At 50.6% G+C, this 286,376-nt stretch overlaps 2 protein-coding genes, 1 long non-coding RNA gene and 1 other non-coding gene across 5 annotated transcripts; 3 read left to right on the top strand and 1 right to left on the bottom strand.

Annotated features, from left to right (window-relative positions):
* Window positions 1–94,301: 94,301 nt before the first annotated feature.
* On the bottom strand, window positions 94,302–104,030 carry GLRX5 (glutaredoxin 5). Its single transcript, XM_072762242.1, has 2 exons — window positions 103,712–104,030; window positions 94,302–94,950 (listed from the first exon to the last, which is right to left on the bottom strand). Exons 1-2 carry the CDS (start codon window positions 104,004–104,006, stop codon window positions 94,772–94,774), a joined length of 474 nt encoding a protein of 157 aa, XP_072618343.1. The 5' UTR covers window positions 104,007–104,030; the 3' UTR covers window positions 94,302–94,771.
* Window positions 104,031–104,168: 138 nt separating this feature from the next.
* On the top strand, window positions 104,169–109,249 carry LOC112907344 (uncharacterized). Its single transcript, XR_003232756.2, has 4 exons — window positions 104,169–104,476; window positions 105,687–105,844; window positions 105,964–108,215; window positions 108,777–109,249. It is a non-coding gene; the product is annotated as an uncharacterized lncRNA (long non-coding RNA).
* Window positions 104,634–104,911, top strand: LOC112907375 (small Cajal body-specific RNA 13). The gene has a single exon (XR_003232762.1).
* Window positions 109,250–121,200: 11,951 nt separating the features above from the next.
* On the top strand, window positions 121,201–215,388 carry SYNE3 (spectrin repeat containing nuclear envelope family member 3). 2 transcript variants are annotated; one of them, XM_072762240.1, is made up of 18 exons: window positions 121,201–121,286; window positions 155,532–155,689; window positions 165,087–165,259; window positions 166,194–166,503; window positions 174,645–174,806; window positions 176,889–177,236; window positions 180,868–181,004; window positions 182,140–182,314; window positions 191,185–191,367; window positions 192,544–192,687; window positions 193,541–193,675; window positions 197,202–197,363; window positions 197,517–197,689; window positions 198,107–198,236; window positions 199,795–199,953; window positions 203,815–203,964; window positions 205,008–205,046; window positions 213,854–215,388. In XM_072762240.1, the coding sequence occupies exons 2-18, from the start codon at window positions 155,546–155,548 to the stop codon at window positions 214,070–214,072; spliced, it is 2,943 nt and encodes a 980-aa protein (XP_072618341.1). In that variant the 5' UTR covers window positions 121,201–121,286; window positions 155,532–155,545; the 3' UTR covers window positions 214,073–215,388. The 2 variants fall into 2 exon arrangements, with proteins under 2 accessions (XP_072618341.1, XP_072618342.1); XM_072762241.1 differs by lacking the exon at window positions 121,201–121,286 and adding an exon at window positions 132,949–133,243.
* Window positions 215,389–286,376: the final 70,988 nt, after the last annotated feature.

Below are 286,376 nucleotides of genomic sequence, written 5' to 3'. Positions count from 1 at the left end.
TGATGACTTAACGTTTGTGAGCCTCCTGCTCCTCACCTGTAATGTATAGGTGGTAACTACTTTATTCGGTTGTTGTGGGGGAGAATAATAACAATCTTTTTTAAAAAGATTTTATTTATTTATTCGAGAGAGAATCAGAGCATGAGTATGAACATGAGCTTGAGCAGAGGGAGAGGGAGAAGCAGGCTCCCAGCTGAGCAGGAATCCTGATATAGGCCTCAATCTCAGGACCCTGGGATCATGACCTGAGCCAAAGGCAGATACTTAATCCACTGAGCCACCCAGGCACCCCAAATAATATTCTTAAAACCTCTGGCACCTGATATGACTTCGGTCAATGATAATTTACTGACCGAGGGTAAGATACCATTTCTTATTCATCTCTGTGTTGTAGCGTGGAAGCTGGTGCCTGAAACACCGGAAAGCCATCACAAGCATTTGTTGGACTGAGAAGTCCTTTGGTCAGATTGTTACCTGGTTAAAAACAGCCCCAGCCACGTCCAACAGGAACCCAGGGGTGTGCTGGAAATAAAACTCAGAGACTCTCCCTGCAAATGCCTCGTCTGTCACAAGTGCACTCAGAAATAAAAAGGATTCTAAGCACAGCAGAAGCCCTGGGTATTGCAAGCCTGCAGTGAAATGGGAAAGGTTGGAGAGGTCAGGGTAGATGAGCAGCATGTGGCACACATAGCCCCCAGGTCCCTGTAATTCCTACGTCTTACGGAGGTCTCACTTTGTGATTGGCCTAGTTAGGTGAGCACAACTACAAGGTAGGTCGGGCCATCTGATTGGTGGTGGGGCCACCTTGGTGCACCCGGAGCTCTTCCTGACTATGGTGCAGGGCTGCCTCACGCGAGCGTGGCACTCCATCTGCATCGCCCCTCTGCAGCCTCTCCCTCTGGCTCTTTGGCCTGTGCTTTTAAATGGTTCTTCATTTAATCCATCAGAACAACCCAGAAGGAAGCAATTGGCTGTAAGTGGGTCATCCCCTGAAGCCTGGTGGCAGCATTCTAATGGTGAAGAAATTGGGTCTTTGCAAAGAGCAAGCATCTCACCAAAGGCTGGGATGGGGGGAGGGAGCTCCCCATGGGAACTGGGTTGTGTGGGCTCTTCTCATCTTGGAGATGAGGACCTGAGGCTGGGAAAGCGACCATCACTTGGCCAAGATCACAGAGCTGGTTAGTGGAAGAAATGGAGTCTGAACCCCAGTGTGCCCAGTTCAGATATCCAAAGGACATGGTGGACACTCTGCAAACTTGATTCATCAGCTGATGGAAACCAAGCTGCTACTGACAAGCTGGGCACCCGCACCCCAAGAACTCAGCCAACCTCTCTGATGACATTGCCAAATGCTAATCGCTCCTATAATCCTTCAGGGCACCTGGGGCCCAGCAACAAGTTATCGCATCATAACGAAGGGCGTCATCTTGGGCCAGATAGTCTCCAACTTGCCTAGGAGATGTTCTGGGAATGAAGTGGAAAGCACATCACCTGAATGTAATGGATAGAACACCTGATATGCAAGGTTGTGGCCATGGTTATGGTTGCTTGGAGATTTCAGGGCCTGGGGGTGCTGGCCAAGACGTGGCTTTCAGGATGGGAGAGGGATTAATCTGTCTCTCCCTCCTGATGGTTCATATAAATATCGTTGAGGACCCTCCTACCTTCTAAAATGAGCTTCCCCACCATGTTTCTGTGTTGGAAAAGAACAGAGTAGGTGGTTTATAAACACTCTCTGGAGCCAGGTTATCTGGGTTCAAATCCCAGCCCTGCTATTTACTAGCTATGGGACATTCAGCAAATACTCTGACCAATAGGAGTAATGAGAATACTACCTACTTCCTACAGTTGTGGATTAAATGAGTTCACGTATGTGGAGTACTCAGGACTCAGTGCCTGGCACACTGTAAGTGCTTGAGGGATTGATAACTATCTCTGGGTGCTGTCGTTGCTCTCCAGCTTCTCCTGTGCAGTCAGACTTCTCAGAAAATCCTGGGGGTACCGTACCTCAAGCTTAACACCTCATACAGAGCACTTGATCATCTTGTTGCTGCCAACCCCCTCACCTGCAATCCCCACTTCCCATCCTCTACGGAAAATGCTCTCTTGAGGGTTCCCAGGGCCCATGCTCGTAATGGTCAGGGCTGATGGCTTCTTTCGGCAGACACCATCCTGTGTCTCTGCCCCATGTCACACCGCCACCCCTCTTGCCTTGTAACACTCTTTGGTTTTCCCATGTTGACACTGGTGATTCTCACCTTTTGACCTATGGAGGTTTAAAGTGTTGGTTGGAAATGTGACCTGCCATCATTCAGCTCCTAGAAGGTTCCTCCTAAACCTCTAACAACAGCCTGTATTTTCCCTTACTGTTCACCTTTCTCATCGAAGAAATCTGAGTGTATTGATCGATGATAGGGGATCTGGCTAATGGAGGCTTTACTGAACACAGAACAACAACAACAACAAAAATGTCATCACTCAATAGCTGCTCACTTTTTCGCCCAAACTCGGTTCCTGGAAGACCAGAAAAAGGTGATTGCCATAGGGTTCCCATCATTACCCCATGACAGGGTGACCCCTCCAGGAGATGAGCACAGGACCAAAGCAGAAGCAAGGAGCAACCCCTAAATGTTCACAGATGTGCAGTGTACATCCAATCCCACTGTGCCATGACTCACTGAGTCCAGATCCGTCCTCACTCTTCCTTTCTCAGTATTGAGAGCCATTCATCCTCTGCAAGCTCAGTCCAAGTTTGGAACAACTCTGAGCCCAGTTGTACCCTGATATAGAGAAGGGAGTGTATGAAGGAGGCCCAGCCCAGAACCTTCAAGAATTCAGCGTTTCCAGACTGTCTGCTGGCCACACTGGGTCAGAAACAAGGGTCTGAACCCCTGCCTCATACCTAATCCCTGGAGATCTGCCTTAATATTGATAGTGCAGGGAGCACCTTCCAACCTCGATCCTAACCCCCAAAATGCATGCACGCACATGTGCATGCACTCACACACATGCTCATCCTTTGCAGAAACTGGAGGTCTTCCTCTGATCCAGGCCTTTGCCTGGAGCCCCACTTCCTGACAACAATCTTCCTGATGCTGAATGGATAACACGGACTATGGGCTACATCTGTCTGGTATTTGCAGCAGGCCTGGCACATATCAGGTGCCTGATAAACATCAGAACTACACTCTTGCTGCTGACGGCCTCCTGCCTGCTGTAAGAGAAGTCATAGACACGACTGTAGGACTAAGACACCAGGCTTGAGTTTGCATTCTGAAACTTTAGAGCTTTGGGATGGTGAACACGCCGCTCAACCTCTTTCCTCCAGTTTGTCAGGACTAGAGATGACATATGGAAATGTGAGAGGTAACAATGCCTGGCCAGGGTCGTTCTAAATGGATGGTGCTACGAAGACATAATATTGTAACCTCCCCCAACCCACAAGTGCTTCAAGAAGGGAAATAAGTCAGAAATAGAAATTTTCCTTAGGAGAAGAAGTGGCTGCAGTTAAGAAAAAACAGGAAGCAATCTCTTAGACCTCTGTCCAGTGCAAAAGGGTTGTCTCTTCTCTGAAACATTTGTGGGACCTTTTGGGTTACAAAGCTTGCCAGCTGGACTACATGACACTAAAATCAAAGGTCTCCATTCAGACCCTCACTACATTCGGATATTTCTTCTGGATGTTTCCACTCCCTAAACTTCCTGACACTACTAGGTCCAGGAATGCAAGGGATTTCTTGGCTGCAAATACGTTTGTCTTGATCTCTTTTTAAAATAGCAATTGGTACCCTGTGTTCTGTGTGGACTTCAAGCTTCATGAAACACACTTTACATTATGGTACCTGGCCCCGTAAGCACGGCAAGCCTATGAGAGGACCGAGAGTCTGTACATTAAATTAAGATGTGAGCCTTCAGGATTTTTGTTTTATATTGTTTTTAATCCCTTTCCTCTTGAACCCCGTGCTCTGGGTCCAGTGTTCTCTGGCAGCAGGAGTAACTAACTCCCTCTGCCTTCAGGTGTTGGAGGGGGGAGCATCCTCTGCTGACTCTGCCTGTCATGCTGAGGGACCCCAGCCTCTGTGGATAATTTCAGAACCTAAAACACCCAACACACAATAGAAGCTGTTGCAATTATTGCTATTACATCCCCATGTATACATGCACCTGCTTAGGTGCCAAATTTACCTCTTCGCCGGCTCTCCCTCCCTTGGCCTTCCGTCGCCTGGCTTTCATGAATTCCTTCAATCAAGATTTGTTTTCAAAGATTTTATTTATTTATTTATTTATTTATTTATTTATGAGAGAAAGAGATAGAGAGAGCACGAGTGGGGGAGGGGCAGAGAGAGGGTGAAGCAGACTCAGCTGAGCAGGGAACCTGAGGCGAGACTCGATCCAGGACCCTGAGATCATGACCTGAGCTGAAGGTAGATGCTTAACAGGCTGAGCCACCCAGCTGCCCTCCTTCGAGTAAGATTTATCCAGCTCCTGCTTTGTGCTGGGCATGTTCCTGGGTACTGCAGGTCTAGTAGCAAATGAGATGCTGCTCTTACGAGCGGCCATTCTAGTGAAAAACAACTGATGTATTTCTGGGCAATGGGGACATAAAGCATGGTAATGGGCTAGAGAGGTACTATGTCAGACCACATGGTCAAGGCAAACCTGGGGAGAGGGGTGGGTGGCCCATGTGGAGGAGCAATCAGCTGCATGATCTGGGGAAAGCACGCTCCCAGGAGATAGACAAGAGGCATGAAGGTACCAGGAGCAGGACTAGCTGGGGCTGTTTAAGGACCAGCAGGGCAGGTATGAAGAGCAGAGAGTGAGCTCAGCTGAGATCAGGAGGTCGGTGGGCACCAGGTGTGTAGGGCCCCGGAGGCTAGGGTTCATTCCAGGCCACAAGAGATAGGAGAGCCGGCTCTGTCCACCTGCCACATGGAGAAGGAGCTGTAAGCCAAAGAGCCCCGAGAGACAGTGTGGGGGCTGTTGAAGAAGCCCCAGTGAGGGACACATTGGCCTGGATGGGAAGGGATGAGGGGCTGGCCTGGGGATGTATTCTGGAGGTCAAGGTCGGAGGACCAGCTGGCGGACTGAGGTGGGGTGTGAGCGGAAGGGGGAGGCACAGCTGCCCAAACATCCCGCTCTGCCAGCCTTGCTGGCCTCCTCCCAAGCCTTGGGGCCTGCCTGCCTCCCTGCTCCAGTCCCTTCCTGGCTCCACTCTTCCAAGCCCAGACAGTCCGGACAGTCTGGAGCCCCTACCCCTCGGCCCCCCACCCTCACCGCCACACCCTGTCTTCGGACCCTCCCCAAGAAGGATGGAGGGAGTTGCTGTTGGCCCAGCACCAATGTGCTGGGGTGTAAATCCCTTGTCCCTGTGGATAACACAGGAAACAATTACTCATGCAGATGAAAACCTTTCATTCCTCTCCTTGACAGCTAACAGCTCAAGGAGCCTTTACTATGTCAGTCCACAGCTGAGATAGAAGCTAATATTTTCTATCTGTAGTCTCTGGAATAATATAAGGCAGCGCCTGGTTTCATAATGAGCTCCAGTTTTTGGCAGGGCCCTGGAGTTCCAATCAGGGAGGAGCGGGGAGGCTAAGGACAGCCAGAGAGTTTCCAGGAAAGAGCACCTGAGCACAGCTGGGGAAGAGTCATTTCAAAGTCGAGGGAGTCAGACACGGCACCGGCCTAGTTACTGAGATGGTGAGCGGGGGCTCCAGGGAGGGGACGGGGCCCAGGGCTGGGAGCCAGGGTCCGGGGTTCCAAGGAAGGGCCTTCTTACTCCATCTAGTCATTGGCTCATTCAGCGAGCATCCATTGCACATGCACAGTTTGCCAGTCCTGTGCAGAGTCTAGTTAGGTGTGGGCAGGAGTGGCCGAAGGGGGTGGGACTGTAAGTAAACAGAAAATGGACAACACAAGGTGAGCAGTGGTACAATGGAAGAAGCCCACCCCGATGTGGGTAATGCCTCAAGAGCCCAGCGGAAATGACACCTAAGCCGAGGCTTCAGGACAAAGTGGAGAAAGGTAGAGGCTGGAATTCCAGGTAGAGGGAACAGCATATGCAAAGGCAGACAGCAGGGGTCAGGGAGCCTCTCGGAGCACAGGGTAGCCAAAATAGGGATTGTAAAGTGTGGTAGGAGGCTTCTAAAACGATGATCTGTTCCCCAACACTCACACCCTTGCCGAGTCCCCTCCCCTTAGGTGTGGGAGTGGGATTCAGCATTCACTCTGCAAACTCTGCAAAGTGCCAGGCTCTTGACTTTCTGCACCTCTGCCTTCCTCTCTGTAAGACTGAGAACAGATACCTTTCTTATTCAACATTCAACTGAGCATCGGTTACAAGCCGGGGGCCTTCCTGTTGCAGGATCCCAAATGATGTGCTGAGTGTGGCTGATAATCCTACCAACACTATACACACGTTACTACAGGTTATGTAGTCGTGCTCCGGTGTGTAATAATATAATAGAGCTTCCGCTTACCAGGTGCGTCCTCTGTACCAGGTCTAGGACTTAATGTTGTATATCCAGTACCTCATCATGTCTCCTCAGCCCAAATGGAGGTACTAATTGCCCCACCTAGCACTTGAGGAGGGGGAGTCTCAGGAGGGGAAGCACCTGCCCAAGTAGATTCAGCCTCACACAGCAAAGCGGGGCCTCCCAGCACCTCTCAGGGTCTCTGTACCCAGAAGGTTCTGGGCAGCAAATGCTCGGGTTTGCCTTGGTTGCTGCTCCCTTTGCACATGGGGCAGGGCACCCTGTGGGTGCCTACAGCTGGTCAGGGATAACTGATGGAGGGTGGACAGCCCGACAGGGCATTACAGAGCAAATCAGAAGGCCTGCGCCCTAACTTGCGACGGGACCTCAGCCAAGTCAGTCCCTGTCAGGGCGTGGGCATTAGACAGAGAACAGATAATAAAAACCTTTGGCAAATTAGATAATAAAAACCTTTGGCAAATTCTGAGTGCTGCTCAAATTTAAGGAGTGGGTATTTGAGGGAGAGGCAGAGTTGGCACTAGTGCAAGGCAGATTTGGAACTCAGAGCCCAGTCCTGCCATGCTCTAGCTGTGTGACCTTGGGTGAGTCACTGAGCCTCTCTGAACCTCAGTCGGACTCAGTTTTCTGGTCCGCACAACAGGGATAGTAGTCGTGCCTCCCTCGCAGGGTTGCCCTGAGGGCAAAGGAGACGGTGCCATAGCACGGTGCCAGGCACCTGCTGGGGTGTGATGAATTGTGCTGTGATGGAGAGTAGGCCGGTGCTGGCTCTGTTCCCCTGCTTCTGCTGGCCCCAGGCTCGGGAAGCAATGGTCCCTGAAGAACCCGTAGAACTGAATGAAGCCTACCAGCCCCGGATGACAGCCCATGGGCGGCAGGGACATGAACCCCCTTGCAGTTAGGGCAAAACCTGAAGGGAAAAGAGTGTGCTTTGCTCACACAAAGACAGGAGGCCCGGTAGTGAGCAGGGTGTGCTTTGGGCAGTATCTGTTCTCTTTCCCTCCAAATTAGAGCCAAGCCACGTGGAGGGAGCTCCGAATTTGGGGAGGTCTCGGACTGTGCCCACAGGGGAGTGGTCGCAGTGGGGCAGAGGGCCTCCAGGGGTCAGAAGACCCTGGTGACCTCTGGTACTTCACCTGTCCAGACCTCACCCTCCCCTTGCATCCATCCAGGACCCTGTGGCCCCAGCCTCCTCCTGCGTGTCACTCTGAGTCCCATCCTCTCAGTGGCTCTGAAGTCAGATGGGACCTGACTTCAAATCCTGGCTCTGTCACTTAGAAGCCACATGAACTGGGGTGAAGTCCTTGATTTCTGTAGGCCTCAGTCTCTTCTTCTGTGCAATGGGGTGATACTGCTTCGCTGGCATCGTTTTTGGAAGGACAGAGCTGGACACTGTCGCCTTAGTAGGCAAACATGCCACGTACACCTTAGGTATCGTTTTTTACCTTTTATATTTTCAATCTAGAACTAACTTTAATAGGTCACATCAGTGGGAGGAGTTCTCCCCTGAGTCCACTCTAAAGTGTGGGTTAATTAGCATAGAAGGCTGAATAATGGCTCCCAAGATGCCCGTACCCTAATCCCTGGGACCCCCTAAATGCATTATTTCATGTGTTAAAAGAAGACTCTGCAGGTGTAATTAAGTGAAGGATCTTGAGAAGAGAGATTATCCTGGATTATGTGGATGGGGCCAGTGTAACCACAAGGAACTTTCTAGAAGGAAGCCGGAGGGTCAGAGTCAGAGAAGATGTGGCAGGAGATGTAAGAGTTTGGAGTGAAGTGAGGAAGGAGCCACGAGCCAAGGAATGTGGGTGCCTCAGGAATCTGGAGAAGGCAAGCAAAAATATTCTCATCTGAAGCCTCCAGAAGGAACCAGCCCTGCCAACACCCTGGAAGACTCATTTCAGACTTCTGACTTCCAGAACCATAAGAGAATACATTTGTTGTTTTAAACCAGTAAGTCTGTGGTAGTTTATAATATCAGTGACTGGAAACTGATGCAAACAGTATTAAACCAGGGGTGAGAGGTGCCGCCGGCTAAGATGTGGCCCAGGGAGCTGCATGGAGTCCAGCACAAGGTCTGATGAGTGCCCGCTGCCCCTCTGCTCATGGCTCACGTTGGTGTTAGATGGGCATTTGGGAGCCCTAACTAACAATCGACTGTACAGGGATGATCAAAAATGAGGTGAAGAGACAGGAGCAATTCTGTTTGACAGATTAGGAACCAAAGAGCTCCAGTGTTGAGTGGGATGGAGAGTTAATGGCAGGATGCGTCCATAGCCAGGGTTCTGCACTGCTAGTCCAATGACTGTCTCCATCACTCTCCATCCTCCATCAATCAACCCAACACCTGAGACCTGAGGGACGAGGCAGTGCTGGCCTAGAGAGAAGAGAAGAAAGAGAGGCAGACACCATAGTCTAAGGACCCACTGATGCTCCCAATCCTGGGAGGCAGGTGCTGTCATTACTCCTATGTGACAAATGAGGGAACGGAAGCACAGAGAGGCTAAGTTAACCTGTCCAGAGTCACTCAGCCAATATGGGTAGACTGCACAGACCTCAATTAATGACTGCTCTGCACCCACTATCTTTCTCTAACTCTGTAGACCCCGTCCAATCCCATTCAGGGCTTTAGCCAAAGTGATGTGATGTAAGCAGAGGCTTGAAAGCAAGTACATGGCTCCATTGGCCCTCTTCCTTGACTAGGCTTGCTCCCTCTTGGATTCCTGCCGTCACCATGGAGATGCTCCGGCTAACCCATTAGAGGTGTGTGGGAGGCATTTGAAAGGAGAACCAAATCAGCAAATCACCACCCAGCCTGCTCTAGACTAGCTGGCCCCCAGGTGACCAACCAGCTGATCCTGGACACACGAGCAAAACCCAGCCAACATCAGCCAAGCCTGGCCCAGGTTGGCAGAACCACACAACTGACCTGAAGACTTGCAACCACCAATACGTGGTTGTTATTTTAGGCCACTGCATTTTGAAGTGGCTTGTTACACGGCAATAGCTAACTGAGACAACCAATCAGGAGCGGAGTGGTGTATTTGGGAAACAGAGTAGGCCCACTTGGGAGGGACTTTTGGTGCATATTGAAAAGAAGTATCAGCAGAACCAACAGCTTAGGAGCTGTTGGGTGGGTGTGAGGCCTGGTGCTGTAGGGGTCATTTTGTTACCACGAGCAAAGCCAGCCTGAGGACATGGCAGATGCTGGAAGGAGGAGCAACCAGAGGATTGGTGGAGACCTCATTTTCCCATTTGCCCCCCTTCTGTGCTTGCCCATGGCACAGATATTTGTCACCCAGAGCTGGGACAGCCATCTTACAGAAACAGGGAAAGGAAAAATGGACCATAGAACATCAGCTCGGTGCCCTGATTCAACACACCCACGCCAGAGGCTTCCATGTGTTATTTCAGAAACATCAGCCAGGTTTTCCCTTACCTGCAGCTGGAAGTGCTCCTGGCTGATGCATTGTGGCCGTGTGGTCCCCGCAACAGGCCAGAGACAGCGAGGCTCACATTCCGTCTCCATGCCAGAGGTCTGTGCCCACTTGGTGCACTCTGAATTTGCTAAAATGCTTATTTGTGCTCAGCTCAGATGTGGGACAGACATGCTCATTTTATTTTTTCTCAACTGGTTTTTTTGTAAAAATTTCTTGGCCTGGGCTGTGTCTTTTAAACTACCCTGTGCCGGGGATCCATGGGTGGCTCAGCAGTTTGGCGCCTGCCTTCAGCCCAGGGCGTGATCCTGGAGTCCCGGATCTAGTCCCACATCGGGCTCCCTGCGTGAAGCCTGCTTGTGTCTCTGCCTCTTTCTCTCTCTGTGTCTCTCATGAGTAAATAAATAAAATCTTTAAAAAAAAAATAAACTACCCTGTGTCACCTCCCCAGAATAGCACAACCTAATAAGGACAGGCATAGCTCCAAATCACTCTCCACTGAAGACTCATAAAAAGTCCAAAAAGAATGTGGGGCGGGGGGATAAGCCACAAGACCCAAAAGCTGCTGCCACTCCCCACCATCCTCAGCTCCACATACGCACTCAGAACTTCCCATTTCCGATTTCAGATGTGCAGCCAGAAAGTGAACAGATGTAGAGTATGAAGATGGGCAGCTCGGGGTGCAGAAGGAACATGGAAGCAAGAGCCAGGGCTGCTTGACGTCAGGTGGCCACATGCCCTTGCACAAGGCAGTCCTCCCCCTGGGCCTCAGTTTTGTCCTCTGTGCAGGGCCTTCTCACTGAGCCCCTCCCCACTCTGCTCTCCTGAGTCCACTGAGGGTCTTTCTCAAGTTCAACCTCCATCTGCAGCTACAGATGTGTCAGGGGAGTGCGGTGGGACGAAGGATGCTCAAGAGACAAGCAGGCAGACCTGAGTTTTAATCCCAACTCGCGTGCCTAAGTGCTAAGTTAATTTTGAACAAATCCTTAATCAACCTGATCTTCGTTGTGCCATTTGTAAAAGGGGAATAATGAAACTACTTTAATCATTAGAGATCCTGCACAGGAGGTAGATGCCCATAGCAGATGCTCCACGGATGGCAAACGTTCCTCTGTATTATTAGTGTTATTGGTGCAATCTCTCGTTATATGGCTATAATGGAAGGCAGATGGGCATTTGCCTGGAGGATGGGCAAGTGGAGCCCACAAGCTCGTGAGAGTAAAGCGACTAGAATGGAAACAGGAAATTAGGTGCCCCATATGCTGTAACTCGCTCTTGGCTGGAAGTTGCACAGACCCCGGTTGGGAGCATTATTAAAAACTTGGAAAGGACCAGGGATGAGGGTGCAGGTGTCCAGGCTGACCTCCGTGCACTGGTCCTTATGTGTCCTGTCACATAGCAAGGAGAGCCGGGGCACTGGGAACCTAAGATGTGAGTTATATGGACTTACTCTGTGCGTTGTCATCATAGAGTGAGTCTCCCAGGCTACTTGCCAAGAGGGGCAAAGACTCTCCAGCTGCAGGGTCTGTTGCAATAGCCCCAAGGACTATGGACTTAAACCTGAGGTCCGAGTGTTTGTTGTAGAAATCGCATTTGTCAGAAAGCTTGTGGTAGGAAACCATATTTGTTCACTTTTGGTGGAAAACCACCTTTGTCATAGGTGGCTGTTCCCACTCAACATTCTTAGTGATGATTAACTCACCCCGACCTCCCACCCCCGGCTCTCATCAACATACCCCATAAAAAGGGAGCCTATTGATATCTGTAAAATTAGGAACATAGCTAAAGGCAATTTTCTCCAGTTAGGTACTCATTCTACAAATAAGAATAAAGGGACTTTCAACAAATGTAGGATAGTGATTTGTTTCAACCACACTAAAGCCCCAGAGGAGCAGCAAACAGATAGCTTTCAAGTTCAGGTGCAATGGCCACTGGGGCTTTTCATTTCTGAGCCATGAAGCTGCTCTGTCCCCAGCCTGAAACCAGGGACCACGGTCTTTGTGTGGGTTTGTGTCGTGTCAACCTAGCCAAGCTGGAAACACCCTCCAGAAGCTCCTTTCCTGCAGCGTCCCGGGTCAGCATGGTCCCAAGAGCAAGGGGGCATGAGATTTGCAAGCAGGAGCAGCAGCCCTACTCTCAGACATCACAGTGTCTACTTACGAGGAGCGAGCCCTGGCCAGGGACTGGAGGTGAAGGAAGACTAGTTTACAGGCCTCATCCCCAAGCAGCCTGCAGTCTGGGGGACGTTCCAGTATGGGCACAGCTGCTCCCACAATCAAACACAGCAGACAGAGTGGAGAGGGGCCAAGAGCCTCAGGGGTCATGCTCACTAACAGCTGGACAGCCCAGCTGTGCCCCCCAAATCCCCAGGATCTAGTCCCTCAGACCTTATGGGGCAGAATGGAGCTTGCAGGTGTGATGAAGTTGGGGATCCTGCATTGGGGACACAATCCTGGATTATCAGAGTGGGGGAGGGGGGGCACGTGCCATGCAGGTGTCCTGCCATATGACATGGAAGCAGGGAGAGATGCTCCTCTTGACGATGGAGAAGGGGCATGGGCTGCAGCCACAGCTCTAGAATCTGGAAAAGGCAGGCCTGTGCATCTAACCCTAGATGCGCCTTGGTGTAGGCCTGCTGAAACCCATTTCACACTTCTGACCTCAGACCGGTAAGAAAATGAACAAGGGAAAGGAGGGGAACTGAGTGGGGAAAATGAGAGAGGGAGACAAACCAGGAGAGACTCCTATCTCTGGGAAACAAATGAGGAGTAGTGGAAGGGGAGATGGGTGGGGGGATGGGGTGACTGGGTGACTGAGGAGGGCACTTGATGGGATGAGCACTGGGTGCTATACTATATGTTGGCAAATAGAACTTCAATAAAAACAAATGTAAAAAAATTCTTAAAAATAAATTAAAAATAAAAAATTAATAAAAGAAAACAAACAAAAAACCCGAAAATGAACAAGGGTTGTTTGCACACACCAGTCCGTCAGCAACTGAAGGAAACTAGCACGGCCGGTCGGGGTTCCAGCTCCTCCCCAGTGGTGGGGAGCACACCCCATCTAGGAGCTGCCTTAATCCTTAATCCCCGTACATTTGTTTTCAGGAAATTCAAGGGAAGCATTTGGCAGAAGGTGAGCTTTTAGACGTGGAACAATGAAGTGACTCGTCATAGGCCAGAGCAGAGGATTCTAATGTGTGCATTAAACAGGGTGTCACAAAGCATTTTAAAGATGCAGGGGGAGGTCCAGGATGTGACATCAAATCAATAGAATAAAGAATTTTCCAAAATATGTAGAACAGGAGCTCTATCACGTTTTTAAAAAAAAAAAACAAAAAACTGGAGAAGTGGAGCCTGAAAGGAAGAAAAGAGAGCACTGCAGGTGTAAATGATAGCTGTCTCTAGGTGTGCCCCCCCCCAACTGTTGTTTTCCTTAATGCTTTCTGGGGTCTCCCTAGGGAAAATTCAGAGCCTCGTAACAGTGGCTGCCAAACGAGCAAGACTGTGGGAGCATTTTGAAAGGTCAGCAGGTAAGAAGCTCCCGAGTCAATCCAAAGCCCCCAGTGCACAGGGGGCCTTCGGGTCCCCCCAGGGGACAGGGGAGGGAGGCAGATTGCAGACAGCGACCCACCAGGCAGCTTTCAAGCCTGCTAGACTGCACCTGCCATGACGGCCTCCTTTTGCAGAGGGAAGGACAAAACACAAGGCTCCCTTCCCACCCCCCCGGGTCTCTGAGTTACTTGAAGACACACACATAGGCAAGTAGCAGGCTTGTGTGAGCAAGGATTTTTTTTCTTGTTCCTTATGCTTCTCTCTAATACCACGCTGCTTCCTGGGGCCTCCTGGGATGTGGCCAACCTTCCTCCCTGTCTCCATATCTTAGCTGGGACCCTTCATGCCAGGGCCCCCGTGACACTTCCCTCCAAAAGGACCACTCCTTTTCCATGTAGTCTCGGTGTGAAGCAGCCCGGGACCCGAGGAAGGTAGGGCAGTGTCTGGGGAGACTGGGTACTGCTGTGTCTACCCTGTCCCACCTCATGGGCTGACCAGCTGACATCGGTGCCAGGACAGTTGGACCAGAGGCATGGGCCCCGTCTGATGGGTGAGGGGTGGATATACCACCTGCGGCAGGCTCAGGGTGGTGGAGAAAGGCCTTCCAATCTAGCAGAGCTGCGGCTGGAGGCCTGGAGCGGGGGAACTGTCTTTGGCACTAAAAATTAATAACACGGAAAGCTGAGAAAGAATGAGTCTGCGAGCCTGCCCACCAGGTGCCGGGGCAGCAGTAGATCTGTTCTATTTTTATCTAGAAATGCCACGTTCTATTACGCTACTCCAAGGGAGATGCTCGTTTTAATGTGGCAAGGAGGTCTCTGTCGGGGGCGGCTCTGAAGGAAAGCCCAAGCTGCAGGATGCGTGTGGTGTGTGTGTGTGTGTGTGTGCGCATGCACACATGCATGCAGCTATGTGTGAATACTTGTGTGGGCACATGCATGCGTGTACACGTGCACACGTGTGAGCACCCACGGGGCCTATTCAGAGAAGCCAGGAAATGCTACTGCGGTCATTTCTAGCACCTGCTGCCAGCCAGGATGGGAGGCCCTGCCCTGCCGGTGGAGTCTCCCGGGCTGGATAAATAACCCAGCACCCCTCCCAGAGGTGCCTGCCTGCATGTTTGTTCCAAATTCCCAAGGAACCCAGCTGAGCACCTCTCATCCCGGCCCAGCTTGCCAGTCCTACGCTGTGCCTGCTTGGCCCTGCACCCTGCCAGGGCATGTCCTAGACTCAGGCTTCCTTCTGCTCTGTACCCATGCCTGGTCCAGACCCTCCCAACCCAGCCCTGGGCTCCCTCTTTCCACTCACCATCAGAGTAAATACAATGCACTCCCTCTCTCACCAGCTGCACACATGAGCACCCTCTTCCCTCCTACTCCCCTCACATCCCCATGTCTCAACAGCCAGCACGGCCTTTCAGCTCTGCCCCTGATGCCCCACAACTGGGGCAGACTCTGGCCAGATACAGTAGGGTGACAGCCATATCCATCTCCTCTCTGCTCCCCAGGCCCCACGAAAATGACAGTATGCGGAAAAGTAAAAGCTGCCAAACCACAGGGAGCAGGAGATGGGTGCTCAGGCCAACTCAGATGAGGTCCAAGACATGGGGGAACAGCCTTAGAAGAGAGGAGGGCAGTGTGTGGTAAGGTAGGGGCAGTGGGAGGGGGCACCAGGAACAGAAGGAAGGAAGGGGAGATGGAGGAAGGGAGGGAGAGAGGAAAAATTAAGGAGAAAGGAGAAGATTAAAATAAGAAAAATCAACTTTCAATACTTAGAATAAGTATCTCCAGAATGACAAGAAAATGGGGACCCCCCACACACAGCAAGAACCAGGAGGCTGCCAATCCAGAGACAAGGATGACTCTCAGATCAAAGAAAAAAAATAGGACAAACAGAATGAAAACTTCCTCAACTGGCAGATGAGGAAAACAGAATGGAAGTCAAAAAGATAGAAAATCAGAGGAAAGAGGTAATGAGAGGATCCAGCCAGTCCAACTTCTGACTTGACCACGCTCCAGAGAGAGGGGAAGACAGACGCGAACACTTGTCTGACCGAGTGGTCTGGGCACCGTGTGGTAGGCTGACACAGAAGAGGAACCATCCCAGGGGTGGGGAGAGGAGCCCAGCAGCTGCCGTTGCCCTGAGAGCTTTTCTGAACCTGAAACTCAGAAGGGGTGAGAGCCCGGGAAGGGGAGGGTGAGGAGGGAGACCCAGCCAGGCCCTGCCCGACTCACTGGGGGAAGGATGATGGAACTACAAATTGCTTTTTTAAAAACCCCTAACAAAGCAGTTTTCACTCTTCTATTTTCTCTGCTGCTCAGCAGTACAGCCCTTCACTGGCTTTCATCTGGACTGTCTCAAGAGCTTCCAGAATCTTCTCCCACACGTGTGTCCATGCTCTGGTCCATTTTAAACAAGGCTGCTGCCCAAATGGCTTCTAGAGTCTAGGACAGGTCGGGGATGCCTGGGTGGCTCAGTGGGTTGAGTGTCCAACTCTTGATTTCAGCTCAGGTCATGATCTCAGGGTCGTGGGACTGAGCCCCATGTCAGGCTCCGTGCTCAGAACCAAGCCTGCTTGTCCCTCTCCCATCTCCCTCCACCCCTCTTCTCTGCTTGTGTTCTCGCTCGCTCTCTCTCAAATAAATAAATAAAATCTAAAATAAAAAAAAAAAGTCTCAGACAGGTCACTTGAATTCTTTGCTGAGACCTGCATCTTGAATGAAGTGCAGGTTCCCGATCCCAGGGCCCCTTCTCCTGGTTCTGGGCTTTTCTCTTGGGCCTTTTAAGAAACTGAGCCCCATGCCCTGGGGCAAGAGGAGGTGGGAAAAATCCATTCCTCAACCGTTTTTGCAGTTTGGCTGCTGTGTCTGTGGCACTCCCCACATCACCGCTCTATACAGACTCAACAAAAACAACAAGCCTTGAGTTAGGGAAGCCTAACTATCGGGACAGGATGCTCAACACGGTCATGGAGGAGGTGACCATGAAGCTGGTAAGAATCAGCGGGGAAAAGCCAGTGGTTAAGACAGAGGTTGATGGGTGAAGGCAGGTCTCGTAGGCCGAGAGCACACCCACTGCCGCTTGTATTACTACACCTAATGGGAAGGATCTTCGGTCTCTCTTCCTCAGTGGCCTGGGGACAGAGACAATGCCTTTCATGTAGGCACCCCCAGAAACCAGCCCAGAGTGAGACATCTGGCAGCTGGGGAATATCTACCAAATGAATGAATGAAATGATTGAATGATGTCTCCAGGCATCATCTGCGGCGCACCTGCTCGAATAGTACCTATTTAATCCTTCTCTTTTGATGTCCAACTCGGGGCCCCCAGTGGGAATGCCCGTTAGCATCGTCTCTTTCACCTACCTGAGCTTTCAGCTCTTGAGCCCCTTGTGGGCTGATCTGCCATCACCGAGGACCTGTGGTTCGGAAGAGTTGCCCATAGCTGGGTCCCCACGGCATCGATGCCACAGGCCACCGCTTGGTATTGCTGTACAACTTTGTAGAACCAAGTACTCCAGGAGGACTCAGCCCTGGATGGTAGGTTGCATAGACCCAAATGAAATAGATTTTTCTGTTCGCTGCAGTTGAGAATTTCCTTACTGTGGCTCCTCCAAAAAGGTCAGTGTGATGCTTTTCACCAGGCTTGACTGCCATGGACATGCTACATGTCGGAAGTTCCCTCCTGCACTTGCCTAGGCCAGCCTAAGGCCAAGGAGACCGCTAACCTACGGCAGCACGAAGGCCAGTCTTACCATCCTCGTCTCCATCTGGATTGTTTCTAGATGTTGGCAGAAATCTCTGGGTCTCCTTTGGTCTGTTATGAGGCTGTCATATTCAGAACAGTGTCCCAGACAGACATTTAAAAAGCAGCTGTGCTTCTGCTGGCGAAGTGGGGGTGAACACCAGGATACATCCTTTGGAAAGCAACTTGCGCTCTACATTACGAGTCTTAAAATGTTTATATTTTTTTATCCTATAATTCTGCTTCTGGGAATCCATCCTAGGGAAATGACCTAAGTACTGAGATTTATGTAAAAAGATGTTGTAACAACATTATTTATAATCGTGAAAAATTAGAAAAGGCCTAAATAAATAAAAAAAAAAACTTTATGGGATGCTTAAGGAAATTATGGTAAGGCCACTCCATGAAATATTATGCTCCCTTTACAGAAAGGTTTTTAGTAATATGCAAAAAAGCAGATGATATATTAGGCTTAAAAACAGAATTTAAAGCCATGTGATTGTAACTACATATAAACATGAATAAGAAAAATCCAATGAAAGAAATACGGCAAAAGTCAACAGGGATTTTCACTGGGTAGTAGAACTACTAATTTTTCTTCTTTATAATTTTTAAGTTTCTCATTTTTATTTAACGACATTTAATATTGAAAATTATTTTTTTAAAGAACTAGAATGGGGCAGCCCGGGTGGCTCAGCGGTTTAGCGCTGCCTTTGGCCCAGGGCCTGATCCTGGAGACCTGGGATGGAGTCCCATGTCAGGTTCACTGCATGGAGCCTGCTTCTGCCTGTGTCTGTCTGTCTGTCTCTCTCTCTGTCTCTCGTGAATAAATGAATAAAATATTTTAAAAAATAAAAATAAATAAAATAAAATAAAGAGCTAGAATGTCCAGATTTGAAATGGCAAAAGGTGGACAGCCCCAGTGCATTCTTTACCAGCTTCCTCCTACGATACCTTTGGAGACACAGCAAACACTGGAAACTCAAAATACCTTCCATCCCAAACTGAAGCTGACAGATGATCTAATGCCAGAAGCTGGATATCTCCAGGAATTTGGAGACATCTAGGGCTGAGTCCAGAATGCTCTGACCAGGCTTTGCTTTGTGACCCAGAAACAGAAAATGGCATTGCCCCCACCTCAGAGTCGTCCCCAGCCAGATAAACTGCCAACTCATTTCTCTCCTGCCTGAGCACTGACTTCCCAGGAGATCAGAAATGTTCTCCACCCTCACCTCCACTCCCCAATACGAATGATTCTACAACCGTTCCGACTCAGCAACTCCGGAAGACAGCTGGGAGGAAGGGGCAGGATGTGGTGGGCACGGTGGTCCGCATCCCCGATGGGTCATCCCTAGGCAAAGTCCTGACGCAGGCCGGAAACACAAGCAGTGCTGGTGGACACGTGCTCCCTCTGCACGGAGCACCAAAGAGACAGGGGCCAGGGGAGGGAGGGAGATGTCCCTGGTCATCCGAGGCGTAGGCCAGAATCACTCAGGGCAAAGGCTTCTAAACATGGGCTGACGCCCATCCAGACCATTCCAGGGAAATCCACCAGTGGTCTGGACAGAACGTGCCCCACCTGAGAAGGAATACAGAGAGAATGTGTTCATTTTCATCGCAATGGTCCTAATGGAAGTGCTGCAGGGAAGGTGGAGGGGAACCATCACCCAGAAAGCTCAGAGGAGGAAGGACCTCTAATCCTCCTCTGAAGGAGCCAGGAGGGAACCTCACAAAATTGGCATTCGGGATGAAATAGCAGGCTGAGAACCAACTGAGCTAAGAAGAAAAATGACAACGTTAGAGACACATGCAGGGAAGTTACAGCTGTGGGAACAGAAGGAACGCCGACCCTGAAGGCAGTGAAGATTGGAGCTCACGTAGGAGAGACTGTGTCCCGGACATGCTGTCGTTGGTGCCTTAGAGCTGTCGTCATTTTCAGGGCCACGTGGGCTGAGAAGCCACACCACCTCCCTGACACTACATGAGGAATTATTGGAGGGCTTGCTCCGGCCGACCCAGAGAAGAATCACACCTGAGAATTCAAGAAAGAATAGCAAGGTTTATGGTTTTTCTTCACTCAACATGGACCCCCGTTGTGGACTCCAGTTAGATCAGGCGTTACCAGGTGGATCCTGAAGTTCAGGAATCGAGCTTAGATTCCTTGAGAAGTGTCATTCATTCATTTGGGTTTTTTTTTTTCATTTATTCATTTATAAGTCCAGGGACTCTTTGCTGAGTGCTTCTCTGTGCAGATGGTACTGGAGGAACATTAAATAGTTGGGGGAGTGACATGATCTTGTTTATGATCCAGGAAGATGCCTTTGTTATTAACCCTCCACTCCCGCAAAAGAGGAAAGGAACCAAATTGTCTTAGTCAACTCTTCCGAGTAGGTGACATCCTTATTATCCTCATTGCACAGAAGAGAAACCAAGATGCAGGGAGACTGAGTTAGAACCCAAAGTTTCCCAGTGTGAAGAAGCTGAAGCAAAGACCCAAGCCCAGCAGGTGGGATTCTATCATCTTCACGTTGCAACTACGGAGCAGCCAACTTGTCAACCCCTTCTCCCGGAGAATTCTCAGGGCTCTCCACAGTCTCCTGGTGTCTCGGGTTTCTGACTTTGCGCTCACAGAACATGTCTCAGAGATCTATTTCAGTCGTTTGGAATTGGGTCCTCGGAGTGACAGCACTAAATATGGCTCTGCCGGCCTGGCAAGTGACTGCAGCCTCCTCGAGGCAGCCCTGTGGGAGGAATCGCCAGGGAGGGTGGCTCCTGTGCCGGCATTTCAGCACTGCACGGTGTGACATCAGCCCAGGGCAGAGGAAGGGGCTGTGCTGTATGTTTCCTGCCTCCTTCTACATTCACGGATCAAGAAGAGGATCCTTCCATTGGAGAAAGGGAGAAAGAGGTGAAGAGAAGGCAGGAGGGTCCTACCAGGAGAACGAAGAGGTGCCCCCACTAACACCCTCTACCTCTATGTTCTCTGAACATATCGGTCCCCTTTGTGAAGTCTGAGGATTGCGAGGTGTGATCAGCCCTCAAAGGTGGAAAGCAGCATTTTATTCAAGAGGCCACTCCCCCAAAACCAACCATCCATCTCTTACGGGTCTTCCTTGAACCAGGTCTGCCAGCCTGGGTTTTCCTCAAAATGTTCCCAAATGGGTCAAAATACCACATTATTTATACCAACTCCCAGGCTAAAATTCCACCCCTATTTTTTTTTAACTTTTTATTTTGAAACTTTTGTAGATGGGCGTGCAGTTGGAAAACATAATATGAGAGATCTCATATACCTTCCGCTCAGCTTCCCCCAGGGGTCACATCTTAAGGAACACGAGTGTAATATCACAGCTAGGAAAGGCTACCGTGCAATCCATCACTCGTACACAATTCATCTGTTTGTACGTTCGTTTTATTCTACACACATTTGCACGTGTGTACCTTGGTGTGACCACCACAAAGAAGGTACAGAACAGCTCGTCTGTGGGATCCCCTGTACTACCTGTTCAGAGCCAGAGCCACCTCCCCACCCCCCAGCCCCAACAAGCACTGTTTAGTTTCCATTCTATAGTGTTATTTCAGGAAGGCTATAAAAATAGAATCATAGAGTGTGTAATCTTCTGAGATTGGCTTTTTTCACTCAGCATAATTCTCTGGAGAGTCCTCCAAGTTGTGCATATTAATAATTCATTTTTTTATTGATAAATTGTATTCTGTGCCACAGATGCTCTAGTCTGTTTGAGCATCACCTGGTGAAGGCACTTCAATTGCTTCCGGTTTCTGACTGGTGTGAATCAAGCTGCTATGAACACTTATGTACAGGTTTTGTGTGAACATAAGTTTTCACTTCTGGGTTGTACAGTGATTGCATGTTTTATTTTTTAAAAAAATGGTCAAGCCGTTTTCCATAGAGGCTATATCATTTCACATCTCCTCCCCCAATGTCGGAGTGATCAGTGTCTCCATATTCTCACCAGATTTTGGTGGTGTCGTTATTTTTTTTATCATAGCCATTCTGATGGGTGTTAGTGTGCATTTCTTTCAAGACTAATGGTGTTGAACATCTCATGTGCTTATTCTCCATCCCTATGTCTCCTTGATGAAATGTCTATTCAGGCCTCTTGCCTGTTTTCTAACTGCATTGTTTGAGTTTTGAGCAGTCTTTGTGTATTCCAGATACTAGTCCCTTCTTGGACAGTGGCGTGTAATAGCTTCTCCCTGCATTAATCTGCCTTTCCATCCTCTTCATGGGATCTTTCATGGAAAAGAAACTTTCAGTTTTAAGGAGGTCTGACTTTTTCTTAATTTTTCTCCTTAGTGATCATGTCTTTGGTGTCAAGTCTAGGAAATTTTTACCTACCTGTAGGTTCTATATATTTTTTCCTGTTTTCTCTCCTCTATTTTCCTTACTGCTCTTTTTCTCTTGCCAATTCTCTGCCACATGTCTCCTGCAAATTATATCCAGCTCCTTTTTTTTTTAGTATAGCCCATCAGAAATTCTGAAAAGAGATAAATGGCAACCTAAGGTGCCCTAAATTTCAGTGACTGATCATTAAGGTGATCACTGTCCCTTATTCATCGTTAAAGCAATGTGAATGAGGGAAGCTCAAACTCCCAACTTTTGTCCCAATGTCAGGAGCATTAAGAGCCAGCACAAGGCTCTGGTCATCTCCCTCCATTGGAATAAGGGATCAAGTTTGCCTCCCGCACTGAGCTGGGCTCATCAAAACAAAGACCGACCTGTGCAGTTAGCCATGAATATTTCCATTTCTTAGGATGGAAAACCCAAGACTGTGAGGGCAATATATAAGCCTCTGTAGCAATTTGCTCAGTGGCGTTCTCTACAGATTTGAATGACTGGTCAGTGTGTGGGAGAAATCCTCAGGTTTAAACCCAAGCTTTTGGGTGACTTTGAAGACCTTACTCAATCAACCCTCTGATATGGTTCCTCCTCACTTAAAAAATGAAGTCGTAAAAGGGAAAAATAAAATAAGATGAAATCAGAGAAGGAGACAAACCATAAGAGACTCTTAATTCTAGGAAACAAACTGAGGGTTGCTGGAGGGGTGGGGGGTGGGAGGATGAGGTAACTGGGTTTTGGGCATTAAGGAGGGCACATGATGTGATGAGCCCTGGGTATTATATGCAGTGGATGAATAAGTGAACTCTACCTCTGAAACTATGTGGCCTTTTATGTCTACTTGCTTCACAGAGCGTAACCGCACAGCTCATCCATAACACGGTTAGCACTTCATTCCCTTCGACGGCCGAATGATCTTCCTTGTATGGAGGTACCACCCCGTGTCTCTCCATTCATCGGATGATGTCCATGAATGCCAGGGGAGTGATGTTCTTACTGGGGAGCAGGGGCTGTGCCTGAGACGGACCTATGCAGGCTTCTGGAGGGACTAGGGTGGTTATAAAGGGATTCATCTTAAAATAATTCACTAAGCAGTACTTTTATTTTATGCAGTTTCTCTAAGTTACATTTTTATACTGATACAGAGTTTTCAATCTCTTGGCCCATCTACTGAGCCCAGCCATTCCAGGAAGCAGACAGGAGCCTGCTTCTCATCCATCAGGTGCCAACAGCCTCTATGATGCAAGGTGGACCCTGACCCACTGACCATCGGCTCATTACCAGCCCCAGTGCCATCCCCTACTGCCTTCCTTCTTGCACAGGTAACCCTGGCAGGAGGCGCCACCTCAGCCCAAGCCCAGAACAATTTATGAGCCATAGTCCCAGGGCTCGGTTTTGCCAGTGGAATCAGAAATCTGGCTGCTGCCGTATTTCATCGCCCCACTTCTCTTTGAATACATTTCAGGGCTGTTAATCTTAAAAGTAAATGACGGACCATTTCCAGGTTTAGGGCACTGGGCCACAGAAGAAAGCCATTCTGGGCAGTTCAGACAGCCAGCGCCCCATATTTCCACATACCTGTACTGCAACACATGTCACCTGCACGGTGGGGCTGGCGTCCCACCTGGGAACCCCCCCAACAGTGCACACAGGACAACTAAAAGAGGCTGAGCATGGACAATACCATGGCTCAGGTGTCTGAGCCAGCCCCGGCTGCTAGCACAGAACGCTGTAGACTGGGGCGCTTACAAACAACAGGATGTTATTTGTCACAGCTCTGGAGGCTGGAAGTCCGAGCTCAGAGCACCTGCACAGTTGGGTTGTGGTGAGGGCCCTCTTCGGGGGTGCAGATGGTCATTTTCTGACTGTGACCTCACATGGTACGAAGAGAGAGAAAAGGCAAGCTCCTGTGTCTTTCTCTAAGGGCTCTAATGCCATCATGAGGCTCCACCCTGGTGCCCTCATCACCTCCCAGAGCCCTCCCCCTGCCCCCGCCATATCATCACTTAGGGGTTTAGGATTTCAACATGTGAATTTTGAGGGGACACAAACATGCTTCCCAGTGCCCATCCGGCTCCTACATTTCAAACACCACATTGCGGTGTTGAATCCAAACACTGCCTTAGAATAGTTGTGTCAGCCTCTTTGACATTTTGTGCCAGTTTGGCCTCCATGAATTTAAAGGAAAGTCTTGCTGGAGAATAGAAGATCCTTGGGGGACCAGGGCCCCAGAATGGAGCTCTGCCAGGGCATGTGGTCTGAGCCTGAGTCAGGCTTAACCAAGAGCCTGAGAGCGTGGTGCTAACCTGGCAAACTCCCCACACTCTCAGAGTGGAGCTCGAAAGGGGTGCATGTCCCAGGCATGGAGGGCTAGAGGGAGGCCTTTGGGGGGCGTTGGGGGCACACCCAGAGAGAGGGCTCTGCGCATTGTTCTGTGAGTTGTGGGGTCCATTCGCCAGCTAATTAGTGCCAGGAATCTCAGCTGCCCAGAGTGGCGCCTCTTACACTCACAAAAAGAATTCAGTTTTTCATAAATAATATTTCTTTTAAATCAGCATTTTCTTTTCTTCTCTAAGAAGCCTCCCAACTGCACCAAAAAAAAAATGAAAGGTTTTCCCAGAGATTGTGGTTTCTGAAAGCACTACAAAATCCCAAGGAATGGATAAAGCTACAGAGCAAGGTCTCAAAACCGTGACCACCATAGCCTCCCGGGTGGGTTGAGGTTGCTGCTGGCCACCTCGGCTGTCAGACGGGGATACTGAGTCCCACGCAGCGTGGCCACTTCAGGGAGTCCCCATAACCACGTGCAGTGATCAGCAGCCCCTCGCCAGCTTCCGCCCTCCCAGTGAACCTCTCACCCACAGGGAGGAGAGTCCAACTGTGTGACCTTGGGCCAGTCATGTACCCTGTTGTGACCTTGCGTGCCATGCCAGGGTGCTGGGAAAATAGGGAGCCATGGAAAGATTTTAAGCAGGAAGGGGACAATCGGGTCTGCGCTCTTTAGTTTCCTCTGGGGGCTTTTTGGGGAGCAAAACCCTGTAAATGGAAAGAACTCTTGTTTGGGAATCAGAGAGACCTTGGGTTCTCGTGATACTGTCCCCCCCTCCAAGGTCAGCTCGGTGACCTTGGGCCAGTCCTTCAAACGGGGGATCTTAACATGCAGAGCTGATTCAGCCGGTCTGGCCCAGGCTGAGATTTCGCATTTCGCACAAATTTTCCATGTCCTCCCCCATGATCCTTCTGCAACAAGACCCACGTCCCTGGGTATCCGCAGGCCTCCAATGAATGACGCCCACCCTTCCTTCTGGGCCACGGACCACACTTGGGAGTAGTGAGGCTCTGATGTCTGCGAGCCTCAGTGTCCCCACCTGTACAATGGTGTCGATCAAGCTCCACTCTCGGGCGGGGGATGCTGTGTGGGGCAGAGCTGAGGCCCCACGGCCGCTGCAGCAGGATCTGCGCCCCGTTCTCCTCACCCCCTCCTCTCGCATTACCACCCTGTCTCAGGATGATTCAGGTCTATTCTAGGCTCAGCACCACCAACCGCTCCATTTGCGCTCCTCCCTCTTTTGTAATTGGCGTGCTCTGGAAGCTTGCTTGGCACCGGACTCACCTTTCAAATGCCCTAGAATCCTTCTTTTGGCTCCTCTCTCTTTTCTATTTAAATTCCAAACTCAACAATGCTCGCCCCAGGCTCCTACCATCCTGGTGCCATTAGGAGATTAAAATTTTGCAGCACCTGCCTCTGCGGCTCCCAGGGTCCCACTTTTCATATCAAGCGAAGCACAGGCCACGCCACCTGCCACACGTTGGCCACATCCTCCTTCCAAGCAAGGGAGCCACCCGCGGGGATGGGCTTTCTTATAAGGTTTTATGTCTACAGTGCACCTGGGTCACCTCCCAGGCCCTGTAGGGGGGGCCTCACAGAACCCCAGCAGGATGGAGAGGGTGGAAGGTGCCGTGCGAGGTCCACTGGCTTGAGAGCTGGGGGCCTGAGAAGTAGTACTGGCTCTGCCTCTCAGTGATCCTGGGCACGTCGGGACTGGCTTGGGACTCAGTTTCCCCTTCTCTAAGAGAGACGTGTGACCAAACCACCCCGTATCCTCTGTGGTTCCTGTTTATTTTTTTTTTAATTTTTATTTATTTATGATAGTCACAGAGAGATAGAGAGAGAGGCAGAGACACAGGCAGAGGGAGAAGCAGGCTCCATGCACCGGGAGCCCGACATGGGATTCAATCCCGGGTCTCCAGGATCGCGCCCTGGGCCAAAGGCAGGTGCCAAACCGCTGCGCCACCCAGGGATCCCTGTGGTTCCTGTTTATAAGTGAGGAACTCAGGGTTCCTGGCAATCAATCAGCCAGGGCTCCCTCCATCTGTGACATATAAGGTATCACACACCCATGACAAATAACACATGTCTGTGATCAACAGAGTGACCGTCTCCGCCTTGAAAAAGAACAGACTCTTTCAACCCAACTCCTCTGTCCAGTGGTGGCACCATTTTCTGGTGTCCTTTTATTGCAAAACTAGAGCGGCTTTTAAATATATCTGTTGGGGCGCCTGGGTGGCACAGTCGGTTGAGCGTCCTACTCTTGGTTTTGGCTCGGGTCATGAACTCAGGATAATGAAATCGAGCCCTCCATGGGGATCCACAGGCAGAGCAGAGTCTGCTGGGGTTCAGAGCCACTCCCAACAGGAAGGACGGAAGGAGACCCGGGGTCAGACCCCAGCTGTCCCAGTCGCAGCCGCCGGGGTACTTGCCGTCAGGACCATAGAATAATCTGCCTCCTGAGAACAGAACTATTTCAAGGCCCAGCCCTTTACTGGAATTTCACGTTGATTCCACAAGATAGGAATATAACCCCCATGTTGCAGAGGTGGAAACGGGGGATCGCGGGGTAGTGGACATCTCCTGGAGTCACACGGAGTCAGGATCTAAACAGTTCCAAACCTCCTTACCTGCTGTCCAAATCGACAAGTCCACAAGTTTCTGAAAAGAAGCACAAAGAGGGAAGAGATAACACCCTCTGCACACACACACACACACACAGGTGTGTGCAAGCATGCACTGGCGTGTACAACCAGGAACCTAGTTTGCTAAGCCGAGATGTTGGGAGACATCCCTCCCTCTGGGCCACCCCCTGCCAGGCCTTCTGCAGCTGACACGCAGCACGGCCGGCTCCTGTCCCCTGCTTAGCACGGCTGCCACTGCACCCGCTCCCCACACGGTTCCCAGGCCTGGCCTTTCCGGTGCTGGAGGGGTTGCAGGACACCCCAGTGCCTCCCCGCTGAACACCAGCGGCCACTGGTCAAAGCAGCTGGAAGTCAGAGCTTCCCCCGGCCCCGGATGGGAGCAGACGGGGAATACACAACCCTGGGACTCAGGCAGGAGCCTCGGCAGACGGCAGAGCGGCCGACACCTGGAGAGAACAAGGTCCCCAGGGACGGTGAGAAGGGACATCCCTGTGCTCAGAGTGACTCTCTCCCCTTGGCAGCTGAGCATGGCCTGTTTCAGAGCAACTTGGGTGCCCACTGGTCAGCACTATGACAGGAACAGGCTCTTAACGAGGACCCTCCTTCAATACCTTTCCTTTGAAATGTCAACATTCATTCATTCAACACCTTTTTATTTTTTTATTTTTTTTCCTAAGCACTTATTATGAATTAAGCTCTGTTCCAGGTGCTGGAGATACAAGAGTGGACAAAGCAGGGACTTCTAGGGGACTCAGCGGTTGAGCATCTGCCTTTGGCTCAGGACAGGGCTCCAGTCTGGGGATCGGAAGCAGGGAGCCTGCTTCTCCCTCTGCCTATGTCTCTGCCTCTCTCTCTGTGTGTCTCTCATGAATAAATAAAGAAATAAAATCTTAAAAAAAAAAAAAAACAAAGCACAAGAGTGAACAGAATAGACAAAGGCCTGGCCTCATCCATGAGGCTAATGTTCCTGTAGGGTAGACAGACAGACAAGCCACACACACAGATAAAGTACCTTGTGTGTGCCCAGAAGTGACAGACATTGTGGATTCAAGGGAGGGACAGGAAGGGAGTGGTTGCAATTCTACATCAGTGGCCAGGGTGTGGAGGCCTCATCTGGAAGGTTTTGTTGGAGCAAAGACCTAAAGGAGCAGAAGGAGATGGCCAGGCAGGTATCGGAGTGGAAAGCATCCCGAGCAGAGAACCTGACATGCAAAGGCCCTGAGGCAAGTACCGCTTGGCTTGTTCAAGGAACAGCAGGAGGACAGCATGCGCATGAGGAAGGAGAGGAGAGGATGCGGGGTGGGAATGGGGTCAGGCCTTGCCGGCCACAGGGCACTCTGGCTGTCTTCTGACCTTCATAGGAAGTGACTGGAAGGTTTAGAGCAAAGCAGGGATGCGGCCTGACTTGAATCGTGGAAGATCATTGGCTGCTGTCGGAACAGACGGCAAGGGCAAGATGCATGCAGAGCATCCCCAGGGCCGTTTGCAGTACCCCAGCCGAGGGGAGGGTGGAGTGGCTCGAGGTAGGAGCCGTGGCAGGAGTGACATGGGGTCAGATTCTCACACTGGTGCGTTGATAGCATATTCGTGTCGTCTCCCACAACCACGGCCCAGTGAGTGGCCAAGCGGGGCCTCTGGCATCCAGCAGGCCTGAGTGTGAGTCCTGCTCTTCCTTTTTAACTGCTTCTCTCTGGAGAAATCGACTGAATCCCACAAAGCTCCCTCGTTTCCTCATTGGAGAAACAAGGTGTTGTGAACCCCTGGGCACAGCTTCGGGTATGCAGTAAGTGCCCACTAATGACTAGACCTATGGATGCTCTTCCTTTTTATCGTGGTGCAACCAAGATTTGTGGGGTTGGACGCCACGACAGTTGTTTCCAATAGTGTGCCCCGAAATGCCCCCCTCGTTACGTTGCCCACTCCGAATGAAACCCCAGCTTCTGTTTTGAAGCTCGGGGTACTCCGACCCTGTGGCCACGCCAGCCTCCCAGTTGTGACCTCGGGGGCAGCAAGGCTCATGTTTAGACTTGCAAACTTTGAAATAAAAATTATAGGGAGAAAGACCTTTGGGATCAAGAACTATCTTTGGCATAAACTCCACTGAGCTAATTTAAGTCCTTAACCAATTTTGCACGTAGTAGGAACTATGTTCGGTTTTTCCTATTCCCATCAGTAGTTTTCCAGAATAATTTCACAGGACTTTGTGTATGGAGCTGTCACACGGCACAGCCACAGAGCCCAGCAGGGCTCAGTCATGCAACAAAGCTTGGACTCCTTGCTCACCGGGGTCACCCTCTCGTGGCTTCTGCGGGGCGGGTTTTCTTCGGCAGCCACTATTTCTTTCTTTCTTTTTTATTTATTTATTTATTTTTATTTTTTTATACATGTATTTTTTTATAATAAATTTATTTTTTATTGGTGTTCAAACTATTTCTTTCAAATTCAGTGGAAATCTTGCCACACGATGAGGTCAAAGCAGCAGGATCATAACATAACATCAAAAAAAAGGGTCGAAATAGCAGGGATTTCGAAGTCGAGCCCTTGACCCTGGGTCTGTTCCCAGCACTTCAAACTCCCCAGAGCTGTGGGACTCCAAGATCTTTCCTGTGACCGTGGCCTTGTGGGGTGCATTTAGCGCCCATCCCGGCCCTCTGCCCACCTTCTCCTGGTTCCCATCCTGAGCACCCGGGGAACCATCACCAATGTCACAGTGAGTTCCTCATCTTTGCCATCCCCCAGGATGGGGGAGAGCTTGTCCCAGCAATGGCCCACCCTGTCCTGGCCTTCCCTTCTCTCTCCCCACCTCCGCTCAAGGGCAAGGGGCTCCACCTAACACACACAATGCAGATGCCCAGGTCCCTGCCCTCCAATCCCCCTACTAACTGCGAGGGGATTTCTGAGGACAAGATTTGCCCCAGGGGGACTCCACCAACACCCCCAGCTCCAGGCGGCAGCGGTGAGTCACGCACAGAGGCCCACCACCCTCACCCAGACTTTACAGCAGACCCTCAGCATCCTCCCTCCTCCTCACCCCAGTGTGGGCACCAAGAGGCTGCTGGGGGGCATCTTTAGGAACCTAAGTCCTATTCTACTGCTGTGCCCACCCAGGGGCTGAAGGCCACCCCCTTGCTCATCTGGGGCTCTTTGAGGCTCTACACCTGACACAGCTCCTCGCCTAGGACTCCCTTCTCCCCTTTGCTCTTCCAAAGTTGGCGCACATGCTCTTCTGCTATCCGCGAGGTCGTCCCGGGCTCTTCCCGCCCTCACTCCCTGTGGCGGGTGCTGGGGGGCCTCCCAGATCCTCCTCCAGACCCTCAAACTCCAGCTGCCCCAGTGATGGATGCCGATGGCTCATGGCTGAGTCCCTCCCCAGGAGCCACCACAGGGACGTGACTTCCACGAAGTCATGCCCTCTGCCTGCTGGCAGCCTGACCACGTGGGCAGTGGGGTCGAGGGCAGAGTCGGGGAGCAGGGGCAAAGGCCCCGTCTCTTGCCTTGATTCGAGAGGATTCTGAGGAACATTCGGGATCTCCCTCTGTTGCAGCAGCATCACAGGGCAGCTCCTCCCTCCGCCGTCCTGCTTCCCTCCCTCCCCCGACACACCTCCTGCACACAACCTCCCCTTCAGAGCCTGCTTATGGGGAACAGACCTGCAGCACCCTTTACCCAAAGCAGCACCCCTTGCCCCAGCACCCATCACGCCCCACCAGGACTCTCCAGGGGCCTGGTCTCTCCCGCAGACCCCCGTCTCCTTGGAGTATTTACTCATTCATTGCACAATGCTTACTAAGGAACCCTGACCTGCTGTCTGCCTCTCTCATTCATTCATTCATTCATTCATTCCACAAATCTTCAAAGAGCCCGCAACTGTGTGATAAGTGTTAGGAATGAACCAACCGGCATGGCACCTAGAATGCACCTCCCCTCTGTGTCCTTCTCTTGGGGTTACTGTGACAATGACCACAAACTCAGAGGCTTGGAAGCACACGACTCTTGGCTGGAAGTCCTGCGAGGGTCTCCTGGGGCTAACATCAGGGTATTGGCGGCTGCGTTCCTCCTGGAGGCTCTCAGAGGGAGGCCCCTCCTTGCCCTGCCAGCTTGGGGGTCTGCCCACCTGCTGCATCCCTCCCGTGCCGCCTCTGTCCCCACATCTCTCCCACTGACTAGCTCTGCCTCCCTCTTCCCTAAGGACCTTTTCAATGACATTGGGCACCTAGACAATCCGGGACATGCTCCCTACTCAAAGGTAAACTGATTGACGAATTTAGCTCCCCTTTGCCACTAACCTAAAACATTCACAGTCTGGGGATTAGACCGTGGGCAGCTCTGGGGAGGCGCCGACCCCCCCCCCTTACGGGGCCTGGTGCCGGGGATCTCGGGACAGCACTTGCTCTGTAAATGCCACAGTGAAGGGTGGATGCACAACCCCAAGCTGTCCGTCCCAAGAACTGCTGCCCTTCTTCCCTCCCATCCTCTGTCCTGGGCCAGGCTGTTCCGGCTCTAGGCTGTGGTCGGCCTCTCACCTTGGCCTTTCTCCTGGGTCCTACCTGCATCACTGTCTTCCTGGCAGGGAATCCAGGAGGGCTGCCCGGTCCCCTGTGCTTCCTCCCTGCTGGCTGCCCTTCCGGCACTTCCCCCAGGATGTGGAGTGCGCCATCCTGGGTCCTGCGGCCACCTTCTACCGCCCCCAGTCCTCAGCTGTCCACTCCGATCACAGTCCAGCATCCTGAGTCTGTCCTCAAGGGCCCCCCCCTTGGTGGCCCCGATGTCTGGCTGCACGGTGTGCTGCAACCTCACCGAGCAAACCCCTCCCATCGGCTGTGCTACGTGGTGAAGAAGGATCGAAGACGACGCATTTGCTTTGGCATTTGGACAAATCCCCACCCACGCCCTAACGCCCCTTCCGCCTCGGCTCTGCAAAATTTACAATCACCTCTTTTAGGAAGAAGGACCCATTTTTTCCGTAATGACATTCAATACCCTAAACGTTTTCACTCCTGCTAATGTAATGGTTTCTTACGTTGTCAAGCCTCAAAGGAAAACGAGAAATCATTGTAATCCCCTGGAGTCCTGTGTCTGGTGAGTTATTGATGAGAACTCCTCCGGGACAAAGTTCCAGAGCAGACGTCGTCTCTTCTTCACCTGTGAACACACCCTCCGTCCCCACCACTCCCCTGAGAGTGCTACACACCCAAGTTGTGTGCCCGACACACCTGCCTCGTTGTCTGGAAGGCAAATCTTCCACGTAGAGTCTATCCTTGGGTTTGGATCTCCTTGCCTTGGAACTCACTAGATTCCCAGATGCACCTCAAGGGTGATGCTGACCAGAATTTCCAGGCATTTGTCAGGACATTGAATTTGCAAGACAAACTCGCTGTTGGGGATCGTGGGTGGCACGTAACACCACTGCTTAGTCCCCCCCCCTCTGGGGGGACTGCCTTATGGAAAGGAAGCGAGAAACTAGGAAAAGAAGAGCCTGATATTTTTTTAAGAGCATCTGCTAGATGCCAGATATTTTCCAAATGTTAACTTGGTCGATCATGGCAAGTCGTGTGGGGCCAAAGCTCTCCCCAGTTTAGAAATGAGAGCTGTGGGAGCTCCCTATGGCTGCAGAGCAAATTATTCCAACACCTCAGGACTGAAACAACAAACATGTGTCCTCTCTCCGTTTCTGTGCCCCAGGGGTTAGGGAGCCACTTAGCTGGATGGTTCTGGCTCAGAGTCCTCACCAGTTGGCAGTCAGGGTGTTGGCAGGAGCTTCAGGCATCTGAAGGTTTGACCGAGACCAGAGGATCCACTTCCGAGGGAGGCAGAACAATGGCCCCACAGCAATGTCTCCATCCCAAGCCCTGCACTTTGTGACCTTGCTGGGTTACACCGCAGAGGGTAACTAAGGTCGCTGACCAACCTCTGGGGATTGTCCTGGATTATCCAGGTGGGCCAGTGTCATCCCAAGAAGAAGGAGAGAGGAGGGGAAGTTCAGAGCAAGAGAGGTGACAACAGAAGCAGCATCGAAAGGATGTAACATTGTTGGTTTTGGAGGCAGAGGAGAAGAGGCCACAAGCCAAGGAACATGGGCCGTTCTAGACCCTGGAAAAGGCAAGGAGATAGATTCTCCCCTAGGGACCCTGGAAAGGCACACAGCCCTGCTGACACTTTGATTTTAGCCCAAGGGGATCCCTGTTGGACTTCAAACCTACAGAAATGTAAGATAAATTTGAGGTGTTTGAGGCTGCTGGGTTTGTGGTCACTTGTTACAGTGGCCGCAGACAATGAATACAGCTCCTGAGGTGGTCCACTCACCTGGTTGTGGGCAGGAGACCGCAGTTCTCCACCAGGCGGCTTCCTGTCTAGGCTGCTTGAGTGGTCTTCCCACAGGTCAGCTGTCTTCCTCTAGAGCAAGGGACCCAAGAAAGAGATCCAGGAGCAGGCCTCGATGCCTGTTGGGATCTGGTGTCACAGGCCAAACGCCAGCATTCCCACCACATCTGGCTCTACCCCTAAATCCAGCTCACACCTAAGGGGCGGGACGAGGGCTCTACCTTTGCAAGGGTGGAGCGTCCAGGCATCCGTGGACTTTATCACACTGTCCAAGACCACCCTCGACTGAGCAGTAGGCTTGACATTTTAAAACACAAACACAACCAGATACAACCCCCAAAACCCTCAGGTCTCTGACTCCACCACGTCCGTAGTCTCTCCCTTTCACCGAATTGCAGAGTTGGCTCTGAGAGGCAGACACCCTGTCCTCGCCTCATGAAGAGGGGGACCGAACCTGTGTCCCCAGGTGCAGAAACGGACCGAACGCTTTTCAATACTTTTAAATTCCCAAGTGAACATTGCACTCCCAGCCAAGATGAGGCCTCACCGGTATTTGCATGAAATGACACCAATTCAATTTGCTGATACTGTGACCGGAAGCTCTGGTTGGAAGTTATGGAGCTCTTTAATAATAAATGCAAGAACTAACGTTATTAAAGAAGCTCTGTCTGACAGACAACATCTTTCAAAAATGTGGCCTCTCTGGGCAGCAAACAAAGAGCATCTTGGTGGGGGTGAGGTGGGGAGTCAGCGATCTATAGCAGCCTTCTCATTTTACTAATGGGGAAACTGAGGCCCAGAGTGGGGAAGGCCACCCCCAGGCCACCATGAGAATTAGATAAAGCCAGGACTGGACCAGGACATCTTCATTCTCAAGTCAGTGCTCGCAGCCTTTCAAGGAAAAGTTTTTCCTTAAAGAGAGAAGGACAAGCAGGGACATTAATGAAGAATTTCTAACTGTTCCTCAGGGGCAGGCTTTGGCAGTTTTTAAGCCAGAATGCTGATGAGGAGAGGGCATTAATGCGTTTCCATGGGAACTGACTGGAGGAAAGTGATGCTTACTCCTGGAAGTAGGGGTTGGGGAAGGAAGAAGGTGGGGTCTCCTGACTGAACAACTAGGTGGCTCCTGGAAGAGTAGTCCAATGGGCAAGACCAGACTGTGGGCTGTGAGTTTCCTCTCCACCCTGGCCAGCCCCTGAAAGAGGGGGATTCAGATGAAAGGATGCTTTGGATTTCTAGAATAATTCCCAGCACCTACCCTGGCACCTGCCTCCAGCCAGGCTCAGAGCTGTGTAGAAATTCAAGAAGAGGGATCCCTGGGTGGCGCAGTGGTTTAGCGCCTGCCTTTGGCCCTGGGCGCGATCCTGGAGACCCAGGATCGAATCCCACGTTGGGCTCCCAGTGCATGAAGCCTGCTTCTCCCTCTGCCTGTGTCTCTGCCTCTCTCTCTCTCTCTCTCTCTCTGTGTGTGACTATCATAGATAAAATAAAAAATAAAATAAAAAAAGAAATTCAAGAAGAATCATATCCCTTTAGAAATACTTGTGACCTTCTATCCGTGTCCCCCGCTCAAACCATGTCCTCCTGCCTTCCTCCCCCTCTCCACCTGACACCTCCCACATCCACCCAGCTGCCCAGGCCCGAAGCCCGGGAATCACCTTCCCAAACCATCCAGCCAACTGGACACTGAGAGACATCTCCATCAGGAAGGTCATTTTGCTGCAAGCAACAGAAACCTGGCCTGTCTTATTAAAAGGACATTGAGCTAAATGCAGGATGGGATCTTGGAACTGATCCTAGAGCACAATTAGGACATTGGTATATAAACTGGCGAAATCCAAATGAAGTCTAGCTACAGTTTGGTTAATGGTAACGGACCAGTCTTGGTTCTTTGTTTGATCAATGTACCATATGGATGTAAGAGGCCTGCAGCAGGGGAGCCTGGGTGAGGGGTATGTGTAGGGACTTGGACTCTCTTTGCAACTTTCCTAGAAATCTAAACTTATTCCAAAAGAAATCGTTTATTTAAAAGTTTTAAGACTAGAGGCACCTGGGTGGCTCAATCAGTTAAGGTCTGCCCTTGGCTCAGGTCATGATCCCAGGGTCCTGGGATGGAGCCCTGCATTGGGCTCCCTGCTCAGCGGGGAGTCTGCTTCTCCCTCTCCCTCTGGCTCTACCCCTGCCCTCTCACTTACACTCTCTCTCATTCTGCTCTCTCTCTCTCTCAAATAAATAAAATCTTTAAATAAAATTTTAAAAATAAGTTAAAATTTTCAGAATGAATGAATGGATAAACAAAATGTGATGTATACATACAATGAAATATTACTCAGCCTCTAAAAAACAGGAAATTCCGACACCTGCCACAACGTGGGTGAACATAGAAGAATATGACGCTCAATGAAATAAACCAGTCACAGAAGACAGAGGTAGGATGATGATTGCTGGGGCTGGGCGGAGCATGGGGAGTGGGGAGTTAGTGTTCAGCGGGTTCGGTTTCAGTTGGGGAAGATAAAGAAATTCTGCAGTCGGATGGTGGTGTTGGTTGAAAAACAACGTGCGTGGACCTAAGACCACTGAACTGTATCTTTAAAGATGGTTTAAATGGTGAATCTTGTTATTTGTGGTTTACTATGATTTTTTTTAATTAAGAAAGACCCTGTGGAGATCACATTCTTGGGGAGGGCTTGGAGGCGACACAGCCAGCACTGAACCCCAAACTACCCCTGCAGACCTGGTTGGGTGCAGACTCCCGGCCAACATGGCCTGGCACAGACACCCCCAGTCCTGGCCCGTGGCCCCGGACACAGCTGATCTGGAGATCCAGAGGGGTCGCCGTTGCCACCGGCCCCCTCACCAGCGTGTCCCTGCTTCTTCATAAACTTCTGATTCAAAGGGCAGAAGCTCCATCTTGTGTCCATGGGCTGGATGCAAAGGGCTCTGGGAAAAGAAGGATGTGTGATTTGCATCCCTTTCTATTGTGCAAGGCAGTTTCTAGCTCACAGGGCAAGAGATTCTCCCAAATAGTTTGGAAATACAGCCTTTCCTTCCATCCACACACTTCCAGTTCAGACCAGTTCAGACCAGCAGGATGTCTTAGCCCAACAGTCCTTTTTTTTTTTTTTTTTAAGATTTTATTTATTTGAGAGAGAGAGAAAGAAATCATGGGGGGAGGGGCAGAGAGAGAGGAAGAAACAGACTCCCCACTGAGCAATGAGCCTGATGGGGGGCTGGATCCCAGGACCCTGGGATCATGACCTGAGCCAAAGGCAGATGCCTAACCAACCGAGCCATCCAGAGTCCCCATTGGGCCAGCATCCTAACGTGCTCCTGGCTGTCTCTGTCTCCAGAGGTACCCCCTTCTCATCTGAACTCCCCTGTAGCCTCTGTGTCCCCCCTAAGTCCCTCTCTCTTCCTTGCACACATCCACTGTGTCACCAAGGATAGCAAGTTCAGCACCCCCATACCTCTTCTCCATGACCTCCTTTCCACTTCTACTCTAGAACCTTCCGACAGGCTCTCATTATTTCCTCACTGGTCCCCAGGACCAGGAGTGGTCTTGACCACAGTCAGCTTCCCACCATGATGCTTTTAGAATATAAACTAGACCAAGGCGCTTCCCTGGTCAAGGCCCACCTACCACTGGCCCCTCCATGCCTTCAGGCTAGAACACCAAGGCCTTAGCCTGGCATCCATGAACCTTCCCCCACAGCTTCCTCTCCTGTCCTAACAAGAGCACATCCAGCTGCTGGCCCCGTGTCCTCTCTCATGCCCCCAGAGCAATTAGGCTGCATATTCTAAATGGAACACTCTGCCATCATTGTTGGCCAAGTAAAAGACACCACTCCAATGTGACCTCATCATTGAAGATTTCCTCACAACTCAGGGCCAGGGTGGGACCCTTTGCATCCCCCTTAGCTCCAGCATGGCACCCATCCCTGGACTGGAGCATGCTACTCACTTCGTGCTACCCATGACCCTCACTGACTTGGGAGAGCCTTTATGTCTGGGACAATATGTCTTATTCACCATGACATCCTCAGTATCTAGCACAGAAAACAATAGGCACTCAATAAATGCTCCATGAATGAATGAGGCAAGTGAACTTTTGTTGTTGTTGTTGTTTTTTTTTTTTTTTGCAAGTGAACTTTTGGACCTTAAAAAGCCTCAATATCTGGGGGACCAGTCCTGGTGGAACAGACCTGGCCTTTTAAAACTGAGGGATTTTGCTCTCCTCCCGCTGGCACCTCCTGACCACAAGAGCTCTCCCCTCAAAGCTACCAGGAGGCCAGCCTTTGGCTTCTCTCTGGAACTTCCTGTCTGAGCTCAGCCCAGGACAGCTCAGAACCAGCTTTCTGCTTCCTAAGCAACAGCCCTACTCTGCCCAGGCCAGCACTGGCTCCACCCCAGATCCAGGCCCAGACTTCCATGATCAACCCCAAAACCTGCCTGGGTATCCAAGCCCCACTTGCTACCCTCTCTTCCTCACCACCCTGCACCCTTCCTTCCTGCTCCTCTGCCTTCTTTCTCTCCTTTCCTCCCTCTTGTCTGTCCACAGATGTTTCTGGGAGTGCCTTCAGCCTGTCGGGCAGGAGGAAAATGAACGAATCAATATGTCTTGGTGTAGCTACTCTGCCCCTGTGCCAGACACCTAGTACAGAGTACCTCCTGCCTCCTGCCCCCTGCCCACAAGCTCAGATGTCGGGATTCTGGTGCTCAGCTTACAAGGGAGGAGCATCCACTTCAACAGGTGCAACCATTCGTCCAACCCTACTTATAAGTCGCCTGGCCAGAGTTCAAACCCTGATTCCAAAGGACACCCTCTTTTCCTTGCAGCATCTGCTTCTACTTTGCCATCCAGGTCCTTCTGCAAGAGGAGGACGGCCTGAGCCTTCTGACCTTGAAGATCTTTCAGCACCACAGCTGGCGGAGAGCTCCCCACCCTCCAAGATTTAGACAAAACACAGCGGAAGCCCAGCAGAGGGGACCATTCGCTTGGGTGGGGGTGGCAGGGATGGTGGGATTGCGACTTCAAAAACAGATTGGGCTTGGGCTTCAGGGAAGAAAGTTCAAGGGTAGAACAGGCAAGAAGGATGGGGTGAGCTGTGCAAACATGCTGACTCCCCAGAACACAGTGAGGCCTGTGCGTCACTGGGAAGTGATGCCCTTCTCCGCAGACCACAGAGGAAACGGAAATAGCAGGCCATGATAAAAATAGCACCAGGAATGACGTTGACTTTCTGGGAACCACGTGGAAAGTGGGATATGGCTGGAACTCCACTGGTGAAGTCATTCGGATTGATCTGCCCTCTTGCAGGGGGAAGGTGGGGAGGTTTCGCTTCAGATGGACGGGGGTAAAGGTCTCCTTTGATACCAAGATAATTTTCCAAGTCGCAGAGCCTGGCCATGCCTAAACCACTTTTCAGTCTTTAAATACGGGGGCTTTGCAGCCTAGGGCAGTGAAAGTCCCTCCCATACCCTCCGCAGGGAGGGTCAGTGAAGGAAACCCACAGTCATTATTCACGCTGTAATGACAGTTAAAAAGATAACGCAAACCAAGCAGGAGGGCCCTCTCCAGGAAGCCTCTGACAGATGATGAAGTGCAGGAGGGAGGGCCAGGGTCAGATCAGCAGCACAGGAGCCCACCCCCCTGCAGAGGCTGGGGGAGAGGGGCTGGCCTTCTCCAGCTCCAGCTCACTGGAGATTTTGTGTTGTTCCCAAGTCTTTCTTACCAGAGTTCACCCTTTGTAGAGAATCTCAAAATAATAGATTCTCAAAATAAGAGAGAGAGTGAAACGTAGATTAACATGCTAATCAAGCCCTGGGTAATTAAATTTACTTTAACTGATTCTATAGGCTTTCACTTGTCAGAAAACAGAAGTAATCTCCCCTGAATGCCTTTTTTTGTTTCTTTGGCTGCCGGCAGGAAAAATCAAGTTGGTGTCTCCTCAAAGGGCATATATCTGAGGGGCCTGGTGAAAGCTACGGGATCCTCTTCCTTTATGAAAATAACCGTAATCACACACACAAATACTGTTACTACTAAGAATTTTACTCTGCATCCAGCCGACCCCAAGCCCGGTTCTTATATGCAGTACTTCCTATTTAATCCTTGAACTATTCGATGAGTAGATACTTTGTGTTATCCCCATTTTATGGATAAGGAAGAAGGGGCATGGAGAAGGTAAGGAACATACCCGAGGCACACAGGCCATTTGTGGCTGAGCGAGGACCCAGAATCGGATGGTCAGCACCCAGTTCTTAGACATCATAGCATATGCAATTTGGGAAGATCTCTGCTTTTATTCCTAATGTCTTATTTTGTAAGTGCCTTAGACTAGGAGTCAGTAAACAACATGTGTGAGCCAAATCCAGCCCTTGGGCTTTTTTTTTTTAAGTAAATAAAGCTTTATTTAGCCATGCTCATTCATTAACATCTTGTCTGTGGCTGCAGCCGCAGAGTTGAGTGTTTTTGACCAAGACTGGCTGGCTTGCAGAGCCTGAAGTATTTATTATCTGGCCCCTTTTAGAGCCTCCCCTCAAAAAACACCTGTCAATCCCTGCCTTAGATCCTTGGTCTTCACCCTGCAGGGGAGGGAGAGTGGGTTCAGAAACTACCCATATCTGAGCCCCACCCCCAGAGATCCTGATTGAACTTGTATGAGGTACAGCCTGGGCATCCAAATTCTGGAAATCGCCCCCACAACGGGGGCCCAAGTAATTTCAACTACAGCAACATTCGAGAAGCATTGCCTTAAACTGGAAGGGACTTACCTCTTGGAAGTAATTGCAAAAGTTCAGTTTGCACATAAGGAACACTTTACGGAGCACTGATGGATAACCCTGTCTTTCCTGGATAATGAATAGCAGCCTAGAGGGTACCATGCTTGCAAGGAGAGTATAAGCCTACACCAGCGGGCCAGGGAAGACCAAGTGGCAACGTGTATCACTGGCACATGTAGACACCAGGAGGAAACCTTCCTTCTGCTCTCAGTGTTTCCATTTTAAGGGACAGCAATTAGGGTACCATTCTTGGTTTCTGCTCATCCTTCGGTCACTCTGAATTCTGATCGGAGGAAGGGGAGGTGGGCATGCCCCCCTGATCCCCTCCTTCATTTCTCCCTCCCCTCCAGAACCAAGGTTCCCACAGGAAGTGTGTATTTGGGACTGCCTTTCCCTGGGTGTCAGGTTTATAGGGACAAGTGCCTGCAAACAGTGGTCTACTCGTGCCCGTGGGCAGTGGGTTTGACTTTCTGATAAAGGGTTAGATGTCTCCTTTGTTTCCAAGCACTAAAGCCATGTCTCCACGTAAAGCATGTGATTTCCTTCCTTTTCCTCCTTCCTCATCCGTCCTCAGAGTGGTTCACTGAGCTGCCGACCTTGGCCATGTGATTTGCTTTGGCCAATGGAACATGTAGGAAAGTGCCAGTTTCAGGCTGAGACTTTAAGAGGCATTGCAAGTGACCCTTACCCTGGGTGCACGTCTGCTGCCTGCCAGGAGTAAGCATGCCAGCATCTCCTTGCATCCCAGAATCCGAGGCACACAGAGCAGAGATGAACCCTATCTGCAGCTTGAAGCAGGGCTGCCTTAGGGGACCCAGACCCATCAGTAGGAACATTAGGGGCTTTTGGGGTCATAAGTGACTGAGATTGAGGGTTGCTTGATATGCGGCAAAAAAAAAACCTAATATATCCTCCAACCTAATGTTTAGAGGAGATATTTTGTTCTCCATCTGCTGAACTCATGCTAGGAAAGAGGTATTCTTTAACGACCCCTGGAACCAGAACAAGAAGCAACATTGTGTGGAACGGGGCTGTGCTTAGGAGCTACTTAGGATTTAGATCAACCCCAAACCATTTGCACACAGGCTATAAGGTTTGAGATGGAGAGCCCCCCACCCCCCACCCTGGGGTGGACAGAAATAAACCGATTTGGGAACATTAAGCTGCTCTCAAAATGATAGTTTGGGAAGAATTCAAACCATCTTGCTACCTTGTTGGGCCATTTGGAGTAGGGTCAGCATCAGAACCAGGTCACTGGACGGCATTTTCAAAGCTTCCAGTTTTCTCAAATGTTTACCCCTCCCCTTGGAGTATCTTCCAACGCTGCCTCCCTGCCTGGGCAGAGCTGTACCACGATGACCTTTTTATCTGTCTGTTTTCCCTTCTATTCTGGAAGCCACTTGAGGGTACTGTACAGATTGGTGTCCTACTCCCTGTCATATTCCTAGAACCTAGCTCACTGCCTGGCTCTGAGTTGGATGAATGAGTAACAGAGAGGCCCTCTGACGTTGGCAGGGCAAGCCGAGTGCACGCTGCCTGTCTTATAAGTGATGCTTCCCTCGGTGTTAGCTTTCCCAGGCTGTCACAGTCAAAGGAGAAGGCTGACAGAAGCACAGATTCCCAGCTCCCCTCATCTGCTCAACTCTGCAGGAGGTTCCCAGCTAAATGGATGAAGTTGAGCTCCTGGGGACCATTTCCACTATTCCCTAAAAGGATGAGGCACAGCGATCTAAAATGAATTATTCTTCACAGGAGACACCCTGTTGGCAGCCACTAAAGCAGTGTTTCCAAGGATATGGCATGCGTGCTTTCAGGGGCAGAAGTGGGCATAGACGTGGGAACTTTACCTCTGTCCTCTCTAGCCCTGTGGCTTTGGGAAGGGAACCGAATCTCTTACAACCTCTTTAAAATGACCATCATGCTGCCTGCCTCAGAGTACTTAAACCATATATAGTAGATGCAAAATGTCTTGCTTGTAGTAGACACTCATTAGAACTGAGGGTCTTTTAGGGGTTTTTTTTTTCTTAATGTTTTGGTAACAGCTGGACTTTTAGCTGAATGGGCTTTTTATAACCTGTTCGGCCCATAAGACTCAAAAGGTAATTCTATTGTGTTTTGGTACATCTTGGATCTGCCTCGTTTGAGGGGATGTGAAGCAGAGAAATGCTGGTTTCTATTCTAAGGACTTTCGAGAGCATGACACCTCTTTCAATAGCGAATATGAAAGCTTTGCAAATGAGAAACTAAAGGAGTAGCTTTGAACCTGCGTGTCAACTGGTAGCCTGACCTCACTCTGCCTTTCCAACCTTCTTGACCACTACTGTCCTCATGGAGCTTGGTGGCTGGTGGCCCGCTCCTTCCCTGAACCCGTTCTTTGGGCTGGCAGGCCCTTTCCTCCAGCACAAATAACAGTTCCTATACATCATCCCTGCCATGTCCATACCAAGTCCTGTTTTCAAGGTGGTCTGGATGCCACCTCCTCCAGGAAGTCTCCCCTGAAGCCCAGTGCACTTACTGTTTCTTCGTGCGTGCTGTGGAGCTTTAGAGGAAGACAACCCAGATTCACATCTCTTGAGCTACATGACCTGAGAGTAAATAGCTTAACCTTTCTAGCCAGCCACTTTCTTGGGCAAAAAACAGAACGATGACTTAAATTTGTAGTGTGGTTGTAAAGATTAAATGACAAAGAGCTTTTATATAAAAGTCTCTGTTCGAGAAAAAAAAAGTCTCAGTTCATGGAGAGCACTCAATAAGCATTATTTCTTTCCTTCTTCCTTCCACTGGCCTGTATCACTGTCTTCTCCGTTCTCAGATGGAATGCTAGGTTCTTCTACAAGTCCACAGCTTGTCATTCATCCACTAAAAAGGCCTTACTGATCATCTATTAGTTGCCAGGCCAGCATGTGGGTATATGCATGAAAAAAGTGTTTAAATATCCCTGCCAAAAAAAAAAAAAAAAATTCCCTGCCATCTTGGGGCTTAACTCCTGGTCTGGGAGACAGAAAGTAAACAAGAGATGTAATAAATCAGTACATTGTCTTCTATGTTTGAAGGTCATAGGGTCTGTTGTGGGGTGGGGGCAGGGAAAGGGGTAATCACAAGGGCTGGGGGGGGGGCGGGGAGTGCAGGTTGCAGGCTTGAACAGGTGGCTGGGAAAGCCTCCGGAAAAGGTGAAATTGGAGCATAGCCTCCAAAGAGAGTAGATTTTTTTTTCCTTAATAATAAATTTATTTTTTATTGGTGTTCAATTTGCCAACATACAGAATAACACCCAGTGCTCATCCCGTCAAGTGCCCCCCTCAGTGCAGATTGTATCCATTTGTTGAATGAGTCAATCCATAGAAACCCACATTTCGTTTATTTCTAAGGGAAAATGACTCATCGGCAAGAGCTTGAAATGTTTAAAGATTTCTACCAGACCCAGATCGTATCTAATTAATAGAGGGAAGGAGACGTCTCAGAGTATTAGCCCTAAAAGGCACGCCCCGCTTATGAAGAAGGGCCTCTTGCCGGGGGCGGGAGGGTGGGGACGGGGACCTGAGTCAGCAGGGAGACATTTAATTGACTTCCCTTTTGTAAATGATATTTACAAATTGCCTCTGACAAGAGGAGTCTGTTTGTATAGTGAGTAATTCCTCCAGCTAATTCTAAAATGAGTTTGAGGCCTCTGGGCTGAGCTGTGCGAGCTGCATTCCAGAAGACTCCAGAGCTAGAGGACCATCTGCGGACCCGGCCGGAATTTTAAAGATTCTCTTGGTTCGGTTGGCTGCGGAGGGCCGGTAGGGGGGCTTTGAGCCTGGGGCGGCTGCGACCCCATCATCTGCGGGACATTGCAGAGAGAGCTTGCAGGCTGGTCTTCAGGGGGTCCTGGGGCCAGCCCAGCAGGTGGCAGCCGGGGCTCAGAGAGGGCAAGGGATTCCCCAAAGTCACGCGGCCACCGCCCACAGGTCTTGTGATGCCCACTCCAGTAATCTGCTCGGTCCTATCCACCTTGGGCCCGGAGACCCCAGTGCCGGGAGCGGGTGAGATAAGAGGAGGACCCCCCCCAGCTTATTCTGCCCCCCTGCTGGAGGGGTGCTCACAGCGTCACAGACCACGACCGCCTAGTTCAGCTCCAGGGGGCCCGTGGGAAGCGTGTCCACCTCTGTCCGCATGGGAACCAGCCTGTCTCAGGAGCCAAGTGCCCCATATGTGAGACTCTTAAGGCGGGGCGGGGGGGGGCAGGTGGAGCCTCAAGCTGTCGACCTCACTGCATAAAATTTTCCAGCAGCAGAAAGAACGGCTTCTTCACCGGTTCAGCTCACAAATCCGCAGGGGCCAGACATCCATGCAGATGGAACTGCAGTATCCCTTCTTTCCCCAGGTCCAACCTCACCAGGAAAGTGAAGGACACTGCTAAAGCAGTTTTAGGACCTGAAAAGATCTCACTCTTTTCTTTTTTTCTTATAAATTTATTTTTTATTGGTGTTCAATTTGCCAACATATAGAATAACACCCAGTGCTCATCCTGTCAAGTGCCCCCCTCAGTGCCCGTCACCCAGTCACCCCCATCCCCGCCCACCTCCCCTTCCACCACCCCTAGTTCGTTTCCCAGAGTTAGGAGTCTTTCATGTTCTTTCACTCTTTTCTTGATGGGACTTGAGGCTCATTCGTTCATTGCAAGCATTTGCTGAGTACCTGCTGTGTACCGGGACCTCCCATAGGCATTGGGAACCCAAAGATAGCAAGACCCTGGTCCTGCCCTTACCCATGGTACCCATGGCCTTGTCTGAGATACTAGGAGCAGAATAAATACAGAGAATTAAAGGAATCAGAAGAGGTATACCTAGCTGTGTCCGGAGTGGAACTGGGTGGTCATGGAAGGAAGGCTTCCTGGAGGAAGCGGAGCAAGCCTGAGTGGAGCCTACGGACAGGAGCAGTTATTAGGGTGAAAGAAGTGGAAGGGAGGGGGTGAGTGGGAGAGCATGCCATCAGAGGATGAGAGCAAAGGCCAGAAGGAAGGCCGTGAGTGGCAAGCGCATATTCAGATTATTAGAACATGAGTTTCGGAGTCCTCTCAGGCTGATGGAGCCAAGCAGTGAAGACCAAAAGAGAAAGGGGGAGAGAGAGAGAGCCTTGGGAACCAGACTGAAGGAGCTTGGACTTATCTCCAGTGGAGCAGAGAGAGATCCAATGAAGGGGGTCAAGCAGGAAGGGGCAGATTTGTGTATTAGGAAGAGCAGGCTGGCACCCACGGAGAAGACAGAGGACGCAGCAGGGAGACCAGGAGAGCAGCCTCCCACACGTTCTCATGGTTTCCACCAAGCCCTCCCAGCCCACGAGCCCTGGTGCTGATGCTGAGCGGCGCTTGCACTCTGGGCAGCAGGACCCGCCTGGCTCCTGCACACCAGCTCTCTGCTGCCTCCCACTGTCTCTAAGGGGCAAACACGCCCTCCCTTCCGTCCTCAAAAGGCTTCCTCTTAACCCCTTACATCCTGGCACAAGAGTAGCAAACATCTTCCGTAAAAGATGGCATAGTAAAATATTTAGGATTTGCAGCACATACGATCTCTGTTGCAAATACCTCGCGATGGCAACCACAGAATGTAAACAGGTGAGCGCGGCTGTGTTCCAATGAAATTTTTATTTCTGGACATAAAAATCTGAATTGCACATAGTTCCCACAAATCTCAAAATATTCTCTTGTTTTCTGTAGCTATTTAAAGATATAAAATTCTCAACGGCAAAAAATCCAATTTAAAGATGGGCGAAGGGCCTAAGATATTTTTTTTCAGAGATGACGTGCCAATGGCCAATGCGTACACGGATCGATGCTCAACACCTCTAACCATCGGGGAAATGCAAATCAAAACCACAGTGAGACGTCACGGAACATGCATTAGAATAGCTACTCTCCAAGGAAAAAAGGCAGAGAAGAACGCGTGTTGATGGGGATGTGCAGAAATTTGGACCCCACGTGCATTGTTGGTGGGAATGCAAATCGGTGCGGCCACTCTGGGAAACAGTATAGAGGTGCCTCAAAAAATTAAAACTAGAATGTTGATAGGATCCAGCAATCCCGTTTCTGGGTATATACCCCAAAGATTTGAAAGCAGGATCTCAAAGGGGTATCTTCATACTCCTACTTCACAGCGGCACTTTTTACAATAGCCAAGAAGTGGAAGCAGCTCCAGTGTCCATCAGTAGAATGAATAGATAAGAAAATGTGGTCCACTCTGGAAAACTGTGTGGAGGTTCCTCAAAGAGTTAAAAATAGATCTGCCCTACGACCCAGCAATTGCACTGTTGGGGATTTACCCCAAAGATTCAGATGCAATGAAACGTCGGGACACCTGCACCCCGATGTTTCTATCAGCAATGGCCACAATAGCCAAACTGTGGAAGGAGCCTCGGTGTCCATCGAAAGATGAATGGATAAAGAAGATGTGGTTTATGTATACAATGGAATATTACTCAGCAATTAGAAACGACAAATACCCACCATTTGCTTCAACGTGGATGGAACTGGAGGGTATTATGCTGAGTGAAATAAGTCAGTCGGAGAAGGACAAACAGTTTATGTTCTCATTCATTTGGGGAATATAAATAATAGTGAAAGGGAATATAAAGGAAGGGAGAAGAAATGTTGGGAAATATCAGGAAGGGAGACAGAACATAAAGACTCCTAATTCAGGGAAACGAACTAGGGGTGGTGGAAGGGGAGGAGGGCGGGTGTTGGAGGGGAATGGGTGATGGGCACTGATGGGGGCACTTGACGGGATGAGCACTGGGTGTTTTTCTGTATGTTGGTAAATTGAACACCAATAAAAATTAATTTAAAAAAAAAAAAGAAAGAAAGAAAATGTGGTCCATCCGGACAATGGAACAATATTTCAGCCTTTAAAAGAAAGGAAATTCTTTTTTAAAAAAAGATTGTGGGGCACCTGGGTGGCTCTGTGGTTGAGCATCGGCCTTCGGCTCAGGGCGTGATCCTGGGGTCCTGGGATCAAGTCCCACATTGGGATCCCCATGGGGAGCCTGGTTCTCCCTCTGCCTGTGTCTCTGCCTCTCTCTGTGTGTCTCTCATAAATAAATACAATCTTTTTTAAAATAATTAAAATTTTAAGGGATCCCTGGGTGGCGCAGCGGTTTGGCGCCTGCCTTTGACCCAGGGCGCGATCCTGGAGACCCGGGATCGAATCCTACGTCGGGCTCCCCGTGCATGGAGCCTGTTTCTCCCTCTGCCTGTGTCTCTGCCTCTCTCTCTCTCTGTGACTAACATAAATAAATAAAAATTTTTTTAAAATGTTGTTAAAAAAATAAATAAAAATAAAATAATTAAAATTTAAAAAAGATTGTATTTTAGAGAAAAGGAGACTGTATGTGAGTGGGGGGTGGGGCAGACGAAGAGAACCTCAAGCAGACTCCCCAGTGAGCCTGGAAGCCCCATGTGGGGCTTGACACTGATCTCATTGATCTCACTGGCTCAGGACATGATTTCACGACCCTGAGATCATGACCTGAGCCAAAACCAGGAGTCAGACACTCAACCAGCTGAGCCACCCGGGAGCCCCAAGAAAGAAATTCCGACACGCACTACAACATGGGGACAGACCTCGAGAACATTATGCTAAGTGAAATAAACTAGTCACAGGAAGACAAATACTGTATGATTCCATTTATATATAAAGTATCTAGAGTAGGGACGCCTGTGTGGCTCAGCAGTTAAAGTGTCTGCCTTCGGCTAGGGGTGTGATCCTGGAGTCCTGGGATCAAGTCCCATATAGGGCTCCCTGCATGGAGCCTGCTTCTCCCTCTGCTTGTGTCTCTGCCTCTCTCTCTCTGCATCTCTCATGAATAAATGGATAAAATCTTTAAAAAAAAAAGTATCTAGAGTAATGGAACTCATAGCAACAGACAGTAGAATTGGGGTTGCCAGAGGTTGAGGGGAGGGGGGATGCAGAGTTGTTTAAGAGGTATAGAGTTTTAATGTTGCAAGATACAAAAAGTCTGGAGATGGGCTGCACAACCATGTGCATATGCTTACCACTAGTGAACTACACCCTTAAAAATGGTTAAGATGATACATTTTATCCCATGTGTATTTTACCACAATTTTTTTAAAAAATTGAATAAACCATCTGAGCTTGGAGGGCTGTATCAAAATGGGCAGCAGGTTGGACTTGGTGTTCGGGCCATAGTCTGCTGACTCCTGTTCTAGCAGAAGAGAATCCATGGAACTCTTGACACTTTCCCCAAGACTGTACAACACCCACCTGAGGTTCTCGGGATGAACAGCAGTTCCCAACTTCCTACAGGGCGTAGGGAGAAAGCCTTCTCTGGCTCTTAATCAGACATGGCTTGTGAACTCTGAATTCGGATCAAGTGTGCAGGAGCAGGTCCAGGTATGGGCCAGGGAGAGCCCTCAGGTGGAGTCACCAAGGACTGGAGTAGAACATTGACGTTGTACAGGTGACGGGGTAACAGGCAGGGCTTCCGCAACACCCCGCAAGGATTAAATAAACTAGTGGGCACGGCGCTCAGAACACTCACTGGGTACCCCGCACAGAGTAAGCACTCAATTCACATTAGCTGCTATGATTATCAGGCTTGTGGCTTTAAATCCAAAATTCCACTGAATCTATTGATTGTTTCTTTTTAAGATTTTTTTTATTGATTTGAAAGAGAGATAGCACGAGCAGGGGGAGGGGAGGAGAAAGAGGGAGAAGCAGACTCCCCGCTGAGCAGGGAGCCCAATGAGGGACTCAATCCCAGGACCCTGAGACCATGAGCTGACAGAGGCAGGTGCTTCACCGACAGAGCCACCCAGGCGCCCCGAATCTATTGATTCTATTGATTTACTGAATCAGTTGTAAGACACGCCATTGTCTTATGTACCATTTATTTATTTATTTTTTAAGATTTTATTTATTTATTCATGAGAGAGAGAGAGAGAGAGAGAGAGAGAAGCAGAGACACAGGCAGAGGGAGAAGCAGGCTCCACGCAGGGAGCCTGATGTGGGACTCGATCCCGGGACTCCAGGATCACGCCCTGGGCCAAAGGCAGGCGCCGAACCGCTGAGCCACCCAGGGATCCCCTTATGTACCATTTAGAAGGAAAACATTTTAGGCTGCTGCTAATTAAACTATGTTGTAATGATTTAAAAATCATTGTATGATTTTTATGCACGAGAGAGCTCCTTGGACATATTTTGGCATTGATGTTTATCACATATCATTCTTGTGCACACATTTCATGAATATATAAATGAAATCAACTGGGGGAGATGCTCCCAAAATCTTTTCGTATTATCCAAAGCCCAACTTTGGGGAAAAACTTTTTGTGTGCGTGTATTTTTTATTGGAGTTCGATTTGCCAACATACAGTATAACACCCAGTGCCCATCCCGTCAAGCGCCCCCCTTAGTGCCCATCACCCAGTCACCCCATCTCCCCCACCTCCCCTTCCACAACCCCTTGTTCGTTTCCCAGAGTTAGGAGTCTCTCATGTCCAACTCCGAATAGTCTGTGTCTATTTTCTCTGCATAGAGTCATCTTCCAGTGCTCCATGAGCATCGGAGAGGTAGGATTTGTTAAGTGTCCCCTGAGGTCACTGGGGCTTCCTGTCTAGCCCCTGACATCCATGCCTAGGCAATGGCAGCTGTGTCCCTAAATGCCACCTGGCTCAAAGTGGTTGTGGACAGCGTGGTGACAAAATATGAAAATAGATGCATTTTAGAGTAGGCGAAATGTGAGACCATCATACACCAATGACTCCAAATGTGCGCCTCCAGCCCTGATGCCCCCACGGAGCCCCCAAAGCACTTGCCCGCCTCAGGGTCTCCACCGGGATGCCTACCAGGGTTCTCAGGCTGAGAATTCACTTCTTCACACCCGGGCACACACACACACACACACACACACACACACACACACACACGCTTCTCCTCCACATTACCAAATGGCACCACCAGCTACCGACTTGGGAGCTAAAATCCCAAAGATTTAGGGCCTATCTTTAATTGTTTTCTTCTCTCCAGGCACCCGCAAGGTTGAATCCTTAGCAACGTTGTGGATTTCACTTCTAGAACATATTCCTAAACTCTCTTGTCTTCCACTTCCACGGCCTCTGCTCCTGCCTGAGTCACCAGGCCCAGAGTAGTCTGGTTAACACATAAGTCAATTCACACAACCGCCTGTTGTTTATCCTCCTCCCGTCACACTTGAAAGGGAAGCCAAGCCTCCTTATCTGACCCGGGGCGGCAATGTGAGCTGCTCTCACCTTTCTGACTTCATCTCCCCAACTCACCTGTTTTCCTGTTTTCCTTATTCTGTTCCAGGTGCGCTGCTCTTTCTTTCCGCTCCCTAGAAACGCCAAAGTCATTTCTGCCTCAGTGCCTTTGCACCGACTGTTTCCCTGCCCAGAATTCTCTGCCTCTCACTCTGCCCTTGACTGGCTCCTTCTCTCCCTTCCATCCTTAGTTTAAATGCCTTTCCTTCTGAGATCCTTTCTTGACCACAACCCTGTCAAAGTTTTCCTTTCCACAAACACACATACATGCACACATGTGTCTCTCTTCATCACATTACCCTGTTCTTTCATTTTCAAGGTGCCGCTTCATTAATATGTTAATTCCATGGAATGGGGAGCCCATCTCAGCCCCTGGCACACAGGAAGTGCTCAAAACAATTTACTAAACAGATGAATGTTCACTAAGTTTCTATGGATGAAGACACCGAATATACAATAGGCTATTTCTAAGTTACAAAGACAGTGGAGTGGTGGTTTTAAAATACGTGCTTAAATTTTTTGGTACTCTTCCCCTCTTCAAAAGGTATAAACTATTGGCCTCCTCTTGAAATGAGGACTGGTTATTGACTCACCTCTACTGAACAGAACGTGGCAGAGTGCCATTTTGTGACCTCTTTCTTTTTTGTTCTTACTACTTTTTTTATGAATTTATTTTTTATTGGTGTTCAATTTATGACCTCGAAATCTAGGTAATAAACAGGATGGTTTATGCCAGTTTCCCTCTCCTTTCTCTTTCTCTCTCTCTCTCTTCACTTCTTCTGGGAAAAGGCAGCCACCACGTTGTCAAGACACTCAAGCAGCCTGAGGCCCGTGTAGAGAGAAACTGAGGTTTTCCACTAATATTCAGGATCTGTCCACCTGCCGCATGAACGAGCCCCTCGGAAGTGGATCCTCCAGCCACAGTCAAGCCCTCGGATAACACAGCCCCTGTTCTAGTCTTGGCTCCAGCCTCGTGGGAAATTGCCAGCTAAGCCACTTCCAGAGTTCTGACCCACAGACACTGTGAGTAGTAATAAATGTTTACTGAAGTTTTAAGTCACCGAACTTGGGGATAATCTATTATGCAGCAATAGCTGACGAGTACAGTAGGTTTCCAGAGGAGCTTGGGACATGATTCCTGTATTGAAAGCCATTGAGGAAGAGAGTGGTTTGTCCAACTTGGATTTTCATTCTTGATCAACACATTTTGAGTCTTGATTTCACCACACCTTCTTTGTAGTGTTTTGTGATATAGTTTAGAACTATCCTGGGATCAAAATCAACCTGATAGGTCTATAATTGGAAAAATGTCATTGTTTTCTTTTTCTTTTCCTTTTTTTTTTTTTTTTTTTGTGAAGTGGCACCCACCCCCATCTTCACAGACTCCTCTTTTATGAACCACATTTCAGCAAAGGCAGCATTGTCTGTACTTTCCTGCAGGTCCCAGGAGAATGTTCATTTAGGACAAGAAACTCATATTCTTGAAAATCTGCCATGTGCTCTTTTATAATCTCCATCCCCAGATTTTTTCTAGATGATGCCCAAGGTCCTTTGTTAGTTTCTTTGTAGAGTTCTACTGGCTCTGATCCAAGTTGCTTAGAGTATAAGGCAGAAGAATTTAGGACATGCTGGGCTTCAGTCTGGTTACTTCCCGGGACCAGGTGCAAATCAGTCTCTCAGCCCCCCACGCACATGAGCTTGCACACACACATTCTAGGTTATTGTAAAGTCAAAAGAGATAACACAGATAAAGAGTTTTATGCAAGACCAGTAAAAAGTAGATGCTGTAGATAAATTATTATTCTAAGAGACCGCATTTGCTTGCTTGTCACATATCTAGGCTTGTCTAGGAAATCATCTATTATTAAATCCGAGCAGTTAGAAAATGTAAACAGAGACTGCTAAAGAGGAAGGGAACAGGAAGTGACACATACTAAGCATCTATTCTGTGCCCAGCATTTTACAAGCATTGCTTCTCTTACTCCTAACACAAGCAGACTTCACCACACATATGGGGAAACTGAGGCACGGGTCATGCTGCTGCTCAGAGGCACACCCAGCATCTGAGCACAGGTCTGCATCCTATGCCTGTGGATTTTTCTTTATCTTACAAGTTGAAATCCTGCAGTTTCCATGATCTTTAAAAACTTGAGCCAAGTGTGGAGTATGGCCACGGAAGAGATGAGATGGTAAGGACAGACACGGGTGGGTGGCGGCTGATGGGGCACAGGCCCTCTGCCAAGGTGCACTGGCCCTCTGCCAAGGAGTGAATTTCCCAGCCCCTCCCTCACTCTGTGCCAATCTCTATGTGAGCTGATTCTGCAGGGAAGAGAAGAGGGGCGTGGAGCTTCACCACTTCCCATCCCACTCCTGTCACTTCCTAGCATGTGACTTGACCAGTTACTTAGCCCTCTGACCCTGTGTGGGGCAGGATGGCACTTCCCAGATCCCTGTGTTTCCTGCAGATGTAATGGGATTGTGTACATGGGGTGCTCGACATGTAGTGGGTGCCAGAGCATAAGGTGGTGAGATTACAGCATCCTGGGCTTTGATCTGGGTCACAGGCTGTGAGTGCACAGTCAGCCCTCCCACCCCACCCCGACATCCCCTCATATATGCACACATTCACACACGTGCACATGCATGGACATTCATACACATACACACACGCACTCACACATACAGACACATGCCCACATATATACACACCCTCACATGCATGCACATGCACACACATACAGGCATGCTCACACATATACACACTCAAGCATTCATACACATGCGCATGCACTTGCACCCATACTCTCACACACTCACGTAAATTCACACACATGCGCACTCTAACATACACACACTCACACCCACATACACACACACTCTCACCCCACTGCCACTTATTCCTTGTGAGATCTTAGAACAGCACCCACCAATTGAAACATAACACAGGCCACACATGTAGCTTAAATTTTTCTAGCACTCACATTACGAAAAGGAACCAGAAACAAGTGACATTAATCTTGCTAATATGTTTTATTCAACCCAAAACATTTAAAATATCATTTCAACAGGTGATCGATAATTTAATCACAGTTTACCTCAATCTGGACTCACCAGCCAAGGGGGGCGGCCCTGGCTACCCTCCACCACGCATGTCACATGCCGGGGGGACCCTCATGCCCTCCTCCTGACCCGACCAGCTGACCTCCAGCCACAGCCACCTCGCCACACTGCCCACTCCTGACTGATTAGCAGGGAGTCCCCGCTGTGGCCGTTGCTGGGACTTAATGAAGCAGAGCACACCAGGCTATAAAAATGTCGTTAGGCAGCCCTCCAACCACGGGGTTAACCATGGAAGCACTGAGAGAGCACATTAGGGAGATAATCAGCTGATAATTGCCAGAGAAATGAGGGGACTGCCTTGGAAGCAGACAAAAGCACAGGGCAGTCACTCTGGGTTGCTACCCCGAAGAGGGGGACACACGACACAGGAATTAGACCTGTAACTTTGATTTTTTTAAGATTTTATTTATTTATTCATGAGACACACACAGAGGCAGAGACAGAGGCAGAGGGAGAAGCAGGCTCCCTAACTTTGATTTTTAAAAGCATAAGAAGAGATACCTCACCAAAGGCCAATAAATATGGAAAAGGGGTCAATCTCTGGAGCAGTTAAAGAAATGCATATTGAACTACACACGTGTCCCTTTTCCCAAATCAAGTTTACAAACGCCTTTTAGAATAATACCCAGTGTTGGGGAAGATGTAGTGGAGTGAGCGGTCTCACATACTGCCAGGAGATGCAGCCATTCTGAAAAGTGCTTTGGCAGCTTGTGTCAAGTGCTTTCAAGCTTGGGGCGCCTGGTGGCTCAGTGGTTGAGCACTGCCTTTGGCTCAGGCCATGATCCCAGAGTCCTGGGATCGAGTCCTACATTGGGCTTTTCGTAGGGAGCCTGCTTCTCCCTCTACCTCTGTCTCTGCCTCTCTCTCTGTGACTCTCACGAATAAATAAATAAAATCTTTATTTAAAAAAAAAGTGCTTTCAAGCTTCCCAGGGATCAACCTTTAGGGAATCATCAGAGAGATGTTATCAGTTATCTTGTGTTATGAAAGACACCATCCCAAAACTTGACGGCTTAAGAATTCTTTTTAGCCCATGAGTCTGAGCTGGGTAGGTAGGTCTTCTGATCTTGGTGGCTTAGTTGATCTTTCTCATATATCTGTGGTCAGCTGGAGGGTCGGCGGATAATGGATGGCACAGGAGAAAGTACCTCACGGATCTCCCAGTACAGGAAGCTTAGCTCACCCCAGGCCCGGCAGCTGTGCCCTGACATCCATCACCACAACTGCCCTGAGGCCACCCAGGCTGTGTGCTACATTCTTCAGTGAGTCCCCACAAGCACAAACACAAAGGCAGGCCACCAGCCCCTGGGAACCACGGGGCTGCTCTGACAGCCAGCTCTGGCTCGGCGCGTTCTCATAGTGGTCTCCGAGATCCCCGTGGCTAAAACTTTATACGTCACATTTTCCAGCATCTCATCAACCACATCCAGAATCGGTGTGGCAGGAACGTATTTCAGGGCCTGGAGACGGGCGGGAGATCGATTGTAACCAGGTTTGCAGACTGTCTACCACAGAGGCTCTTAGAGGTGCATTTGCAAGGGCACTCATTATGCTATTCATTTACTCATTCCATATATATCTACTAAATATCCACTATAGGCCAGGCAAGGTGCAAGGTGCTGAGAATTTAGTGGTACCCAATCTGGGTACCAAGCTCTGTGTTTTCACAAAAAAAAAAAAAAAATTGTAATCTAGTGGAGAAAGGCAAATATACAAATAAACAAGCAAAAGAAAGGATCAGAGTAATAATCATCATACAGAGGACTCAGAGAATCCAAATGTGGTCACGTAGTAGTGAACAGAAGGGAAGAAGCAGGCCTCCCGAGCATTCCAGGCAAAAGGAAGAGATGAGGCAAAGGCCCAGAGGTGGGAAAGAGCGCCACGGGACAGAGGCAGGGGAAGGAAAGCAAAGCAGGGCTCTCCGGGGGAGTGTGCATGTGACCAGGGCACAGAGGTAAGCCAGTCTTGGACCCCGAAGGGTTTCCTATACGGGGGACTCAGGGCTGCAATGTGTTCTACATGTGGTTGGAAATTACTAGAAGGATTTAAGTGGGGGCGGGGGGGAGACGGCGTTGTGACATGGTCTAATTTCCTTTTTGGGGAAGCCTCTCTGGCTGCTGGAAATGAGCTTATACTGGGGCCAAGGATGGAAATAGAACAGGTGGCAGGCTGTGCTGGTAAATGCAGCAGGAGATCCTATTGGCTCAGAGTGGGCAGCCAGTGGGGGGAATGGAAAGAAATTGGTTGGAGAGGGATACATTTCAAGGTAGAGTCTCTAGGACTTGCTCAGGCTTGGGCGTGAGGGGTGGAGGAGGGAAAAGAGGAGTCGAGAGTAACTCCCAGCGTTGCCTTCAGCCCCTGGGTGGTTGACGGCAGTTGCCTGGGATGGAGGGCGAGCTGGTCTAGCAATGGGAACCCAAAGTTCTGTTTGGGGCTTGTGGGATTTGAGATGTCTTTGGATTTCCATGCATAGTTGCTGTGTGCACCATAAGGGGCGCGTGGACAATGAGAGATCAGGGCAGGAGGCAGAGACTGGGGACTGTCAGCCTACCGAGGGGACGGCACACCATGGGCTGGCCAGGGAGAGAGCAGAGGAGAGAAGGGACCCAGGACTGAGTCGCCGGGACTCCCCACAGGAAGCCAAGCAGGGGCCACTGAAGGAGCCCACAGTGAGGATGGGAATCCGGGAAAGCATAGAAGCCAGGAGAAGGAAGACATTCAAGGAGGGAGAGGGGACGCTTCGCTGTGTCAAATGCTGCTGAGACATGGAAAATTATAAGGACAGAAATTATTATTAGATTTGGCAACACAGGAGTCCTTGCTGTCCTCGTCAGGAGCAGGTTCAGGGACTGCTGGTGATTGGAGACACGTGGATGTCAGCTGACGGGGTGGAAAGGGCAGGGGGACGCAGCAACCTCAGGCCACTGGTTCAAGAAGCTCTAGGGCGAGCAGGGGCAGGGAAGGGAGAGAGTCGCCGATGGATGGACGTTGTGTCAGGGGAGGGTTTCTTTGGTTATTTTTTATGACGTCAGAGCAGGTTTCTAACCTCATGGGACCGATCGGTTGAGATGGTGAAGTTAAATATTCGGGGAGATATAAGATACGTACAAGACGGAGGTCCCCAAAAAGGCCAGAGGGGCAGGATCCAGAGCCTGAGCTGAGGCTTTGGTCTCAGATGGGGCAGGGAAGCGCCATCCACAGGAGGGGGGGGACGGCCAGGCCCCCTGCACGGATGCTGCGGCCTCTATGAGCGCAGCTGACCATCCTGTCTCATGTGTCCCTCCTCCTAGCTGTGGGCTTACAACACGGTGGGCTGTTTCCTTGCACACCCAGCGGCTAGCCCAGGGGGGGGCACGTGGAAACGGTCCAAAGGGTGTTTGAGGAGTGAAGGATTCTCACATCAGGTTCCCAAGCGGATGTTAAAAGGCAGGGGAGCTCTGCAGAACCCTAAAACCAATAGCACTGGATGCGCAGCCCATTCTATTTCCTGCAGGGCCTCCTTCACCCCCGTCTCTGCCTTCAAAGTCCTTCCATGCCACGGCCAATGTCACCTCCTCCAGGAGGCCCTCGGCTTCCTCCAGCTTCCGGAGCCGACTCCCTTCCTCCCACCCGCACCAGCCTGTGCTCCTTTGTCTCCTCTGGGAACTCCCCCCTCTGACCTGGAATTACGTCTACCACACTTTTCTCTTGACTGTGTCCTCACCTAATGTTTGGGAATGAAGGGGCGGTGGGGTCCCCGGGGATGGAGCCGTGGCCTGGTGCTTAGCGGGCCTCCGCACGTATTCACCCAATCGAGCCCATGTCTCAGGTTCAGCACAGAGTCTTCCTCCTTCCTCTTTCCTCCTTCCACAGAGCTTGACATTCCACACTTGCTCGGCAGACGGGGAAGGCGACTGAACTATCAGCTCCGGGCCAACAGCAGGGGGACGGCCTCCCCGGTTAGAGTGCAGAGTGCGTGTCTAATGGGGCCGTGAGGCTACCCTGGGCCCTGCTCTAAACCCAGCCAGCAGAGGCGGCTGTTCTTTCTCGGTCAGGCCAGCCTCAAGGTGCTTGGAGACAGGGTCAACCCTGAAGCCTGACGTTCTTGCCTCCTCGGCACCTGGCACAGGGCCCAGCCCCAGGTGGGTCCTCCATGGGCTGCAGAGGAGTTGAGTTTCAGAACCTGGAAGGCCCCTTGTCATTCTACCACTGGATTCCTGGGACTTTAAGTGACTGGTAAGTAGTTTATGAAAGATACACGTTAAAAGGCTGTTTTAGGGGCACCTGGGTGACTCAGAAGTTGAGCATCTGCCTTTGGCTTGGGGCGTGATCCCAGGGTCCTGGGATCGAGTCCCACATCGGGCTCCCCGCAGGGAGCCTGCTTCTCCCTCTGCCTGTGTCTCTGCCTCTGTGTGTGTCTCTTATGAATAAATTTTTAAAAACTCAAATACAGGGCAGCCCGGGTGGCTCAGCGGTTTAGCACCACCTTCGGCCCAGGGTGTGATCCTGGGGACCCGGGATCAAGACCCACGTCGGGCTCCCTGCATGGAGCCTGCTTCTCCCTCTGCCTGTGTCTCTGAATCTGTGTGTGTGTGTGTCATGAATAAATAAATAAAAATTTTTTTTATTTCAAATAAATAAATAAATAAATAAATAAATAAATAAATAAATAGCAGGCCACTTTAATGGTCTGACATGAACTCAGTTCTGCCCTGAAGTGCAGGACAGGAAACAGCTTGGTTAGGATGCACCTGCTGATGCGGCTGATTTGAGGGACACTCATGGGGACACAGCTTAGATCTGTTCCGTGTGCTTCCAGAAGGCAGAGTCAAGACCAAAGGGCAGAGAGAACCTACTGCAAGGCAGATGTTGGCTCTGACCTGGGATGAACTGTAACGATCGAAACTGCTCACCACGGGAGCCGGCTGGCTCACGGCGTAGCATCCTCCCTCCCCTCCAGCAGAGCCAGCAAGCAGCGGCTCCATGAACCCTTTCACTTTGGAAGAGAAAAAGTGGGCACCTGTCATGTCAGCAGGTGTTCTGGGGAGTCCAGCAGTCCTCCTGCTGAGGGGACCTGAGGCCTCTCACACCCCCCGGGGATCCTCATCAGTACTCTAGTACCCTAGGGGAGCACGTTCAGGGCTGCTTCTGAGCCTCTGTGATATCTTCACACTTCCAGGAACTCCGATAGCCTCAAAGTTGAAATCCCAGGCCAGGGGGTCATGATGGTGGGAAGGCAGAGAAAAATAAGCAGTGCCCCTCGCCTTCGGGGAGCTTGCTGTCTAGTTCGGGTGCAGATGTGTGTGGCTGCGTAGGCCCACGACAGAGATCCAAGGGGGGGTCAGCTGCTCTACTGGCGGGGGCGGGGGGCTGAACACACTCTGTCCTCTCCTAAGTCACCCACCCAGGAGCCTCCTTTCCCCTCCTCCAGGAGCCACCGAGAAGCAGGAGAGGCTGGTGGTGTGCCCCCACGCCCGCCTCTACTGGGAGTGGGGTCCACCCTCCCTCCCCTCGTGGAAGCATGAGGAGTGAGGGATTAAGGCTCTTGCAACAAATATGAGCATCAAGCCGGGTAGAGTGTGCCCTGCATGGGATCACTTAGGGCTCAGGTGCTCAGGAAGGAGGAGACCTTGGGCCGTGCCCACCCAGGAGGACTGTGGGGAAGGTGGGTCACCCTGGGATCTTGGCTGCAGTGGGCGAACCTGACACCTCAGCAGCTCACCTCACAAAGGTACCGCCTCTTGTGCTCCCTTGGATCACCGCCTGCATGGACTCCACTCCAGCTGGTCATTCGGATTCCCAGCTCGAGGGAGGCACCACCTTCTCATGAAGCATCTTTCTTTTCTTCTTTCTTTCTTTCTTTCTTTCTTTCTTTCTTTCTTTCTTTCTTTCTTTCTAGTTTAAATTCAATTTGCCAATATATAGTATAACACCCAGTGCTCATCCCATCAGGTGCCTTCCTCAGTGCCCGTCACCCAGTCACCCCATCCCCCTGCCCACTTCCCTTCTGCAACCCTCGGTTCATTTCCCAGAGTTAGGAGTCTCTTGTGGTTTGTCTCCCTCTCTGATTTTCCCCACTCAGTTCCCCTCCTTTCCCTTATAATCCCTTTCACTATTTCTTATATTTCCCATATGAGTGAAACCATATAATGTTTGTCCTTCTCCGATGGACTTACTTCACTCAGCGTAATACCCTCCAGTTCCATCCACGTCGAAGCCAATGGTGGGTGCTCGTCATTTCTAATGGCTGAGGAATATCCCATTGTATACAGAGACCACAGCTTCTTTATCCATTCCTCTGTCGATGGACACCGAGGCTCCTTCCGCAGTTGGGCTGTTGTGGACATTGCTGCATGAAGCATCTTTCAACCATGTCATCATCCCAGGGTTACTGGGGCCCAGGAAGTGAGAGCAGGTGCCGCCAGGGGCTTCCCACCGCACATTCTGGAATCGGCATGTGTCCTGTCAATCACACCCCATTGGCCAGAGTGGGTTCCAGGCCACCTAACGGCCAGCGGGCAGGACCTTGCAAGAGCCACCAGACAGGGCCACTCAGTCCGGGCCAGAGACAACTGTGCTTGCCTTACAGAGACAGACCACTCTGTGGCTCCACAGCAATCGTGAGAGCTTGTTGGCTGGGAGCAAGGCTTTTCGAAACCAACCTGGTTGATGCTTCTGTCTATCAAAGGAAACCAGTACAAGCTACCGCTGGGAAAACATCTGAGGTTCTACACAGGCTCAGACACAAGGGTTAGAACCCAGAGTCCTGGGGCAGCCCTGGTGGCTCAGCGGTTTAGCACCGCCTTCAGGCTGGGTATGATCCTGGAGTCTCGGGATCAAGTCCCAGGTCGGGCTCCTGGCATGGAGCTTGCTTCTCCCTCTGCCTGTGTCTCTGCCTCTCTCTCTCTCTCTCTATGTCTCTCATGAATAAATAAATAAAATCTTTAAAAAAAAAAAAAAAGAACCTGGAGTCTCCAGGCTCCATGAACGGAATTCAGAGTTGCCTATGAGCTTAGATGGAAAAAAAAAATCTCATGTTTATTTTCTTTAATCCCTCATTGGAATTTAGCTTTTTTTTTTTTCTGGTTAAGAATACAGGCAGCAGGGCAGCCTGGGTGGCTCAGCAGTTAAGTGTCTGCCTTCAGCCTAGAGCGTGATCCTGGAGTCCCAAGATCAAGTCCCACATCGGGCTCCCTGTGTGGAGCCTGCTTCTCTCTCTGCCTATGTCTCTGTCTCTGTCTCTCTGTGTGTCTCTCATGAATAAATAAATAAAATCTTAAAAAAAAATACAGGCAGCCAACTGCAGTAGTAAGATCACCGACGGAATTTGTCATCAGTAGAAATCATAGATGTGTTCATGTCACATTACAGTTGCTGCTAGATATCTCTAAATATCATACACACTAAGCTTTAGTTTAAAATTTTTTTTAAAGATTTTATTTATTTATTCATTCGACACAGAGAGAGAGCACAAGTAGGGGGAGTGGCAGAGGGAGAGGGAGAAGCAGGCTCCCCGCCGAGCAGGGAGCCTGATGCAGGGCTCCATCCCACAGAATCAGGCTAGAACTCCACGTTCAGAGTATGTTGGTTTATTTCATCTGCGAGAGAGATCCAGAAAGGCTTAAAAAAATCAGTAACGTTCAAAGACACGCAAAAGTATTGGATGCTGATATTTCTCTAACTCTTTCATTATTTTATTTATAAGTAGTGATTAGAAGTCATCTTAAATAGATGTCTCCTTGTTACTGTTCTAATAGAGAGTGCATGAAGCCTAGGAATACATGTAGCAAGCATATATTTCCAGCAAGCAATGTGACACCCTGAACCGACTTGGGAAGAGATGCGCAGTTACACCCTCTTGTACAATATTTCTACTGCCTAGATACATTCGATGTGTATCCCCTCAAGAGCATAGGAAATAGTAAAATGAAGTGATAGGGAGCAATGAGTTTTGAATGTATATTAGTTTCCTTTTAAAAGAATTTTCTGGGATCCCTGGATGGCTCAGCGGTTTAGCGCCTGCCTTTGGCCCAGGGTGTGATCCTGGAGTCCCGGGATCAAATCCCTATCAGGCTCCTTGCATGGAGCCTGCTTCTCCCTCTCCCTGTGTCTCTGCCCCACCTCCCCCCTCTCTCTCTGTGTGTCTCATGAATAAACAAATCTTTAAAAAAAATAAAAGAATTTACTTAATTGTACACTTATGTAATTTAATTCTTAATAATGGCTGTTTAAATAACCAGTTTGCAAGATCCCCAAAACTTCCACTGTGAGCTCCCACAGTCTGGTTGGGCAGGCTCAGCACACCTCTGGCTCTTCCTGAATCTTCTGCAGTGCCACACGGATGGCAACATCCCCAAGAGACTCAGAAGATGAACTCAGCCAAGATAGAGCTGCTCTGCTGCCCATGATGCAAGGGGAGCCGAGTGTAAGTGACAAGCAGGAAGCTGACGCCTCAGCTGTCTTCTGGAGTTCCTGTTGCTGGAACCTCCCACTGTCCATTGAGGCCCCTAGGGTTGGGTTTCACCTAAATCAAATTCCTGTTGATGCCAGTTGCCCTGAGGATGGGACTTCTGAACCAACAGCCTCTTGGGTGGCACATTAAGGAAGTTCAAAGCAGTTTCAAAAAAGAGAAACAAAACTAGATGCATCACGATTCTGGACTTCAAGTTATATTGCAAAACTGTAGTAATCAAAACAGCATGGTACTAGCACAAAAATAGACACATAGATCAATAGAACAGAATAGAAAACCCAGAAATAAATCCACAATTATATGACTAATGACTCTTTGACAAAGTAGGAAAGAATATACAATGGGAAAAAGACAGTGTCTTCAAAAAATATTGGGAAAACCGGACAGCCACATGCAAAAGAATACTAGACCGCTTTCTTACACCATACCCAAAAATAAATTCAATATGGCTTGAGGAGCTAAACTGTGAGACCTGAAACCATAAAAATCCTAAAAGAGAGCACAGGCAGTGATTTCTCTGACAGAAGCTGTAGCAATATCTTTCTAGATATGTCTCCTGAGGCAAGGGAAACAAAAGCAAAAATAAACTATTGGGACTACATCAAAATAAAAAGCTTCTGCACAACAAAGGAAACAATCAATAAAACTAAAAAGCAACATCCTGAATGGGGGAAGGTATTTGCAAATGACATATCTGATAAAGGGTTGGTATCCAAAATATATAAAGAACCGATACAATGCAAACCCCCCCAACAAATAATCCAATTAAAAATGGGCAGAAGACATGAACAGACATTTCTCCAAAGCAGACAGCCAGATGGCCAACAGATACATGAAAAAATGCTCAACATCACTAATCATCAGGGAACTGCAAATAAAAACCACAATGAGATACCACCTCACACCTGTCAGAATGGCTAAAATCAACACACAAGAAACAAATACTGGTGAGGACATGGAGAACAAGGAGCTCTCCTGCCCTGTTGGTGGGGATGCACACTGATGCAGCCACTGTGGGAAAGAGTCTGGAGGTTCCCTGAAAAGTTAAAAATAGAACTACCCTATGATCCAACAATTATATTTCTGAGTATTTACCGCCCCCCCCAAAAAAAAATACAAAAAACACTAATTCAAAGGCATACATGCACCCCTATGTTTATCGCAGCATTATTTACAGACTTACAATGGCCAAACTATGGAATCAGTCCAAATGTCCACCAACAGATGAATGGATAAAGAAGCTACACACACACACACACACACACACACACACACACACTGGAATATTACTCAGCCATAAAAAAAGAATGAAAACTTGTCATTTGCAACAACATGGATGGAGCTAGAGAGAGTTATGCTAAGTAAAATAAGCCAGTCAGAGACAGGCAAATACCATACAATTTCATTCATATGTAGAAATTAAGAAACAAAACTAATGAGCAAAGAAAAAAAATGGGAAAGAGAAGTAAACCCTGAAACAGACTCTTAACTCTAGAGAACAAGCTGAGGGTTACCAGAGGGGAGCTGGGTTGGGGCACGGTAAGATAGGTGATGGGGCTCGAGAGCACACGTGGCATGATGGGCACCGAGTAGCATCCAGAATTGCTGAATCACGATATCTTGTACCCTTGAAGCTGATATGATACTAGACACTGTGTGTTAACTACACTGGAATTAAGTTCTAAAAATTTAATTAAAAAAAATAGAATAAATCCTTGTTGATAAAAATCCAAGTTTTGGTAATAGTAAAAGGTAGCATTCATGCAGCTGTTGCTACACCCGGACACTGCTCTGGGCGCTTCTACAGAACAACCCACTCAGTGCTCAGCACAGCCCACGGGAGAGGCACAGCTCTTCTCCCAATTTACAGAAGAGAAGACTGAGGCGCCCAGCAGTTGAGTGACGTAAGGGCACAGCTGGGGTATGAATCGGCAGGCTGGCCCTACCGTCCACACCCGTAACCAGTAGGCTGCTCCGTCTATGGGGTAAGCAGGGAAAGCAGGAAGGTTGGGGTGCTTGTCAGCTAAGGAGACCCGGCTCTGATGAGCAAGCCACAGAGCCCACATCCGAATGAGGAGCAGGGATGAGAACCACTGACGTGTAGCATTTACAGACCTGATACCAACCTCGAACTTGCCGCAGCTCCAGGGGTTCCTTCACAAGAGGGGTTTGAGGAACAGAGCAGTACTCATCCCAGGGTGAGGAAACCCCCGGCTCTACCCTTGGGGTGCGGGCCCATCAGCCCGGCCCTGGCCAAAGCATCCTGGGCTTCAGCAAGCAGGGAGCGAGGGGTGAGGATGACATTTTAAATTGGACCGGGCTGGAAAAAATAAAAATAAAAATAAAATAAATAAATGGAACTGGGCTGGATGCGGGCCTTGATCCCAGGACTCCAGGATTGCGCCCTGGGCCAAGGCAGGCACTAAACTGCTGAGCCACCCAGGGATCTCCGATTATGGTAATATTTTAATGTATTAAATTAAAAAAATTTTTTGTATATTTTATTGGAGTTCGATTTGCCAACATATAGTATAACACCCAGTGGTCATCCTGTCAAGTGCCCCCCTCAGTGCCCGTCACCCAGTCACCCCAACCCCCTGCCCACCTCCCTTTCCACGACCCTGTGTTCGTTTCCCAGAGTTAGGAGTCTCTCATGGTTTGTCACCCTCTCTGATTTTTCCCACTCATTTTCCCTCCTTTCCCCTATAATCTCTTTCACTATTTTTTATATTTCCCATATGAGTGAAACCATATAATGTTTGTCCTTCTCCAACTGATTTACTTCACTCAGCATAACACCCTCCAGTTCCATCCATATGGAAGCGAATGGCTGGCTTCTTTTTTTTTTTTTTTAATTTTTTTACATATTTTTTAATTGAAGTTCAATTTGCCAACATATAGCATAACACCCAGTGCTCATCCCATCAAGTGCCGCCCTCAGTGCCCGTCACCCAGTCACCCCCACGGCCCTGGCTTCTAAGGGTCCCAGGAATCAGCCCCTCCTGGTCCTACTCAGCCTCCTGTCCTGGGGCCTGCACCCCACTCGGCCTCTAGGGGGTGCTCCATCCACACATGCTCAGGTGCCTCCGGGACCCCACCAGGTGCCAAACTCCCTTAGGCTGCCGTGGGTTTTTCTGGCTGTAGTTCCCCGTGCAGGACGCTATTACAGAACTGTGACTCGTTTCTTAGGGGCGATTTACTCGTCTCATTAGCAGACCAAGGTAGTTGAGGGTCTCAATTTCTCCACCCTTAGGTTGCCTCAGGAGGCCAGCCAGCTCTTTCTGTACCCACAGATCTTTAAGGCCTTCCTGCCTCACTCTCTGACCTCCTCCCACCCGGATCTCCGCAAAGGCAGGACAGATTTTGTTTCATTTACCCTGATATTCTAAATGCATTGTGGACTTTGACACATAGCAGGCCCTGAAAATCTGGGGGAGTGACTGTATACATCTGCACCTCAGCTTTCCTCACCCCCCTCAGACCAGGAATGGGCTGTAAGACTCCTCTGGGAGGAGGGGAAGCAGCCTGTGATTTGGGGTCAGGAGACCTGGACTCCAGGCCCTGGGTGACCTGTAATAGGGGGTGGCAAATGAAACGATGAATGGGCTGCTAGGGACGTGGGTGAGAAAGGCACTGGGATCGCTGTGTCATGTGCTAACCCAGGACAAGTAACCAGACCCCTTAGTATTCTCATTTCTGCCTCCTTCTGCAAGATCCTGACACAGAGATACCCCCAAAATATAATAGGGTGTCCAAAGGAAACTGGTCTTTTTAAAAAGATTGTATTTATTTATTTGAGAGGGAGAAAGAGAGAGAACAGAAGCAGGGGGAGGGGCAGAGGCAGAGGGAGAAGCAGACTGAGCTGAGCAGGGACACACCCCCCCCAACTTAGGGCTCCATCCCAGGACTCCAGGATCATGACCTGAGCTGAAGGCAGATGCTTAACCGTCTGAGCCAACCAGGCCCCTCTTTAAAATAACTTTTGCAGCAGGATATGCCATCCTTCTAAAACTTGGAAAAAGCGTTTGGAGTGGAGGCTGGGCCTTGCCATAGCCAGGGAAGCCGTGCACTGGGCCTCCAAACTTGGGTCTAAGATGAGCTGTCCCCACTGTTCTGGGACACACCTGAAGGGATATAGCCCAGATGCAGCTGCTTCAACTGGTCCTGGATGGTTTCTATCAGAACTGTTTTTTTTTTTTTTAATTTTTAAAGATTTTATTTGTTTGTTTTTACATATTTTTAAATTGGAGTTCAATTTGCCAACATATAGCATAACACCCAGTGCTCATCCCATTAAGTACCCCCCTCAGTGCCTGTCACCCAGTCACCCCCTCCCCCCACCCACCTCCCCTTCCACCACCCCTTGTTCATTTCCCAGAGTTAGGAGTCTCTCATGCAGAACTGCTTTTAAATGTACCTGTGCCTGCGCTTGGGGTTGCCTGGATTACCCAGACCTGGAACAGGAGGAGCGAGGGAGGCAGATCTCCTCCCGGAGGTGGACATGGGATATTCCCAGGAGGAAGCAGTGTTCCCAGAGAAGCAATGAGGGGGCTCTGGACTGGGAGGGGAGCAGCCCTAGGACAGAGCTGCTAGAGATGCCAGGGGCCTGGTGTTGGGCGAGGGGCTGACCTGGCTGGGAGGAGCTCATCAAGGGCCAGGTTGGGAAGTTAGCCTCTGAGGTCAGATCTGAGTCGTGGCTTCCAGGAAGGGACTCTCCTGGCAACCGTAACACCTGTGTTGTATCTCCAATAATTCCATGTCTTCAGATGGGGCCTATTTGGGGTCCTATTTAAGACCCCACGCAGGCTTCATTGAACAGTGGGGGTTAAGGAAGGATCTGTCCTGCTCCTAACTTGGGAGAGCCATGTCCATTCTCAAGGCCACATAGGGTGTCATTAAGGAGACCTTGACAGCAGAAGGGGATTCTCCTGAGAGCCCCTGGTGGCAGCAGGCAGGGAGGATGAGTACCTAGAGGAGATAAGGCACCTATTCCTAGTGCCATGAGGTAGGACCCCCTCAGCCATGGTGCTGGGGCACTCCAGACCAGGCGCATCCCTAACAATTGGGTGGGAAACTGCATCTGGCCTTGTTCTATAGTTATGAGCTGGTGAGGCCTAGGGTGTCAGGCTCTATCCGTTTCTGTTGTGTGGGTTTTTCCTGGCTCTTTGGTTGAATATTTTATATGAAAGAGACCTCACCTTTGCTTGCTTCCGAGGATCCATGCATCCAACTATGTTGGGGGAAAGGATGTGGGATGTGTTGGGAAGGACTCTCAAGAGGCCAGTTTAAAATAGGAGTTAAGCACGAGAGGGGGGTTTCTAAAAATCTGATTAGGAACAAGGCAGTAGGGCCCAACGTGAAGAAGGCTCATCCCAGGCCAAGCAGTGGGAAGGTGCCTGCATTCCCTGGGAAGAGAGGAGCTGCAAGGGGAAGGGGGCTGAGGGGAGAAACAGAGACCCAGCTACACCAGTGGTGCAAACAGTGGAAACCATGCTGGGCTCTTGACAAGAATCATCTCACTTGCTCACAATGAGGTAAGGTATCACTACCCCTAGTTATAGGACGAGGAAATTGAGGCCCATACAGAATGTGGGAAAGGCAGGATGTGGACTAGGGCAAACTGGCTCCCAAGGCTAAGGAGGTAGAAGTGTTTACTGGCCCTGAGACTATGTCTTGCCCCCAATCACCAGTCACCCTGCCAAGCACAAAGCAGCAGTTGGCAAATGACTGGGAAGTGGAGCCTTGCATAAAGCATATATACACACAAAAACACAAAACACCCAGTCCAGGAGATGTCCCGGGTTAGCAGAGATGGCTATGGTCAGGGGACTGGTCGTTGGGGGGTTAGTACACTGGGAGCATTATTGTTATTTATTAGTAATTAATTTGAATTGTTTTTAGCAAGACGAAGGAGACTCACAGAAGATCCTGAGGGTTGAAAGGAACCAATAGAGATCTCTTTAGGGGTTCCTGGGTGGCTCCATCAATTAAGCTTCCTTCCGCTAAGATCATGATCTCAGGATCCTGGGATCGAGCCCCACATCAGGCTCCCCACTCAGCAAGGAGTCTGCTTCTTCCTCTTCCTCTTCCTCTCCCTCAACCTCTTGTGCTCCCCCGCCTCTTAAATAAATAAATAAACTCTTTAAAAAGAAAGAAAGAGAGATCACTTTATATTTGCAAGAATCTACTCTACATCAGTTTCACCAAACAGGATAGCTGTTTGGTGGCCAAACTTGGGGCTCTGCTGTTTAAACTGGAATTTGAACACTGACCCATCTGGGGCTCCTCTGACTCTGCCCACCTGTCTAAAAATTTGTAGAGCCCCTCCCAGGTGAGCCCCTCCCACTCCAGCCCAATAAAGATATTTGAGGTTCATTCTTTCCAGGCCATTCCCCTTTGCTGAATCACTTCTAATTTGACTTATCCTTGTCTCTCCCAGTGGAGGACAGACGGCCCCCATCCCTCCCCAAAGACAGGGGCCGTGTGTCTCATCTCTGCACACCCAACAGGCAGAACAATTGCTGACTAGAAGGTGCTCGGACACATTGCTGAAGGTTTAACAAATCATGGCATTCAAGATATCAATGGGAGATAGATTCACAGCATCCTCTGTACATGGGCCAGGGACTCCCTTTACGTTTTAGTATCTCTGAGATCAAGATGCATCTTATAATCCCCGTGGCCAGTGGCCTTTGCCACTCCTGCTTGTGCAGGTCAAAGCTTATGGAATGTGAATGAGCAGCTCAGAAGCAAATCCCTTAGCACTCTTAAGAAATACTGACATATGGTAGGCAGAAGAATGACCCCACCACCACCACCACCAAAGATGTACACGCATGAACCTCTGGAACCTGAGAATATGTAACTTTCTGTGTCAAAAGGAACTTCGCAAATGGGACTAAGCTAAAGATCTTGAGATGGGAAGATTACCTGGATGGTCTGGGTGAGTCCAGTATAATCACGGGGGACCTTAATTATAAAAGGGAGGCAGAAAGTTCAGAATGGGAGAAGCAGTTATGACCACAGAAGCAGAGGCTGGGGTGATGTGACCATGAGTCAAGGAATAAGGCCAGTCTAGAATAGGAAAAAGCGAAGTAACAGATTTCTTCCTAGAGCTACCCAAAGGAACACAGCCCTGCTGACACCTTGAAGCTAGCCCTGTGAGACTGTTTTCAGACTTCTGACCTCCAGAGCTGTAAGATAATAAATTCGTTTTGTTTAGGCCACTGAGTTTGTGGTAGTTTGTTATAGCGTCTTAAGAAACCAATATGGCGCATCTCGCCATTCGCCAACCATCACAGTTACAGTGGGTTCAGGTAAGGCTCATCAATGGAAGATAAAACTAAGGGGTGAACATTTGAGGGAAAACGGTGTCTCCAGGTACCTTCCCACAAGGCTAATTACAGAGGGGAAAATAATTACTTCACAGCAGAAGCAGACATCACCTTGGCATGTGATCAAAGTTAGCATTACCCTAAGTGGGACAAATGGACCTTGTGTATCTCCTGATACAACGTGCTGAGAAGACTATACCAACACTTGGGTGGTATCCATGCCAAAAATGCATAACCTAATCTAATCATGAAGAAATGCCAGACAAATGTAAATTGAAGGACATTATACAAAATGCCTGGTCTGTACTCTTCAACAATATCAAGATGGTGGAAGGCACAGAAAGTCCGAGGAATGTTCCAGATTAAGAGTTCAAAGAGGCACAGCAGCTAGGTGTAGTGCATGATTCTGAATCGAATTCTGGACCAAAAAATACATATTTTTTAAAATAAGTTTTTTATTTTGTATTTTATATATATAAATACATTTATGTATACATATATACATAGATATTCTTTTGTGTTAAAAGACTATTGATAAAATGGGGAAAAATATGAGTAAGGTCTGCAGATTAGGTAATAGAATTGTATCGATGTTATTTTCCTTTATTCATTGTTTTAGTCATTCCTGTGGTTAAATTAGAAGACATCCTGTCTTTGGGGGGAATATATGCTAAAGAATTTAAAGGCAAAGGGACATCATATCTGTGACTTAATCTCAACTGATCCAGAAAAATATAATATATGGATCTTCCTCAATTTACGATGATGTTACCTCCCAATAAACCCACTGTTAAGTTCAAAATATCATTAAGTCAAAAATGTATTCAATACACCTAAACCTACAGAGCATCACAGCCTAGCCTAGCCTCGCTTACACCTGCTCAGAACACTTACATTAGCCTACAGTTGGACAAAATCATGCAACACAAAGTCTATTTTGGAATAAAGTGTTGAATATCTCATGTTTGTTGGACACTATACTGACAGTGAACAACAGAATGGTTGTGTGGGTGCAGAATGGTTGTCGGTAGATCATTGTTGACCCTGTGACAGGGGGTTGTGGCTCGCTGGCCTCGCTCAGCATCATGAGAGAGGATTATACCCCTATATAGGATTATACCCCTATGTAGGATTATACCCCTATATATCCCTAGCCTGGGAAAAAAACAAATTCAAAATCCAGAGTATGGTTCCTACTGAATGTGCGTCATCATAAAGTTGAAAAATCATTAAGATGAACCATCGTAATTCAGGGACCATCCGTAACAGAAAGACACACACACACACGTGCACACATGTGGGTAATGGTAAACAGAATGTGACAAAATGTAAACATTTGGGGATCTGGGCAAAGTGCATAGAGGAATTCTATGTATTTTTCTGACATCTTTTCTCTAAGTTTGAAATTATTTCAAAATACAAAGTTTTGTGGAAACGGAAATATTGCCTCACTAACACACCTTGCACGGAGAAGATCCTCTGATCCTCTGAATTGAAAAGTGATTTAAAGGAATTAGAGCCTGAACATAAAGACATTTTAGAAGTACTTAACCAATTTATTTCATGTATATTTTATTTTCTATGTACGCAAAGGGGTAACAAATGGTCATATATACATCTGAACAAATTTAAAAGAGCTTTTACGGTAAGTTTACCAAAAAGTTCTCAATGCTACAGAAATCCTGTGTCACAGTTCAGTTGCTAGCTGCTTTCCTTTCTTAGTGGTACATAAAATAACGATATATCTTTGAATTGAAAAAAATGAGGGAAATAAACATTCTTAACCCTGACTTTGATTAAAATGTGTGACCTTGGTTAAGTCACTAGGAGCATATTTTCCTCGTCAATATTCACTGTGCAAAGCTACCAGGAGGGTTAAAGCATCATCATAATGATGACGACAATGTCAGTAATGGTGACATTTAGGCCAGTGTGTCTACTTCTCAGGCAAATACTAGCACCGAGTCCGGCCAAAAACAGATGCTCAGTAAATGGTAGTGTAGGGGAGGTAAAACAATTTCCCCTCTACTTTTCTGAGTTCTTGCCTGAAACCTCTTGTAATAAAAGACAGATTAACAAGAGAAGAACAAACAGGAGTTAATTAACTTGTATACCTCGTGTATCTGGAGGAGATATCCAGGGACCCCATCTTAAATACCATCAGCAGCTAAAGACAAAAGATAGATATGAGGGGGCTGGATGGGGTAGGGGACAGTTACGGAAGGTAAAAAAAAAATAAAATAAAATAAAAAGCCTGGTAAACACAGGTATTTTAAAATAAAATAAAAAGCCTGGTAAACAATTGTGATGCCGATTCAGGTCGCTCCTTCTCCACCGACAAGTTTCTCATGATTTAGAGTCATCGTCTCTTCCTGGTACAGAAAGGGAGACAGAGTTTTCAGATTTCCTTGAGAGATAAAAACGCCCCATCACAAAAGGGTAATCTGCATCCGGTTTTCAGAACTTTTTCTATGTCTGCTGTTCTCAAAAATAATCAGCTCAAAAAACAAACAAACAAACAAACAAAAACAAAAAACAACAACCCTTAAGTCTAAGAAGCATATTTTGGGGTGGATTTTGCTCCCCTTCAGTAGCTGTTGCATGAGGGTCACAAATGTAATTTTTACTATGAGCAGTCTGTGCAGGGGGAAAAAATGCTTTTACTTATTTAATGTGGGATGAATTGAATTTTCTCTCCTGAGCTCTCCCCACTTCCTGGTTAGCAGGCCAAAATAGTATTCAGGTCCTCTTTAGAGTTGTCCCGGATCTGAGCCTTCAACTAGTGTCCCAGTCTTTCCCAGGTGCCTGCCTGTTCTCTCAGCCGGCCTCTTACTTCCCCTGGAGACTCCCTAAGGTGATGTCTGGTGAGTGGGTGAGAGGAGCACGCTATCCCTGAAGTTTTGGGGTGCTTTAGACTGAATGCTTGTGTCCCCTCAAAGTCACGTGCTGAAACCTAATCCCCAATGGGATGGCTTTGGAGGTAGGGTCCTTGGGGGAGCTGATGAGTTCCTAAGGGTAGAGCTGTCAAGAATGGGATTAGTGCCCTTATAAAAGGGCCCCAGAGAGATCTCTGGCCCCTTCTACCATGTGAGGAGACAGCAAGAGGACAGCAGACGATGAACGAGGAAGGGGGCTCTCTCTGAACACCCAACCTGCTGCTGCTTTGATCCATGAGAAATACAGTTCTGTTGCTTATAAGCCCTGGAGTATTTTGTCCTAGTGTCCCGAGTGGACTGAGAATGGGGAGTAGAGGCCCTGACCTGTCCAGAGCCCATGGATGTCCCCGCCCCCCCGGCATTCATGGGCCTCCAAGGGTCTCTAACATCAAAGCCTCTGGAGGCCAGGGCTTGCTCAACCTCTGGAGTTGCTCCTGCATCGCCCTTGGCCACCATCCTCCAGCCAGCCTCCTGAAGTGAGTGTCACCCCTGACTGTCACCTCGCCTTGCCCAGGAAAGGCCCTCTGGTGGTGCCACTCAGGAGAAAGCTAAAACTCAGGCCGCCCCCCAACTGACCCTCTTGACCCCTTTGTGAAGGTGGGCACCAGGGGAATAGTGATCTGTCTCCCCTTTCTGACATCCTCGCAGATCCAACACCCTTCCCCATCTGCCCAGCTTGGGCCCAGGAATTACACTCAGAGAAGCGGCTTCTGACCCCTTGGCCCTTAGCCCAGCCTCCTCCCTCCTTCTCTCCCTGGGTCCTCCAGGGCTGGCCGCCTTCATTGTCCCACCGGGCTCCCCACTGCAGTCGCCATGCGGGCCTGGCCCTCCCACACAGACCACCGGGACCCACCAGCTCCTGGCTTTGCCCTTGGTATGCTAACGAGGGAGATAAAGGAATCCTAGCACATCCTCTCTGCTCTAAGCTTGCAAAACCGGGTTGCAAACCCTCTCCTGCCTGGGAGCAATGAGCCTTCTGGCTCCCCTGGAGCGAGCAGCTGTAGGGAAACAGAACTGAGAGGAGAAAGTGGCAATGCACTGCATTAAATTTACAAAAAGATTATCCTTGGGGCATTCTTATGATAATTCTGGCCTGGGGAGTGGAGGTGAGGTCTCAGCGCTCCAGAATGAACTTCAGGCAGAGCACCGCATTCACCTATTCGTGGTAAAATCCTTAAAAAATCGAGATATGAAGCGAAGTCCTGGGAGAGAGAAGTCCAGAGCTGCCCCCCATCGCTCCCCACCCCCCCACCCTGCTGAACTCTCAGGAGCTCAGCATCCCCTCTGATGATGAAATTCAAGGCTCGGAAGAGATGACCTCCAGGGCCTTTAAACTCAGAGGTGCTCTAACCAGAGGTTCTAATTCCATGTACTTGCACATTTTGATTGAAGCTGCCAAAATCAATCGAAATTTTGGGGTGCTTAAGGAGGTAGGCTCTTGGGCTCTGCCAAAGTTGGGTCCTGGCAGGGCTTCAGGATGGCTGGTCCATCTGACCAGGAGGGAGAGGGGTGAGCTCAGAGGCGGGTGGACATGAGGGCAGACCCTGGCTGCAGAGAACCAATGGCTCAGGAGCTCTTCAACTGGCCAAAAAAGACCTTTGGGCTGGGCCAGAAGTGGCAACTGTCTGCAAACAGCTGTTCATAAGCCAACAGGACAACTGCCACCCCAAGACCATAAAACTGTGAACTTTCTGAGGACAGAAAGCTAACTCACGCATACCAGGAATAGTTTTGTTTGCCTCACTGGTAGAACAGTCAGTATGGAAACAGCAGCTCAGCTTTTTAGTACTAATTGACTGGTTTTTCCCTTTTATCCAAGGGAATACCCCCTTCCTCTTTCTCATAAACACCCCTAGCTCCCACCCCACAGGCCAGACACCAGTTGAGTTTCTCCCTGAATCTCTGCTCTCTGGATTGCAATTCTTTGATCCCAAATAAACACTGGTTGGCCTCTCGTTGTGGCTTTTTATTTTCAGGTCAACATTGCAGGTCAGACACCTGCCGGCCCCATCCCAGGAGATGCTGACTCGGTGAAAGCTGGGGTGTGGTGGTTCGGACATGCAGTGAGGATCCAGAACCCCTGATTTGGCCCTGCCAAGGTCTCCAACCTCATCTCATGCCACTCCCACCCCTTCTCAGTGTCTTTGTGGCACAGGACACTGTTCGTGTCCCTAGCACCTCTCATCAGTCCTTGCCTTCCCCTCAGACCACCTGTACTTGCTCATCTCTGATGCCCAGAAATCCTCTTCACTCATCAGACCTCAGCTTGACCTGTCCCTCCCCAGGGAAGCCTTCCCAACCTGTGAGGCTGGATCACGTCATCCTCCTTCAGGCTGTATTCCTTAAGGTCCACTTGGGAAACAGAGACCACTCCAGGTATTTCAAATGGAAGGAATTTAAGTACAGGAATTGTCTACACAGGTGATGGAAATACCAAGAAGCCGAATCAGAGATGCTGTAGCAATAGTGGGGAGCTGCTACCACACTTGGGGCAGAGGGCTAACAGGTACGCCCCAGATGCCACAAGCTGGGGCAGGCTGGCAGGAGTTGGAGTGTAGTGAGAGCTGCCTACTGGCATCCAGAACCACAGACAGATGGGGCTCTCTGGCAAGAGACAGAGGCAAGGAGGAGATGTTGCCATTGTAGGAGATGCCACCCAAAGTCCAGAGAGAGGGAAAGAAAATACCTGGCTCCTCCCTTCCTCCTATCTTCCATCTTCCACCAGTGCCTCCCATTGGCCCAAACTGCCAAGAACCCAAATGGCAGGAGAGCTTAGGAAATTTAATTCTACATGATACCAAACAAAGCAGACAATCTAGTCATCTATTGCTCTATCAAACCACCACAAAACTTGGGGACTTAAAACTTATTATCGCTCATGCTTTGGGGGGTTGATTTGGCTCAGCTGAGAAGTTGCCACTTAGGATCTCTCATGCAGTTTCAGTCAGATGGTAGCTGGGCTGCAGTCACCTAAAGGCCGAATCAGGGTAGGTGTCCAAGAGGCCATTGTATGGCTTTAGGGATGGCTCACAGCATAAGGCTGGGTTCCCAAAAGGAGTATACCAAGGGCAAGCTTTCCAGAAGGTCCAGCAGCAGGTGTAGGCTCCTTATGACCAAGTCGTAGGCCCCATTTCCACTTTCTCACCTGTCAAAGCACAGGTGAGACTCAAGGGTTAGAAGAATAGACTCTGGGGTTCCCTGGGTGGCGCAGCGGTTTAGCGCCTGCCTTTGGCCCAGGGCACGATTCTGGAGACCCGGGATCGAATCCCACGTTGGGCTCCCGGTGCATGGAGCCTGCTTCTCCCTCTGCCTGTGTCTCTGCCTCTTTCTCTCTCTCTCTCTCTCTGTGTGTGACTGTCATAAATAAATAAAAATTAAAGAAAAAAGAAGAATAGACTCTACTAACCAATGGGAAAACAGCATGTGCACACAGGGAGAAAGAGATGAATGAATTTTGCTTGTGAAAGGGACACAAATTGTTGTGAGTATAGACTGGATGGTGGTAGCTTGCCTCAAAGATGGTCACCATTACTTCTCTTTCCCCCTGCCCTGAGTCCTCAGTGAAGAGGAGAAAGCTGGCGCCTTTAGCATCCCACCTGCAAACCTCCTTAGCCCGATCCATACGTTCATCAAGTATCGTTTTTATGTCCCAAGTGACACACGCAGTCATCTCGCCAGCCATCCTGCCCGATGTGAATCACAAGTGCTTGGGGTGGTGCAGAAAAATGTGAGTCCTCCTTATCATGCTCTAAACCAGCGCAAACTGCAGCCTGAGAACCAGACCGGGCTCCCTGCCTGCATGCGTACGATCCACAAGCTAAGAACGCTTTCATGTTTTTTTAATGTTGGAAAAATTTTTTGAAGAATACAATTTCATGATGAGTGAAACTTTTCTAAACTTCAAATTCCAGTAACCAAGAATAAAGTTTTACAGGAACACATTACTCATTCGTTACCGTGTGGTCTGTGGCGACAGTGGCCACCTGACCCACAAAGACTAAATAGTGTTTGCTCTCTGGCCCTTTAAGGACAAAGGTTGCCAACCCCTGCTCTGGACTGTTCGGTAGGAATATTTGTTGGAGAGCACACCATGTCTATATTTACCGTGAAACATTAAAGACACGAGTGGAAGAATTTGACCTCTTGTAATCTGAATCCGAATCTAAGTGTCAAGCAACCTTGGACACGTATTTTTCTGTCTCTGTGGTTTGGATCCCACACTCCGCAGAGAGATGTGATGCCCTGAGCAAAGAAGAAAGCTCCCTGCCACTGCACCTGCCCAGAGGGATGCCCCTGTGTGTGTCAGCACTTCTCCCCACCAGCTAATCCAGGTCACCTCTGGGAGCCACTGCAATGGGATGGCTGGGCTCCTGCTTGGGGTGCTGCTCACCCTGTCATCGCCACCCCACCCCACTGTGCACAGGGAGCCAATGAGGGTTGCCAAGGTTCTCCTCACTCAGCCTCACCCCTGCCCCCTGCATCCACAACCACGTCTCCGAGACCGGCCTTAGCCCTTGGAACTGGCCACAGAGAGGAGTCTGTACGAGGTCAGCCATCAGGGGAAGCCAGGTGGGAGGAAGAAGAGACAAAGTCAAAGGTAATTACTCCTATTTGCATGTCCCTTACTACTTCACCTTTGTTGCCTGTTATTTGTCTATCTCTGGGGACCAGTGGAAACCAGGCACATCGTGGGTACTCAGAAAGGAGCAGGAAGAGAGCAGCCCCTCATTTCTTGGACCCTGACATTTACCACCTCACGTAATCCTACGACAGCCCAGAGGGAAGTATGTGGGATCTCTGCCTTTTGATGAGAATTCCAGTGACCTGTCCACGATCACACGGCCGGTAAGCGGTAACACTTGGATTTGCCAGGCAGCCCATGCGGGCTCTTTCCACAACAAACCTACAGGACAAATAAGGGTAGAAGCAATGGGAAGCCATGGTTTAAAGCATGGGCTTTGGAACTAGTGGGTCCTGGAGTCAAATCCTGAGTCTGCCACTCATTGCAATAGAGTGTCTAAAAGATGATGCATGCCCAGTCTCCTTTTAAAAAAAATTTTTTTTAAGATTTTATTTATTTATTCACGAGAGACACAGAGAAAGAGAGAGGCAGAGTCACAGGCAGAAGGAGAAGCAGCTCCATGTAGGGAGCCAGGTGTGGGACTCGATCCTGGTACTCCGGGATCACACCCTGGGCCGAAGGCAGATGCTCAACCGCTGAGCCACCCGGGCATCCCCATGTCCAGTCTCAGCCTCTGAACGCACCCGTATAACTATAAAGTGGCTCATGAGAGGCAGACAGACTGTGGAGGGAGACTTGTGCCTCCATCAGTTCTTTTAAGACAATAGGGTTCACCCCTCTTGGTACCTTCTTCCATTCTCCTGTTGGAAGGTAGATGTGAAGATGGGAGCATTGGCAGCCGCTTTGAAACATGAGGAACAGGGCTAGACCTAAGACCCTGGGGCTCAGACAGCACAGAGAGCTTTGAGGACCTCCCACACAAGCCCCAGATTTTTTGCACAGGGGAAAAATAAACTTCCATCTTGTTTTAACCACTAATTACATATTTCTTTTAAAAGCAGCTGAATAGGGACGCCTGGGTGTTTCAGTGGTTGAGCATCTGCCTTTGGCTCAGGGCGTATCCCGGGGTCCTGAGATCGAGTCCCACATGGGGGTCCCCACATGAGGGAGCCTGCTTCTCCCTCTGCCTATGTCTGTGTCTCTCTCTCTGTGTCTCTCATGAATAAATTTTAAAAACCATAAATAAATAAATAAATAAATAAATAAATAAATAAATAAATAATAAATATATGTAGCTGAATATAATCCTCACTGTCATACTTTATCTCCTTGAACTTCAGTGTCCTCTCCAGAGTATGTGGGTAGTACAAGCCACACCATGGAGTCATAGGTAGGTTAAATGGTTGCTAACACTTATTGAGCACCTACTACATACCAAGCACTTTTCTGAGCACTTTACATGTGTTAACACATTAAACCCTCAAAATGAACCCTCAGGGGCAGGGGGGCAGGGAATATTATTGTTACTATTTACATACAGGATCCCGAGGCTCAAAGAAGGCATTAATTAATTCAGGATCAGCTGTGAGTGTCAGAACCTCTGGTGAAGGATGACAATGGTGTTTCTCTCGTGTCACAGCAGAGCGGCCAGGGGACCCTGGACATGTCTGGAGGCTCTGCTCCAGGATGAATTCGTAGGTCACCACACTGCTGCCTCTGGACGGTGGCCTCGCCCTCAGGTCCACGCTGGTGGCCCCACAATGCAGGCAGCACGATGGAAAGGATTTTGAAAAACGAGAGAGAGGGGCTGTCTCTGGAGGAAGACTTCCCAGAAACAAACACATGACATTCTGGCTTAGATCATGTTGGCCAGAATATAGGCACAATATGGCCACATCTAGCTGCAAGAGAGCTGGGAAATGTTGCTTTCTTCCTGAATGCCATTTTCCCAGCTGAAAACTCACCTGCTATGAAAAGGGGGAGGATGGATGTTGGGGGACTGGATTAGTCAGGATTGTCTGAAGCAGAACCATAAGAAGAAATTTATGATGGGGATAAAGGCTGACAAGTCCCACAATCCGCCATCTGCAAGCTGGAGACTCAAGAAAGCGGGTGATGTGATTCTGTCGGAATCTGAAGGCCTGAGGACCAGGGGGCGATGATGTTAAATCCCAGCCTGAGCCTGAAATGCTGGAGAATGAGGAGCGCTGATGTCTCAGGACAGAAGACGGAGGTCTCCGCTCAAGCAGGGAGAATGCATTTGTCCTTCTTCTGCCTTTTTATCCTCTTCAGGCCTTCAGGAGATGCGACGATTGACCATCCGGGTTGGGGAGGCTCCTCTGCTCCCCTCAGTCTACGGATTTATTTTTTTTAATTTGTTTTTTATTTATTTATGATAGTCACACACACAGAGAGAGAGAGAGAGAGAGAGAGAGGCAGAGACACAGGCAGAGGGAGAAGCAGGCTCCATGCACCGGGAGCCCGACGCAGGACTCGATCCTGGATCTCCAGGATCGAGCCCTGGGCCAAAGGCAGGCGCTAAACCGCTGCGCCACCCAGGGATCCCTAGTCTACTGATTTAAATGCAAACCTCTCCCAGAGACACACTCACAGACACACCCAGAAATAGCATCTTTCCAGCCACCGGACATCCCTTAGCCCAGCCACGTGGAAATGAACCATCACAAGGACTAAGCCACAGAGAGGGTCAATAATCCACCTGAGGCTATGGAGATAAAAAGCGGCAGAGCTTGGAATCAAGTCCAAGCAGCCAAGCTCAGAGTCTGCCCTCCTAGCCATTCCACTCTGGGATGGCCGAATCCAGCCCACCGCGTGTTTTTGTAAACTGAGTCCACTTGGTGCACAGTCACCCCCATTTGTTTGACTGAGGCTGCTTTGCACCAGGACACCAGGGGCAGCTAGTTGCAACAGAGACCATGTGGCTGGCAAAGCCGAAAATATTTACCCTTTACCAAAAAAGTGGCCCACCCCTGCACTGTGTGAAGTGCCTCTAAAAAGATGAAGCACAAAAAATGATTGGCATGGTTTGAGACCAAGAATCCCCGAAAACTAGTAATTGTGTTGCTGGTTGTGGTTGTGGGTGTGGGTGCGGAGGCGAGGCTGGCTGGGAGATGAGCAAGGCCTCCCACCGTGAGCAGGAACCTCTCGCTGGCCGCCAGCAGAGGTGAGGTCAGGAAAGTGGAGGAGGAACCACCTCCTGCCAAACGGAGCCTGTGCTCTGCTGGGCTGGGGACAGGCTGAGATTGCAGTTCTCCCTCGCTGCCCCGAATGTGTGTAGGTGAGCAAAAGTTAAAAAGAGAATCTGTTGACAAAATGATTCTGAGGTTTACTGGGAAGATGAAGCCAGAAAACTATCCAAGAAAAGTTTGGAAGAGAGAAAAGAGGAGAGATGGGAGAGGAGAGATGGGCTGCCGGGAGTTTTAGAGCATCCTCCCTCCCTTCCTCCTCACACGGCTCCAGGAGGTGGAGACTGTGGTTGGCCCCTTTTTGGGGGGATGAGAAGGCTGAATTCAGAGGTCACAAAGGTCGTCCGAGGAGGAGAGACCTACATGCACCTTATCTATGCACATGCCTCCACTTGCGGCTGTGCCCGTATAAACGGTCAGAGAAGGCATTCGAGTGGAAGGGTTTTCCAGCAGAGCCTAGACACTGTGCATCCCCCTGATGCCCCAAAGCTGTCACAGAAACCCCAGGCCCCTGGGAAATGCTATGCGAGGGATGAGCAACTGTCCCAGATTGCTGAGAACACCTGTGTTGCTGCTGGGGGAACTGTGATCTCTATCAGTGGCTCAGTCGGTTGAGTGTCTGATTCTTTTTTTTTTTTTAAGATTTTATTTATTTATTTATTCATGAGAGACACACAGAGAGAGAGAGGCAGGGACACAGGCAGAGGGAGAAGCAGGCTCCATGCAGGGAGCCTGATGCGGGACTCGATCCCAGGACCCTGGGGATCACGACCTGAGCCGAAGGCAGACTCTCAACCACTGAGCCACCCAGGTGCCCCTCCACCCAGAAAGCACCTTTCTAAAATAGTGGGATTGCCCTTCCATTCACAAATGCCCAGGATTCTGACTCGAGAAAGAGGGGCCCTCCTTTAAGGAAGCACGGTGCAGAGGACTCTCCCACTAAAGTCGGTATTTACTGAGCACCTACTATGTTCTCAGCACCGTGCTGGGTAGTGGAGGGGCTGCAGGGAAGACAGGAGATGTGTGCCCGCCCCCTGGGAGCTTATGTTCAGTGGTGGAGGCAAAGTAAGAACCCGGGAGCTGGCAGGCAGGAAGCAAGGGTCCCCGGAGGCACCAGCTGGGACGGCGGGGCAGGAGGGGTGGCTTCTCCCAGAAAGAAGACAGGATGAGGCCAGTGGGGTGAGGACTTTATCCAGCTCCCGAGAGGACAGCATTGCTCAGACCACAGGATGAGGCGGGATGGAGGCCCGGCCAGAGGACCCTGGGGCCAGGACTCAGAAGTCTCTGCGAGGAGCTTTCTGGGTGTCTGGGCAACTACTCTCCACGGGCGTGCAGCTCTCTAAGTGTGGACAATGGGCAGGCAGGGTGGGTTAGGTACCATGAGGACCCGGTAATGGGGGCGGAGAGACGAGACCTGACTCAAGAGATATTTGGGGCGGTCAGGCCCCAGCCTCTGTGGAGGGGACAGAGGCAAAGAGTGTCTGGTCTGAGCAACTGGCTGGAAGGTGGATTCAGACAAGCCTCATCATTGTAACGTGTAACATGTGTGTGTGTGTGTGTGTGTGTGTGTGTGTGTGGTCACATCCTCCAACACACCGTCACACCTATCCTCCCGGCCTCATGGCCACCCTGGGAGGAGGCCAGAGCCCTCCTGAGAAGGAAAATGATGCCAGAGTGGAACATCGGCCCCGGCAGACAGATGCAGGGGCAGCCTGTCCTGAACGTGACAGGGTTAAAGCCCCCCTGTTTTTCTGGGGGTCCATGGGCAACTCAGCCTGCTTCCTGGATGACCCACCTGCGGGCCGAGGGCTGAACCCCCGGCTGGCCCTCTGCAACGCCAGCCTCCCAGCATCTCAGCCGACGACACATAGACCACAGCTCCCCGTGGCCGCAGGGGCACCCACCCCCGGCTGGCTTCCCCAGGGAGGAGCAGGTTCATGAGCCAGTTGTCACCTGTGGCTGATTTCTTCTTTGACAGGAGGCGTGGGGATTATTTCAGTTTGCAGAGGAGGAAACCAAGGGAGAGCGGAGGAGGCTTGTCCAAGTTCAGTGGGAGCCAGGATCCCGCTCCTGGGCTTCAACCCAGATCCCCCTCCTGCCCTCTCCCCCACCGGATGGCAGCCTGAGAACACCGACCACCGGTCCTGGCCTGTTGCAGGAGACCTTTCCAGGAGGGGAAAGAACAGACTCGACACACACCTGGGCTTCCTAAAGGACGGGGCTGCCTGGGGCCCATATACACTCCCTGGCACCCCTGAAAGGCCCAGGGAAGGCGGGGGACCCCTTCAGTGGGAGGGATGGGGCATGTGGGGGAAGCCGCCCGGCTTCCTGAGCACAGGCTCCTGAGCACAGGCATAAATCTGCCTGATTTGCTTTGCACACAGAGGCTTCCTCGGATGATGGGGGCCTGGCTCCGCGTGGGTAAGCCGAGTCACAGTCCCAGGGAACGGGCGCCACCTGCTGGATCTCCGGCGTGTGACGCTCCCTGTGACAGGCCAGGAACATGGAGGAAGTACCATCGCGGAGACATGTAAGAAGCTAACTCTGTATTTTACTCTTTGGAGTTGAATTTGAGAGGTTGCAGGGGTTTTATCCGTTGAGCATTTAAAACAACACCAAAATGAGGGGCACTTGGGTGGCTCAGCGGTTGAGCACCTGCCTTCAGCTCAGGGTGTGATCCCGGGGTCCTGGGATCGAGTCCTACATCGGGCTCCCTGCAGGGAGCCTGCTTCTCCCTCTGCCTGTGTGTCTGCCTCTCTCTCTCATAAATAAATAAATAAATAAATAAATAAATAAATAAATAAATAAATAAATAAATTCTTTTAAAAAATGACACTGATGTTCACTGGGGCATGTTCAACCTCCCAGGGTTCTAGGGAGGGGAAGTAGCATTTGCCCCCCAGCCACAGTGGTAGGGGTGGCTTCTCTGAATAGACCTGAGCCCCGAGAAGGCAGCAGCCATGCAGGGAGGAAGAATGTTTTAAGCAGAAGGGACAACAAGTATAGGCTGGGAATAAGCATGACAAGTGTGAGGGACAGCAGGAAGCCACGGTGACCGGGGCGTAACGACTGCTTCACCCAGCTGAGTTCCATATGCAGAAGACCCGAACTAGTGAGGTTGATTTTTCTCCACATTATCTCTTGAAAAAGAAGACAGTCCTTAGAGTGACTGTTTCCAAAACAGCGCACTAGAGGGCATTCTTGGAATTACTTTGGTTGCAATATCTACCTCCCATCTGGAGAGCCCAAAATGACCTCACTTCTAGTGTGGCCAAAGTATTTAAACAGGAGGCAATCGATAGTCCCAGCTGGAATGTTGAGCGTCATTATAACCACATCCTTCAAAGATCACTTTAAAGAGCAAAACAGTAGGCGGTTACACCAGAGAGACCAGGAGTAAAGACCTGCAGGACAACAGGAGAAGTTCAAGTGCCCTAATATACTTAAGCCAAGATTCCTGCGGAAGTGGTCTTGCATAGATTCAAAACTGCTCCATTGCAAACAACTTAAATGAAAGGCAAGAAAAAAAAAAAAAAGAAAGAAAGAAAGAAAGGCAAGGGAATGCGCTCCTGGGACCTTCCCGCTCCATGCTCTTCAGGCCAGCAGCAGCTGCGTGGGCCCAGGAGCTTGTTAGACGTTTGGAACCGGAGCCTGAATTTGAACAGGTGGTTGGTGTGCTCCACTAAGCGTGAGAAGTGGGTACAGGGCTCCAAATGTGCTCTAGTGATGACAGAGACATCAATATTGAAAATGCAGATGGAGTGTTTTGATAGGGTGTCATAAACAGTTGGGGGAAAGCAATATTCCTAAATAAATGTGTTTTATAATCCATTACATGTAACTAAATTAGCAGTTATCATTGTGGCCATGGAGCTGCTTGCTTCGGCTTATTACCCAATTCTTTCTTTCTTTTTTTTTTTTTCTTTTTCAACTGTAGTTTCCTGGGCCACTTGATTTCCTTATACCTCAGGGCTCTTGTTGGTAAATTTACTTTTACTTTATTAAATTATTTATTTGTATGAGAAAGAGAGAGAGAGCGCGCAAGCACAAGTAGGGGGAGGAGCAGAGGAGAAGCAGACTCCCCACTGAGCAGGGAGCCTAATGTGGGACTCGATCCCAGGACCCCAGGATCATGACCTGAGCTGAAGGGAGATGCTCTTCCGACTGGGCCACCCAGGTGCCCCACTCTCATCGGTAAATTTAAAACCAATATTAAAATGAAAATAGTTGTCCTGTAGGTATAGTTAAGATACTTGAGTGTTTGGAAACACAAAGTGATTCCATTTGCATTGGGATCTATCTGGCTAGTGTCGCCCATTTCAATTCGTGTTTCTTTCTTTTTTTTTAAAAGATTTATTTTTTCAATTTATTCATAAGAAACAGGCAGCAGAGACATAGGCAGAGGGAGAAGCAGGCTCCCTGAGGGGAGCCCGATGTGGGACTCGATCCCAGAACCCCGGAGTCAAGACCTGAGCCAAAGGCAGATGCTCAACCACTCAGCCACCCAGGCGCCCCTCAGTTCGTGGTCCTTAGCTGGATTCAGCCTAAGTCCCGCTTTCAAGCGGTTTTTATGTTGACCCACCCACTCTGCTAACCACAGTAAATACTTGGGTAAAGTCTTCAAGTGTAAACAATCCATTAAGTGAATAGAAGAAAACCCAGGTGACTTTGAAAAGCACAGGAAAGTTGCAGGTTGCCTGAGGTCATTCTACAGTCATCTCCCGCAGCACCCTTCACCGAGAGCAGATAATGGGCCTGTGTCAGCATGTGACATAGAGGTCAGAGGTACTTGCCAGGGACACCTAGCATGCAGGAGGATAGAACCCAGACAGGAAACCCCAGCTCAGGGACTGGCTCCAAGTCGGTGAAAGAGAGGGCTTAGAACAGTCTCCCTCTTGGCCTGGACCTTGAAAGGTGCAGAGAGCCAGTGTGAGAGTCTGGTGTTAGGGCCCATCAGGGGTCTGACCCAGAAAGAGGGGCCCCACTGACCGAGGCCAAGTGCAGAGGCTGAACCCATGAGCCAGCCTGTCTACTCAGAGTGTGCCTGTCCCCCAAGTCTTTTTTTTCTTAAGATTTTATTTATTTATTCATGAGAGACAAGGGGGAGAGGCGGTGACACAGGCAGAGGAAGAAGCAGATTTCCCAGAGGGAGCCCTATGCGGGACTCAATCCCAGGACCCGGGATCACACCCTGAGCCTAAGGCAGACGTTCAACCACTGAGCCACCCAGGGGCCCCTTCCCCAAGTCTTAATCTCTGCCTGAATATCCCAGTCTTAGCCCAGCTATGCTGAGGGGCACATGGGAAGGGTCATGGGTCCTTGAGTCCCGAAGTTAGCCTGGTAATGGTGCAGGTAATTTGTAATGAGCTCATGAGATGCAGTCACTCTTAGAAGTGTTGGGGCTTCCTCGCCCAGCCAGCTGGAGCTCCTCCCCATTGTCAGGGGTCCCTAAGACCACCTCACAGGATTCCCGGGACTTAGGGAAGCTGTTATGTGGTTCATACAGCAAAGGGATACAAGTCATTTTTAAAGCGAAGGTAAAAGGTGCACAGGACAGAGTCCGTGCGAGACCGGGCAGGAGCTGCCAGTGGCCCTCCCCAGGGGAGCTGCGGCGACAGCACCTATTTGTTTCTTCCTGCAACAGTGCGACATGTACCACGTGTTGCCAACGAGGCGAACTCACCTGAGCTGGCTGCCAGGGTTTTTACCGGAGGTCAGTGGTGTGAGTACTTACTCCTCAGCTACTCCAGCCTCCGGAGGCCCCAGGGATGTCCCAGGGACTGGGGGTTGTCTCACAAGAGCTGGTCAAAGGCCAGTCCTGTCTCTGAAACATGCAGGGTGTTGAGCAACCTTCACTGCACACAGGCCAAACTCAAGGGTTCCCCTTTCCCTTCATGGAGGAAGGTGACAGATGGCTGCACACAGGCCCACACCGTGCTGGCTGGCAGGAGGCGGGGGGAGAAGAGTGACTGGTCAGTGTGGCCAGCACCAAACTGGCGCCCCAGCCCCGACGTGAGCCTGCAGACACTGCAGATGCACCTGCAGACATTGGCCCCAGGTGCTGCCGGGTCCAGGGCCCCCACCCCCCCAAAAGAGCTCCCGGGCAGCCCTCAGTAGTGAGGAGGCTTGCCCTTCGCATGCAACCTCCAGAAGGACGCATGCCCAGTTAGAGCAAAAGGAATGTTTTTTTGTTTTTTTGTTTTTTTTGAAACCTTGACCCAGTGTTCCACGCCAGTGGTTCCCATGGCGCCGTGGGGTCCCTTTTAGTTAGTCTGAAATCCAAACTGAGCGAAGTTCCTGCAAGTCTTGTCCTCGGAAACAGGGAGAGGAATCCCAAGGTAGGAAGTAAAAACCAGTGCACCGAGTGAGCGAGAGACGCCCCAGGTCTCATCTCCAAGCAGGTGGAGGGTGAGCACATCTGTTTCCTCGAAGAGTCGGCTTGGAGCCACAGGACCCTGTGCCAGACAGCTCCCATCGGTGCGGTTCATCGCACACGGCCTCCTCAGCACCCCTAGGGTGTCCTGGGCCATAGAACGGCTCTGCTGGCTTCCAGGCCAGCCTTCCCAACTCAGGCTAGAACCTCTCCTTCGGCCTCCCCACAGCTCCCCTCTGCTCCCCCATGAAAGGTCGACAGTCGTGTATGGCCATGAAGGCTGCTCCTGGGACCCCCTTGGGGCTGGTGTCCCACACCTCCCCACTTCACCCCTCGATCTTCACTCCCCATGCACCAATCACCAGAGGGCCCCAAACCCCCTCAGCCTGGCCGCAGCCTGCTTTCTGGATGCCCCCAGGGTGGTGAGTCCCGAGACACCTGGACAGTCACTACACCATGTCATTATGATCATCACAGGTGCAGCTGGAACATCCTGGACGAGACATAGACAGGCCCCATCAGGTAGGAAGCTTCTGGCTAAATGTAGAATGCCCAGATGACCTGCTAAATGTTGCTACGCATGGGGCAGCTCGGGCCACCTCTGACAGGTGCACGGCCAGAGTGCAGACCAGCCCTCGGCACCCCTCCTCGGTCCAGCTACGTCATCCAGCACCTGTCTGGGCATGGGCATCTGAATGTGGACACTGAGCTGGGTGTTCAGGCTCTATCCAACACTGCCCGTGAACTCCGGGCAGAGCGGCCCCCTACCTGGTGTGATGGCATTGTCCTGTCTTGGGGACATGGACTAAGAAGCTTGCAGGCCCCGGAAGCAGATGCTGGGCATCAAGGCAGGGAGCTCCCCGATTTCAGTTACCTGTAGTATAGTCTGGGGAGGAAGAGAACAGGGTTCCAAGTAGGCATGGCCCTTCGGCCCTCCTGATCGACTGTCCTGAGTGGAGGGGGGCAACTGGAGGGAGCCAGAGTGGGCCCAGAGTGGGGGCCCTGATGCAGGGTCTGAGGGTGGCTGCCTGCCTCTCCGGTGGTGCAGCGCATCAGGCCCTGGCGCACACTCAGGGCTGAAGCATACATCCTGCCAATGCAGTCACTGCTGAACATGACACAGTACTCTGCGGGGACCCTGGCCACCCAGACACACTCACCTCCATCACCAGGACCCAGCCTCGATGGGACTAGGGTGGCAGCAAAGATGACCTACAGAGGAGCACTGTCTGAGGCTGCCTGGTGGCCACCGGGGTCATCATCCTCTGAGACTCAGCAGCGGGTCCCCCTCTTCAGGGACCTCAGCCCAGGAAATAGCTGCTCTGTACTTCCCTGGCACCCAAGCAAGCTCCGCTGGCACGTTAGAATTTTCTATGGACTCAGCTACTGTTGCCACTAGACTGCGGCGAGGAGCTGTCTTACTCAGAACTGGGCCCCTGCCCCCCTGTCTGTCCATCAGTAAGTAGACCCCGAGGGTCTGCCCTGGGGGGTATATCAGAAGACAGGCTCACAGCCTCAAGGTGCGTGGCCCGAGAGATGTCCAAATACCCACAAACTTAATAGTGGATGGCCAGGGGGGTGTCTCCCCGAAGCCCCGGCCTCCCCAGCCACGGGCTTCAATGGGAAATGAAGGTAGAATTCAGGGGCAGCAGGGGCAGTTCTCCCTCTTAGGGCTGTGCTCTAGATCCAGCCAGCACCAGCCAAGGATGCGGCTATAGGGCCAGGTCTCTGAAGGGTGATCAGTCTGAGGACCTCCGCTCAAGTCCCAGCCCTGCTACTCAGGAGGTAGGGACCTTGGACGAGTCACCCGACCTGCCCGAGTCTGGTTTGACACCGAGGCAGAGATAATATCCCACATTCGCAGACCTTTCCCCGCTGCTGGGGCCACCTGCCTCCGTGGCTCATGGTCCCCTCTGCAAGGCCCTTGGCTCCAGGCACTGCCGCTGACATCTCAGCTCCTCTGTGACTGCGATCCTGCCCCCCTCGCAGAGGACGCACCTGCCTGCAGGGCACCCACCCAGGTCACCCAGGGTCGGGAACTGTCCAAGTACTGAACCCCGGCGCAGTTCTCCGACTGCTTCCGAGGATTGTGACACCCATGTCGGACCCCGGCCCTGCCTCCGCTGACCCCCAGGGGAAGGCTCGCCCCAGCCAGCCTGGGTCCGGGGCAGGAAGAGGTCCCCCTGCAGAGTTAGGGGCTCCACTTGGACTCCCCCGGGGGCTGGTGCCCCCATGCTTGCTGATCACCAAAGCCCCTGCCTGCTCCGGACAAGTGACAGACACATCACCTGGAAGTACTGTCCACACTTAACACCTAAGTTCCTATCAACCAGGCTTATTGCTACCTCTTTTTTTTTTTTTTGGCAGAACATATCCCTGTGAAAACTTAATTCGGTGCAGGGCAATCCAGGATCACAATCCTGGCTCCTGGGAAATTAGAACTAACTCGGGACGCCTGGGTGGTTGAGCGATTGAGCATCTGCCTTCAGCCCAGGGTGTGATCCTGGGGTCCTGGGATCGAGTCCCATACTGGGCTCCCCGCAGCGAGCCTGGTTCTCCCTCTGCCTGTGTCTCTGCCTCTCTGTGTGTCTCTCATGAATAAATATATAAAATCTTTAAAATAAAATTTAAAAAATAAATCAGAATCAACTCAAGGTTCAACTGTGTTCTTTCAAGCATCACTCCACACAGTAAAAGCATAATCTATCAATTAAGACTTCCCACTAGATGAAAGTAGTATTCAAAAAAAAAATTTCTGCGGCAATCAGTGAAACCATAATCTTAGGAAAGTAACTTGGAATTTTTTGTCTGAGGCCCTGCCATCCCCAAGAGCAGCGGGGTAAATGCGCTCCGCTGAGCAGATGGTCACAAGTGTTAGATCTTGTCATTTACCTTCGAAGGGGAGTCTCCATGCTCCCGGGACAACTAACCGTTAACAGGGTCTGTTGACTGATATGGACTTATCTCTCCTCCCTTTGGCCTTAAAATGCTGGTGAAGAGCACACCACAATACTGAGTCTTGATGTGGTCCAAGGTCTCCATAGGGGTTATCGTGTCCTGAGAGCTCACTGTGGGCCAGGCTCCTACTGGGGACTCTCCCATCTGAGCCCCTTACCCAGCCTGATGTAGGTGGCGTTGGCTACTTTCCCGTTTAATTGAGTGGGAAAGAGAGGCTATTCTTGTGTCTGAAGCGTTGAGATGGGATTCCAGAAGTATGACCTTACTGGTGCCCAGTGCTGGGCTGATAAACCAATAAATAACTTAATGTTTCTTGTGACCAGTCCAAAAGGAATGGAGACAGGGAACCCTTCCCTCATGTTTTACATGTTTTTTGAGCACTCCATATGCCAGATATGGGGGTCCCTGAGCGAAGCTAAGAGAAAGGCCATTACAACCCAGTGTGACGGACCAAAGGGGCTGGGGGAAGGAAGTGGGATGTCAGGGGAGGCTTTCTGGGCAGCATCCCCAGTAGGTTCATAGGCAGGGGAGCGAAGTGGCCAGGGAGGTGTCTGTGGAAGGCCACCACTCTGCTGAGGCTGGGACAAGATCTCTGAGGCAGGGTGCACTTTCTGTAGGATTTCCTGCCTGCGATCCAGGCCAGATCTGCCCCCAGCCCAACTGGCCGTGGCCCGGAGCTGCAGAGATGCTACTCTCAGGAAGGGGAACCAGCACCCCTCGGTCACCTCGAGCATCCCCTCCTGGGCTCACAATCAGCGCTTCTCCTTTACCACCCCTCCGCTATCCCTCCAGTTGGCTCTCATAACTCCCTAGGTACAACTTAAAGCTAGTTTTAGGCTCACTAGACAATTCTTGAGTGGAATATAAAATCTTTTTTTCAATCTATCAAATCAGCTTTTTGTCTGACTGTCCATCAGTATCTATTTTTTCCTGTCAGTGACTCTCAGGAACAAACACGGAAGCTTCCTTGCCTCTGGTTTAAATTTACTTCAACAAAACCTCACTAACACAGGGGTGGTTCCCTCTGAACTCTGAGCACAATCTCTCCTGGGACCCGACACTCTCAAGATAGAATTTATCTCTAAACATCTAAATAAGCTATATTGAATACATTGCCAAGAATTCTCTCTCAAGCTAGCTGCTGTGGCTTTATTAATTATAGGAAAGCTTCATGTCTCAGGTTCTGCATAATTAATTGGATAGGGCCAATTGGATAGGGTGGTAGGAAGGGGCAGAGGGAGAGAGAGAGAATCCCCAGCAGGCTCCGCACTCAGCGCAGAGCCCCACTGGTGGCTCAATCTCATGACCCTGAGATCATGACCTGAGCTGAAATCAGGAGTCAGATGCTCAACTGAGCCACCCAGGTTCCCCAAGCCCATGAGACCTCTTAAAGTTTACCTTCGGTCCTAAAGCACCTCTAACACTCATTGCTTAAATGAAGTGTGATGACATTTATGTAACTACCAACCCAGGAAACAAAAACCGCCTGAAATCATGCAAACGTTTAAGTTTCTAAAATAACTTCTGCTATTTCTAAAGGGTCTATTAACACGGCACTTTGAAGTGACAATAAGCCAATAAATCACAACGATACAAGGCAAACGTGCTGTGCTGGAAAGCTGTGAAGAGGACCTCGCATTTGAAAATAGACGGCGTGCGATACCGCTGTTTGTACAAGGAACTTTGGTGTCACTGTTCTAATCATCACAGTGAATTCTAATTATGCAGATCATCACAGTATTCAGACCGGCAGAAGACAGCATCTTCAATTTTCCACTTGGTAAAGACTCGTGAAGCATATAGGAAAAAAAAAAGTATTAATTAAAACTTCTGGAAAGAACATTTGTTTCCGTAGAGCTCAGTGATCCCTTAAACATTGAAGCTCTCTGGCGACGGACAGGATGTCACCGTGACTCATGAGCATGAGTGAGATGCTTCAGTTGGCAGCCCTAACCCCATCCTACTGGTCTGGGGAGCTTTCTCACCCTGATGTCTCCCCTGCTGATCTTCTCATCGTTTGATATTTCTGATGAACCCTCAGGGTACGTAGGAGCATCTTGGCAAAAGCCAAAAAAGGCAAGAACACGTTAAAGTACCACCTACGCGCCAGATGTGAAGGCGAGGAACAGTTTTGCAGCTGTGTATGCCCCATGGCCAGGTGCTCATCCAGGGACCGTATGAAGTGATTTGTCAAGGATATTCTCTCCAAAGGCTAAGGGCGCACACGACCTTGCTCCTCACCTCCTCAGGGCAGCCCAGTGGAGGGGGAGACCTTGAGCCTTCCTTCTACTGTCCACACTTGCACTTGCAAAGCAAGAAGGGCCACCTGGCTGAGTTCCAATCTCCTCTAGGGGGTCTACGGAAACTCATAGCTTAGAGCCAACACCACAGTGTTGATGGGTGTTACACTACGTGTTGGCGAATTGAATTTACATTTTTAAAAAGGAAAAAATAAATAAATAAAATAAATAAAATTTTTTTAAAAAGGAGAGAGAAAAAAAAATTCAGGTCATAAAAAACCTTTTTGTGAAACCGATCTGCTTCTCTTTCCCTGAAGCCCTGAGCTCTGTGCCAGGCCAGGAGCAGACCTCTCACCTGGTGGGACAGTCTCCAGGGAAGTGGAGGTGGAGCTACCCCTTTCCCTTCTTTTCTTCTGGAATCCCCAAGCCTCTGGGGCAGGGATGGTGGCAGTAGCCCAGAAGGTCAATCCTACCTACGTCAGTCTGTTCTCTGAGCTTTTTCAAGAGGTGCTCAAGTAGACTAAGTACACAGAACAGGCCTCTGAACAGCACTGGGGAGTGAGGCTCCCGTCCTTCCTGGTCACTCTTGGCCTGTTCATTAATAACTACGTTCTTCCTCCCACGTCTGCCATTGGAAAGCTTCAATTCCAACAGACATTCTGCTCGAGGCCCTGGAGCTGACTGAAGGGCTCTTTGCTTTTCATCCCCTTCACCTATTTCACACACACCCCACCTGCCTCCCCTCTGGCAACCATCTGTTTGTTCTTTATAGTTAAGAGTCTGGTTCGTTGTGCATTTTTTTTGGTTTGTCTCTCTTTCCGAACCACCCCCCCACCCCACTTTGTTCCCTTGTTCCTTAAATTCCACATCTTACTGAAATCATATGGTATTTCTCTATTTCGCTTAGCATTTCGCTCTCTAGATTCATCCACGTTGTAACAAATGGCAAGATTTCATTTTTTATGACTATGTAATATTTCCATCTATATATATATATATATATATATATATATATATATATATACACGTCTTTCTCCATCTATTGATGGACATAGGCTGCTTCCATATTTGGCTATTGGAAATAATGCTGCCGTAGACACAGAGGTACATATATCCTTTCAAATCAGTGCTTCTGTATATTTTGGGTAAATACCCAGTGGTATAATTATCATAGGGGAGTTCTATCTTTAACTAGAGGAACCTCCATACTGTTTCCCAGAGAGGCTACACCAGTTTGCATTCTCAGCAGTGCAAGAGGGTTCCTTTTTCTTTTCATCTTCACCAACATTTGTTTCCTGTGTTGTTGATTTTAGCCATTGTGACAGGTGTGAGGCGACAGTGCACTGTGGTTTTGATTAGCGCTTCCCTGATGAATGATGTTGAGCATCTTTTTATGTGTCTGTTGGTCATCTGGATGTCTTCGTTGGAAACACATCTATGACTTCTGCCCATTTTTTATTGAATTGTTTATTGGGTGTTGAGTTGTATCAGTTCTTTATATATTGTGAATACCAATCCTTTATCAGATATGTCATTTGCAAATATCTTCTCCCATTCAGGATTTTTAGTTCTCGTTTCCTTTGCTGTGCAGAATTTGACGTAGTCCCCACAGTTTATTTTTGCTTTTGTTTCCCTTGCCTCAGGAGATGTATCTAGAAAGATATTGCTATGGCCGATGTCAGAGAAATTACTCCCTGAGCTCTCTTCTATAATCCTTATGGTTTGGGTCTCATATTTGGATGCTTAATCCATTTTGAGTTTTTGCATATGGTGAAAGAAAGTAGTCCAACTTCATTCTTTTGCATGTGGCTGTCTAGTTTTCTCAACACTGTTTGAAGAGACTCTTCCCCATTGCATATTCCTCCCTGCTTTGTTGAAGATTAACTGACCATAAAATCTTGAGTTTATTTCTGGGTTTTCTATTCTGTCCATTGATCAATGTGTATTTTTATGTCAGTACCATGCTGTTTTGATTACTACAGCTTTGTAATATAACTTGAAATCTGGAATTGTGATACCTCCAGGGTTTTTTTTTTTTTTTTTTTTTTTTTAAGATTGCTTTGGTTATTCAGTCTTCTGTGGTTCCAAACAAATTTTAGGATTTTTATTATAATACTGTGAAAAATTCTATTAGTTTGACAGGGATTGCTTTAAATCTATAGATTGCTTTGGGTAGCGTAGGCATTTTGACAATATTTGTTCTTCCAATCTGTAAGCGCACGTCTTTCCATTTGTTTGAGTTTTCAATTTCTTTCATCAATGTTTTAGAATTTTCAGATCACAAATCTTTCACCTACCTGCTTAAGTGTTATTCCTAGGTACTTTATTATTTTTGGTGCAATTGTACATGGGACTGTTTTCGTAACGTCTCTTTCTGCTGCTTCACTATTAGTGCATAGAAATGCAGTGGATTTTGTATATTCTGACCTTACTGAATCCCTCTATAAGTTCTAGTAGTTTTTTGGTGGAGTCTTTAGGATTTTCTCTACATAGGACTGTGTAAAGACTGTACTTTTTAAGAAATACAATGCTCAGTGGAGTCCTTTCTTTGGAAGACTGCTAGTGACTTCTTCCTATATGACAGCAGTGCAGCTTGCTGAGCACCAGATTTCAGAGGTGGGCGAGCGGGGCTGCCTCCCCTTGCCTCAGCCACTTCACTTCTGGGCACCACACTCAGGCCTCCAACTGGACTGTCACCACCACTGAACATTCACAACGCTTACCTCCCCCAAGAAATTAGACCCTGGCTTGATGGCAATTTCTATGTCAAATTTAACAGAAGAGCATGAGAATCACTCTTAACTTCTACAAATGAAAGGTCACAAGCACTAAACATCCTTAGACTGCTACAGACTAAATGTCTGTATCTCAACATTCCTATGTTGACACATACCCCCTAGAATGGTGGTCTTGGGGGGGTGGGTTGGGGAGGGGAGATGAGGCCAGGGTCTTCATGAACGGGATTTGTGCCCTTCTAAGAGGGAGCCCAGAGAGCTTCCTCGTGAAGACACAGTGAGAAAGGTCATCTATGCACCAAGGCATAGCCTTTGCCAGACACCTAATCTGCTAGAGACTTGAGCTTGGACTTCCGGCTTCCAGAACTATAACAAATAAACATGTATTGTTTATAAACCACTCAAGTCTGCAGGATTTTGTTACAGGAGCCCGAGCAGATTGAGGTACAGACTTACTGCTATTTAGAATTAACAACTCGCACACGGTATCCCTGGGTTGCCAGTTTATTTTAAAAAAACAACGCCCCAGTTACCAAATCTTCTTCCTTGTCCATCATTTTTCTTAACAGAAGTAGCTATGAAAAATTCGGGGGGACATATTATCTTTGCAGACGGACACATTTGCAGAGGATTTATGAATAATGATGATTCCAGAGCTCCTCGTTTCACTCCTGAATCAGGCAAAGGGCAAATGACAATGTAAGAACATATTTTGTTCATGACAATATCATAATACAACATTGAATTATTCCAGTGCAGTGGTTGTAATTAAGTTCACAATAGAATATTCGCAGCCCCAACCCTAGACACACTAAAACCACCCAGCTGCTTACAAACGGGGGGAATCCAGGCAAGCAGCTGCTGTCTGAAGAGCGAAAACCAGAATCGGTAAGGCTTTGCTGGAAGTGAGTCTTGGCACCAACAGCCCCCTGCTGCTTGGGGAGGCCCTGGGCCACCCTCACTTTGAGTCTTGGTCTTTCTTTTCATCCAAAAGGGCAGAGCGGATCCCCAGCTTTTTCAGTTCTTCGACCAGGTCCCCATTCTGATGCATCTGTAGCAGGATGTCACAGCCCCCCACGAACTCGCCGTTGAGGTACACCTGTGGGATGGTGGGCCAGTTGGAATAGTCCTTAATACCTACGGGGAAAGAACATTTAGGTATCATTTAAGTGATCCAAGCTGAACTTTTCACAGCAGAATACATTTTCTACTCCCTGCTAGAACACCTGGTGTCCCTCCCTTGCTTCCCCCATCCTTGGGGGACATGTCTGCCACAGGAGTAGAAGCCTTAGTCAACTGGATCACTGCTTGAACCCCACCTGTCCCGATTACAAACTGTGAGGCCTCATACCAGTGACTCGACTATCCACCTGTTTCCACTCCCACCTCACAAGGCTTTCATGAGTATCGGGTATGTGAGGCTCTCAAACGATGCCTGACATGCCATCAACAGGGACGCATGGTGGAGAAACCGGACTGCTGATTGGGAGTCACACAAGATGGACAAAGCCACCTTCTCGACTCATCTGCCAGTCATGGATTTGGTGAAACAACACTATGACTTCATTTCCAAATGGACTTAACATGGGTCCATCATGTAAGTTGGCCAAATGAGGCAGTCCCCACCTTACGCTTCTAGTGCCTGTCTGGGCTGGGGAATGCCATCAAGATGGTGAGTCACTGAGTTTTATGCTTAATCATTCTTTTGCCCAGAGAAAAATCTCTTTCGACACCCTCAGATAGGCTCTCCATGGAGCAGGTTAATTTGGCTCAGCACAGAACTCGTGGTGACTGAGTCAAAGCAAGGAAAGGTCCGAAACTCGGTTTTAAGTCCCTGTCCTGGGTGCAGAGCCACGGGGTGCGAGAGACACCCCCCCACCCCCCATTCTCAAGAGCGAACAGCAGACAAGAAACCAACCAGCATGTATGTGATCAGTCCTGTGTGCAAAAGGCTCTGAACACACAGAGATGAGGCCCCTCCTAGGACAGTGCAGCCATGTGATTATTCTGTTCCGTTCTGGACCACGAGGCTGATGGGGCTTCACAAAACAGTAGGAAGAAGGTGTGGTTTCAATTTTAAGACAAAAGATTATTCTTTCCTCACATTCTTCACACTATTCTACTCCTTTCTACAGATGAGATACACTTTTAAAAATACATCCATCCATAAAATACCTGTTAGTCCTATTAAGAACAAAGGATGATCAAAATCATGACGTGATAATTACTCACTATGGATCATATTTGATATTTTTATACTTCTATAAGTAAGTATTTTTAAATGGTCACAAGGAGCAGACAAAACAAAACAGAAGAGTCAACAGATTCTTCAAACACAATACAATACTATGCAAAATAAAAATTACTCAAGCGGTGGTTTTCATGTAAACAAACTAAAAATACAAAAACTGGTCCTTGATATCCTATCATTTACTATCAAACATTTATTTTCCAAAGAAAATCACCAATTTCATTTATTTCACAAGTCCTAAGATATGATGTGTTTTTTCTCTTTTAAAAGTCACTATCTTCTAAAAAAACTACGGCAAATTTGCTCTAAACCACAACACTAGACAAGGCCCCTCACTGGGGGCTTTATCTTTCTCCTCCAGACTTCCCTAATGGAGAAAGGGTTACATTTCAAAGGCCCAAAACAGCACACTTTTTTGGGGGGGGGAACTTTTTTTTTTGAGTTATGATTGACATACATTTTATTTCAGGTATACAACATAGTAATTCGGTATTTGTATATATTACAAAATGATCATCACCACAGTAAGTCTAGTTAACATCTGTCACTGAATGCACTTACAAGGGTTTCTTCTTATGATGAGAACTTTTGAGATCTCTTCTCTTAAAAGCTTTCAAGTATGCAATACAGTATTATTAACTACAGTCACAATGCTGTACGTTACACCCTCAAATCTTTTTCTACTTTTATGTGACTGAGCGTGAGGGTGGGGATTAAAACACGTTTCAAGTAAATAGGAATTTCTTTTAATTCTTTGGAACAGTCTTAAATATCTTCTATACTGTGTACGTGAACCATTTGTGTGCATGATTTTATTTCTGTTGTTTTTTTCAGCTAGTGACATATTGTGTTAAGCCTTCCAAGACAATGAATATCTACTGATACTTTCAGTGAGTGCCTACAATTTTTGAAACACACCAAAAATGAAAATAAATTGGACATCTGAGGTCTACCCGAAGTCACCTACAACCAATCCTAAAAAGAATTTTTTTAAAAATCAAATCTGGGAATGTGTGGGTGGCTCAGTGGTTAAGCATCTGCCTTTAGCTCAGGGTATGATCCTGGAGTCCCAGGATGGAGTCCCGCATGGAGCTCCCTGCAGGGAGCCTGCTTCTCCCTCTGCCTGTGTCTCTGTCTCTCTCTTATGTTTCTCATGGATAAATAAAATCTTTTAAAAAATAAAATTAAAAATTAAAAAATAAAAATAAAATCTGTACTAAGTAAAAGAATAATTTGCTCTCATCAATCATGTGGGTAGTACCACATTCAATCAAAGCTTGAGGCTTGCCTCGTTCATTAAACTTCCTATTGCTGCAGATCACATGTCCAGTCTAGGGGGAAGAGGACATGCCACCAGAATCAACTGTTACCATTAAAACTACTAAACAAGTGGGCTTTCCAACCATCCTGGAACATGTGACACACGCAGTCACATGTGAGGGAGATGGACTCCTTCCAAACCCCAGGGCTATGCTACCTTGCCTAATAACTTATATTGCAAGAACTCAGAAGAACCCCGCCTTTGAGTGCAGGATAGCATTGTGACACTGGCTAAGGTGCCTACTGGCTGGCAGTGTATCAAAATTAAATGTGCCGGCTTCTTTGGTTTTAGGGTAAGTGTTACAGGCAGTTGATATCAAGGCCTTAAAAAAATACTGCTTTCCATTTTTTTAAAAGTCTGATTAGAGGGGATCCCTGGGATCAGCTCAGCTGTTTAATGTCTGCCTTCGGCCCAGGATGTGATTCTAGAGTCCTGGGATCGAGTCCCACGTCAGGCTCTCTGCATGGAGCCTGCTTCTCCCTCTGCCTGTGTCTGTCTCTCTCTCTCTCTCTCTCTCTCTCTCTCTGTCTCTCATGAATAAATAAATAAAAGCTTAAAAAAAAAAAAGTCTGATTACAGGTTTAAATATTTAAACAGATACCCAACTGATTCCTGTAGCATGAAGCAAGTTAACTTCCAATAATAAAAGACATAAGTTGAAATTGAATCCCATCAATTCACAATTGTCTAAATAAGGCTAACGTCTCTTACTTTTTAATCTTCAAAAACTGCAATATACAGTGACAGCTCTTAGAAATTTCACTCCAAACAAGTCAAAATCAAAGAGAAACTCTTGAAAATTAGGAAATCATATCCAAGAATGGATGTTAATGGAATCATATTTCACAGATGATAGACAAAAATGATTCAATTTGGGACCAAATTGATTCAATTTGGGAATCAGAGTGACACCAGGAGTTGGGTCAACAGAGTGACACCAGGGGTTGGGAGTTAGGAAGGAAGTGATCTTGCAAAATCAGTGCTACATATACCTACTGCCCCACCAGAAAAAAATTAATATTCCAAAGCATCAAACCAGAGTGGGGGAAAAAAAGTACTAGAAAGTTCCCTTCCGGAATTTTCAGAAGGGACTTTTCAAAATTCATCACATTCTAGAACATCAGACTTTGTTCCTGGTTTGGAGAACAAATTTTAAGAGCACCAGAGTTTTCTTTCTTCCTAGTAGATTTTCACCATAGGAGCTTTGGAGTCTGATGCAGATTAATTCTGCCTTGGGCAAGTCACCTGGCCTCCTGTCTTCCTGAGAATGATGTCAGCGCATCTTCCCACCTGAGAGAATGACGCCAGCACCACATGAGATCATCTGGGCTGAGAGCAAGAGTGAGGCAGACCCTCAACAGGCCGGTGACAGAGGGAACAGAGCACTCACTGGCTTAACGTGAGCCAAATGTGGCTTGCCGGGTTGGAAATGCAGCCTCAGGTCAATCTGCTCATCTTACTTAGCCTCAGTTTCCCTCCCTGCGAAGTGGGAATAACTCTACGCCTCAAGGATTTATTATCAGGATAAAATGAGATGTAACTGGCGACAGGATTCAATTTCCACAGTTCCAGGTACAAGGTGGATGTTCTCTCCACGGTGATGTCCCCTATGCCGCCCTTCAGCCAGCCTTCTCTGAGAAATACACACAACTGGGGAAAACACAAGAAAGCTATCAATCCTGCTGAGCAGCATAAAAACACTCATTTGCTGAAAACACTGCATTTCAGACCCTTTAAGGGTTTTACACACATAGCCTCACTTTGCACAAATCCTGCAACACGTGCATAATTATCTCTGTTTTAAAGATGAAGAAACCAAGGCTCAGGGGTGTTATTTAACCAAGGTCACAGTGCTGGTAGATGGTGGAGCCTGGATTTCCATCCAGGTTTCTGGGAGTCCGAAGGCCAGGTTCTAGATCGGCAGAGGTGCCCTCTGGCTTGTGGCTGGCGTGTCACTCCTGCCCATGAACTATACTTGCACTACATGTGTATCCGCCATACATGGGACTGTTTTGCCACCTCTAACATCTGTGGACACCAATGGCATTGTGCCATAATTACATTTTTTGCAACTTACTTCATGAGTAAACATTGTATTCTTTGTGATAGAGTCATATGGAATACATCTAGCTCTAATCCAACTACAATTTAGTTTTCTAGGACCTGACAACACTACGGTTTGTTTATCCGGGCTAATAGACCTAGATCTTCTCTTGCCAATTTTTCAGTATTACAAAAGCAGTGCTTTGATGAATATCCTTCCATCTGTCTTGTAACTCAAATGCGGGGGTCTTCCTCTCTGGATAAAAGGATGGCAACTATGGTCTTTGGGCCAACTGTGGCCCACTTCCTGTTTTTGTAAATAACGTTTTAGTGGGACTCAAGCCACACCCATCCGTTTACATACCATCCCTGACTGCTTTCATGCCACTACGGCAGAGTGGAGTGTGTGCAAGGGAGACACAGGAGTCCACACAGATTGAAGTGTCTACTCTCTGGCCCTCTACGAAGGTGGCCTGCCAACTCCCACTCCAGACCGTATACCCAGGCCTGAAGCAGCTGGGTCTTCAGCTATGCTCACCTTCAACTTGACCCGGTACTGAAAGTTACTCCTCCACAGTGTTAGTACCACTGTATACTCTCATCTGCAGCATATAACAGGAACACCAAACAAGCCCAGACACCATTTAACTTTTTCAAGTGTCACAAATTTGTTACTGTTGCCTTAAACTCCCTGATACTGAAAAGGCGGAGCATATTTTCAAATGCTTAATAAACATTCAACAATAGGATAATGGCTATTCATTCCACAGACACAGCATCTGATTCAAGGAATACAATGGTGATCTGTGCAGGCAAAAATTTAAGAGTGTTTATGTTTTCAATAGCATGGAACAGAGTTTACAATATAACAAATATAAGTAGTGTTTATTTACCCATTAAAACAATCAGTGAGGGGTGCCTGGGTGGCTCAGTGGGGTAAGCGTCTGACTCCTGGGTTTCAGCTCAGGTCAGGATCTCAGGGTTGCAAAATCGAGCTCCGAGTCGAGCTCCAAACTCAGCACAGAGTCTGCTTGAGATTCTCCCGCTCTCCCTCACCACCTCCCGCTACTCATGCACACATGCTCTCTATCAAAATAAATAAAATCTTAAAAAAAAAAAATCACCGAAAGTTGCTCTACATAAGCAACATACAGGGTACTTAGGCAGCTGCATAAGACATATTGCCTGCTCTGAGGAGGGCAAAATACTATGCACAGATATGTATGATCTGAAAGGTGGTTAAAAGAAAAAAAAAGAAAAAGATTAGAAACTAGATCCAAATGTTGACAATGGTTTATACGGAATTACAGGTAATTTCCTTTCAGCGTTTCCAAGTTTCTTTAATGAGCGTGATACGTTTACAACAGAAAATGAAAGATATTCTTTGTGAAGACAAGGATTAGGATATGCTGAAATCTTTCTACTGGGACCCAGAGGTACTACCTTCCGTGTGTATTCCAGATAAACAGGAGAAATAAAAGACCTGAGGAAGACCTCATAGTCTTCTTTGTTCTCTGGGTCACAGGCTGAGACCTCTCTGGACCAATATTCCGGGACCTGGCGCCCAGAAGAGGAAGACAGCAACTGTCTGTGTTCTTCAGGCTTTGGGCCCTTTGTAAAGCTCTGGCACAAGGAAAAGGAAAGGCAATTTTGCAGGAGCCCCTCTCCAGTTACAAGCAGTGACCTTGGGTCTGGGAAAGGTGCAGAGATGTACCGTTGGCTAGCAAAAGCATCAGGCCGCCTGTCAGCTTCTCTTGGTAAAACTCAAAAGTGCAGAAAGCAAAGAGATGAAGAGTCTTCACGTTTTATAAAGTCTCACCCTGGCTAAACTCATCCCCACTGTGGGAATGTGCTCACACTACCCTGCCCCAGTCTGAAGTTTAAGACTTGCATGCATGTTTACTTTTCTAAGCAACAAAAGAGGTGTACTTTTTATGTTCAGTAGATATGCAACCCGTTTATTTTTACCAAGATAACAATCTGGTATGAAACAAACTGGGCATGAAAATGATGAAACTCAATGCTCAAGAAATTTAAGAGCTAAACTCCTACTGCAGTTGTCTGAACACCTGAACGTGAGGCTGTAAGGCAGATGCATGAAATATAAGACAGGAACCTAAGTGCTATGCGTAAATCTTCTTATTTCTGCTCCGACTTTATTCTTATATTCCAGTATACCTCATCTCCAGTTATATTAAGTGGGGGAACATGGGACACCTGGGTGGCTTAGTCAGTTGAGCGTCCAACTCTTGATTTCGGCTCAGGTCACAATCTCAGGGTCATGGGATGGAGCCCTGTGTGGGGCTTCCCGATCAGCAGGGAGTCTGCTTGAGATTCTCTCCCTCTCCCTCTGCACCCTCTCCTGTGTGCGTGCTGCCCCGCGCTCTCTCTAAAATAAATTAATGGTTAAAAAGAAAAAAGATTGGTGTTGTGAGTTGAGCTGTGTCCCCCCAAAAGATATGTTCAAGTCCTAATTTCTCTCCCTCCACTCCTCCCCCTTGTGCTCGCACTCTCTAAAATAAATAAATCCTAAAAAAAAAAAAGAAAGAAAATAAGATAAAAATAAGCAGAACAGAAACCACAAACCAAAGATCCCCAAAACCATGCACTAAGCAAGCTATCAATGACACGACTTGTTTATTTACAGCCATACTAGCCATTTGCAGGGAACCTGTCGCGAGGACCCGGTTGAAAGAGTGCAGAGTAGCTTCTCCTATCTTATCTCTGAAGCAGAGCAGCCACTGCTGGGCGAAGGCTGCAGCACCCTCCTTAAAAAACACCCCAGGGCCTAGCAAAGGGTGGTGTTCTAGCAGGAAAACAAGGATCCGGAGCCCAATACAGGGCAGTTACCACATAGAGCTGGTAATGTTAATCTCCCTTCACTCCTCCTAGTTTCCACCCACGAAAACCAGGACTTTCCCAGGGATTAATCTGGGAGGAAAAAAAAAAAAAATACTCTGAAGACCTTAAAGTCCAAATGATAAAACAACTACCATTCTGTGTGCCAGATAAAATGGTGGGCACTTTCTAAAATGTTCTACTCTCTCTTTTTTTCCTCCTAAAGTCGTCAAGTTTGGTTTCGGTATCTTCCTATTAGCAAAAGGGGAAAATGCAATCGTGCGACTTAAGGTTGCAGAGCTGACTGACCGCAGTGGGATTCCAGCTCAAAGCCTTTCCACCACATCAGCCTGTCCCATCAAGGAGGAAGGACCTTGGTCAATCATTTCAACTTCGGAATAGCGGTCCTAGGTACATAATAACGAAATGCAGAACTCTATTGTAGAATAATAACAGGGAACCTGGTGCCTTAAAACTGTTTTTAGAACACTGTAACTAAAGAATAGCAGCAGGCTCAGGGAGATGCCAGGCCTCTGTCCCTGGAGGTTTCTAACTGGCATGCAGGATACTAAGCCACCTCCAGGAGGTGCAGGCACAGCCGCCTCATTTCTCCACCAGCTCTGATCAAGGACCCTAGCCAACCAAGGGGCAGATCCACCCACTCCTCTACCCTTTTTCTCCTCCCCCACTGGGATAAAGAGCAGAATGCACGTAGGGTTCCTGGCATGCTGCTCAGCAGCAGAAGAGGTACTCATTAGCTGTCGGGGCCTCCCCTCCTTCCCCTGAGCCAGCGAAAAGCCATGAGACCTGCTGCATCTGCTCCCACACCCTGTCTGGCCACTATTGCCTCCAGCTCCAAGCCTGAGTTAGCTGGGACCTCGGGGTTGTTTCCCCATGCTGCTGCTCCCCACGAGCCTCTCCCAACCCTAACCCCCCCCAAACCCCGCCCTGCCTGCAAAATTTTAAAAACCAGAGCTCATGCCTTTGTCTCCCACAGCAAGCGATCGCAACTAAGACCAGCCCCAGAGCTGGGTCCACCCCCTCCTTGCAGCAACAACCCCAAGCCTCAGGCACCAGGTGAGTCAGTGACCCCGCCGGCCTGTGACAAGAGCGACTCCGGCCTTCCCTCGCTACCACCGACAGCACCAGCCCCTCATCCACGAGGCCGGCCAGCATCCTCAGCGTGTCCCCCAAGGCGCCTGGACCTCCTGGTGTTGTGTCCCCCCACCCCCCGCGGGGCACACTCTCCCCGGACCGGGCCTGAGCGGTCTCAGCCATCTCTTGGTGCAGCCTGGGGGCCGGTGAAGCGCTGGGGCCTCCGAACGCCCAGGCCGGCAGGTATGCCAGGTGCGCGGATCAGCCCCGGGGCCGGGTGGGCCGTGCCCCCGCCCGACCCCGACCCCGACCCCGCGCCGCGCCCGCGCCGCGCCCCGGCGGGCCCTGACCTTGCCGGAGCTGGGGGTCGTCCAGCACGTTGTAGGCCGCGTAGTCGCGGACGCCGTGCAGCCGCAGGATCTGCACCACGGCGTTGCTGAAGCCGCACTGGGGCTGCTCCGGGGTCCCCTTGAGGAAGACCACCACCTTGTCCTTCTTCACCAGCGCGTCCAGCTGCGCCGCCGAGCGGCCCCCGCCGTCGCCGCCCGAGCCCGCCGCCCGCACGCCCGGGGCCCGCAGGCCGCCGCCCGCGCCGCGCCCCCAGCGGAGCAGCGCCGCCGCCGCCCGGCTCAGGGACCCGCTCATCGCCGCCGCGCTCCGCCGCCCGAGACCTCGGCTCGCCCCCGCGCACCCCGGGGAGCCTTCCCAGGGCCCGCCCCCCGGAGCACCCCATTGGGCCGCCTCCGAGCTCCTCCCCGTGATTGGGCAACGCTAAGCCCGCACTTCCTGGAGCCTACCAATCAGGGGGCTCATCCGGCCTCCCGACAACGTGGGGGCGGCCCTTAAACCCGAGCCGCATCCTGCGGCCTCACTATTGGCCGCCGGCCATCGCGTTGTCAGCTGATTGGACACAGCGGGTGTCCGTCAGGGTCACGCCGGGCACGCAGGGGCGGAACGCGACGGAAGGCGACTTCCCTCCGGGGCGCAGGCGGGCCTGCCGGGAGGCTCCGGGGCGGCTGCCTGTCTCCCGAGGCCGGACGGGCTCCGAGGATCGCCGGGAAGGAGGCACTTCCAGGCGGAGGTTCCGGTTCCGGTTCCGTTGCCGTGGCAGCGCGGTAAGCGGGCGCGGGGTCCCGGCCTCCGCAGGGGTGGGGGTGGGGCGGCCCTCCGCAGCCTCGGCCTGCGCCCCGGGTGGCCCCGCGGGGCCTGGAGCGGGGCTCGGGATGCGGGTCGCGGAGGGTCGCGGCTCCCGCGGGAGGCGGGCGGACGCACGGTCTGCAGTCCTGGCGCGGCGCTGGGTGGCTGGTACCCGGGGGCACACCGGACTCGCAGAAAGAGCATCCCCCGGAGGAAGCTGAGGCATGGCTGCCCCGAGGCCAGCGGCTCTATGTGCAATTTTCCTCCGATAGCTGTACCCGGTGCTGTTGCCACGGTGATGATGACTGTGCCCAGTGTCGTTATCTATCGACCAACAGTAGAGAAGCTCTGCAGTCAAGATATTGTTCAGCAGACGGAGTGCTTTCTGTTGGACACTAAGCGCTGCTACACGTCAGTTTTACAAAGTGTGGGTGGGGGGGCACCCGGGTGTCTCAGCGGCTGAGCATCTGCCTTGGGCCCCGGGCGTGACCCCGGGGTCCTGGGATCGAGTCCTGCGTCGGGCTCCCTTGCAGGGAGCTTGCTTCTTGCTCCCTCTGCCCCTATCTCTCTCTCTCTCTCTTTCTCTCTCTCTCTCTCTCTCTCTGTGTTTATCGCGAATAACTAAAATCTTTAGGGATTTTGAAGAGTGTTTTAAAAATTGTGGCTGGAGGTGACCTGCTTCTGTTTTTGGAGCTTCTCCGGCTTAAAATCAGAAAAGCAACCCCCCCTCCCCCCCCCCGCCCGGGGGTTCCGTTAGCAAGTCACTGTTCAGCACAAGACTCCAACCTTAGTAAATTGAGAATAAACTCAAGACTCACAAGTGCTCCTCGGCGACACATTTATTGCATCATCCTCTCCTGTATGATACATTTCTTGTATCTCTCTTGTATCATAGCATCCTGTTGATGTTATGGATGTGGGATGGTTTTCTGATGGAGGACCGTACATTGATCGGCTTTTTTTTTTTTTTTAATTCATTCATGATAGAGAGAGAGAGAGGCAGAGACACAGGCAGAGGGAGAAGCAGGCTCCGTGCAGGGAGCCCAACACGGGACTCGATCCCAGGTCTCCAGGATCGCACCCCGGACCAAAGGGTCCAAACCGCTGAGCCACCCAGGGATCCCCCATTGATCGGCTTCTTAAAGAATCTTTTTTTTTCTCCCTCCCTCCCTCACCCCCCCCCACCAGATTCATGGATTCAAGGTAAATCCGAGCAACACGCACCATGAGCACAAATAATATAGGAAATGGGGGTGCTGAAGTCCAGGTGTTGTTGCAGAAGAGCAGCATCTGGTGTACTTACCATAGAGAATATATGATTTCCCAAACCGCCCAACTTCTCCTCGGTAAGTTTGGGTTTGCTTGTTTGTTTGCTTTTAATAAATGCTGATAATTTGTTCCTGAAAAATCTAAAACTGTCTATTGCCTCCTCTAAACTCCTCTGTTTTTGTGTTCACTGGGATAGAGAGACTAGCTCGCAAAACTTAGATTCCGAAGAGGCGGCGGAGACGTGCGACAGTGAGTAACCGTGGCTTGGAAGCAGAGTCGGCTTTCTTGGTTGACATTTTATTAAACCGAGGACAGAGCTGTGGTTAAAGATTATGAGTAACCCTGACCAGAGAGAATACAGAGCCTGTTTTTCGAACTCTACAGTAAGTAGAGTTGCTGCATGCAGTAGAGTGTAAGAACATAGGTGACACCTCAGGATATGGGAAAGCACGTCGCTGCTCTTTCAGGACACACAGTGGGGCGGCTTTGATAGCATGATCAAGGGCAGGAAGACGAATCAGGTAGCTAGCCCAAGGGAATTAAAACAGTGGGTCTCAATTTTAAGCTTTCAGTAAAGTAACCAAAAATACAAAACATTACATATGTGGGGGATGCCTGGGTGACTCAGTGGTTGAGCATCTGCCTTCAGTTCAGGGCATGATCCCAGGGTTCTGGGATCGAGTCCCACGTCGGGTTCGCTGCATGGAGCCTGCTTCTCTCTCTGCCTCTGTCTCTCTCTGTGTGTCTCTCGTGAATAAAGAAGATCTTTAAAAAAAGAAATATTACGTATGTGGAATATATTCCTTTCTGTTTTTGACTTAAGACCTCTCTTGGAGTGTTGGCACCAAACATCACTGATTTAGAGCATGTGGGTGGCTCAGTCTGTTGAGTGTCTCTAGATTTCTGCTCAGGTCATGATCTCAGGGTCATGAGACTGAGCCCCGAGTTGGGCTCCACTTGGAGTCGGCCTGAGATTCCCTCTCTCCTCCTCTGTCTGCCCGTCCCCCTGATCATGGCACACTCTAAGTAAAGAAAGAAGTGAAAACATTGGTATTCATAATAATTTCTTCCAAAGCATCAAACTCTTATGTATGATTCGGCATTTTAGTTTTGAGGTTTCTCTTTAGAAATTCTACAGTGACTGAATCACTATGTTGTACACTTGAAACATCTGATACTACATGTTAAGTATACTGGAATTAAAAGAAAAAATTCTATAATGAAAGCATGACAAAAATATACTTCTTAAGTAACAGTTGTCAGAAATCCCCACTTAGACTCCAACGCACTTGGTTGTTTTGAACACATAAGTCAGGAACCTTTATCAGTTTATGATCTCTCTCATGTAGACATGAGTGAGAGGTGGGGGTGGGAAGTACACAGAAACTTCTTTGAATCCTGGGATTTGGGTCACAAAGTGTAATTAGACTGCAAACCAAATCATCACGTCGTGTGTACACATGCTGACTCGAGCATCTTAAAAATGTTTTCTCCCTGTGCTTATTTATAGATAAGGTTTTACTATATTTGGCAGAATTTCTCCTTTCTGCCCACCCCTCTAACAGCAAATTCGCCATTGAACCTATGGTTAAAAACCTTACAAATCTGAGCTACTTTCTTTATATCAGCCCTCAATGAAGAGTCAGGATTGTTGAGACTAAGACAATACATTATTCAGATGCTCAGCATCATTTTTTTTCCCATGCCCTGACTTCAGTCTTGAAGTCCCTGCTCTGTCCCTGCAAAGAGGGTGTGTTTCTGTGCCTAGCACGTGTGATGGGGACATGGTAGGTCCAAGCCAGGCAGCACATTCTGTAAGTGTCATTTTTAGAGAAAAGTGCCTGCTTGGACTGCACAGGGGGTTGAGCCACCAAACATTCCTGAGCTAAAATAGCATTTGAGACCCAGAGTTCCACAGATGTGAGCTGGAACCCGAGCCCTTTCTCAGTGGTGCACTTCACTATTCTCCAGTAATTTTAGAGCATCACTACAATCATGGATTTAGCTTGATTCCCCAGCCATCCTAAAAATAGTGTAATGTTTGAGAAACCAAGGCAATGCCCAGACCTCAGAGCATTTTTGCCAACCCCTAATGCCAAGATAGAAATGCCTTTGGGATTCTTAACTACCTCTATCTGAGAAGACAGCTGGGTTTATAAATACTGCTCTGGCCATGGGAGTGGCTTCAGGTTTGCTAATCTCTTTCCCACCTCACGAGGGCTCAGCCTAGAGCCAAGAAGGCAGGCCTCATTAGCGTCCACTTCTACTGGTCCCGCTCTCCCCGCCTGGGTGAAACGGGGAGAACTGCTGTGCTGTAAATTGGGTTAGTTTGGTCTGGAGCCAACCTCGGGAGATGCAGGTGGAAACGAATTCGCCAAAGAAGCCTTTATGAGAAGCCTGGGTGCCACACCAGCACCTGATTCCATCCCGGGATCTGGAATGTTCGAGGTGTGTGGCCTGGGTTCTAGTTCTGACATCACTCAGACTTGAGCTCCTTCTCCTTGAGATTTTCCACCCCTCCTGTCTTCCTCTTCCTGAGTCTGTGAAAATTGTTCGTGATGTCTAGCTTAGTCTATTCCAAGGTTACGTTGACTCCAAGATGTCTTTATATAAGGGCTGCAGACTTGAAAGGATTCTATTTGCACTCCATTCCTCTCCTAAACAATCATCCCCCAAAGAATATCATCTTGCGTTTGTAGCCTACCATTTTGTTCTTGCACATGACCTCATTTCAACTTTTCATTAACCCTAGCGGCCTCCAAATTATGTTTTCTCTCCAGTATTTATTTGTAACATCTTTTTGGCAGACTGGAGCACTTTGGGTTCCTCCGTGTGTTTTGTTGCCTTCTAAGCTCTTTTTTTTTTTTTTTTAACTGCTGAATCGTAGCATCACCAGCCAGTCCCACAGAAAATCAAATATTCCCGCATTATCCTGCTGTGTGTGTATTGGATACAGATGTGATTTTTAGGCTCTGAAATAAAATGGCAGCACTTTTTTTTTTTTTCCAGATTTGGCAGCACTTTCAATCCAAAACTCCAATGAGAAAAATATCAACGTAGCTTTTCACTTCACGAGCTCTGTGGTCCCTTGTTCCCATGTGTTTTTCCACATTAAGGACGAATTTGGCTGTAGGCACTTAAAGTCAGGCATGCACTGGATCTTGCTCTGTCGAGAACCTCATCTGATTCAGAGGAAGAGAACCCCAATCATAACCTCCGACACGGTGACATTTAGAATTAAGTGGTAACCAGGAACCATGTTAAGACTTGATTAAAAGTGATAAAATAGCAGCACGTGGGTGGCTCATTGGGTTAAGCATCTGCCTTCAGCTCAGGTCATGATCCCAGGGTCCTAGGATCAAGTCCTGTTTCAGGCTCCCTGCTTCTCCCTCTTCTTTTGCCCCTCCCCCTGCTTGTGCTCCTTCTCTCTCTCTCAAATAAATAAAATCTTAAATAAAAATAATAAGTGATAAAATGTTGAATTTTCCTCAGCTCTCTGTTCAATGATACTTTTCATGTTTTGCATTATGTGCTTATTTTTCTTTTACCAGCAGATAGTTTCCATAGCTCTAACTGTTACTATATCCCAGCTTCTGAGAAGGTGCCTAGAGCCCAGAATGTAAAAAAGCAAGCAGCCAGTGCTGTTGTGTGTCAAACCTGTTGTTGAAGATTTATCTGTTAGTAGAAGGTTATATCTCCCTCTAATGATCACCCAAGTTTGCAGCCAGAGGAACATTTGGAAATTTTTCATTGTTTTCTTTTGAATGATTGCTAAGATGTATTGCCAAGGCCATAAATATCCTTTAGGATGAGTCAGAATTTCACTTTGTACTTCAGCCTTTGAGTCTGCATAATTTCATGCCCTCAATTAAATCTTGCCATTGTGGGGCCCCGTTGCTTAGCCTCCTGCAATAATCCATCCAGCCAAGGAGGGGAAATTCAGCCCCTTTGACAGAGAAGCGGGGCCGGGTTGGAAATGGGAGGAGACATTAACTTTGTTTTCCCTGACAGGGAGAAATTGCAGGATTTTAAATAATTATTTTTCTTTTATGGCCAGAAAAGTCCCTTTTTATTAATTCTAAGCCTCATACTATTTGAAAGTGTAGCCTACTGAGATATAATTAATTGCTACCAAATTTCTGTCGGCTGGAGCTTCAGGGTTTTAACAAAAGACTATATTATAAACCAATTCTATTCTGGAAAAGAAAAAAAGGAAAGAGAAGCGCTTTGCAAAAATTGGGGGGGGGGGGGGCAAGAGAATTGTGTATGAAAAGCCTTTAGGAGAAGATGTATTTTAGGCCCTCTCCCCCTTGCAGGTATGCAGTGTGACCTGGTATTGTCTTTTCTGCAGGGACCTGTCTGCACAGCACATAGGGACGGGGGTATGGTGGCGGATGAGAGACTCCTAGGCAGCTGCAGCCCTGTGATAGCTCACACATCCTGCTGGCTAGGGACAGGGCCAATAAGATCCTTTGACTCGAAGGGATTTTTGCTCCTGTTCAAAAGTAAGGCACTTCTTTGAAAATCATGGTCTGTGAAACTCACTTCCTGAGTGTCTGCCTTTCCCCGCAAGGCAGGTAGGGGGCACTAGTCTATTTAGGAAACCAGGGCAGCAGGTGCCAACATCTGCCGTCCCTGTCCTTGCACACAGTGTCTGGGAAGTCATCAGCTTGCCCGATTCCAGGAAGACTCCTCCAGTCCTCCAAGGCGTGCTGTTGTTTTAGGGAAGGGCTAACTTGCTGACTTTTCTAAGTCGCCGCGCAGGAGAAGCAGTAAACCTGAAAGGCTAACGCGAAGGGCAGGAAGAAGCAGTGACTCCCAGGTGAACAGGAGATTCTACAAATGAAGCAGCCGACACTCTGGGAATTTTTTTTTTTTTAAGCAGCATTCTGGGAGCATTTGATGTAAGCAGGGCAAACGGCCCTCACGTGTCCCTATGCCTTGAGCTTAAGAGCCCTGTATAAGAATTCCAAGTCACCAAGAAAAGGGACATTGTATTCCACGAGCTCTGGCTAAGAAGTCAGGGAAACATAGCACAGATCAGATTGTCCACACAAGGTATACATACACACGTGGCTTCATTAAAGGGGTTGTGTTAAAAAGTTAACTTCAGGGGTGCCCAGTGGCACAGCCGGTTAAGTGTCCGCTTCTTGGTTTTGTCTCAGGTCATGATCTCACAGTCTCGGGACCAGGCCCTGCGTCTGGCTCTGCACACGGCAGGGAGTCGGCTTGGGATTCTCTCTCCCTCTGTTCCTCCTCCCTGTGTGCACTCTCTCTCGCCCCTAAATAAATGAACAAACAAACTTTAAAGGAATACATTTTTCCATCATTATGGGAGATAAACAGTATGGACGTCCATACGACATTTGGATGGTGTTGTATTGTGCAATCCGGGACGCACACTTAGAGGCATCGGAGATTATATCCTACAGCCCAGCACTATTTCCCTGCTGTTGGGGGCCAAGCCCTTCAGAGGTTTTGTATGGATCACAGTTTTATTTTTTTTCTGCCCCCCCACCCCCACCCAACCAGCTTCTAGGCAAACAGAATTCATTATTTTGCCCCTGGTCCTTACCACTATATCTGGCTCTTAGTACGTGCTCCATGCATAATTCTCAAGAGAAGAACACATACAACGGTGAGCAATCCAGGACGGTATCGCAGAAACCCCAAATTGCACAAAACTCCTAATACGGCCCACAGATCCCGCAGGATGTGAAGACACATCCCAGCAGGGGATGTGCTAAGGGGGACACAGAGCGCAGTGAGACACTCCTGCTCCCAAGGGCCTCAGTCATATGGTGGGGACAGATGCAAGAATGTCACAGTCCTAGGGCCAGTAGGGGTCCCAAGTACAGCGAGTCAGTGCCTCAGGGACCAGAGAAAGCTCGGTAGAGCAGACTGAGTGTCGAAAGAAGGGTGAAGAGCTGCTGTTTGAAAGGGAAGGATGAGGGCACCTGGGTGGCTCAGTCAGTTAACTGTCTGCCTTTGGCTCCGGTCATGATCCCAGGGTCCTGGGATGGAGCCCCACCTTCAGCTCCCTGCTCAGCTGGGAGCCTGCCTCTTCCTCTCCCTCTCCCTGCCACTCCCCCTGCTTGTGCTCTTTCTCTCTGTGTGTCAAATAAAATCTAAAAAAAAAAAAAATGTTTAAAAATGAAAGGGAAGGGCAGTCCAGGGCGAAGGCTCAGAAGCCCAGACGTGCTCCAGGGAGATAATGACATGTGCACGTAGCTGAAGGCCTTGGGATCTCCTCCCCACAGAGAGAAGGTCACAGGAAGAGTGTAAGCTGCAGAGCTCTGCAAAACTGCCCCTGGCAGGCATGTTGAGGATGGAGGGGAGGCAGCAGAGTGGCAGAGGGGGACCCCAGGCAGGAACTGGGGTGAGCAGAGGGCACCAGTGTGAGAGGTTCCCTTAGGACTGTCAGGAGGTGCGGAGCGGGCTGGGAAGGAAAGCCGGGGCTTGGGCTGATCCCCAGGTTCCTGGCTTGGAGGCCGGTGAGAAGGGAGCAGGGATTGAAAGGCAAGTCACATATTGTTTTTGGACATTCCAAGGGGAATTGAAATCACTAGGTTGTAGCTAAAATACAGGGGCACATTATACTCAGATTGTTGCCTCTATGGGTCTGGGCTATAGATTTGGGGAGGAAAAGCGATCAAAGGAACAACAGAAGAAACGAGAATGTGTACAGTTGGGAAGGATGGGCCATGGGACTGAAGGGAGACAAGTGGAGAGGCCAGAAAGAACCCGAGTGAGTGTCACCTGGATGATCTGGCAACTGTGGTGAGCACGGTTGTGGGCCGAGGTGATCAGGGTGTTCCGTGGACCTGTCAGGGCCTCTGGAGCACAAAGGAGCCAGGCCAGTGGATTTGGAAGGTGGCTTCCGGCTGTCATCTCTGTGTCCACATGTGAACCCAGAGTTCGTAAGCCAAGCACACAGGGTCCAGTCCCTTTGCTCAGGTTCAGCAGCGACACAAACAAGCAAACATTTCGGTGGGGATGGTGAACAGCCTTGACTCCCGCGGCCCGCAAGGATCTTTCAAACACCCAAGGACACTGAGATGTGTGTGTGGCCTTCTCTCCTGCCTGTTCACGGGGCTGCTTCTCTCTGCTGAGTAGGGCTTATTAATTAGCCAGGAGGCACGATGAGTGGCACTTGCCATCCTTCTCTGTATCCCAACTCTACAATATCAAGGAAGAAATCGAGGATGAAAGTTCTTTAAAATCCAGGGCTGGGAGCAGCCCGGGTGGCTCAGTGGTTTAGCACCGCCTTCAGCCCAGAGCCTGATCCTAGAGACCCAGGATCGAGTCCTGCATCGGGCTCTCTGCATGGAACCTACTTCTCCATCTGCCTGGGTCTCTGCCTCTCTCTCTCTCTCCCTCTCTGTGTCTCTCATGAATAAATAAATAAAATCTTAAAAAAAAAAATAAAATGAAATCCAGGGCCAGGGCTCACCTGTGTGGCTCAGCAGTTGAGTGTCTGCCTTTGGCTTAAGTCATGATCCTGGGGTCCTGGGATCAAGTCCCGCATTGGCCTCCCCACAGGGAGCCTGCTTCTCCCTCTGCCCGTGTCTCTGCTTCTCTCTGAGTCTCTCGTGAATGAATACATAAAATCCTTTAAATAATAAGAAAATAAATAAAATAAAATCCTGGGCCAGGGGCAGCTCCTGCCTCGACTTGCAGCAGAGTCCATCTGGAGAGCACTCGATCCGTGTGTCTGGGTTCATCCATTTGTAGGAAGATTCTAACACTTTGTGGATGAGGCTCCTGCAGGGAAAGATCCTCTGCTGGGGAATCGTCTTGGGCTGTCAAACTGTCCTCAAGAGTAGCAGGTGTCACACAGACCACAGACCTGTTAGATACAAGCCCCTGCCACTGGAGCACAGGGCCCTGAGTGTGGGCTTCCCCAAAGAGCAGAGCCCCGCCTGCCCATGTGCTGCTGGGGTGTGTGTGTGGGGGGGGGTGGCACAAATGCCCTGCCCTAGTTCCGCTGCCCGCCAGATGGGGCTCAGAGGCCTCCCGGCTTCCTGGGCACGTTGACTGTCACACAGCCCTTCCCCATTATCAGAGATCCAGAACAGCCAAGCCTGCCGAAAGCAAGCAGAGAGCACTTCAGCAGATTTCAAAAACGTGTCTGCAGGGAGCAAAAGAATAAAAGATCCCTCTGCCTCCTCAGTGGAGAAGTCTTCCTTACTCACAGCCTCTTCCTGAGTTGGCCTCTAGCCCGAAGTTGTGTTTGCAAAGCATAGTAACTGCAAGATCAGATTTCCCACGGTAGCACATATTTGCACAGGGCGAGTTTGTAGCACATTCTCATCATCCTTATCCTCATGACAGCTCCTATAGGGAAGACAAGGACAAAATGGCCCCACTTTCTCAATGTGGAGAGATGAGGGGCAGAGGGAGAGGTGGCCCTCCAGGCCCAGCCAGCTGGGGGATGCAGAGCCAGGAGATTCTCATCCAATGAGGTTTTCACCCTGCCCGCCCACCCCAGGGCTGGCAACACCCATATTCTCAAGGCTGCATGTAGACTTCAAAACAGAAACAAATAAGCCAGGTTGCTGGTATCCTGTTGTTTAAACCAAAAGGATGAAGCTGTAAGGGGGAGCGGCATGGGATGCTGTATTTTTTTTATTGGAGTTCGATTTGCCAACGTACAGCATATCACCCAGTGCTCATCCCGTCAAGTGCCCACCTCAGTGCCCATCAGCCAGTCACCCCATCCCCCCGCCCACCTCCCCTTCCACTACCCCTCATTCGTTTCCCAGAGTTAGGAGTCTCTCATGGTTTGTCTCCCTCTCTAATTTTTCCCACTCACTTTCCCTCCTTTCCCTTATAATCCCTTTCACTATTTCTTATATTCCCCATATGAGTGAAACCATATGTTTGTCCTTCTCTGATTGACTTACTTCACTCAGCATAATACCCTCCAGTTCCATCTATGTTGAAGCACATGGTGGGTATTTGTCGTTTCTGATGGCTGAGGAATATTCCATTGTATACATAGACCACATCTTCTTTATCCATTTATCTTTCGATGGACACCGAGGCTCCTTCCACAGTTTGGCTATTGTGGACATTGCTGCTATCAACATTGGGGTGCAGGGGCCCTGTCATTTGACTGCATCTGTATCTTTGGGGTAAATCCCCAGCAGTGCAATTGCTGGGTCATAGGGCAGGTCTATTTTTGACTCTTTGAGGAACCTCAACACAGTTTTCCAGAGTGGCTGCACCAGTTCACATTCCCACCAACAGTGCAAGAGGGTTCCCCTTTCTCCGCATCCTCTCCAACGTCTGTGGTTTCCTGCCTTGTTAATTTTCCGCATTCTCACTGGTGTGAGGTGGTATCTCATTGTGGTGTTGATTTGTATTTCCCTGATGGCCAGCGATGCAGAGCATTTCCTCATGTGCTTGTTGGCCATGTCTATGTCTTCTTTGGTGAAGTTTCTGTTCATGGGATGCTGTATTTGGAGAGAAACCACACTTTTCGCCTGTGTCAGCAGCCACGGAGAGAGCAGAGCATGGACGTGGCCTTCCTGGTATACAGCAATTCAGAAGCCACGAAGCCACGTTCATGATCTGAAACACACTCAGCCAGGCCTGGGAGGTTTAGGGTATAAAGCTTAGAACTTTGATGCTTTTCTTGCTGCATACACAGGTAATCAACACAACCCGAGGGTTCAATCCTGCTGTTTACACACACCCACTCTGCCCCCCACTGTCCCCTCTTACCCCAGGACAGACTTCCAGGCTGCTGCTCACCCTCTCATGGCACATACATTACATGCAGGAGGCTACTAAAGCTGGTGCAGTTCTTTGCGAAGTACAATTAATTTTTCATCAATAACCTTGGCCCCTAAGAAACCCATCACACCGATGAGGCCAGAGATTCACATTTCAGCTTCAACCAAACTCTGTGTAAGAAATGGATGGAGAAAAGAAAAAAAAAAAAAAGAAACGGATGGAGATTGAATCATGACCAGGAAATGGTCCTCCGCTATTGCTACGAGACAGAAGGTCTAGTGATTAAGCGTGGCCTGAGGCCAGAATGCCTGAATTTGTACCCAGTCCCATGATAGCTGTGTGATGATGGGCAAGTCATTACCTTCTCTGTTCCCTCATTCGTAAAATCAAATAATAGTAGCTGCCCTGCAGGGTGTCAATTAGGATTACATGAGTTAATGTAAGTAAAGGCTTAGTACAGTACATGGCACTGGTAAGCCCTTAATCAGTGTTAAATACCATTACCACCCAGAATGCCTACCCCTAAACAATTAGGCCTTCACGCTTCCCATTTCTGGATTCCTCTAAGGTTCAATTCTGTACCGTGCAGTCTAGCATTTGATGACATGCAGTGTTGTCTAGTTATTTCAGTATTATTTTGATGTTTGAGTCTTAATGTTGCTTCCTCCAGAGATTGTAAGTTCCTGCTGGTGGGAACCATGTAGTTTGTTTTTGTTGGATTCCTATGATGCACAACCCTGTCCTGAGTATCCGCCAGACACATAAACATCCCGAGTGTGTGCATCACTATAAACAAGTAGGAACAGATCCGGTGGTGTGGCATTATATACAGCTACTTCCCCCAACACTAACATGCTAAGTTAGCTAACATGCTCACCTTTAGGGCTGCTTGTCTCACCATAAGCCCCCAAACTGGAAACAACCCAGATACCCTTCAATGAGCAAATGGCTAGACAAACAGTCGTCCCTCCAGCCATGGAACACTCCTCAGCAATGAAGGGGTAGGAACGTTTGATACAGAAACACTCTGGAAGAATCGCCAGTGAATTGTGCTGAGCGAAAGTAGCCAGTCCCCAAAAGTTACGTACTGTACGATCCCACTTATACACTATTGTGTAACAGAAATGTAATATCAAATGGCAAAATTATAGAAACAGGAGCTGATTAATGGTCGCCAGGGGTTAAGGAGGGGATGAAAGCAGGGGAGAGGAGCAGCATGAGGGACCCTTGGAGGGTGGGAAGACCTGCATTATGATGGTGTCAGCATCAACATCCTGGTCGTGATATTATGCTCTATAGTTCTATAAGACATCACATTGGGGGTGGGGGTGGGGAACTGGGTAAAATATAGTAAAATATACAGGGGTCTCTCCGTATAATTTACCACAACTGCATCATCTACAATTGTCTCCTAATCAAATGTTTAATTTTTTTTTCAAATGTTTAATTTTTAAAAACTGCTTATGGCATCCCCATCAGAAGCAGAAAGAATAGATTGGGTTGCCCATCGATGGGAGAAATATGGCAAGCCTCTTCCAGAAGGGTTTTATTGTTTAGGAATAAAGTTTGGGAAAAAACAACAACAACAACAACAACAACAAAAAAGGAATAAAGTTTGTCCTCATGGAAGGGGAGGTGGATGGGGGATGGGGTGGTTGGGTGACAGGTACTGAGGGGGACACTTGATGGGATGAGCACTGGGTGTTATACCATATGTTGGCAAATCGAAATCCAATAAAAAAATATACAAAAAAAAAACAGTTTGTCCATTGTACTTAACATTTTTGTTTCCATTAGTACTTAATCCTTGGGATGGACTAACAGCAGTGTTCAATCATGCTAAACGACATTATTGTCTAATGCCATCAAGATTCACATTTTTTTTTTTAACTGCTGGGAGGAGTCACTGAAAAATCATATTTTCCAATTCTCTCATTTCACAGATTCAGAAACTCAGAGGTGAGCCAAAGTTACACAGCTAACCAGCAGCATTAACCAGGACCCGGACCCGGTCGTCCCAGGATCGAGTCCTTGCTTCCAATCAGTTTAGATTTTTATTTTATAAAAGCACAGTACAATTAGTGTATCTAGAGGAATATCCTGAATTACTTCCGTTTCCAAGCTTAGAGCCCGAGATGACTTACTGCCCTCCAGCAGGGGTGCCCCTGCCCAGGTATGGGGTGGCTGCTGCTGCTGGGCACACAAACTTACCCTGAGAACAAACCAGGCTGGCGGACCCCTCTCCCTACAGGTACAAAAATAGGACCAGAGTGGGAAAGGACAAAACTACTCTCAGAGGACTGGCTAGAAAGAAACCAGAGAAAGAAGCAGCTGGGAGCAGAGCCAGGATGAGAACCAGCCCTCCACACCCTCACTGGGGCTTCTCTGACGAGGGACCCCAGAAACGAGCACCCCGGTGTGAGCTTTTCGTTGCTGTGTGGCCAACAGCATTTATTTAAGTCATCATGAAGGGGGAAGTCAAGCTAGGGACAGGAAAATGAAAACCCCTGGGCAGGGCCCTCCTTCCTGCCATCTTGCCTCAGTTTACCCATACATACAACGAGGGGTTTGGATTACCCAGAAGAGCCGCTCCAGCTTTTGTCCTAAGCTTCTTGTGGGGACTGAACACACAAACAACTAAAAAGCAGGCTTGCGAAATAAGGCTTGTCCAGATCGCTACCCAACTGCTAATGCGTAACAGACCTGAATCATTTCCCCGGGCTCATTAAATCAGCCCCTGCTTCCCCCTGGGCGGGGGGGGGGGGGGGGGGGGGGTATGGACATGCTGGCTGCAGAGGGGGGAGCAGGGAAGGAGCAGTCAAAATTTCACTTTTTTGGGAGACATTTTGTACGCTGCACAAACAGCCCCCACTGGCAAATGAGTCAGAATTTCCGAATGGCATAATTTTAGGGCCCTCCTTGTGGTTCCCTCTCTGGGCCACTTCTGAAAGGGAGGTCTCAGGGCGGGGTTTCCTGTGTTCAATTCCAGAGATGCTGCGGGGGCTCTCCCCTCCGTCCTTTGCCAGAATTTTCTTTCCGGAGCACTTTTCGCTTCCACTCCTTTCTGTAGCCGTGGGCCATGCCAAGGTGAGGTGAAGGTTTCGAGTCTCCCTAGCTGCAAACTCCCCATTTCTCCCACACTGATTACTCAACATTTTCTGCTCCGCTGTGGACTACTTTGGAGTGGCAGGAGCCTGCCACAGAATTAATAAAAAAAAATCAGGTCCTGTGTTTATGTCAGGCTTAAGAAGGGCAACAGGAGAGTGTCCTCACAAATCACCAAGCCCTCTAAAGCCAAAGGTAATACAACGGTGACAATAACTCTACTGAGATCTTCATATATCATATTGTTTATCACATATGTTTTCACCTATGGAATATTCTTGCTCCCCCCACTTAAGAGTTGAGAGAAGCCAGGATCTAAGAGGTTGCATGGCTTACTAGGGGTCTCTCAGTGAAGGAGTGGGGAGGGGGGCCCGGAATGTGGGCCTCGTAGCTTTGAGGTGGTGCTCTGGACTGCATGAGCAGGGAGATGGTCAGGGCATCTCTGTGCACACCCCCGTCCCGTTCAAGAGACAGCCCCCTGGACACAGAATCATTGCACTGGGACCTTGACTTCTGGCAGTAGTAGTAGCCTGTGCCTCACTCTCCGTATCCCCAGGGATTAGCACATAGTAGGTGCTCAGGAAATGTCTGAATAGCTGTATACCAGAATCTGGTATATAGCTGGTCGTGATCGTGCTCTGCCCAGGACAGCTCACATGAGCGGGGTGCTCGCACTACCAGGCGCAAAACCACTTAAGATGGACCCTTACGATGAGGCACCCTTAACAGAAGAGGAAACCAAGGCTGAGTAATGAGCAGAAAGTCGCCAACTCGGGCAGTTTGGCGCCAGAGCTCGAGCTCTTTACCCCAACTGTGCCAAACCATCTCTCACTCCAGGAAGTGGACTTCTGGTGGCCCGCTTCTCCTTCTTTCCAGCAGTGCCAAAGGGACCATCTGAATCCTTGAGCCAAGCACCTGACCTGTGTGCCTTAGTTTCCATCCTAAGACAGAACTAATTAAACTTTTCCTAACCAGCTGGAAAACCTTGGCAGAGAGGTAATGAGGAGATCCTTGTGAAAGCGTCTGGAAAGGCAAAGAGCATTATCCAAGTGCCAAGTATCATAATGGTTCATTGCTGTCTGTACCTTCAGCTTGGCTAATGTGACCCCTGCGACAGCCACTCAGATGGAGTCTGGGTGATAATGAGAAACATAATAGGACTTCTAGAACAGGTCAAGGGGAAGCATGGGAAAGGCCCTTTGTGGGCCTCTCCTATGACCCTGTGAATAATTATAGCTTAATGAACAGAGAGTTCTGAGTTAGGAGGTGTGGCTGACACTGGCATTCTAGCCCCAGCTAGGTCTACAGTGTGACTTCTGGGCTGTGGCTGCTTCTGCTTTGCTCTCAGCTGGGAAAAGACACACATACACCTCCACACCTCCACCCCCCCCCCCATGCACACCCCAGTACTATCTGGCCCTGTTTGACAATTTAATCTTTGTCTTAGGACACTGATGGATTCCACAAATATGGATGGAGGACCTGCCAACCGCTCTAAGAAACAAAAGCGGAAGACGCCCCCTTGGAAGCAGTAGATCTGGGCCAGCTCCCTAATTCCTCAAGCTCAGCCTCCATTGTCTCATCTGCAAAATGGGTGAAGCCACGCCTGAACTGCGAAGCCTGGAGTCCCCGCAGGTACACAGCTCCACGAGCTGTGTCCTTAGCGGCTCTCCTCGCCCTCCAAAGGAGACAACCAATCAGGCAAACCTGTAATTACTCTGACAAAGATCAGGGCTGGGGTGGAGGGACAGTTCAAAGGGCCCCAGTGGGCTGGGAGCCAAAGGCACGTTCGCAGATAAGATTCAGACATTCTGCTGCAAGGTTTAAGAGTTGGTGGAGCCTCGGATCAAGGGTGAGAAGGAGAAGGGTGAGAAGGATGCGGCTTTAGGGTGGGAGTGTGGCGCTGGGAGACTTTCCTGGGCCTTGCGTTGGTGGGAGGTCCAGATGATGCTTAGAATTCACGTTGCTTGTGGCTCCCGTACCCTGGCATCCTGGGAGGTGGGGGGGGGCTCCCACCTGAGCCCGGGCCGGAGATGGCGTGGAGGCTGCAGCACTGTGGGGTGGGAGGGACCGGATGGGGCGCCCCCACTGTCAGGCCAGCTGATAGGTGTCACTTCCTTCTTGGATTTCGCGCCTCCGGGAGGAGCGCCCTTGCATTTGGCCCCACCTTGGCTCTCCAGGGGGGCAAGGCCTGCGCCCCCCCCCAGCCTTCTCCCCAAGTCCGGACGCCAGAGAAACTCGCTCCAGACCCAGCTTTCCCCGGGGGGGGGGGGGAGGCAGCTCCGCGCCATCCCCAAGGATGAGACCCCCAGTGGAGGCGGGCAGGGGTCCGGGGACCCGGGCGGCCCCCGGCGGGGGGAGAGGGCAGCGGTGGGCGCGGGGCCGCGGGGGAGGAGGGAGAGGAGGGGGAGCCCCAGGGCACCTCGTCCTCCCCGGGAGGGGGCTGCGATGGGCGCCCCGGGGGCGGGAGGGGCGCGCCGGGGACCTCGGGGGCGCGCGGAGCAGGGCGCGTCCTCCTCGGCCCCGGGGGCAGGGCTCCGGGGCGGGACCCCGAGGGGACGGGGCGGGGCTGGGGGCGAGTGTCCGGCCCCGCCCCGGAGCCGCCCGGGACGCAGGGAGGAGGGAGCGGGGCCGAGCTGCCCGCGGCGCCGAGCTCCTGCACGCTCCGGGCCGGTGAGTGGCGCGGGGCCGGGGCCGGGGCCGGGGCAGGGCCGGGGCCGGGGCCGGGGCAGGGCCGGGGGCAGGGCCGGGCCGGGGCGCTCGGGGTCGCCGAGAGTCGGGGGGCCCCGGGGAGGCGCGCCCGGCGCGGGGGCGGGGGCCCGGCTGACAGCTGCGGGCGGGCGCGCGGGTATTTTTAGTTTAAACCCAACGGTTCCTGCAGCCCGCGAAGTCCTCGAACCTTTCGGGTCCCCGAGGCTGGAGGCCCGGCCCCCAAGGGAAAGCCCCTAGATCCCGGGCAGCGTGTCCCCTCCAGGCTTGGCTCCGCCTGCAGCCTCCGCTGGGGGCCGCCGACCTGTCACCGCGGGCCGGGGCCCAGGTCGGTCCTCCCGGGCCGGGGCACCCCCCCCCCCCCCCCGCCCCGCAGTGCCTGGGACAGCCCCGAGCCTCCCGCTGTGCAGCTTTGGGCAAACCCCTCTGAGGGCCTCTCTGAGCCTCATCCCTCTAGGCGGCTGCAGGGGGCCAAAGATCTCTTGCAGGGCCCACCAGCGAGCCCCGAAGGATTGCCCACTCCCCTTAGGGCCTTCAGATCTTGACTCCAGGCAGCAGACCCGGTGGGTGTAACCCGATGGTCAACTCAGAAGTGGTGAGTGTGCCCGGCGCAGGGCCGCTGACCTCTGCCTCAGAGCTATAGCGCTGCTGCCCGGTGATGATGAGTGTTGTTATTTGGTCACCTTGGCCCCCCAGCTCTGGCCCAAGGCTGCCCTGGACCCTCTCCTAGGTTCCTGGTCTCTTTCACCTCTGAAGGGTCAACTTCCCCCTGGCACCAATGAGGGACCTGCTACAGCTCAGGGATGCCAGTGGGGAAGCCTGCCCCATCCCAGGTGAGTGAGGGCAGGAGGAGGCAGTGGGGCAAAGGGACTGTCCTCCTGGGAAAGGGAGCCTGTCACAAAATCACTGCCCTCCTGAGCTTGGCGGGACAACCTCCTTCATCCACCACGAAGAGAGAAAACAGGCCCAGAGGTGGGGAGGGACTTGCCCGGAGCGGGACAGGAACAGAAGCTGGCTCTCTCAAAGGGTCGGGCCCTGCCTCCTGCACAGCCAGCAGCTGCCCCCGCCCCCCCCAGGGGTCAGGAGCTGGGAGGCGGGAGGGCAGAGTTGATGCCAATGGGTTGTTTTGCTCTGTTTCCTGTAACCGTGCCCCAGCGGGGCTCCCTGACACGTGTGGGTCTGCACATTCCTCAGGCAGGGACCAGGCTGGGCTGCCCGACAGCCACAGCTGTGCCAAGCCTGCTGGCCCTGGGGCGCTGTTTTCAGCTAGAGAGGCCCCTCTGAGGGCAGCTGGAGGGGGAGTGGGCTGGGATGGCTTATTTCTGGAACTCCTGTCTTGCTGGGGGTCCCGAGGAGGCCTGAGGATTTGCTGACGGCACTGAGGGGAGGGGAGAGAATCCAGGCTCTGGTTTCTGCTTCAGGGTGCAGGCTGGCCCCCTGCAGGCACCCTTCAGGGTGAGGCTGAGCTCCTGTCTCCATGGGAACAACCCTCTAGGACAGCTGCTTTGCATGTTCTGTAGCTGCCGTGAACCTGTCCATGCCTGGGTGGCCGCTGCGCCTTGTAATGCCAAAACCTGGGGCCCGGACAGCTGGGGGATCCTGGCTTGGCCGCAGGGTGACTTCCTCTCTGGGGAGGTAAGACTGGACAGGTCCAACACAACCCCCTAAACACCCGGGGGCCCCCGAGAGCCAAGAAGGCGGCGGGGCCTTCCGTGTTGCCCAGCTGTTAAGAATGGGGGTGAGCATGTTAGACCACCTGGGTCCAGTCCAGCCTTGGCCATGAAAAAGTCACTGCACCTTTCTGAGCTTGGATTTTCTTCTCCAGGAGACAGGGGTAGTGTCCCCATCTGGGGGGCTGTGAGCATTCAATGAAGTGCTTCATGAACAGCGTTTTGTATGGGGCCAGACACAGCATATACAAGCGGCTGTCACAGTTTATGATGATGGGGCCTGGCAGGGACACCTGAGTACCCCCTGCCCACCTCAGCTCTGCCCTTTCCTCTCCACCTTGAATCCCCATGTCTGTCCAGTGGCACGTGGCTGTGCTCTCCTGAAAGCTGGTCTTTGACCCAGGCGGAGAGATTTGAGAGGGGCCTGCCATGGGACCCCATGTGTCTGTGGGCTCTTAGAAAGCATTTCCTGTCTCTCCTATGGCCCTGACAGCCGCCAAGGCCACCACTGCTGGCCCATTTACAGATGAGACAGATTCAGAGGCCAGGAGTTGAACTCTGGGCTCTTGACTTGGTGTTCTTGCTTACACCCCACAAGCGTGTCTCAGACAATAGCAGCATCATGATCATTAGGAGAACAGTATTGACGAGGCAAGATTTTGGTCACCAATAAGACATTGGTATTTGCTGGGAAAGAGTGGATTTTGAACTTTTTCTCTCTGTAATGTTGAATAAGTAGCTCAACAGGGTCACCAAGAGAGGACCCTGGGAAGAGGAGATGGAGGTTTTGGAATTGTCAGCTGACCTTCTCCACCCCCAGGGAATCATTGCCTCTGGATGTGGAGAGGGCGTTCTGGGGGCTGGGCAGGTAATGAGCAGGTAAAAAGGGGTGGGCGTGGCGGATGACAGTCCCAGCAGCTAAAACCTCAGTTTTGTCATCTCTAAAATAGAGATAAGAAGCCTCAGTGCCTCCGTGTGGGGCTGCTGTGGGGATAAATGAGACAACTGGGGGCAAGGCTCAGCAGAATGCCCTGCAGGGTGGGAACACATCATAGGAGGAGTCACCCTGGTTTTATTATTAGTGATCCTCCTGATGTAACTGTAACAATGCACTGCCGCCTGCACCTCTTGCCTGGATTTCTAGGCTGCAGCCTCTGGCTGGGCAGGGAATCCCAGCATCTCCACAAGGCTTTGAAAGGCCGGGCAGAGAGGCGCTAATTACGAAGCTCAAAACACAAACACTATGAGTTGTTTAGCGATGAGTACAGGAGAAGTAAAGCAGTGGCAAAATGTGAGAAGCGATCACCTTTAATGAGTCAAAGATGACCACTGAGGGGGGTGGTAAGAGGAGACTGGGGTGGGGGGGGGCATGGATCTGTGACAAAGGAATTCGCCTTGTAACTATTTGTCAGGACATGTGTGTGTTTTATGTACACTTCTCTATGTAGATCGTGTTCCATAGATTTAAGTAGGTTTTATAAAAGGCAGGGGAATAGTGACCCCAAGTCAGGGTGGTTATCTTTGTTTTTTTGTTTTTTTTAATTATTTTTGGTAGGGTGGTTATCTTTGATGGGGAAGAGGGCACAGGGTCAGGAAGGAGCCAGCTCCACCCTTGGTGGCATCCATTATGCTGTTTCTTCTGTCGAGTGGCACGCTCGTGGGTGCTATTTAAAAATATTTTTTATGCTTCATCATTTACAAATATATATTTGTTTCTATATATACATACACACACATACATATATTCCATTGTCTATATCAAATCTTACACGCAAATAAAATTAGAGGTAGTGTGAAACATTTCACAAAGCCCTCTTAGGAAATCACACTCTTCCCGTGGATTCAAATATTAATCCGGCTGGATTTAGAAAATAAAACACAAATCCTATTGTGCGACAGACACCTGACTTCTGATTCTGGAGAAATGACTCCCTCTTCTGAAGTCACACAGCTGGAAGACGGTGTGAATACGGCAATCTCAGATTATCAACAGGAGTTTCTAAAGTCTCGGGGTGATGATTTATGCAGATGAATCAGAAAATCCTGAAATGTTTGAGCTGGGAGGAACCTCGGGTCACCTGGACCGACCTGCTGGTTTTACAGCTAATGGAAGTGCCCCGGCCAAGGTCAACATTAGGCACATGGGCAGGAAGGACAGCTCACTCTGGGCTGCCACACCTGTGTGACTCTCATCGGACACCACCTGCCACACCCAGGCCACCACTGTGACAAGGGCCATGGCCTCTTACTCGGGACAGACAGGGAAACAGGTGTCATATCTGAGATTATACTAGTGTGATCATTTTAATTTTGAAGAGTCAGAAGAAAGCTACGATGTGCCGTGAGCCCACACTTCTAGAACTTAACACAAACACAAGCATCATCAAAGGACATCCGTAAGCAGAGCCCACACTTTCCTTTTGCTAGAAAACTCTCTTAGGACAGCCACTCACATCCTTCCTGTTCTCTGTGGGGCACACGTGATATATTCATCAGTTATCAGAACAACCTACTGCCGTGGGTATGGCTCCCTGCATTTTTTTCAGTTGGGGAAACAGGTTCAGAGAGGTTGAATGCCTTGCCCCAAATCCCAGGGCAGGTAAGTGATGGAGTGTGAGTCCCACCAGAGGAAGAACTGAAAAGACGAGATCCTTTTTCGCGTGTGCTGTGTCACGAACGCATCCTTCACTCCCCAGAAGCTGCAATCCCCAGTGGCCCAGCCCAGCTGGCGGGTCGTGGGGACATGCCCTCCGCGAGCCTGGTTGGGTGGCGTCTGCCAACCGTCAGATCACAGAAGGCTCTGGAGGCTGATGGCTCTCACTGCCACGCCTTCCTCCTTCTGATCAAGCAGGGCAGCAGTGTGCTGGGATTTGGGGAATCCATCCCATTTTTGGCCCTGGTGCTTTGAACGCTCACTTCAGTTCCGGGCCACCTTCCTTCTGCACAAATCTAAAGTCTTCTTCGGGCCTTCCTGGTGCAGAGCGATCTGTCATGACCAGTGGGGCTCGGGATGCCAGGGGCCCCAGGACTGACATGTTAGGTGGTGGTTCTCCTGATGTGCAAGCAGGTGTAGAGGCAGCTGTTGTGTCAGCACATGTGCCCACCTGCGCAGTGGAGACCTGGGGCCGTACCCCCCTCCCCTGCTCTGTGTCCTGGGGCCAGTTGCAGCACTGTGACCCCATTCATCATGGGACTGGCAGGGCTGGTGGTGCCTGCCCACAGGGCAGGGCTGATGTGAGACGGAACTACGCAAGTCAGGCAGCTTTCAGAGGCTGGGGAACAAGCCCTCCCTGTATGTGCCTGCGGAGATTGTGTGTGTTTAGAAGTGACAGCTGCAGTGGAGAATGAGAGACTGCCACAGCCAGCCAGAGCCTTGGGTTCATCTCCCCCGAGCCTCTAACATTACCCATGGGGAAACAGTCTCTGCGATTGGAAGTGACTGGCCAAGTCCCTCTGGTGCCTTGGGGCCGATCCGGGATCTGAGATGGTGTCTTCTGGCCCCTGGACACCCTTCCCAGCTCCCCTAAACATCTTTTTGTCTGCATTCTTGCTGTAACCCAACGTGGGCTGGTCGTGCGATGTAAACGGGGAGGCTTGTCTTTGGGCTTAGGCCCTCCGGCTCATCACCGAGGCCTGCACAGCATAGGTGGGCTCCTGGGCTCACTGGCTGGACTCTAATTAAGCCAAGAGTTTTATTTGAGGTCTGTAAAGGGCTGAGCCCCTCCCAAGTGACATTTGCTGAAATAATACAGCAGGCTGACTCACTGGGGTCACCTTTTCCCTTGTTTCAAAGCGCTGGCCCTATTGTGATGATGGGTGGCACCGGCCGGACCCCAGGCACGTTGACCTTCACTTGGGGCCCTTCCTGCCCTTCGGAATGGGAGGCTAAAGTTAGGAGAGCTCGAAGGGGCCTTGAAGTCTGGCTGTCCTCTCATCCAAGGATCGCGCTCCCCCCCATTGGGTGTCGGGGGACTCGAAGTCATATCACAATCTGCCACCTATCCCTGCCAGTGGCACCCCTTGCTCTGAGGACTAAGTCCCAGGCCTCCAGGCTGCCCGGCTGGCATTTCAGGCTTTCTACCGTCTGGGCTACCTCCTAGTCCCCCAAGGCTGAAAACCCATCCTAGACTTTCCCACCTCCTGACTTGCACTCCCCCTGTGACCTTTGCCCCCACCCTGCCCCCTCCGGGTCCTCCCCATCAACACCTGCTAGATACCTCCTCCTCCTCCTGGAAGCCTTCTTCAGGCCACCCAGTGGGGCTGGTGATTTGTTCACCTGTTCCCAGTGCACTTTCCATTTGGTGTTTAAATTTCAGCTCCCGTGTTCATTCCCCGAGGATTGTGACCTCCTTGAGGGCAGAGATATAGGGGTTTTTCCTTGGCTCGTTATTGTGATTTAATTAAAATCAGATCTTTTTTTTTTTTCCTTTAATCAGATCTTTCAAACTGTAGGCGGGCTAATGCCACCCTAATGAGCACCCCCAAATGAAGTAGACGGGGCAGACCCTAGTGATTTCCAGAGCACTTAAGAGAATGGTGGGCTCCAGGGTCCACACCTCCCTTTTGTGGCCCTGTTTGGAGATTGGCCACTTGGAGAGCTGTCCATTTTCCTGAGCTCTCCGGGGCCGGCGCTGGACCTGGAGCCTATCTGGGATCTGACATCTCTTGGCCCCTCTGGAACTCACGTCTGACGTCCATTCCTTCTCTGAGTATCTCTTGCACTTGCACTTATCACTACCTGAAATCATCTTTCATATTTGCTCTTGGGCTTATCGTCCATCTCCTCTGCTAGCACATCAACTGCATGAGGGCAAGGATTTTTTTTCTGTCCCCAGGGCCTAGGCATAGGAGTAGCTGCTCAATCCCTATTTATGAAATGGAAGAAGGAATGAATGGAAATACAAACTGACAAGGGGCGCTGGCTGCCAACCTGAGGGGCCTTGCACGCTTGATCCTGATGGCTGGCATCTGCCCAGCACTTCAGAGTGGCCACGTAGCTCTGAGTGCTCTCTGCCTTTTCCCCCCTCTCTATCCTCCCAGCAGCCCGAGAGGCAGGCTCTGAGGGTCCCGTTTTACAGAGACGTTAGAGGACCTGCCCTCAGCTACTGTGCAGCGGAGTTAGAATTTAGGTCCAATTATCAGACCCCACGGCTCATGCAGGTAACCCCCAGCCTTCACTGGCCTTTCCATGTTCCCTGCTGGGAGTGCCCTGGGCAGGACGTGGTGAGTCACATCTAGAACTTGGGGCCTCCTCCCGGAGCATCTAGTTCTTTCTCCGCAACCCGCAGTGGCTCGCACGCCGACCAGCCATTCCTCAGAGGAAATCCTTTCTGTGTGGCCAGTATCACGTGGGTTCAGGAATGCCACAGGTTTTCCAGAGTGGGGGCCCACCCTGGAGCACCCCACCCTGACCACCCCGACCACACCCTTTTCTCCCTTGGTCCCAGGGAGCTCCGCCTGAGGCTTGCTCACTCGCTGTTGAGAACTTGGTGACCACAAGCTGGCCGTTGTAGGTTGGACATGAGCCAGGTGGGGGTGCCAGGTTAAATTCCTTTATTAGGGACTGGGTGGCAGTGGAGTCTGGCTTATGTAATTTGCCTGCTGATTTCAAATTCAACTTGGCTCCGAAATAATTTTAGAAAATAGATTTATAAAAGTTTCATTGGTGGCATCTCTTGTCCCCACTTCCTTCTGGGTAAAACCACCTGATGGGGCTTGGGGGCGGGGAGCAGATGCTCCCAGCAGGCTTTGCTTGTTGATGTGCTCCTTTGGCGAGGTGAGAGGGTGGGCCTGTACATCCCCACATACATCCTGTCCCCTATAGGTAGCAGCGGGGTTGGTCATGCAGCTCCTCGCTGGAGCCACTTTGGTTTGGGAGCCAGAGGCACAGGTTTGTGGCTGGGATGTAGCCCCTCTGCTCTGGAAGCCATGTGCCTTGGGAACTGCCTTCCTTCAACATGCTGATGTCAACTGAGCTGGACGGGGGAGGAGGGCTCCAGAGGCACATCTGTGCCCTGTGGTTGGAAGCAATGTGGTGGGTAAGGTGGGCCCTTAAAACAGAATGTCCAATCTTGGAGCGGGGCGGCGGAGGGGTGGGGCATGGCTCAGTGACAGGGAAGCCCTGGGGCTGCAGGTGCACCAGCAGGGACCCTTTTATTTTGTTGGAGGGCAAGGTCATTTGGGACCTCAGCTCCCTTCTTTGTGAGGTCTGGGGACACATGCTATACTCTTCGCCATGCTGAGTTTGTCTGGGCATGTGTTGCAAACTGAAACACCCCATCTGGAGTAAGGGGTCATTAATATTGCCAGTTTAGCCCACAGACCAAAATGTCACTTGTCTGTGCCCAAAGACAGACCTCCTGCTTGGACCTTGTATACGAGGAATTACTTCCCAGCTCCCAGGGAGTGCTTGGTCCCAGCGGCTCTGGCTCTTCCATTTCCAGCTTCTCTGCGCACTCCCTGTTTCCTGGGGTGCTCACTAGATGGGGAAGTGACTTTGGTGGCAGTGTGGGTCACGTGCGAGGGAGCTGGCCACTTCCGCCTGCCTCTGGCCCGGCACTCACGGTGGTTGGATCCGCACAGCTGCTGGTGAGTCAGCCCTTGGCTCAGGTGTCCTTGGTGGAGGCCCTTGCTCTGGCTGGTCCCAGGGCTGTGCTGGGCAGAGCCTGCCCCACGTTGGGAGACTCTTCTTGGGGCATACCAGGTGCAGGCCACATATGTACCTTGATCACTCATTTCCCTCCTAGGGTCCCCACCATCCCTAATGGCCAGTGTGATGTCTTTCTTTTATAGAACTGACTATAGGAAAAAGTCACCCCACTAGGCCCTCTAGTCTCATCCCAGCGCTGAGCCTCGAGGTCCTCAGTACAGTACAGGGGTGTAAGCCAGGTCTGAGCTTGGACTGAGTTTGGACGGGTCACAGAGAGGATGAATGTGGTGGCATGTCCTCAGAGCAGAGTGACAATAATTCCCTTCTCATCTTCCTCTCTCAATTCTCTTTGATTTTTTCCTTTTATCCTTCTGATTATGCAATGTTTTTCTAATCACCTGGGCTTCACAGTAGGCCAAGGTACAAATCTCTGGCCCCAGGGCTACTTATCTCTGTTTTTTAAAGGCTCTCTGGGTGATCTTGCTGCAAGGGGCTGGTTGAAAACCACTGGATTTTGGGTGGTGCCAGTCTGGCTCTAATGCTTGCCCATCCCTAACTATGAACAGGCCTCAGGCACAAGCCAGCAACAGCTTCAGATGGAGTTAAAGAAATGGTGTTGATGTGCACTGTATTTATCCCTTATGATGTTCTGTACATGGTGACCGATCCTCATTCTGGTTTTCTATTTGATGTCAAGATAAAAAATTCTCCTTTTGAAAGAAATTTAACTTTAAATGGGTAGAATTAAAAAAAAAAAAAAACTAATGAGAAAAAAAATAATGAGAGTGGGCATCCCTAGCTGTGGCCAAAATCATAGGTGTGATGCACAGGTGGCCGAAGAATGTAAAAGCTGTAACTGGGTGACCTCAAAGGGCCCCTCCGGACCCCACATCCTGAGGATCTGAGGGGTGCTCACTGTGGACGGCCTGACAAAATGGACAGGTAGCCCAGACTGTTCACATCAGCCGCCTGGACCCAGGGGAGCCCTGGTTAGCAGATTCAGGGTTGATTGCGCATAAGGTCTCTCCATCTCGCTTTACGCAGTGACCCCCCCCCATCAAAGAGGCCAGCTGGTTCTCTCCATTGCAGTGGGTCTCGACCTCTCCTGCATCATAGTGGCATCTCGGGAATCCTCTTGTGCAGCACTTGGGGCTTCCCCCAACCCCTCCGGAGACATTGCTGCATAAACCTGGTGAAGGCAGAGTTACCAAGATGTGACTGCACAGGGCCCTGGCACCCCCATTGGCACACGGGTGAACCAGGTCATGGAGCAAAGTGAGCAATCCACTGCCCCAGCAATTCTGGCCCCAGGCCCTGACTTCGCAGATGGAGAAGGGCTCTCACCCCTGCCCCCCCACTGCTTAAACTATCCAGGAGGTACGTAGCAACCCAACTTCAGGTGAACCAACCTAGCCCGGCCCCAGCCCGTGTTTTCTGCTTGTGTCTGGTGGCAGCCACCTGTTACCACTGGCAAACTGGCCCGAGTGCCTTTCTTTCAGGATTGCATGAAGTTCTTGTTGTCTTTTAACTGGTCAGCCCATTCCGGATATCGTGGATTGCATACTTGTTGCTGAAAGGAATGGTATGGAGTCTTCTAGATTTCCAGACGTCTCAGGAATGCTCTGCTGATAGGTGGGGGTGGGGTGAAGTATTTCTCTTGAGCGGATAAGTAGCATCGGCAAACCTTTTCTGTGAAGGCACAGATCCTAACTCTCTTTGCCTTGTGGGCCACATGGACTCTTGTCATTATTCAGTTCTTCTGTTGTAGCTAACGCTGCCGTGGCTGTGTGCCTATAAAACTTCGCTTAGGCACACTGGAATTAGAACTTCAGGTCATTTTTACCTATCATAAAATATTGCTCTTTCAATTTTCTTTTTTTCCCCAACCATTTAAAAACAGAAACATCGTTCTTAGCCGGAAAGCTGTATACTGAAACCGGCAATAGGTCACGGTTTGCAGGCACCTGTGCTAGAAGCCCCCTCTGCAAGGCTGAGCGGATCTTGCAGATTTGAGCTAAGTCACTGTTCTAATCATTTCAGTTCTGAAAACTAGTTCGGAAACAGGTCTCGATCTTTTAAGCCTACTGGTTAGTAGGAACTAAGCCATGACTTAGGGCCGGCACTCAGCTAAACCTTAAGTCTAGTGTCGAGGAGGAGAGGCAACTGGAGGGAGAACATTTGTCCTCTGCTGGCTGTGCAACCTTAGGCAGGTGGCTCAGCCTCTCTGAGCCTCCCTTCTTCCATCTGGAGAGGCAAGAATAGTGGCCACATCAGTGAAATGATCAACGCATTTGATCACGTACCAGGCACCCTCTCCAGGAAGGCCAGCTATGGCCTCCCTCCTCCTTCAGGAGCGCAGGTGGATGGGAGTACCTTTTCCCTGCAGCCAGCAGCTCGGCACAGCAGCACTTTACAGAGAAGGAGGCCCGCAGAAGTTACAGAGTTTGTCCAAGGTCACAGCTGATAATACATAGTAGATCTAGAGGGCTGTGTAACTTGAAGGACCCAGCTCTTCCCATGCAATGCCCTTGCAGGGCACCAGAGTGGGGATTAAATCTAATTTAGCTGGGGTGCCTGGGTGGCTCTGTCGGTTAAGCATCTGCCTTCAGCTCAGGTCATGATCCCAGTGTTCTGGGATTCAGCCCTATATCGGGCTGCCCACTCAGCAGAGAGCCTGCTTCTCTCTCTGTCTCAAATAAGTAAATAACATCTTTAAGAAAAAAAAAAAATCTGATTCAGCTATATACTTGCTAAGGGGTTAATGTAGTCAGCATCTTTCCCTTTACAGCCAGGCTCTTGTAACTCCTCTATAGTCTGCCTTAAATTCTTTGGGGAAGGAGCATCATTTGGGGGACCTCACAGACTTCCAGCAGCTTATAGGGGGATCCAGGCTGAGGGTTTTTGTAAATATCTTAAGGAGAACTTTGTCACTCTACAGGGAGCCCTGGTATAGAAGTCCCAGCCTGGAAGCAGGCATCTGGGGAAGTCTTTTAAGTTTACCGGCTCCCCATGAGTGAGAACATCTGTGGTGTCTGAGTCTCTGCGGGGTTTGTGGGGAAGGCTCTAGAAGATTCTAGAAGACTGGATTCAGGGTAGCTGCATGTGAAGAATGGAATCATCAGGGTCTTAGGAAACAAATACCGGCAGTGAGTTCCTAATCGGTGTTAGGCCTTGGCTTTCCCTTCTGTAAAGTGGGGATGGAAATGTCATAATTAGCGGCCTGTAGCCTGAGCACGTGTCTGTCAGGCACCCGCAGTGGGCCTTGCTCTGAATGCACAAAAGAGGGCTGGGGAGGAAGCCTGACCTTGGACTGTGGAGGCCTCTGGAGATAAAGCCCAGACAAGGGAAGCAGAGAAGAGATGGGTGCAGTGGGCCAGCTGCGGTCAGGCTCTGAGCTGGCGAAGGCGGGCCGAGCTGGGGTCTCCTGCGCCCCTTGCACTTGTCTGAAGGTTTCATCAGAGAAGTGAGGATGCACTGACGTTAGACTCGCCAATCAGCTGGCCCGTCTGTAACCTGGAGCATCTCCTTCTCTCTTGTGTTTACCTGAGGACGAGGGGCCTGGACCTGGACGCGCGGGCTGCTGGGAACCCAGCCTCCCACCTGTGAGTGGCTGAGAGGTTGGGGTGGGGACAGCGGTGTCAGGAGTCGGAGGGGGTGGCCTTGGGAGAGAAAGAAAGGTGGATGCACTTTGCCCCAGATTGAGGGATTTTCTGGGATACACGACTTTCAGGGCAAAGGCAGGGAAAGTCCTGGGCAAACCAGGATGCTTGGTCTCCCTGGGTCAGCCAGTCACACAACCCTGACTGTGGCCTGGGGCAGTCTGCGTCACGGCGGGGCAGTGAAAGAGGCATCTGCCCTCCCCTGAGCCCCATGTCTGCTCAGAGCCCATGCATGCGGGGAATCCCTGGCTCTGCTGTCCCCTGGGCTGTGGGTGCAGGACGGGAGAAACCAGCCCTGTGGGTCCTCTGTGGGTCCCGGGCACAGAGCATTTTGTAAATGCTGGAGGGTGAATGGCGGAGGGCTGAGGGTCTCCACCACACTGCGACATGGGACTCAGTGCTCATTCATGCTTTGCCACCCTGCGTGTGCTGTTCCCCGTCCCTTGGCCACCTCCTCTGTGATGCATCCCTTGCCTTCTCACCACAAGCCCTGTCTGCCACCCACACCATGTCCCTCTGAGCTAAACCCTACCCGGCTCCCTACCTGGGCTCCTGTGTTTCTGCATCTTTCTCCCCATACACTGTGAGTCCCTCAAGGGGAGGTCCCCCCTGCCGTAGTGTGTCCTCAGCTGCACTTGGCACCTGTAGGTCCTGTAAAGGTTTCTTGAAGGAATGAATGGCACTGCACACGCAGAGCAGAGAGTCATTCACTCCTTGCTGAGGACCTACTGTGTGCCAGGCACTGTGCCAGGAAGTGGGATGGGAGCAGTGGTAGGTCCTCTGCTCTGATGGAACTTCCTTTCTAGAAGGCTCTAGGATCTTCTAGATTCAACAAGCAGGTAGTAACTGCACAGACCATATTAGAAGGTCACGTATGTTCAGAAGAAAATGCAAAGGAGGAGGGAAGTCACGGAGCCCCTGTCGATTGCCAACAGGCTGGGGACAGGCCACTGCTCCGTGTGGGGAGGTGGGGGGTGGGTGTTGGCTCAGGCCTGGCCCACGCGGCGCCTTCCCATGGAGGCAGCAAGAAGGCACCTTCCCCTGGGGGTGGAGGCAGCCCTGCTGTTCAGTGTGGTCAGCTCGGGGTTGGTGGCATGCAGGCCATCGGCCCCTTCAAGGGAATCTGTGAAAGCCAGCATTGTGTGAGGGGGGTGGTGGGAAACACAGTTTGGAAAGTCAGATGGTGTCCTGTGCCTCGCGTGGGAGCTGAGGGTGCGTCTGGCCCTCCCGAGAGAGAGAACAAAGTACCAGGCTCACGTGCTGGCCGCCCTTCTCCGCCCGCGCTGGGTGCTGGCCTTGCCAGGGCAACGGCGAGAAGGGACCCGGGCTTGTGAAGGCTCTGGTGGCAAGAGCCCGGGAGCCCAGGCTTGTCCACTAGGAAAGGGGTTGGACTCGCTCCAGCCCCAGGCAGGGCGCTGCCGGGGAGAGGGCCAAGGGGGATCACGAGGGTGGCTGACGGCTTCATCACCTTCCGTGGGTTGCATGTGACAGTGGAGTATGTCCCCTGGGACTGATGGGGAGCTCAAGCCCAGACACAGGTCCCCCTCCAGGAGGGGTGCAGGGCCACAGCACCCTGAGATTGGGACACACACTGCTCGCCTGCGCCCCAGGGGATGGCTTCCACCTGCTGCCTGGTGTGGGAAGCCCCTGGTGCTGAGGTCCGGGGAATTCGGGTGGCACCTCAGAGTCCACGAGGATGTCACTCGCCTCTGTGGGTGGCACCCTCATGCTGAGAGGTAAGAGAGGAACAGAAGCCAGTCCACAAGCAGGGGCCCTTGGCCTCCCAAAGACACATCTTCAACCTGGCGTCTTGAAGTCCTGGCAGGAACAGGCATGTGCTAATTATAATCTGCACAGCCTGTTAACAGTTGACCTTGGACTCCAGGGAGGTGAAGGTTCCCCTGGGGGAATGTCTCCAGGGTGCTGTGAGGCTTGCAGATATCAGGCAGGGGTTAGGGAAACAGGGGTGGGCTCTTCTGGATAGCCCAGTGGGTTTCACCTTGCAGCCTCAGCAGAATGGGGACAACGTAAAACCTCTTGGGCTCTGCCAAGAGGAGAGAGGAATACAGCGGGATTGCTTGCTCTGTGACCTTGGGCGGGTTATGTAACCCCTCTGAATCTTGATTTCTTTATAAAAAAGCAGTCATTCCTATTCAGCGGTGGCAGGGAGACCTCACCGAGCTGGTGTGCATAAACACCAAATACAGTGCCTGACACCAGTAGGTGTTTACCAACGGTAGTTCCCAGCCCTCTGCCCCTGAAAACTCCTGGAGGGCTTCCTGGAGGCAGCGATGGGTACAGTACGCGTAGCCAGGGAAAGAAGAGCATCGAGGGGAGAAGCCCCAGGGAGCTCCTGCTGCAGGGAGAGGAAGTGGGAAGTAGTGGGAGGTAAGGCTGCAGAGGTACAGAGGTACGTGGAGAAGGACCTCAGCTGTGCTGTTAAGCCTTGAGGATTTTCTCAGTTGGGGGTTATGGAGCTCTGGAGGGTTTAGTCAAAAAGGCCTTGACCGTGAGCCCTTAAATGCCCCTTTCTGCCAAGGAGAGAGGAGTCTGGTCCCTCTGCCTCCTGCAAGCCTGGCAGGCTTCTGGCACAGGAGTGGAAGCACCCTGATGCCTAACGCTCAGGGACCGGGCATGGCTTTGGCTCTGCGGGGCTGTGGGTCTCCCCAGGGTTCACTGAGCACAGCCTCCAGGGCTCCCTCCCTCCGCGAACTCCCATCTGGAATGAACAATTCAAGTTATTCTGTTTTCTTTTTCTTTCTTTCTTTCTTTCTTTCTTTCTTTCTTTCTTTCTTTCTTTCTTTCTTTTTTTAAGATTTTATTTGTTAATGAGAGAGAAAGAGAGAGAGGCAGAGACACAAGCAGAGGGAGAAGCAGGCTCCCTGGAGGGAGTCTGATGTGGGACTCGATCCGGGGACCCCAGGATCACACCCTGGGCTGAAGGCAGGCGCTAAACCGCTGGGCCACCCAGGGATCCCCATTATTCTGTTTTCTAAATGAAACCTGAAGACCATGGGAGAGCATTTTGTCTTACCTTGAAAGAATGCCGGGCTTTCTCATCTGCCTTGTTCTTGGTGATGCCACAGGCCCGGGGTCAGCAGGATCTGGCCCATGTGGGTCCTTGTGGGTCTGAGAGGCAAGCCCTGCTGTGCCCCATGCTCAGTGTCAGGCTGTTGTGTGCTTGTTGGTACCCTTGTCATCCTCGCTTTTCAAACAAGGAAACCGAGGAACAGAGAGGTCAATAAACTTGCCCAAGGTCACATGGTAACAGCTGGAAACAGCCTGATTCAGTCCAATACTGGCTTTACTTCAAAGTTTCTATCTTTTCTGTGCAGCCTAATGTGACTGCTGGGCTTAATATTTATCTGAACTTATTTGGAAAATCTAGCAGAACAACAAAATTTCTTATTATGTTGTTACAATATGTTACTTTAAATAAAACCCTTTAATATATATATATATTTTTTTTTTTTTAAGCAGTAAAGAAATTGGAATTTCAACAACGTACCTATGATTCCACTGCTCTAAGAGAACCTCTTGTCTTTTTCCGTATCCCTTTTTATCTTTCTCTTTTTTTTTGACACAGCTTTTGCAAAATTTACCAGCAGGAGTTGGCAAGCGACACAGCCCACTGGCCAAATGCCACTTGTTTTTATAAACAAAGCTGCTGGAACAGAGCCATGCTCGCGGTTTGCATATTGCCCCTGACTGTTTTTCACACCACAACAGATCTGAGTAGTTGTGACAGGCACCATCTGGCCTGCAAAACCTGGGATACTCCCAATCCTTTCCAGAAAAAAGTTTGCCGACCCCTGGTCTAGAATGCATGGAGTCTTTTTTTTTTTTTTTTTTTTTGTTAGCTGCAACCTCATGCCAACGTGTCAGCCGTCACATTTTTTTCATCGTAAATGGCCCAGAATATTCCATGAAATGATCTCACAAACTTTTCCTGATCGTTGCCATTTTCATGGACGGTTATTTCACATCTTTGCTTTTGTTTTGTGTTTTTCCCTCCTTTGTAAATTTATTATTTATTTAGAGCACTTACGTAACACCTGCTGCTTCCCTGCGCTGTTCTAAGCACTTTACCAATAGAACTGCCTTTCTTCTCAGGTCAGTGATAGGAAGATCGTATTATTATGACCCCCATTTTAAAGATTTTATTGGGGGAAGCCCGGGGGGCTCAGCGGTTTAGTGCCATCTTCAGCCCAGGGTATGATCATGGAGACTCGGGATCGAGTCCCATGTCGGGCTCCCTGCATGGAGCCTGCTTCTCCCTCTGCCTCAACCTCCTCTCTCTCTCTCTCTCTCTCTGTCTCTCATGAATAAATAAATAATTTAAAAAATGTTATTGATTTATTTGAGAGAGAGAGACAAGCAGGGGGAGGAGGAGAGGGGGGTACAGGGTTAGCAGAGTCCGTGCTGAGTGCAGAGTGCATCGCCAGGCTCGATCTCATGACCCTGAGACCATGACCTGAGCTGAAATCAAGAGTCAGGTGCTTAACCGACTGAGCCACCCAGGTTGCCCCTATTACTCCCATTTTACAGACGAGGAAGTAAAGTCAGAGGAGTTAACTTGATTTAGGTCTCAATCTGCTAAGCAGGCTAGCTCTGGAGGCTTAGCAGCTTTTAGGAAGTTTCCAGAAGAGGCGGGCCTTTGTGACCGGCTGTGAGGGGCTCCAGGGCACTGACTCACCAGGATGAACCCTGCCCTGTACTCCCCTGCCCTGCTCAGCCCAGTCTCTGCACATCACGCAGATTTGGCTATTCTATGGTCTTCCTTGTCCCCAGCCAGGCAGCTAGGGCCCTGTGACCACAAACTCTGTTTCTTTGTAGAAAAGAGGGTTGGCCGCCGATGCTGAAGAGAAAGAATGTGCAGGGCCAAGAGAATGATGTGTCCTGGTCAGAAAAATACCACGTGGGTGGAACCAGCAAGAGTTGATCAGGGGCTCTGCTTTGTGGCCAGAGGGGTCTGGGCTTGCTCACTTGTTCAATTAAGCGATAAATTTGCAAATTCTCTAGTCACACTGAGAACAACGACGACAAAAACGCCATGTGAAGTGTCCAGCAACACAGAAACGGTCAAGGATGGTTCCACCCGTGGGTCACTTATTCTGGGTCACTTATAACTGTTGATGGCTAACACCATGGGTGGCGTGTGACAGGCTCGGTGTTAGTCTTCCCCGAGTCAGGGGGCCTCGTGACACCTGCAGACCTCAGCAGGAGGACCAGGGGACCCAAAATGCAGCAGAAGATTCCAGGCTCAAGGAGCCCTTGTGGCCCATCCAGGGGCCCTCCCACAGGGCCACGGGGGACAGATGAAAATCCCTGGTCCATAGAGATGTTCTGAAAGGTGGATTCAGTGAGTGCTTCCCACAGGACATGTGTACTGGTGGATTATAGGTCTCTGGTTGAGAAAGGAGCTTTGGAGATCGGGCTGGGAGGGAGGCCGTGGGAACGCTGATCGCCGTGCCCATCTTCCAGAAAAGGGAGACTGGGCTGTCCGGCCACCCCGAGGTGCAGGACGCGGTCAGTTCTCTTCCCCTCTGTGATCTTCACACCCACCGACCACCACGCAGAGTAGGCGTTGAAGCAAGATTTGCCATTAAAGGCACCGGGCCTCTCCCCACCTTTGGAACGAGGGAAACCAGGCCCCATGTGGTTCTCGCTTGGAGGATGAGGCGAGCCCCACCCAAGCCTCTGCCTTCTTGCTCGGGGTCCTTTGAGAGCATCCCCTTCATCTTTCCCTGGCCTGTCTGGATGGAATGAGAAGTTGCAAAGAGGGAGAAGGAAGAGCTGGGTTTTTCTCAGCCTCCAGCTTCTGGAACCAACCCTAGGCCCGAGACCCCTGCAGCTGGGATTGGTGTCCCCCTCCGGCCTGGTTCGTTTTGAGCCACACACCCAGGAGGCCCCCTGGGAAGGCGTCACCAGGCCTCATCAGTGGTGACCTCAAGCCCGTCTCGGGCTTGTCCCCATCTCAGCCACGCTCGCTGTGCTGGGCGCTTGGTCGGTCTCAGCAGCCGGGGTTCGCCCCCCAGCTCGTCTGCCTCTGCAGGCAGCCTGATGTGTGATGGGAAATCCTGTTCTGACTCAAAAAAAGGAACTCCCCTTTTTTTGCCTTTCTGACTCACTTCCTCAGTTTGCTGACCATTTTTGCAGCCTGGCATGGGGGCTGGAGCCAGACAGGCATGTGCCTCAGCAGCTCTCTGACCTGAGCAGGACAGTTGGCCCTGCTGAGCCTCAGTTTCCCCATCTGTAAAGTGGCATAGTCATTCCTGCCTTGATGTCTGTGGGTCATGGATGCACGGCGTCTGTCCGGCGCCTGGCACACAGCAGGTGGCCTCCCATGTAGGAACTTTTGCTCACATTCTCCCCAACCCACAGGAGCCCCCTCTGGCATCCAAAAGTCGAGATCCATGGTGAACTTGACACCCACCCAGGGCATTTGTAGGTCACAGATGAGCCCGGGGTGGGGACAGTAGAGGAGGCGGGACACCTGTTACCCACCAAACAGCCTTGGCCACAGTGCGTGGCCGGGTGCGTCGCTGGCTGAGGGCCCAGCTACGAGGACAGGCTTCAGGCACAGACACTGGTGGGGGGCTGGAGGCTGCTCTCCACAGCTCGTCAGATGTTCACACCTTCAGCCAGTTGTCCAGAAGAGATCTGTAGACTTGAACCCTTGCCCTTGTGTTGGAAGAGCAGGTTTGTGATGAGAAGGCTGCCTTAGGGAAATGACACTTTACGAGGCATTTCCCAGCATGTGGCCCGAGGTGCCAGGTTGCAAGGAGCCTGTTCGCTCCCACGTTGTTTTCAGATGACTGGGCGGATGCTGTCTGGCCGCTTGTAGGTCTGTCACTGATCAGACGATGCTACTCCCTTGCTCACGGACCCTCACTGGCTCCCTTTTGCCTGCAGACGGAAGTCCGTGCACCCCTTTGAATCCCCTGCGGTTCAGACCCCACTTCCTTCTGTCACCCTTCCAGTGACCCAAGCCCGCTCTGCAGCCAGAACTTGGCCTTGCATTTTTTCACCTCCCAGCTTTTGCTCACACTGGTCCATCCACTTGTCATGCTCTTGGCCGCTTTGCATCTTATCCAGATCCTGCTTATCCTCCACATATCAGCCAGGGTGTCCCTTTCTCTGCAGACCCCTCCCTGGGTCTCCTCGTCAGCCTCATGACTTCTGGTGTGCTTCTCCACTTGGGCACCTGGAACACCTTCATTGAGAGTTCGTGGTCATGCAGACCATGAGCCTTGTAACCTGCAGGCCGCACCAGGCTCCCTCAGCACTGGGCACATCTGGATACTAAAGTCACATGATCTTGGATTTGACTCCTCATCTTCCAGCTACTAGCTCTGGGACCCTGGGCAGGCCATGCAACTTTCCCATCTCAGTGTCTTCATCTATAAGGTGGAACTGAATATTGAGACCTGACTGTCTAGTACAACAAAATATTTTTATGATTAACTCAGCAAAAGCTGTTGAATCGAGTAGCTTCTCCCAGGGAGGGTTTGCTCCTCATGGGAATTCCCAGCACCAGATGATGCGTCCTTGAGTTGAAAACCCTGGCAAACTCATTGGAACGTTTCCCAGGGCCTCGTTTTGCTCCTCTGAGACTGCGCAGTGTCAGCGGGCTTGTCATGGTGATATGGTCCTGGCCACTGGCCCCACCTCCTGCTCCCAGGCTAGCACTTTGCTCAACCCATTGGGCTGCCTCCAGCCCCTCTTTGGAGTGTCAGAGTTGGCTTTATGTTTGTTCCAGTGTGTGATTTGAAAGTTTTAGGCCACTCATATAATGCCTGTAAGCCTGGTGTGGATGCTGACATGGTGTCAGGCTCTCAGAAGCAGTCTGGCCCAAGTGGCTGGCTGGGCTGCAGCTCTCGAGTCCAACAGACCCAGGTTCAAATCCCAGATGTGCCTCTTAGGCGACTATAGTGACCAGTTCTGAGATTTATTTTATTTTATTTTATTTTATTTTATTTTATTTTATTTTATTTTATTTTTATTTTATTGAGAGAGATTGCAGGAGAGCTAGTTGGGGGAGGGACAGAGGGAGAGAGAAAATCTTAACCCGGCTCCATGCTTAGCAGGGAGCCCAACGTGGGGCTCTATCTCCCGACCCTGAGATCATGACCTGAATCAAAATCAAGTTAGATGCTTAACTGACTGAGTCACCCAGGTGCCCGTAAGATTTTAAAGTGAAGTTATTTCAACTCTCAGAGACTCAGTTTCCTTATCTTTAAAGAAGGGACTATCATAACAACCTTCAAAGTTATCTTAAGGGTCAGGTGAGGTGATGCATGCCTACAGAGGGAGGAGTATGTTGGCTGGCACCTAATACATGCCCAATAGATGGAAGGTACAGGTTCATCATTTTGAAAAAGATCTCAACTAGCCCCTTAGCTCCTTATATATGGGCACACCACTGGTAAGATGCAGGGTTTGGATTCCCAGAGGGAAGAACTTCCTTATCCCCTGAGCTATGTAAAAAGAAGATGGGCTGCCTGGAAGAGGTAGTGAGCCACCCGTCACTAGAGGTGTGCAAGGGTCTTGGAGGCCTTTTGGTGGGTGTGTATATATATACATATATGTGTGTATATATGGGTATATTTTTAAGGAAATTCAAGCAAAGATGAGTACTTAATCTAGGTCTTTTTGAATGACCCTCTTAGTTTTCAGATTCTGATTATTTCTTTAAAAAACAGCTTTATTGATATAATTCATATCATATAAATCACCCACTTAAAGTATAGTTTGATGCCTTTTAGTATGTTCACAGAGTCGTACAAGCATTACTGCGATCATTTTTAAAAGATTTTTATTACCCCAAGGGGAAAACTGTACCACCCCCATCCTCCCCCCAATCCTCCCCCTAGGCAGCACTAACCTACTTTCCATATATTTTTTAAAGATTTTATTTATTTATTTATTCATGAGAGACACAGAAAGAGACAGAGGCAGAGACACTGGCAGAAGGAGAAACAGGCTCCAGGCAGGGAGCCCGATGTGGGACTGGATGTGGGACTCGATCCCGGGATTCCAGGGTTACGCCCTGGGCCGAAAGCAGGCACTCAACCGCTGAGCCACCCAGGGATCCCACGTACTTTCCATTTCTATAGATTTGCCTGTTCTACACGTTTCCTGTAAGTGGAATCATGCAGTATGTGGCCCTTTGGGATTGGCGTCTTTCATTAGCATCATATTTCAGGGGCATTTATATCATGGCATCATGGATCGCTTCATTCCTTTTTCTTGCTGAATAATATTCCATGGTAAGGATATAACATTTTACTTACCCATTCATAAGTTGGGTAAATTGGTTGTTTCCACTTTTTCGGCTATCATGAACATTTGCGTACAAGTTTTCGTGTGGGGACATACTGTAATTTCTCGAGTAGATACCTAGGGATTGCTGGATCCTCTGGTAACAACTATATGTTCAGTCATTTGAGGAATTGCCAGGCTGTTTTCCAAGTGGCTGCACCATCATATATTCTCACCCGCAGCTTATGAGGTTTCCACTTTTTCGACATCTTTGCACATACTTTGTTATTGTCTGTCTTTTTCATTCTAAGCATCCTAATGAGTATGAAGTGGTATCTTATTTTGGTTTTAATTTCCATTTCCCCGATAGCTAATGACGTTGAACATCCTTTGATGTGTTTATTGGCTATTTGTACGCACATCTTCTTTGAAGAAATGCCGTTCAGATCCTTTGCCCATTGTATAATTGGGTTTTTGTCTTTCTAGATAGAAGTACCTTATCAGGTAAATAATTAGCAAAATTTCTTTCATTCACTGGGTTTTCTCTTCACTTTCTTGATGGTGCCCTTTGAAGCACAAAAGTTTATAATTTTGATAAAGTCCAATTTTTCTAGTTTTCCTTTGTTGCTTGTGCTTTTGGTGTCACGTCTAAGATATCAGTGCCTAGTCCTGGGCCGGGAAGATTTATGGTCATGTTTCCCTCTAAGAGTTTTATAGTCTGGCTTTTTATAATTTGACCTTTGATCTATTTTGAGTTACTCTTAAAGAAAAATTTTTTTAAAGATTGTATTTATTTATTTGACAGAGAAAGAGAGAGACAAGCAGGGGAGGGGCAGAGGGAGAGGGAGAAGCAGATTCTCTGCTGATCAGGGAGTCTAATCTGGGACTTGATCCCAGGACCCCAGGATCATGACCTGAGCCGGAGGCACATGTTTAACTGACTGAGCCACACAGTCTCCCCTATTTTGAGTTACTTTTTGTCTATGGTGTGAGGTAGGGATCGAAGTTCTATCTTTTGCATGGGATTATCAAGCTGTCCCAACAACATTTGTTGAAAAGACTCTTCTTATTGAATTTTCTTGGCACCCTTGTTGAAATTTAACTGTCTGTAAATATAATTGTTCATTGTTTCTTTATCAGTGGGTCAATTTGAAATGTGCATTACATAGGATGTATTTATACCAAGATAAATCCTGGTCATAGCTCTACCACCGAGCGAGATCTTGGGTGGGTCTCTTTCTGTAAGCCTCAGTCTTCCCATTCATAAAATGGCACAGCTAGCTAAGAGGATTCCTCAGAAGTGGCCCGATTGTTATATGCTGAGATCCAGGGAGGTCTCTGCAGAATTGGCTCCTTGGGGTATCCCATCATCCTGTGAGACCAGCCCTGCAGCCTGAGATCTGGAGCCACTCTCAAATCTGGAGGCAGTGTTGGCGACTCCCTAGCCTAGGCTGGCCCCATGAAAGCCAGCCCTGTTTTTCCAAGAACAGCGACATTGCGCTCAATTAGTAAGCAACACCGCTGACCTCTTCCATGCCACATATGCTCTGTGTATACAGAGCAGATGAGACATGGCCTCCGCCCTCAAGGGTGACAGTCTATTGGGAAGGTAGACACATCCACCAGCAGTCATGGAGCTAAGTGGGGCATGTTGATTGGTGCACCAGGACCAGGGGCTGTAGGTGCAAGGGGGAAATGGCAAAACATAGCTTCGCTGATAAGGCCATAGGCCAGGCCCAAATGCTCTAGGAAGTATTTGGAGAACGTTAGTTGAGCTGTTCTGGACCTTCACAGACCTTTCACCCACCACCTACCTGTGGCTGTTACTTAACTGACACCTTTGGCTTTCCAGCCATCCCTAACACGCCAACCAGGTAGTACTGACCACTTGCCACAGGTAAAGTGATAAGGGGATAAGGAGAAGAAGCCTCTGGAGCCTGACTGTCAAAGTTTCAATTCTAGCTTTGCGTGCTTGGAGGAAAGTCATTTAAGATCTCTGTGCTTTGTTGCCTTATCTGTAACATGGAGCTAATAATAGCACCTCCTTTGTAGGGTATGGCACAGAGAGCTAGTATGAAGGTCTCCAGCTGTGACAGGTTGGAGTTGAGGGTTAGAGCAGTGTAGCATTTCCTCCAGCATTTACTCCCGCCTGCTTCACAATGGCTGGTGATAGCCCATGGCCATTGGGGGCTGTGACCTGGGAACACAGTAGTTAGTCTTTCTGCCCCCAGCAGAGAAGATGATCATTACAGTCCTGGGCATTTGGATAGAGTGGGGCTTCTTGGCCACATAGAATTCCCTTACTAAGAGTGACTGTGTTAGAAAAAGTCCCGAGGTGAATTGGATATGCTCTTTCCCTGCGAGACAACTTTCCGATTTAAATCTCAGAGAGGGGACGCCTGGCTGGCTCAGGGGTTGAGCATCTGCCTTCAGCTCAGGGTGTGATCTTGGGGTCCCAGGATCGAGTCTTGCATTGGGCTCCCTGCATGGAGCCTGCTTCTTCCTCTGCTCGTGTCTCTGCCTCTTTCTCTGTGTGTCTCATGAATAAATAAAATCTTTAAAACAAATAAAATAAAGTTCAGAGAGGATGGAAGTCAGGTGGCAACTCTTGCTTCCACTTTACCAACAAGGAGACATCGGAGCCAGTGTTCCCTAATCCCATGCCAGGGCCCACATGCCCTGCAGGAAGGCTCTGATACTGGGTTAGCAGAGTTGCTGTTGTCTATCCTTCCCATCCCTGCCTTTCTCGGGTTTTTCCCTGAACCCACAGCCTGTGTACATCAAGGACCAGTAAGACCAGAGAGATGAAAAAAAAAAAAAAAAAAAAAAAAAGACCAGAGAGATGCTCCTTCTGGTTCCATACTTCTTCGTTTTAGTAAAAAAAGCATCAAGCTAATAATTATCAAGTACCTGCTACTAAGTGCCAATGGGAGTAAATATTATTCATTTTTTTAAGACTTTATATATTTATTCATGAGAGAGGCAAAGACACAGGCAGAGGGAGAAGCAGGCTCACAATGGGGAGCCTGATGCGGGAATCGATCCCAGGACCTCAGGATCATGACCTGAGCCGAAGGCAGGTGCTCAACCACTGAGCCACCCGGGCATCCCCATAAATATTATTCTTCCATCCAAGTACTAACCAGGCCCGACCCTGCTTAGCTTCCAGATCAGACAAGATCAGGTGCATTCCAGGGGTGTGGCCATAGACAGTAAATATTATTCTTTATAATTTCCAGATTTACCTATCTCTTGGCAAGTATTTGTAGTACCTACTATATGTCAGTGTCTGTCCCAGGCACCTTGATCAAGACAGGCAAGGGCCGCGTTCAGGTGCAAGTTTGAGTTCAAACAAGAATAGGCCGAGACCAGCACAGTTGGGGAAATTGTTGATCTCCATCCCTGGTGCGAGGAGACCCCGTGGCAGCCACTGAATTATTAGTTCAGTGCAATTAATTCAGTGCAATTAATTAGTTAATTAATTATTGTGCAGCCATGCACGTCGCTTTCCAACCCTGGGAGCTGAGGGAGCACAGAATAGAACCCCCACAGAAGCCCTGTTTTAGAGCTTAGAGAGACCAATGCACATTACATGCTTCTGGCTGTTGGTTCAAGGGTTTTGGCCTCAGAGAACCACCTGTTCAAGGAGCCGGCTGGCAGGCCCCTGGAATTGGAGCGGATTCCTGTTGGCTGTGTATTCCTGTCACTCAGCTACTCACTCCTCTGGCCTGCAGCCCTTGGGGCCAGGAGCTGAGCCACCAGCACCCTTCAAGGGAGGGGTGCCTGGGAAGTGCTCTGCAAAGCTCGGCAGCTTAGTAAGGCAGCTCTAGGTACCGTGGCAAGTCCATCAGGTGGTTGGCCTTGGGGACTGCAGATTAAAACCGCGTTGAGCCCTCGCTGCCCACCTGTTAGAAGAGCTAAGATTGGAACACCTGGCCTTGGGAGGATGTGCGGGAACCAGAACCCTCGCACGCTGCTGGTGGGAACCGACAGGGGTGCGGCCGCTTTGGAAAACAGTCTAGCAGTTTCTAAGACATGTAAACATAACACCTACCGTGTGAGCCAGCCACTCCACGCCGAGGTGTTTCTGCAAGGGAAAGGAAAGCAAATGCCTGCACACAAGTGTTCAGAAAAGCTGAAGACTGCCCCTCCGGGGGAGGACTGCAGAAACAACCTACGGTCTGCACAGACTGGGGGATATTATTACTCAGCACAGAGAGGAATGAGCCATCCATACCAGGCATCAGCAGGGAGGTATCTCAGAGTAGTTGTGCCGGGTGAACGGAGCCAGGCCCCAAATACGTACGTACATATATACATAGTGCATCATTCACTTTATGTGAAATCCTCCGGAAAAAAGGCAAAGTCATCTCTATGGACGGTGCACACATCAGCGGTTGCCTGGGACGGGGTGTGGGCAGAGGGGGGAAGGAATCCAGAACCTGGGATGGACGTGTTCTTTATCTTGAATGGGGTGATGGTTTTATGGCTGTACCTGCCCGGACCTACAAATGGTACAACGTGACCATGTGTTTATTCATCAATTATGCTCCCAGGAAAGCTATTAAAAAGGAAGACAACCCCATCTCCAGTCAGTGGGTCAACCAGAGGAGTCCGACCCTGGCCTTCTTCAGAGAAGTCTAGAAACAGGAATGGTGAAACACCAACAGCGCAGTCCAGCTGCGGGCTCCCATGCTGGGTCGGTGGCTTACTAGCCAGGCCGTGCCTCCCAAAGGCCCAGTTTTCTTTCCGTGAGATGGAACCAGTAGGGATCATAACTGCCTCCCAGGTCGGGAGGAGAATGTGGGGAAAATCCATGGAAAGTGCTTACTAAACCTGCAATAAATGGCAGCATGCACAGGGCCCCTGGGCTCCAGGGGAAGGGCAGGGCCGTTGTGTGGGGTAGGGGGGGAGAGAGCCTGGAAGGTCTCCCCCTCTGGGTGGCTGTTAAGGGGATCTTGGAAAGGAGAACAGGCAAGAGTCTGTGGGAAGCAGGTGTGGAGGGGTGTGGCAGGGGAGGACTTCCCTGTGCAGAACCAAGCCGGAGGGAGAGGGAGGGGGAGCACCCAGGCTCTAAGCTTCTGGAAACATTCCCCGCGTGGTGCAGCGAGGTGGGACTCTGGTTAGGTGGGAGCTCCATCCTTGAGGGTGGAGAGGAGCTCTCACTTCATCAGCCCATGCAGGGCTTCTCAAACTGGGATCTGAGGAAGACGTCTTTCCGGAGGCCACAGGTTCTATGAGAAGTTTTACAACTTGTCCCCTAAGAACAAATAAAAAGTTAAAAACTACACATCGGTGCAACGCTTTCGAACTGCAAGACATTTTCATCTAGCAGAAAGCTCTCATTTCTTTAGGATTTTATTTATTTATTCATGAGGGACATAGAGAGAGAGGCAGAGACGCAGGCAGAGAGAGAAGCAGGCTCCATGCAGGGAGCCCGATGTGGGACTCGACCCCAGGACCTGGGATCATGACCTGAGCCAAAGGCAGACGCTCAACCACTGAGCCACCCAGGGGCCCCAGAAAGCTCTCGTTTCTAAAGTCCGAGTTGCTCAGAGCGGGTTCTGAGAACGTGTTACTGTGCAGCCCTGATTTTTCCTTTGAAGAGGTTTGCCTACGTGTTCTTGGATCCGGGAGCTGCAGGAGGTGTGTGGCAAGGTGTGCGCAGTGGCTGTGGCCAAACTTGCCCCCATGGGCTACCGTGTGGACTATCCAGACAGTCTAAAGACGGGGTGCTGGTGGGGAATGGGGGGAGTGCTAAGGAAGGTCAGGCCGGAAGGCCAGGCAGGTCTGGTGGGTTCAGGAGCGACTACTGGAATTGCCCCTCTCTGGGGAAGATTCCTCCCTGAGAGAAATTGTGAGGCCTGGAGGAGGGGCAGGGGACCTCTGTCACTGCCATTGCTGTCATAGATGCTGCCTGCCGTAGATCACGTGAGGAGGGAAGGAGGTCAGGGCAGGTGCAGGGACTAAGAAGGGCTGACATCCCATCCTGGCTTCCATCCCGTTGGGCTAGGTCTTAGGGAGGGGCCTTGGGGCCTGGGCAGTGACGGAGCACTGTCCTCCAGGCCCAGAGCCTTGGTGATGTCATCCCCCGGGGTCCTTGGGAGTGCGAGTAGGTTTTTACTGACCAGGCAGGGGATTGAGTCACGGCCCATTGTGTGAAAAACCAACACCCACCTACTGTTCTCTCCTGAATCAGAGGCCAGGAGGACCGCATCGATTGGCCTGGGCAACTTCATGCCTGTGGTGTGAGGCCCTGTGTCCCAGGCAGGTTGGACTGGTGCTCTGACGCCCTGCCCAGCACTCTCTGACCTGCGCCTGATGGCCAGTCCCTGCTTCCTTGACCTTTGACTGTCCTGCCCACACTGCCAGCAGCTGGCTGGGACCCTGGGGCCGGTGCCTCTCAGGAACCCCCTCAGGATCCCTACAGGGAGCCCTCCCCTTCGAGGCCTCTGATTGGCTGCCCTCCCTGCACACCTGTGCCGGAGGAGCCGTGGCCCCACACCTCGGAGCCACCTGCCCCACCCCAGGGACGTGTTCTGCTGCCCCCCACCCTGCATTCTCTTTTCCTTGCCCTGTACATTCTCTACCCTCCCAGATAGTCATATTTGACCTTTGACCAGGCTTGCCAAGGTCAGTGTCCTCTGGGTAGAAATCTAGGCATCCTCTGCACTGTGCCTTTTGATGGAGAGCTTGGCTTTGGTCAGTTTAGAGAAATCAGAAATGCTGTTTTACGGTCAATGTTGGGGGCACGAACTGGGCCAGAGAACAGCTGGTTTTCCCTGCCAGACACCATTTATCCGTGATGGGGGGGCTGTTTGAAAATCGCTCTCAGAGCCCTTGCTGTGAAAGCCATCCCTGGCCCGTCCTCTTTGTGGCTGGAATTGTCACGTGGACCCTACAACCCTGTTACGACACGGGGTGTCTGGTGTGAGCATTCACAAGGCGGCGGGCAGAGGGGGCCGTGGCGTCCTGTCGGTGTGGCTCTGGGCCCATCCCTCAGCCTCTCTGAGCCTGTGCTTCCCTCCAAAACGGGACAAAGCCCAGCAATTGTTCCCAGCTCTGGACTCAGACACCTTAGCGGCTGTTGCAAGATGAAACAAGGTGGTGTGAAGCTCCGTCCCCGCCTTTCATGCTTTGCTCTCAGAATCACCTTCTCCGCATGCCACGTGAGAGAGGATCCCCCAGGAGCATCCTGGTGCGCCGAACGGTGGCCTCGCCACATCATCGTCTGCCCTCCGTGAACAAAAGAGCGCGTTCCCAGAATCCACTCGGGATAAGCTTTGGGATTAAACCCAGCTGCATGCTCAGTTCCTGAAATTCCATCCGCGTGCGTGAGAGCAGTGGGAATGAGTCGGTGGAAACTGTGGCAGGGCAGGGATGAGTCACCGAAGGGGAGCGCATCCCGTTCCCCGGGCTCTGGGTCAGTGCGTGGCCAGGCCGGCGGAACAGGCACACTGGGCTGTCACTGCCCATAGAGCCTGCCATGGGGGCCCGGGTTTACTCAGGTTTGCATCCTGAAGCCTTCTGGGTCCCGGAAAAAATGCCTGTGACCAGGCGCTGCGTGACAGGCTGCGTGGCAGCAGGGGCCAGCTTTCTGAGCAGAGGCCCAGATTTACCCTGGAACTTAGATGTTCATCACAGAGGATCTGCAGAGGGCTGGCCGCCCCAGGCTCCCTGGGCTGCATGGGCAACCCTCGGGGGTGGGGGTCCGCAGGCAAGGGCGTGGAAGCTGCATAGAGCCATGGTGTTTAAGAGCAAATTTGGACTCTGTCCTGAATTCAAATCCTGCCCATTCTGCTACATCCCTCTGGCTTTGGGCAGTGTTCTTAGTATCACTGATCCCCAATTTTCTCAGCAATAATGGAGGGGTAATAACAAGTCTCTCACTGGGGCCTTGTGGGATAAATGAGCTAATAGCTCTAAGTCCTTCATCCCAGAGTCAGGCACACAGAATGCCAGATACTTGTTGGTTATCACGATTATTATCCTTGATCCTGCATCCACCGCTTTTGGCAGGCCTTTTTGCCTTTCTGAGCCTGTCTCCGTCTTTGTAAATTGGTACCAATAGTGGCCAGCCACGTAACTGCCACTCTGTGGCCCTGACTGTGGCCCTCCCTCTGGCTAGGTCCTAACAGGATGCTTACAGCGCCCAGATCACCAAAGGGCGAGCTGAGTTGGAGTGTTGGCGCATTCCCAGAGAACGTGGGATTGAGGCAGGGGACTGCCCCCGCCTGGTCCTTATGGTGTCTGCCCCTTACAGGTGGCCCCTCACCCCACCCTCCGGCTTCAGCTTTGCAGCATCCTGGGAGGGGAAGGGATGGGGAGGGAGGGGCCTGTGCTCACTGAGCCTTCAGGAGACAGGGTTTTGAGCCCCGGTGGGCAGTCAGCGTCCGGCGATACCCAGCTCCTGCTGCCCAGCAGCTCCCAGCCCTTCGTCCCTCCAGTGTCGTGGAGAAGGTGGGGACACCCCGGCCTCTGAACACCTGCCTTCCTGATGAGTCCCCCCTACCTTCTAAGAGGAAGGCACAGGTGGAGAGGAGGAGGCTGGGTGAGCTCCCCCCACCGTGCAGCCACAGCACACAGCACGAGGGGGAGCCCCACTTCTACTCAGTGGCCCCCTATGTCACCTCCCTCGCAGGTCAGGGGTGCCCCGAGGACTCAAGGCCAAGCCTAGCACAGTGTAGGCCCTTTATTATGGCAGCCCTGTTGGTGCCCTTCTCTTCCCTTTAGGCTACATCATGTTTCCAGCACTTTCTGCACACAGCACATGTACTGACCACGCTTCTGCCCCCATTTTTTCCTGAACTTTCCCCCCCAGGCTCTGGTTAAGCTCTCCCCTTGTGATCTGGAGGAAGCCTACCAGTCTCGCCAGCCTCCTGCTAGCATGTGGGTCTTGCACACCTCTGGCTCTTGACCCAGGTTCCCTCTGAACACGTGATGTGACCCAACTTGGCTTTATTCTGTGCCCTGGCTTGGCTCGTCTGTTGTCAAGGCAAAAATATCCTGTCCCTTCCCACTGTCATTTGTGACAACAGGACGCTGGAAACCGGGGCAGTTTGGCTGTGTCTCTCTCTCCCCTCCGTTAGACCAGTAGCAGCCCGAGCCGCAGAGGGCCTCGTCCTCCTGCCCGGCCCTGTCACCGATGCCTCAGAATAGCCCAGACACACTCCTGGAGGCCCAGCCTCCTGCCACCTGCAGCGGCAACCCAGGGCTGCTGCTTGGACTTGGAAATGGAAACTTTTTTTTTTTTTCTTAAGCCCTGAGTTCTTTCTTTCTTTCTTTCTTTCTTTCTTTCTTTCTTTCTTTCTTTCTTTCTTTCTTTCTTTCTTTCTTTCTTCTCTTCCAAATAGTTTGGAAAATACATAGTCCCCTTTTTAATACTATGTCCGTTCAACCAATCCAAGAAAGACAAACAAACTTGCCAAGGATGCTGGTGCTCCTCCGGAGAGGCATGCGTACCTCCGTGCTCACTCGCACAGCCTTCCTTCCCAGTCCGTGGCCTCCTGCAGCTGCCCCCCCACCCCCGTGGGTGCTGCCCCTCTCTACCCTCCCTGGTCAGGGGCACTTGCTGGAGGGTAGAGATAGTCATGCCCTCCCTCGACCTGAACCCTCACTGGCTCTTGTCCCCAGAGGCCAGCCCCGCCTCCTGGACGTGGCTCTGAAGGCTCTGATCTGGCCCTTGCCACCCCAACCCCTGTCCAGAGTCCCCTGGTCACCATCTCCCTGTTCCCACGCTCCAGCCCCCCCCCCCCCCCCCCCCCCGCCCCGGGGCAGGAGCCTTCCACTTATCCCACCTGCTCCAGGCCAGGTGACAGGCAGGCCCTCCTTGGCTGTTTCTCAAAGCTCACGTGGTCTGTCCCCCCACACCCAAACCCAGGGCTGTACCTCTGCCCCTGGCTTCCACCCGGGGAAGTCCACGAGGCTCCCAGTAAACTCAATTGAGGGATGCTTACAAGGACCAGCAGTCCTGCTCCTTAAATCAGTTGTGGATGGGCTTGGCTTTTCTCCTGCCCATTTGATTTTTAGCTGAAAATTTTCCACCCTGTGGAACAAAATAGGCTCTCCTTCCTCCTGGCTGTGAGAAGGCATAGAGCAGAAATCCTCCCCCCCCCCAAGCTCTGGGGACCCAGAGGGAGCTACAGATGGAATTTAGGGGTGAAGACCTTAGTCTTACTGCTGCGAACCTCTACCTGTGAGCAGTTCCTGCCATCGTGCCGGGGGCAGAGCCAAAGCAAAGCCCCCTCTCGCATGACCAGCTCGGGTAACGTTGTCACATACGCTTTTATGCTGCACTGCAGTTGGAGATACCTTGAAATGTTGTCCCTCTCCATCACTACTTCAAAATTAGGGTAGTAATAAACCCCACTCTTAGCTCTTTTGATTTAATGCGTTAATAAAAAAGCGTGTGCGCACGCATGCATGTGTATCTCATTAATTTAGTCCTTTGATAACTATGGGTTTTTAAAAAGATTTTATTTATTTATTTAGAGAGTGAGCTGAGGGCGGGCGGGGAAGGGGCAGAGCAGGAGGGAGACAGAGAATCCCAAGCAAGCTCCCCTCTGAGCTTGGAGCGCCACCCAGGGCTTGATCCCAGGACCCTGTGATCACGACCTGAGCGGAAACCAAGAGTGGGATGCTCAACCAGCCAAGGCACCCTGGCCTCCCGATAACTGTGTTTTAATATGATTGATTTCCTTTGTAATTCTTTGCATTTTTATGGTTGGCATTCCAAGCCTCTGCTCAGAGAAGGAGCCCACAGAAGTGCAAGAGCGGTCCCACATCCCTCAAAACCTGCACCCTGGCCTGCAGCTCATCCACCTGCTGCCCACGCATGCGTTCAGTGCGCAGCCTTTCTCCCGGGGCCTCTGCAGGCAGGCCTGGCTGGGAGCACGTGCTTCATTCCTGTGCAGGACTCTGAATGGGAACAAAACGGTTGGCAAAACAGGCCAAGAGGCCCCCGGTGTCTTGAACGCCACCTGCAAGCTCCCAGGCCTTGGGCATTTCGAGCCAGAAGGGCCCTCCCAGGCCTCCCTGCTGTTGTGATTAAGCTGTCCCCACCATCAGAGGCATGGGGAGACTCCTCTCTGCCCCTCCCATTCCTTTTGCTTTGTAAAGTTACGTAAAAGCTGAGCTTTTGGAAGCCAATCAAGTCCCAAGCTAGACAAGAGATTAAAGACACAATGAACCAATTTAACCGCCCGCGCATCCTAATGTGCTTTACAAACGAAGCTTTCAAAGACAGGGAGTGGCTTCAGGGAACATATTAAACTGCTAGAAAAAAAAAAATCAAAACAGCTCTGAAAGGAAAACTGGACGGGCCACTGAGCTCTGAACTGCAGGCCCAGATCCCACCCCCGCACGTGGATTGCATCCTCCAGCCTCGAAGGCCTAGCTCGGCGCCCACCCGGCGGGGGTGCTCAGCATCTCAGTTTCTCAGTCAATGCTTGTTGAGCGACCAGCTGCTGAACCAGAAGGAAGGGCCGGCACACAGTTCAATCATGTGAAGAAACTGGGTTTGTTTGTTGTTGCTTTTAATTTTTCTTTGTAAAGTGATGCTTGCTCCCTAGAAAACTCACAAAGCGTCTGTGGAAAAACAAGGAAACAAAACCCCCAGCTGCACGTTTCCACCATCCACAGGCGAATCGCCTTTGACCAACTGGCCTCCAAGGACACTGCCAGGAAAAGAGAGGCCTGAGGTCACATGGGCCCCGGCTCGAGCCACTTCAGCCCACACCCCCCTCTGCTCTAGTTAAGTCACGGGGACACGTCATGGCAGGACTGCCCGACCTCTTCCCATGAGCGCAGTTGCTTGTGGTTTTGTTTGCTTCTATTAGTTGTAGAGTCGTACCTACTAAATATACAGTTTTGCCTAGTTTTTGGGTATCATCGTAAGAATTCCCCATCATCGATTCATTTTCAATGTACTTTTTGTGGGCTGCTTGATACCCTGAAATGCAGTGTGCCTTCCTTTCCTTACCTAATCCCCCCACTGTTGGGCATTTGCGTATTTATTTCTCGTTTTGTTCTGTTTTCCATGGTGCATTAAACTTTATACCAATTCCGGGCTGTTTCAACATCTGCAGAGCGCTTCCTCTGTGCAAGGCGTTGTGGGAGGTTGCGGATAAGCTACACACAATCCCTTCACCCAAGATGCGGATATAAATAACTTTAATCCAAAGCAGGTTATAGTTGCCATAAGCAGACAGCTAGAACTGGAGTACAGAATGGTTTTGCCTGGGCTTCATGGGACTCTAAGAAAGTTAAGTGCGAAAATCTGAGCTTCTGTGTCTGCAGCTAAAAGGTGAGGGTCAGGGAGCAGAGGGCAGCGTCGTGGAGGGCTGGTTTACCTGGTGGGGGGGGGGTCCATGCTGGCAGGCAGGTGGCCCCTAATACGCTAAGGTCAGTTGGTTGTCCGTGGCTGCCACAAGCCAGGTGGTGTGTGGCTCGGTGGAAAAACACCAGTGATGGTCTGTGGTGGACCCAAGCTGGTGGCAAACTAGCAACAAGACACCTGGCTACATGGTTGGCCCTGGCCCTGGGACCTTTATATTCCGGTGAGTTTCCGGGGCTGGCATCAGCTTGGCCGATGCCAAAAATCGTTTCCTAGGTTGAGGCTTCTGGGTCCATGCAGATCGTGATTCATTATGTCGTGGCCATCTCAGACCACATGTGTTTGGGGATTCTCTTTTGGAGGGGCGCCAACCCGCAGAGACCGGAGAGGGTTGGCCCTGAGTCCCAAGGTAGGGTGAGGGGGGCCAGGGAAGCTGAGAGGCCCGAGAGAATCTTCGCCAGCCCAGTGCCCTGGGCCCCCCTCTCCCTGCTTGGCCACAGCAGAGGCCTGCTTTCCTCCCTGGTCCTTTGGCCTTTTGACACACACAATTGCCGCCGTGCATCCTCCCCAGCTGTGCAGCTGTCCCCAGCATCCCTGCCCCGCCGGCCTGATCTCATGTGGTCTTGTCTTCAGCCCCTGCAGGTGCCATGACTCAGCTGGCCCAGGAGAGCTTCGACAGGAGTGTGGAGGACGCCTGGGAGTGGATGAGGGCTGTGCAGGATCGGCTGCAGGTCAATGACAACACTCAGGGGCCCCGGGCGGCCCTGGAGGCCAGGCTGCGGGAGACCGAGGTAGGCAGAGGCCGTGGCCTCCGTAGCCCCATGGCCTCGGCCACGTCCCTCCCTCTTGGGCCCCACCTTCCTGGACTGTCCCTGCTAGGTCTCGGTGGGCCCAGATCGGCCTTCAGGAAGGTGCGGAAGGGGCTCTATCCAGTTGGAAGTGACCCCCCAGCTTCCCCAAGCAGGGCTCAGAGTGTGTGGGGCTACACCTGTCGGAAGTGCTAGTGCCCAGTGCCTGGCCTGGCATTATGGTGCCCCCATCCGACGGCATCTGCTCCAGGCTTGGGGCCAAGGGGAAGAATGAATGAATGAATGAATCAGAGACCTAGGTCATAGTGTCCATGCCGATGCTAAAGTGCTCTGTGGCCTTTGGCAAGTCCCCGTCCCTCTCTGCGCCTCACTTTCCGATCTATAAGCAAAGCCATGACGTAGGCGTCTCTTGGGTCACATCCACTGGGATATTGCACAATTCTAACTTGTCACATCACCATGGTCACTTTTGAGGGAGGCTAACCTTTTCCTACACAAACTGGTCTCCCGACCAGGCTAGAAATGGGGCTGACCCCACACTGTGTGCTTTCTTTCTTTTGTGCCTCTTACTGAAAATATCTAACGCTCTTTTTTTAGAAATGGACAGTCAAAATTAAGACATTTATATCACATTGGTAGGGCTCATCATTTGAGGTTCAACCCAACATCGTGAAGGAGGAGCCATTGTCCGTGTTTTTCCATATGGGGAAAATGGGTCTCAGGTCATGTGACTTGTTGAAGGTGGAAAGGTCTCTGGGTGGGATATTCCATCCTGGAATTTGAATCTTCTGAGTCCTTGTCAGATGAGCTTTCTGCTTCCCTGCAGCATCATGTGCTTCGCAGATGATCAGAGACGGGGTATTCACAATAAAACCGTGCCTGGCAGGGCAGAGAGCAGGGCATTCTAGTTTCTTGGGTGTTCTGTTTGATAGAACAGCTCACTGGGCTTGAGAGAGGACAGACTTTGGAGTCTGGACATCTTGGGTTCAACTCCCAGCTCTGCTTCTTGCTGGCTGTGTGAGCCCCTACAAGTCATTTGACCCTACTGGGCCTCAGTTTGCTTCCTTTCTAGAAAGGGGTAGGGCTAAGTATCTCAGAATGGTGCTTCTCATGCCTTCACTGGCCTAGCTCTGGTGGACCAGAGACCTGCCACTTTGAGTCACATTTTTTCACTAGCCTTCCCTGTGTCAAGTGTCAAACTGTGGCCGCGGGACCACCGGGTGATGGATTCATCCCTGGTCCCTGCCCTCAGGTTGCTCCCGATGCAGCCCCTTGCCACACACCTTAATTAAGTACAGCCCTGCTCTTCCTGCGGGTAGGCGTGGGGGGCCTGCCTCTCTCCATGGCTTACGTTGCCTGCCTCCTGGTGTAGCGCCATCTGAGCCCTCGCCATCCTGAGCCACATGTCCTTCTATGACAACCAAGACCAGGTGCTTGATGGGGCTGGTAAACGCCACCCCCCCGCCCCCACCAAGTGACCATCATGGCAGAAAGATGGAAACGCTTTTACGTCATGGTCATAGGCTTCCCAATTGGACAGTGAAGTGAGCAGAGAACCCAGGGCTCTTGGAAAGCCCCAGTGAGGTCACGTTCCCCAGCCTGGGTGATCAAGGGAGGCCTCTGGGGACAAGTGATTTTGCTGTTGAAGCTCAAACATAGAGGAGGTAATCAGCTTGGGGGATGCAGGGGTGAGGGGGGTGAGGAGGGAGCTCCAGGCAGGGACAATTGTGTAGGAAAGGCCCAGAGGTGGGCAACAGTCTGTAGCACATGCTCAGAACCTCAACAAGGCTATAGGGGAGCACCAGCCATCAGGCGGAAGCAGGGGACAGGGCCAGAGGGGTGGTCAGGGCTCAGAGGGTGACAACTTGGAACAGCGAGCCCGGGAGCTTGGACGTCTCTTCTGCAACAAGGGGATGGTGGATTGGAAACTTGGATGGTCAGGGATTGAAGGGACGGGCAAGCCTGGAGTGGGGAGTTGGCAACCCAAAGCCCCTTCCCTCGTCAGACTTGGCCTTTGTCACCATCAGCACTGTTATTGTCACCAGCAGGCATTTATCAAACAATGAGTCCTCCCGGATCACTGGGAGTGGGGACCTGACACTCATTCAACACCTGTTCTGTGCTTGGGGCTGCGCTATCCGCTTTCATGTTTAATTTTACAAAAGCCTGGTGAATGTGGTTTTATTGTCCCTAATTTTCAAAAGTAAAATGTGGTTCTGAGACACAGCGATGAGCCAAAACTCAAGAAATTGATCTTGGGGGCACTTGAATGGCTCAGTGATGGGGTATCTGCCTTTGGCTCAGGGTGTGATCCCCGGGTCCTGGGATCGAGTCCCACATCGGGCTCCTCTCTGCCCGTGTCTCTGCCTCTCTGTCTGGGTCTCTCGTGAATAAATATATAAAATCTTAAAAAAAAAAGAAAAGAAAAGAAATTGATCTTGTCAGGGCCTGAACCCAGGGTTGAGTCTGGAGTGTCACTGGCCATCCCTGTGCGGGCACCTGGAGCAGGGAGGCAGGTGAGGGGCGCCTTACTCGGGGGCTCACCGCATAGAAGGGGACAGGTATGCACATAATCCACGCCACACGAGGGTCCCATGATGTCATTGATGTTATTCCCCTCCTCTAAAGCCTTCCATGGCTCCCCATTGCCCACCAAGGAAAAAAACCAAACTCCACCTGGCATCAGAGTCTCCCACTGTCTACACGACTCTGTTTGCTGGCCTCGGCCTCTCCAGCCTGCTGATCCCGTCCCATCTTCTCCTGTTAGCAGAGAGCCTCGAGGTCCTCTCAGCAAGCCTCTGGCCTGTGCCGTTGCCTCTACTTGGAATGCCCGTTCGCGTGGGTGTGGCCGAGTTGTGAAATGAAGCACTCCTAGCCCCAGCCCCATCTCCTGATGTCTGTCCTGGAACACCGCAGCCCTGCGCACGTACTTCGTGTCTTGGGAACTAATCCCTTGGGGCCTCACACCCTTACCCTGGCAGCTCATTGCCCTGGGTGTGGGTCAGGCATAAGCCAAGGCGAAGGTGGTCCTTAGGACTTGGAACCTAGGCGGAGGGGTCACGTCCTGGGTGCTCCCCCGCAGGCTCTCCCACGGGGCTCAGGCGTGCTATTTTCTGGGCTTTGACATGTCAAAACCAATTTCGCAATAAGAAAGAAAACATTTGGGCAGCCCGGGTGGCTCAGTGGTTTAGCGCCACCTTCAGCCCAGGGCCTGATCCTGGGGACCGGGGATCGAGTCCCATATAGGGCTCCCCGCATGGAGCCTGCTTCTCCCTCTGCCTGTGTCTCTGCCTCTCTCTGTGTCTCTCATGAATAAATAAATTTAAAAATCTTTAAAAAAAGAAAAAAAAAAAAAACATTTCGCCCCGGCCCTCTGGTGAAGGGAGCAACTGGTGACTTTCCTACCTCCCCAGTCCATGGGACCTCTCTCTGGGGCCTGGTGGGGGGCACCCCAGCGGCTCAGTGATGTGCACTCCTGGTAATTGTCTGCCTCAGGGCCAGGATGTGAATTCCAATCCAGCTCTGATGCCTCATAGCCACGGGGCCAGGAGCACGTCCCATGCCGTCCTGCCCTCCCCGCCTTCTGCACGAGGGGTGTCGGCAGCTCTAGGACCCTCATGGTGGTGGAAGCCTTCTGCAAAGGGAGACTGGAGAGAGTGTTGCTCCTGGGAAATAGGACTGGCCAGCTGGGGTTCGAATCCCCGCTGTGGCCGTGGCACCTCGGGACCTTTAGCTTGTTGGGGTGGAGGTGGGGGTGCTGGTTGTCACCTTGCAGGAGGGAGGGACCCTGGAGGCGAATGACTTACTGGTGCCTTTGGCAAAGTGCAGGCACCCTGGCAGAGCCAGCCCCATGGGTGAGGTGGTTTCGATGCCAGGATCACGTGTGTGCGGACCCTCCCTGCCCATGCCCAGCCTCCAGGAGCTGGTCCCCCGAGTCCCAGCGTCCTGTCTCTCTGCCCACTGGTTCCCAGCCTCCGTGGTCCTGCACTCGGGGCCTAGTCTCAGCTGTGCTGCTTCCTAGCTGCCTTCCAGGCTCCTGTGTGGTCCGACACAGGCTGCATTTCCCAGAACTTGGCTTCCAGATGTTGGACACACTGTGCCTGAACACATCGTGCTTCTCTGCCTCTGCTCAAGCCCCCATCACAGATGCTTGCGTGTCACTAAGACTCGGTGCCAATGCCACCTACGCACGGAGCCTCCTTGTGTTTCCCCACATCCCTCATTGGAGCTCCGATCATTATTTTGTGGTATCTGTGGCTCATTGACAGTCATCTGTGCTCTCAGCTGCAGACCCCACCACAGCCTGCAAGCATCAGGCCTTATTTGTTCTTCTGGGATCCTATTTGTTCATCTGGGACCCTAGTGCCCAACAGAGTATGGAGAATAGTACCTAGTATAGCACCTAGCGCTGTGCCCAGCACAGTGCTTAACTTGGTACCCCATGTAGTACAAAGCATAGGACCCAGCACAGTACTCAACTCAATGCCAAGCGTAGTACTCAACACAGTGCCCAGCACATGCCCAGCATAATATCCAGCACAGTACCCAACTCAGTATCCAGCACAGTACTGCACATAGTGCCCCGCATAGTACTCAGTACAGTACTGAGCATAGTACCCAGCACAGCGCCTGCCTGGTCTTGGCTGCATTGAGGACAAGCCCTGACTAACCTCGTTCCTCCAGCTTTCCTTATCTATTTGTTCTTCTCTCCTCTGAGGCCTTCTCTCCTCCAACCCCCACCAGTCTGGTCCTCACTGCTCCTTCCAATCAGGGTCATTCTGTGGCTGCAGTTCAAGTACCCCTTCCCAGCCGGCCAGTCCCTCCTGCCACACACTCCTGGATCTTGCTGCTAATCAGCTAGAAAAGAGCCTCCCACCAACCGAAGAGCATGATCACAACAGTAGTGAAGAAAGGCGGAATCTGCTTCTTAGAAGCTTAGGCCCGGCCTCCGGCCTCCTGGTCCCGGGCCCACAGCAAATATCCCATTGGTTGATGTTTCAGCTTGTGGGCAGATGTGTCAGCTTCAGGCCAGATGGGGCTTGGTGTTCCGCCTGCCTTGGGCCTGGCCGGCTCTTCTCTCTTTGGCAGGGAAGCCGCAGAGCACTCCCTGCCAAGGGCAGGGGACCCAGGGGTCCAGCCTACGCCCCTCTGAGCAGGGAGTCAGAAACGCAAAGGGCCAGAGGCCTAGGGGAGGTCACATAGGATGTGGGAAAGGGGCTCTTGTCCTCATGGGGACTTTCCAGGCCCGGCTGGCTCTGTCTCTGGGGGTGATGGAGAGACAGAACTTAGCTTCTTCCCCCACGGCTGTTGGCTCCCTGGTTTCTGGAGCTGGATTCTGCTGGGGCCTCATCTGGGCAGCAGGGATAGAAGAGGCCGCTCCAACCTCCACAGAGAACTGGCCCGCAAAGCTCCAGCCTTCTGTGGCTTCCCAGCACCCCTGTTTGTAAAACTGCAGTTCCCGTGGCACCTCTCCTGCGAGTTCGGGGTGTGGGCATTACGTCTACTCCTCAACGCTGGGAGTCAGAAATACCAGGTCCTTAAATTAAATCCCAGGGGATGGCAAGTAATTCATTCTGAGCTCACTGTCGGACCCCTGCTCCTGAGTGGTGTGAAGTTCTGTGCAGGGGATGGGCAATCTCACTCGGCCCAGAACATTCCGCAGTGGCCCTCAGATCTTTAGTCCACGCTAACCACTATAGTAGCTTTGTCGCCTACGTTGCAGCCTGCTGCTGAGCAGGACTTGGCATCTCTGTTGGGTTCTTGCTGTAGCCATGATCCTCTGGCGTCCTGCTGCATCCTGACGCTTGGCCGGGATCAACAAGCCAACAGAACCTCTTTCCCCCTCTTGGGGTAGCTCCCTGCTCCCCATTTTCCCTGCCTGCCAACACCCCCCACACACACCTAGACCACAGAGGTAGCCTGTGGAAGGAGCTTGTTTAATGCCACTCTTTGATGGCACAGGTAGGAGGCGAAGTGCCTCTCTATCATCATCATCATCACGGTAGGACATTCTCATAGGAAGTAACAAAAAGGATTGACACCATTGCCCCTTTGCACATGTTGGAAAAGGATCTACATCATAGCTCAGCCTTTTACAAAGTATACTAACTAACACATCGATGTTTTAAGTAACTATTTTTTAAAAATATTTATTTATTCATGAGAGACACAGAGAGAGAAAGGCAGAGTCATAGGCAGAGGGAGAAGCAGGCTCCCTCTAGGGAACCTGATGTGGGACTTGATCCCAGGACCCTGGGATCATGCCCTGAGCCCAAGGCAGATGCTCAACCCCTGAGCCACCCAGGTGTCCTAGTAACTGTATTTTAAAAAATTAATGGTATAACCCTATGACGTAGACAAAGTGGGAATTGTTATCACTATCTCATGGTGCCAAAGGGAGACCCAGAGTGACCCAGGGGCCTGCTGGGGGCACACAGCTATCAGTGAAGCAGCATCTGGCTCCCCCAACCTGGCCCCGTCCCAAAGCCATCCACAGAGAAGAGTCAGAGACAGCCAGCCCACTGGGACTTCATTCTGAGAAGGCTGGCTGCCAGGCCGAGGGAGACAGCCTGGGCAACAGAGCTTGAGCTATCAGCAAATTGTTGTTCAGTAAAGAGGGATCAAGGGTGGGAAAAGACAGCACTAGCAGTGAACAGTCAGTAGCTGACAGTGGAGCGTGGGCCAGGCAGTGTGCCCAGGGCTCTCCCAGCATCAGGAAATGTGACCATGACCCTGGGTGATGTCAGTGTCCTCTTCCCCCATTTCACAGGCCCGGAGCATCTAAGTACCATGAGGAAGGTCTCGCAGGTAGGGGGAAAGGCTCTGGAATTGGGATCCAATTGTACTTTTCACTACAGAGGCCATACTTTAGTTGCCAAAGAAATAAATAATGGCAATAAGGACCAGAGCTGATGTTAATCAGAGGTGTACTACTTGATAGACATTGTGTATTCGTCTGGGCCCTCCAAGAGGCCAATGCCAAGATGAGTTTAAAAGCTCAAGATGTTTTAGTACTGGAAGTCCTGCCCTCAGCATCAGATAGCAAAAAGAAACAAAAGGCATCCAAACTGGCAAAGAAGAAACCAAACTTTTATTCTTTGCAGACGACATGATACTCTATGTAGAAAACCCAAAAGCCTCCAGCAAAATAAATTGGTAGATTTTTTTGATATAGGAATTCAGCAAAATCACAGAATATAAAATCAAAGCACAGAAGTCAATTGCATTTCTATACACTGACCAATAAAGCAGAAGAAAGAGAAATCAAGGAATCGATCCCATTTACAGTTGCACCGAAGGCCCTAAGATACCTAGGAATAAAAAGCTTTTGTGCAGCAAAGGAAAACAGTCCACAAAACTAAAAAACAACCTATGGGATGGGAGAAGATATTTGCAAATGTCTTATCAGGTAGAGGGCTAATGTCCGAAACCTAAGCACAACTCAACAAACTCAACACCCCCAAAAAACAAAAAATCCTGTCAACAAATGGGCAGAAGACATGACCAGACATCTCTCCCAAGAAGACATACACATGGCCAACAGACACATGAAAAAAAAAAATGCTCCACATCAGTGGGCATCAGGGAAATACAAATCAAAAACCACAATGAGATACCACCTCATATCAATCAGAATGGCTAAAATTAACAAGACAGGGAACAACAGGTGTTGGCGAGGATGTGGACAAAGGGGAACCCTCTTACACTGTTGGTGGGGACGCAAACTGGTGCAGCCACCTGGAAAACAGTGTGGAGGGTCCTCACGAAGTTAAAAATAGAGCTACCCTATGACCCAGCAATTGGTATTTATCCAAGGGATACAATCATAGTGACTTGAAGGAGCTCCTGTACCCCAATGTTTATAGCAACAGGGTCCACAATAGCCAATAGTTTTCAATAGTTTTTCCATCTATGGAAAGATCCTAGATGTCCACTGACAGATGAATGGATAAAGATGTGGTCTATATATTTGTGTACACACACACACACACACACACACACACACACACACACACACACAGAGTGGAATATTACTCAGCCACCAAAAACAATGAAATCTTGCCCTTTACAATGACCTGGGTGGAATTAGAGTGTATTATGCTAAGGGAAATAAGTCAATCAGAGAAAGACAAATACCATATGATTTCACTCATATGTGGAATTTAAGAAGCAGAACAGGTGAACAGAGGGGGGGGAAGGAGAAATCAAATCAGATGAAAACAGAGAAGGGGGCAAACCATAAAGACTCTTAATTCGGGGAAATAAACTGAAGGTTGCTGGAGGGGAGGGAGGTGGGGGATGGGGTAACTGGGTGATGGGCACGAAGGAGGGCACGTGATGGAATGAACAGTTATACGCAACTGATGAATCACTGATCTCTACCTTTGAAACTAATAATACACTATGTGTTAATTAAATTGAATTTAAATAATTTTTTTTTTTTAAAGCTCAAGACAGGGCAGCCCGGATGGCTCAGTGGTTTAGCACTGCCTTCAGTCCAGGGCATGATCCCGGAGACTCGGGATCGAGTCCCGCATCGGGCTCCCTGCATGGAGCCTGCTTCTCCCTCTGCCTGTGTCTCTGCCTCTCTCTCTCTCTCTGTGTCTCTATGAATAAATAAATAAAATCTTTAAAAAAAAAAAAGCTCAAGACATTTGATAGGGAAATGTCTATGAAAGAAACCAGGTTGGGAACCCAATGAGGTTGGGAATGGGGAGATCTGTCCAATGCAGGTCTGACCCCCCAATCCAGGAGACCGGGAAGTGTCTGGGATTGTGATGTGATTCTAAGGGAGTCTGGCCAGGCCTTGGGGCCTCCGGGACCAGTCACCCATCAGAGGAGCCCAAAGCCCCACAGGAACAGGCCTGCCTTGGCGTTCTTGCCTCATCACTGGTGGGAGCAGCCGAGGGGCCCTGGCTCAAGCCCACTCCCTGCAGTAGATCCGAGAGGCAGATCCTCACAGCCCCCTACACTGCGACATATACCTCACATTTTCTCATTTCATATTGAAACAAAAAAAATCTGGGAGCTAGGTACTAAGAATGATCCCATTTTACAAATGAGAAAATCGAGGCCAGGACGATGATGAAACTTGCCTGAGTTCACACAGCTGGAAGTGGCCAAGTAGGGAAGGGAAGGGAGGTAGATCATCAGACGGCCCTGAAGGTGGTCGCTCATCTCCCTGGCTCCCCGCTTCCAGCCTCAGGGCCGCTAGCTAACTGCCCACTGTCACAGGAGAAGGTGCAGGGGCCTTTGATTTGAACCCCAGCTCCTCTGGCCTCAGAGTCCTGGCTCTTTCCATCAAGTCACTGTCTTGCCAAAGCTCTGGCTGCTTGTATTTTGTCTAATTCCTGGAAACTGGTATTTGTGTCCACAACAGAAAATATGCCAGCTGGAGCCAGAGGGGCGCGTGAAGGTGGACCTGGTGCTGCGGGCGGCTGAAGCCCTCCTGGTGTGCTGCCATGAGGACCAGAAGCCCGCGATCCTGGCCCAGCTGAAGGACCTCAAAGCCCAGTGGGAGGAGACGGTCACTTACATGACTCACTGTCACAGGTAGGGTGGCTGGGGACCCTGCCAGGCCTTTGCAGCTGCCACAGACCCTCCTCGTCCGCCACGACACTGTCCTGGGGCCTCCACCCAAGGGACGTTTCTCCAGGCCTGGGATGGCTGAGAACAGGATGTTCTCTTGGGATTTGGGCCAGCCCCGCCCGCCTCTTTCTAATTATAATCAAGCTTAATGATGATAATGGACAGTGGGAGCCCATCGTGTTTTGCCAACAATGAAGTCTTAGTAGACTTGCCGTGTGTTCATCCTCCAGCACGATGGCAGAGTGGCTGTGGAGTGAAAAGGCTCTTGCCTTGCTAGCAATTTAGCCTAGATTCTCTGCCTATACCTGGGGGCCAGGGGGGGAGGGGAGGTTACACAGACCTGAGGTTGCCTCTTGCTCTGCTGGTTATTTGCTGTGTGGTCTTGGGAAAGTTACTTGGCTTCTCTGAGCCTCAGGCTCCTCATCTGGACAATGGGTATAATCAAGCATTCCTTGGCGGCTGTCAGCAAGATGGAAGAGGATAACAAATGTCAAGGGCAAGGCAGAGTAGGCCTGCAGCAGACAGGAGCTGCTGACATCCCCTCCATCTTTATAAGACCAGAACGTTGCGTAGCCGGGGTGACTTTGCACGGTGCTGTTTGCTTTTTGAACCCTTTCACTTGGAATTCCAAAGTGGTTTGATGTTGGCTGGATAGATGAGGCCATCTCCATATAACAGATGGGGAAACTGAGGTGGGCCAGGAGGCAGGGAGATGCAGCAAGCTCCGGGCCCCTCTGGGACCCACTCACGGGCCCCCAGCTTTCGGCCCTGCTGAGCGGTGACAAGCCCCCAGATACTGCCGCCCAGGTGACTGTGAGGCCCCGAGACGGTGTCATTGTGCCCCTGGCACCGGGGCCAGGTGGGCAGGGGGCTCACGGCCCGTGCTCTCTGTCCACAGCCGCATCGAGTGGGTGTGGCTGCACTGGAGCGAGTATCTGCTGGCTCGGGATGAGTTCTACCGCTGGTTCCAGAAGATGCTGGAGGTGCTGGAAGTCCCCGCGGAGCTGCAGCTGGGCCTGAAAGAGAAGCAGTGGCAGCTGAGCCATGCCCAGGTGCTGCTGCACAACGTGGGCAACGAGGCGGTGCTCCTTGACCGGCTGCTGGAGGAGGCGGCTTCCCTGTTCAACAGGATCGGGGACCCCAGTGTGGACGAGGATGCCCAGAAGAGGATGAAGGCTGAGTACAGTGCCGTGAAGGCCAAAGCTCAGGTGCGTGAGATGCGGTGGTGGACTCATTCCTCACCCCTGCGCCTACTTACCTGCCTCTGTCTCCCCATGCAGCCACCCTTTTGCTCCCTAGACATCGATCCCCTGTGTACTCGCCATCGACTCACCGAATTCCTGCTGACCCCCCGGCCACCACCACGTGTCCACCTGCCCACCTTCCTCCCCACTCACCTGTCTCCCCACCAAATGGCCCAGTCTGCCATTCGCTATCCCCCACCCCCACCCTTCCTTACCCCCCAGCCCTCTCTCTGTGTACCCACCCTCCCATCCCTCTGTCATCCTACTCATCCAGCCGTCTCCCACCAGCCTAGCCAGCCTCACATTCGTCTACACAACCACTTAATCTCCCTCTCCTGCATCCACACGCTCCTCCAACTACCCATCAACCCACCGCCTGCTCATTAAGGTGACTGCAGTCTGCTACCTATCCCCTGTCCCCCCTTCACCACCTGCTCACTCCCTATCTGCCTGTCACCACTGTCCATGCACGCACCCACCCACCGCCTAACTGCCACAACCCTGCCTTCCATCTACTCAGCCACCCACCCCTCTGCCTCCACCCACCCAACAGCCTGTGATGTACCATCCATACACCCAGTGCCACCCAGGGCCGTGCACACGTGTGGTGCTTAGCATATGTACGCTGTGTACACTGCCTGATGCACTAGGATGCTCAGTCTTGCCAAGATGCTTGGCTCATCTCCTCTTCCCCGGTCCCTCCCTCCTACCACCCTCCACCCTTCCTCCTCTGCTCTCTTTGGACCTTCCTCCAATCCTTCTGCCCATTCTTTGTCTCCATCCCCACACCTTGATTTTTTTTTAAGACTTTGTTTATTTACTTATTTACTTACTTATTTGTTGAGAGCCTAGAAGCAGGGGGAGGGGCAGAAGGAGAGGGAGAGAGAGAGAATCTCAAGTAGACTTCCCACTGAGTGCAGAGTCCATATAGGCTTGGGTTTTAACCAGTCCATAGAGTTACCAATTTCAATTATTAGTATAGATTTATTTTTTTAAAGATTTTATGTATTTATTTGAGAGAGAGGGAGATAGAATGATCAGAGGGAAGGATAGAGGGAGAAGCAGGCTCCCCCCCTGAGCAGGGAGCCTAATGTGGGGCTTGAACACAGGACCCTGGGATCATGACCTGAGCCGAAAACAGACACTGAACTGGCTGAGCTGCCCCAGTCATTAGTAAATTTATTTATTTAAAGATTATATTTATTTATTCATGAGAGATAGAGAGGCAGAGACACAGGGAGGGGGAGAAGCAGGCTCCCTGTGGGGAGCCCAATATGGGACTCGATCCCAGGACCCCAGGATCAGGCCCTGAGCCAGAGGCAGGTGCTCAACCACTGAGCCACCGAGGCATCCCTAGAGTCCTGTTCTTCTGATGCATTCCCATATCCCTGTGCATTTTAGGATTGTTGTCCTTAAATTGTAATCAGAAAGGACCTGGCAATATGACAGGCTAGAAAGCCCGGATACCCTTCCATTTCAGACAACCAAAAATACTGCACAGAATTTAACAGGCGTCGCTTAAATGCAGACCCGTGTGTGCAGACACCAAGGTAGGAGACACCGTGTGGACCACAAGCAAAGATGTTCTAGATTGCTAAACTCACAGGTGCGCCTGAGGTTTTCCTGGGGTTAGTGCTCAGGCTGGAGAAGGAAGTAAGACTTTGGGCCCAGAGGAAGCAGAGGCAGCAGCAAAATGTGAGAACCCTTGAGGGTGAACTAGAAAAATCTCCCCATGTGCAAACACAAGAAAGGAAGTCCAGGTTTCAGCTGGGGCTCTGGGATAAAACAAAACCCAAATGAATGAAAACATAATCACCCTTCAGAGTACGGGGCCAGGGGCCTCTCGCATAATTTTGGCTTGGGGTTCAAGTTTGGACGTGGGAACTCCTGAGCCCACACACTGACATGACTGTGAAGCCAAGCAGGTGAATTCCGGGGTGGGGAGGCTGGCTGAAGCAGGCTCAGGCCCCTCAGAGGTTCAGGCCCCAATCACGGGGGTGGGGGGAGGTAGTGGTCTGCAGATAGAGTCCTGCTTGGGGCCAGCTCACAGCTCAAAACTACAGAGGCCCCAGGGAAACGATCCACCACGTCAGGAGACGCAGCGGACGGCAGTGTCAGACTCTGGAACTTCAGCTGCCTGAACAATCTGATGGAGACTGTAAATGATGTGTATACTCAGGATGCTTGCGGACAGAGCCCAAATCTGGGAGGAGGGAAACATTTACACAAGGAAAGAAAAACAATTAGAGTCTCTTTAAAATATACTAATAGGGACGCCTGGGTGGCTCAGTGGTTGAGCGTCTGCCTTTGGCTCAGGTTGTGATCCCGGGTCCTGGGATGGAGCCTGACTTAGGGCTCCCCACAGGGAGCCTGCTTCTCCCTCTGCCTCTCTCTGTTTCTCTCATGAATAAATTAAATCCTAATAAAAGAAGGGAGAAAAAAAAAGGACTCCGGTCCCTGCATGCTTGTGTAGGGACCTGGGTTTATTTTAAGCCAGGCTCCGCTGCTTCCTAGCTGTGTGGCCTTGGGGCAGCCCACCCTACCTTCGAGCAGGTTGAGGACTGAATGGGTTCACAGGTGAGCCCCTTGGAGCCTGGCAGGAGGCCTCCCTACCTAAAGAACCTCTCTACTCTCAATGGCAGGGGGAATAAATAGCAACCGCAGTAAAGTTTAACACACAGCGGGTGCTCGGAGCTGTGCATTGAATAAATGAGGGCCTCACCCTTCAGCTTGGAGGCACTCAATTCCTGAGGCCCCAGAGGGCAGGGACAGGGGGTTGTGGGGTAGCTGTGCAAGGGCCAGGATGGACAAGCAAGAAGAGCAGGGAGTGTGGCTCTTGCATGTGTAGCCAGTTGGCGCTCACCAAGTCCCGAGTGGCAAGGGCGGTGGTTCTCTCTCTAGAGCTGCCTCTGGGGCCCCGGCAGAGGAGGTGTCTGCCCCCGTGGCCTCCCAGTTGTGACTTTACAGGAAACAGGTGTTCGTGTCAATCAGCAGAGAGCCTTCTGTGCGGCGTGCTGAGGACAGGAAATGGAAAGTAGTTAGACCTGTGTGTATTTGCATGTGTGTACACGTGTGTGCATACATGTGTGTGCGTGTGTGGAGGGGACATGCCTGGGGCACTGGGTGAGTGCCCTTCCTGGCCTACATGTGGACATGATCACCTCAGAGATTCTCAGGGTCACTCCGGGGACTCTTCTCTCACTGGATCCAAAAAAACCCACAAATCATAGAAATCACAATTCTTCTTGGCAGCTTCTATCTTTCCTTAGTCCCTTTGTGTCTTTGACCTCACTGGGTCCTCCCAGCCTTCTCCTGGGGTAGATAGAGAAGATTTGACGGGCCCATTCTGCAGACTTAAAACATCTAAGTGGCAGACACCACTGTCCCAGTAGAAAGATCCAGAAGTTCTAGGTGACTCTCGAGGTAGAGAGGCTCTATCCTCACTGGTGCTTCAGGTCCCACCCCTGTGCTTCTGCGGGTCACGCTGAGAAGGAGGAAGGCAGTTGTAAGTGGGAGGCTTGGAGCCCCTGGAGGAGGGAGCACGGTGCTCCCAGGAGTTCCCAGGGGGCAGAGGTCGCGAGCAGGGTCTGGGGTGCAGGAGCGCGGGGGCTCGGGCAGGGAAGGACGGGGTGGGGCTGGAAGCTGTCTCCCCCTGGGTGGAGGCCCTTGGAGTCCCCAGGTGTGCGGGTCAGTTCAGAAATGGGCACTGGTGTTTGCAGGGTGACCTGATCCTGCCTAGAGGAGTAAATTCCGTTTGGCTTTTCCAGCTTGTGGCCGAAGCTCACGGACACTTGGATTTTCTCTTCCTGGCCACCAGAGGTTTGGGACTCTGTCGCTACTCACAGGGAGTCTTGTCTGCCTGTGGACGGGGAGGGCCTGGGGAGCCCCGGAGCTGCTTTTTGTCTCCCCCAGGAGGGTTGTGGCAGACCAGAGGTGCGGGCCGGAGAGGGGCCAGGCAGGGCTGCAAGTCCTCTGAAATCATATGCAAGCTTGTATGAGCGCCTTTTCCCGGGGACAGGAGCCATAGCTTCCATCAGATTCCAGAGGGGGGCATGGCCTTCAGAAGGACTGAGAAGCAACCGAGAAAATCCAACTTTGGTGTTGTCCTTAGTAAGATATTTAACTCCTAACCCCAGGGTCCTCATTGGTAAAATGGGATATAGCCCCTGCCCCCCAAGGAACCCCCAGGGGCACAGCCCAGCCTTCCAGCCCTAGACAACAGGAAACTGCCCCAGCTCTAGCCTAAGCAAGGTGGGGATGCTGCATGTCCCGCGGTCCACATGCCTCCTGGTCCCCCGCCTTGGACATTCGACCAAGGCCTCACCTGGCATGAGAGGCTCCGTGAGGCGGGTAAGAGAGGCATCCTGAGGCGGGCCACTGAAGTGCCCCCAGCCCAGGGACAGGATGAGGGCCGCGTAGGAATCCAGGGATCCAGGCCTGTTCTCAGGGTGGGTCTCCGTGGTGCTGTCTCGGTCGGCTCCGCCTGCCATAACCGATCACCCTGGACCGGAGGGCTCGCACGGCAGAAATGTATTTCTCACCGTTTCGTAGGCTGGGAAGTCCAAGATCAAGGTGCTGACAGATTCAGCTCCTGGTGAGGGGCCTTCCCTTGGCTGGTTGCTGGCTGCCTTCTTGCTCTCGTAGCGGAGAGAGGGGAACAGTGGGCTCTCTGCTGACTCTCTTTATAAGGGCACCGATCCCAACATGGGGACCCCACTCTCATGACCTCACGTGACCCTAATGACCTCTCCAAGGCCCCACCTCCAAATACCATCAATCTATGGATCCGGGGCATACCACTCAGTCTGCAGCAGACATTATCTGTGTGGTACCTTGACTTTCACCAATGAGAGTCCACTTCAGCGTCTCTCAAGCTAGTGAGCAGGCCAGTGTTTCCATCCTCTGAAAATCCATTTTTGACTTCCGATATGTTCATTAGCAAAGCCCCTGGGGTTGAGGGGGACAGGAGCAGGGAGGCACTGTGGAGGCCACCTCTGGACTGTGGCCTTTGCGACCACCCCACCTCCCCCTGCCCCTGAAGGGAGGGAGGTCCTGGGACCAGGCCCGGGAGCGAGCAATAGCGCGCCGTCCACTCCAGATCTTGAGACACAAGAACAGAGCAGGCTGGTTGCCAGTGGGGTCCTGCTTGTTTATTATGAGTTTTTTAATTCACATTTTGTGGAGGGCCAGGCACACAGCAGCCTCCTCCTCCTCCTCCCCGGGCGGCGTGTCTGTCTGGCATCTGGGCCATGGATCCAGGCCGTTGGCGCAGGCTTGCAGAGGCATAAATCCTCGCCGCCCTTGTTAATTGGTTGGGTTTTGACATTCCCGACGGCTCTGCCCGCCACAGACGGTTTAATTGTTTGGTCTGATGAGGGAAGGTGGAGGACTCCCCCATTTGTCACCGCTGTCATCCTGCACCGTGGCTGCCCGGCCGTGGCTGAATTGTGCTCTGTGCTCGTTATGCCTGGCCCAGAGCTCGCCTGGACGCCTGCCCTGCTCGGCCGCGCTGTGCTCCGAGCGCCTGCATCGTGGATCGTGGAGGCTTTTACTGACTCTGGCTTCGTCCAGGGCCAGCACCTCATTGCTCACACACAGGGCCTCCGGCCAGCATGTTCAGGGGAGAGGCTTCGCCTCGCTATGACATTTATCACCATCAGCGTCAACCCGGGGCCCAGCTCGTATTCTCTGCTTGTTATTCCTGACCCACTTTATTTCATAAATGAGGCTTGCCTGTGGATGGGGGGAGCTCTGGGAGGGTGTTGGTGGATGCGGGGAGGGGGAACCAGCAGGCGAAGCATGAAGGAGGCGGCCCCTGTCTCCTGGTCCACGTTTCAAATTCAGGCACCTGCTGTGTGCTGCTGTTGCTGCTCCGAGCCTCAATCCCTTAGGCAGCCAGCTCTTCGCCAAAAGACTTGGTCCTGAGCCTTAGTTTCCCCATCTCTCACGTGAGGATATTTTCTCCTCCTTGTCATGGTTGTTGGAAAGGTCTAAAAGAATGCATTGGTATTTTCGGGTTTATTGAGGACTTTCTCACCGGCCGGGGAAGACACATTGACACAGGGAAGTTTTGTGAATCCATGTATCTGTCCCTACTTCCCATTTGAGAACTTTTGACTTGGTTTTGTCGAGGGTCAGCGCCCTTCCGGACATGGCCTGCTCCAGGCTAAGAGCCGAGGCCAGCAAACTAGGGCCTGGGGGCCCCATCCACCCCATCTCCTGATTTCATATGGCTTAAAGGGAGGAAAATCAACAGCAGAATCTTTCAGGACATGTGGAAACGTTGCAAAATTCACATTTCAGTGTCCACGTTTGAGTTTTACCAGAATGCAAGCTTGCTTTACATGTTTGCTTCTGGCAGCTGTGAACCACCATGTAAGTAGCACGGAGCCGGCTGCCACCACAGATACCACAGGGCAGATAAAAAGTCCGCATCATTCACTGTCTAGTCAGCACACCTCTGGATTAGGACAGTGACTTTGGGAGCCAGGCACTTGCCATTTACATCTTGCCTATAAGGCCCTTGAAGAATTACGTGACCTCCCAACATCAGCCTGGACATCTGCATAATGGGGCAGGCTTGGCATCATCGTGATGGCAAAGTATGATCGTGCTCGTCACGTTCCAGGCGTGTGGTGGGTGCTTATTAAAAGGAAATCCCCTCTTCCCATCTTGTTGACTTTCCTTAAGAACTTCCCTCTCTTGGCCACTCTCCATGTGATTTCTTCCTGCCATTTAGGGCCGCGTTCATTCATAGAGCCACCCTGCGGGCCCTGGGGAGGAAGTCGACCAGGGGCAGCGTGGTGTGTAGGGAGCCCTTGGACAAGGTGTGAGCAAAGCCTGGAGGGAAGCACAGGACAGAGGGAAGGCCGTTCATTGAGCCTGGGGCAGCAGGCTGGGTCAGAGAGGAGGCAGGGTCAGTGTATCCAGGCCGAGCTGCCTGCTTGCCCCGTCCTGCTTGGTTGGATATGCCAGGAGCACAGGAGAGAGCGAGCGACGATAATCAAAGGCTCACAGGGATCAATTGCTGAATAGCTGCCCAGCGTGGTTCTGGGGTTGTGTGAGCTCTGACTGATTGGATCTCACTGCACCCCAAATTGGTGGGAATGACTATTAACCACATGGATAGATGGGGAGACTCAGGCATGAGGCAGACCAGGGTTCAGGTCATGGGCTGTGGGCTTCCAAGCCCAGGGTGTTGACCGCAGGGCCACAGCCACATCGTGGGGTCCTGCCCTGGACACTGAGATCTGGGCCTGTGGGCAGTGGGGAGCCATGGAAGGCTTTAGAGAAATGGGGCTGTGATCAGGGGTGTGTTTGAGACACAGAGTCCCTGGGAACAGAGGTCTTATAGCAGAGACACTGCTATTTCCCAGATGACAGCTGCCCTCAGGACACCATCTTGTCCCTGCTTGGTTAGGACAAGAGTGGGATTGTCTAAAAAGTGAGGTGACTGCAGCCTACACTGGCAACAGCGCTGTCCCTGTGAGGAGATGGGGGCTGCCTGCTGTTTATTTGTGTGCCCTGAAGACACTGCTGGAGTCTTGGGCCACTAATGCTGCTGGCCCAATCTGGCCTTCTGGATTTGAATCTCAGTGCTTTCCTACCCACGAGATCTTGGTCCACCGCTTGGTGCCTCAGTTTCCCTATCTGTCAAACCAGGATAAGAATGGTATCAGCTGATGGGGTGGTCAGGAGAGCTCCATGAGATGATCATGCACATGAAGTTCCTTAAGCAGTCCTGGCACTGTGGTGAGTGCTCCAATGATAGTGTTGCGTAGCAGGAATTGTTACAACGCCCCTGTCTTGAGTGCCATTCCCTGGACGTGGCAGGAAAAAAAGCCAGCCGTATAGTTGACAAGCCCAGTGTGGACAGGCTTTGACCAAGAGTCTCTTGGTTTACTGCTAATAAGGTAGAGAAGGGCATCTGGGACTTCTTGATCTTCAGCGAAAGGACAGAGGGTTGACCTCAGCTCACACCCCATAAACACACACACACACACACACACACACACACACACACACACACACACGGAGGCAGGCCTTCCTTGAAGCAGCCTGGGCTGGGGACCTGCATAAGTGATGACTCTCTTCCCCTCCCACAGGCCAGAGTGGATCTGCTGGAACAGGTGACGCAGGAGCACGAGCATTTCCAGGCGGGTGTGGACGAGTTCCAGCTGTGGCTGAAAGCCGTGATGGAGAAGGTGAGCAGCTGCCTGGGGCGGAGCTGCAAACTGTCCACCAAGCACCGTCTCTGCATGCTGCAGGTAAACTCGGCTGCTTCTCCATCACGGGGGCCCACTGAGGAAACGCTCGAATATGGGCGTTCTGTGTTGTTTATCTAATAGGATGTGCTGGGAGCCCCGGGAGACACAAAATCCATGGCACATGGACCCCACATATGGAGAAGCATGGGATCTGGGGCGATATGTTTGGGGCCTTGGCTGCTTTCTGGAAGTCTCTGAGCCAGCAAGGCATTTGGAAACCCAAGGCCACAGCAGCATGGTCTGGACCAAGGGGTCTCAAATAGGGGACTTCTGGAAATGTCTGGAGGCATCTTTTGGTTGTTACAGTTGGGCGGTGGAGATGCAACTGGCATCTAATGGATGGGGGCCAGAGACCCACCGGACAGCTCCCTCCAGGGTTATCCGACTACAGATGTCAGTAGTGCTGTGGGTAAGGAGCCCTGGTGCAGCAATCAGGTCTACAGTGGGGAGAAGCGTGGTCCGCCCTGGCCTTCCTAAATGCTTGTGACCTCCAATGAGCTTCTGACTTCCTCTATAAAGGGAGTGTTAGATTACCTTCAGTAATTCTAGGACCACTTTATAAGTTTTGCCGCAGATATACGGCACCTGTACCATTTATTTAATATTTGTACTTAAGGTGATTTATTTTTTTAAAAAAAACCAGTGAACAATGACCAAAAAAATCTTACATGACTAGTATAATAATGTTCATCAGACCTTCTTTGTGATAGTCCCAAACTGAAGGCAGCTCAGACTTTAATCAGCAGAGTACTGGATAAACATATCGTGGAACAGGAGAGATGGATGGATGGATGGATGGATGGATGGATGGATAAATTCTACTGACAAAAAAGGGACAAAGTACTGCTATCTATGACAGCATGGAAAAATCTAAAGGATGTTAAGCTGAAAGAAACCACTTTCAAAAGCAAATATATTTTATGATTTCAGACATGTGGAGTTCTAGAAGCTTTTGGGATATTAGAAATGCTCTACATTTTGATAACAATGTGGACTGCATATGCATGAATATTTCTCAAAACCATTTGGACAGTAATGTTTAAGATCTATGTACTTCACTCCATGCAGTGACACTTCGATAAAATAGTAAAATATTTTGAAAGCATTTGCAAATAAAATAGTTTCAAAGGCGTTTATATGAATTTGTTTGTAATTAAAAGCAAATTGAGTGTTTTCTTTGAAGGGAAAATTGATGTCATTGTCATGAATGCAAAACCAGCACTCACTCATAATTAGTAGATAACCTTCCAAATAAATATAATGAAACCGGGCAGCCCCGGTGCTGTGGCTCAGGGGTTTAGTGCCGCCTTCAGCTCAGGGCGTGATCCTGGAGACCCGGGATCGAGTCCCATGTCGGGCTCCCTGCATGGAGCCTGCTTCTCCCTCTGCCTGTGTCTCTGTGCCTCTCTCTCTCTATGTCTCTCATGCATAAATAAATAAAATCTTGTGAAAGGGAATAAAGGGGAAAGGAGAAAAAATGAGTGGGGAATATCAGAAAGGGAGACAGAACATGAAAGACTCCTAACTCTGGGAAACGAACTAGGGGTGATGGAAGGAGAGGTGGGTGGGGAGTGGGGGTGACTGGGTGAGGGGCACTGAGGGAGACACTTGACGGGATGAGCACTGGGTGTTATTCTATATGTTGGCAAATTGAACACCAATAAAAAATAAATTTAAAAAAATTAAAAAAAATTAAAAATAAAAAAATATAATGGAACCAAACAGAATCAGTAGGTTCTATCTGGCTCCATACTTCTGTGAGCCAAAGGCTCCAAGCCTGAGGCCGCCTCTTTCTTTGTTAAAAAGGAAGATCAACAAGTATCAGAGGAGGTTAAAGCCAGAGATTTTTCTCCTTGACTTAATCAAATGGGCATAAATGACCCGGGAAAGGGAATTCTGTCCTTGTGTCGCGAGTGAACGCTACCAAGGCAGACAGTCCACCCCTTGGAAGGGCACCTTGGACCCTAACCAGGGAATCTGGGTGAGTGGAAGGCTATGACATCCCCACAGGCTCTGGAAAAGGTAATACATGTTTTCTCTCTCCCCTCCCGTGTCTCTCCATCCCCCCTCTGCCCCCTTTAGGACATCGCCGAGGATTTTCCCTGGGGTGAGAAGTCCTTGAGGAGGTTGGAGGAACAGGCTGTGGGCGTGCTCCAGAACACCTCTCCTTTGGGTGCGGAGAAGATCACCAGGGAGCTGGAGGACATGCGGAGAGTTCTGGAGAAGCTGCGGGTCCTCTGGGAGGAAGAGGAGGGGCGGCTGCAAGGCCTGCTCAGGTCCATGGGCGCCTGTGAGCAGCAGCGGCAGCAGCTGGAGGCTGAGCTCGCAGAGTTCAAGAAGGACCTCCGGAGGCTGGCCGAGGAGGGCCTGGAGCCCGCAGAGAAGGCGGGGACGGAGGAGGAGCTGGTGGCCCGCTGGAGGCTCTACTCGGTAAGCAGGCTTTGGCTAAGACGTGGACCTTCCGGGTGCCCTGGGGCCTCATGGGGCCTCGGGGCATCGCCACGTGGAGCTCCTTTGGCTGCAGGGAGAACCAAGCTGAGCCTTAGGCACACTCCCTCTGGTTTTCCTGGATCTTTGGTAACCTGAGTTCCCTGGGTGTAGTATACAAACTGGGTGTTTGTTCCCATTTTCCAGATGAGGAGACTGAGACCTGGAGAGATTTCACCATCCCCCTGCCCCCTCACCCCACAACAACATCCCCAGGATCACACGATGAGTCAGTGGGTAAATAAGACCAGAGGTGGATTGGCTTGGAGCCTGCCATTCCCTTGCCCAGTGGTGGGATGTGGGGTGGACTTCCTGAGCCCAGAACAAGAAGAGTTAGGTCAGAGGGAAAGTTGTATAGTGTAGAGATGATGGGGTTCTGGGGAGAGCAAGCGGACCATGCCCACCCTGCGAGGGTGGGGTGGGTTCCCACCCGGACACCATGTGTGGTCGGAGCATATTTGCCTTCCTCCCACCCACGTGTATGCTCAGGAGGTCTGACCTATGGACAGAGAGATTTTTAAATAAGGATTGACACCCTCCCCCACTCCTATCTTTACTTATTAACTCAGTGGGGTAGCTCTATGTCCGTACCATTAGGGGAAATGTCTAAAAGAAACGCTGCCCAGATCCCACCTCCACTCTGCATTGTTGTTCTATTTTTTGTCTTCCTTCTTATGCTTGCCCAGATGCAAAAATATTTTCGTGTGGGTCGAAACAAGGCGCATAGTCCTTAGGGCTCCCTGAGCCTCCTAGTAGACCAGATTCCACTGCAGCAACCAACTTTGCGCACAGGGACCTGCTCCCTCTTTAGGACTGTCTGCCCCGGCACAGGTGGAGGTGGGGAGTGCAGGAGCCAAGGGCGGGGGCTTTCCGGTCAGGCTGCCTGGGTGCAGGTCCTGCTTTCTCTCCTCCAGGCTAACTGGGCGGCCTTGGGAGAAGGGCTTTAAACCTCAGTTGTATGCAGAGCAGGAATGAACATGTGGGAGCTTCAGATGTGCTCAGCATGGCACCTGCCAAGGTTGGGGCTCCCAGAGTATTGGCTTTTCCCACAAGATATGGGATAAAGGTCAAAGAATATAAACTCGGGGCGGGGGACGGGGCCCGGCCTAGGAAGCCCTGCCACTGCCCCATCACATCAGCCACCTGCCTGTGGCCAGCTGCGTTTCAGGAAGCCTCTCCTGAGGCAGGAGGCCGACCACATTCCTAAGAACTCTCTGCCCCACCCGATTCCAGCGTGGCCTCAATGACCAGCAAGTCACGACTAAATGAAGTCAATGAAAGGGAAGTCTGGAATTTATCACTATAGACTTTTGTTCTGAAAGCAGCATTCACACCGGGGCTGTTTGCACCGATTACGTGTTCTATAGTAAGAACAGGCAGGCCTGACTTGCTCCCACCCGGCCTCGGAGAGGGATGAGGCCAGGTGTGTGGCTGCGAGGCAGCCCGACGGGCTTTGGCCCTGCAGAGCAACGGAAGGGTAGAGTGCACTAATCCTCGCTTGCACTGAGAAGGAGATTTGGACTGTTCCCTCTTTGAAGAAACAGGCCAGCCCCACAGAAGCAGGTTGTGCGAGGACCCCAGCTGAAAGAGCATCGTGTTCATCTTCCAAACTGACACGGGAAAGTGCTGAGAGCTGTACAAACCTCTGCCAGGGGCAGCAGGGGGTCGGGGGGCACCGCCTTTTACAGATGGGGAAACTGAGGCACTCAAGAGTTTGAGACCCGCCTGTGGTTATGCACCCTCCAGGTGGAGGCAGGGACTTGAACTCGAACCGGGGCAGCCTGACTCAAGAGCACGTGCTTCTGCGCCAGCTCAGGCTCCCAGTTTTAGAAAACTAGCACAGTGAGAGGCGAGGACCAGGAACAAGGGCGCTGGAGCTCAGTCTGGCTGTGACCTTCTCATCCCAAACCCTCCCTCACCGAGAACGGGGGCCGGGAGTGGGGGGTGGCGTCCCCACGTGGAGCAGGGCAGCGCCATTCATCCACGCCAGGGAGACTTCTAGTGGCGAGGGTTGAGATCAGAGTGGTTTCGTGGTTAACCCAGAGTCGGCCACAGCCGCTGCCCACGGTCCCCTCCCGGGCATCCCAGCAATGCAGAAACTAAAGATGCCCACGTCATGGGTATGGAGTGCACAGCAGGGCCAGGAGTGCCCCCTCTTATTTCGGGGTGAAGGCAGCTGTGTCCAGAGAGGGGCAGCTCTTAGCCAGGCCGGCCTCGGGCAGCAGCCTCCCATGCTGGTCCCTCCCTGCTCCCCTGACGTTTCTGTGACCTTTCTGGCCCCATAGTGACTCCTGACCGTCCTGTGGGCTGGACAGGCCTTTCTCCCGAGGCACCCACGAGGCTGCTCCTCACTGCAGACCCCTGCCCCGTGCCAGCCACGTCTCTCCTGCCTGCAGGCTGGCCAGCCTCCCTGGGGCTTCTTCCTGAATGGTGTGGAAACTGCTGATTCATACACCCCAACTGTGTCTTCTCCATCTTCTACAAAAACTTGTGCAGATTTCGTTGCGTGTGCTTAACGATTAAGTATGGACAAGAGTAGTTTATGAGGATGAATAAGGCTGCCCGGGGAAGATTCCACGTCCTGCTGCCTATCCAGTGTTCCCTCCTTCCCCCAGCTGCTGCCTACAGTCCCTCTATCTGAGCCTGCTCCCTTGAGCCCCACCCTGGTCCCATCCCAGTTCACTTGTGGTTCACCCAAGACTGAGCCTGGCTGGAGCTGCCTCCGGTCCCCGTGGATGGAGGATCTGCCCCGAGGCATGAAGTTGCATGTGGGGCGCCTGGGGAGGGGCACAGCTGCTCTCCTGCTCTGTGCCCAGTACCTGGGTATGGGGGTGGCCCCCCTTTGCCAATGAGGGAAGAGCCCAAGGTTGCCCAGCGGTGAAGGGGTCGAGAAGGTTTCCAGAGCCCAGCACTTTCCGCTACCCCATCTCTTCTACTGAACATGGGCCCAGCGAGAGTCAAGGTCAAAGTCACCCCCCCCCCCCCCCCGCTCCCCCCGCACTTCCCAGCACAGCAGGAGCAGGCCCTGTCTTGTGCCGGGATGTGCAGCCCAGTGAGTGGAGCAGTTCCAGAGGGCTCAGGGGAACTAAATGCCCTCGTCCTGCCAGGATGCTAACCGGCTTCACGGGGCCTCTTTAGACTGTCGTTTCCCTTTAGTGCTGCAGTGTTAGAGCCAGAAGGCCCAGCTCCCACGTCAGGTCCACTGTTCACTTGCTCCGCAACCGTCAGATAACTCCTAGCCGGAGCTTCCTTGGGTATGCAGTGGGGACACGGAGAGTTACTTCTTAGGGTGTCTGTGCAACTTTAATGAATGGGACCCCAGAGCATTCAGTGAGGTGTCATGAGGACTCATGACTCTTAACGCTGAGGTCAGTGGTGATACCTGAAAAACCAGCTTGGTGGCAGCAAATGCCAAGTTCGGGGCACAGAACAGGAGAGCAGGGGCTGAGCTTCCGGGGACCCCGGCCCCTGCCCTGGGTGAGTCTTCTCCCAGGCTCGTGCACCCCTACCTGCTGTGCTCATCGCCCCGTCACTGAACCTCCCACGCCCCTCTGGTTTGGTCTGTGTGCCACAGGCGACGCGTACGGCCCTGGCCGCCGAAGAGCCCCGGGTGGCCCGGCTGCAGGCGCAGCTGAAGGAGCTCGTCGCCTTCCCCCATGACCTGCAGCCGCTCTCCGACAGCGTGGTCGCTGCTCTCCAGGAGTTCCAGAGGTACCCGGGCCGGCTGAGGGAGGGGAGCCCCTGGGCATGCCTCGGACCTCACGCTCGAGGGGTCTTCTGACATCGAGGGTGCCACCACCAGGTGTGCTGGCTTTCTCTTGCAACCTGGTCATTCTTGCACTCCTCAGCCACTGGCATTCTGCTTCCAGAAAGAGGATTAGACTTGGCTTGTTCCGTGCTGAGTGGCTCATTCACCCATTTCCATCCAGTCTCTGTGTGGCCTAGCACAGGGGAGGCGTCCACCAAGCAATGGCCCAAAGGGAGGGCTTTTCAACAGACAGACGCCGTCCCCCTCCCTGCAGATGGTGCCCACACAGCGTCTGAGCCTGTCTTCAGAGCAACCTCTCTGTCCCCCTCCGCCCATGGGCTCAGCAGAACAGGGGCTCCAGTTCCTAGCCCTGCAAATGTCAGTAGATCAAATGTCTGCCCTCCCTGGAGCTGAACACTGTATCTTTGCAGTCTGGAGCAACTTGTGCTACGTGAGCCTCAGAGGTGCTGGGAACACAGCACAAATGTCCCCGTATCCAGAGCACCTCTCATCCCTCTGCTTGATGCAGAGGTTCCTTTAGGATGAACTCAGAGCCACCCCCCCCCCCCCTTGCTTGTGCATCTGTACCAGAGAGCAGGGACCTGGATCCCCTGCAGGGGTGCTAAAGTGGTAGCAGGGCCGTGACCTGTGCACGGGGAGCCGAGGGGCCTCCCCCTTCCCTCTAGCTTCTCCTATTGAGCTTTTATGTGCTCGCTCACTCTGACTGGCTATTGTATTTGGAAGATTATTTCTAGAAATGATTTGGGCCTAGGATGATGGTCTCTTACTCAGGAAGGGATTTTGCATTAGCTTCTGCGAGGTGTCTGGGGGTAGGCAGTACCAGGCTAGGGGCTGCATGATTCCTTCTCCAAGGTTCGAGGCTCTCTGGTCGTGAGGCTGGGCTGCTTCCAATGTACTTTTCTCCAGAGGTGTAGACCTCTGAGGCCCCATAGCCACTCCCAGCAGCCTGTGGACGGGGGAGAGTCCACCGTGGGAACAGTGTAGGCTGGGATCCCCCCGGGGTCCCGGGAGAGACCTCTGTTCTGGACTGACGCCACACTTTCCTGTCTCGGTTTCTCCCCTCCATGGCCCTCGCAGCATGAAGGGGAAGAGCACCAGGCTGCGCAATGCCACGGGGGTGGAGCTGTGGCAGCGCTTCCAGCGGCCTCTGCAGGACCTGCAGATATGGAGGACCCTGGCCCAGAGGCTCCTGGATGTCACTGCCAGCCTGCCAGACCTGCCCTCCATCCACACCTTCCTGCCCCAGATCGAGGTAACCGTGGTCCTGCCAGGAGGGCTGACCAGTGTGCAGGGGGGAGGAGGGAGGCCACCAGCCAGGCATGACATGGTAGCCGGGCTTCTAGGGAAAGTCCCTTCTAGGGAAGGGCCTCCGGGTACGTGGGTAGAGCTCATTGCACCCTACCTGGAAAGTCCCAAGTCTGCCCAGTAAATGTTATCAGTGACAAAGGTCATCCTCAATTCTTGGGAAGAAGGCAAAGTCTGGTACCTGGTATGACCCCAGGACTGTGTACTGACCCTCCCACACCCCTTCCCTTCAAGATCCTCCTGCAGTTGGTCCTCTGGTGGAAGCACCAGCAGACCTGAGGGAGAGCATGTGAGGCCATTCCCTTTCCTGTGTGTGTATCAATTAGGATGCAGGTGACAAGTGACGGAAATTCTGACCAATGGTAACTTAAAACTCAGAGGCTTTTAGGTGGTTCCAGGGATGGCTTGATAGCTCAACAGTATCTTCTAGAACCCAGACTCTTCCAAGCCCTAAGCTATATCTCCCTTCCTGGCCCTAAGATGGCTTGCCACACAGCAAGCTTGCATCTTCACCTGAGGAACATCTTGTTCCAGAAGGAACAGCAAGGGGGCAAAAGGGTTTCTCTATTCATCATTTCCAACAGGGAGGCAGACCCTCTTTCCCAGAAGCCCCAGTGGGGCTTGCATTTTTTCTGCTCAGCTGGGCACATGACTGTCCCTGGACCAATCACTGGCTGAGGATGATGGGACTGCCAAGACTGGTTTTACCAATTTCAGACATAACCCTATATTAAAATGTGTTTATTTTTTATTTTTTAAAAAAGATTTTATTTATTTATTCATGAGAGACACAGAGAGAGGCAGAGACACAGGCAGAGGGAGAAGCAGGCTCTATGCGGGGAGCCGATGCGGGACTCAATCCCAAGACTCCAGGATCACACCCTGGGCCGAAGGCAGATGCTCAACTGCTAAGCCACCCAGGCATCCCCTTAAAATGTGTTTAAAGAAGACAATGTATTTTTTTTAATTTTTTAAATAGTTTATTAACTTATTCATGAGAGACACACAGAGAGAGGGAGGCAGAGACACAGGCAGAGGGAGAAGCAGGCTCCCTGCGGCGAGCTCAGTGCGGAACTCGATCCCAGGACCCGGGATCACACCCTAAGCCAAAGGCAGAGGCTCAACCACTTAGCCACCCAGGCGTCCCAAAGAAGACAATTTAGATGATACAAACAAACGTTATTTAACACTTCACGAGTGGACAGCCTCCTTTTGGAGAACTGCAAAATGGGGCAGATGGCAGGAAGGTTTAATAAGATAAAGAATAAAGAACAAGGAAAGACAGAAAATATCTGATTGGCTGTTGGTCAGTCAGCCTTGTTTGGGGGGAGAGAAGGTCCAGAGCTGGCTTGACATTTGGGGATCGCAGGCTATATATACTGTGTTTCTGGTCAAGCAGAGCATTTATGGGAACTCAAAACTTATCTGGGAGTTTCACTTTGCTGCCTTGGCATCCAGGGTGAAAGAGCCCCACCTTGAGCCTAGAAATGTATTTCAACACCACTAACTGAGAGGCCATCTAAACACAGTGCTGGGTTTGGTGACCAGGAAGGAGGAATGCGTGTTGGGTGAGTGGACAGTGGTGTCTACCACAAATGTCCATCAGCGTGGCAGCTCTGATTAGCCCATCAATACTGCCTTATGGTATTTGCAGCTCTGAAGCCCAGAAAATACTTTCAGGTCCAGGGATTCTAAGACACCCTGAATGGGAGGAGGCACAAAAGAGTATGAGATATAAGCCTTGTTCTGTATTAATTTTCACTCTGGTTATAAAGGTCATGCCTGCTTGGGGATGTAAAGATTTGTGGAGAAGGAAACAAAATGCGTCCAATATGTCACAAGCCGTAGGACCACTGTTAACATGTCAGGGGACACATCATATTTTCTACCTGACTTGGTATTTCTTGGGGGTCCTCACCCTTAAACACGCTACTGAGCCACAGAGTGGTGCCTGCATTTTGGAGCATCTGTTCTCATGATTTTCCACTTGGGGCTCATGCTGGCATAAGAATTGGTTTTCTCTGTCCAGTTCTTCAACTGTGGGGCATAGCTTTTCTTTCTGAGGGTCCTGGGGGCTTCTTTCTTCCATGTTCTGAAAGATGACTGTCCATCCTTCTGAGGGACTCCTCAGGGCTCCCAAAAGTGACTTTTCTGTGTGTCACTAAAATCACTGTTAGGTCAGACAATCCAAAATATATACCCTTTAGGTCTGATGAAAATCCATCTAGTCATTTCTGTGCAATATGGTCACCAATAGACAGAAGCCTTCATTCATTAATTAACAACTTTTGCGTATTTGGGATCATGCTATACTGTTGAGCATCAGGATACTTTTAGTTGGTGCATCTGAGCTTTTTCTTGGCGTCATTTAAAATGGTTCAGAGAGATGGTCCAGGATGACAGCATAGAAAGATCCTGAACTTCCCCTCCTCCTGTGGACATGCTGAATCTACAGCTACACATGGAATAACCTCCGTTTGAAAATGCCCTGAAAACTCACTGTGCAGCTGCCTCATATCTGATGGTCAAAGGGCATCACTGACATGAGAAGGAGAGGCAGAGACAGCATCTGGCCAAAAACCTCAACTCCTAGCGCAGCAACCCACAGTCAGGAAGGATCTCCAATCTGGAGCTTCTGATGGAGGAACAAGAGGTTTGTGCCCCACATCAAGCACCCCAACCCCTGAGGCATACGTGGGGGAAGGTAAATCCCCAAAACATCTCATTTGGAAAACCAATGGGGCTTGTGTCCAGGAAACGCAAAGGGCTGTAGGGCACTGAGATGCTTTTCCTAAAGTCTTGCGCACAAACACACTTGCTCCAGGGACCAAGGTGATAGCAGCAGTTCAAAAAGCCCCCGGACTATATATGAAGGAGATTCATTTGCTCATCTTAGGGGCAGGTGCCATTTGCACTCTCCTTCTGCCTCGCTAGCACCAGTGCATACACCCCAGCCCTGTGCTTTCCTGCCGCCTTGTAAAGCTGGTGAGTGCTTGCCGTTCACACAAGGGAAGCCCCTTGATCTCCTAGTTGGGGTGGCTGGGGGTAGGGGTGAGGGCTTACGTTCCTGGGTCCCCCAGGACTCTAACAATCAGAGAGGCAGATTTTGGGAGGCAGATCCTGGGGCCCTGCCCAGACAGAAGATTGAGACATACCTTTAGTCTTTCAGTGAAAAAAAAAATCCTCTTTGCTTGTCCTGGAGCTTCAGCCTCAGGAGCAGACTTCAGTTTTTGCCACCTACTGAGGGGCCTGTAGAGGTGCAGTCAGAGAACATAGGGTGAGATACAACATCTTTGCACCATCCCTTGGCCTTGCTATGGCTTGCTGACATCTCCCAGAGATGACCTTAGACACTCCTCTGGGGCCCCAATGTTTGCACCTGTTGTGCAGAGAATGCCTCCAAATCACCTGGCCTGGAGACCAGCAAGGTTTACAATTGTGATTCTGCAGAACTATATATATTTGCATAAAAGTTGTTGCCCGAGGGTCTGGCTTCTAATCAGCCTGAAACTGGGAGCCAATCGATCCCTTCTTCTGGCATGCTGGGAGGTCTTGGTACTCCCTTAACAACTGGAGCTATTACAAATAAATCAGGCTGGTGGTGCCTGGCTGACTCATTCAGCAGAGCATGCCACACTTGAGCTCAGGATCATGAGTTCGAGCCCCACATTGAGCACAAAGCTTACTTAAAAAAACAAACAAACAAACAAACAAACAAACAGACAAAAAAAAAAAAAAAAAGAACAAAACAGGCTGCTTAGACCAGCACAAAGGTTCCAGAGACAATCAAGAGCAAGGTCAGGGTTGGACAATAAGCTTTATGTCCCACACAAGGCCACTCCTTCAAGACTGAGAGAGATGACTGCTTTGCCTAAAACATAGAAACATATGCAGGGATCCAAGCAAAACGAGGAAGCAGAAGAATATGTTCCAAATGAGAGAGCAAGATAAAACCTCAGAAATGAAATGGAAATAAGCCATATACCCGATAAAGAGTCCCAAGTCATGGTCCTAAAGATGCTCACTGATCTTGGGAGATGAAGGAGTGAACACAGCAAGAACTTCAACCAAAAATAGAAAATACAAGAAAGTACCAAACAGAAGTCACAGAACTGGAGAATACAAGGACTGAAATGAAAAATACATGAGAGGGTTCAAAAGCAGACTAGATGCAGCAGAAGAAGGGATCACTGATCTGGAAGACTGGGCAGTGGAACATACTTGAGTGTCAAAAAGAAAAAATAAATTTATTTAAAAAATTTTAAACTATTTTATTCATTTATTCATGAGAGACACAGAGAAAGGCAGAGACATGGGCAGAGGGAGAAGCAGGCTCCCCACGGGGAACCCGATGAGGGACTCCATCCCGGGACCCCGTGATCATGACCTGAGCTGAAGGCAGACGCTCAACCACTGAGCCACAGAGGTGCCCCCCAAAAAGAATTAATTTTAAAAATGAAAATAGCTTAAGGCCCCTAGGAGACAACCTCAAACAGAATAACGTTTGCATGATAGATGTCCCAGGAGAAGAGAGAGAAAGGGTGGCAGAAAACGTACCTGAAGAATAAAGACTGAACACTTCCCTAACCTGGGGGAGGAAACCGGCATCCAGGTCCAGGAAGCACAGAGAGTCCAAATAAGATGAACCCCAGGTGGCCCATACCAAGACACATTATCATTCAAATGTCAAAAGTTAAAAATAAAGAATCTTAAAAGTAACACGAGAAGGATAATGTGTTACATAGAAGGGAACCTCCATGAGGCTCTAGGCAGATTTTTCAGCAGAAACTTTGGGTAGAGGATCTGGATAGACGTTTTTCCAAAGAAAACATCCAGATGGCCAACTGGCACGTGAAAAGATGCTCAATGTGGCTCATCATCTGGGAAGTGCAAATGGAAACCACAATGAGATACGACCTCGCACCTGTCACAACTGTCAGAATGGCTAGCATCAAATGACAAGAAATAGCAAGCATCGGTGAGGATGTGGAGAAAAGGGAACCCTGGTGCACTGTTGGTGGGGATATAAACTGGTGTGGCCACTGTGGAAAGCCAGTATGAAAGTTCTTCAAAAAAATTAAAAATAGAGCTACTGTATGATTCAGCAAGTCCGCTTCCGGGTATTTATCCAAAGAAAACAAGAATATTCATTTGAAAAGCTATTGGCACCTCCACATTCGTTGCATCAATATTTACAATAGCCAAGGCCTGGAAACAACCCAGGTGTCCACTGATGGATGAATGGATAAAAGAGGATAATATATATATATATATATATATATATATATATATATATATATATAACACATCATATGTATATAATGGAATGCTACTCAGCCACAAAAAAACCCCAAAAGAATGGAATCTTGCCACTTACAGTAACATGGGGGGACCTCGAGGGCATTATATCAAATGAGATAGTGTCAAACAGAGAAAGAGATCCTGCCTACACAGTCCTGCCTTTATGTGGAATCTAAAAAAATAATCTCATAGATAACAGAGAACAGAATGGAGGTGGCCAGTGGGATGATGGGGTGTCAGGGTGGGTAAAATGGGTATAGGGGTTGCAGGGATACAGACTTCAGTTCTAGAATAAATAAGTCCTGGGGATGTCAGGTCCAGCATGGTGACTACAGTCAATATCATAGGACGTATTGAAAGTTGCCAGGAAAGTAAATCTTAAAAGTTCTCATTGTCATAAGGAAAAAAAAAAGTCTAACTTTGTATGGTGACAGATGGTACTAGATTTATGGTGGTGATCACATCGCGGTGCATACAGGTATTGAATCATTATGTTGTGCATCTTAAACTAACGTAGTGTTACATGTCTATTACACTTCAACTAAACAAATTTTAGGGAAAAAGGGTAAAATGTTTCCAAAAAGTCATCAGTGTAAGCGGATGCATAATATTGTTTTCCATTCTTGCAATAGTTAGGTTGTTTCCAGCTTTTTTTTTTTTTTTTTGTCATAATTTGTATGCATTGAATACCTGTGTACACAGATTTTGGTCTCCATTTCCATCATTTTCCTCCTCATTTTGCTGAAAAGGGACCAGAGCCAGAGAGAAGTTAGGGTGTTTGTTCAAATTCAGGCCACTTGAAAGGCAGAGCTGAGACCAGAATGGTGGGCTCTAGACTCTCATCTTATGCTCTTATTCCTGATGTCACACTGGGTCCTGGGAACGGGTTTGTGAAGCAGGCTGAAAAATTTTATTTTCATCAATTGACGGCTAAGGAAACGGTGTCTCAGAGGGGAAGGCATTGCTCAAGGTAACTCGATGTCAGGGCTGGCTTTGACCCAAGTCTCTGACTCCATGGCAAGTGCTTTTCCCACTGGATCCCTATTGCATTTCCACCCTGTTCTTCTCGCTGGGGCAGAAAGCTAACCAGCACCTGGGCCTTTCTATTTTTTTAATTTTTTTTTAATTTTTATTTATTTATGATATTCACAGGTTGAGAGAGAGAGAGAGAGGCAGAGACATAGGCAGAGGGAGAAGCAGGCTCCATGCACCGGGAGCCCGATGTGGGATTCAATCCCGGGTCTCCAGGATCACGCCCTGGGCCAAAGGCAGGCGCCAAACCGCTGCGCCACCCAGGGATCCCCACCTGGGCCTTTCTAGAGTGTGACTCAGGACTCCCAGGGCAGGAGTTTTGCGGATTCGTGTGTTAGAAAAGTGGGCAGGACTGTGGTTTGCCCGTGTTTAAATGCCGTTTGCTGCCCAGGATCCTGTCTTGCGTTACACTCACCAGCCTTTCCCGGGAAGGATGGATTTCACGGGCCAGGCTCAAGCTGCCAGCCCTGTTTGTCTTGGCTCAGCATCTACACCCAGCCTCAGAGTAGCCTCTGGACCTGCAAATTTCCTCTAGAACGGAGGCACCGGGCCCCAAAGTGGGGCATGGCTGAAATAGCCGCTTCCAGGGATGACTGTGACAAAGGACTCAAACTGGGTGGCTTAGAGCAACAGAACCTGGTTCTGGAGACTGGAAGTCCACAATCAGGCTGTCGGGGGGCCGTGCTGTCTCTGAAGCCTCTAGGGGAGGATGCTTCCCTTCCTCTTCCAGCTCCTGGTGTTTGCCGGTGCTTGTTGGTGTTCACTGGCCTGTAGACCCGCCACGCCAACCTCGGCCTCTGCGGTCACAGGGACAGCTTCCCTCCTTGTGCCTTCACACTGTCTTCCCCCCGCGCTTGTGTGTCTGGGTCCAGATTCCCCCCTTCATTTATTTTTTAAGATTTTCTTTATTTATTCATGAGACACACAGAGGCAGAGCACAGGCAAAGGGAGAAGCAGGCTCGCTGCGGGGAGCCCGATGCGGGACTCCATCCCGGGACCCTGGGGTCACAACCTGAGCTGAAGGCAGGTGCTCAACTGCTGAGCCTCCCAGGTGTCCCCAGATTTCCTTCTTTAATAAGCGCCCAGGTCGCCATGGATTAGGGTCCACCCTAATGACCTCATTTCAACTTGGTTACCTCTGTGAAGACCCTGTCTCCAAAAAAGTCACATTCTGAGGTAGTTGGCAGGGGTGGGTGGCCAAGACTTCGCATCTTTTTGCAGGGAGCACAATTCAACCCATAAGCACTGGTGGCGTGGCCCTAGCTGAGGGGGCCGCGGGTCATGGACCACGTAAAATGCTGTTTAGGCCTCACCTCATTTCAGCCTCATGCAGCTCTGTGAGTTGGGTGTGACTACGCCTATTTTATGGATGGGGAAACTGAGTCTCGGAACTACCCAAGGCTTCCCAACTAGTATGGAATTCACACTCACCATGGCAACTTCTCAGCCGGAACTCTTAACCCCTGTGGTATCGTGTCCAGATTTGCTGAAAAGGGAGCACAGGTCACCCTCTCCATAAGGAGGCTTGTCCTGTCTGTGGCGATCACACACCACGTGCCCATGCGGGGAGGTGACACCGGTCCAGCCGTGTCAGCTGTGATTATGCCGCCCTTCCCCTGGGGACTCTCTCTGCCGTCCCAGCTGTTGGCAAAGCTGCCTCCTCTGGGGAGCCTTCTCGGATTTCCCCAACTGGGAGTGTTGAGCTCTGCCTCGAATGCCCACAGGGCTCTGTGGAGACTTTAAGGGAAATGATCACTTTCTGCCTCCGATCGCGGTTCCCTACCTGGCGGGGGTCTCCGCTCTCCCTTCCCAGCCCCGTGGCTAGCTCAGCGTCTCAGTAACATCACAGGTGTAAACGGAAGGACTCTGGCCAGCTAAAGACAAGACCCTTGGCCCCCGGGACCTGGGCCCTCAGAGCAGCAAGAGGTGCTGACCCCAATCGGCAGGACCCTGAGGCTTGGCCCAGGGCTTGGGGGCAGGAAGAGTGAGTGTAGGCTGGGGATGTGGTCAGGGCAGGCTTCCTGGGGGAGGTGGGGCCTGGGCTGTGCAGAGTTATGGCTGCGCGGGAGCCTGCCACTCATCCCATAAGTCTCCTTTAGGTCCCTCCTTCACCTGGTGAGCTCCACACAACACGACTCCATCGCTGTCACCTCCTCTGGGGAGCCTTCCTGGATTCCCACTGCTCCTGCTCCCATAAGCCCCTAGCCCCTTCAGTGTGTCCTAAAGAGCACCGGGAGGTGGTCCTACTGCTGTCGGGGGTGGGGGTCACTGAGTAAAGGGTCGCCGGGCGGTGGCCATGGCTGGAGGGGAGGTGAGGCTCTTGCCCAGGTGTAGGGGGGGAGATGGGAGTGGGGGGCAAGAGAGGAATCAGGCCGACCCCGAAACGCAGGGCCTCCCAGCGTGCTGTGCCCCCCCCCCAATCCGGGCAGGTGCAGGGACGTGTGTGCACCAGCAGCCAGGCTCACGGGGCCCTGCTCCTCCTAGGCCGCCCTGGCCGAGAGCTCGCGCTTGAAGGAGCAGCTGACCGCGCTGCAGCTGAAGAGAGATGTGCTGAGGAGCCTCTTTGGCCCCGACAGGGCCGCGGCGCTCCTGGAGCAGGTGGCCGGCTCCGTGCGGGACAGGGACCTGCTGCACAACAGCCTCCTGCAGAGGAAGAGCAAGCTGCAGGTGCGTGTCCGGGGTGGGGGGCGGGGGGGGGTGCTCGCCGTTGGGTGCCCTGGCCAGCCTTCGGGCCCTGGGCCTTGCTCCTCACCACTAGGCTGGGTGCCACGGATGTGCCAGCCTCCCAACTGCTGTCCTGCACACCAGCTGCCCTGCCCCTGCCTCCCCACCCCTGTCCCCCACCTCTGCCTCCCCCACCAGCTCCCCCTACCCCTGCCTCCCTGAACCCTGCCTCCCTGACCCCTGCCTCCCTGACCCCTGCCCCCTACCTCTGCCTCCCCAGTTGGCTCCCCCCACCCCTGCTTCCCTGACCACTGACCCCTGCCTCCCCATCCCTGCCTCCTTGACCCCTGCCTCCCTGAGCCCTGCCCCCCGCCCCTGCCTCTCCACTCCTGCCTCCCTGGCCCCTGCCCCCCAGCCATGCCTCCCCCACCAGCTCCCCCACCTCTTGCCCCCCCAAACCCCGTCTACACTCCTGTCAAACACAACCATCTTCTCCAGAGGGGTTGGTAGGGAGGGGAGTCAAAGCAGAAAATGCAGAGAAAATCGCCTGTAGAATGTAAAGCACCCTAGAACCAAAAGCCAGTACTATTAGGAGCACGTTTCTGGACAAGGAGCCTGAATCCGAGGCGCAAGGCGGCATGTGTGCGGAGTGTACTCTTTCACGTGCCAAACGTGTGCTGAGCATCTGCTAACGTGACAACGTAGCTGTTGGCAGCGGGACCCTGAGAGGGGCCGGGCACTGGCCGAGAGCCTCCTTCCCGTCCAGGATCCCGTCCCCCCGCACAGCAGACGGTCAGCAAACATCTTAGGGTTCGTGGGGCGGACGGTGTCGGCTGCAGCTCCGCAGCCCAGCCTCTGTAGCCGGGAAGCAGCTATAAATGAGTGGCTGTGGCCGTGTCCCGATAAAGCTCTGGAAAAAGGGCCCTCTGGTGGGTTCTGGTGCGTCTGTTAGGAGACGTCTGTTCTGTACCAGAGAGCAGAGCAACTGTCCCGGGAGGACAGCACGGAGATTCCAAGGAGGGCTCCAGGAAGGCTTCCCGGAGGAGGTGATGCCCGAGTGGGTATGAGCCAGCCAGGACAAGGCTGGGGAAAGAGCAGTGTGACTGTGAGTGGCCAGTTGTACAGGTGCCTGCGAGGAGACTTCTTCATTTCTATGCTGCCCATTCTGTGTCTCCGCAGAGCTTGCTGGCTCAGCACCGAGACTTTGGGGACGCTTTCCAACCCCTCCAGAAGAAGCTCTCGGACCTCCAAGCCAGGGTCCAAGCCGAGAACGGGTTTCGGCACGACCTTCCTGGGAAACAGGCCCAGCTCCTGAGGTTGCAGGTAAGGGCTTGGTGGGGCCCGGGTGGCCCCGCTCCGGGCTCCGCTGCGCCCAGAAGCGGCTCCCCTCCTGCGGCAGTGACTTGCAGCACAGCAGCCACCGGGCCCCTCACCTGAGCTCTGACCTTTCCTCCGAATCTCTGCTGATTTATCTGGTGGTTTCTGGCCTCTGCGGGACCCTTAGTACCGACACACTGCTGATTCTCGAGCCCAGCAAAATGATGTTTACTCTGTGATTCCAAAGTCTAACGTTGGTATTTGGTATTCATTTCTTTTTTAAATTGCTTTGCCAAGGGTTCCTAATGAGTACAGAGGCCTTCAGGTAAATTGTTGGATTTCGAAAGTGAGAATAAATGTTTTAAAAAACGGACTGTACACAGGCTGACTTGTCAGTACTTATCGGCTTGATAAGGAACTTGCGGGATTTTAAATGCGTGTGACACAAGTATCCTTTTAAGACTCGAGTGTAGCTCATGCATACATTGAGAGGGTGTGTCCCAATAAAACTGTATTTACAAATTTTTTTTTTTAATGGTGCATTTGGGGCCTTTGAAACTAAAGCTGGGGTGTGGTTCTTCATAGTGAGAGGTGGTCATGAAGTAAGAATTCAGATGGGAGTTTGACCCCCAGAGATACGTCCCAGGCTGGTGTCCTAGAATATTTATGTCTCCTTTTAAAAATCTGAGAGGGGGCCCATCAGACAGCCGTATAGTGCAGCCACTGGGGTGGGGGAGCCTCATCATGAAGGGATCCTCCCCAGCTCACCCACTCAGAGGACCCCGTGCCCCACCACCACCCGATCAGCTCCCATGACAAGAGGCAAACAGGACAGCCTCACTCGCTCCTTTTCCTGCAGGGGCTGCAGGAAGAGGGCCTGGACCTGGGGGCACAGATGGAGGCCATGAGGCCTCTCATCCAGGGGAACCCCAACCACCAGCACAAAATGGACCAGCTTTCCACCGACTACCAGGCCCTGCAGGGGTGTCTGGAGGTAAGCGGGGCACCCGGGATCCTACACACAGCGGGTCCCTCTCTGCTTTTTCTTCTTCCTTTAGTCCTTCAAACCTTTCTATTTGTCTTTTTCCCTTCCTCTCTTCTCTCCCTCATTCATTCAGCCCATCATTATGCCCGGCATTGTTCTGGGTCCTGAGGATGAAGGCAGCGCAGGCCCGGACAGCCAAAGCCCCTGCTCCCCCGGGGGGTTATATTCTAGTGGGTAGTCGAGTCATGAGTCAGCAAAACAAGTTCGGATACAATTCCAGGTGTGCCAGGAGGCCAAGGAACAGAAAAGGCTGCTCTGAGCACCCCCCACCTCAGCAGCTCCGGGGTGCAGCTGGCAGGTTCAAAGTTGCAGCGCGGCCTCCTCCTCGGCCTCAGGGAGCCTCCCCTGCAGTGCCCTCTAGCGGCCGCCCTGGGGGGGCCCTGGAGCCCTGGGAAGGGAACAGGGTGCAGGCAGCTCCCACACTGGCCCAGGACAGGTTTCCACGACCCATTCACACCGGGGCCGGGTCTGCATTTGCAACAAGTGCCCTGGGCTTGTAGGGCCGGCCCTCCAGTAGCCATGCCTCCAGAACACTTAGCCTAGGTTCTCCACCCTACGGGGACCCGGCCTATTTTAACAACAAATATTCCCATGCCACCCCAAAATTCATGGGTAGCGTGAGGTCCCCGCACACCTTAAAATTTAACGTAACGCCCTTCCTGTGATTGAGAAGAGAAAAGGAAAGTTAGACTAAAATGCTGTCTTTCATACTTGCAAGTAACTTGATAGTAACTTGGTTTCCACGTAACTGCTTCTGGGAAGAGCATGCACCGTTCATGCTGGTGCAGGCACACCAGTCTGCTTGGTAAAACGTTACCCGACTTACGACAAAATAATAAACTGGCTGGTTTATAATGTGAAAAATAGAATAAAATAAAATGCTGCCTTTCAACACGTGAGTTCTGAAAGCAGCCACAGGGAAGACGCGCCCCCTCTGGGTGGCAGCCACAAATGCCCCTGTTTTATGCGGATTTTCTGAAATGTGAACGACCTTTGGTGAAGTTTCAGTGAAACCAAAGCACAGCCTTCCATCCGTTGACGGAGTAGAGGCGTTCCTGGGAAGATCGGTGTGTTTATTAGGACTGCAGAAAACCTCTATGTTTGTCCTTGAGCCAGGGAACGTCTCTGAGCTGGGGTCACGATTGCAGGGTTTTCAGCACCGTGGATACCGGTAGGGCTCGGGGAAACCTTGTCGGCCATGGGGGGGACCTCCCGCCGCATGGCAGCACCTGCGCCTCTCACTGTATCTGCAGGTGTCACCCCTGCGCCATCGTCGTCTCAGCAACCACAGCAGCTCCACCTGCACAAGCCCGTTGGTCTAAGTGAGGCATCAGGTCTAGATGAACTGATTTAACTCCCCTTAATAAATTAGCCACTAGCGGTCTCAGGGTCGAGGTGGGGGCCTAGAGAAATAAGAATCACTGTCCCTGCTGCGTGGGAGCCCATGGAGCCCAGAGAAACACCAAACATCAGCTTTAATGCCTGCATCAAATGATGCATGAGATCGATCATGATAATAAGTAGAAGCAGCATTAACTGAGCGTGATTAGCAGTTGCAGGATGTTGATATTCAAATTCTCTCATGCCTCCTCATTTATTGTCTAAATATATAGTTCTTTTTTTAATAAATTTATTTTTTTATTGGTGTTCAATTTGCCAACATACAGAATAACACCCAGTGCTCATCCTGTCAAGTGCCCCCCTCCGTGCCCACCCCCCACCCCCCATCCACCTCCCCTTCCACCACCCCTAGTTCGTTTCCCAGAGTTAGGAGTCTTTCATGTTCAGAACGGGAGACAGAACATGAACATAAATATATATTTCCTCAAAGAAGTATTGCCCCTCCTTTTATTACTGCGGTACTTAGGGCTTTTTAAATCTAAGAAATTCTAATAAGTCCTCCCACAGCCCAGGTGATCCTCCTGTCTCCCCCTGGGGGGGGGCACATACCCCACTATGCAACCCAAGGCCATTAAAGGCACACAGGACAGGAGGGGTGGTGGTAGCGAGAGTGTGGAGAAGTGGAGTCTTAGGCAATTGCTGAGGCTCCCATCCCTGGTTTGTTGCAGAAAGGTGGGACGCACCGTCTCTGTGTCCCCAGCTCTAGTGGGCCTGGCGTCCAGTGGTGTCAGCCAGTGTCTGGAATGCAGGAGGGCAGGGCCTGTGGTGGCCTGGGGAGGGATCACAGAGAGCCCCTGAGGTCTGGTCTGCGGTGGGCTGAGAGGGAGGCCTCGGAGGGCCCCAGGTTGGGTGACCAGGAGGACAGGCGCCCTCCTTTCCTGAATACAGAGAAGAAGATAGGCCCCAGCCTCAAAGAGCTGAGTGGCTGACCCAGAGGAGAGGGGAAAAAAAAGCAAGACCATTTTCAAACACTGTCAACGTATAAACCTATATAGAAAAAGCAAACATCTAAGTGGGCAATTTGATGGATTTTATTTATTTATTTTTTCTTAAATATTTTTTTAAAATTTTTTTATTTATTTATGATAGTCACACAGAGAGAGAGAGAGAGAGGCAGAGACACAGGCAGAGGGAGAAGCAGGCTCCATGCACCGGGAGCCCGACATGGGACTCGATCCCGGGTCTCCAGGATCACGCCCTGGGCCAAAGGCAGGCGCCAAACCGCTGCGCCACCCAGGGATTCCCAATTTGATGGATTTTAAAAAACTGAACCCGTCCGCATTACCGGCACCCAGATCATGACACAGAATACTGCTGGCTCCCCCAGGCCCCCAGAGCCCCTCCTGCCCCCGGCAATCACTGCCCACCACTCCTGGTCCCTGAAAGTAACCCTGACTTTCGACATGGAACACCATGCATTGGGTTTGCCTGATTTTATACGTTATTTTAATGTTTTCTTTTGTGTCTGGCTTCTAGCTGTCCACATGTTGGCTGGAAAGTCATTCATAATGTTGTATTAGATTACTGCATAGATTGCTCGTTCTTGCTGCTGTAAAATATTCCATTGTCTGAATATACGTCACCGTATTTATCCATACTTCTGTTGACGGGCACTTGGGTAGTTTCCAGTTTGGGGCTATTATGAGCAGCACCACACGCATACCCTTGGGTGACAGTATGTTTGTGTCTGTTACGTATACACTCAGAGGTGAAATGGTTGTGTCAGAGGGGTGTCTGTGCTCAGTTTTAGTAGATACTGACCTATGGTTTTCCCAAAAGGTGTATGATTTATTCTCACAGCGGTGGTGGACAGGAGCTCCGATGGCCCACACCCTCATCCAGGCAGGGAACTGTCTATAAAAGACAGGCTCAGAGATACTTTCAACCAGAGCTTGTCTTTCCAGAATAAATTCCCTATACTGTGCAGAAGAGGACTAGCCTCTTGTGTTCCTGCTGGGTGGGGGGCCATGGGGCACAGCTCGCCCCGGGGCAGGTCCGGGGGTCCTGCAGGATGGAGTGGTGCCCACAGCACTCAGGGTGCCCTGCGCCCCCCTGCCCGGGGGCTGTGTTACAGGACCTCACGGACAGGTGCCAGCAGAGCTTGCAGGAACATTGTGTCTTCAGCCACGAGCTGCTGGAGCTGCAGCAGTGGATCACCATGGTCACCCAGAAGCTAGAGTCACACCAGGAGGAGGCAGGCCCGTGGGACGCCCAGTCCCGAGAGGTGCAAGTCGAGGTAAGGTGTCTTTCCCCAGGGAGATGCCGGTTGCAGCTCACTTGCAGCTCAGAAAGCAGGCTTGGGAGGCCAAAGATGCCATACTGGGGAGCAGAGACCCCTGCCCCGAGAGCTCACTGTGTGTGTGCGTGTGTGCACACGTGTGTCCTTTAGAGGCTGCTGGCTGAATTCCCGGAGAAGGAGGCCCAGCTGCCCCTGGTGGAAGCCCACGGCCAGCTGGTGATGAAGAAGTCCTCTCCAGAAGGGGCCGCTGTGGTCCAGGAGGAGCTGAAGGAACTGGCGGCATCGTGGCAGGCCCTGAGGCTGCTGGAGGAAAGCCTGCTGAGGTGAGGGTCCCTGGCTCTGAGCCTGCTCTCGGGTGACAGCCCTTTCCATCCAGAGGAGAGCTCAGCGGTCCCCGTGGAACAGGTGCCTGGCGTTCTGCTGTGTGCCAAGCGCGGTACCAGGCGCCTCCGTGCGTCTCCGGTCTGGCCCAAGGGTGATTCTAGCAGGAGCAGTGGGAGCAGGGAAGTGTCCCGCTTGGGGGTTAGCCTGCAGCCCTCCCCCGCATCAATGGGTACATGCACTTTAATGACAGGGTCACGTAGGTCTCAAGTAGGAAGCTGGAAATATATGTGCCCAGGGAATATTCTAGCAAACCCAAAGGATTGACTCCTACCCCGTGATGCCCCAGTTTTGTTACCTCTGTGACCTGACGAGTCCCCATCACATCACCCCGGGGCCTGGGCCGTTTGTCTCCTCAGCCTCATCAGAAACCAGCAGCTGCAGAGGACGGAAGTGGATTCGGGGAAGAAGATGATCTTCACCAACAACATCCCAAAGGCCGGGTTTGTCATCGATCCCACGAATCCTGTTTCCAGGCATCCCCGTCAGGTGCGTCTACCTGGTGTGGCTTCCAGGAGGAGACCGGGGCCCGTGTCAGTGGCGGGGGGTGGTCTTCAACAAAGCCTCCCTCCCTGCCTGGGGCCACACACACAGCTCAGGACTCAGCAGCCGTGTCCCCTCCCGGGTGAACCTGCCCCTGTTCCTTGTACCACTGCACAGAGGGCCACAGAGACCCCAGCCCCAGCCATGGGGAAAGTCGGGGCGTCCCTTGGATGGACAGGCTCTCACCCCTCAGAAACAGTAGCAGGTGGCCCCGCAGGGTGAGAGCTTCCAGCTGGCCCCAGATTGCAAACTGAAATCTTGCAGGGTGGGTACATTTTTTTTTATGCCATAAGCTGTATTTTGTTCAAATACGTCCATCCCTCTTCCTGATGGCTTTTAAAGAAAGGAACCACAGTGAAAAGATGTTCCTTTCTCGTGCTTCAAAAACCACACGCCAGCTCTCATCCTGCCCCTTATTCTTGTATTACCCCAAATCACCAGCCGAGGGTTGCTGTGCTCTGAGCTCCGCGCTCAGGGCCGGGGTACAGCTCTGAGTGGAGCAGAAGCGCTTCGAACCCGCAGGAACCTCCACTCCAGCGCAGAGCCTTTCCCACTGCAGGGCGCCCCAGGTGTAGGAAAATGCAGATTCTGCTTCGGCAGGGCCCAGGACTCTGCATTTCCCGGAGCTCACGGTGGTGCCCATGCGGCCCACGCTGCGAGGAGCGAGGAAGTAGGAACCACAGGCAGTGAAGCGAGGGTTCGCAGAGAGCGCGGTGGGCAAGGGCAGAGGGGCAGACGCCGTAGGAGCGGCTGCGGAGGGATCGGGACCCAGTTCTGGGCCAGCAAAGTCCTCCCGGGAAAAATGAACCGTCAGGGCAATCGTCGTGGCAGAGCAGGAGTCGAGGAGAAGAGAGGAGGGCTGTGTGCCGTGCAGAGGAGACAGCGAGTGTGCAGAGACGCAGAGGGAGGCCACACGAGCGCCAGGGGCCAAGGCTTGTCTGCGGCTCAGGCTTGCGGTGAGGCAGGGCCGGAATCTGGGCCCTCCGACCACACCGAGGACTCAGCTGAACGGCCCTGCATTTTGGACAGCTCACTCTGGCCACAGAGCCCGGGGCTGGGGGACACCCAGAGCAGAAGGGTGACCACCGTTATAGCCATCCCGGTTAGGAATGGGGGTGGCTGCCCCCAGGAGGCCAGCAGGTGACCACGATGATCCCTTGTCGCAGCTCCTGCAGCTTGGGGCTGAAAGCACAGTGTCCCTGCATGTCTGCTGGCACCTGTGTCCTGCGGCACAGCCCCGGGGGCCCTGAGTATGGGCCGAGGCAGAGACCCTGGACCACCCAACCCCACAGGACCCCCAGAGCCAAATCAGAATGCAACTCCTAACGTGGCCACACTGAATGGAGAGACGAGCCTCCTCCCCCCAGGCCTCTCGCACGCAGGGAGCCTTTGAGCATCCTGGGCTCCCTGCGTCACCGCAGACCCCCAGGACGCGGGGCCGTGGGGCCAGTAGGCTGTTTTCACCTCTGATGCGTTGGTCGTGCTGTGCTGTGCGTGTCTGCAGGCGAATCTGCTCCAGGGAGAGGGCGGCCGTGAAGGTTTCTCCCGGCTCCTGAGGGACTTTGAGCAGTGGCTGGAGGTGGAAAACACTAAGCTGGTTAGAATCATCGCAATGAGAATGGCCACAGCCAAGGATCTGAAGACCAGGGAAACGAAGCTACGGGTATGTTCCCACGGAAAGGCCCTTCTTCCACAGAGTTTGCCTCCCAGGTTATGTTTGCTACCAGAGAGTTCTTAAAAACAAAAACAAAAACAAAAAAAACAATCACATACGTGGCTTATGAGCCATTTTCCCGTGTGTATAAATAATAGTTCCTGTTTTAAAAGATGTTATTTATCCATTCATAAGAGACACAGAGAGGGAGGCAGAGACACAGGTAGAGGGAGAAGCAGGATCCTCGCAGGGAGCCCGATGTGGGAATTGATCCCGGGTGTCCGGGATCAGGCCCCAAGCCAAAGGCAGATGCTCAACCTCGGAGCCACCCAGCTGCCCCTAAATAATAGCTCTTAAACTTTTTTGGTTCACATATCTTAGAAAAGCTCTAGAAGAACCATTCATTCGTTGAGCCTACTTCTATATTCCCCAACTTGAAACATATCACTACTAACCGCCGCTCTGATACCAGCTAGCTATTGCTGCGTAACAAACCATTACAACAGTTGGTGGCCTCACACAGCACATGTTTATTTAATTCATGATTCTGAGGGTTGCCAATTTAGGCTGAGCCCGTGTGGGCAATGCTTCTGGTCTTGGCTGGGCTCCCTGATTTGCCATCAGTTATAGGTCGGCTGGGTGGGCTCTACTTCTGGGAGTTGGCGGGCTGCTGGGGATGGGCATGAGATGGACCACACGTCTCTCATCATCTTGTGGGGCAGCTCAAGGCTTCTGAGGCCTGGAGGATGAACTGGCACATTACTTCCCCTGTATTCTGTTGGACGAAGAAGATCACAAGGCCAAGCCAGATTCGCAGGGAGGGAAAACAGACTCCACCTCTTTATGGGAAGGACTCAAGGTCATATTGCAAAGGGCATAGATATGGGAGGGGGGAGGCGGGATGGGGGCATTGTGGCCATTTTTGCAATCCTTCTACCCCAACTCTTCTTCCTCCTTCACTCCCACATCTAATTAGTCCTCCAGCCCTCCTGAATGCCACCTCTGGGATGTTTTTGTTCTGTGCCCTCTTGCTACCACTATTAATCTAGATACTTAACCATTTCTGACCTTGATTATGGCAGTCAGCTCCAGCTGGCCTCCTTTCTTCCTGTTGGGCTCCCATCCAGGTCACTGTTCACTGTGAAGCCAGAGTGCCCTTCAGCATCATAAACCTGACTCTGTCCTTCCCCTGATAAAACCTTTCAGGATAGAGTCCAACCCCCGGCCCCTAACCCTGAGCATATTACACGAGGTCATTCTCAACCAGGCCCCAGCCCACCTCCCTTTTTTTCTTATTTCTCTACAGGTTTACTATGAAATGTTAAGGTTTAGATTTCTTTTCATTTTTCTTACTTGGGATTCATCTGAATTCTGGAATCTGTGGTCTAGAGTCTTTCGGGAAAATTCTCTGATATTGTCTCTTTCCTATTCCCTCTTCCTTGTCCCCTCTCTCCTCTCCTTCCGTGATGCTGCTTAAATGTGATATTCTTTCTCCCTGTGGGCTCTATGTCTCCTACTTTCTCTTGTGTCTTGTTAGTCCTCTGGTCTTTTCCCATTGGCATTTTCTTTTTTTTTCTTTTTATTAAAATATTATTTCAAAGAAAAGGTTTATTAAATTAGACATGTACTTATAAGGCTACAATTTTTTTACCTTGTTATATATTTTTTATCAACTATTTTTTTTTTTGCTACAATTAAAAGAAGTTCAAATATTTTTGTTTCTCTGATCCCAAAGTCACTCCCAGTCCATACAGTGTTTGGCAAAACAAAATTTGTCTACACAATTTCAACATAGTATTTGCAAACTACCCTGTTATATTTTAAATATAGTTTTAGCACTTCACTGTATTCCTAATTGCATAAAATGCATATTCCAGTACATATTCCTTTAGGGAGATTTTGTTAGCCAAAGCAAAATGATGAGAGGCATGATGATGTAGATAAATTGGTAATGACAGATACATTTTTTCTGAATTAATTCTCATGAAAAAGAGACCATAAATAAGACTCTAGGGAATGGTAAGCATTATGTGTAAATCATCTTTCTTAGTCCTTTATTCCATAAGTTTTATAAAGCTAGGTAATATTTCTTCAATACACCAGTCTATAACTGAGTTCGGGCTTAAGGAAAATACCCAAACCTCTATCAGAACTACGGTGCTACCTATAGTTTTCATCAGTGGGAAGCTATTGTGTCGATTTTAATCTGTATTTATTTATATTGGATTTTTTAAAAAAAAATAAAAGATTATCCCTTTTGCTTCTTTTGGATGAAATGACTTAGCCCTTTTTTGTGTATGTTTTCTAGATGTTCATGTTTATGTGAATAAATGCCAATAGTATAATTTAAATGAGAGAACATGCACTCTTATATGTCATATTTTTCATATAATTGAAAACTACCATTCTTGAACTGAAAAATGTCTTCCAGTTCACTAACAAATGGTAAGCTGAAATTTATATGTAATACATTTTTTTTTTTACATAGATTGTTGGCATTTTCTACCGTACCTTTCAGTTTACTAATTCTCTCTGTAGCTGTGTCTCATTCATTATTACATGCGTCTGTTACGCCTTTAACTTTTGATACTGTATTCCCCAGTTCTAAAACTTCTACCCAATTTTCTTGAAATACCACTGTGTTACTTTGTGTAGTTTCCAGTTCCCTGCTGAACTTTTTAAGCCTGGCTTTTAATTCTTCAAGCACGGTAAACAGAGCTGTTCTACTGAGTGTGTGTGATAATTCTAATAATTTGAGTCATTTTAGGAGCATTTCTTCTATGTGTTATTTCTGCCTGTTCTTGTTGTTGGAGTCTTGCTTGTTTGGAGCTGCTTTTGATTGTGTGCCAGGCATTGTATTTGACAAACTAGATATAGGGTTAATTTGAGATTAAGGATCATCTCTTCTCCAGAGAGGATTTTGTTTGTGGCTGCCAGGTAAGGAGGCCTTTATTGTTCTGAAACCAGCAGATCCAGGTTCAGAGTTGGAGGCTCCCTGCACCCCTGATGACTTAGAGTTGGACTGCAGTGCACATAGGGTGTGAGCTTATTTCTGATTCACCTTTAAGAGTCTCAGCCACAGGGGAAGTGGGTTATGAGAGTCTCCACCTCTGCAGAGCCCAGACCTTGACCTTTGTCTCCATAGCCCTGTGGGGCTGGCAAAAGCATGATCTGTTGCACAACTGTTTCTTCCAGGTTGTCAAAAGCAGGCCTGAACACTGGCTTTACTTCCTTTCCTGGATTTTAGTCTGAGGTGCCTCTCTCTCTTGCTCTTTGATTCCCTTTAAGTGTTTTTAATACTTTGTCCTCAGTGACAGGTTTGATCCGATTACCTAGGGGACTATGACCAGAAGGTCCTCCCTACATACCTCCTACCTCACATTCGGCCACAGCTCACTTTGTGCCACCACCGCCAACTCCAACCACATCAGAGGTGACTTGCAATTGCCCCAGGTTAAGCTCCTTTACTCTTGTAGAGCTCACATTCTAGTGGGTTCTGTGAAGCTAAGCAAACTGCCCATATCACATTATGAGTAGGATGGGATGAAAGTAGGCCACAAAGCCAGAATTCAGACCCACATGCTCAGTTAGAGCTCCACTCATAACCCCACATCACTACCTCTTGGGAGTCCTGATGATGAAAGGTGCCATCCTGGGGTGACATGTACTATATTTGGATAGAAACATCTGTCCAATCCCAATAGCACTCTGTCAGGCTTAAACATGCCAACAGAAAAGCATGTTCATCAATGGTAGCTTTTATAATGATGGCAACTCTTATGTCAAGCCCTCCGGAAGACTTGGTTCTAGAATGTCAGAAATGGAAGTGACCGTGGAGGTCAGCGGTGCAGCTGTGCCTTTTCCCCACAGGAGCTAGAGACTCGGGTACCAGAAGGTCAGCAACTCTTCGAGGACCTCCTTCATCTCGGGCCAGCAAGGGGGACCTCAGATGAACTGGAAGACCTGCGTTACCGGTGGATGCTGTACAAGTCCAAACTCAAGGACTCTGGCTACCTGCTGGTAGGTGCTGAGGAAGCCCAGGTCCTGGGCTCCGGGGTTGGGACTCTGGCTGAGGCTGGGCTCATCTGAGGAGACTTCGCTGGGCCACACGCACTCTGTCCTGTGCCTCCACTCACCAGACTGAGGTGACCACTCCAAGAGAGGCGACAGAGGCTCACAGGTCCTAGGTGCTTGGCTTGTGAGGTGTCATGTGGCCATCCTGCTACCCCTTGTGGCCGATGCTCCAGGAGTGACGGCAGTAGCCATCATGTTAATGTTTGGGGAGCACTTCGCCATCTAGCAAGCTGAAACCTTCAGGACCCCGTTCAGTCCTTACGGTAGAGTCACCATCTCCAGTCTCTAAAGGGAGAGCCGAGACTCTGAGAATCCCAACTCCTGGGGTCACAGAGTAGAGCCAGCACTGAGCACGCCCTGCTGTGGAAGGCGCGATAGAGGAGAGTGCTCCCCTGGGGCCCGGGGCCCGGGGCCCTGGGATCCAGCCCTGCTCCTCCACTCATTTGCTCTAGATGCAGAACAAGTGCCTTCCCCTTTTGTGTCCCCGTGTCCGCCCCAAGCAAAACAATAGCAATAGCCATGAGAGGCTTTGCGATATGCGACGTCCTCATAAGAACCCTATAAAGGAGGTACCCTTGTTATTCCCTAAGAAGCAATGGGGGAAACTGAGGCTCAAGGGTTAGCTCGAGATGGGGGGCTGTTTGAGATGGCCTCCGAGGGCCCCCTGGGCCCTCAGACCCCAGATGCCAAGCGTCCAAGCCAGCTCAGCGGTCCCCGCAGCAGCCGTACTGGCCACTAGGTGTCAGCGCAGCCCCGGCCAGGTGGCCCCGGCCCAGGCCTTCCCAGACGGAATCCCACCTGGGCCTGCAGTGCGTTAAAAAGCTCATTAAATCGAATCACCTGCTGGTTCAGCCTATCCAGATGACCAGAAGTTTTAAAGAAACACTCCCCTGACAGAACGAATATTCCATTACAGGCTCTGTTGGGATTTGAGTTTCACTCACTTAACGTCTTTTTTCCCCTTTTCCTCTCCTTCCCGAAAATAACAGACACAGAGTTCTCCAGGGGAGCCGACCGGATTCCAAAAGGTACGGTGTCTGCCATCTGTTCCACACGCTAGAGGGCAGGGCGTCTGGAGGTTGGTAGGCCTGCGATGCCGAAGCCAAACTCCTGGGCTTTCTGGAAGGTTCCATGAGGCCCGAGGAACATTTCTAAGGAATGAGCTCTGGGCTACCCTGTGCTGGGCCCCCTGTTCCTGGGAAGCCCCAGGAACATGCAGAATGTACTCAGCTGTGACACCCCCGTGGTAGAAGAGGGACCCTAGAGTTTTTCAGGCAAAACCATGTGGTGGGAATGGACCAGGACAGTAGTGATAGTTATGTTGTGACAACAGGTATAAACCCGGACTGTCTCAGGAAACCCAGACCATTCCAGGCACCCTGGATCGTGTGGCCACTGAGCAGTGGGTGGGCATACGGGGCTCAGTGGAGGACAAAAGAGCAGGCATGGCTGTGCCTGTCCTGTTCCACCAGCAGGTGTTTCCATGTAGGCCCGCCAAGAAGTGCTCAGAGCCCCTCCCGTGTGCTTGCAGGCCGAAGCAGTCACAGTAGCAGCAGTAATAATAATAATCATAACGAGGAACAATTACTGTTACTCTAGATGCTACGTGGTGACTGTCCACTGTGTGCCAGGAATTGTGCTGAGTCGTGGTTAGGGCATCTCATGTAACCGTCCCATCAACACTCCAAGAGGCATTATTCCCTCCACTTGAGCATAGGGAAACTGAGGCATGACAGGATTGGAATGGTTCGTTCAGCGCAGGCGTGCAGCTTCTGGGTGGTCTCTGGCCTTGGGCTCCAAAGCCCTCATCTTGACTTTCCACACTGTGCTTTGGAGACCACATCCCTGGTGGGTGTCCCCACTTCAGGGAAAACCCAGAGTAAATTGACGTCACCTTTTCCAAGGGAACACACTGGTTTTTCTGCCGAGCACTGGCCCATGATGAAGGGAGCCTTCAGTATGCTCTGCTCCAAAGAGCTCTGGGTTCCTCAAGATCCCTAATGCCATGGCATCTGTTTCCAGGTGCCTTGCAGGATTTCTTCTTGGTCTCGGCTACTGTTTTTTTTTTTTTTTTTTTTTTTAATTTTTTTAGGATTTTATTTATTTATTCATGAGAGACACAGAGAGAGAGACAGAGACACAGGCAGAGGGAGAAGCAGGCTCCCTGCAGGGAACCCGATGCAGGACTCGATCCTAGGACCCCAGGATCATGCCCTGAGCTGAAGGCAGATGCTCAACCACTGAGCCACCCAGGAACCCCCCCACCCCAGCTGCTGTTCATGTCTCCCACATGCAAGAGAGTGGGTGTCCCCTGGACTGCGTGGGGCAGTCGCAAGACCAATGCCGTGCTTTGGGCCTAGCGCGTCATCTAACTTTATGGCTTTGGGCAAGTCGCTTTGCCTCTTGGGGCTTACTTTCCCCACCTGCAAAATGGAATTATCAACGCTGCCGTTACTGACTTCATGAATGAATTCTGTAGGTGGTGTGAACTGTTGTTTGTAGAATTCTTCAGAGAGACCAAAGTCCGGTCTCCTCCCCTGCCCCCTCCATTTGGAATAACAGAGTCTCCTCAAGAAACGGACAAGAGCATCAGGAAGGATGGTGGGGTGGGGGGGGGGCCTCACACAGTGCAGCCTCGTGGCTCCTGGAGGCCTCCACACTTTAAGGCCCTCACTGGGGAGCCCCCATCTGATCTGGAGCTCCCAGGCACAATCCATGGGAGTCCTGTCTGGGTCCCCTGATGCATTGCACACAGTAAGTGCTTACTGAATGCCTCCGAGTAGGGGGGACACGTGGTTGTGGGCACCAGGCCTCCAGAACAGGCTCAGTTTCCTGGCAGCCTGTGATTGGCTTAATGTGGAGTATCCACAGCCCTGTGTTCATTTGTTGTCTCTCATTCATTCATTCATTCATTCATTCATTTCACAAGGATTTCCTGAGCACTGATTTTGTGCCAAGCACTGATTTGGGCACTTGGGATCCACCAGTGAGCATGAGAGCAGAGACCTGTCCTGGTGAACGACCCGTCCTGGCTGGGTGAGGGTACCTAGGAGGAAGGGCTCGCAGGTCCAGACTGTGGTGCTCTGCGTAGTGGCCCATCTCTGGGGCAGGTGCTCCAAAGGGCAGCAGTGGATTGGGGTCTTTATAGGGGCAGATGTTGGGCACACTTTTGTAGGGTATGCAAAGCAAGGAGGCTCTACGTGGCTAAAAAATAGGCTTATTCAGGCTATGTTTAAAATAATTGGATGTGTGAAAATTTGAGTTTGGTGCTGGCAGGCTGGCTTCTGTGAAGCCCTCTGGGAAGAGGTAAGCAGCCTGCAAACCGATGTGCAAGAGGTCATCTTGGGCTCACTTATGTGACCAAGTAAGCACAGATTTCTGGGTCCCACCCTGAGTTTTTGTTTCGTTGGGTCTAAGGTGGCCCAAGAACCTGCATTTCTAGTAAGGTCCCAGGTGACACTGCTACTGCTGGCCTGGGACCACACTCTGAGAACCACGGCTTGGCAAACTGGATTTGAATCTAGGATCCACCATTAGCGGGTGTGACTGTTGACGAGTCACTCGGCCACAGTTTTCTGATGAACAGAAACAGGGTCCACTGAGCTAACAGTAGGCAGAGTTCTTGTAACAGCCTGAACACAGCGGATTCATAATTGCCATGTAAGACTTCTGTGACCCTGCCCCTGCTTATCTTAATGAGAACAAAGGCAGCAATGATACTTCTAGGGGGTGGGAGGACACCTCCCTCGTGTGGTTTTTGCTGCTCAATGTATGTGCATTCACCTATGTGCACACGAGCACGCGTGCACACACGCACGCAGGCCTAACAGGCAAAATATAGACTCTGTCTTCAGGCCTTGTAATCTTGCCAGCTTAAAAACATTTCATATGTGATTTTTAGTCCAAAAGGAAAGGGAAAAAAACTGCCCCAAAGCTAATTATTTATGAGCAGTTGGTTCTCCACACTTTTTTTTTTTCTCTCCGTGCACCAAGTCATCGAAAGCTCCAACGACGTCAATGGCTTCAGCCTGCTTGTTTGTATAAACACGATAATTAAGATTTATTAAATTTGCAGCTGCCTCCACACTTGCCAGCTCCATGGCACCGGATACACAGGCCTGCAGCATTCAGGCACATGAAATGTAATTGCTTTTTAAATTGCAATTGGGCCGTGAGTCAGCTGAATCCCTGCCTTGGCCCGGGGAGGTGGTGCAGTCCTTCTTGAGGCAAACTTTGAGTTGAAGAACAGATTTGCCAGTGTTTCTGTTTGCCCGGGTGAAGTGGGGCAGGGCCAAGTGTGCCAGTTTGCGGGAGCGGAGAGCAAACACCTCCCGTGCACACTGGGAGCTCTGGGGATGTCTCCCCAGACATGGAGTGACCCAAAGCAGCATCCTATTTATTTGATCGTATCTCGTAGGTCTTAAGGCTCACGATTTTTCACATTTTCATGTTTCTGGAATATTGGGTGGCTTATTATGATTACTCCTTTCAGCGAGGATTTGAGCTTGAAAATCTTTGCTTGCGGGTGGCCTTCTGTTTTGTGTTCCCTTGGCTCACACTGCTTGTGTAAATGCAAACGCCCAGCCTCTGGGAGCTCCAGGCTGCAGTTCACATTTGCAGAGAAGAGGAATCCCCCTCGCTTCACGCAGCACCGAGATGATACCTCATATCTCCTCGTTTTCCCCTTTGCATTTCCCCTGGCGTGGAAGGCACGGCCCCCAGGTACCCCAGCTTTGTGAGGAGTCTCCGGTCAGAGGCTCCACCTCGGCTGGTTGTGTCCTTTCTGAGCGGTTTGTGATATTAATAATGACACACCTCACAACAGGCATCCCAGATGAGACGAAATACTCTGCTGCGGAGTCTCAGGAAGCCTTAGTGAGTTTCCCACGTTAGATGGTAAAGCGTCTTTCGTGATAACTATGATTTAAAAAAGAAAAATCTCTGCTGTGTGCCAGGCACCACGCCGGAATGCTCACCTGCCCGGCCTTTGCTGCTCACAAACACCTTCTCCTTTTAGTGGGAGCAGCGCGGCCTCTTGGTACCTTCTCCATCCGTGAGAGCAGGCCCGATCGGCGTGGGGGCAGAGGAGATGTGACTTGACTTGGTCGCACTGTGATCCACTGTGTCGCTTTGGGGGCTAAGTTTGGCCAAGGGGCTGGGCTTTGCTGGGGATGTGCAGTCTCTGACCCTGAAAATGAGAGAGCCCGGGATGGGCCTCAACCTGTGTGCTGTGTTATACCAGGGCCCTGTCTGCCTGTCTGTCCCCCGAGCCCAGAAGCGACTGGCTACTGCCTGCATATGAAAGAGTCCACGCAGGGCGCCCGGGTGGCTCAGTCAGTTGACATCAGCCTTCAGCTCAGGTCGTGATCTCGGGGTCCTGGGATCAAGTTCTGCATCAGGCTCCCTGCTCGGCGGGGAGCCTGCTTCTCCCTCTGCCTGCTTGTGCTGTCTCTCTCTCATTCTCTGTCAAATAAAGAAATAAAATTAAAAAGAGAGAGAGAGAGTCCACAGTCCATGCAAACTCTTCTGACATCAAGTTTTTGAAACCTGTCTTTGACTTCAGAAATCCAGGCAAGCTCTCTGTGCTCATCTTCCCATCACCCAGCACCCCTGCCCTGGCCACCCCGCTCCTCTGAAATTCACCCCAGCCACGTAACTGGAGCTACTGCTTCACGACGCCCAGTGAGCGTGTCTCTGGCCTCTGGGCAGCCGGGTTGGTGACCGCGCTCCCCGCCCACAGCCGCTCCTGTTCTTCTCACTCTCGTGGGTGCCTCTCTCTTTACTTCTCCCAGGTCACATACTCGGTGTAGACAAAACCCAGTGTGGATGAAATTCCCTTACTGAAGGCAGAGCCCACATTCAAAATTTTAAAGCTGCCTCCATAGCCTTTTAAAAAATTAATAGACATTTTTTTGGGGGGGAGCAGTTTTAGGTTCATAGAAAAGTCGAGTGGATCATACGGAGGGTTCCTCCCTTATTATTAACATCTTGCATTTCTATGGTCTGTGGGTTACAATCACTGAGCCAATATTGCCGCATCGCTATTAACTGAAATTCGTAATTTATGTCAGGGGTCGCTTTTTGTGTTGTGTATTCTATGGATTTTGATAAATGTGTAATAGCACGTTTCTTCCATCCTCCTACCCTACAGAGCAGCCTCACCGCCCTAAAAATCCCCATGTGCCACCTATCATGCCTCCCCCAGCCCAGCCCCTGGAAACCACTGTCTGTTTTATGGTTTTGTCTTTGCCAGAACATCATAGAGCTGGCATCAGACGGCATGGAGCCTTCTCAGATTGGCTTCTTTCACTTGATAATATGCATTTAAGGCTCCTGTCTGGTTTTTGGCTTGCTTGATAACTCATTTCTTTCTGTCACCGAGTAATATTCCATCATATTAATATTCCACTTATGGCCTTTTAATAGGCTTCTCTCCTCCGTGCTGGGTCCAGTCCAGGGCCACCCATTGCATTCAGCTGGGAGATCTCTTTGGTTTCCTCAAGGCTAGAACTAGTCTTCCATCTTTCTTGACCTTTACCTTGAGTCCAGGTCAGAGATTTTATAAGATGTCCCTCAAGGCACATTTCCCTGATAACTCCTTGCAGTTGGAATCGGGCTGTGCATTTCTGGCAGGAATGTCATAGAAGGGATGCTGTGTTCTTCGCGCGTCTTCCTGGGAGACACACGATGTTACTATGGCCCCAACATCACTGATGCTAACTCTGACCACGTGACTAAGGGGGTGCCTGCCAGGCTTCTCCCCTCTACAGTGCTATCCTTTGGTTTGTAATTAATAAGTCATCTGTGGGGCACTGCTTAGAGACGCTGGAAATACAGGGCCTCTTTCTTCAGTGGTTGGATCTATGGGGCTTTCTGCAGCCTCTTTCTTCCCATGACTCATCTGGGCAGTTGCATCTGCTGCTGACTCCAGGCCTCCCACTCTCTTGGGTCCATCTGTCCAGTCCAGGTCTCCCTTCTGGCTTCAGTCCCAAAGGCCCGACCATCTGCTGGATGCCTACTTGGGAGTCCCATAGACCCTTGGATTCAGCATGTCCAAAGCTGACCTCCTTGTATTCCCTGCACCCAACCAAAGCCTGGTCCCTGTATCAGTGAAAAATGTCATGACCACTCACATTCCCAAGCTGGATGTCTCCAGGTCATCTTAGACCTTCACTGACCTTGGTCCTAAGCTCAGAGCTTGGCCATGGATGGAACTCAGATGAGAGATATGAGGGAAGGAAGGGAGGGGATAGGGTGGGAGAGAAGCCATATGCACATACATCTCCCAAATGAGGCTCCGTCCCTGCCCGAGTAATGACAAGATCTCTCCTCACTCCGGTCACTCCATCAGAGGTCCTCGCCGCTGATTAACTAAACCACCTCCTAAAGGCCAGCTCAGATGGTGTTACCTCCCATCTCCCTCCAAAACCAACTCAAGGTTCTGGAAAAATACTATCTGTGGCCTGACCATCATGTGCATCATGTCCCGGGGAGGAGATAAAATGAACCTAGCCCCACCCCAGCCATTGCCATCCTGTCCCTGTCTGGCAACTGTCCAGAGCCCCTGAGGTCTCACAGGAGGTGAATCTGGGGCTACCTCGGTGCTTCGGCAGTGAGCAGTTAGTGAGGAAATGATCACAGGCATGGTGAGCAGGCCCCAGCCCAGGAAACCCTGGCCATCCTGAGACCCACTGGCATAGATGGGGAGGGGTCCCCTTATGAGGGAAACCCAGGGAGAGGAAGCCAGTCTGCATGTGGCACTGCAGGCCACCAGAGGGACCCTCAGGGACCAGACAAATTGCTAGTGAGAGCATCACGGAGGCCTGGGGGCTGGCCCATCTTGAGTTAACAGAGGAAAGCTGGCCCCTGCCCATCACTCTTGGCGGTGGCCTGGAAGCACCTTTGTGGTGGTTAAGGAGCACCAGCCTGCACCCAGGAAAGCCCCTGCGAGCCCCAGGGGTGATGCAGTGTGACTCCCATACTCAGAGCCCCGGCTCGGGATGGGACCAGATTCAACAGCTCAAGGCTGACTGGCAACCCCGGGCCTGGGCTGACCCTCATTGTTGGTGGTGTGGCTAAGTTATTCCCCGTGAGAATGCCACGCAGGATGGCGGGCAGAGCCTGGGCGTGGAACGATACTGGTGCTGTGCCTGTCTGTGTGACCTCGCGGGGAGACCGGGGCAGGGTGGGGGGCAGAACAAAAGCCGCTGGGCCTGGGGCTTGTGCTCGGGGTGTCCATCAATGGCAGAGCCTCTGAGCAGTGAGAACAGCCACAGCCAGTGGTCAGTGCCTACCTGCGTGGTCACACGATGGGCACCAAGGGAGCAACAGGTGGTCAGATGCCCAGAAAGGGAGGAGGGACTCTTTCATTCACTGTTTCATTCATTCAGCACATATTTGTTGAGCAAAATTAAGGTCAAGGGGAGTCCAGGGGACCACAGACTTTAATCAGTCATCCAAAGGAAAGGTACTGGGGCTATGAAAATGTGTAATGGGGCTATTGTGTTCTACAGCAGGGACGGTCCCCCCGAGGACGCCACTCACAGGCTGAAATTCGAGTGATCAGTAGAAACTCACCAGGTGCATTAGACAAAGGAGGGAGGTTAGTATTCCAGACAGCAGGGATAGCCTGTGCAAAGGCCCAGTGGCAGGAGGGCCCTTGAGGGACTGTTGAGATGGCATTTAAGGAAGCCAGTGCTTTACTCTCCAATGGGCCTGGGTCCTTGATCCCTGGCTCCATCAGGTAAAGGGGGAAGCTTGCAGGGCCACAGGAGTGGCCTATCTGCCCCTGTCTCCACCAGTTGGAGGAGAAAGGGAGTGGACAGTTACTGCGCATAGCATGCATTGCCTCATTTATCCTTCTGACTTTGGCAGGCAGGCCTCATTCTCTGACTTCTCCCCAACAGATGACGGAACTGTGGCTCAGGGAGGCTGGACGACCTGTCCTAGGTTACACAGCTAGGGAGTGGCAGAGCCAGGGGACACCTCAGAACTCGAAACCCTTTCTTTTCCCCCACATCGCCTCTCATCAAGGGTAGATTAGGTCAGAGTTACTGTGATAAACTCGTCTTGCCTGAACCCCTCAAAATTCCATAGAGTCTCCAGTCTGCATGAGACCTCTACTTCCGTGAGTAACCAGCTCTTGGGCCTGTAGTCTTTGGCAGTGAGGACATCCCATGAGGCCACAACCCAACTAGTTTCTCTAGAATTTAGGAAATGTCTTTTGGTCACTTTCTTGTTGCAGCAAGGAAGTTCACTAGGCGTTCCGACCTGTGTGTCTGACCTTCAGGTGATATCGGTGGTGTTGATGGTGCAGGTGGTGACGAAGAAGGTAGAGGAAGAGGAGGAAATGATGATGAGCATGGTAGTAATGACCATGATTTAGACAGTGATCGTATTAATGAGGCATGCTCATCATGACAGCAGCTTTGAGTACCTGCTATGTGCCAGGCTCTGTCTCATGAACCCTCACGGCGACTCTGTCACGTGGGTACCATTTTTGTCCGTATTTATGGATGAGAAATTTGAAGTTTGGAGAAGTTGAGCCACCTTCTCAAGGTTTACAACCAGGGCTCTTACCACCAGGCAAAGATTTCTATAATAGCCAACCAAAGCCTGCAACTTTGCATTTTTTTTTCTACCTTTCATACCTGGAATGGTTTCTGGGAGAACTGACATTAGCCCCATTTCACAGTTGGAAAAACTGAGGCCTATAAGGCCCACCGGTCAGCCCAGAGCCACTGCTGGGCCAGCGGCCTCTTTACCCTCTCCTCCTGCTCGGTAGCGCGGGGTCAGGGGGTCCCTGAGCCCACTCACGCCTGCTTTTGTTCTGCAGACTCCACGGTGGCGGTGGCAGTGGCGGTGGCGAGGACTCTGCTCCCTCTTCCGGAAGGCGTGCTGCGTGGCGCTGCCCTTGCAGCTGCTGCTGCTCCTTCTCCTGCTGCTGCTCCTACTGCTCCCGGTCGGGGAGGAGAACCGCAGCTGCACCTTGGCCAACAACTTCGCCCGCTCCTTCCGGCTCATGCTCCGCTACAGCGGCCCGCCGCCCACCTAAGCCGCCCGGGCAGCAGGTGACTTTCTTCTCCGACCGTCCGCCAGCCCCGGAGGTGTAAATACTCTATTGATGTTCCCACAACAAAACCACTTTTTATACGGTGTTGTCTTAGTCTATTTATACGAAAGGGGTACCTCTGTGTGCCTCGGAAAGAATGTATAGAATTTTTATAGCCTCTGTATGTGGCTGCTCGGCGTGTCTAGTTTCATATACGACGTCTGTCTGTAGGTGGGAGGATGTCCAGCAGTTGGTGTGTCCAGCGGGATTTCGGGGCACGTTTGCACACACACCCACCCCGCCCCCCATCATAGGAGCAATCATAATGTGTTGCTTTTAGGGCAACCGCTTGCCCGGGAAGCCAAGCCCCAAGCCCAGATGTTGGTGAGAAGGCCCCTGAGCTGCGGACATAGCAGAGCAACAGAGGCCCTTGCTCGGCCCCCAGTTACTCTTGTTTTGTGCACAGTGAGGACAGAGGACGCTCTCTGGGTTTGAAGCAGAAATGGTGACTATCGATGGCGGGCCTGGTGACCGCAGTGAAAAGTGCCAAGTGGTAGAGTGATGGTCAAGGGAGGAGGAGAAGAACTATAGCGAGCAGACCTGGCACGAAAACAGCATACGTGATCGGGGCTCCGTGCGCGGGGGTGGGGGGCGGGAGCGCCAGCCCCCACCTCGCAGCCTTGGACCCCAGCACCCAGCGATGGTGGAGGCTGGCTCCTAACTGCCTTAGAACTGGATCGTGCTTTCCCTAAATCAACACTAAGTGTCCTTTTAGTAAATGCCTCGTGCTCACTCTTTCCAAACTGATTTCGTCTGTTCTCCTCTCCTAGGAGACCAAGAGGGGGTCCTGCAGGCCTGTGGGTTTGGCAGGTGTCGAGCCGTGGAAAGGGCCTGTAAAGGGAGGGAAACCGAGGACCGGGGAGGGTCCTGGCCGCCCGTGTCGAGCCCTGCCCGCCGCACCCCTGCACCCACGGGCCCACCCTCCCCAGCCCCGAGGGCCCTAACTGCTTAGCCCTGACCGCACAGGCCCGGGAGGAGCTGGGCACCCCGACCCGGAGCCCCGAGCCCCAAGCACAGGCCCACTGTGGTGCGACCTCCCCCCGCATCCAGCAGGCGCTCAGGCCCAGGCAGCTGTGTCCCATGAGCCCGCGCCGGGGAGGGGGAGGCTGTGGGTGGGCTGGCCGGGGGCAACGTCCCTGCGTGTTTTTTAAACTTTGATAATGAGGCCGCAGAGCCTGCTTGTTTGCATAACTGTTTTAAAGAGAGAATTGCTATTTTCATTACTTTCCTACAAATACAGTTGTGAAGTAACAACAGCACTTGCTGGTGCTTCTCAAGTGTCATCTCTTCTGCTTAAAGTGGATGCTGACAGTTAGGCTGTTTATGACTTCCTAGCTCCCCGAACGACCACCGCCAAGAGCTTTCAGGTGCCTTTCCAGAAGGGGGGCCGGAGGGGGACCTGCGTGTGTTTGTTTCCTCTGTCCCCAGAGTGACAGTGGAGAGAAATGGGAATATCTCCACCCAGCCCAGCTGTGTGTGTGTGTGTCTGTGTGTGTGTGTGTGTGTGTGAGAGAGAGAGAGAGAGAGAGAGAGAGAGAGAGAGAGAGACAGGGAGAAGGAAAGAGGGAGAGAAGGAAGAAGAGGGGAAGAAGAGGGGGAAGCAGAGGGAGAGGGGAGGAGGGGGGAGTATGGAGGAGGACAGGAGGAGGAGGGGAGGAGGAGGAGGATGGGATAGGAGGAGGAAGGGGGAGAAGGGGAGGGAATAGGAGGAGGAAGAGTGGAGGAGGGGAAGGGAGGAGGAGGAGGGAGGGGGACAGGAGGAGGAGGGGAGGAGTGGAGGGAGGAGGAGGAGGGAGGGGATAAGAGGGAGGACAGGAGGAGGAAGAAAAGGGAGGAGTGGAGGGAGGAGGCGGAGGAAGAGGGAGAAGGGGAGAACAGGGGAGGGGAGAGGAGGGGAGGCTGGGGAGGGCAGGGGAGGAGGAGGGGGAGGAAGGGATAGGAGGAGGGGGGACAGGAGGAGGAGGGGGGAGGGGATAGGAGGAGGAAGAGGAATATGATCAAAGGCGCGGGTCCCCTCCTCAGCTGCCTCCCCTCCTCCCTCCCCCCCATCTCAGTTGGGCCTCCACAGGGAGAGATGCAGGCAGGACCCAAGGGTGAGGGGTGGGATGCGCGGAAGCGGCGGCAGAGGAGGCTCGAGGGGCCCACATGGGCCCGAGGCGGCCTGCCCCTAACGCGGAGCGCCTCGCACCTGGTGCAGGCGGGGCCCGGCCCCTCGGTAGGCGCCTGGGGAGCCAGCGTCCACCGAACCCCCGCGACAGCACCCGGGGCGGCATCACCTTCACCTGCTTTCTCTGAGACGGGAAAGCCGACACGTCAAGACAGACACACCAGCCGTGCGGAGCTGGGATCTGAACCTGGGGCGGCCCCGTGCAAAGCCCAGGCCGCGGGAGGGGGCTGGGGGCCCGGGTGCACGTGCCCCTCGGCGAGCCCGCTGGACTGGACGGGGTGCTTCCCTGCAGGCCCGGCCCTGGGCTCTGCGCGGGGGCGCCCGGGGGGGACAGTCACGGGGTCCTCTGCAGACACCTCACACCAGTCGCTTCCCGCGGCAGGGGAAACAGGGCAAAGCTTCTGCCCCTGGGGGGGTGAGCACCTCTCTGTCCTGTGCGCCCCAGGCGTGGCTGACCCCAGTGGGAGGAAGCCCAGTGCCCAGCGCCGGGTGGGGACTTCGGCTGTGGTTGTTGATTGGTGTGAAGAACCCCAGGGGCGGGTGCATTAGGTGACCCCAACCCTCCCCCCCAGGATACAGAGGAAGTGGCTCCCCGTGGACTCACTCGCCTCTCTCACCACCTCTCACCTCCTGGCGTCTGGCTGGAGTTCCCAGCAAGGACCCAGTGTCCAAGGATGCATGTCCCCGGGCAGCACTGGGGGACAGCAGATCTGCACCTGGGCAGCTTGTGCCACCGGCGGTTCGGGCTACCCTGCCTTGCGGGGCCCTGGCTCAGGCTGCCGGGCAGCACAGGGCCCGGGGGTGATGGCATCTCCCGGGAGCCTGAACCAGGGCCTGACCTCCGAGGGGGCGCTGAGCAGCCCCGCGTGGCTTTGGGGACCTGCCCGGAAGCTGTCCCGGTTAGAGACGGCAGACAGAGCCAATGGAGGAAGGGATGGCGAATGGGCGTCGAAGGCAGGAGGGGACAGCCACTCGATGTCACCAAACTGTACACTTATGGGGATCCCTGGGTGGCGCAGCGGTTTGGCGCCTGCCTTTGGCCCAGGGCGCGATCCTGGAGACCCAGGATCGAATCCCACATCGGGCTCCCTGCATGGAGCCTGCTTCTCCCTCTGCCTGTGTCTCTGCCCCTCCCCCCCTCTCTCTCTCTCTCATAAATAAACAAACATTTAAAAAAAAATTAAAAACAAACAAACAAACTGTACACTTAAAATTGGTGAGGACAGTAAATTTCAGTTTTGCTACAATTAGAGAGAGAGAGAGAGAGAGGAGAGGGAGGGAGGGAGGGAGGGAGGGAGGGAGACCAGGCTGTATGTGTTTACTTCTCAACTTTTATCTGAGAAACAAGGACTAGTGGCAAAGTTTTCACTGACCGAAGACAAAATGAAAATAATAGTCATAATAAGGACAAAAGCCTGGAGGTTTGCTCTACGTTTCATCTAAGCGACAACTCTTTGTTCTGGAGCATCCTTCCTCCTGTTGGCGTTGGGTGGCCTGGAGGAATGCGGTGTGGGTGAGCTGCAGCCTCCTCTGGGTATGCTATCAGGGGCCTTAGAGGACAAAATTAAAAGCTGCCAAGTCAATGTTGGTTTTCCCCAAAGTCACTGTTCTTTCTAGAAGGCCAGGAGATCCCTGCCGGAGAAGGCCAGGAGATGTGAGGGGGCAGCTCGAGAAATGCCTTGTGCTGGACTCTCAGGGTGGGAGGAAAGAGCCCTGGGAAGTGGACAGGGTGCGAGTCCGGTGGTTTGTGACAACGGCGCCAGGCGGGGTCCCTGTGCCTTTGTCTTTAAGCCAGCGCAGCAGGCGTTCTCAGGTCCTTTGTCTGTGCCAGGCTCGTGCTGGAGAATTCAGGTGAATAAAAGCCCTGCCAGGGGCTGCAGGCCCTGCCCTCTGGGAGCTCACAGCCCAGGGGAAGGGTTTGTGCCACAGAAGATGCCAAACCAAACTGAGTCCTTGCGCTTGACTTTGCCCATTGCCCTCCTGGAGGTGGCGCAGCCACCATCACAGAAGCTGGAAGGAGGAGGTGCTGGGATGGCCCAGGCCGTGGCCTGCATGTGTCTTGCTTCCCCTGGAAGTTCCCTTAGCTAAGTCCTCAGGAGCAAATCTCTGCCATCGTTGCCCCCAAAGACCTGGTGACACTAACCCGATATGTCTGTCCCTTGGAGGTCACCATGCAGCTGTGAGGCAAGCCGTGCAAAGGACAGATCAGGGCCTGGGCACGGCAGCAGGAGCCAGGACGGGCTGTGCTCAGTCAAGGGGTGGTTCCTCGAGGTGTGCTGTGTCTTGGAAAAGGTTTCTGGAAGCTTCTGGCAAGGCCTAAGGTGGAAGCCATGGATGTGCAAGCTCTCAAATGCTGCATGTTTATTGTCATTTCTATTCCTGGCACAATGATTCATCCGCAATCATGGGTCATGGTAAAAAATTTGTGGTTGGAAATACCAAACTGAGAAGCCCACTTTTCCACCCTGGAGATTTTCTGGGTTGGAAGTATACATTCCCTCGATCAATTTGGCCAAGAATTAGGATTGTCCCCTGCCCCTCCCCACCTCCTGCCCGCTGTTAGTCTCCAGAGCAAGGGCACCGGGGGTCCCCCTTGAGAGGCTGTGCCTGGGGCAGAGGGGGTTAAGGAGGGGTGCAGGGTGTTCTGTGGATCCTAACGAGCAGCTCTCACGGGCTGTAGCACAGTGACGTCCAGTAAGCCTCTTGTGTCCCTGGCCTAGCTGGACTTGGGCCCTAATTCCCTCTCTCATGGCAACTCAGCTACTCCAGTGGGCCTCCCCCAACCCCACTCCTTTCACCCAGTCTGATTGTCACCAATCCCGGGCAGCAGCACAGGAGAGGGACGAGGCCATGAGCTTTGAGCTCAGCACAGCCCCGGCACAAAATACACCGGCAGGTACTTCTATTACTGTGTCCACGGCAGACATTGGTAATGGATTACCGAGCTCTTCCCCTGCCCCTCTCCAGCCGGACTGGACCTCACAGCCCTTCTCAAAACCATTGGCAGCTGCTGCCAATCCATTTGTCATGCCAGAAAAACCTGTTTGACCTCCTTGCACCTGATGTTACCATCCCCTCAGAACTCTCAATTCTGGCCTCTTCCTCTTTTTTTGTTTTTTGTTTTTTTTTTAGTTTTAAAATTAGGATGTTCCCAATCAAAAATCACTTTCCTTAGTTTTGTAGGTGAGTGATACAAGCTAAGCCCAGAAAGCAGATAATCGATAAATTATCAGATAATCGATGAATCGATAGAACTTCCAGGGGAAGCAAAATGGAGTAGGAAATGCTAAATTACTTGGTTTTCCAGGCTGTTGGTAGTAGGGACTTTTATAGACTTGTCCTGTTCCAACCTGTGCCCATTGTACAGGTGAGCCAACTGAGGTCCTGACAGTTCTTGTTCACCCAGTGAGGCAGGCAGTTAGTTCCAGAGCTGGGGACAGGTCTCAATGCATCAGGTGACAGAGTGACAGCAGTGAGCAGTGCTGGATGGGGCGCAGTTGGAGCTCTGCCATTAACAGCTGGGTGACCTCGGGTGAGCTTCCCCACAACCATAAAAGGGGAAGTTAGCCCTGGAATCCCCATGCTGCCTGAGATGTTAGAAGATTCCCAGAAGATGGTGGTGGGAAATCCCCAGATTCAGCCCTGAGTCTCAGAATCCCTCCTCCCACCAGCTGTGGGTTAACCAGGAACTTTGCTTTTACCTCATCCTGAGAAATCGAGCCAGATAGTCGTTGGCATCCTCTGCTCAGCTCAGGGATGTCAGAGCCAAGGATTCTGTAGCTCTCTTTCCTGCTCCTCCTGTTTACCTCATGGCCCTAGGTGCTTGCTCTACCTCCGATTTTTCATCTGGGTTCCAGGTAGGAAGAGCCAGGATGAGCAAGCTGAACTGCAAGGAACCCAGGAAACAGGCATCTCAAGAAAGAGGGTAGGGTGGATTCAGGTGGCACTAAGGTGTCTCTGCCTTTGATACCTGCATCTTCCATGTCTTGGTCTCACGCTCTGCCACCAGGGCTCAGAGGTGCTCATCACTGGAGCAAGAGCAGGACCACCTCTGCCCACCACCTGCGCCACCAGCTGGCAGGGCTCCCTGGGTCCGTTGGGTCCTTACCCTCCCCAAGGTATTACGGGCATTCCTTCCGCCTTCAGGGCACTTCCAGGCCCACCTGTTGGTAAGACTTGGGGACAGGCAGATATGTCACGTGCCCCTGCTTGCCCAGGGTCTGCAGAGGCAGCTCCTCCCCTGTCCTGCCCCTGACACCCTGGGCCAAGCTTTTTAACCCTGCCGTGTCTGGAAGTAGCCCAGGAAATTCATATTTGCTTTGATTACTTCTGGAACATGAATCACTCCTGGGTGCAAATCCCAGGAAGAGGCACTCTCTGAGCTTTTCCAGGCCGGTCCCCCACTTTCTGGCAGATCAGAACGGCGGGTGCAGGGACACATCCACAGGTGGCTCCCATGGACGGGCTGACAGCCCCAGGCACCCCCGGCAGAGGGCCAGATTCAACTTAACCAGCCCTCAGTTCTCCCCCAGTTTCAATTACAAGAGAAATGCCTTCTGTCTGTCAAGGTGAGAAGAAGGAGGAACTTGTTTTGAAAAGGGAATTAAAAAACAAAATCTACAGCCTAAAAACAGATCTTCCTGCACAGCTCCCAGAGCCTTAGAGAATAGTCAGCCAATGTGGCATCCGCCACCCCCACCCCACCCCCGCCTCGTGCTGCCTGCTGGTTGTCATGGGAACATACCCGTGCTCACTGGTTGGTACCCAACCACCTTGCCCAGATGGGACAGCGATTGTACGGAGGGATCTGTTTCCCCAAAGGGCCCGGGCTTCCTTTCAGGGTTGCAGACTCCTAAGGTCAGCAATCAGGGCTGCAGGCCTCCCCACCCCCACTTCCTGTTCTGATGAGAAGAAGAGGGAAGAAACATCCATTGAGGGCTTACAAGAAACATCCATTGAGGCCCTGACTCCTTCTAAAAGCTTGCATCATGGGTCATGATCTCGTGGAAACTGGAGCACAGGGAGGGTTAGCCGCTTGCCTAAAAGCAACCAGGGAGTCAGCAAGTGGCCCGATCGGGACTTGAAAGAGACTGTGAGCTCTAGGCCTCTCCATGGAACTTCAGCCTTAGCTGCTTTTCTGTTCTTGGTAGCCACAGGCTGTGGCTGCTTCGGCGGGTTAGCTCGCGGAGGGTGACACTTGGCCCAGGGGCTGCAGGGCTTTCCCCCATACCCACTCCCTCTAGGGATTTCTTCACCTCTTACTGGCATCAGGACAGGTTATACCAGGGTGAGAGCCAGAGGTTGGGGGCAGGTGCTTGTCTTCCCTGGAAGAACAGGGACAAGCCACCTCTCACAGGGCAGGTGGCAGAGTGGGTTTGGTGACATTGCTGCCTCTAAAGCTTCTCCAATCTCTTCTCTTAGGGGAAAAAGAGTCACTTTCTCTCTAGGGGACAAGGCCACACATGGTCTAGAAGTCTTATTGGCAAGGAAGAAGTGGACAGAGGAAGTGTGTGTGTGTGTGTGTGTGTGTGTGTATGAGTGTGAATGTGGTGTGTCTGTGTGAATGTGGTATCATGTACACAATACACATATCTGCCCAGAAGCAGACGTGCAGCCTGCTTCCCAGCCCTGGGCTTCTGGAAAACAGACATACCATGGTCTCTGGCAACCTCCGGATGACTGTGCCAGACCCAGGACATTTCCCCTGATAACAGCATCTTGTACGTCTAATGGGAGCACCTGTTTGTCCCCTGTCGTTCACACTGAGGGGAATGTCAGTTGACCCCCGGGATTGTTTGCCATCTGGAAATTTCCTAAAGCTGGTCTGGAGGTGATACTCTCTCTTTCTCTCGGGATAGCTTGTGAAAGAGGACTTAGTTTGATGGGTCCTAGGTTCACCCACGTCTCTCTTGCCCTGTGTGTCTGTCTGTGTCTTTGTGTTTTAGAAGCCACTGGTGTTCATAGAATTTGTTAAGTGCCTTAGGTGCCAGAGGCAGGAAAAAATGACAAGTTTCTAGGACCAGATTTGGAGGAATGAATACTTTCCGCCTCCATTTCAAGTCCAAGAGACCAACCCTCTTAGTCCAAAGCATGTGAGCTTTATGGATTCATTAGTATGTCTTGTCCCTGCTCCCACGGGAGGGTCCAGGCCTCTACAAAACCCCACCTGGAGGCATCGGCCAGGGCTCTCTCTGGGCTCTCTGTACCCTCAGCCAAGTCATCAGGAGCAAAGCTCTGCCATCGTTGCCCCCAAAGACCTGGTGACACTAACCTGATATTGACCAGCTGTTTACACCACTGGGCTGGTCTGGTTAACGCAGTGTAGACCAGGCAATGGGCCTGGTGGAATGTGTGTGTGTGTGTGTGTGTGTGTATGTGTAGATGCCACATAAGTGGGTTTTGGCATCAAAAAGAAACTAACTTCACTGTTTAGAATGTTCTACTATGTAAACAGTCTTCACGGGGACCATATCCATTCTCATCATATTATTTGTGATTGTAAAACACGCATTTGCAATAAATTAAGCTTTCTGGGAAAGCAAGCAGTATCAGAGCCAAACGAGTGTCCTGGAACATATGTGTTTTATCTCGGTTCATATCAAGTCCACAACCAGCCCAGAGCCTTCCCTGCTCCAGAGGGAGGGACGCCGGGCTCTTCTAGTCTCTTCTCAGTACTGTGTTTCAGTCACACTGAAGCTTTCGGCCCCTTTCTGTTGTTCAGGTTGGAAGTAGCTGTGTCCTCAAAGACAACTTGGTGTTTCTGTTGTTGCTTTATGTGTTTAAAAAATGTATCTGCTTTATGTTGGGAAATAAAAATCTCTATTTTGGTCTATGAAGCATTGTATGGTTTAGAAAATCTTTTTCTGAAGTCGAGGGGTTTTGTCTGAAGAGGTTATGAGGAGAAAGAGGGCATGTGGTTGGGGCTGGCTGATTTGTAAATTCTGATTTCCGGGCAGAGTCAGTGCCTGGTTTGGGCAGAGTCGGTGCCTTGTTTATGCAGAGGTTGACCCCAGGGTGATAGCGGCTCTCAGCCCAATGGGAACATCAGTATCTTCACAAGTATTGCCAGCATCTCCCCAGACTTTGTGGGCTGCAATCCAGGGGGGCGGAGGGGGGGGGCAGGTAAGCCAAGTGGATTTTGAAAATCCCAAATGCACTGAGTAGAGAGAAGACCCAAAACAGAGACAGGCACCAGGCAGATAATGGAAGGCCCTTCTAACACTTCGGTCCCACCCCTTGGATCAAAGCCCCACATGGATGGTTTGTTTAACAACGAGTTCTTAGGTCAGGGGATCTAGCTTCTGGACCCACGATGCACCAGAGACTGTACCCAGAGAGGGTGCAGATGAGGAGAAGGGAAGATGCTGTCTGTCCCTACTTTCAAGGAGAGGTCTAAGAAACCAGCGGTGAACCCCAGATCCACCACCTGTTAATGAAGCCTCCTGGCAATGGCCACGGCTTGTCAAAGAAAAGGGGAATATGCGTCCAGAATCTTCTGTTTACAAAGCATACACTTCAGCTTAGAACACTTTCCATGAGAAGGCTTTCTTTTTTTTTTTTTTAAATTAAAAAAAATTTTTTTTTCATGAGAAGGCTTTCAAACAGAACGGCTTTGCCTCTTGCATTATTTACCCACCCCCGCCAACCCCAAATTTTAAAAATCTGCTGTTACTTCAAACAAAGCTTGTAATGCTTTTCCCGCTCTGTTATCTGAAGAGACTCCCGTCATGTATCGAGAGGAGAGAGAGAAGATCTCTCAAATGAGAAAAGTGTGTCTAATCCTCACTCCTTAAGTGGCTGGTGAAAGATTGAGGCAAGGTTTCAGATTCCATGGTGTCCAGATTGGTGAGTGAGAAGGACTTGGAATCTTCTTGATGCAGGATCCGGTTCCATGGCACATGCCCTGGAGTTCAACACCATTCCCATCGCTCTCTGAGTCTCTGAGGTGGATGGGAGAGTCTGTTCTGCTAGAAGGGGGTCCTATAAATATTTATATTTATATACATAAATATATATTTATATAAATATAATAAATATTATATTTATTTAAATATAATAAATAGTAAGGTCGGCCTTACTAGCAAGGGAACCAAGGAGGATCCCAGTGCCCCAGCTGGTAGCTGCTGGTGTCGAAGGACAGAATGACTCTCCACCACCAGACTACAGCAAAAACAGTGTTTGTTCACTACAAGAAATTTCCTGAAACTTGTGAGTCCATCACATATCCTGGGACCCACTGGCTATCGCCTTAGAGTAGCACCCAAGGCCCTCGAAGAAACCCTCCTGAATCTTGTGGCCTGGGTTAAGGGGGCTCCTCAACTTCTAATTAGCTGTCCCCCCAAACAAAACATATGCTGTGCAGAAAGACAGAACTTCATTCCCCAGGATACTCTGCCCTTTAGGTGTTTGTAGGTCATGACATTGGCCTGTTGAGCTGATTCTAAAGAAGCCTTAATCTGCAGAACATGAAAGTGTGCGGTGCATCGTTTCTACTAACTGTGGGCTGTACGTGTTTGTTTCCACAACAGGCATTAAACCCTGGGTGAGAAACTTCAGTGTTAAAACATGATCTCAGTGGGAAAATCATAGTTTCTAAATCTTTATGGAGTTCTTATACTTCTGGCTAAGAGAGAGAGAGAGAGAGAGAGCAAGAGGAAGCAAAAAAAGAGAGAGAGATGGAGAAGCAGAGAGAGAATCTCAAGCAGACTCCACACCTGGCACGGAGCCCGATGCGCGGCTCGATCTCACAACCCTGAGATCGCAACCTGAGCCGAAACCAAGAGTTAGACACTCAACCGACTGAGTCACCAGGCTCCCCAAGTCATGTTTAGGAGTATGTGATTTTTTTTTCACAACCAGCCCTGCTATGGAAGTAATTATCTTCCCTCTGTTTTCATCTGTGGCTTCCAAGCCCAGCCGTGACACGTCTAATTGGAGAGATTCATCATCTTTCGTGGAAACCCCTGGGTGAGAACGTTATTCAGCTACTTGGCCTTGGCCTCATCTGTCACCGTCTTGCCAGCCCTGGCTCCCACTGCTCCTGCGGTGACCTTTCTCCACCCTGCTTCCTTCGATCAGGCTTCAGGGGGAGCGACCCCAGCCTGCTCGGGGCTTCTGTGGCGGGGATTCCGGAGTGCAGTTGTGCTTTGGCGTGCATCCTGCTCGGCCACTGCTTCCAGCTCCCACTGGGTCTTCACCGTGGCCTTCTGCTGCCAATTTCCAACAGGAGGGCTCCGCTACCAGTGGACGTCAAAGGAAATTGCTCCAAATTGTCCTGCGACAGCCTTTCTCACAGCGAGTGTGGGGAGTGTGGGTTTCCTGTCCTGGAGCATGTGCAAATAATTGAGGCCCGTTTGCTTTGGAATAAGGTGATGGGATGACAAAAAAAAAAAAGCTAAATGCAATTCAGTATCCTGGATTGCATCCTGGAACCGGAAAGGGACATTATCGAAAAACTGAATGAAACGCAAATGAGGTCTGGAGTTTCCTTAATAACATTGCACTGGTGTGAATTTCTTGGTTTTGACATGTGTCCCACGGTCATATAAGATGTTAGCATCGGAGGAGACCAGCCGAGTGCCATATGGGAACTGGGTGCTACGGTTGCACCTTTTCTAAAATTATTCCAAATAAAAGAAAAAAATTTTAAATATAGATTTTTATGACCTTGGGGGGAAAACGTGAGGGTTCTCTTTTACCCATAAACTGCTCCCTTAAAAATGGGGTTGGATCTGTTCTAGGAGTGGGCTTGGAGACAGCCCGATCTGTGTTTGGCTTCCAGTAACCACATCTGCAAGGTAGTGAACTTGGGGAAACTCTTCAGTGGTCTGGAATGATATTCGGCGCGAAGGGATGTGGTTGGGAGTTTGTTCAGCGAGACAGTGTGTGCAAAGAGCTTGCACAGCGCTTGGGAGCTGTGCATTCAACTCCATCCCAGTCTCCTCCTCCATCATGCTGGGCGGTTCAGAAGATACATCTTGTTTTAGCCATCTGAACTTGGAGCTTGTAGGATACCTAGTTTGATCCCAAAGTGCTGTCTCGAAACTGCTCCTAGGGGTCCGGGGTGTCCCCTCTGCACTTACAAGGGTCCCGGGAATTCCTTGCTGCAGAGGGGGCTTCTAGAATCAGCCAGGATTCCATTGCAGACAACAGAATGCACTCTAACTAGTTTAAGGAGAAAAAGGTAAATTACGGGGTATTAGGTGACTCACAGCATTGTTGGAAGGATTAAAGGAGTAGAGTCTAGTCTGAGATTCCAGGAATATCTCGCCCTAGGACCACTCTGCAAAAAGCTGCCAAACCGGGAAGCCACGGCTGCTGCTGCCTGAAGAGTCTCGTCTCCACTGCCACCCACCGCGGCCACACAGGGGCCCCACGCCAGGCTGTCTGCGCGTGTCCCTCTCTTCCATACTGCACACCGTGCGGGAGAATCTGAGCGGGCCACTCCTAGGTCACATCAGCAACTTGGCAGCAAAGGAGTCGGGAAATGTCATTTTAGCTTTATCCTCTGCATGACAGGAGGGCATCTTGAAAGGAGCTTAGTGGGTGGTGAAGGAGCACCCAACAGTCCACACCGTTAAATACGTAATATCGGGGCACACCTCTATTCCCATATTGAAGCTTGCAAATGAAAACAGTAGCAGCTCCCACTCCGTGGAATGCATCTACCTCTCGCATAAACAGGTGCACACCTAGCGGCGTGTCTCACTAGCCAGTGCTCCATTTCCATGCTCCATCCATTTCTGTGCTCTCTGTTTCCCTTGGGTTCATTCACAGCCTTGACTTGATGTCCTGAAGTCTGCAAACTAAATTATAAGGTTAACCACCCAGTCCCTGACACCTTTCAGTGTTGGCCATGAAAAGGCACTGGGGTGGCTGGGGAAAGAGGCTGTGGGATTGCCCATCCGACTCTTAGGAGCATCTTCTGTATAGATGGGCTGAGAGCCCACACATACCCTCGCACATGAGATCTCCTCCAAAAGGGCTACTCACACACCTCATCCTCGAACCTCCTTGTTATCCATCCCCAAAGTTGAGCTTTTCAAGCCCTTGACCATCCTCGAGTCCAGAATATTTAAGTGAAGAATATTATTGAGCTCCTACTATATGCCAGGTATAGATAAAAGGGTGAACAAAACACAAACCCAAGCTCCTGCCTTCATGGAGCTTAGTCCCCAGTGCTGACCACTGCCTACCATCCACGTAGATCTGTATTCCCAGTCCCTTGTTCTTCCAGGAAAAATGGATTACCAATGACCAGGTCTCAGTCGGTCCCTGGGTAGGGGACGACTTCCCTTCCCAGCTCAAGAAGATTAACGTGATTTTTATTTTATTTTTATTTTTTAAAAAATATTTTATTCATTTATTCATGAGAGACACACACAGAGAGGCAGAGATACAAGCAGAGGGAGAAGCAGGCTCCCTGCAGGGAGCCTGACGTGGGACTCGATCCCAGGTCTCTAGGATCACACCCTGGGCTGAAGGCAGGCACCAAACCACTGAGCCACTCCGGCTGCCCTAATATGATTTTTGAATTTTTAAATGGTTATATGTTTAAATGGTCATATGTGGAGTGGTTATATAAGTTCCTACATAGCATCTTTAATTTTGCCTCTGAGCTTAAGGCCTAAAATATTTCCTATTTGGCCCTATAGAGAAGCATCTGTCAACCTCTGGTTAAGGATGCTGCTTATGCAACTCTCACCCCCTACCCAGCCCCTCCTTGTATCTAAGCTGTTCACCCCTGGATCTCAGCCAGATCCTTCTGGAAGACCAACTCCCTGTCGGCTGGCCCTGACCCCCCTGAAGGGGACCAGGGAGAAAGCACACTGGACTAGATGTCAGGAGAAATTGCTTCCAGCCCCAGCAGTGGCCACCAACTCCGTGTCTCCAGGGAACTCAAGTGCCCGCTCTGCTGTCAAGTGGGGGCTTGGATGTGAATTGCTCTGGAGAATTCCTACAGGTTGTCAATCCTCCTTACGCTGTCACTCACCTAACCAGCAACAGCACACAAGCTGTGCCAGGGAAGCTCAGGGTAGAGCCTCTGGTTAATCTTTCCTGCTGGGGCCAACCATGTAGGTACCTGTGCACACTCACATGGATGCACACCCTACGCAGCATAGACACACGCTTGTACACACATCCCACACACACCTGCATGTGTGCATGCTCACATCAGATACAAACCCACGTACTCCCCACACAGACCGTGCACAGCTGCACACACCACAGACATTAGAGACACCTGCACACACACAGATGCACACATATAGAGACATGCACAGGACACACGGACACACAGACACACACCACACCCAGTTACCTTCCCTGCAAACCATGCACAGAGGCACACACCAACACAGACACACGCACATGGCCCTCCGTCCGGCCTTTGTGACTGTGTTTGCTGGGGCGTTAGGCTGGGAGCCCCACCAGAGTTCTGGGGCACATCCCTGGGGATTCCCTCTGGACTTCTGGCCTGATTAAGTCTCTTCAGAAACCAGAAAATTAAATTTGGGGCCATTTTTCTGTTCCGGATATTGTGCATAATTTGAGGATTACTGCGGGAAAGGAAAAGAGAATGGACATTTCTTTCTCTCTCTCTCTCTCTCTCACATTCTCTCTCTCTCTCTCTTAACTGAGCTTGAAAAGAAAAAGGCTGTTGTGTGGGTTAATGAGCCTTTTGGTGGGTGAGGTCAGGAGGAGGTGGGGCCCGGAGCAATCAGAGCCAGCATCTGAATACGCAGCAAGTCTTGCCTTTTGGGGTCAGGGAGGGGGTCAGTAATATGGAGGCTATAAAGAAAGAGATTGCATTTAATTAAAGAAACATCTTCTTACAATCATGTTTTTGCTGAAAGGCATGTCCGACCCAGACCAAGGGCCCAGGGGGCCAAACACAAAGTGTGTAGTCTGGGTTACCAGAACTCCTCCCACAAGCTACATTTTCACATGTAGCAAAACCCGAGTTTATCCAGGGGTGGGGGGACGTCAGGGGGAGAGCCATTTATTTTATGAGTAATGCATACTGGGCTTAATGACGTGATAACGTAATCGTCACAGTTTGCTAGGCACTTATTTCATTTGGTTCTTACAATAGATGTCAGAGGCATTATTGTGTCCAACCCCCAAGACTATTGATTTATTGGGAACCGAAGAAAGAACAAAGCCTCAAGGTGAAGAATACAGCAGGATTGGAGGATGTTGGACAAAATCACTCAGTCCAGAGGTGCCTGGTAGGTTTACTTGAATCACTGCCCAAAGCACAGGGTTAAGAAGGACTCCGAAGCTTGGCCTCAGCAGAGCTCCGAGATCGCTTGGTGACCACAGCAGTGGTGGGGTCTCCAAACAGGTGGGGCCTGTTTGGATTCCTTCTCTTAACCTTATTTGTCTCGAAAAGCGAGAGGACTGCTCTCCGTTGGGGCTCACAAACTCACATGCCTGCAGAGCCCAGCCAGGAAACGCAAAGGAGAGACGAGACCACGTATAAAAAAATATCCTGAGAACAGGTTTGCTGTTGCCATGTGGGTGTGTGAGCTTTGGGTTATTTCATTTGACAGTTTTGAGATCACATAAGATTTTAGATTTTAATATTAAAATTTGTTTTTCGGGGCAGCCGGGTGGCTCAGCGGTTTAGCGCCGCCTTCAGCCCAGGGTGTGATCCTGGAGTCCCGGGATCGAGTCCCACGTAGGGCTCCCTGCATGGGCCCTGCTTCTCCCTCTGCCTGTGTCTCTGCCTCTCTCTCTCTCTCTCTGTGTGTGTGTGTGTCTCTCATAAATAAATAAATAAAATCTTTAAAAAAATTTTTTTCTTTTTACTGGCAAGTAATGTGAATAATTGCAAAGTACCTGTGCAAACCCTGTGCGTGTGCACCTTTTTTAGGCTGCACGTAGCCTACGGGCCTTTGCTTTGCACCCTTTTAGTCCAAATAAACCCCAAGATTCCTTTCAGTTCACAAATTCTAAAATTCTATGTGGGATGCAGATCCAGACACCATGGCATGTGGTATGTTTCTCAGCGGACCCGTGGTTCAAACCCTGGTCGCTCCCGCACTGGGCCTGAGAGCGGTTTGAGCACCTACTATGTGCCTCTCAGCAGGCTCTTACACACATTGTCTCTGTCAGGTCCCCAGTGACTTCCAGCTGGCTCTTCTCGTTCTTCACAATGTCGGAGGCACGGGCTCAGAGAGGTTACAGACCTGCCCAAGACTGCACAGCACAGACCCAAATCAAAGTTTACTCCTCGGGGATTTTTCCAGCTTTCGGATTTTATGGGTGGAAATTCCATGATATCATCTGCACCAGAGGAAAAAGACTCTCTGAACACTTAGCACTGCATAAAGCTAAGGAGGCCTTGAACCTGATGTAGCATCTAGGTCCACTGAGGCATGCCCAGTGTTCGCAAGATTGAAACTTGATCCCCTTTGATGAATAACCCAGTAGGTGCTGTCGGGGTCGGGCCAGTACCTGAGGCCTCTGGGCAAGCAGTCCCTTGGCTGCCTTCCAGCCCATAAATTGTCCTAAAGGGCCGCCTGGTTTTGGCTGTTGGTGGAAGGTGGGAGAGGAGAGGTCCCGGAAGGCAGTATCTTTCCCATCTGTTCCGCATTACGATGCTGTTAAATATTTCATGCTCTCCATTGTACCAACAAATAAAAGCAGAACTAATCTCTTTGTTTAAGGTTCCCTGACCGACGTTGCTGGTGATTAAGCAACATAACTTATTTTCTCACAACTGGAGGGGACTGGTTCTGCGGGAGGTTTGGAAAGAGAATGGTTCTCACCCACGAGGCCAAGTGGGAAGGGGCCTGACGCTGATGGAGAGAGAAGAAACAGCAGCTCTGGGGATGGGGGTGAGAAAGATGCTTTTCAGTTGTCCTAGCCTTGGAGAAGAAAGCCTGGGAGACAAGGCTTTCTGGAGTGCATCCATCTGTCTGTCCATCCATCCGTCTATCCATCCATTCTTTTATCCCCATTGCTGGAAGGCAGGCCACAAGCCAAGGGGTGCACACAGCCTCTAGAAGCTGGAAAAGGCAAGGAATGAATCCTTTCCTTGAGCCTCCAGAAAGAACACAGCCCTGCTGACACCTCGACTTTAGCCCCATTTCAGACTTCTTGTTAATTTTTTAAGGGTCTTATTTATTTATTTGAGAGAGAGAGAGAGAGAGAGAGAGCACACAAGCAGGGGGTAGGACAGAGGGAGAGGGGGAAGCAGACTCCCCACTGAGCAGGGATCCCGATATGGGACTCGATCCCAGGAGCCCGGGATCATGACCTGAGCCAAAGGCAGACACTTAACTGATTGAGCCACCCAGGGGCCCCAAACTTCTTATTAATCTTATTAAGATAATAAATCTGTGTTATCTTGAGCCACTGGGGGTGTGGCAGCTTGTTATAGCAGCAATAGGAAACTAATACACCACCTCCTAGGGTCACTGTGGATGTTAAATGAGGTAATATTTAAAAGCACTTAGCAGGACGCCTGGGTGGTCCAGCAGTTGAACGTCTCTTTTCAGCTTAGGTCCTGAGATCGAGTCCCGTATCGGGCTCCCCGCGGGGGGCCTGCTTCTCCCTCTGCTGTGTCTCTGCCTCTCTCTGTGTCTCTCATGAATAAATAATTAAAAAAAATAAAGATAGTATCAGCAGAACCTTGAAAACAAATCCCCAGGCCTTCCCTTCAGCTGAGCGGAAACCTGAAGTGGTTTAGCTTCTGAAAGGCCCGCAGGTCCGTGGGGCTGGCAGGTGTGTGGGGGCAGGGTGGAGGCGGAGGCCATGTGGAGGTGAGGGAAGGCCACCAGCCAGGTAGCAAACAGGGAAGTGACACGAGTGATGGTTACACGGGCTGGTCCTTCTGTGGCGCTCACCACGTGTCAGGTGTGTGCTAACCCCCAGAGGTAGCTCCTCCTTCACTGCCGTGAGGCAGGTACAGCTATTGTTCCCCTTACAGATCAGGAAACTGAGGCTGCCTTGGTCTCCACCCATTTTGAAGCCAGATCTTCCACCCTTTTGGTATTTTTGTTCATTGTCCCTACCTCTGTAGTCACCTTCCTTCCATACCCTTTATTCCAAATAATCCCCATGCCTCTTGGGTATGTTAGCCAGGATGGAACAGTGTCGTTTGCCCCCAAAGGCCCTGGCTAGTGTGGGGCCAGTCGAGGAGTGCCAGTTGCCCTCATCTGCCCCCATTCCAAACCCCTCAGCTCCCACTAACCCTCAACCAGAGACGACTCGGCCCCGCTGGCCTAGGGGCGTCTGGTGATATCTGCAGACATTGTCACATGTCACAACCGTGAGCGGAGTGTGACCGGCCTCTAGTGGGTGGAGGCTGGGGATGCTGCCGAGCACCCCATGGCGCACAGGGCGGACCCCACAAAGAATAATCAGCCCCGAATGTCAACAGTGCAAAGAGCAAGGAACTCTGCTTTGTCCCCAGGTCCTGCCCGAGTGTATCCGGCCCCAGATAGGAGGGTCTTACCTCTGAATGCCCCCCACGTTGACTGGACCCCTGAGAACTCATTCCCGCCTCTACCTAAAGCCTACAACGCACCTTTGGGCATCCCGTGGCTCCCTGTCCATCCTGACCCCTTACCTGCTCCCCGCCGCCGTTGCCACATGCCATCAGCCATGTGGATATCGTGCCACCACCCACAGCGGGTCCACCCACCCACCTGCCAACCCCAGCACTCGGCCCTGATGGCCCCCAGGTCTTTGCCAAGACCAGCTACTGTGGTGCTGCCAAGACACCAAATGGGCCCCCCCGCGATGGGTCTTCTTGACCAGGACAGGGTCCAGCTCAGGCCAAACACCACCCACCCTGCCTCCGGCCACGGCCATTCGTTGCCCAGGCGCCCGGAGGCCCAATTCCCTGGGGCTCCGGTGCGGAGGCGAGCCTGGCAGTAGAATGAAAAGACTTGGTGACCCGTGCCTAAAAATAAAAATATTATTCAATTGTCATGTCTGACAGGCCGGGTGCCTGACGCAGAAAGCAAACCCATGGCAACCGGGTAAACACACCGGAAACCTTTTCACTCGGGTGGATTAAAGCAGATCTCAGCTGGGCCTTCTGGAGAGGACGAGAAGGAACAGGCATCTACGCAGCTCTCTGGTTTCTGGGCTTGGATGGGGTTGGCTGTGGGCACATGCCAAGGAGGAGGCCGATGGGCACCCCTGGGCTGGTCCCATGTAGAAAGGCTTATGCTGCCTCCTTGGGCTGTCCCCTGCTCCTGCAGGGGACGCAGCTTTGGGAACAATTTCCACCAGAACGGGGGGATCCTGGAGGGTAAATATGAACACACTGTTTGCCTCGGATCCTTTTGTGCCGACAGGAAAATGTGGCCCTCTCAGACAGGCTGATCTACCCCTCTGTTCCCCCAAATACTTCCCAGCCTTTAGGTCTTGCTTCTGCTCCATGCCTCGTCCAAAACATCCTTCCTTCCCTGTCACCTCTGCACGACTAAATCTGACCGATCTTTCTGGGCCCAGCTGAAGTGTCACTTTCTCTAGGAAGGATTTCTAGATTTGTTTTCCATCCACCAGGCCTACCCCAACCATCCGCAGGCAGCTTGGCCTCCGTCTGCCCCGGGGCTTTCCATGGCACTTCATCAACGCTTGTGTTGTGCCCTTCCACTCAGCAAGGTGGAGCTCTGAGCGGAGCGGATGTGAAGTCAGACAAACCAGCTCAGACCCACCTCCGTTCCTAAGGAGGTGTGCGCCTTTGAGCACTTCACCGTGCCACGCCTTGAATTCCTTGTCTGTAAAATGGACCCGAGGGGCCTACCCCATAGGACTGTTGTGCATTTTAAATGGCAAAATGTAAGGCATGGTCTGCAAAAGCAGCCTCCCTCCTGAGAATGCCCTTCGTCATTACCAGCACCTACAGGCAAGAAGAGCTGAGCTCTGGATTTGGGGCTGACTTCACTGCCCAGTAGGTGTTAGGGGTTGAATTGGGCCCACCTGCCCCCAAAAGATATGTTTGAAGTTCTAATCTGGGGGTTAGGTATCTTAGAGTGTGACCTTTTTCGGAGAGAGGGTCCTGACAGATGTCCTCAGTTTAAGATGAGGTCACATTGGGAGGAGGTTGGGCTCCAACCCAGTTTATCCGCCGTCCTTCCAAGATGCCCCCCGTCCTTCTAAGATGATGTGAAGACACACAAGAAGACAGCCATGTGGCCACAGAGCCAGAGGCCGGATCCAAGCATCTACAAGGTGAGGAACGCCAGTGATTTCTGGTGATGACCGGAAGCTTGGAGAGAAGCACCAAATGGATTCCCCCTCACAGAGCCCAGGAGAAACTAGACCTGCTGATACCTGATTTTGGATGGCTGGCCCTCTGAATTCTACAGGACTGTATTTCCATGCCAGCAGCCCTAGGAGACTCAAACAGGCACTCCCCTCTCTCCACCTTGGTTCCTCAGCTGTGACCTAGCGGTCAGGGGGGATAACAGATGGGAAAGCACTGGGCACCTAGTAGGGGCTGAATTCATATGCATGGAATCTGAAACTCAGCCAACTCCAGGAAAAAAAGGCAAACAGAGGTGGGGAGATGTGGCTGTTCCCAGGGCAGCCGAGGGGGAGGCCACGCGGACTCCACATGAGAAACCCAGTTGGCAACATCTGCTTGTGTGTCCTGGCATGTGTTTGCATTCTAGCACCTTTCACGGAGGTGAGCAAGGTACTAGAACCCTCACCAAACAGTAAATAGAAAAAGAACCAGCCAAAGCAAGCATTGATAGAATTTTAAAATGGCACAGCCGAGGGGCGTCTGGGTGGCTCTAGCGGTTGAGCGACTGATTCTTCGTTTCAGCTCAGGGTCTTGATCTCAGGGTCATGGGATTGAGCCTGAGTCGGGCTCTGCACTCAGTGCAGTCAGCCAGAGATTATCTCCCTTTCCCTCTCCCTCTCCCTCTGCTCCTCCCCAGCTCTCTCTCGGTCTCTCTCGCTTACTCTCTCTAAAATAAAAATTAAAAAAAACATTACAAAAATGATGCAAACAAATAAGTCTAAGAAAGCCAGGAGTCTCGCCATCCTACACCCCCAGACCAGGCGGTGAGGGGGTCCTCTGCTGTTTTTATTTGCCCTGCACACCTTCCCATTGCTTCTTAAAATAGGTCCTTCCTTCCTTGAACTGCTCCGCTCTCCATCCCTGTGCTTCTCATGCAATCTGGTACCTCAGCCAAGGGGGTGGTCGCATGACCCAGGCCTGGACAAGCAGGAGCTTCCCATCTCACTGGCCATAGTAAGGTAATCATACAGGGTGACCAAGTAGGACCAATCCCCTGCTGGGACATACAATATAGAAGGTGGGAGAGAGAAGGTCTACTTTCAAGGGGCTGAGCCAGGCTGACAAACACCTGGACTCCTGCAGCTATGACACTTTCTCCCCCTTACTACACGGAAAAAATCACCTACAGTGGGAAAAAACTAGCTCTACACACAGAGGACAGCAGTGGGGGACATTGGGGTCCGCGTGTGTGTGTGTGTGTGAGTGTGACAGACAAAGGGAAACTGAGGCCCAGTGATACTATTTTAGTCCTTAGGCCGGCCCCATTCAGGAACCTTCTGGTTACATCAGCCAATAAACCCTCATTTTTACTGTAACCAGTTTGATTTGGGATTTTGACACCCACAGTGAGAAAGTCCTGCTCGACCCAGGAGGGTTGGTTGACATGAAGATCAAAGAGGGAAGCTCCCTGCAGAGAGCAGGCCAGCGCTCTGGAAAGGTCCGGAGAAAGAGTGATTGCATGCAGGGAGGGCCTGGCTTGGAGGGGTGTTCGCGGAGATCTCAGAGTGCGGGGCTTCCCAGGAATGCCTGTCTGGCCGTCCATCTGAGGACGCAACCCACACTCTGGACATCCTTCCCAGAACTATCGCCTTCCCCTCCCACGCTGGGCTTTCACCCACACGACCATCTTAAGTAACGTGGAGTCGAAATGCTAGTTGATTTGCTTTCTGGAGCAGGCCCAGAGTACAGAGGGAGGGATTGGCCCCAGACTAGAGGAGTCATGCCTTTTCTGCTAAGACAGATGTGAGCGAGGAACGAGGGACCACTCCTGGACATAGGCTGTAGGTGTGCAGAGGTCAGCTGTGATGGCTACTTCTGTGCCAAGTGGACTGAGCCACTGGGTGCCCAAATACTCTGGGTGTGTCTGTGAGGGTGTTCCTGGGTGAGAGTAACATTTGAATCTGTAGCCTGAGTGAAGCGGATCGTCCTCCTTGCTGAGGTGGGCCTCCTCTAATCAGCTGAAGAGCTGAATAGACCAAAAGACTGAGTCAGAAGGAATTCCCCTGCCTGCCTGCTTGAGCCTCTGGCCTGAGATTGGAACGGACGCCAGGCCCTCCTGCTTCCCAGGCCTTTGGATTCGGACAGGAAGCCCACCACCAGCTCCCCTGGGTCTCCTGCTTGCCAGCCGCAGGTCTCAGGACTTCTCGACTCCCTCCAAAATTGCGTGAGCACCTTTGTATAACAAATCTCATTCTCGCTCCACATCTACATCCTTTTGGTTTGGTTTCTCCGGAGAATCTTGACTAACCCACCAGGCGGGAGGGACACTCCCAGGAGACCTTCATTTCTTTCTGTAAATTGGGTTTTGAGTCTTCTCCTGGGATGGAGAGGCTGAAGGGAGGAGGGTTTGTAGACTGCTGGAAGCTGGAAAGCTCTGGTGAGGGATAAGGAGCTGGGAATGACCCAGATTCGCTCAGAGGGTCACTAAGAGGGCAGGGCCCACATAACATGGAGACCCCAGGTGTTCGGTGGCATCAATCACCCTACAACAGCACTCAGCAACCGGGGTGGTGGGGGAGAAGATGGGGTTGTTCCAGATGGTGGCCCAGATGCCTGCAGCCAGCTGACCTTGCACTGGTTTCTTCATGGCTTGGAGTCTCAACTGTTTTATCCACACAGCGGGGCAGGAGAGGTGAAGGGGGAAGGCCCCTCTGGGTGTTGATCCAGGTAAGACCTGAATAACACAAAGGTATGAGTATCCTGAACCCTGGGGGTGAGGGTCCATGGTAGAGCAAACAGCTGCTCCAAGGACCCAGGACGGCCCCTCAGTGGACCTGAGGAAGAGCAAGTAGACTGTGGCCCAGGCCCTGGGTCCCCAACTCAGCCATGCTCACACCCTCCCCTCACCTGAGTCTCTGCCTGACTGTCCCCTTGTCCTTGTCCTTGTCCTTGTCCTTGTTCCTGATGCCATCCCCATCACACAGCAGATCCTTTACTTGGTCTGTAGGATTTCTCTTTAGGCTCATGGTTTCTTTGATGTACGGTTTCATCTGTTGTTACTATCTTCCCGCCAGATAGTCCCCGGGAGGATGGGGACTTTGGTCTGTCCACTGAGTGCCCAGAGCCTGCCCAGTGCCTGGCACATATGGGGCCTCCAGGACTTGTTCTTGGGGAGGCTGGCAGGAGGTGCTGTGCAGCCCTGTAGCTGCAGGAGGGGTTCAGTTCTTCCACACTCTAGGCTGGAGCCGTTGGCGGGGCTCGAGGAGGTACACATGGTGGGCTTTATGCTCTGACAAGGCCCCTCTGACTGTTGAGGGAGGTTTCAGGGCTAAGAGAAGCAGCAGGGAGCTGTTAAGAGTCCAGGCCAGAGAGGAGGGACACAGGGCGAGTTTAGACTCTGAATGCACAAGAGCCAGACTCGCAGATCCACTAAACGGGAGACTGGAGCCCCCAAACACTCTTTCCAGGCCAGAGGCCAGGACTAGCCCAGCCTCCCTTCCAACATGTACACTGGCCCAGGGCAGAGCCAGGCTCCCTGGAGGGTGGGAGGAGGGAAGGTGCTCAGGTGAAGCCAAGAAAATGTGAGAGAGGCAGGATGGGTATATGGAGCTCTGGATAAGGATAAGGGCTAAGGATAGAGGCAGGTGGAGGGAGAAGCAGGCTTTCAGGATGCAAACGGAGTCCTACTTCTGGACGCCTTAACGCGCCAGGTGTCTCTCCGCCTTTTTTACAGAGCTACCCATGCTTAGTGCCAGAAAATGATTCTTTTCTTGCGCCACCTTAACCTTTGGTTTAATTTAATCATATGAAAACGGCTGGACTGTTCAGATTCCTTAAAGTCAGAGACCAGGGATCTGCTACTGTAAGATTTTCACTTGTCCCCAACACTTTCGTGGACAAATGAGACTAGAGATGAGGCTGGTGGTCCCCGTGCCTCCGTACTTTCTAGGTGGGGGCCATGGACTCCAACGCCCTGGCCCAAGCCCTGTCTTTACCACATTTGACCTCGGACAACCCTCAAGAGCCCTCATTCCCTCACCTGTATCTCCCTGGGGTCGCCGTGAGGACTGCCGGGAGCTCCACCAGGTCCAGGGAAAGTGACCAAAAAATGTGAGTTTCCTCCCCTGCTCAGCCTGCCTTTAAAAGCTGGGATTGGGGCACCTGGGTGGCTCAGCTGGTTGAGCATCTGCCTTGGGCTCAGGTCATGAGTCATGATCTCAGGGTCCTGGGATCGAGTCCCCTGTCAGGTTCCCTGCTCAGCGGGGAGTCTGCTTCTCCCTCTCCCTCTGCCCCTCTCCCCTACTCATGCTTTCACTCTCTCTCTCTCTCTCTCTCAAACCAATACAGAAAAAATATTTTAAGTATAAATAAAAGCTGGGACTGCTGGTTCAGCCTGGTGCCTGGCACACAGAGGTGGGGCTGAACAGCTCTGGTGAATTGAATCATCTCAGGACACAAACCTCCCAGAGAACACAATTTTATAAACTCATCCTATTTTGGAGTCTCCTGCTTCCCTAATTATAGGGAAACCAAGATACTGAACTTCGATGACCCTCCCGTCTTCCCCAAGGGCTATAAATCCTGCCAACTAGTTCTCAGATAATAAACATTTTTGCTTGTGGAGTTTTCGCATTCTCTTCAACAGTAAAAGTGACCCTTTGGCCCCGCTTATCACGTCTCATGACAGAGTCAGGCCTCGATGATGGGCCAGTCTGGAGGTCACAGGAACATCTGTGCAAAAGCAGAAGATAATGCCCACTCCAGATGAGGGCTTCAAAAGGAAGGGCTCCATGCAATATAAAACCCTGACTCTCCTCCCCCCACAGATAAACTTCCTTAGAAACTCGGATCTGACTTGGGCCCCAAAGGGGAAAATTAAAACCAGAAACCCAGATGCAAATGCCATACTTTGTTTGTTTGTTTTGTATGTGCATTTTAAAAGAGAGAAACCCAAATATCTTCCTGTTCTACTTTCAACAAGGTTAAACTCACTGAGTCATTGTTCCCAACGGCAGACACTGTGGCTTTAGAGGCTTGGAGATGTTTTTATTGATGTGCATAAAGTTTCAATTTTATGAGGAGAAGAGAACTGGAATTTCCCTGAGCACACACACAGTCTGTCTTGTCTGTAGCTAGGGCCCAGCCCCTGGCACAAGGCCTGCCCTAACAGATGCTCACCCGATATTTGCCTAACAGATGAATGAAGCCATAATCACAGCGATCCTAATCAGATTGGCAAACATTTTAGAGTCACAATGCACTTTCATCTCTGTGTCAATAGGAAGCCCCAAACAGCTCCAGTCCAGTACATGTGGGCTTCAGAAGGTACATTCACCTAAAGGACTCCATCACTCCATCTCCTGTGAGAGCCCAAGCCAAGTTCTGAGAACCCCATAGCTAGAAGCTGCCTCCCTAGTTGGAGGGCTAGTTGTCTTCTCATTTTTTTCTTTCTTTTTTTTTTTTAAGATTTATTTATTTATTCATGGAAGACACACAGAGAGAGAGAGAGGCAGAGACACAGGCAGAGGGAAAAGTAGGCTCCCTGCAAGGAACCCGACGTGGGACTCAATCCTGGGTCTCCAGGATCGTGCCCTGGGCCAAAGGCAGCTGCTAAACCGCTGAGCCACCCAGGGATCCCCATGGCTCAGGTCTTGATCCTGGGGTCCTGGGATCGAGCCCCGAGACAGGCTCCCTGCTCAGAAGTCTGCTTCTCTCTGTCTCTGTCCCCTCTCCTACTCATGCTCTCTTTCTCTCTCAACTAAATAAAAACAAAACCTTTTTAAAAAAGATTTAAAAAGGAAAACTGCAGAAGAAGGAGTTCTGTGAAGTTAGAAGAGTTATTTAAGCTGAAACCCCCAGAAAAAAAATTCATGAAAACTGTATTAATATTCAAATGAACACTCAAAAATTATCAGGGACAATCCTATACTGAGTATTTATAAGAAAATAGAGAACAAGGAGAATTAGAAACCCACAGACAACGAGGTATAACAGAAAGACGTGCTTACAAAGATAGATCAAAATGGAAACCTAATATATTTTTTAAAAAGCCAAAAAAGTCAGGGCAGCCGGTGGTGCAGCGGTTTAGCACCACCTGCAGCCCACGGTGTGATCCTGGAGACCTGGGATCGAGTCCCACGTCGGGCTCCCTGCATGGAGCCTGCTTCTCCTTCTGCCTGTGTCTCTACCCCCCCCCCTCTCTCTCTCGCTCTGTATCTTTCATGAGTAAATAAAATAAAAAAATCTTTAAAAAAAAAGCCAAAAGTCATTAATATGTTACAAAGCACACACACACACAAAAATAAAGTGTATCTCAAAAACCAAATTAGAAGACAGAACTCAAGAATTAGAAGTAGAAGAAAAAAATCATTTTAGAAATGAGGACAGAACTAGAAGAAACAATTGCAAACAGCAGCATAGAAAATGTCTGAAGAGAAATAGATTAAAAGTAGATTCATTTTAAAAATAAAAGTAGAGACAAAAAAAGATTTGAAAGGCAGTGACAAATACTAAAAATAAAAAGAGAAGATCCAACATATGGATAATGGGACACCTTTAAAAAGAAAGCGAAAGCAAGGAAATGGGAAAAAAAGCACTAAAAACCAAAGTTCAAGACCACTTTCCTGAAAAGAAAAATATCTGGACCTTCATATTGAAAGAGAACGCTGTGTACCTAAGAACATTAACCTGATTAAGTCTTCTAAAACCACAGAATTTAAGGAAAAAGAAAAAGTCCCTTGGGAGCTCAGGGACAAAGAGCATATGACTTACACATGCAAAGAAAATTGAATTGCTGTATAAAACTTTTAACAACAACAATTTATACCAGACAATGTAATAACTTAGTCAAGATATGCAAGAGGAGAAAATATGAACCAAAGATTTTACATTTGAGAAAACCAATTTTCAAACACAGAGAGACACGAGCAGGGGAGGAGCAGAAGGAGAAGGAGAAGCAGACTCCCTGATGAGCAGGAAGCTCAATCTGGGACTCGATCCCAGAACCCCAGGATCATGACCTGAGCCAAAGGCAGACACTTAACCAACTGAGCCACGTGGGCACCCTCTTTCTGAAGAAATTGACTAGAGAATGAGCTACTATCAAAATAGTAGGGAGGCACCCACAGTTGAACATAGTGAAGATGGAGCATATGAGTACATATCGATGTACCGGCTGTATGTTCTGACCACAGAGCCACAGGACAACTGCAATAGGACCTTCGGGAGAGGAGCGGGAAGCACATGTAAAAACATTCTTAACTATAGTCAGCAACGAGAATTGGTGGTGGTTGTGTGAATATTATCATGACTGACGTGCATATGAGATCATGTAAATGAATTGTGGGATATTTGAATGTGAACCCCTGTGTGTCCTTGATAAGTGGGATGCTCAGTGCAGAAGAAAGAAGAGATGTGATAGAGAAGAAGTTAAGCAAACTAAACAAAACACTCCGATTGGTTTTGATTTGGTTTAGAAATATCAGTATGACTCATGAAGCATTGAGTATTACAGGTATCCTAGCCCTGTTTGCTGAGAAGACCAAGAAGCAGTACCCATCACCCTATGCAAACATTAGCTCAAATAAATCATAGACCTAAAGGTGGGAGCTAACAGTTTTGTAAAACTCTTAAAAAAAAAAAACATGGAAGAAAATCTCTGTGACCTTGGGGATCGGAAAGATTTCTTAGAACACAAAAAGTACTAACCATTAAAGAAAAAAATTGACCAATCAGAATTTACTACTTTAAAAACCTTCTGCTTTTCAAAAGATCCCATTGTCACAGGAGGTATATGGGAAATTTCTATACCATCTGTGAACTAAAGCTGCTGTAATAAAATTAAGTCTATTTTTAAAAGAATTTTCAGAAGAGATGAAAACTTTGTATCATTTTATAGAAAAACTATTATGACAATTTTGTATTAAAACTATAGTGAAATTTTAAGATCTGACAAGTGCAGGAAGAGTAGTTTGGGACCATCATTTTATGTGATGTATTGTGCTTCCTTTAATGAGGGGTCCCATCTCACTGAGGAGATGTTCACTTTCAAGTAATGTCGGGTTTTATAATATTTTGGTTCCCAAAAAGGACATAAGGATATGATGCTTTTCCTAAAATTATCTAGCTAACACACTCTCTCCTACCACTAGACTGTCAGCTATTCCCCTATTTATTTACCTATTGGAAGCTCATACTCATTTTAATGCCTAAAACAAACAACTTTGACACATGGTCGTTGCAGCACACTTATGCAAAAACAAATGCACATTTTTATTTCAACTAATTGACAACATTTCAATATATAAAGAACAAAAGAGATCTTCACTCCAGGCTTCTAGATGAAGGCCTGCTAATACTTCAAAATGAATGTTTAGCAGTTAATAAGTCTGAATGCCATGCCTTGTTCATATCACTGCTCTTGTTCTGATAACGAGATATGAGACAATCACATGATTGTTGATCACATACAAGTTCAGGGATGCCAGAAATTACACTGAAGCTGGCATCAACTGTTTGACCTTTCAAAGCTAAGCCAAAGTGAAGGCCAAATATCAGATTGTGGCTCACTGCCAAAAAGCTGAAGTTGACTGACGTTAGTGCGTCACTAACTTATTCCTGATCATAGTGTTTGATTTTTTTAAATAAGAAGCATGTATTTCTTTATGATTTTGAATAGACATTTCTATTAAAATCACACATTAAAAACACTAGCAGGGCACACCTGGGTGGCTCAGTGGTTGAGTATCTGCCTTCGGTTCAGGCATGATCTGGGGGTCCAGGGATCAAATCTTGCATCAGGCTCCCCATGGAGAGCCTGCTTCTCCCTCTGCCTATGTCTCTGTCTCTCTCTCTCTAGGTCTCTCATGAATAAATAAGTAAAATCTTTAAAAAACAACAACAACAAACAAACACTAGCAGCCTCCCACTCCCCCAGAAAAAAATATGGGTAAGAACATTGGGTGGGATCTCTTAATAGTTCTCAACATTTTTTAATATGAAGGGGAAAAAAAACAACAAACCACTAATGTGCACCAAAGAGAAGTATATTTTGGGCAGCCTGGGTGGCTCAGCGGTTTAGCGCCACCTTCAGCCCAGGGCCTGATCCTGGAGTCCCGGGATTGAGTCCCACATTGGGCTCCCTGTATGGAGCCTGCTTCTCCCTCTGCCTGTGTCTCTGCCTCTCTCTTTGTGTGTCTCTCATGAATACAAAAACAATTTTTTTTTTTTTTAAAAAAAGAAAGAAACTGCAGAGTCAAAGCACAGACTGGGAGAAAATATTTGCAATGCATCAACCTGAGAAAGGACTTGTATTCAGTACACAAAGAGAACACCTACAACTCAATGATAAGGAAACAAACAACTTGATTCTTAAAATAGGCAAAAGGCTCGAACAGATACCTCTCAAAAGAAGATATGGATGTATGGTACAGAGGAGATACCACTATACATCCACTCGAACAGCTACAATAAAAAATTCTGAAAATACCAAGTGCTGGAAATAGAGGGAGTGCCTGGAATTCTAGTAGATCACCAAGAGTACACTTTTGAAAGACAGTTTGGCAATTCCTTACACAGTTAAGTGTAAACCTGCCATAGTCTCAACAATCCTACCCCTAGGTCCTTAACCAAGAGAATGAAACCATAGGACTGCATAAAGACTTATCCTAAAGAATAGGATTCAGTAAAGAAAGGAAAGAAGCCAGTCTTGGAACAGAACATTCTAGATGCTTCCATACACATGAAGCTGCAACATAAGCAAACTATTCCATAGTGATTGAATTTGATTGGAAGTTGCTAGGCGGAGGTGGGTGTGGATATCTGGCTAGGACAGGGCATAAGGGAACTTTCAAGGATGATGGAAATAGTCTCTTTCTTGACTGGGATGGTGATCACTGGGGTACATAATTTGTCACAATCTGTCCAACTATACACTTTGTTGTATGTAAAGGATAGATCAGTAAAGTTGATTAAAAATAAGAAAGTAAAAAAAAAATAGTCGCATATTCATCCCTATGAATGGAGCTCAGGGGAATGCTAATTAATCACACCTCTCTTCCGCTTCTTTGTGTTCAGAAACAATTGAGAAGCAGATCTAGGAACCAGATAGCTCTTTTAAAAAAAGAGCTTTGCTACTGAAATGATCAGATTAAAGAAGGCAGCTTGCCCGTGCAACCACCGCTGGGGTCCCTGATACTTCCTGTCCCTTGGCAATGCTGGTAAGGCAGATATGTTCAGGATCGTGCTACACATCCATCACACCTATGGAGGCCCAAAAGCATGGGACCCTCAGAGAGGCATCCAAAACGCCTCACAGAACCGTCTGAAGGAAGCAAAGCCAGAACATTCACCCAGGCCTCCTCCCCACACCTGTGACTGGTGACAGGACAGATCTCGAAATTCTTTCAGAAGGCAGAGTGGCTTTGCCTGGGATGGCCAGTATCTGCAAAGGAAGTGAGGCAGGGCCAGCTCTTGCCATGAGACTGAACAGCTCAGGGGCAGAGACCCCAAGTTTCTCATTTTAGCATCCCCTGGTGTGTCATTAGGCACAAAGCAGGCCCTCGGCATCCACCGCACAGTGATTAATCAACAAATTCAGGAAGGAGGGAGGGAAGAGCTTTCCCTTAAGATGGGGCTGGTCCCCAGACAACTTCACAGTCTTAAGGGAGACAACAGGACTCACACAGGGACTCTGAGGGGCTTGGGGAAAGAGGGTCTAGAAGGATGAAGGTCCTCAGCATGCAGAGGACTCCTGTCCCAGAGGGAGAGCACAGAGTGAGGGCTGGAGAGACAATCTGTCAGCAGATCCAAGGGTCAAGTGTGGAACCAAGGTCAGAGGTGAAGGTGGGTGGGCAAGGCAGTGGAAATGGGTCTCAGGGAGGAGCAAGGAGACTAGAGGTTCTAGGACTTTGTTCTGATCTGCAGGAAGGGAGGCCAGGGCAGTGAGAGATTGTCATGCAACCGATAAGCAGAGGCCATTGGTGCCCCCGCCCCAATCCCTCAGGCCACGCTGGGAAGACATTCCTCCCCCCTACCCCACCAGACCATCTTCTATGTCTCTGGCCTGGCCACCATCCATCTCCAGCACCTAGAGTAGCCCTGGAGTCAATGCCCAGGGTAACCCTCGATGAATAAGGAATGGGTGGCCCTTGGAGGGACAGTTATAAGCAGTGCTGCAGTGTCTCAGCAGGTCCCAGGATTGCGTGCCCATTGCTCACAACAGTAACTCACTGGGTAGCTCACCTTTCCTTGGCTTTATGCTCAGTGTCTTGAGTTCAAGCCCCGCATTGGGCTCCACGGCGGGCAGGGAGCCTACTTCAAAAAATTCAATTAAAAGTTCTGCCAATAACTTCCTTCCTGGTGCTAACTGGGTTTGCTGCTGGGGCTGCCGTAACAAGGGCTGCCGTAACAAAGCTCGCAGAGTGGAGGCTTAAATAACAAAGATCCATTGCATCACAGTCTGGAGGAATCCAAGGTCAAGGTGAGGGTGGGACTGGTTTCTTCTGAGTTCCCCTCTCCGTGGCTGGTAGACAGCTGGCCCCTCCCGGCGTTCTTGCAAGGCCTCTTCTGGGTGTGTGTTTGTGTCCCAGTCTACTCTTCTTATAAGGACACCAGTCAGATTGAGTCAGGGTCATGCCCATATGGCCTCATTCTGCCTTAATGACCTCTCTGAAGACCGGTCTACGAACAATCACATTCTGGGGTCCAGGAGGCGCAGGACTTCAACATCGGAGTTTGAGGAAACATGATCCAGTCCATAATACCAACCTTGAATCTTTTATGTTAAGTAGGCTGGTTGTTCATTCGGTGTGGGGGCCACCAAGCTGGAAGAAGGGCCACATGGTACACAGGACCCTCTGGGAGCGGCTCATGCTCCCACCTCACTTCCTTCCTGGCTCAGCCGCCAACCACTCTCCTGCCATCTGTTGCTCCTTTTGAGCTAAGAGGGAACTGAACTCCCCCTGGAGTTTTCTTTTTAATTTAAATCTCCTTGCAGAATATAAAAATCGCCTCCGCCTTTTTCCTACTCCGGGCCCCATAGGAGCTGGCAGTCCCTGAGACCCGGCCATTCAATCCTCTCTCACAAGCCGGCTTGGGCTCCCGAGGTGCAGGGGACGTGGAGTGGTTTTTATTTGTGTTTTAATGTCTTCCAACGCCAGAGCATTTCCCCTCCGCCCTGCAAGGGCCGGGGCTCTCGGCCTTCCACCTGCCGCCCAGACACAAAGCTCCGTTTGTGTCCTGCGGCCGTGGGGGACGGCTGCCCCGCGCCACCTCACCCACACCCCGGCCACAAAGCCCAGCACGAGGTGAGGATCTGAACAGGCCAGGCCAGGCGCTGCCAAGCCAAACACGGAGGGAACAGGGAACGGGGTGCGAGCCCGGCGGAGAAACCAGATTCCCCTGGAAATCGCTGCTCCCCAGCGCGTCTGGACGGCCGGCTCCAATAAAGCGGCTCCGGAAGGCCTGAAGGACCCCCACGGCCCCCATCTCCACGGAGACGCCAATAAAAACCTCCCAACATCCAGGCTGCAGGCCCCCCGGCGCGGCCCGGGCCGTAAACCAGGCTACGAGCCGCTGGGGAGCCCGGGGAAGAGGCCTGCTCCCGGAAAGCCCACCGGCCCAGGCCCCGGCCCGACCAGCGCGGGGCCCTCCAAGGCCTGGGGACCCCCGACCAGTACACGGCCCTCAAAGGCCTGGGGACCCCCGACCAGCGCACGGCCCTCAAAGGCCCGGGGACCCCCCGACCAGCACAGGGCCCTCCAAGGCCCGGGGACCCCCGACCAGCGCACGGCCCTCAAAGGCCCGGGGACCCCCGACCAGCGCACGGCCCTCAAAGGCCTGGGGACCCCCTGACCAGCGCGGGGCCCTCAAAGGCCCGGGGACCCCCGACCAGCACGGGGCCCTCAAAGGCCCGGGGACCCCCGACCAGCACGGGGCCCTCAAAAACCTGGGACCCCTGACCAGCATACAGCCCTCAAAGGCCTGGGGACCCCTGACCAGTGCACAGCCCTCAAAGGCCTGGGGACCCCCAACCAGCACGGGGCCCTCAAAGGCCCGGAGACCCCCGACCAGCGTCGGGCCCTCAAAGGCCTGGGGACCCCCGACCAGCATACAGCCATCAAAGGCCTGGGGACCCCCGACCAGCGCAGGGTCTTCAAAGGCCCGGGGACCCCCAACCAGCGTGGGGCCCTCAAAAACCTGGGACCCCTGACCAGCATACAGCCCTCAAAGGCCTGGGGACCCCTGACCAGTGCACGGCCCTCAAAGGCCTGGGGACCCCCGATTAGCACAGGGCCCTCAAAGGCCCAGGGATCCCTGGCCAACACAGGGCCCTCAAAGGCCTGGGGACTCCTGACCAGCGCAGGCCCCTCAAAGGCTTGGGGACCGCTCAACAGTGCACAGACCACCCTGCTGGGGCAGGTCTTGGAGAGCCACGGGGGCAGCCGGCCTCAGGAGGCAGCGCCAGACGCACAGCGGGGACCTAGCTGCGCCAGCGACATGGGAGGGCGACGGTGCCTGCAGGAGGGTCTCCGCGTGTCTGTGCACGTGCACATACGCACATGCACATCTGGAGCCACAGGCACTGCACACCCGTCTTCTGTGTACCCGCACACGTATTTGTGTACCTGTACCTGGGTCCTCATGTGTGTGCAGGCACACGCACAAACGTATATGTGTGTCCACAGGGATAACAGATTTAGCAGATAAATAGGATGCCCAGTTACATTAGAATTTTATTATTTTTTTATTTTCCTAAAAGATTTTATTTATTTGAGAGAGCGAGTGAGCACACAAACAAGGGGAGCAGTAGAGGGAGAAGCAGACTCCTCGCTGAGCAGGGAGCCCAATGTGGGGCTCGATCCCAGGACCCTGAGATCATGACCTGGGCCAAAGGCAGACGCTTGACTGGTTGAGCCACCCTCGTGCCCCACCTTTGAATTTTAGTATTTAGTGTTACTCTTTCGATAGAAGTGTTCCTAAATATTGCCCGTGGTATGCTTAGACAAAAATTAGACAGTTTATCTGAAATGCAAATACAAGTGAGTGTCCTGTATTTTATCTGGTAACTCTATGTGTGCATGAGTATCCAAATTTATAAAACAAGGCATTTGAAATTATAGAAGAGGATTTTTGGTAATGAGGCAAAAAATATTATGATTTTTTAAATTTGTATTATTTGTATATGCTTATTATAGGATTTGCATATATTTATATTATTGTTTTTTATTATTATGTTATTAGTATGGCAGTCCTTAAAAGTTCTCCTAACAGGTGGTTGATCACTCTTCATAAGACGTAGGTTGCTTGCCTTATACGATGCAGCTGTAACCTAATGCATTTAACTTGCAAATTCATCTACAGGGACTTGCAGAGAGAAGTAACACATGGAAATGGTGCATTTGTATTTCCTGCTATCCCACCCAGAGGACGGAGGCCCCGAGTGAGCCAGTTCCATGTGGGGAGACGAGAATCTGGGCTCCCCCACCATCTCAGCCCAGATGTCCCCTCCCAGCAGGAACACTGACTGTCCCTGGGTTTTCTATGGCTTAAATACATGCTTTTTTTTTTTTTTTTTTTTTGCCTATCTCCTTCATTCAAGGCTTATCACAGTTATCTGTTTGAGGACAATGAAAAAAGTAATTTGCACCTCCTGGACTCCAGAGGAACTGATCATCTAATACAAAGATCTTTTCCCTTTGAAATGATCTTAGCTTACAGACTCCCAATCCCTAAGAGGATCCTCAGATAATGCATTCAGTGGCATTACCACTACATCCCTGCTCAATGGAGTAAACATTTCCTGAGTCCTTCCTTAGCCTATTCCTGAGTATGGGTATGAAGGATGGGCGTGCAGAAGGGTGAGGCTTCACCTGGCGCTGGGTGTCTACCCCAACTGGCCCTGCAAATGCTCTAGTTGAGGGGTCTCAAACCAGCCACCTGCTGGTCAAGTCTTATTGACTGGCTAGCAGCTCACAATATCTTTTAGATGTTTGGATTTGAATGCTCACAGGCAGGGCATGCACCCCTATTTTCATGCTCTACCCTCTACCCACTATGATCTTAGGATCAGCCAATTGGCATATGGATACTACATCTGCTCCCGCTTGGGACTGACCCCTCCCCCCGAGTTAGGGCTGAAACACAGGTGCCCTGACTCCCAGGCCAGGATGATGGTGTAAGCAAGACAGCATAAGCAGGCACATGCAACCCTAAACCTGAGACAGGGGACTGACTTTGCAGAAGGTCGCATGGACAGCAGCACCTTGCAGGTGCGTAGTGGACCAGGAACAAGTGCTTTCCCCTACCCCATGCTGCTCGATTGTTACTCTGACCCAATTGCCCAGGAGGATGGACTGTTATTTCCTTTCCATATGAAGAAGCTGAACAACTGAGCTCCAAACCCCTGCCGTTCTTGGGACGCCTGGCTGGCTTAGTCAGTGGAGCATGTAATTCTTGATCTTGGAGTAGTGAATTCAAGCCCCGTGTTGGGCATAGAGCCTACTTAATAAAATAAAATAAAATAAAATAAAATAAAATAAAATAAAATAAAATAAAATAAAATAAAAAGCTATAAAATTGGGATGCAAACCCCAGGCATTCTCGAACACTCGTCACAAACCCGCCACTTCCATGTACCGCCCATGCTGCTATTTACTGAATACTTATCTTTAAGTCCACTTGTTTATTTTTCTAAACTTCATTTTCAAAGGAAGCTTTACTTCACCACCAAAAATGGGAAACCAGCAGTGCCTGCTGTAAAAGACTGTAGCCACAACAAAGAACCTGAGGACCGTAAGCCCAGGGTGCCAAATTCCAGCCAGACAGGAGGTCATGGGTCCATCGCTCTGAACCTGGGGCCTGGCTGCTCTGGCTTAAGGAGGGAGATCAGTGAAAGTCAAAGAGGCGTTAGAGGCAGAGCAGCACCAAGCAGAGGTTCTGTCCTTGACTTAGCCAGACATTTGGAAGCAAACAGAAAAGGGAAAGATGACTTCATGTCATGGTCTGCTGTTAAAGCAACAGTCCCTGTGCCATCAAAATCGCCTCTAGGGGCACCTGGTGGCTCAGTGGTTGAGTGTCTGCCTTTGGCTCAGGGCATGATCCCGGGGTCCTGGGATCGAGTCCCACACTGGGCTTCCTGCATGGAGCCTGCTTCTCCCTCTGCCTGTGTCTCTGTCTCTCTCTGTGTCTCTCATGAACATATATATAAAATCCTTAAAAAAAAAAAATCACCCCTAGGCTTCCCAAATCACCTCACTCTTGGGGAACCACTGACGTACGTGGACCTACTTAGGTCTCAGCGATGCTAAGCGGCCTGCCCGGTGGCACACAGCATAAGAGCAGAGAAGCAGAAGTCTGTGGCTGGCCTCTGACCACTGAGGCCAACTCTTCCTGCAACACCCAGAGTCTGGAAATGCTCAGGGAGGGACGCAGAGGACTTTACTTGCTCAGGAATTCTGTTTCTGGACTTGGCGGATGCAAACTTCTCTCTTAGAGATCCTCCTAGGAGCAGGGCGATCCAGAGCATTGGTGGCTTGGCCATGGTCATCACCTCTAATGGAGAGGCTCCCATTCCTTGTGGCTGCTGATTTAGACCTGGGTCCCTCAACCTTGACACTAATGGCATTTGAGGCCAGATTCTGTGTTGTTGGAAGGCTGCCCTATGCATTGTAGGATGCTCAGCAGCAGCCCTGGCCTTGACCCACCGGGCAGCATAGCGTCCATCCCCCAGTGGTGGCAACAATAAATGTCTCCTGGGGAGGGGGGCAAATGACCCCCCCTCGTTTGAGACTACCCCTTTTGATGCAATGAATGTGATTTTTAGTCCCCATGGGAAATTCTAATATTACTGAAGGTTTTTTTTAAAAAACCTTTTAAGAGAAAGGATGAGAAATCTGCAAGTAATATTTATTTATTTAAAAACAGGCTGTCTAAAGACTGATAAGCCTTGGAAGGGGAAAGGTCATTTATTATTTATGTCACTGGAGGCAAACTGAAAGCTAATGGACCCGAGGGCAGAAGAGAGAGAGAAGGAAAGAACGGCCATTTATTGAGCAGCCACAGTGCCAGGACCTTGACACCCATTGTCCTCTTCAACTGTCTCAAAATTTCTGCAAGAGTAGGATTGCAAAGGTCAAAGTTCGTGTGCGGGTGAGAGCAGAGCTGGATCCTCGCTGCTGGGAAGCCCACCCCCCTACCCCCTGCCCCAAGTGCCCCAAGTGGAGACAGAGGACGACAGCATCGGTTCCAGGGCCTGGAGCCTGGCTGGCCAAACGTCCCCAAACCCCGAGAGTGACAGGACCTCATGGGGGCCATCAGCTGGCTATGCCCACAGCCCATCCTGTCATCAGGAAGAGAGTGGAGAGGCACCTTTAGCAAATAAACACTCTACATCTCTTGAAGCTTCCCCAAAACCGATGATGCAGACTCTCTCCTGAGGTTAGGGGAAGAGGAAATCAGTGTGAACACGGAGAGGTCACCATGCCAGGAGAGGGGCCATCTCTTCGCCCTCTGCTCTGTACTCGGGCTCAACCACAAGGCCCTTCTCTCCATTTATACACAGGTGCAGGGAAAGTGTCAAGAGAGCAAGGGAACAATCAGATGTCCCTGCCAGGGTCCCAGTCACTGCAGACCTGGGATGAGGGCGTTTGAGACCGCCAGGTCTCTCACCTGCCACCCCCGCTCCTTTCAACTTAGCGACCCCCCGCCTGGTTGCAGACAGAAGCTGGGGTCTGATGGATCAGCCCCTCGAAACTGGACAGCTAGAGAGCACACAGGTCACTCCTCGGGCCATCTAAGTACCTTCCGCCATGCTTGGGTGATAAAGTCCGGCTCCCAGAGCGAGGGTCGCATTTGCTTGTTGCATCTGACAGCACGTAAGGAGTCACGGCTCCTTCCCGCCTGGCCATCCTGACATCAGAGAGTGGACAAGGAGCCCCCCTACACCCTCACCTTCTTTGGAAACCATCAGGGGACTGGAGAAGCTTATCACTTCCAGTGGAAATTCCATCTGAGTGGATATTTGCCTTTCTTGAGGCTTCTCTGAGTCCTGGGCGCCCAGGCTCACGCCCGCTCCATGGCAACCTTATTAAATACTGGCTGCAAGAGAAAGGTGAACACTACCCCTTTCTGTGATGGAAAAGCTTCCCAGCAGAAACGGCTACTCACCTGCACGGGCCTCTCCCGAGGGCCCGGCACCTCCGGGGGGTCAAGGTCAGCTCTCCGTTGCTCCGTCTGCTACGTGGAGCCACCCCTTACCCTCCTCGAGCCAGGAAGTCAGTGGGAGCGGTTCAGATGAAAACTCAGCTATTTTGTCCAGAGTTCCCTCTACTTTTGTGTCCCCCGAGAGGAGAGATGCTAGAGTTAAGTCAGAGAAATGGAAGAATGAACTCGGTTGAACCGAGAAGGGCAGTCCTTGGCAGGATGTGGCTCCTCCGGCTCGCACAAAAGGATTCACCTGGGAAAGGGGCCAGCTCAGGATGATCTTTGTGAGTGGCTCCTTGGCCGGAAGGATCTGGCAAGCCAGCCAGGTCCCCGGGCCCCTCCTGCAGGGGCCCCAGCCTTGTCAAGGCGACTAGGCCCCTCTCCCAGCTCTGCAGACTGTCCAGTAGTGGGCACTGTTGCCTCCACAGAGTTCAAACACCTGCCATTCTTGGGGGGGGGGGGGGGGTTGGGTGCCTGTCCCAGGTGCTCCCGGGAGAGTGGAGGGGAGAGGAGGCCGTCTCCAGCTCCAGCTCCGCAGCAGGCTCAGGATGCTGGTGTCTGCAGGCTGCCCAGGCCAGCCTACCTGGCAAGCCCCCTGCGACAACTACGTCTGCATCCTGAGGGATGACAGCCGCAATCGTTATGGCTGCGGTTTGCTGAGCACCTACTACATGCCAGGCGCTCTGTGTCACCTCGCTAACACTTCACAGGAACACCGTGGGTCAGGTGTAATTATCTCCCTCGTACAGGTATGAGAAGCAAAGCTCAGAGGCTGCCCAGTCAGTGAGCATCAGAGCTGGGGTTCTCTACACCCCAGGACTTGGGTGAGTCCCTCCCCATCCCTGACTGAGCCCCCAACCCCCCATCTGTAAAAATCATCTGCAACCGTTGTTGGGAGCCTGGGGGAGATGATGTCTGGAAGCACAGAGGAAGGCATTAACCTAGCAGGAGAATCGGATGGCTCTATGGAGGGGGTGACGTCTCCCCTTGGACCCCAGGATCCTCTAGGTTGTGGCATGGGATAGGCACCGGTGAATGCTTGCAGAATTGGTTTCTTGTGTGATTGCTTACTGACAGTTTCCGATCTGAAGATGAAGTCCTCGGGGGCAGGGTCATGCCACCTGCAGTACCCAGCAGAGCACCGAGCACACGGGAGGTGCTCAGTCTGCTCACTGGCTTGGATGAGCAAAGAATATAACCTCATCTTTCTGCTCCAGGGACATCTGGCGCCGTCTGGACATAGATTTGGTTGTCACAACTGGCAGGCCTGACGGGGTGTGCTAGTGGCATCTAGTATGTGGAGACCAGTGATGTGGCTGGGCGTCCTGCATGCACACATCAGTTCCCCACAACAAAGAAGTATGTGGCCCCAAATGTCAGTCATGCTAGAGGGTGAGAAGCCCACTCTAGTCCAACTTGTCTGCCCCCAAACGTTTCACCGATGGAGACACTGAGGCCCAGAGGGGGAGATGCCGACCTGGCTCTGCTAAGGCCCACCTGTATTACAGACCTGAGGGTCTCAGCGTGAGTCACCACATGTGACCTGGCAACAGCGAGGACAAAACCATGACCAGGCGCCCACGAGCCTGGCTCTGGATGGGCTGAACACACGTTATTTCCCTCGATCCTCACAAGCCTGGGAGGTGGGTACTATTATAAACCAGGCACAGAGAGGTTAGACAATCTGCCCAGGGTCACGCAGCCATAGGAAACAGCAGGGCTGGGAGCCTGGGACTGTGGGGATCTAAGCCCACATTCTTGCCATTACCTGGCCTGCCTCCGGCAAAGCTCCCATGAGAAACTCATGCAACCTTGTTTTCCAAAGCAAGCAGAAGCATCCTTCCACGATCTCCGTTATCATTGCTCTCAGGGTCACAGTGTTGCATTCCAGTTGTTTTGGGGCTTTGCAGTCCTCAGGATCGGCGCCTTCCTGGAGCTTCGGTCTAGCGCTCCGACTTCTCCAAGCCTCAGTTTACTGCCTGGGAACAAATTTCAAGACCTAGTCTGTGTGCAGGGCGGCTGCATGGAAGGGGATCCCAGGGATGTGGTCCCTCCCCAGTGGTGGCGGCCGAGCTCGGGGTCTGTCCCCCTCTCCCCAGCCCTCCTTCTCCTCTGCGATTCCAGTTCTAGTTCCAGGGTGACCGGGTGGGCCTTCTCCACAGGCAGGGTAGGAAGGCTTTGCATATTTGTGTGGGTGGCCAAGCAGCCTCCACATGAGCCCCTGAACAAAGAGTCCTCATGACTCTTCGCCCTGGGCCCGTCAATGGAGCGCTTGTGACCGAGCAGCGCATTGTGCATTGTCTGGGACCAGCGCCACCGCCCCGGCGAGGGGCCTCGATCAAGGTCACGGTGTGCACAGGGCACGCGGTGCCTCCAGCAGGGCCTCAGCAGCGCTGCGGGGTTGTCCCGGGGCCCCTGAGAAAGTCATCCATCCTCAGAACTCGGATGGGCGACCCAGCCCTGCAGGGACAAAACCCCACATTCCGCAACGGAACCCTGAACTGAAATGACCCGAGACCCCAAAGTGGAACGAACCCCCAGATGAAGCCAAATGTTCATTAGTCACTGAACTGGAGCAACACTTGTGTGCTTTCCAAAACCATTCACTTGGAACACTTGTGCATTTGCTTATTCATCCAATAAACATTTATTGGCCACTGTCCTACGGGTCAGACACAGTTTGGGGCCCTGGGGGTTACGCCAAGAGTAAGACTGCGGTCTGTCTCAAGTTGTCATAGCCATGTAAACAGAGATGATGGAGCATTCGAGAAATGGCGTCTGCACCCACATTCTTAGGGCAAGCTGGGAGGGGAGGAGAGCCTCAATCTGTTGGGTGGAGGAAGTGATGGGGGGGAGGGAGGGAGGGACCAGGTGCTACAGCAGCGGAAAGGGGAGTCCTGCTGCTGCTCCTGGCAACCTGAATCTGAAGCAGACCTGAATTCCACCTATCTGGACTCCAGGAAAGTCAGTAATATGAGAAGAGTAAGAGGTGCAATTGAGTTGTTAAAGGTCCACAAACTGTGCTAAACAGAATGCCAGGTTGTTCATTAATTAATGCATTAATGCATTCATCATTCTTTCATTCAAGGAGCCTCTGTGGAGCACCCACCCTAAGCCCGGATCTTCCTTAACCCCCAGGCCTTCCCATTCCCATGGCAATGATAAAGCATCTCCTAGGGAAGCCCACTCAGGCATGGAAGCCTGCAGACCTGAGTGCAAATCTCACAGCAAGGGACTGGAATAAAGAAATTTAATTGATTTAATTTAACCTCCCTTACAGCATTATTGGGAGAGGAGTGTACAGAAGAGAGTGGAGCTAAAACTTAGCGGTTTGGTCTGAGAGTGTTACAGAGCTTCATGATGATGCCCAGAGACGCTGAAGACTGGTATTTCCAAAGAGCCATATCTGACATCTGGGAGAGACTCAGGATCAAACACCAAGCATCTGCCACCTATTTGGGGCATGTTAGCAGCCCAAGGAATGTTCTAGGGGGATTGCCTGGTGCTACAGATCTTCTTTTCCAAAGGCGGCCACAATAGATTCTCTCCTCCCACGTGGTCTTCTGTAGTGTGACTTTTCCACCCTCCCATCAGGCAAGGAAGTCTAATTCCTCTCTTCGTGTCTGGGCTGGTTTGGTGACTTGCTTGACCAAGAGAAAGTGGCATTGCTGATCGTCCGGGACCTCTAGAGCTAGGTCTTAAGAGGCTGTGCAGTGGGCAGCCCGGGTGGCTCAGCAGTTTAGTGCTGCCTTCAGCCCAGGGTGTGATCCTGGAAACCTGGTATCGGGTCCCCTATCGGGCTCCCTGCGTGGAGCCTGCTTCTCCCTCTGCCTGTATCTCTGCCTCTTTCTCTCTCTCTCTGTCTCTGTGTCTCTCATGAATAAATAATTAAAAAAAAAAAAAAGAGGCTATGCAGCATGCACTGGGGCCCCTTGGGTTGATCCAAGAATGGTCTCTCTCAGAAGTCAGTCACCATCTGTAAGAAGTCTGCATGAGACCCCATTTTTGGGTGTTCCTGTTGACAGCTGTGGCTGCTCTCCCAGCTGACAACCGGCATGCCATCATGCTCCGTGAGCCATCTTCGACATTTACAGAGTAAAATCTTAGTATAATTCCACCCCCAGTTAAATTCTGACATGCAGACAGCATGGAAGACCGTAAGCAAGAACCCACGAGCTAAGCACGGACAAATTTCATGAAATACTGATGCATCTCTATTATAAGCTGAAAGCTCTGGGTAGTTTGTTACATACAGCAATGGAAAACTAGAACACCCTCAGGTAGCCTTCACGGCTCTTTGGTTAGAGAGAACCCAGGATAAGAAATTAATCTGGGCCCCTCCTCTGGGCTCCCAGGCCCCCCAGAGTGATCACAACCAGGGTATCCTAAACCCAAATCATTTCTTTATTTGTCTATCCCACTTGACTGAGATCTTGGAGGGAAGAGAATATGTTAGGATTCTGGGGCTGCTAGCAACAGAAACAAACACAGGTTTACTTAAGCAAAAACAATTGATCTGGAGAATTTGTGAGAGCTTGAAGAATTCAAATAAAAAGCAAACACTGGATTCAGAAAGGAGTGAGGATCCCTAGGGATCCAGGTATCAGGGACAGATGTAGGGTCTTTTCAAGTGCTATAAATAACAAACCACCCTTCATCTTCATGCCACTCTGCTCAATATTCCAATTCCGGGGGGGGGGGGGGGAATTCTTGGACTGCAGAAGGACAGCCCCACCTAGATGACAGCCCAATCAAGGCTATCTCCATTGGGTGGGACTGTCCCCTACACAAAATCAAGGTAGTGACACCAAAAGAATGGGGAGTGGGTACTGAGCAGGTAAAGCTGGGTTATCACACTTACCTTAGCAACCCCAGTACGTCTGGCACGTAGTAGGTGCTCAAGAAATTCTTGTTTAATGGTTAAACAAAAGAATAAATGTACATGAATGGATGAATGAACAAGTGAATGAATGCCTGGACAATGACTGGGCAGTTGCCAGCCTCTGGAGACACCTGCTACATATGATTTGAACTCTCCTCCACCCAGCCACTCTTCCTTTCCTAACAGAGTTCCTAAGCCTGGATTCTAGAATGTACAGAACTTTAACCCCCTCATCCTGTCTCCTTGAGAACATTAGACACTTTGAACAGGGCCTGTGATAATTCCTAAAAACACTCCTGGAGCAGGGACTCCCTAGCCCTGCTTGAATTTAATTAAGTTTTCAGGGGCAGGTGGTGAAGAAGACAGGTGTGAGGCCAGAAGCTGGGAGGTCTGGTGTTTCCTTTGCTGAGTCAACCAGCTGTTCAGCAGGAGGCAGCTGGACAATGTTCTGTCTGCTGGAGGCCACGCTTCACCCAAGGCAGGTGAGTCATCCACACATCTGCCTAGAAGCTGCCCATAAAGGACGTTAGACCCTGGTGCCTCAGCCCTTTACACAGTTTCCTGAGAGTAAATGGACTTGACCAACCCCTGAATGAAACCCACGCTGCCACTATTGTTTGACATGCTCTTGGACACTCATCCTGAGTATATAACACAAACTAGAAGCAAAAGGCTAAGTGTTTGCAACATTGAATAGAATCTTTGATCCCTTTACAATTCATTAAAACACACAAAGAAAAAATGAGAAAGCAAATTGGCTCAGAGTATATTGATACCTAGAAACATCCTAACTTAATTATATGATGACTACTTAAGTCAACAGCTGCTCTTCAGACAGGAGGGAAAGGGGATAGAGAAGGAAGGTCATTTGTGTTGAGCACCTACTACGTGCCGAGCCCATGCAAGGCACGTATACTATATTGTGCCCTCTTATCCCTGCTACAAACCGGAGAGTCGTATCTACCCCATTTTACAGGGGAGGAAACAGTCCTGAAAGGTGACCACCCAAGGTCGTGCAACAGCTAAGGGGCAGAGCCAGGCCTGGGACGTAGGTCAGACTCGGTGACTCATCTCCATTTCATGGAGTCACATGGCCTCCCAAGGAGTCAGCAAAGGAGGCTCTGGAGCTGAGACTCAGGGACCTTACTCACTGCCTCCTCTTGTTTTTACACAATTCTCACAAGTGCAGTTGTCTGATCTCCTGGTTCACACACAGGTAGACACAGCAATAAGTAGGAGGCAAGGCTCCACGGGGAGGCGCACTGATAGTGTGAAACAGTGAGATGAAGTTCCCACTACATTACATGGGAATTGCTTTTCATCAGGCTAACCCTTCTGATTCTAACAGTTAAAATCTCTGGACAACACATTTTTATTTATTTTTAATTTAATTAATTTATTTTTAGAAAGAGAGAGCACACATGTGTGAGCTGGGAGGGGAAGGGCAGAGGGAGAGGGAAAGAGTCTTAAGCAGACTCCATACCCAGCAGGGAACCTGATGCAGGGCTCGATCTCACCACCCAGAGATCATGACCTGAGCAGAAGTCAAGTCAGTTGCTTAACCAACTGAGCCACCCAGGTGCCCAGGGACAACACATTTTAAAAAACCATCTGAAGAGGACACCTGGGTGGCTCAGTTGGGTAAATGTCTGCCTTCAGCTGAGGTCATGATCGCAGGGTCCTGGAAGGGAGTCCCACATCAGGCTCCATGCTCTGTGGATAGTCTGCTTCTCCCTCACCCTCTGCCCTCTCCTGAATTGTGTGCACTGTCTTTCAAATAAGTAAATAATATCTTTAAAAAAAAAATTGAAGGCACTGAAAAGCCACCAAAAATGGAAGGAGATCCAACTCTTAAAAAAATAGAAAACACGTCATTTTATTTTCTTCTCAAAGAAAAAGCATTTGATATCATTCTCCTCTTCAGTTTTCAAGGTTACTAATTTCTAATTTATTTCATTATTTCTTTGCTTCTGACTTTGGTCTTAATTTGTCTTCCCTGTTGTTGTTTCTTCAGATGAGAGCCTAGGTCATTGCTTTTAGAACTTTCCTCTTTTAGTGGCAATTGGTACTATAAATTTTCCACTAAGCACAGCTTTAACTGCATCTTACAAATGTTGGTATGTCGTGTTTTTATTTTCATTCAGTTCAAGTAATTTTCTGGTTTCCCTTTTGATTTCTTCTTTGGGTTAGGTAAAAGTGTGCTATTTAGTTTCTGATATTGTGGGGTTTTCCAGATATCTTTTGGGTATTTCCAATTTAATTCCCTCGGCACAGACCACACTTTATATACCTGGAATCCAAAGGCACATATGGTGACCTAGTCGGTAGCCCAGAATGCAGACTGCCTTGATGTGCATCCCACGTGCATTTGAAAGGAGTGTATTTTCTGCCATCTGTGAGTGAAGTGTCTGCAAATATCAAGTGTGTCATGCTGGTTGATAGTGTCCCATTTGTTTTTTGTTCCTTTTGTCCTCTTTTTCTGCCTTCTTTTGGATTGTATTTTTCATGATTCCATTTTATCTCTTGTTGGCTTCTTAGCTACAGCTCTATATTTGCTTTAGTGGTTGCTTTAGGGTTATAGCATATGTTCCTAACTTATTGCATGCTTCCTTCATGTGATATTATATTGCTTCATATACTGTATGAGACCCTTACAGCAGTGAACTTCCATTTCCTCTCTCCTGGCCTTTGTGTGCTAATATGTCAAGTGTTTTTGCTTCTATGTGTGCTATAAGCTGCATACTATGTTGTTAGTATTTTTCCTTTGAACATTTATCTTTTTTTTTTTTAAAGTGGGACCCCTACCCAGTGTGGGATTTGAACTCATGACTCGGATATCAAGAGTCACTTGCTCTATTAACTAAGCCAGCCAGGCAACCCATAGTCCCTTTTAAAGGGATTCTTTAAAAGAGGAAAAATTTATATTTACCCACATATTTATCATTTCTGCTGCTCTTCATTCCTTGAAGAAGGCTGACTATACCAAGTATCGCCAAGGGTGTGGAGCAACTGCAACTCTCTGCACTGTTGGTGGAAATATAAAATGATATAACCATTTTGGAACACACTTTGGTGGTTTCAAGCTAAACACACACTTATGTATGATCTAGCCATTGTCCAAGGAGTTTATGCACAAGATATGCAAGTCTATTTCCACACAGAGACCAATACATGAATGCTCTCAGCAGGCTATTTTTTTTTTTTATAATAGTCAAAAACTGAAAATAACTTGTGTCCATTAATAGGTGAATGGATAAACAAACTGGTACATCCATATAACAGAATACAACTCAGTAATAAAAAAAAAAGAAGTCATTGTCAACCCCTGCAACACCATGTGTGAGGTGCAAAATAATTATGCCATTAAGAAAGAATCCAGACAGAAAAGAAAAACAGCACATACTGTCCAATTTTGATTAGATAAAATTCTAGAAAAGGCAAACTAATCTGTAGTGATAGAAACCAGGCCAGTGGCTACCTGGGGATGGAGGGTGAGAGATGGGAATAGATTTCAAAGAAGCAAAGGAAATTTTGGGGGGTAATGAGTAAATCCATTTTCTTAATTGTATGATGGTTTTGTGGGTTGTTTACATATATCAAAATTCTTCAAAGTTGACACTTCAAGTATGTTTAATTTATTATATGTCAATTACACATCAGGAAAGCTGTGAAACTATATTGAATGGGCTTAAAGCAGATTGGACATAACAGAAGAAACGATCAATGAACTTGAAGAAAACACAATAGAAATTATTCAAACTGGATAAATAGCTGTTAGTAGGACTAGCCAGCAGGTTAACATAAGCTCATCCAGAGTCTCATAAGAAGAGAGTGATAAGGGGACAGAAAAAAAGACAAGGAGAAATCATGGCCATACTTTTCCTTTTCAAATTTCCGACAAACTACAAGTCCTGAAAATGTCAACAAACCCCAAGCAGGAAAAGATAGAAAGAAATCCACATCACAATCAAAATGAAAGAGAAAATCTTAAAAGCGTCCATTATAAAAAAAAAAAATTAAGTACAGGGCAACAATAATGGGAGTGACAGCTGCCTTCTCGGTAGAAACAGGATGACAGAAGAAGACAATGGATTCACAGCTTCACAAGTATGAAAGAAAATGTCTGTCAACCTAAAATTCTGTAGCCAGTACGGTTTCTTCAGAAATACAGGGAAATGAAGACATCCTCGGATAAACAAGAGCCGAGAGAATTTGCTGCTGGTGGATCCACACCGCAAGGAATAGGAAAAGCAATTTCTCATGCTAAAGGGAACTGACGCAGATGGAAATAGGAATCTCGTGGAAGGAAAGAGCAGTACCAGGAATGTTAAGTATTATAGTAAATATAATGACGATTTTTTCTTAATTTCTTTAAAAGACACATAAGCACTTAAAGCAAAAACATTTTAAGTGTATTGTAGAGTTTATAACTTAGGAAGAAGTAAAATATATGACAGGGAAAGCACAAAGGACAGGACAAGGGTAAATGGATTTCTGCCCTTCATGGCAATGCTTGCATTTTACATGAAATGGTGTAATACTAATTCAAGGTGAGCTGTGGTAAGTTCAGAGTGCACATTATATACCTAAAGTAACCACTAAGAAGTAACACAAATGCTAAAATGGAACACTAAAAATATTCTGTTATCGCAAAAGGAAACCCAAAAGGAGAAATAAAGAAACAGAAGGAGAAAGACAAAAAAAAAGAGTAGGAAATGAAGACCTGCACCCGACCATATCAGTAATTCCTTTATGCATAAAATAAACACTCTGGTTGAAAGATAGCAGTTGTCGAACTGGATCAAAGAGTAAACCATAAAAAATAAAAACAAGACCCAGCTTGACATTGTTGACAAGAGAGAACTCTCAACATAATGAAAAAAGTAGATGTGAAATTCAAATGATGGAAAAAATGCATAACATGGAAACACTAAGCACAAAAAAGCTAGTGTGGATACATTCATATCAGACAAAGTAGAGTTCAAGACCAGATGTATTGCCAGGGAAAAAGAGGAACATTCCATAATGTTAAAAGGATCAATTCATTAAAAAACCCATATTAGGGCAGCCCGGGTAGTTCAGCGGTTTAGCGCCGCCTTTGGCCCAGGGCCTGATCTGGCGACCCGGGATCGAGTCCCACGTCGGGCTCCCTGCATGGAGCCTGCTTCTCCCTCTGCTTGTGTCTCTGCCTCTCTCTCTCTCTCTGTGTCTCTCATGAATAAATAAATAAATTTAAAAAAAAACATAATAACCTTAAAATGCATGTATGAATAGTAAAGCTTCAAAGCAAGTGAAGCAAAAATTCACAGAATTAAAGGGAGAAATGAATTCACAATCCCAGTCGGAGATTTTTTTTTTTTAAGATTTTATTTATTCATGAGAAATACAGAGAGAGAGGCAGAGACACAGGCAGAGGGAGAAACAGGCTCTATGTAGGGAGTCCAAATGGGATTCTAGGATCTTGCCCTGGGCTGAAGGCATGCACTACACTGCTGAACCATCCAGGGATCCCACAGTTGGAGATTTTGACAGTCACTCCATTGATACGTGATAGAACCAGGGTCAGGATTAGGGTAAGGCAAGTGAGGCACTCACTCACCTTGGGGGCAAAATGTAAAGGTTCACCAACAAACTCTGTCATCACAATAGATAATATTTTAAGGCAACAAATTGCCTTTTTAAAAAATAACAAAAAATATTTTTTTAAAAATCAAAATTAATGCAAAAAAAAATCCATGAGGAACAAAACACCAAAATTTTAAATAATGGTGGGATCACCATTATCAGTATTTCTGATTTTTCAGTATCACTGAAAAATCAGATCAGTATTTCTGATTTTTCCTTTTACCTCAGGCGACACTATGGCTCCAAACAACATTACTGATCCTTCTCTATTTAACATTTTTATATTTTCCTCAGCACATCTACCCATGAGTCACAGAGGAAACACCAAGGGAATTAGAAAATATTACAACCTGAATCATAAAAAAAGATAACATAGTGAGAGATGTAGGATGCAGCTAAAACACTTCTTATGGGAACACGTTTACCTTTAAAGGCCTATGTTATAAAAAGAACAAAGTTTTAAAGTCTAAAAGACCAGACTGAACTCGAACAAAGCTCATTATAAAGATGCATAGAAATCAGTGAAACCAAAAGCAAACAGACAACAGCAAAAATCAGCAAGGTTGAAAGTTGTTTCTTTGAAATGATGAATAAAACATAAATCTCCAGTTGGATTGACAAAGAAAAGATGGGGGGGGGGGGGGAAACCAACGCAGCTTACCAGTACCAGGAATGAAAGATGGAGCCTTGCTACACATGCTACAAAGTTTCAGCGGATAATAATGAATAACTTTATGCTGATACATTTGACAACTTGGGTGAAACAGATTACTTGGAAAGCGCATCCTAGTAAAACTGACTCAAGAAGAAATAGAAAAATCTGAAATTAGTCTTGCTCTCAGACTGAGCTACCTTTCCCTCCAGCTCCACATAATTTTTCCAGCCCCTGCATAGCTTGTATCTCAGGGTTCCCTGGCACCTGGTCCCTCTCCTAGGAAACATAGTAATGAAATGTTATCAATTGCTATATTTTATTTTACAGCTTTGTGTCATTGAGTATATATTCATTCTTTTATTAATTCAGCAAAGGTTTACAGAGTACCTACTAGGTATCCGGGCACTGCACTAAGGTATTAGGACACACCAGCTAGTTAATTAAATTTCATCATTTGTGTTCATTCTTATTCAAATTCAGCTTTGGACCCTTGGTGAGGGACATTGTCCCTTCTTATGACACTCTTTCTATGGAAAAATCAGATTTGTTTGACATTATTTCAATGCAGTATCTTTGCATTGGAAATCAAGTTTATTATAAACTTGATGGTTGTCTGTATTCTGTTCAGGATGGAGGGACATGCATAATATGATTTAGAAAGCTTTTTAACCAAAACAAAACAAAACAAACAAACAAACAAACAAAAAACAAGCAAACAAAACAGTGGTCAAGATTTTCAAAGGAGTATCAGTTGTCTGAGAAATAAATACCCATAGAAGCTGATTCTTGAATAAGATGCTCTGGATTGCCAGCACCATGAGCTCCACCAGCTGTGGTGTCATCCCTCACAGTGACAGATAGGGGGGTACTGTTGATGCTGGTAAATGGAGAGTAAGGGAAGGAGCCTGGGTGCTAAGGTGAGCAGGCTGTGTTTGTGTGTGTGTGTGTGTGTGTGTGTGTGTGTGTGTGTGTGTGTGAGCCAGCTTTAAATCCCAGCTCTGCTCCTTACCAGCAGCATGAGTCTGGACAAGGCATTTCACAGGTAACAATCACCTCCCAGGGTGCTCCAGGATTGCAGGTTCCGCACTGGGCTCAGTCACATCTGTTGGATCTGCCCTGGGTGTGGCTTATGCTGACCCGGCCACCTTCCCTGAACTGGCTAGGGGACCAGAACAGCCAGTCAGAAAGGGGCCTGAGAATACCTCCCCCCAGTGCTCTGGTCCTGCACCCCTAGACAGCACAGAATCTATTCATACCCACCCAAGAACCACAGGAAAATAACAAGAGGAGAAGGAGGTACTTGTAGGGTGAAAATAATATCCAGGTCTTTGTGCACGCACTTGACCACTTGTGAAGCCCTATTTCTTACCTCACTTGGTTTTCACAACCATCTCCTAAGACCCCGGGGGTATGAATTACACATGCATTTCACAGAAGAGAAAACTGTTCATCAGAGGGACATAGTGACTCGCCCAGGGGGCCCCCGAGGGCTGCAGTAATCAGCACAGCTGGGACTGCAGGCCTACCCAAATCTTCATCCTCTGCACCCTGGGCCACACAGGGTTCTGTTGTCCCTCCCAGAGAGGAAGGCGGATGTGCAAAGCTGTTGTAGATGGTGGAGGCCTAGTCTGGGGCTTTTTTTGTCTTATAATGGACACCTGTAAATACCCCTGGAGCCAGGTGGGGTCAGTAAAATGTTAAACAAATAAGGACTATCATTTAGGACCTATAGGTTGCTTCCTGGAGTGGAGGCCAACAGGCGTGGGGGGTGGGGGGGTGGGGCTGTCCCTCTTGTTGTAAAAGGGCCCAAAGCAACCCTTGGGGTGGGGAGCTTCTAGGGATGGGCCCTTGGTTTACTCTCCAAACCTGTGTCAACATCTGAAGGGTGTCCAAAGGCTAAAGCGGTGTTTCCTGAGGCCACACAGCTAGGCAGAGAAGGAACTGGAAGGCAACTTGTACCATGAGAAGGGGGTGCTGTGGAGCTGTTCTGGGCCAGGGTTTTCCCACTGTGTCATCTCCCCCAGCTTTTTCTCCCCACCTGCATGAAACTTGCTTCTTTTCAGAAGCAAAAGTCTGGGCATCCTCCCGCAATCTGTCTTCTCTCCAGCCCCTGATCTGTGGTAAATTTCTGACCTTTGGCATCTCCTGAATGCCATCTGAGATTTCCATCTCAAGTGCAGGGTCTGCATACCCAGAACTACCCCAGGACTGTTGCACTGCCTTGGGTCTCATCCAGGGGGAGCCCCAGAGCCAACTCTGGGTGGGGGGCTTAACCATCTCCAGCCCCGATCTCCACCAGCCTCCCCCCTCCCAAGCCACTTCATGTAACATCGGGGAGGACAGCCTGCTTGTCTTGGGAACTAGGGAACAGCTCTTACCTCCTCCTCCACTTGGCGGAGAGACTCATCCTCCTGTCCTGTACTGTAATTCCTCACCTCCAGTCTATCCTCTCAAAACCCTGTGCCTCAGCCCTGCACCTCAGTTTCCTCATCTGTAGAACTAGTAAGAATAATAGGACTGACCTCATTGGACACGAGGCAGGTCTGCACCTGTTCCATCATATGGCACGGCAGGGCTTAAAGGTGAGACTGCTAAGCCGCTCCAGCATGCCTTCCACAGCCTCGTCCACACCTGCTCTCGGGGGTTAGTTTCTGCCCCTTGATGAAATCTTGGGCAGGCCTCCTGGCTTGTCTGCTCACCCTGGAAGGATCTCACTGATAATCATCATCATCATCACAGTGGTCTCCTGTCTCGTTATAGTCAATATCGTGTTCATTCAATATAATGACCAAAACTCCTAACTTTGTTCAGAGTTCCAGCTTCTCCTCCCTCAGCCAGGAAGCAAATGGCTAGAAGCATCATGGTCCCCGGGGAACACTTCTGCACCCTTTGTCCCATTTTCAACGTGAGTACATTTACGCTGCCCCCTCCCAGGCTGCCAAAGCCACTCGGGCAGCCTCTCAAAGCTCTGGAGACTCCTTAAGAATGAGTCAGCCAGCCCACTGTGTCTCTGAGGCTGTGGAAGACACACGACAGGCTCTCCGCTGCTTCCTTGAAGTCCCCCCACCAAGGAGCCTGGAAGAGGAAAGCACCACCCACGTGTCCCTGGTTGGAGGAGGGGATTAAGGGTGGGGGTGAAGGAGTGCTCATGTACAAGGAGCACTTCATTGAAGGAGTCCTCCCATCTTCTGGCCTCCCTTATGTTCTGGGAGAAGCAGATGGAGGTCCTGAGATCCGTGGTCGGCAACCTCCTTTGCAAGTTCCACCTAGGCGGGCTGGCACCCATTCTAGAATGTGGGCGTCTGTGCATTGGAGCCATCCTCTCAGGCTAGAAATGGAGAATAAAATAGCTCTGCCTAAACCCTACAGGATGCAGTGTTCTCTCCATTGAAAAGGGCCTAGCGCACAGCAACCATGCAATAAATGTCGCTATTCAACTAACTGAATAAATGTTACCCAGCACTATTGTTACTAATAGTAATTACTATCATTACTCGCCCAGGCTCCAGCTCTTGCAAGTCTTCTCTCCATTTACGGTCTAAGCTCTGCAAATGCCTTGCACTTTCCTGCCTTTGCCTCTACTGCTTCATCTGCCCTGGGTCCCTCCCAGTGTGGGGGACTGGACCAATTCCACCAAGCCCCAGGTAGCCCTTGGCCTCACTTGGAAGGTTGTCTCAACCTCCCCAGACGAAGCTGACACCTCTCTCGTTGTATTGCTTCCGGACAGCAACTCTTCTGGCTCTGTCCTGGCACCGGTCCTGTCCACTACATGGCCTTTATCTGCTGTCATGCCCCGCCCCCCCAGCACAACTTTGAACCAGGTCTTCTACTTTTACAAAGCCCTAGAGTGCCTGTATTCAGCAAGGATTGTTGAATAAAGAAGTTATGAGTGAATGAATGAATGAATGCACCAAAAAATTAAAAAAATAACCAACCAAGCAAGTAATCAACCAATCAACGTGCTAGTAGGGGAAGCGAAATCCTCCTCAGTGAACTTTGCCCTAAGCTACCACCCTTGCTGAGAGTTTCAAGGAGGCCTGGATGGCTGAAATGGAGCTGGGGACTTGCTCTGCAAAAAAAAAAAAAAAAATCTAGATTTTTCTTCCCTATTCACCTAAAAATAAAGACTGGTGAGTGGTAGCAAGAATGTGATTCACTTCAGGTCTTCACGGCCAACCACCTGAGTGCCCTGACTCTGACAAACCCCAAAGTTTCTGAGGCCATTAAAACCAGTACTTTGAGTGACAGTGGTTGCTCCTTCACATTTCACTTGGGGTCACCATTCCCAGGATTCAAGAGATTCGAGGGACCTATCCCTGTGGGGTACTGGTAACTGTGATCACAACATGTGTCCGACCCTGACCAAATCCTGCCCTTGACAGTTTATGAAGGGACGTCATTTATCTAGTCTCACTTGGAGTCAATACTCTTTAGACATCCAGTTTACCAAATCCAAAGGTCCACTTTCATCCTCATCTTCTTGGCAGCGTTTGACATGATTGATCACAATTTCCTCCATCTTGAAACCCTTTCTTCACCTACTTTGAGCTACCACATTTTCCTGGTTTTTCTGCCCACTGAGCTGACCGCTCTTTCCAGATCCTGCCTTCCCTGCTCTCTCTCCTCATCTTTCCGCCTCTTCTCCTACAGTCACTCCATTAGTGACCCATCCATTCTCAAGGCATTGAATATCACTTTAGCCTTATGGCTCTAAAAGATGTCTCCCCTGCCCTGTCCTCTCTTCTGAGCTTCACATTCACAAACCCAACTGCCTATTTGACACTCCACCCTTCTCTTGAATGTTTCAAACTTGAGACTCTGGATTCCCACTGCTCACCTCATCACACTTAAGCCTGTCCCAGCCCCCTGGCCTCGTCCATCTCAGTAAATGAGAGCATCATTCATCCAAATGTTGAAGCCAACAATTTAGCATCATCATTCTTGCCTCCTCCTTTTTCTCCTTTTTCTCCTTTTTCTCCTTTTCATACTTCACATTGGCACATTCTGTTGGCAGTCCCCTTGAAATACCTCTGGATTCTGTTTCTCTCCTCTCTCTACCTGCCCTGGTCCACCTGACTATCATCTCTTGCCTGAAAGAGCAACAGTCTCCTAACTTGCCTCATTCCTGCCAAACTCTGCCCATTTGTTCTTCACACAGCCACCAGAGTCATCTTTTAAGGCAGCAAATCATATCATGCCACTCATCTGCTTGTAATTCTCAGATGATGTCCTAGCCGATGCAATAAAGCAAGAAACAGAACTGTCATCATAGAGTCTGGTCATGAGAAACATCAATTTGCATTTTGTGTTCATGTCTTTCCAGTCTCCTCTAATCTGGAATGAATTCTCATTCCTTCCCTAGCTTTTATGTCTTCAACAAATCTGTAGGATGACCCTCTACTTGGGCCCATCTGATGTGTAAGTTGACAGGATATGTGTACACTCAGCTTCAGTAGAAAGCACCCAAGAGTTTTCCAAAAAGGTTGTATTTAATATGCACTCTTGCCGGGAGTCACTGCAAATCCTTATAAACACTTGTTATTTTCTGTTTTTTTTTTTTTTTTTTTCATTTTAGCCACACTTGTGGGTGTGTTAGAGCAATCTCAAATAGTTTGAATTTGCATTTCTCCAATGACTAATGACATGAAACATCTTTTCATGGGCTTATTGGCCAATGGATGTCCTCTTTTGTGAAGATCCTGTTCAATAATTTTATTCACTTAAAAAATAGGTTTGCCTAGGGGCACCTGGCTGGATCAGTGAATAAAGCATATGACTATTGATCTCAGTGTTTTGAGTTTGAGTCCCACGTTGGGTACAGAGATTACTTAAAAATAAAATCTTGGAAAAAAAAGTTTAAAAAATAGGCTTGCCTGTTGTTTTCTTATTGATTTGTGTAAATTCATGAAATATTTTCAAGTCCTTGGGACGCCTGGGTGGCTCAGCGGTTGAGCCTCTGCCTTTGGCTCAGGTTGTGATCCTGGGATCCAGGATTCAGTCCCATGTCGGTCTCCTCGCAGGGAGCCTGCTTCTCCCTCTGCCTGTGTCTCTGCCTCTCTGTGTCTATCATGAATAAGTAAATAAAATATTTTAAATAAATAAATAAGTAAATATGTTCAAGTCCTTAAATGTTAAAAATAATACAATAAAGCATCTAAAGAAAACATAGGGGAATATCTTTATAATTTTTGTGTAAGCAAAGATTTCTTTAACCAAATACAAAGAATACTAACTACAAGTAAAAAGACTGATACATTGGATTTTATTAAAATCAAGAACTTCTGGTCACCAAAAGACACTGTTTTTTTTTTTTTTTAAGAATTTATTTATTTATTTGAGAGAGAGACAGAAAGAGAATGCTAGAGAGAGCAAGCACAAGGGGGTGAGAGAGGGAGAAACAGGCTCTCCAATGAGCTGGGAGCCCAGTACAGGGCTTGATCCCAGGACCCTGGGATCGTGACCTGAGTTGAAGTGAGACACTCAACCACTGAGCCACTCAGGTGCCCCCAAAAGACACTTTAAAAAGCGCCAAAAGGCAAACTATAAAATGGAAGATGAAAAAAATTAAAAAATTGAAAAATTAAAAAATTGAAAAATAAAATGGAAGATGTTTGTAGTACATATGTCCAAGAATCACATTTTTTGGCCACTCTACTGAAGCAGACTATATATATATCTAATGAATATATATATATATTCATTATATATTATATATATCCATTATATTCAATATATATTCATTAGATATATATACATATTTATATATATATACATGATACATGTTCTTAGGTATGTATCTAATAGAAATGCTTACATGCGTGTCAAGAAACATGAACAAAAATATTAGCAGGATTTTTATTAATAGGCCCAAGCTGGAAACTATTCAAATGTCCATTAATAATAGAATAGATACGTAAATTAAGATATAGCATATGATGGAATAGCATATAGTGATGGCAGGGATAAAAAAGAACCTAAATGCTATATATAAGGATATGGATGACTCTTGCAGACCAGGTTGATCAAAAGAAGACAGGCACAAAGAAATACTTTACTAATTCCATGTATATATAGTTCAAAATAGGCAAAACTCGCCTTTCATTATGTAAACATTTATCACTGATGTGTATACTTCATTTTTGTGTACTTTATTCGGTGCCACCTACTTTGATTAAAACTCAAATAAAGATTAATAGCTCCCTGGTGGCTTCTCATCACATGCATTAGTTCAAATTCTGATCAAGGCCATGTATGATACGGCCCTGTCTGGGTCATTGACCTCAAATCTTAACCTCTCTGCTCTTCATCCATTCCAGCCTATGGCTGGTCTATGACTGATACTCAAACACACAAAGTTGTTTCCCATCGGTGGTAAATAGCACCACTGTTCCCAATTCTTCACCTTTCCCTCTCTGTACTTTGCAGTTGCACCCGCCGGAGGTAAAGTCTACTTCTCTACCCCATTGGTGTTAAATTTGACCGTGTGATGTGCTCTGGACCATGAAGGATGGGTAGAAGGCCCAGTGTGCTAGCTCTAAGCCTAAGCTCTAACAGAGTTCCACTTTTTCCCCTATTGCTCTCCTGCTGCCAAAATGACAACATGGCCTCCCTAGCGTGCTGATCCAAAGAGGATGAGAGACACGGATTTGCAGAGTGGAGCCAAGGTTGGCTGAGGCCACCCCAGACCAGCCAACCACTAACTGATCTGCAGAGGCATCATCAAAAATAAATAATTGTTGTCTTAAGCCACTGAGTTTGGGAATGCTTGTTATGTGGCATTATTGTGGCAATAGCTGACCAGTTTGTCATCTCTAGATCATTACCTTCTGCCAGAAAAGCTTCCCGCCCCCCCAACACATGATTCACATCCTCATTCTCTTCTTTATCCAAATGTCACTTCTTGGGATCCCTGGGTGGCTCAGTGGTTGAGCATCTGCCTTTGGCCCAGAGCGTGATCCCAGTCCAGGGATCGAGTCCCACATCGGGCTCCCCGCATGGAGCCTGCTTCTCCCTCTGCCTATGTCTCTGCCTCTCTCTGTGTGTCTCTCATGAGTAAATAAATAAAATCATAAAGAAACAAAAAAAAGTGTCACTTCTTCAGAGGGTGAAGAAGGGACATTTGCCTAGCCACTCTATCCACAGAACCCCACCCCTTCCCCTCATTCCTCTTTATCCTCTTGCCCTGCTTTATATTCTTCATGGCTCTTATTGCCCCTGGCATTTTATTAACTATATATGCATTTGTTCCTGCCGCCTTCCATAAGAGTATATAAACCCCACAAGAGCAGGGTCTTTGTCTTTTCATTACTGGATCTCCAGTGTCTAGCACAGTGTCTGGCACTAACTAGGAATCAGTAAATATTTGGTGTGGGCTTGCCTTCATCCCCATGCACAATGTTGCTGGCACACGGAGGAAAAGACTGACTCAAAGGTCATATCCTTTCCCCTGCTTAGCACAAAAACACAAAGCAACTAGCTGCTGGGGTCGGGGAGGGAGAAAACAGAAGCAAAGAATCTGCAAAATCCACAAGCTGTCACCCAGCCCCGGGGAATACTTTTTCACCGTGACAGTGCTTGGGCATGAGCTAGCGGGGCCCGTAAGTGCACACTTGCTCACCTATCCCCCAGGGAGGCCTTTCTGGGGCCCCCGCTGCAGGAGAACATGCCCCAGGCAGGAAGCAGCAACCCGTCGGTGCAGCTCTGTGCATCTGCCAAACGCCACCCACACACCTGATGATTCCAGAGTCTACCCGCAGTCAACAGAGGGGGCTGAGTGCCAACTATGTGTCCGGCTCTGTGCTACGCCCTTTGTGGGCTTTATGACATCAATCTTCCCAAGTCCGTGCCAGGTAAACATCATCGTCATCACTGTTTACCAAGGAAACAGCAGCCAGGGCAGTTAAGAAGCTTGCCCAAGAAACTGGCAGAGCCAGGCTTTGAATCAATCCCAAGCCTGCTGATGCTGAAGCCCATATGGCTTCCACCACATAACCCAGGTCCTCTGCACAGAGCTGGGGGGCCTTGGGGCTGCAGGTGCCCCCCACAGCTCCCTCAGCACTTTTGAGTATTACCACACGCTTCTGGGTCTGGAGTTTGATTTTGTGGAAGCATCCCATCAAAACTGACCTGCTTGCTGTGAATTATTTTTGAGGTCACTTAAGTGGATAAACAGACAGTCCTTGCCTGGAACTTTGGGTCCCTGCCTCCTCCTGAAATGACGAAATGAAGGCAGCAGAATGGCACCTACATACTATAAATACAGGTGTAGACATAGCTATAAACATATATCATTGTAAAAAAGGAAGGAGGAAGTGACCACAGAAATATTTAGAGGGAATTGAAATAGAAAGAGGACCAGGAATAAAAATTGCTTAGCCTTCTACAAGGAAATAGCACAGCAGAATTTGCAGAATTATGTATGCAGAAGCCTCTGGCAAGAGAAAAAGAAAGATGCAGAAAGTTTCTTGTTAAATAACTTTCCCAACTGCAGTGCAAAGGTCTCTGGGTGTGTGCCCGGCGGCCGGGATGGCAATGCAGGCAGTGCAGGTGGGGGTGGAGAGGGTTCCGGGGCAGGACAAACCCACAGGAATGAGCCCTTCAGCTCACCTTGGTGCTCACCCACCTAGACCACCTACAACATGAGAGGTGGTGGGCCCTCAATCAGCCCTGAGAGAATGAGACCTTCGTGTGATGTCTTTATGGCTCAGTGAGCCTCCTGGGCTGGTGGCCGGGGGTCGTGGCTGAGAGCGGGCACTGCTACGGATCTAGGTACTGTCCTTAGCTGGTTGTGCCACTGTGAGCAAGTGGCTTCACCTCCCTGGGCCTGGGAAACATAGACAATAGGATTTACCTTGTAGGACCACATGGGGAGGAAGAGATATCTTCACATAGTACGCATAGGACTCAGAGCCTCAGAAAGCTGAGGGGGGTTAGGGCTGAGCTGCTGCTGATTTGGGCTTCTGGCAGTTGGAGGTGGCCCTCCATCAGTTCAAGCCACTATTAAAAATTATCTGCATCTTTCGAGCTTATGCTGGTGTGTCAGGAAAAAGCTGGTGCAGGTATTTATTTTTGCACAGTAAATAATAATACCGCTTGTGCTGCTCCCAAAGAGCCTTCTCATTTGGATACTTGCCAATTGTCTGTCCACCCGGCTGGAATATGTTTCGTAAAGGGAGCAAGGATGTCGAGCCCTCAGAACCTGCCCAGTGTCAGCACACCGAAGGAGTGGAGACATGTGGCGATGTGAACCTGTGCTCGCCCAGAAGCTGGGTTAGATCCTTCGGTGGGGTCAGGCTTCAGGGGACACTCACCAGGGTGCTCCCAAGTCAACCATGATTCAGGGTTCAAAGCTTAGCCACCAATGACACCTCCTCCTGGAAGCCTTCCTCTACCCGTCAGAATCAATCCCCCTACCCTGTGCTTCCATGGCCCACGCTATGGGCCTTAACCATTCCACTGATGGCTGTAGTCCCTTTACAGGGATGCCGGGCACTACGTCAATGACCCCAGTGAATCTCCCCATGGGGAAGCGAGGGACAGCTGGACAGTTGGAGCAGAAAAGCAACAATATCTGAATTAAGTATTTGCAGGATCCATCCAGCTGCTGCGCTGGCCTGCGGTGCAGCGGGGGGAGCAAGGGACAGATGGTGGGAGATTAGTGAGGACGCAATTTCAATAATCTCAGTGAGAGGTGGTGGTGGCAGTGAAGGTGGGTGAAACTGTTGGATTGTGGATTTTTTTTTAAAGTCATACCGACAGGATATCCCTGAGCACCCAAAAACGAAGATCTTCAAGACTGCAGGGGGAGCCTGCTGGGGAGGAACCCAGGAGATCAGTTTGGGACCGAGTGAACTGGAGGTGTCTGTTAGACATCCGGTGGAGGCATCACATAGGCAGGTGGATCCATGCGACAGAAACGTGGGAGGTGTCAGGCTACACACGATGTCTTAGAGCCAGTAGCTTGGATGACATCCCTGACAAGTCAGCGTGAGAGAAAAAAGAAGACAAGGGACTTGTCCCCACGCTCGACTCCACTAGGCTGGGTTTGCACCGTGGCCGGCGCTGCACTAGGAGCTGCAGGAGGCACGGATTCGAATGGGACCTGATTCCCGTCCTCGAGGAGCTCCGAGCCTGGTGGGGGAGATGGAGCCTGACGTCGCCCACAGGTCCCAGGAGCTGGGCAAGGTGGAAAGATCTCTGAGCAGAGCCAGGTGGACCTGGGCCGGACCCCTGCACCTCCCACCACTCCCCACCCACCAGCCATGGCTTTTCTCTGAGCCTCAGCATCCTTCTCCGTAAAAGGGGGATAAGTATACATCCCGGCAGAGGACACGCTCAGGGCTTTAGAGGGAAGGGATGTGCTTGGCACAGAGGTGCTTGGGGTCTGCGCTCTCTATTATCTGCTAGCACATCCCTCCCCACTGCCCCCCTGCTCCCCCAGGCTCTCTGCTCTGGAGTCCCACCGTCACACATAATGTCAGCTGGGTTTCCAGAGGCCCCAGCCCCCAGGAAGGGAGCTGGGGGCTCCCCTCACCCACCACCCATCCTCCCTCCTTCGCTGCTGCTGCCTTGTGCAGGCTGGGGACGCGGTGGCAAGGTCAAGGCCACGCTGCCCCTTGCGGTAATTGGAGATGACAACAGCATTTTGTCTCTCCTGGAGACTGGTAGAGATCAAAGCGGGCATAAAGGAGCGGCTGCGACAGGCAGGAATGCCCCGGCAAATGCCACCAATTACCGAAAATTGGCCGCAGTTAGGACTATTACCATTAAGGGCCGCCTGGCTTCCCCCAAACCGCCCCAGAGACGCATTCCTGGCGGCAGGGGTGAGAGTGTCCCACGGGGCCACGGGACGGCAGATACAATTCCAAGGGTTTCCACTGACCAGGGCTCGGGCTCCAGCACCCATCACGGCCAGGAGACAGGCCAGAGGGGACTCTCGGAATGTCTGGGCGAAGAGGAAGTGGGGGGCCTGGGGAAGTAAGCGGGGGAGAGAGAGCGAGCTCCAGAGCCCGGTAAGGAAAGGACCCGTGGGCTCCGGGCTCTCTCGCACCTGCTGCAGCTGTACCTGGAGGAGAGGTGGGCATCAGGCCTCTGCCCTCCGGGTCCTGACCACAGGGCACAGCCGTCAGTGACGTGCCAGCGGAAGGCCTCCTTGGGCGTGAGAACGAAGCAGAGGGAACCCTGGTGGGATGCAGGGCCCTGAGCCAAACTACAGGGCCTGCTGGTGTCTGATGCTCACACTGCTGTCTTGTCCCAGCAGCAACTTCAGGGAAAGAGTCCTGAGGAAGATGGGCAGCCAGAGAGTGACCCCTGGAGCAGCACGGGGCACACAGAGGCATCCCAGCAGGTAGCAGGGACGAGAGGAGGAAGTGGTGAAGGAACAAGAGAGACCGAGGTGTAGTGCAAAGGCCACTGTCTTTCTAGCCGTGAAATATGGATCTGATCTCTGCCGCCAACACTTAGGAGCTGTGTGGCCTTAGACAAATAACCTCTCTGAGCCTCACACTGCACATCTGAAAAGTGAGGAAAGTAATACTGACAGCAGGATCCTGTAAGACGGCACTTTAAAAGTGAATCGTGCGGCATGAGCACTGGGTGTTACGCTATATGCTGGCAAATTGAACTCAAATAATAAAATAAAATAAAATAAAATAAAATAAAATAAAATAAAAATAAAAATAAAAATAAAATAAAATAAAATAAAATAAAATAAAATAAAATAAAATAAAAATAAAATAAAATAAAAATGAGTCATGAAGTTACGGTTGCTGTTAAGAAGTCCAGGCTAACGGCTGCTTGGTGACAGTATGAGTGGGTCCTCACTTTTCAGCATCAACACGTCTGTGCACGCGGTTATCTCATGCGCTGTCACTCAGCTGCTCTGTGGGGGCCCTCGTGCGTCATCCTGAGAGTAGAAAATAAAATGACTCTGTGTCAGGATGCTTTTGGCTGCAAGTAACAAGATGTCCTCCTGACAGTGCCTCAAACAATAAAGAGAATTCTCTCGGCCAACAGCTGCAGGGGGCTCTTCCAGAATTGGTTTAACAGCTCAACCAATGGAGAATCCAGTTTCTTTCTATCCTTTGTGTCTGTCACCGCCAACCCGTCATCTCAGCCAGGGGCAGCTACATAATCAGCAAGGCCCAGTTGTAATGAGAACGAAGGGCCAGTTGTTTAAAAAAAGCAGGATAAAAGTGCTATAGAAAGTACTAAAATATAAAACATTTTCTTTTTTTCTCTTGTCTCTTTCTTGACCCGTCACGGTGTTTTTATTTGCTATTTAATGAGACCCAGGTGGCCAGGGGCATCCCGCCCCAACTGGGCACGCTGGCTGCTGGGCTCCTCTCCCTGCCAATCACGGGACTGACATGTGGTGACTGGGGGGGGAGAGTGGCCTAGAGCAGCAGGAGGTGGGCAGCAGGCAGCCGAGACCCCTCCTGAGACGTGAGGAGGCAGCAGGAGGCAGGACCAGTGGTGAACGAAGGCTTCATGCCTCCAAAGCATGCTCCATTGTCTCATCGGACTTCACTTACAAAACACAAATTCAAAGATAAAATAACTCAGTATTTTAAGATTAGATCCAGGGCATTAGATCCCAAATGTGGGACACTGTGGAATAACTGCACTGACTCCATACCCACAAAGCCAGCCTCTGCTTCTTCTCTGCACATGGCATGGTCACAGTGGTGACATCTATGGCTAGGAAGAAAGAGGCCTTACCCACAGCAGCTCACCTTTCTTTAGGGAAATAAATATTTCCCTGGAGACCCCTATGGGCCTATGAGATGAAAGAGACACTTTTTTTTTTTTTAAGATTTTATTTATTCATGAGAGACACAGAGAGGAGGTCAGAGGCATAGACAGAGGGAGAAGCAGGCTCCTTGCAGGGAGCCTCATGTGGGACTCGATCCCTGGACCCAGGATCACTCCCTGAGCTGAAGGCTCAACCGCTGAGCCACCCAGGTGTTCCAAAAGAGACCCTTCTACGGTCATCTCACTGGTCAGGGCTGGGCATGTGGCCACAGGGAAGTCTGGGAGAGGATCTACAGCTTAGAGCTTCTGTAGGAGGAAACGGGCAAGGAAGAAAGAGGCTGGCTGTCGCTGCTGCAGACAATCCACCTCGAGCCGCTCTGGGCTGCTGGAGGACCAGCTGTCAGGAGTTCAGATCCATCGACCTGCAAAGGGACGGGCATGGGAGACCAGATGGGGGCCAAGCAAACAGGCTGCTGAGCACAGAGCATCCCCTTCCCACCCGGCTTCTAGTAACTGTTGCTGCGGCTGCTGCCTCTAAAATAAATTCCCCACTTACCCTCCTCTTTGCCTCCCTCACTCCAGATTAAAATCTCAGAAGGGTTCTAGGGACTGGACAAGTTTAGGTCCAGGTGTGTAGGAGGGATGGGTGCGGCGAACACATGCCTCTGGACTTCTTAGCACCCACGGGCATGTGCAGCAAGGGTTCAGACCTTGCAGGATTTTTCACATAAAGGCAGGAGTTCAGATACTGGGTAGACAATTAAAAAAAAAAGGAAACCAAACAAAAAAAAAAAAAAAAAAGGAAGGAGATATTAATTCCACCTTGTGCAGATTAGGGAACTGACAGTCACAGTTTCCAGTACGTTGTCCTGTGTCCCACAGGAAGTGCGTTGAGTGAAAGGGTGAGAAGGTGAATCTGAACGTCCCTAACTCTGAAGCCTCTGCCCCAGCCCTGGTCTGGCCCAGTGCCCGCTGCGGAGAAGGGCGTGGGGGGTGACCTGCCCAAGGGGTAGGGGCAGGGTGCAGGACTGCAAACCGGGCTGGTGTTTGCCGTGCTCTAGACCGCCTCGGGCCCTGGAAGCTGGGCTGCAAGCGACTGGTTCTCTCCCAGAAGGTCACGGCTAAGTCCATTTCACACGGTTACTAAGGAAAATGAGGAGACCCACTTGAGGAAGGTCTCTACTCTTGCTTGTGAAAATCCATGGTGGTATTGCTTGGCAAGAGCGGGAAAGACATCCCATTGAATACGACTAAAGAGGGTGAGGGACGCCCTCGGAGCTCGGCTCCAGCACCCTAGCCTCCCAGCCGGCTCCACGGCAACGAGGCCACAGGGGTTCCTGTCGCCAGCCTGTGCTGATGCCGTTCTCCAAAATCAGAAGGCTTTCCCCGTGGCAGGACTCCCCAGGCCAGCCTGTTGGAGGGGTGGGAAGAGCACTGGCCCAGCAGCCGGCTGATGGGGGTCCTCAACCGGACACCGCCGCTCATCAGCTGTGTGCCTGGAAGTGTCACTTCTCGTGGAGGCTGGCGTTTGGGGGGCACGACCAACAGAAACCAATCTGGCTCATGTGCACAAAAGAGGCCAGGCTCAGGAGGGCCTCGAATTGGAAGGAAAGTGAAAGACCAGATTCTGGAGGTAGAATAAGACTGCCTGGGGGTGACAATGGGGCAAAGGAGGCGGCCAGAGGGCAAGAACCAATGAGGGACGGATAGGGTCTCCTCACACCTCCCCCCCGCCCTCTTCCCTAGGACAAGTTAGCCTTAGCCATCCTTAGTGCTTTCATCTCTGTGCATGAGATGGAAACTGCAGGGACTGAGAGACAGAGCTTCTGACGGGCTGAGGATGTGGGCACCTTGATTGGGAATCCCACCTCCAGCCCATCAGGAAGAGGAGGGGAGTCCCCTCAAGGAAGTCAGGGCACTCTTATCAGCAGGAGGGGAATCAATGTTGGACGGGGAAAATGAACACGTTTCTAGTACATTCCTCCTTCAGGGGCTCAGCTTCCCCGTCCATAAAATGGAAATACTGACATGCATCTGAAGGGAAGGTGGTATTGATTCCATGCTGCTGTGTGGGCCTGGCCCGGGGGCACCCAGCTCCTGTTCTTCTTACAGCCCGTGGGCATCCCATGCGATCCAGACCACCCCTCGGGTCATGCATGGTGGTGCAGTTGGAACTGATGGAGGACTAGATGTCCGTGGCTGCTCCTGTGAGTCCAGGAAGTGATTCCTCCGCCAGGAAAAGGGGTGGGCCATGCAGGCCTCCGGCTTCTCTTAATCCCACAGCCAGCCCATTTTCCAGACGGGAGCTGAGCCTCAGAGAAGCTAGAGAGAGAGCTTGCTGGTGGTGAGCCCCGCTGAATCCGGCTCAGGTCTATGTGGCTCTGGACTCATGATGGTGGTCACAGTTTGGGGGCGGTGACACGCATCCAGAGTGAACAGCCTGATGCATTGTCACCCAGCGGGGATGCTGCATCCCTCCGGGAGGGCCTCATGTGGAATCCCTCAATGAGTCTTAGGCCCCTTGAGCTCTGCAGATGGTTCTGCTTTGCCTCTGAAGGAGTATTACGTGGATTCACCTGAAGTCATTTTTGGGGTGAACAAGGCACCAGATGCTGGCATACAGCTGCCCCCTCACTCTTCCTGAGAGGTATGAAGCTTTAATTTCTGCTTTTCTTAAAAAATAATAGTTGTGGGGGCAGGAGGACACGTAAAATGAATAGGAAATTACAGGCAACGTGCAGACAATTCTTAGTTTCCAGATGCACGTCAACCAACGTCAGGAAACAGGTCCTCCTCACAGGTAGGGGCTGCCAGAAACCCTTTCCGGCTTCGGAACATCCAGACAGAGAATTAGCAAGAGTTTTCCCTTCTCACCTGGGACCCGTCACTGTATTTAGCAGCGTTTAAGAAACAATCCCCCCATCACTGCTGATTAAGAGGAGCATCAATTGTAATGGCGAGGTGTTAGCAAGCCTGGCCACATGCCCCAACTGGAAAGGTCACTTTTCTCAGGGCGTCTGTGCTCCTTTTCTTCCCAAATTAGGCACGGGGGTGTGGCAGTGGCTGGCCTCTCTCACCTCCCAGGACTCAGGATCCTCCTGACAAAGGTATCGGGTGGCAAGTAGAGCCCACTTGTTTATACAGGGTTGTGGGTCAGGAGAGGGGTTACAGATTTTTCTCGTAGTGAGGCCTCACCTCGAAACCCTGGGAAACATGATAATCCCTCCCCGAGCCATCTTCTCCTGTGTGCTATTTCACGCCCGTGTGCATTTCCAGCAACCCAGCAAATTAGGTGCACACAAACTGCAACTTGTAAAAGCAGAGAAGTTGGACATTTGAATGGAGACCCAGTTGCCTTGGGTTGCAGGGCTCAGGGATTCCCTGAGGCTGGTGGGGGGCGGTGGGGGGTGGATTGGATGGGCTTCCAGCAAGCACGGAATAGAGAAGGACAAAGGTTATACATGGCTCATCAGTCTTGCCTAAGTTCCACGGAGAGCATCACGCAAGCTACCCGATGCACTGGTTATACTCTTGGATCTTATAAAGCAAAACACAGGGACGCCCCGGTGGCTCCGCGGTTGAGTGTCTGCTTTTGGCTCAGGGCATGAACTCCATTCCGGGGATCGAGTCCTGCATCGGGCTCCCTGTGAGGAGCCTGCTTCTCCCTCTGCCTGTGTCTCTGCCTCTCTCTCTCTGTGTCTCGTGAATAAATAAAATCTTTAAAAGAAATCAAATAAAGCAAAAAACAAGTTATCGGTAAGATCGTTCTACAGCTGGACGAACACCCATGCGGGCCATGGGGCCAGGCTGGTGGGAGATTGAAGATTGACGCTAATGCAGGAGATGCTCCTGGATTCAACTGTTCACTCATTTCCCCGGCCGGTTTTAAGTGGGGGCCTCCCCGGTGCCGGGCGGCATTCTAAGTGCTGAAATCCAGCGATGAGCAGGACGGACCAGATCCCCGTCCCTAGGGGGCTGAAATCTGGGGTGCAGCAACAGGGGCAGGGAGGAAGGAGAATGAACAGAAGCACATCAGCAATGCCAGCTTATGAGAAGTGCTCAGAGGAAAAGGCCAAGGATTGCGGGAGAGTATCAGGGGCTTCTTAAAATTGCAGATAAACTCAGATGGATGTTACCAGTACAGAAGTACGTGCGTACAGGATCCAGCGCTGCTGCGGATGGGCACGAAGAGCTCCCTGGAGGTGAGTACCATTTTTCGAACTCCCATTAGATGGCAGGCGCCTGGTGTGTGGGGGTTTTTTTTAAATTTTTATTTATGATAGTCACAGAGAGAGAGAGAGAGAGAGAGAGAGAGAGAGGCAGAGACACAGGCAGAGGGAGAAGCAGGCTCCATGCACCGGGAGCCCGACATGGGATTCGATCCCAGGTCTCCAGGATCGCGCCCTGGGCCAAAGGCAGGCGCCAAACCGCTGCGCCACCCAGGGATCCCCTGGTGTGTGTTTTCGCGCTCTTGTTAGACGGCAGGTGCCTGTATGTGGACCCATACAGCATCCAGGAAGGAAACCTGATTGTCCTACTGTGTCGATGAGGAAAACTGAGGTTTCAGAGAAGTCCAGTCACTTGTGCAAGGTCACACAGCAAAGTGAGGCAGGGTGAGGATGGACCCCAGGCTGGTCTGTCTCAAAGGGTATAGGTTGTCCAATCTCACTGTCTTTGTAGAGGTGGTGAGGTCTGAGTGAAGCTTTTTGGTTTTTGAAGGTTTAATTATTTATTTTGAGAGAAGGAGAGAGAGAGAGAGCACGAGCAAGAGAGGCAGAGCATACTCTGTGCTCAGCGCCGAGCCTGACGTGGGACTCGATCTCAGGACCCTGAGAGCACCACCCGGAGGTTACAACCTGAGCCGAAACCAAGAGTCGGACTTTTAACCAACTATACCACCCAGGAGTCCCCTCTGAGTGGGGTCTTGAGAGAGAAGGAAGGGGTTACCTGGACGGTGGTGGCCGAGGGGACGGAAGGGCAGCAGAGTGTGACCCGAGTGGTCCAAGATGCTGAGCGAAGCGCCACCCGGTGTGCCCGGGAGCAGGAGCTCAGTGGGCAGGGGAACGAGGAGGTGAGGCTGGAGGGTCCAGCCTGGTCTTCCTGGTCCAGAGCAGGAGCCATGGAGGCCACAAAGCAAGGGAGGGACATTCGTAGGCTCCTTCCGACCATCTCAACCACTCTGCAATCAGACAGCACAGCCTGGGTTCGAATCCCAGCTCCTGTGAAGCCTCGGTGAAAGGACTTACCCACTCTGCACCTTCTCTTGTGAAATGGGGGCCCTAGGGTCCCGGTGAGTTTTTTTTTTTTTAGAATAGACTTAATTTCTTAGAGAAGTTTTAGGTTCAAAACAAAATTAAGCAGGAAGCAGTGATTTCCCATATGCCCCCTGTCCCTCCAGACACACAGCCTTCCCCCAAATCACCCCTGACCAGAGAGGTGTGTTAGTCATACTCGGTGGGACCGCATTGACACCTCACTGTCACCCAAAGTCCATACTTCACATTCGGGGTCACTCTTGGCGTTACATTCCGTGTTTTGACAAATGTGTAATGACGCGTGTGCACCATCACGGTGGCCAACAGAATGAAATCGTTCTGTCCTGACCATCCTCTGTGCTCCCCCCACCAGTAACCCTTGCCAACAGCTCATCTTTCCACTGCCACGTAGTTTTACCTTTTCCAGAATGTTACGCAGTGGAAACCTATAGTAAGCAGTCTTTCCAGATGGGCTCAGTACTACGCATTTAAGTGTCCCCCATGGCTTGTTAATGGCTCGAAACCCCGATCCTTCCCTTTCCTTTTTCCCGCTGAATACTATTCCACCGTGTGGGTATACCACAGTTCACCCACTTGCCGTGGTGAGTTTTCAACAAGGTGATACATGAATGGTGTCAAGAACTGTCCCTGGCACATACTAAGCATGCAAAGAGGAGCATGCTCTATCCTTCAAGGCATCTGATAAGCACCCTGAAGGCCCATGATGCTCTCAGGCAAGGGCAACCCTCTTCCAAAAGCAGGACCCCTAATGAAGGCAGGACCCCAAGTGAAGACAGGGTCTCCAGGTTTCTACTGGTCTCAGGATCCCCATTCAGTGGTGACAAGGGCCCAGTCAGAGCTGTGGTCTCCCCTGGGAGACCCCTGGGCTCACAGGATCCTTGAATTTGGTTCACAGAGAGAGGAAGGCCTCGCGTGGCCTTGGTCGCAGACCACAGTTCCTGCACACAGCTCATTGTACCAATGAGAAAGCATTTGCAACATCTCCTATGCTAATTAGCCAAACCCTTTGGTGCCAATTTAGCAAAGCCATACTCGAAGCTCTCTGTTCTGTGGATTCATGATTGTGTGACTTCAAACACCAGCCCCTAGGGTGTAGGTTAAAGTTAGCTAGTGCACCCACACTCACCCTGCAGTTTCTATTGAAGCGTGATTCTAAAGATGGTCACAGATTGCGACAAAGGCTGATTATGGGTTGCACCCCATGCCTAGCCCGCCTGCTCCCTCAGCCAGGCCCCTTCCCTGGGGGCCTTGGGAACTGGCCTTCTCAGTAACCAGTCTCAGTTCCCTGGGCTGATCACAGACATGGCTGGAAGCTGGGTGTGGAGGTGGGAAGGGGGTGGGGGGCTGGGAAGGCAGTAAGGAGGGACAGGCTGCGACAGAAAGGACGCTGGCCTCGATCGGCAGCCCCGGGCTGCCCTAGTTTGCTGTGTAGCATTGGAAGTCCCTTCGCCTCTTGAGAGTCAGGCTCATCTCTTCTCTGAGCAAATAGGCTGGGCTTGCCCTGACCTTCCTTGGAATACGTGGCTGTGCGCTGCCCATAGGAGCCTTGCCCTGGCCGCTGCAGGTCTGCCATAGGGCCCCATCATCCCAGGACAGCCCCTTGCTAACCAGGAGAAGGCAGGTTCCTCCCTGTCCCCTTGGCTACCCTCTGTCTGCTATAGCCCAGAGGTCAGAACTCCGGATTCTCTGGCTTTGGCATCTGTGAGGGCAAACGGCTAGTAACCCAACCCCCCAGCTCCAGGGCCTCTTTCAAATCCCATTACCTCCCACCTGCCCCAGAGCTTTTCCCTCAAGACAAAGTTCTCATCCGTTTCACGGAAACATCGGTATAGCCACCCTAGATTGCCCATGGGGCTGGCGGGGTGTTCGATCGAAATTGTGAAGTAAGATGCGTTCATGACACTGTGGGCATTGGATGCCAGGCATGCGGATATCCGGGTGGAGGGGATGGAGGGGAAGTTTGCTGGGGTGATGGGCAGACTTTGAGCTGCCCCCTGAATGATCCAAGGGCTGGGCAAGCAGAAGGAGGGGGGTGGGAGGGCAGCCCAGTGGGAGGGACAGGGTGAGTGAAGATGCAAAAGTTAAGAATAGTGAATCTGGGGGGTGGATGATATGTGGGCACGTAGCCTCTCAGAGGTGGCCCAGGGTGTCCTCTGCCAAAGGAGTCCCTCCATTTCTTCTAGGACTTCAACCACCTTCCTTCATTTCCTCCCTCCCTCTCTCTCTCTCTTTTTCTTCCCCCTTCTCTTCTTTCAACTTCCTTCATCAAATATTTATTAGTACCCATCGTGTCCCAGCCACTGTTCTGGGCATGAGTTGCACACACCAGCCCTTGTGTACAGACTTGTAGGGAAGTGAGGGAGGACAATGATGAACAACCCCGCTCTATAAATAGTCATTTACAGGGGGGTGAGTGCCATGGAGGGAAATCGCAGGGATCGGTTACAGGGAGGTTCTTCTCTGGGAGGAGTTGGGAAGGGCAGCAGTGGTGGAATGCTACAAAGACCTAGCCTGAATAATTCCTCCTGTTCAGAGATGGAATTTATTTTTTGAGCTCTTGAATCTGGACTTGGCTCCATACTTGCTTTGGTCAGTGGACACTAGCAAATGTGCCACAAGCAGAGGCTTAAGAAGAGCTTATGCACTGAGGCTGGCCCCCTTCGGTGGCCCTCGGAGTCCTGAGCCCGTGATGTGACAAGCCCACCTAGCCAGCTGGAGAGGTCGGTCACGTGGAGGAGGATTGAGGTGCCCCCACCAACACTGTGCCAGCTGCCCCACATGTGAGCCCATCCCAGAACCGTCTGGCCCAGCCAGGGTGCAGGTACGTGACCAAGCCCAGGTGAGGCTCGCACAGGACACACCCAAGCTGGCAACCATAGAGTCACCAGTTAGTTAATGATTATTGCTGTAAGTCAGTACATTTCCGGATGGTTTGTTACGCAGCCAACACTGATGGATACAGCAGGAAAAGGCTTCCCCAATGAAGGAAGAGCGGAGCTAGATCTGAACAACAGGCAGAAATCCACCGGGGTAAGGGTAAGAGAAGCTGAGTTCCAGAAGGAGCAAGGAGCATGTGCTCTTTGGCAGGAGGCAGGACTGTGCTTTTATTTTTTTTTTTAATGCTTTATTAAACATCCCCAGAAAAACGTACAAATTGGTGAACTGTCATGTAATGAATAAACACGATGTCATCGGACTCGTATAAGAAGCAAACCATGTCCAGGACCCCCGAGGACCTCCTATGGCTTTCCCAGGACCACCTCCCTCCCAGGCTGACCACTACCCTGACCTTCTATCACCACAGAGAGGAGTGGTTTGGAACTCCATAGATTGTTCTTGAACTTTTCACCGTGGAATCCCATAGGATACATCCTGCAATGCCTGGCTTCTTCTGCTCCACACCATGGTTCTGAGACTCATCCGTGTTGTTCTTTCATCTTCATTGATGAATTTTATGATTTATCCGCTCTTCTCC

The sequence above is a fragment of the Vulpes vulpes genome, chromosome 6, assembly GCF_048418805.1.
Source record: "Vulpes vulpes isolate BD-2025 chromosome 6, VulVul3, whole genome shotgun sequence".
Lineage (NCBI taxonomy): Eukaryota > Metazoa > Chordata > Mammalia > Carnivora > Canidae > Vulpes > Vulpes vulpes.
The sequence above is the reverse complement of the archived record's forward strand: the minus strand, read 5'-3'. Positions and strand labels throughout refer to the sequence as shown.

Excerpts from the sequence above, each read along its gene's own strand:
- SYNE3 (XM_072762240.1), top strand. The coding sequence starts at position 155,546 with ATGACTCAGCTGGCCCAGGAGAGCTTCGACAGGAGTGTGGAGGACGCC. Across the intron at positions 155,690-165,086 it reads CCAGGCTGCGGGAGACCGAG|AAAATATGCCAGCTGGAGCC; the intron begins GTAGGCAGAGGC and ends TGTCCACAACAG. Across the intron at positions 181,005-182,139 it reads GCTCTCCAGGAGTTCCAGAG|CATGAAGGGGAAGAGCACCA; the intron begins GTACCCGGGCCG and ends TGGCCCTCGCAG.
- GLRX5 (XM_072762242.1), bottom strand. The coding sequence starts at position 104,006 with ATGAGCGGGTCCCTGAGCCGGGCGGCGGCGGCGCTGCTCCGCTGGGGG. Across the intron at positions 94,951-103,711 it reads CGACCCCCAGCTCCGGCAAG|GTATTAAGGACTATTCCAAC; the intron begins GTCAGGGCCCGC and ends CTTTCCCCGTAG.